General features: G+C 46.4%; 3 protein-coding genes, 2 long non-coding RNA genes, 3 other non-coding genes and 1 pseudogene across 11 annotated transcripts; 5 read left to right on the top strand and 4 right to left on the bottom strand.

The window, feature by feature from the left end:
• Positions 1-1,889: 1,889 nt before the first annotated feature.
• LOC135912392 (thiopurine S-methyltransferase-like) lies at positions 1,890-40,200 on the bottom strand. The gene is made up of 9 exons (XM_065444836.1): positions 39,986-40,200; positions 39,681-39,779; positions 36,406-36,498; positions 34,941-35,070; positions 25,065-25,117; positions 21,961-22,035; positions 18,705-18,790; positions 14,043-14,087; positions 1,890-9,588 (listed from the first exon to the last, which is right to left on the bottom strand). Exons 1-9 carry the CDS (start codon positions 40,006-40,008, stop codon positions 9,488-9,490), a joined length of 705 nt encoding a protein of 234 aa, XP_065300908.1. The 5' UTR covers positions 40,009-40,200; the 3' UTR covers positions 1,890-9,487.
• Positions 40,201-45,161: 4,961 nt separating this feature from the next.
• LOC135912420 (U2 spliceosomal RNA) lies at positions 45,162-45,344 on the top strand. The gene has a single exon (XR_010567660.1). It is a non-coding gene; the product is annotated as a U2 spliceosomal RNA (small nuclear RNA).
• A 1,048-nt stretch (positions 45,345-46,392) lies between these two features.
• Positions 46,393-65,500, bottom strand: LOC135912391 (zinc finger protein 501-like). 4 transcript variants are annotated; one of them, XM_065444831.1, is made up of 3 exons: positions 65,346-65,500; positions 59,056-60,214; positions 46,393-47,522 (listed from the first exon to the last, which is right to left on the bottom strand). In XM_065444831.1, exons 2-3 carry the CDS (start codon positions 60,022-60,024, stop codon positions 47,055-47,057), a joined length of 1,437 nt encoding a protein of 478 aa, XP_065300903.1. In that variant the 5' UTR covers positions 60,025-60,214; positions 65,346-65,500; the 3' UTR covers positions 46,393-47,054. The 4 variants fall into 4 exon arrangements, with proteins under 4 accessions (XP_065300903.1, XP_065300906.1, XP_065300904.1 ...); XM_065444834.1 differs by lacking the exon at positions 65,346-65,500 and adding an exon at positions 65,150-65,268; XM_065444832.1 differs by lacking the exon at positions 65,346-65,500 and adding an exon at positions 64,870-65,104.
• A 13,435-nt stretch (positions 65,501-78,935) lies between these two features.
• On the top strand, positions 78,936-99,314 carry LOC135912373 (uncharacterized). The gene is made up of 4 exons (XR_010567636.1): positions 78,936-79,058; positions 89,077-89,273; positions 92,142-92,215; positions 98,572-99,314. It is a non-coding gene; the product is annotated as an uncharacterized lncRNA (long non-coding RNA).
• An 8,715-nt stretch (positions 99,315-108,029) lies between these two features.
• LOC135912372 (uncharacterized) lies at positions 108,030-113,512 on the top strand. The gene is made up of 2 exons (XR_010567635.1): positions 108,030-108,321; positions 113,083-113,512. It is a non-coding gene; the product is annotated as an uncharacterized lncRNA (long non-coding RNA).
• Positions 111,693-111,834, bottom strand: LOC135912422 (U4 spliceosomal RNA). The gene has a single exon (XR_010567662.1). It is a non-coding gene; the product is annotated as a U4 spliceosomal RNA (small nuclear RNA).
• A 4,868-nt stretch (positions 113,513-118,380) lies between the features above and the next one.
• On the bottom strand, positions 118,381-118,522 carry LOC135912421 (U4 spliceosomal RNA). The gene has a single exon (XR_010567661.1). It is a non-coding gene; the product is annotated as a U4 spliceosomal RNA (small nuclear RNA).
• A 298-nt stretch (positions 118,523-118,820) lies between these two features.
• LOC135912415 (WASH complex subunit 5-like) lies at positions 118,821-124,211 on the top strand (annotated as a pseudogene).
• A 24,574-nt stretch (positions 124,212-148,785) lies between these two features.
• LOC135912390 (uncharacterized) lies at positions 148,786-176,269 on the top strand. The gene is made up of 3 exons (XM_065444830.1): positions 148,786-149,004; positions 164,909-166,189; positions 173,294-176,269. The coding sequence occupies exons 2-3, from the start codon at positions 164,961-164,963 to the stop codon at positions 175,341-175,343; spliced, it is 3,279 nt and encodes a 1,092-aa protein (XP_065300902.1). The 5' UTR covers positions 148,786-149,004; positions 164,909-164,960; the 3' UTR covers positions 175,344-176,269.
• Positions 176,270-218,988: the final 42,719 nt, after the last annotated feature.

Genomic DNA, 218,988 nt, shown 5'->3' with positions numbered 1-218,988 from the left:
AGCGAACGCCACTACGCGCGGTCACCGCGATGGAGTCGCCCGAACCGGCTTCTTGCGTGAAAGGTCGGCAATCGCTGAGCGCAAACTATGTGAAATATGTTCTTATAGTGGGTGGTCTGTATAACCAAATGGCGCATAGCAGAACGAAGCCTCAATGCGTGCAGCCATTGCACGTGTTCACGGCGACCGACTGCGCATCTGCATGCATGCCCACGCACAATGTTTTGCTTTCGCTGTGAGCGCATTTTCGCACCGTGCCGTGAGCTTTAGGCCGCAGCATATGAGCATTTCCAGTACACTAGCAACCATTGTTGCGTGGGCGCTATCAGAACTGTTCAAAAATAATTTCGTTACAGAGACTTCGACGCCTACGGCGACTTTGATGTGCCGTAGCGACGATTCAATCTTTTTTTGTCTTCTAAATTGTTGGACCCCATTTCAACATTATTTCTCAAGGTGCGTCGCACTGTATGTTTATCGGTCTTCTCAGCGTGCGATTTCCCTCTGCTTCTTTTTTGTAATCCAGTGCATTAATTCATAACACAAACATGACAATATGCCATGCCTTTCTTTAATATGCGTCTTACCACTCCCTTTCCGTTCCAGATAACTTGCCAGTATCTAGCATCAACAAGTTCATAGACCAAACCGTCCTAACATTAGCCGGGCAGCGGGCGCGGGCGAGCGTGTCAGTGCGCGTTTTCTGCTACTCACCGAATATCGCGCAGTCCCGGCGCCGTAGCAGAAATCTTCCTCGCGTGTGTGCTTGCTGCATACGCGAGCTGTAGCCGATGGCTGTCTGCCGGTTCTAAATTTCGCCAGCCAAGCTCCACGCAGCTCCTTGCCCTGCGGCTACGTGTGAATAAGGCTGACACGGGGCTCTGTTGCGTACGTCCGGCACTGCGGCACCAAGCAGTAGCCTACCATGCTGCACGCCTCCAAAGGCAGCCACTACCTATTATAGTAGTTTCAGATGTTGTCAAGCAGACAGCCAAGGCGGTAAAGCCGCACCATTTAATCAGAACCGCGGCGCAGGTGCCACTTTAAACTTTCGTTTTCAGCTCCCTTCGGTGCTTCCGAAGCAGCCGACGCAGCCGCGGTGTCCACGTGATCCCTCATGCCACGTCAAGCCGACGGTGGCGCCAGCTTTTCCACTGGTGGAGCTCGAGGCCAATAGAAAATATTAACTTTTAACAGCTTACACCGCATCATGGCTGATGCTGGCTAGCCAAGCCTGTGTAATGTACCAGGTGAGCTAAGCCGCAAACATGAGTGAAAATAAAAAAAAAATATTCACAGTTAATGTTGGTCTACTTTCTTACCTTTGGAACACTTTCAAACAAATAAAAGTTGCATCAACCCCTCGAGAAAGTCTTTGGCGTTAGCATCATGCACTTACTTTTTGTGTTTAGCAATGCCAAATTACCAAAGAGCCTGGTAAGAAGTACCTATTAGACTTTCTGAACCAGAGTAGCTATCGAAAAACTAATGATAGATTTGAAATTAGCATGAAAAACTAATCACAACTGTAAAGTTTAGCTCAGACTGAACCAAAAATAAAACATTTTACAACTCACAGCCCCCCTCCCTTAATTAGGAATGCGAAAAATACCCACAAACATATTTTTTTGTAAACTTTTTTTAAATGCCATCTTCAAATGCAATAAAATGATCCTAGAACCTGAAAACATGGCGTCAACACTGCATTTAAGCTTTCGGGAAACTTGGAGAAACTATAAGATAATCATTACAGTTCCTTTTCAAAGGCCAAACTTCACTCAGTTTCTTTCAATACGAAACACACATTCAATGAAGTCAATGCATGTAGTCTAGACGTGCAGTCTCTTTGCCGAGGTCAGTACCTTCTGTGAAGAAAAAGCATACAGAAATCATCGTGCAAACTTCCTCTGTTTATTGGATTTAAGTAACTTATTCACTTATTTACAAAAAAAACAGTGCCTATCTTCAAGAAGACAGCCAAGGCAGTAAACAATGAGGCTACTACAATATACAACTACAAATCAAGGGGCACTGAAACACTTTTTTGGACATGGTATCAAGACGATACTTATATGTGGACAATGCTCCTGTGAACATGCAAGTTAAATACTATTCTGCTGCATGCAACGAAGAACCTACGATCTCACACATAATGGATCACTTGCTCTCACCTGCAAATTTCAAGGCTCACACTCCTTTTTCGCCTTGTCCAATGTTAGTGACTGCAGTACTGCAGACGTTACGACCCAGAGACGCCAGCAGTTGGGCAGTCGTTTAGGACCATATATACAAACCCTCCAAGAACTTGGAAACAACAAAGCAAGCAGTTAGCATGTCTTGGCTACCTTTGCTACTTCTGGAAACCCTTCTTGGACAGAAACCTTGACATATTACTATTAGTGTACCACATAAAAAAAAAGAAAGGAAATAGCTATAGGGAGCACATAGGCTCTCAATGGTGCCCCAGCTGAAAAGAATGTATTGGCTGAGAGAATGGGGAAAGTAAACACTTCACATGTTATATCACCTACTGCGGCACCTCCTTCTGAATATGCACCTCTTGTAATTCTTACCTCATTACTGACAGGAGTAAACTGATTCTGACTCTCAATGTAAAGTCTGTGTCAAGAATTTCTACGAGAACACATTCCCTGAAAGACATCACGTTCATTACAGGGTGTTAATCAGGTTCTAACATAGCATGTTCCAGGGCCCCTTAAACTAAGCTGTCGCTTCCCCAAACTGCATGAAGCAGCTTCCATACTGCAAAAATGGCACTGGCAAAAGCATCACATTTTCCGTATCGCCTTGTAGCACACCTAGCATTTGGTCTCAGTATGAGCAACTTGCGCAAGTTTTCCTGAAAGTATGACACACCATATTACCAGTGCTAAATGGACGGGACAAAGAATGTAAAGTACACCACAGGGCAGGTGCTAAACATCAACTTGTTATGAAAGGATTATGGGCTCATCAAGCATAAATTTGTGGCAAAGTGGCACAAAAAAAAAGAACTAAAACAAAATGTCACTCAGCGTTGTCATTGCCCAGTCCCAGTGTGCGCAAACACAGCTACATGTAGCTATGTAGCTTGGTGGCTGGAGAACCAATCACACGCCATGGCGGGGGAAAGCTCTCTACCATGCAAGCTGAGATGGAGCGGGCTAGACGACTCGTTATTTGGGATTAAATAAACCGGCTGGTCAGTTAAATCTTTATGTCTTGTTCGTCACCCAACTGTGACGTGGAGGTAGCGGTAGGGAGCGCATCATGCAAGCAGAAGGCAGCAAATGCAGGCATTGCAGTGGCTCCATGAGCGCAAGCAGTAACCAGTATGAAACTTTGCTATGCCAAGATGGCTTTGCCTATGATGTCCGCAATTCAGGACGCAGCCCCACTCTGTTCCATATATGTAGCCAATTGGTGGCACCCCGTAGTGTGAGCTGTGTTCTATGCAATAAAGAGAAGTGCAGGGCTTATGGGCTAGCACGTCAGGAACAAGCCACTAACGAGCATGGTCACACGCCTCCTTGTTGTCTCCCCATCACTTCACATTATTTAATAATTGCTCAACCCATTCATCATCAAGCTGCTGGAAGAAGCTTGATTTCAGTCATCTAAGCACAGCACCAGAGCAATGGCGGTCGTCACCACCATCGATAAACTGGTCACAGATGCGTCGATACGGACTACGAATACAGCCGAAGCAGAAGTGGCCGTGGCCCTCGCACTCGCACAACCAGGAGTAAGGACCACGGTCACAGATTCCAAGACCGCCTACGCAAGCTACTGCAAGGGGAACATCTCTCCCACGGCCCTAGTGATCCTCGCCAAACGCAAATCATTGGGACGAGCCGTTGAGCTTGTGTGGGCCCCGGCTCACTTGCAAGTGGAAGGCAACACACTCGCCGACCACTATGCCCAAGAACTGTCAATCTGGACCGAGGACGAGCCAGAGCTTCCGCACCCCGTGACAAATTACGAAGACATCACCCAAATGTACAGAAGTGGCCGATGTAGGCTTCCCCGTCCACATCCGCAACTCAGCCGAAGGCAGCAAACGATCATGCAATGCATGCAAGCGGGGTCACCTAGCGCATCCTGTGTTCTTGCACAAGATGTTCCCAACAGAGCATGACACTTCATGCCCGTTTTGCAGATGATCAGAAGGCACTCTAGCACACATCCTTGCAGAGTGCACTAAGCTCAAGAACCCCCTACCCTCCCCAGCCCCAACCCCCCCCCAAGCAATGGGATATCTTGTTGTCCAGCCCCAACCTAACTACCCAGCTCACGCTGGTGGCTAGGGACCAGGAACTGCAGGACGCATATGGGACCTGAGAAGAAGGTTCCACCCAGTCTGGTGCCAGCACGCATTAACCTTTACTAAGGGCTCAATAAAAGTTGAGTCTCTCTTAGTCATCCAAGGCATAGAAACAGTGGTTTACAAGATGGGAGTGCTACATAGAGTCATCTCCAGACAAAAGAAGCAAGATAGCATGATGCAAGTAAACACAGTCATCTATACTATGTGTCGTGAAACCCAGACGTTATAGCCTTACTGAAACTATCCAACACCAAGAAACTCAACAACAATGCAGCGATGCAACTGCTTTAGCGAAACATTGGTGCCATGGACAAAAGTTATCTACAAGCATGCGAAGCTCAACACCTGCAAGCAAGAAGCACACAAGACAGTCTACGCATTCGTCACCTATTTTCATAGTCTAGCCAATACCTATGAGTACAAGCTAAAACAAAAATTGACCTGCGCCAGGCTCATTGTTGGTCTCGCAGACATGCAGTTAAGCGAAAAGCTACAACTTAAGGCTGAGCTTACTCTGGAATCTGCCATCACCACTGCTTGTAACAGGGAAACAACTAAACAGCAACAAAAGACGCTACGGCTTCAGCTACTGCCACCTGCAGCTGCAGACACCAAGCGAGGCTTCTTAAAGAGCAAAGGGAAGCCGAAGCAGTATTCTCGAAAGGACACGCCTGACCAGACACAGCCTTTGGACAAACAGTGTACCTCAGCTACGCACACACCATCATATGCTACGCGTCCAGCCAATGGCAAAACATGCGGCGCATGTAGCAAAAAAAGGACACTTTACTACCATATGCTTATCTGTGCAAAAGAAAAGCAAGGCAAGGACACACACCAAGCTGCATTAGAAGAGGTCTATTTGGTAGGACTAGCAGACTGGCAAGACCCCAGGCCGTGCAAAATTGGTGCGGCCATCAATGGCTTACCCACGAAGTTCAAGATAAATAACAGTGCAGACATGACAGCTATACCAACAAGATTCTAGATGAACAAGTTATGGGCAACCTGATCCAGTGTAAATAAATAGTTGCTTGGATCAGGCCGAACCAGCATAGCAACGGCTGGACTGTTTAATACGGCCTTGCAGGCATGCCAAGATTAAGTTTAAGTGATCAATGAGCTGTGCAATGCACTTTTGGTTGTCCTGTTATCAGTAATCAAGTCCCTCGATATCTACAGGTCACCGAGTCAACGGGTAAGGTAAGTGACCAAACCGCCATCCTGAGTCACCACCGCAATCTAACAACAGGCTTGGGCCTCCTCATGAGAGAATACATTACTGCTCTCCGATGCCAGCCTGTGTGCAATTACGCCCCCAAGGAGAGTACCTCTACTCATGCTGCTTCGTGTCAAATGAGAGCTAGGAAAAAATGGAGAGCCTGGGCATTACCGGAAAGGTTGAAGAGGTCACAGAATGGTGTGCACCTGTGGTAGGCGCAAAAAAGCAAGGAAGCAAGCAGTCAATTTGTATTAACTTCAGAGGCTCGAACATGAACATTCTGTGGGAACTGGTTGTAATGCCCACCATTGAAGAATGCCTGGCAAAACTTGCTGGAGCTACACAGTTTAGCAAGCTCTATGCAAAGGCCAGCTATTCGGCAAGCTCCAGAAGTACACCACCTGTACACCACCTTCCTGACACCATTTGGCTAATTTCAGTTTTTCCAATTGCTTTTTGGAATTTTCACAGCGCCTGAACTTCTCCAAAGTTTTCGAAGGGAAATGCAGAGAGTGCTAGAAGGGCTTAAGGGCCAAGCTTGTCTGAAAGATGACATGGTCGTGTTTGGGTGCACAATGGATGAACATGACACACGAGTGGACCAAGTACTTCAACACTTGCAAGAAGCTGTAGTCACCTTAAATGCAGGTGAAGTGCACACAACGCAAGCAATCAGTGAAATCCCTCTGGCCCATTGTATCAACGAATTGTAATGTAGGATGATGTGACAGCAGCCCAAGGACTGTGCCGCCATTCCTACATTTATTTCGGCAGAAGGGCTAAGCCGACGAGCGGAGCCACAGCTGCGGCGACCAACGTGGCAGGCTTCTAAAACAACACTGCACGTGCCAAGCTTGCACTTCGAGCATGCGCCAGCCAACTTAATTTTTCTCTGCTTTTACAGCTGGCCCCAAGGGGCCGGCTGTGAGCGTCTCTGGCCATAGCGTCCCTGCATTGCCGCGTCGGTGGGCGCTGCGGTATCAGTGCTGACCCCAAGAAGGACAAAGCGGTGTGTCGGCTAGCAGAGCCCACAGAAGTAACGCCAGTTAAACTTCTTCCTGGGCTCTCACAGCTCACAAAACCATTATGTGGCTTGCTTCACAGTAACGGCGAACAGTGCTGGGACAAGCCACAGCGAGCTTCGATGCCATCAAGAAGGCATTGACGCTGACACCCATGTCCAGTGCTGCAACCCTCGCAGCCATCTCAGTGTGTCCACAGATCCATCATTGTATCGTTTTGAGGTAGCCCTCCTTCAAGAGGCAGCAGGACATCGGCTCCCAGTTGCCTGTGCCTCTCTGACTCAGAGACGCAATACACACAAATAGAGGAAGAACCACTGGCGTGGGACTATGAGAATTTTCGCTCCCATCTGCTAGGATTGCACTTCCATACAATAAAGACACTTTTTCCGAGTCTTTATTTACAGTACGAGCAACATGTATTCAGTACTCATGTGTTTTTTCAAACTTATTCTTTGATTTATACTACACCAAGTATGTAACTGTTAATTCTTTTTGTATAGTCGATTCTAGATAAACGGAACTGCTTCTTAAATGGAACACCATCCTTGTGGTTAGCTTGTTTTGTATTCATGGAACTGTATTCAGCTTTGGCTCTCAGTAAATGGAACTCCTGACAAAAGCAACCAATTTCCCTGGTCCCTTGAGGTTCCGTTTAAAGCGAGTCCACTATATTTCTTTTTCTTAATTTTTCTTAGCGGTGAATATTTTTGGAATGCCCATTGGTTGTCCCAGGAAAGATGCTGTTTGCTACACATGCTTTTGACCGTAAAAGGAGGCAGGACCTTTCCGAAGGTGTTTCAGCTTTTTGTCCAGTCTCCTCTTTTAACATTGAAAAGGGAACAAACATGACTGACTGAATGATGTAGAAGGTGACCACAAGCCACTAGTGCTACTACTGCCATCTAGCCACCAAGCATCAATTAGCCAATAAGCATCAATTACGGGGGTGCGCAGGGGCTGCTCTCACTCTCCTGAACTTGGCTACGATGGGGCAAAGCCCCACTCCCGCTTCGTATTGCAAACCATAGGCAGCACCAATTACCAATGCATTTTGTTCTGGAGATGTAGTACAGTAGAACCTCATTGATATGATGCCTTTTCGTATGATTTCCCGGCAACAACGTTTGTGACTGAGAACGCAGAAAATGACCCAATACAGTTATACTCCTTTTTTACAGGTTAATACGGTCCCGGAAAACACTATCTTTCAGCAGCAACGTTTGGTATATTGGTAGACTGCAATCGTATGATACGTTTTCCGGCCGCTAGATTCCACAAAAACAATAAAAGGAGCGAGGGCACACGTGCAATCGACAGCAGTAGAGGCCTGCAACGGCAGCTTTCCTGCAGTAGTTGCCCAGCTATGTCGCACGGAAATGCCACCACGCACTCAGTTTTCTATTCTGGCACCAGGAAACCTCCTCAAGGGTCATTGCACTTTGCCAATAACAGCTATCGCCGCCAACCCATTGCATTGATAAGCATTGCATGCTTATCGCAGACATCCCGGCATTACTGCAAGGAGAGCAGGCAGGATCAGCTGCTACATAGCCTTTTTCAGAGGCGAGTTGTGCAACAATTAAAGGCCAACTGCAACGAAATCTGAGACAGTATGAAATACCTCCTTTCATATAGTGTAGACACCAAGCAGTCTTCATGTGAAGTTTACATTTGAAATGCAAGTGGATGCCTTATGAAAAGCTTGCCAAAAATAGATGTTTCTGACACCAAACTGCGGGAAATTTCACTGCTACCACTTACCGGAAGTAATATGTTACTGAGGTTGTGTGGCTCCTCGGCATGACATCCGAGATTAGGCCGTGCTTGCAGCTCTTAGCGGCGCACTAAAACATCTCAGAAGTGGGGTGCTGGCACTTAGGTCACATCCACTAACGACCAAGCGCACAAAACGTCTTACAGGCTGCTAATATTAAACTATGCAATTTGTGGCCCTGAATCTTTGTCAAGACTGATTCAATAGTATAGATTACTGATCTGTAACAATCTACCAAAGTGAAAGTTCGTTGCAGTTGGCCTTTAACAATAGCCTTCTATTGCTCGGACAATATGTAAACGCGCAATTTAGTAATTTTTGAGCGACTTCATTACTATTACTTTTCTCACTGAGAAAGGCGCTTCGAGCTTAAAAAAAAATATCCCAAATTAGCTTTCACTAAACACGGCAGATATGTTTCTGTCATGTTTTTTTCTTTGCTTTCTTTGCCGCTTTTTTGCCACCACTCAGAACCCTGCTACACCTAAAATTCCTGTTCAGTAAAAATTAGTTTGGCTACAATGCCCACCATGTGTACCCTACATTTTATGCCATGTACTTTTAACACTGTTAATATAATCTACCGCTAAAGTAACCAACTTTTCCCTGTTTCACACAATAACTACACTATTGCCTGACTGATTTTTCCATTGAAACACTAAGGAGAATCACTACATGAGTCTTTCAAAACACTAATCTGGTTAATTTCACAGTAAGAAGTTCATTATCAGAAGAGGAAATGACGGCCAAACTTCCTTCTTCTTTTTAAATTTCGCGCCCGAGTTTCAGCACCAGAACATCAGTGTGACATCACATGTTCTCAAAACTTCCCAATATAAGTCTTCGGTTCCATTAGAATACAATGTAGTCCATCTGTACCTAGAAAAAACTAGGACTTTGTCAATATCCACGACATCACGGCAACGCCACTCATCTTTCGTTCTTGCCTCCTATCTGGCTTGTCAATCTTCATCCCATGGCGAGAGTGGCTTCTTTGGTATCGTAGAAGTGTAGTTCACAACACAGCTGTAGTTATTTTCGTCTTTAGGGTCCCCTTAACAAGTTGCAGCAATGAATGTAGTTGCTGCTTTACACTTTGGCACTCCAGTAAGAGGAATTATAATGGCACACAACATCGCTCAACCTGTCCCATGCCAAAGGGTCTCGACGATGCTGGAAGAGATGTGAAAACGCTTCTCCTCCTCTGACTGCATCACCTTTGTCAGCGTCATAAAGTCACCTGCAAACATGAAATATGCGGGAATGTTTTGGTGCCATAGCCTGATTAAACGAACAAGTAAGCTCATGAATGAGATAGGTTACAGTTTGCCCGGGTTACCATGAGCAATTCGACAAATTTCATATTCGCCGTTTTGTACCCTGCAAAAGAGGCAGTTTGGAGCAGGCATCGAAAGCACGTGTTCTTCCCCAGGCACACGCAGCATAGGATTGCAGGTACAGAATTACAGTTCCTAGTGATTGCATCTATACTGCGTTAAGAGGAAGCTTTACCCTGGGTGCTCTTATCTAAATACATTTAAAAGGAGAAATAGTTTTTCTCGCCATCCAGGGCACCAAATTTGATGAGGTTTGGTGTATTTAAGAGAACAACTTAAAATACATTGACTGCTGATTTTGAATTTTCGATTGAGATTGTCAGTTTTTATTAAAAATTGGCAAAAACCGAAAATTTTCAGAAAACGAAATTATCAAGTTCACAACTCTCTAACTCAGCAAGGAAGAACAATATCACAATTCTGTGCATTGCATCTGATAGTACCTTTAAAGCGGACAAAATTGACATGTTACACACGAATCTAAAAAAATTCAGCAATATGAAAATACAACTTTTTCAGAGCCCTTGCACACAATCTAACAAATTCATGTAAGATATAAATTGACATAGCGAATTTGTCCGCTTTGAATGATCTAATGGATGCCATTTACAGAACCATGATACCTGTTCTTGATGCCGAGCTATTAATTTATAAACTTTGTGCGTCTATTTTTTTCTAACTTCCGAATTTTCGAAAATTATTTTCAGAAAATTGAGGCCCTAAATCGAAATTCTGCTTACTGCAGCCACTAGAATTGAACTTTCTCCCTCAAGTGCAACAAATTTCATTAATATCGGTCCAGGGGTTACCTCAGAAAAACATTTTTGCATTTTACATGTATTTGAATAGGCCACGCGGAGCTGGGCCCAAGCTAAAGCTTCTTCTTAATAACCACAGGTCAGCATACTCACTCATGAGTACATTAACTCATAGCCCTTTTGCGCCTGATTTCGCAGGTGTGAGATAAAAATGTTAGCAAGCAACAGAGGTTATGAATAGACGTGAGTATGAACAGGAGTTAGTGCCGGTTAACCGTGAGTGCAAATAAAAGTCAGTGATGGTGATTTTAAGTGTATGTGAGCATCAACACGAGTGACTGTCGGCGAATGTGAGTGCTCAAGAGTAGGCATGCGAGTGCGTGCCGGTCAGCGGTGCAGTGGACACGAGTATGTGTGAGTGTTAGTGTGAGCCGGTTAGTGTGAAGGAATACGAGTATGAGTGAGTACAAAGCCTACAAGAACACCGACGCGTCATTATGAGCGAGCGTCCACTCATCCTACCGACTTTGAGTACTAGATCTAGCCCTGGGATTGTTATCCAGTACCACTCAGGGCCATGGCGGGCAGATCTGCCCACCATGACTCGTGCTTTGTCACTCAACGCGGCGCAGTGAGGCATGCACCAAGGTTTGCTGGCGTCATTAGTCGAAGGTAGCTATCTTATTCTACTGCGGTTTTACTTTTTTTGCTGATATCACAGCTGCACACTAAGTAGGGAAGCGTTTGGGTGGCGACCTTTCCCTGGTAGTTTCACAGTCGAGATTTCGGGACGTCCGGAGTGCGGTGCGAAAACTTTTCTTGAAGCTAAGGGGTGAAAAATTAATGGAGTTGACACCAGGATGGGAAACATTTTGGCTTGGGCAACATTTCTAAATATCAGAGTTTGCATTAATGAGGGTTTACTGTATCGTGTTTTTTTATGCTAAGGCTTGGATCTTTAACAAACAGTATAGACACTGTAAATTAATCTGATATAGCCAAACTGTAGCCACGCAGTCATGTTATATTTATGCCATTCAGTCAGTGTCTAGCATAGTATGTCTTTTTGTACTGGCTCATTTGTAGTTTTGCCATCTTTCCCTAGAGTGAACACAGCGCTCTATGTACATCTGGTGATGTGGTGTTCCTGTATTTATTTACTGTCATGCTGATTGTGCACCAGATATGATCACCAGTCAGTTGTTTCTCATTTACAAATTCCTGAGTAGAATAGATGTCCAGATGTGAACAGCATTGCATCTATCGGATGATGCAACTAAGGCTTCTTCTTCATTTTTTTTTTTTACCAAGGAGGCTCCACAGTCTTTATCAATGAGAAAATACTCAGTATTCAATCTGGTGTTGAAACGTCATTATTCTCGGAGATTTGCATTCAATTAGGAATTTTTTCTATCCACCACACACATTTCCTACTGTTGCTAGAAAACCACAAACTACAACACAGAGATGGACAGAAGCCTGCCTTGCTGCATGTACTTTTACATGATGGACAGATCTTGAAGCTTGCACAAGAAAATGTTAATTGCTCATTGTAGTCTTTGTGTCCAAATAAAAATGTTCAGATGTGGGTGAAGCATTGTCCTGTCTGCTTCCTCTGCTCTTTGTTTGCGCGGGTACTGGTGCACTTCAAGATTTGTCTATTATAAACATGAACTAACTAGCCCGACTTGCCATCTTGTCACTGTTATATAGCACATCCATGTCCAATATCTTTACCATGCCACTGCATAAAATGTATCAAATTTGTACTTTTGTACCAACTCGTGTTGCATGTAATATGTCTGTACTTGTGCAACTATCAATTTTCTGGTTTGAAGCAAAGTCGAAGCGAGTAGTAACTAGTGTCGAATAATTTCGAACAGTTCGAATAGTTGTGAAATTCGCACAAAACTTTGAAGTAAGAGCCAGATGTACAAATCTAAGAAAAGTCGGTTTCTTATTTGCAAAAAAAGAAACAGGCTCATTTTTGGAGTCACTTATTTTCAAAGTGCTTTTATTCAAATATTTTAATGCCAAAATGCAAGCTTGACATTTCTTACAACTCTAGTGGCGCACAAAAATTGTTTACAGACTCTTGCTCACTGTTGTGCTTGATTAAAATTGATTAAAAGTTTTGTGGTTTTTGAGGCTGCAGGAACATTTTGCGTTCTATCATGAGTTTTCGTGTTACTGTGAAATGCAACCTTGACTGCAAAAGCTTAACCCATTCCATTCTTCAAGCGCACAGACAAACATGGTAGGCACGTCTACTACTTTTACAGTCCTCAGAACCCACGTGTACTATATGGAGTCCAATCATTGATGAGCAGCAAGCTTCCCACGACAGTTTGCCGACCCCTGCCATACCTGCCTTGAGTGTTAGGCCTAACAAGTGCCAGGATAGGCCTAACCAGTGTTAGGCCTAGCTAGTACGGCCACTACAAATAGTACGTTTTAATAACTGAGCCAGTGCAGAAACCAGCAGGCGACTGCAAACGAATTCATTACTTGCATGTGCCTTGGTTATGAGCAGTTGAATGAGACTTGCTCACCAAAACCAAAGCTGACAATGATACGTTTTAATATTTACCACAATTTTTGCACGCATAACATGCGCCAAAATTTTGTAAACGTTAGCCATAAAATCAGAGCATGGGTTATACGCAAATTTCGACATGCGGTGTGACTTCATGGCAGCACGAACTAAGGCTCAAGGTAGCCTTAGGCTACCTCGAGGTATAGGCTCGAGGTATAGTTTCATGGCAGCATAGACTGTGTTGCTGTAAAACCGCCTTTAGAGCAACGTTTTCTACCATCAGAGTCGCCGACGAGGCGGCAAACAGTACTGCTCACTGAACATACAACGTGGATGATTCATGCATATGCAAATGGAGACTGTTTTACAAATATTTCGGCATTGCATGCAGTTATTGCTGCGGGTTTACGTGCAAACTTTTTTTTTCGTATGTTCTAATCAGGGGTACAGCTTATATGCGAACAAATACGTATATTCGTTTGTTTCGAATGCTCCGTAAACTTCACATACTGAAATTTGAGTGAAAATGAATATCAACTAGCATAATATTCAATCGCAATTTGAAAATGTTGCTCATTCACACAAGCCTAACATGTCTGCTATGTTCGTGCACTTCCTACAATGCATTTTAACCTTTATGTAACAAACGCCGATAAAGCAAATTATCAGATATAATGAAGCAGATCTAAAACATCAGAGAGTAATGATGAAAAGCCTGCAACTAATATCAGATACAATGGCGGTACATATTTTTATGCTGGATGTAACTTCCCTATAATGAGGTTCAACGATAACCCCTATTGAGACTGCCAGTATGCTTGAAATTAATAAAACATACATTAACATATGTAGACTAAGACATGGACTGGCGAAGACCGCTGATTCTCAATATACTGACCATTTGGTGGCTGAATGTTACACAAAATAGGTGAAACATTAATCAGTGTTAGTGAGAAGCAAGAACTCTGGTAGGGAGCTTTTACATGACAAGAGAAAAGATCTCTATTCAAGGTAGTTGTCCTAGCAGTGTCAAATTCTAGGGCAAGTGATAAGATATGCTCACCAAACAGCTTGACCACCTCATCATCTGGTACACTCCGAGGGAAACCTGCAGAACACACGCATTTTTACTTTACACAACAGATAAGTGACCTAGTAACGGCATCCTTACTTATCTGATAATAAGTATGTCATATTTTGTGACAGAAAAGCGAGAAGCTTAAGTTTGATCGAATTACATGATGCATACCTGTACCTTCCTTTCCCATATGACACACTATTTTATGGTTGCAAATGTGAGCAGCTTCTCTAGATTTCATGGTGTTTGATGTAATAGTTATGCGGAAACCCGCAAGGTGGAGAGAAGTGATTAATAAAGGGAACACGAGGCATCAACCCAATCGTAGCAATTGCTACGAAGGAAACCCATACAGATTGCTCAAAAGCCTCGCAGTTGAGAAAAATTCGCCCTAGTCCAGGACTCTGCTAGCCGCCATCTGCTAGCCGCGTGGTTAGCTCAGATGGTAGAGCAGCTGCCCCTGAAAGGCGGTGGTCCCGGGTTCGAGTCCCGGACCAGGACAAATTTTTTCTTCAGCTGAGAGGCTTTTCTCTTGAGGAATACATATGAGCTTCCTTTGTAGCAAATGCTACAATTGGGTGGATGTCTCATTTTCCCATTACTAATTTCAGAGTGTTGCCTACAATGCATGAAACAAAGTATAGAAACTAAAGGCCTCCCTGCAAAGTACAAAGCCCTCTCAGTGGTTTCCTGTTACCACTGTCTTATGGCAGCTAACTCTGTTCTGTGCCTACAGACTTTCTAATATCATCAGTCATTCAAACCTCCACCATCTTCCACTGAATTCTTCTTCCCTTGGCACACATTTTGTAGGCTGAACAGTCCACCAGCCATCTGTCCAATGCATGAGACAACCGGCTAAACAACACTATCCATTTAAAGGAGTTATGTAGCGTCATCATCATCACCATCTATCGTCATCACGTGTCACAACACCGCCACAAATCTTGGTAGCTCAGCCCACGAGTCTCGAGTAAAGTAATTATCTAATGATGTGCCTGAACGCCGCTCTGCTAACTAATTCACCTTCACCTTCATGAATAAATGTTGGAACCACAGCATGCCTCGTTGGCCGTTGTCCTGAAGCAGTACTGACATGGCATTCTCAACTTGTCATTTTTTTTTTATGGTGGTTGGATGTTCAGGCCCTCTAAACCCTTGAGAAAAACTGTCAAATGTCAGAGTGCCATGAATAATTTACTACAATACTCGCTTCTACGAACCGATTTTCATTTAGCACCCAGCAGGTTATGACATCACGTCATGACACAGTGGCACACTTTGTTCCTGCAATCACTACGACTGACACACACATGTGCAGTCAGGAGAAAAGGACATTTCTTTGTTTTTACTGCAATAACAATTGTTCGAACACTCGAGGTGTATTTGCCGTTGGCGTCAGTGCCCTGTGCTGCTGTGGATGATGCATGCGCAGTCCATGCGTGGAGGATTAGAAGGCCTTTAGAGACGCAAAGTGTGTTTGGGTCCAAAGGTGACAAAGTCAAGCGGACACATTGTCACGCTCTGCTCACTCAGCTCTGCCAGGACCAGGGTGTTCTCGCTTCCACTGCTCTTGTGAGCAACGTGCGCATACACATTAACCTTCCTTCCGAGAACCACGGCGTGCATACCACGCATTGTGATGAACGTTCAGCTAAGTTTATGTAATATTTTCTTTGGATGCTGACCAATGCATACGGTTTGCCTTCAGTATAATCTCGCGCACCGTCGAGGGGCAACGCTTGCAACACCTCTGGCTTGCTCATCACACCAGGTTCTACTGTAGATACGGTATGCAGGAATGAATATCAGTGCCTCGATATATGGAAAATTTACGAATAAGCAGCAGAAAACAAAAGAGTTTGTACACATGTACGCAAATTGCAGGCAAAGTTCAAGCAAGACTATCTCCAATGGGAGAAAAAATAAACACAAGTACGAGAACACTGAAAATTAGCATATAAGAATGTACTTGCAAATGCCCATAATGAATGAAGAAATACGTGAGCAAGAATTACAGAAAAGAAACACGGTCTAAACAGATTAAATGGTGCATCACAACTTCTCACCAACTACAGTAAAACCTTGTTAATACATCAAAACCTCGTTAAACCGTACCAGCTTAAACAGTAGTTTCCTTTTTAAGAGTAGTAAAGTCACATCCCCGACTCAGCGGCCATTGAACATAATGTGTTTTGTATTTGCATAAACCGTACCAGCTTATTGCGTACGTATCGGTTAACACATAGTATTTCCCCTTTTCGTCACTCAAACACGGTGGTGCATCATCTCCGTTGGGCGGCCCGGCAGAACAACAAGCCTCAGAGATCAACACAACGGCCTCGAAGTGCCTTGTGCATTTGCACGTGAAGCCACATCAACATCATTTCGGCGCCATGCCAGAGAGCGTTGTGGCGCCATGCAAGCGAGAACTTGCGTCATGCCGAACCTCGGATAAAAAAGAAGATAAGGAAGACACAGGGTGCTTAACATGGAAGAAAAATTAGACATCGTTCAAGCTATTGAACATGACACAAAAAGTTGGCGTTGGCACGTGACATGGGTCTACTGTTTGTTGACTATGGTGTGCGGCATTTGGAATGCTAATAAATTGCTCAGCAGTGCTGCTGCAACCGCGAAGAGATGTCGGCTATGAGGTTTGACTTTTCGCCATCGTTGCCTCTGTTGTTGCCGAAGTGTTGCCTAGCGACAGTGATAAGGACGACACGGAAAGCGACAGCACACGCGATTCAGGCCCGACACAGGCAGAAGCTGCAGGTTACGTCAGCCTCATTAATCTAATTGTCGCGATGAGAACAGCACCCCGCAATGAAAAGGTGCCCCGCGACTCCTGCAAAGCTACCATGCCTGTGCATGGAGGATATGCTATGCCAACGAGGAATCTGCCATGCGAGTGTTTGCAGAGAAGAGAGGGCTGGCTGAAAATCTGGCTCGCAGCTTTAGGAAGTTTGAGGCCGCTGATGTCGCTGCTAGGCCGCCGTGGCATCAAACAAAAATGACACGTTTGTCACGCGAAGTAAATAAATACTGCATGTTTTTTCCCCTTTCATCACACTCTCTCAGAGTTTCGTTTTTGACAGGTAAGTCGGCGATCTCATGCTATTTTGGTTAAGCAGTGCTACTGTTTAGTACGTGCTTTTTCCCGAGCTCCGGCCAACTAGGGTTCAACGAGGTTTCACTATACTTAGCTGGCGAGGAACACGGACAGGTATGCACTAAGCGACATACTAATTACCCGACAATGGCAAATGAGTGGCTATAGACTAACCAGCCAAAAAAGCAGGTTAATTCTCACTCAAACACACATGCAGACAAGATTTATTTGCGAGCAGGAAGCAAAAAATCTGCGATTTTCACTTGCTGCCGTGGCGGCCTGTCAGCGACAACGGCATCCTCAAAAACAGTAAGGCTGCGAGCCAGTTTCTTCAGGTACCACTTCTCTGCAAATGCCCTCATGACGGTGCAACAGTCACGTTGGATACGGAAGGGCCAGCATCCATGGCATCATCAATGACGACGACATGGAAGCGCCAGAAGCTATGGGAGCAGGAAACACATCATGGCTACCATGTTTTGACGTTACTATCGGCAGCGACTGCAGTGCTTGAAAGGCCCGTGTGCTGCAATTTTGCTACCTATGGTCTGTGGGCACATTTCGCCGATTGCATGCTCGTACATACTGAAAAATGAAGTAAATACTATGCACTAATCGTTTGGCATGCGTTAAGCAACTGCGGCTTAAGCAGTCGGCCAATACATTAGGTTCGATGGCAACAGGAGAGGGGATTCATCACGACTGTACTTAAACCAAAATTACTTATTATGCGGGTGTGTATTAACGAGGTTTTACTGTAGTCTGCTTCCAGCCTACACCCATCGTGTTTGTTCAGTGGCAATGGTGTTAGGCTGCTGAGCACGAGATCGCGGGATCAAATCCCGGCCACGGCAGCCGCATTTCGATGGGGGTGAAATGCGAAAACACCCGTGTGCTTAGATTTAGGTGCACGTTAAAGAACCCCAGGGGGTCGAAATTTCTGGCGTCCTCCACTACGGCGTGCCTCATAGTCAGAAAGTGGCTTTGGCACGTAAAACCCCATAATTTAATTTCTTTATTTTTTTTTCCAGCCTACCTCCTTGTCGCTTCTCCTTTCATTGTAAATGAGCTACATATGATCTGTTATTAAAATAGTAGAAGTGAACCTGATACTCAGCTTGTCGCACACAGATGTGTTGCGATGCAACTCGTTCAAGTAAATACAGTCGCCGACTAATTTTTCGGACTCCAAAAATTCGGACATGCTCGATTATTCAGTCTGCTTCGCGGCACCGCAATTCTCCCTATAGACCACAATTTATAACAACTGCCGAAAGTTCGGACACCTTGCCACCTCTCGTCTGATTTTTAGGACACTCCTTGAGCCCGTCCAACAGCAAGTCTTCGGCACCTCAGGTTAGCCCAGCTGCACAAACGCCACACGCTCGCGCACCTTCGTCGTTGCCCCCATAGGACCCCTAGCGCCACCTCGCGGAATGCGCGGTCAACATATGAAGCTCTCCCATGGCGTTACGGAGAAGTTTCACGACCATAAAAGCATTAAGAGACTCTGACAGGACTAAAAAACTGACCTTTGAATGATGGGTCATCATACACGACTGTGCAAAGTCCGTAGGAAAAGCCAGGTGACAGAAGAGACTTGATGACATTTGCATACCTGCAAAAGTCGACAAAAAAATAAGTGCACAGTGCAACCCTTCTTTTTTAAGCTCTGGCTTCATTTTCTAGTACAAACTTCACAGCAAAAACTTTAAAACAAACATGCACACTGCACATGCAAATGTTCTCCATTAACAAACCTCCAACAGGGATGGAATACCTGCGATGCCTGATAATGTCTGGCATCTTGCTACCCTTAGCTTATGTAGAATGAAATAGGATCACTGAAGCACTCGCTGCAGCAAACCAAACCTCAAAATACATAAAGCCAGTGAATAACCTCACAGTGAAACTGAAATTAATTCTTTTTAACTCCGTTTAACTCTACATACACTCCATTTAACTATGCCGCGAAGTAAAACGAAAGCTATGGTGCATGTCAGCCAATCAGAATAGGAAACCAGGAATAACACTCCTCCGCTGTCCCATGTTGACCACCCGTTGCACAATGTCGACTGAATAAAAGCTTCTCTGGGGTATCGATGGTGCAGAATGGACAAGCCAGTTTACCTTCTCTGAAACACACAGTTGGCTCTCACTGCCGATTGGCTGACATGTGCCCTAGCTTCCAGTTAATTGCAGAGTGTAAGTAAGATAGAGTACACTCGACTGGTTCCAAAACTACAGCAGTGATGCATGGCAGCCAAAGCAAGCACGTCAGGCGCACGACCTACTGTCTATAAAACCTGAATTCATTGTCATTGTCCACTCATGATGTACACCTCTTCCTGCAGTCCCTAATTATCCCTGTCTTGTGCCAGCTGACACCATCCTATGCCCTAGAATTGTCTAGTTTTATCAGACCGCCTAGTTGCCTGCCGTCCTCGACTGCGCTTCCCATTCTGTAACTTTAATGCAACACCGGTCATCCGCACCACATACTACAGGGCCCGCATAACTCAATTTATTCCCTTTATGTCAGCTAGAAAACCAGCTAACCGAAGTTTGCTCTCTAAACCATACTGATGCCTTCCTGTCTCTTAACCTTATGCTTATTGTTTTTTGTTCACTGAGTAGTTGCCAAATCCAAATGTTTCTACTTCATACTGCCTTTACACTTTGATTGCCAATGACTGGAATATTGTAATCATACACTCGCACAAATATGGCTAATGGTGCTCAGCAATCTTTGTGCAACTGCATAAATATGGTTTTGACGAGTTCTGTCTGCAAGGTGCTGCACTCGTGCTCCTGATATCCATATCAGGAGCACGAGTGGCCAACAAAACGATTCAGTGATGCACAGATGAGCCAACACTTGGGTAGAGACCGTTGCAATCTAAAGCACGACAATCCACTTGTTGCTTGTGTTCTTGGAATTGCTTAAACCTTACCAGTTTGCTGTAGAAAAAATTATAATTTATCAAGTCCTTTGACAGTACACATACTTTAATCGGGTCAGCTCAAGCTTGTTTGATCACTGCTTGACCTTGTATTAATAACTCCTAAAAAGTTGGCGAGTTTCTTTGTCACACTAATATTTATTTCAACTCACTTGCACCAAAAGGCTCAGAGCAGTGACAACTCCCTGCCTCCATCACTGCCATCTCCAAGTATAATTCAATACAGCCACTAATACCCATACATGTCTTTGTGTTTCTCTGTAAAGCCTTCAGGCAAGTTAAATTATGAAAATAAGCTAATTATTTAATTATTGAGATGGGTCTGCCCTGACCATCGCAAGCCTGGATGACTATCACAACATGCTGCAGATGAAGAATTCTTAGGTCAATGTTTCTACGCACTCCAACTTATAGTAACACCCATAACACCCATTCAATCGAGGGAACTGGTTTTTGTTAGTCACGACCATATGTAGCCAACAAATAATGAAGCTAAGGAAAGCATACGAGAAATTATTTGTTGCTTTTAATTGAACTGTGGAAATTATAAGCTAAAGGCAAACAAAACTGGACAAAAAATTTCACTGATTACGATACTCCCCAACGCAAAATTTGAGTGCTGCTCTATATACGTTTTCATTTCACAATGTACTGGCTGGCACGGACAATCTGTCGCACGTGGCACGTTGCAAACAGAGCGAAGTGTGGCACGACTTCCTCCCTAATCGGGAGATTGCAAGAGGCAGCGCACGGGCACAATTCACAGCAGCCGCCGCAGACAGACCTCCACTCACGCAATGCGTTGCTTCCATATATGGTGTCCGTGGACGCGCTCACTGCATGCCTCATGGACAGCACGATCAGTGAGCAGACGACGGCATGCTACTCTGGCGCCATCTCGTAGCGGCCATCGCCGCAGAGCCGGCCTTGCCCGGGCACTGCACTTTTCTTCTCACGCTTTCGCCATACCCTCCTCCTCCGCTTTCTGCCTCACAGTTCCGCTGCGCCCTCCTCCTCAACTTTCCTCCTCGCTATCACCATCTTTCATCCCTCACCGCATTCCACGTTCACTCCCGTTTTTCGCTGTGCTCGTTCGCTCGGTTACGCCGAGGGACGCCAACGCTCAATGCAGGAACGACCGCCTGAGAGCTGCACCCTAAGAAACAACTTGTCGGTGAGAGCTGTATCCACTACTCCGACTGTCATGTTCCCCATGAGACACTGCTGCTTTTAAAGCTTATGCTTTAATGTTACGGCACGAATGGATGCAGTGTCCATCTTCAGAGACGTTCCCAGTTTTGACACTAGTGACAGTGCTTTCATTCAACTTTTATTTTTTGTTTAATCACAGTCACGAAGGCACAATGATGATCATTTCCCAATGCAGATGAGCCACAGCAGGACAGGTTCGGTGACCCGCATGGCATTAAGAGCTGGTAGCAAATTCATCGCAACAATGACACAGCAATGATTATTTCTTGTTACAGACATATGGTTGAGGCCAGGGAGCCACTGGACAGCTGTCACCTGGCATGACTAGATTTCAGTCACATCAGCGACAACAGCTTTCAACGTCAATTTAAACCTTTCATAGGACACAAGTGCATGACATGATTGTGCAGACACAAAGTGCACGTATTACTCAGAGTATAAGTTCCAAATTATCAGAATGCAATGGTGTGATAATTACGGGAAAACAATGCAGCTATTCTAAACTGCCAAAAAAAGAGGGCAAATACAGTCCAAAAAAAAAAAACAGTCATATTATGAAGTGGAGATTAACTCAATAATTGTGCAAAAGGAATCTCTGTTGCCTCAGACTTACCTCGGACGCTCGTCATCGTTGACAGCTACGAGGGCACCCCTGTCCCAAACAATGTCCATTGTTCCAGCACAGTCCCTGCAGTAAAACACGGTGCACTATTAAGTCCCTAGTATTGCCAGGAACGGGCAGTTGGTATACAGCTTGAACCCTGGCAAAATAACATGAGCACAATTTTTTTAACTCTTCAAATTAGAAACAGGAAGTGTGCACGCACGTCTAATAGTCAGTAACAGCCATGACAGAAGCCAAGTATCCAGGGGACCCTGGAGCATTTCTTCTTTTCAATATGATAGCCTCATCAGCTGATAGACATTGCTCTCTTCAGTATCGGGGCCAGACATGATTCTTCTGCATGCAGCTGAGAGCGCAAAACTTGGCTCACAAGGCCCACTTGCCCCTTCCTTGGACTTCGAGAAATCCCTGCTACCAGTCATGCTTACAGCAATACACTGATAAACACCGCTATTGGCAGGATTTCCTTACATCTCGCAACTAAGCAGTGCCTCCGGCCAGACAAAAAATTAATCAATTCAAGAACTGCCAAGGAGATAGTGATGTCTGATTGCGGGAAACAAAACAACTCCACCAATGTGCTCCAAGGTCAGGCAACATAACAGAATGATCTTACAGGCAATGCCCATAACAAAATAGAATGCAATGATGCACAGTGCATTACAATTATCGCATCGCATAAGTACAGTGGCGCAGGTTCACGGACAGTCAGTAAGGATAAAGAAAAGATGGAGGAGGCCTAAAACCATGCAGAGAGTAGTATTTGACTGATGAGTCCAAAGATATGAGAAGCATTAAAAGTTATTATGGCTATATTGAAAAAGCATTAGTTTTTGTTGTTGTGCACTAATGTGTGGAAACCAGGAGCACACTATAACAAGATAACATCCCAGTTATGCAAAAAAAGCTTTCTGGACACTTAGTTAACAAAGCCTTCTAAGGTTAAAGTAGATGACGAAATGACTAAGAATTCTGTAGTTGTCAACAATCTATATCTCGACCCTCAAAGGCCACAGTACAGAGTTGTGTGTCTTTCTCTTAAGATTATAGAAATATGATGTTGCTCTTACTGCTGCTTTGTTCTTGCTAAAATATGTCAGAGAGTTGTGTGTCTTTCTCTTAAGATCATAGAAATATGACGTTGCTCTTACTGCTGCTTTGTTCTTGCTAAAATATGTCAGAAGGGTCACATTTTTATGTCTTGATCATTCAATGTAACACTTGGCACAATTACTTGCCTGGTTTTAAAGCAAAAAAAATGCAAAGTTGTCTTCATGTACAGGAAAGCCTTAGCTGCTGCCAAGGTAGCACTAGCTCGAATTTCTGTTGCCGCTTGTCAGCAGCAGCGGAGAGTAGCCGAACCGGGAGGGCTGCCACATGTTCCGAAGGAGCGAGCAACAACTAACCGATATTACTAACCAGCAAGCTATTAGAATGCATCATCTACTCACACCTAGTTAACTTTGTGAAAGCCAACTCATTTTTCAGGCCAGGTCGGCATGGCTTGTTTGTTTGTTCTACAATTGATCTCTCCTCTACTTATGACAATGGAGACCTCACTGACTACACGTTTCTCTATTTTCCCAAAGCATTTGACCTTGCTGTTCACCAACTACTTCGTTTAAACTAAGTAAATTAAACATCAACCATTATAGCTGGATTTAAAATTTTCTCGATGAGAGAACAAAATACGTAACCACTAATGACTGAAATTCCTCTCCTTGTTCAGTTCACTTTGGGGCTTTATTCTTGGGCCCCTTCTCTTTCTAATTTGTGTTAACAACTTGCTTAACATTTTTCAGCCACCTATTAGATTATACGATGATAATTTTGTAATTAACCATGTTATGTCCTCTGACTCACAATCTTCTGTACTTCAGTCTGACCTTAACACGGTCACTAACTGGTGCAGTGTTAGGCAATTGTTTTTTAATCCTAAAGAATGTAAATTGATGAGAATATCTTGCAAAGCACTGTCTCCTAGTCTTCCTCTTTATAACACTGGTGGTTCTGAGCTATATGAAGTAACTTGGTATAAATATCTAGGAACACACATAACTTCTAATGTTTCCCGGCAAACTCGCATTAATTACGCGGTCAATAATGCTAACAGAATGTTAAGTTGCTTACATCACAACTTCGCAAGAGCACCATCACCACTAAAGCTAACACTGCATAAAAGATTTGTACGCTCCAAGCCTGAACATGCGCACGTGGTGCGGGATCCAAATGACAAGTATTTTATTATTCTAACTGAATCTGTGCATAACCATATCTAATTACCCAAGGCTTTCAAGTGTGCTGTCCATAGAAAGCATCTTTACACCTTCCTAACCACCTCTTATGCAGGAAAATGTTCTATTTATTGTTATTTTATAAAATCTTTGATAATGAAGGACCGGAACAACTACTTTGAGAGCCATCTAATGTCCTAGTAGGCGCTCTTTCTTTGTAGAACTAGTTTGTCTATTCATTTATCCTGAAGACGGTGACTAATTGGAGCCACTTCCCTACCTCCACCGTCAACGTCATTAACATTTCCGTATTTAAAGCAGTCGTCAATGACTGTTGTATGCTGCAGCTACTTCATCACGTAACAGTGTACTTTTGATCTTTTGTTGCCATTCCCTTCTGTAGTGCCTACAGGCACTGAAAGTATTGGAATAAACATAATAAAACCGTCACTGTTTGTCAGCGCCCAGTGAAAGGAGTACGGTTAGTTTCAGCATGACATGTACTGTCAGTTCCACCCGGACCAGTGCGTGCACGCAGATATTTAGCGGGAAAGCTAGCATGCGTGTGTGTAATGCTCGTGCCAGCAGCGGTAGGCAGAATACTGCCTTGGCTACACTGCCGAGCTGACTGAGGGGAGCGTGAGGGTGCGTCTACTTGGCTTCATGACTTTTCCAACCAGATGCACTGTGCGTCGCTTGCATCTCCGAAAACCTTTTAAACCCCTGCGCATCAGCTGTGCGTGTAACTTCGACACTGTGAAGGCACGACGGCGCCAATGAACCTCGAGTGTCCGTTCAATCTCTATAGCTATAAAATCAGAAAATCTTCACGCCTCAGCTCACGGGGAAAGAACTCACCTGTTGAATTCGAATATGCTGCAGACAAATATCTGCAAACGGTGGTCAAGAGTCTGCAATGATCAGAAAGGGAGACACATAAACTTATTTCGCTGAAAGAGGAAGGTGTAAATGGAAATCATACTGATATCGCTGCTCGAAACTTGCAGTCCCATTTGGCCAGGGTAAAATTCTAAAATTGGCTACTAAAAACCGAGAATAAATGCGATAGCTGCAACAAAAGTTCCCAAGCCAAATTGCTTGTGGCTGGTAAGCACAAAAAGCTGTATGACGGAGTTCCCTTTGCCAGGGTTCACCAATTTTTATAGTGCATGGGCCTTGAGAAGCCTAAGGTCAGTGACTACCAAATAATTGCTATGGCAGGTATGCCACTGTCCAAATCAAAAAGAACTTGTATAAACACACCGGCCAATCAGATTCCCTCATTTCAGTGACGTCGCAGCACAGGCCAACTTTTTTTCAATATCAGCTTCTTTTGAAAATTTTTGCAGAACCCATAGGCACACGTGGAACGTGCAGTGCTGCTTTGTAGGCAGAGCTTATGCTTAATTCCTACGCTGGTACCGAGTATAAATGTTTAGTTACCCTCAGACTAATGTACTTTGCCAAAGACTGCAAAAGTGTGCAACTGACTGAAAACTGTACAACACCCCAATTAGAGTTTACAACATATGTTAGGGCCAATGTGAATTCAAGTACAAGTATCATGCAATGGTGAAACCGGCTACATTTCAAGAAACACGTCACGGAGCATGACGAGTATGACGTCTGGAAATTATGTGTTCCTCTAGCGATTTTGCCAAAGAAGCGGAAACAACAGGCCATGAGACTGGATTAAGTGTACTCACTAAAGACAAGGAACGAACATATTGTCTCCGTCTGGCACCACTATCCACTGAAACCACAAGAAACAAGTTAACCCTTTGAGGGTAGATTTTTTTTTCTTTTTTTGCCACATGCAATCGCCCAGGGTCGATTTATTTATTGCAGATTCCAATTCTTCTGAGGGACCAATTTCGAAAAAAAAATATTTACCGTAATTTTTCTAGGGTGACTGTAAAGTGAGAAAAATATATTTTGCATTGGTATATATGTACTGTTTATTCATGAATGACAACAATAAAAAAAAGGAAATAGACTTATAAGCATTAAAAATTTTATGCACTGTTATACACATAAAGCTTAGAAAATGCGCACACGAGAATATTTCGCAAGTGTCAAATGTTCCTACTCTTACACTAATATTTATGTCCATAACGTAATCGAACTGCGTAGGTGAGCGCATTCAAGAAAACTGTGTGATTGTGTGCCCGTCAAAAAAGCAAAATGTGTGACAAACTTCCGCTAATCTTCATCTTATCACCAACCAGAGGCAATTAGTTCTTGAGAGTCTCCAAAAAAAAAAAAGGAAAGAAGAGGAAACGCATGCACGGCGGCATCCTTCCTATGCGCATCCCTGTGAGCACTAAATCAGCGAGAAACAGGCGGTCGCCTTTTGAGCGATTAGTAAAGTAATAGCCATCAGTTTTGCAAGCACAAGAAGCCAAAACTGCCCGTGGAACAAAACCCAAACTGCCACCTGCCCGTGCGCGCCAATGCACAAGCGGTAGTATATAGACGCGCCAGAGCAAACTAGCTCTAAAACAAACCGTGCAATGAAAACCGAGAAAGGGAGGAGCGAGAAAAAAATTCCCTGTATTCCCACATAATGGCAGCACATGCCAGAAAACAAAAAGTTGGAAAATTGGCACGCGTTTCAAATGTACAGACGGCGCCGTAAATATACGGCATCGACCAGTTTAGACTTGTTCGCGGTGCCATATATTCATGTCACTGACCCTCAAAGGGTTAAACAGAAATGATAGGACGCTTCCTAAAATACATGCACACTGCCTGCTTCATGTAGAGGCATGTTTGAAACTGCTGCACTCTAAGGCAAGATGAGGCAGTACAAAAAAGCTTTTTTTTTAACAATTTGAATAAAATTTGCACAGTGAATGTATTTTCACCAGCTGATCTCAAAAATGTAATAATTTTTTTCTATGATAAATATATTTATGATATCCAAAACAGGATCCCCTTTGTTTAAGGCCTAATTAGTTAACAGCAACTTGTATGGCAATGTACAGCACATGCAATCAATGCTGAATGTTCATAGTGTGTTGTAAGCTGTAAATTAGTGTTTTAGACCATTTTAAAGGGAAGTTATAGGTTGTCAACCTTAGTCGCAACAAATTCCGAACCCGATACTTTCCTGTTAACAAAGTGGGCACTTTTTATGACTAAGTTTGACAACATATAACTTTCCTCAGGAATGGCCTAAAACAACGACTTATAGCTTACGACACACTACAAACAATCAGCATAGATTCAGTGTGCTGTAAGTTACTGTGAAAGTTGCTGTTAATTACCTCATTAGGCCCTAAACAAAGAACATCCATTTTTGGATCTCCTACAAAATATTTTTCATGGGAATAAAATAATTCCATTACTGAAATCAGCTGGTAAAAACGCATTAGCTGTGCAAATTTCATTAAAATTGTTTCAGAAAATAAGAAAGTCATTTAATGTGCCTCGTCCCCCCCCCCCCTTACATAATAGCATTATAGGCAGACTTTACAGACTTCATGTGGCATCCATGCGGTAAAAAAATGGGGCCATTCGCGAAGACAGTACAATCTAACACAGCATATCAAAGCGCTAGCTGTCACAAGGAAAGGATGCGAGAAACTGGCACGGGGTGCACGTGTACGATGTTTCAAAAGGTGACCTTGGCACAAGAGAAGTATGCGTGCATACGTAGTCTAATAGCATTGGGCTGAAGTGCTGGAAGACATGAGATTCGATCCTACGTACCATCGACCACACATTGCTTCATACACTGAAACTTTCTCATAACAAAGCTGAAGGGGAAGCCAAGATTACTCTGTTATGTCCATTATTGCATGTACCGGAATGTGAACCTCTATGTTGATTTCAATGAGAATTTCACTAACTTCGTTATATATATTTTGTTATACTGTTAAACCAAGATTAACGAAGTCTGTAAAATTGGCAATATGCTTCGTTATATTGAAATTCAATATTTTTTGTAAACAAGTGCGGTCGCTAGTGGATACGTCTTAAACGGCAGGGGCTGCAAAATTTTCAGAATTGTTGGGCAATCGAAAAAGCAAAATTGGATGAGAAAAAACAAAGTATTTTGTGAAATCTGACAGTTGGCGACAAAAGACAACAGTTTCATGGCGTATCGGTGACATCTTCAAATCGGTGGCATGAAGGGTAACAGCCCAGCCACGCTTTCGCGTCCACTCCACCCCCGCATCTGATAGTGTCATCCACAGAGGGACAAAGCTATCACGGAAAGCGCGAACAGGGGGGAGCAAATGCTCCGCCTGCCTCTCGCTTCAATGTGTCTCCCAAATTGGAGATTACCAACCTCCAGCACCAAACGCACAGAAAGACAGCGTAGGATGCCACACCATCTCAGCTTACCCAGTCTTCGCATGTGTGGCAGATTACATTTAAAACAGGGCGCGCAGGCTGGCTATGCGCTCAGCCACACTGGCAGCCATGAGCTGCCGTAGCTGTGCTAGGAAAGGAGACATACATCAACCTGCACCCCCCCCCCCCCCCCGCCTCCCTTGTGTGCACTCGATCTCATTACCGCAAGCTCCCACCCCTCCCCCCCTTGCTCACGCAAGAAGACGGCGCTCGTCCAGCCACCATCCTTCTCGGCTCCCCTACAGCACACTTTCACTCGCACCGAAAGCATACAACGTGCGGGCGTGATAGGATATCATCGCACTAGGACTTTGTACAGAACACGGCGCCGCTCTACTTCAGCAGCCGCTCTCAGTAGCGTGGCGCACGATTTGAAAGATGCGCTCACAAGCCGCCGCGTGTAATTCAAAAATTTGACCATCTGCATCCACAGAGGTTTCCATTTATTGTCTCATTATTCCTTCGCGGCAGCACCGAAATTTCATTACATTTAAATTGTGCATAAACACACTTCATTACATACATGGTGTTCTAGAGACAAGAAGTTATAAAAACTTAAATACTTTGTTATATCGTGAATTTCATTATATACAACTTTGCTATACTGATGTTTATCTGTACTCCATTTCATTATAGTAAGGTGTTACTGTAGCATTATACGCACACTTCACCCAGTTAGGAGGTACCTAAAATGAAACTCTAGGTATGTCGAGCGTGTGCAATCATGCTACAGTGTGCACAAGATTGCAAAATTGATAAGAGGTATACAAACGTCGCCTTGATAAATGAAATAATTTTGATAAATCAGGCTTTGTGTTCAATCTGGCAACTTTTGTAACAGATAGTACGGTAAAAGCTTACCACAGAGACTAACACTGCTACGATGGCCTCTTGTAGGAAGCAGCCAGTAGGTTAAATTGTCAGTGAAAGGGAATGGGATTTACACGTAAGCACTGTGTAGCACACCTTCCGAAAGAAAGTGGGAGTAGTATTCTTGTTCATATTAAAACACAAAATCATTTTGCGAGATTGAGTTAGATTAAATTTTGGGTTTTTACATGCCAAAACTACAAATTTCATTATGAGGCATGTCGTAGGGGGGACTCGGGATTAATTTTCCCCACCAGGGGACTTTAACATGCCCCCAATGAAGGGGACACAGATGTTCTTGCATTTCACCCTCATCGAAATACAGCCGCGGCGGCTGGGACTTGATCCCGCGACCTCGTGCTTAGCAGGCCAACACCATAGCTCCTGGCACAGCACCAAGCATGCTGTCTTGGCACAGGGCCCGGAACACTATTGCCCGTAGATGCTGGAACATCCACTATTGGTCACTCGAAATCTCGTAAAAGTGACTGTACACCAAAAATGAACGACTGAGAATATCGCTACTAATACCAGCTTTGCAACTGGTATGATTGAGGAGCTCTTCTGTCAGCCAAACTGAGGTGGACGAAAGAGCTCCTCAATCATACCACTTGTAAAGATCCACATAGGCCACGTTGCAGGATTTAGGCACTGTGATCGACAAAAGCACGGGGAATCAGCCAATTGTTGCATTGTCTACGAACAATGTAACTACAAAATGGCACAAATCTTTGCTGCTGTCCTCCCGTCTCCTAATGCAAGGCCAATAATTTATCTTTTCATCATTCAGTTTGTGAATCATAGCTTCTTGTACTGGGTCCATAGTGTGTTATCACTCGTGCAAATGGTACACACTGCTTTCAATCATTTTCAACTTCACTCAGAAGCAATTACATTACATATTCATCCCGTATATGAAGTCTGACGCACGTTACTGTACGAAATTCATTCAAGCACTTTCTTGCCATCAGATTTTGTGAGAAATGACAGCAATTTTGACTGGACAGTTGTTGCCACAGATGGCATTCTGTGGAACGAATACATAACGACAACCAAAATTTCGAACATCATGCCACATCTCACTCAGACTTAAACCATGGCAACCCCACCTCCTCCACAAAACCAATTCATAAAGTCATACTGAATCTGGCTAGGTTTTTTTCGGACATGATGCGCGCACGATGAACACAGCACTCGGTGTCGTCCAACTCTAGACAACATTGGAGGTGTTGTTGGCAATAAACCATTGCAGCACAGCAGCAGATGCGAAAGCTACTGCAAATATAAATCTTCATCAACATAGCATCAAGTTGTTATTTTGGTAGTCAACTCTCAAATTTAAAGAACATTCTTTTTTTTTATTCAAATTTTTTTTTTAACTGTCTGATTACCTGGAAATTTTATTATGGCCCCTTCCGCATAAGAAAAATTGGCTGGTGACTGTGCTTTCTTTAATACAATGTAGAACTTCATGTAGTAAAATTTCGATAGAACGAAGCACAGTGCCAATTTACTGACTTTGTTATATTGAAGTTTAACTGTCCTCAGGGTAGAAAGGCATGCTCCTCGTGGGGATGCTCGACTCTCTTGTGCCTCCGTATGTTGTTTTCCCCACAGGGCTCTCGCATCTCCTATAATATGCCTTACTTACATAGCCAAGCGCCGCCGCCGGTCGGTATAGTTGCAGAATAGTATGTGAGATAGCATGAGTGTTGCGCTGCTAACACCATATAATGGCGGGGTTACTCAGACACAAACAGGAGGAGCCTCTTCATCTTTGGCTTGGGGTCGACTGTGTGCAGTTGTACCACGCTCGCACCTGCACACTTTGCGGAACCGTAATGAGAAAGGTTTCGGAGCCGGACAGTGGGATGGATGAACACTACGTTTCAAACATGCCACCATTTGCGTGGCTGTACATGTAAACCATTAGGCATTAGGCATCTAGTGCTGGGGCGAACATATTAACTCTCTATATGCTGTCATGGTAAGCCTGACTTCCTCAATTCATCAGCACCCGTGGGCACATTCTATTGTTTGCAATTCGGCTAGCTTACGTTGGTGCATGAAAGGAGCAATAAATGCTCTTGTGATTGTCTACACTACTGCGCTGTCGTTCCTTTGTCACCACAGCACGTTTGAGACTCATCATCTGGCACCCAACATGAGGCTCTTGGTGCACCGAATCACAGTTTTGACAGCTTTGCTCGGTTCAAGATAATCTTTGTTTGAACTGAAGCATACACATAACGTGGATTTTGATCACTAGCATCAGCGTCATGCTTTCTTGTGAGGGATTACTGCTGCGGCATGCTTGAACTTAATGACGAGCTAAGCCTTTTCCGAAGTTCTTGGAAGATATTCGTTTGTATAAAAGCCACATGATCTGCATCCTGAAAGAGCAAGGCCTTGTGCCAGTGGAGCATTGGCATGCCTGAAGGCAGTGAATATGGAAGCCTCATAGGTAGTCTGAGTTTGCTATGTAAATAGCTTCTTCTATCTCTTTGACTCTGGGAGCCATTGCTCTGGAAGCTGGCCAATGGCACATATGGCCAAAGGTTATATGTGTGCACATATAGCCTTTAGGGGCCCTAATGGCCCATTAGGGGTTGTCTGACATTGCTGCTTGGCACTGGGAGCTCCGACACCATCCGGGACAGTGGGCACCGTCCACTCGGATGCCGAATGCACCGAACGGGGTAAAACCATGTCACGGAGCTTCTGTTTCCTTGCGGTTGCCTGCTTTTCACCCACTCTGGGCGTTGTTCTTGGGTGCCGGTTGTTGTCAGAGTAGCGACTCCTTAGGCCTAAGGCTTTTCACAGCTGCCTGTTGTGTAGGCAGGGACACAAACTGGTTAGCCATGGCTTTGAGGTGCCGCAATGTGCTTCCCTCATTCCAGTTAGCTTTGCATGAATTGGAATTACTCATTCAAATCAAGAAAGCAAGCTTGGTTCACATGAATTTAGCATCTGAGTAGCCACACAATATTTTTCTGGCTAAATTAAACATCGTACCCCACACGGGCAATGCGCATGGTAAATTCCTCTCCCTTGCACTATTCTATGTTTGTTGAGTGCGCTGAGTGCATGCAGCATTAGTGGAGTCACCGCTGGTCTGCTGTCACCTACACATTATCTGCACTGCCGCCCAGCACCACAATCAAGCCACCCCAGGCAATGGAGATGCCTGTGGCTGGTTCGGTGCAGTGACATCAGCAGCCAGCTGTGTCCAGCTCGCAAGCCTCGGTGGCTGGTACAAGAGCCGCCAGCAGTCACCAACAGCTAATGCGGCTCTTGCCAGCAGGATGCAATCTGTCTGCAGAGTAGGTGCTGTGACCAACAGACACCAGCAGTGCATCCCAGAGATATATTCGGCGTGCTGGTTATTGACAAAAGTGCGTAGACAGTTCCTCAGCGCAGCCACCACTGCATGTACTATCTCTTGCTTGCAAAAACTCCCATTGATGTTAGACCATGTAGCATGTTTTTGACAGAATATGTAGCGATATAAGGTGGGGAGGATGTGGGGACCCTCGAATCTCATGCAGCCCCGTATGTTTTCCCTGCATGGTTCTCACATCTCCTGTAATCCGGCGTGTCTGCGTAGCTAAGCGCTGTCCCCAGTCAGTGTTGTTGCGGAATAGTATGTGCAATAGTTGAGCTCCTAACACAACTTAACGGTGAGGCTACTTGGACACAAGACGGAGTAGCCTCTTCCTCTTTGGCATGGAGTCAGCTATGTGCGCGGACATTTTAGGAACTCGCTGGCACACTTCGCAGGACCATCCTGACAAAGGCTTTGGAGCGGGACACCGGGGATGGGCGAACATGATCATGCAAACATGCCACCGTTTGCGTGTTTGCTGTACACGAGAAGGGTTAGGCGTTAGTTTCCAGCATGAGAGTGAACACATTTGCTCGATATCCTGTCATGGTGAGTCAGACCTCCTCGATTCATCAGCACCCATCGGCACGTTCTATCGGCAGTAATTCAGCTAGCTGGCATTGATGCATGACGGGTGCAATAAATGCCTTTGTGGTTGTCTGCACTACTGTGTTGTCATTCTTTTGTCCCAAGAGCCCGTATGAGACCCCACATCCTTCACAGGTTCAAAAAAATTTACTGCCAATGACAAATCCTTCCCTTACCAGGCTATGGCATGTTACTTTAGCTTGGAACACTTAAACGCAACATCATATACAAAAAGGCACAGTTGGCTTCCTCTACTTTGCTAGCCCTGCTTTCTCATCCTTCAAGGTGCCAAGTTCTTTCCACAAGTCAAAGGTTACATTTTGGTCAAGCTGACCATTTAGATGAGTTGGTATCGACCTACAATGAATTTCGGCTAGCACGACAGACGTGTACAAACAAACAAGACAGCACAACGCGCGAGAGAGCTTTAGCTGTGAGGGAGCACTTCTGGTGTCTCTTTTCTTCATCCTCATCTGTCATCCTACCATTCATTCACTCAGATCACATCTGGCCTCCTTTTCGAGCTGCCCTTCTCTGAAGCTTCGTAGCAGTACAAGCAAGAAAAGAGAACGACAGGGAGACCTAAAGTGGATCAATGGTCTTTAAACAAGTGGCATCACCGGAGCCACCGTTTTGACAAGTGGACTTGTTTATGTCAAGACTTTGACATAGACAAGTCAAAATCACCAGACTAGTCAGCAGGCAGCTTGCTTAGAAAGTTTAGACTAATTAACATAGAGAACTTGTATAACTATTACCTTTGTAAAGAGTTAAGAGATGAAAAGAAACAAGGCATTAATCTCACAACTAATCTGGCAAACTTGTAAACGAAAACCCGTTATTATACAACTAGACATCCTAGCACTGGGAAGACCATCGTAACCACACTAATTATGGTGAACAAATGTTACGACACACAGTACGAAGTGTATTAAATTATTTTTTTCGCAAAGAAATTGATAAGATGAGCATTTCGAAAACAGAATTCAGTGATTTATTCCTGTAGTTGTTTAGAAATAGCCTTGAGAAACAGTAATTCCTTCTTTTTTCTTTCTCAAATGCTACAAATGTACTACCTATGCACTACCTTTTATGGAAAGTTCTTCTCAGGTTTGATCTGTATGCTCTGTGCACCTGTTAATTCTTCTCTTTGATTTTATAACTGCTGTTCTTTCAAATCTTTGAAGTATTTTCAATCATGCATACTTACACTACGTTTCGTACTTGTATATATTTTATGGAAATTGTCTTTCACCATTTTTTAGTGATGTATAAAATAGTATCCATCAAAATGTGTGTGTGTGTGTGTGTGTGCGTGTATGCTGATCTGCATATGTATATTGTATGAGCTGCTGTTCCCTATGTAAACAAGGGGGGTGGGAGCTTGTCAAGCTGCTGTTCAGCAGCTTTTTTCTTCCATCTCCCCATGTTTCGAACAAACATGAAATAAATCGTATTCGTAAAATGTTCCATGATGCACCTTCCTTGACTACTGTTGATCAGTAGCTAGCAGGACAAGGCTTACTTACACGGAAGACTTTACACTTCAGCACATGGCAGGTTGTTTCCTCGCAGGGAAGGCCATTGTCCGTGAAGAATTCGCTGGCTGACCTCTCTATGTACTCCACGCCGATAACATTGTGAGCACGACCATAGAACCTACAGGAAGAGAGCCACGAGATGGGCGCAACAGTGAATCCGGACTCAATTACCTAAATGGGTATTAAGCTACATGGGGTCACAGGCAGGGCTACCAAGTTAGGCTATATTGTGCCAAGGTGGCCATTTTTCGAGCCTGCTGGCTCAGAATTTTAGCAGTCCTATAATGGTGCACACTGACCACTTAAAAGGTGTTGTGCAGATCAGCCTGACTGTACTTCAGTGCTCGATAAACTCTGACCATTCAGTGTGGTCATATGAGGTGATGCTTGAATTCATTATAGGTAGGCACAATAGTAATGCAGGCACCAGGCACCATTAACCTTTATCTATAAAGGTTCTCTTCCCAGAAATGTTCTTGAGGGGGGGGGGGACATGAAAATAAATGTCGCCAAATTTGAGTCACTCTTTTATTCTCTCTAATTGAATTATTGAGAACAGCCCAATGCGAGTTTAAGAACCTCTCTGTACTCCTAAAAAAACACAGAGAGAACTCCAGTGCTATCAGAATACTCCCAGACAATGTAATGATATTTTGTGCCAAGGTGGCTACTTTTTAAGCTTGCTAGCTGCAAAAATATTGGCCTTTCTAGTGGTTGGCTACTTAGTCATTCCTACTGAAATGATCTTCAGTCATTGCATTAGAGTTAAAAAATTACAGTTTCTGCTGAATCCTTTGAAACTCTCTTGAAGACCCCTGAGGTTCCCTGGAACCGCACTTCAAGGGGGATAATCGTGGATGATATTCACACCAGCACATGCCTTGTTCCCACGCAATGAACCCCTCTTGTCTGCTCTGTTAACCAGCACTACGGTCAACTGCGTAACTAGCAATACAACAACAAATAATAGGTGTAATGTTAAGAGAGAGGAAGGCAGTGGTATGGTTTAGTGAGCAAACGGGGATAGCCAATACTCCAGTTGACATTAAGAAGAAACGGAGCTGGGTAGGCCATGTAATGCACAGGGCAGATAAATGGCGGTAAATTAGTTATAAAATGGGTAGCAAAAGAAGGAAAGTGTGGTCGAGGACGGCAGGAAATTGGGTAGGGTGATGAAATTAGGAAACTTGCAGGTCTAAGATGGGTCAGCTAGCACAAGGCAGAGGTAATTAAAGATCACTTGGATAGGCCTTCGTCGTGCAGTGGACACAACATAGGCTCGTGACGACGACAATGGTCAACCAATCAAGACAATGCAACCATTAAGCAGTGCCACCACTGTGGTGTGAAAAAGAAGGCGGGAAAAAAAAAAATCACACGCTGTGCAAACAGAGCATCCAAGCTATTCATACTTAGGCAGTCAAGGAACAGAGTACACTAAAACGAAGCTCACCATAACAGTTCAGGGGCCTTTCCACACAGTGGAATGAACACGCGGGCATTTTGTTTTCCAGCCAGGACCAGCTCTTGGTGTTGGTCCAGAAGCCTGCAAGCATTGCAGAGTGGTGTGGTCAGAAAAGTGCATCAGCGAACGAGCAAGACTTTACTATGTGGAAAAGGTTCCTGTGCACGACTAAGGGACACTGCAACGTGCTTGATCCTTCCATCACAGTACACGACTCAAGTCACCTTCACCACGGCACACCATTGAACCTCCCTGCAACTCATGCCGCAACGCGCCACAAGAGACATCTACATTTTTCACTCGTCCATGTTGCACTCAGTGTCACATGTTAGCTCATATGAGCGAAAAGGCTCTCCCGCTACAGAGAAGCAAGAAAGCTTTTGGCAAGAGCCTTATACGCATTCCGGAATACCCTGCCCCTTCCGCATGGAGTAGGTACAGCAACATTGAAAAGAAACCTGAATCCCTTGCCGCCAAAACTAAGCATTCCTTCTTTTCATCCACCCTACCCGCTTTGCTACATAATAATGCTAAGAAGCCAACAAACACTAACACCAAGGACAACATAAGAGAAATTACCTGTGTTTAATAAATGAAATAAAGAAACGATAAATTAATGGAAATGAAAGTGGATAAAAAAACAACTTGCCGCAGGTGTGGAACGATCCCACAACCTTGATGTCAGTGTTTGTTGGCTTCTTATGATATGACTAAGAAAAAATAGGTCCCCTCGGTTAACTCCCTTTCTTCCCATTTATTACATAACGAGGGTCTCGAATCCGGCAACATTGCTGCCTTCAGGTAGCATGTGTGGGTTTATTGACTGGTTGCCTTCACCCCAAAAAAGATCACGTTCTCGTGACACCTGCGGCAGAAAGGATGTTCAACATCCGTCGCCAAGGTCTGGGAGTGATGGCGCTGGCAAACACTCCCAGGGTTCTACTAGGATACATAAATACCCAAGAAAGTGGATGGGGAAACAGTGCCACGGTAGCTCAATTGATAGAGCATCGCACGTGATATACGAAGGTTGTAGGATCGTTCCCCACCTGCGGCAAGTTGTTTTTTCATCCACTTTCACTTCCATTAATTTATACTTTCTTTATTTCATTTATTAAGCACAAGTAATTTCGCTTATGCTGTCCTTGGTGTCAGTGTTTGTTGGCTTCTTATGATATGACAAATAAAAAATTGGGCCCTTCGGTTAACTCCCTTTCTTCTCGTTTATAACAATGCTAAACAGTTCTGACAAGTTGTGAACCCTAAATCTTGCCCACCGATATCACTATGTGGTGATCTCAACTTCCCTGTACAGCATGAAGATGGTGCTGAAACTCTAGTTCTGACTTTCTTTTCTGTGTTTACTGATGAGCCGATAGGCAACCTTCTCAATTGTCCCCACTCTGATCACCAAGTGATGCCTGGTAACACATTTGAAGCTAATGCCGATAATAAAAATAATTGAGTGCCTTAAACTAGCATTGTTGGCTAGAATCGACAGCATAAATGCAAAAATACTAAAAAGCCACAAATAAATTTCCACTGTACTTTTATCACACATTTTGCAATACTCCCTCTCAACCACCATTTACCGCCATCATACTCCACGATTCAAAGGTTGGCAAAATCATTCCTGTGCACAAAAATGGCCCGCAGTCATCATGAGAAAACTACTTAAAGAACACGAGTGCTCCTTCAAAACTAATGGAACACATAATCTATTCAAACATAATAAAATAATGAATATCTGTCTATCTGTCTCCCCTCGTCCAACATAGGTTCCTTAAATACCGCTCATGTTCTAACCAACTTAGTCTCATTTGTTAGCAATATAAGATCCAGCCTTGATATCACTGAACTCGTAGATTCACTCTATTTAGGTTTTGAAAAACTTTTGACAAAGTTGCTTAATGACGCCTTCTACTAAAGCTTACACATTTGAACGTTAATTCTTGAGCTAAATTGGGTGCATGACTGCCTTGCTAATTGACAATAGTTTGTGTAGGCTAACAATCGAGCATCCCATAACACACCAGTTGCCTCAGACATAACCAAGTACATGATACTCGGTCGCTTACTTTTCTTAAATTGCATGTAAACAATCTGCCTAATAACATATTCTCTAACATTGGTTTGTTCACCAGAGACTGCGTTATTTAAATACCACAGCATCAATATAACAATCATGACTGTCATAAATTATTAAGTGATCTGCATCACATGGTAAGATGCTGCCCCACGTGGTTGATGGCCCTTAACACAAAGAAAACTGCACTAGTTTTCTTCCACCATTGGCATTTATATGGCTCCCACTTTTCTTCCTTAATATCTCGGCGCCTGCTTATCTCGAAATAAGCATCACATACACTTGCATCACACCCCGTTCTCTGTAAAAATATTTGCCTGCCAAATGCTAGAAGAGTCAAAGCTCGAGTACACCAGCACAATTTGGGACCCCCACCAGATTAACCTTTCAAGCACCATGAGGTTCATTTATTCCGATAACTCTTATCCTACAACCACCACAGCACTAAACGCTCGGGTCAACCTTGATTGTCTTAAATGCCACCACAAGATCTCGAGACTTTCCATTTTCCACAAATTATAACAATCGTCAACTAACCACTCCGTCATACTTTTGCCCACTGACTATCGCTTCGCATAAGTCCGTAAAAAGCCATTCATCCTCCACCTGTCTATACTTGTGAACATCAGGGGATATACTATTCTCGGACGATCACTTTTGACAATTGTGTCGCTTTTGTGTGACTAAGTACACGGTGCATTGTATGATTTCAGCGGTTTCGCTCAGAGAGCCAATCAGCTCATTAAGTGTTGCTCAACCAGCCAATCAGAGCACACTGAAAGTGACTATCCGAGAGTACATCTCATTTTCCCCTTTATCTATTCCTCATGTAAAACCCGAAGAAAGGGGTATCTGAGGTACTTAATTAAATCAGTAAATAAATAATGACTGAGGTGCTTCAGTAAGCTTCACCGCAGTACAGATGCGTGTTGTGGTGAAGCATACTGGCAGTACTTGCCGCATCAATAACAAATAACAGTGGCAGCACGCGAGCGGCCAGCAGCTGTTCACAGTGTTAGAAAAGCAAACAAAAAGCAACCAGCCAGCAAGCAAAAGACACTGAGGGGTATAGAGCGCACAATCTGATCTGAAGCACCGTTTTCTGACAGTCGCACTTGAAGAGGATCCAAATTTGACCAGTCTGTAACACAGCCTCATAGCCTGCTTGCCTACTCACCGATGTATGCCTTGCGTCTGCCACGGAGTGTCTCCGGTTTTCCAACGGATCGACCAGAACTCTTTCTGGTCCCTGGCGTAGATCACAGGTTTCTTGCGACTGAACAAATGATGGTACCGTTTAGTGTAGTGCGATTACAAGCGTGGAAGCTCTTTTGCGTACAGCGCGCTCAACTGCACTTACAGCTAAACACTATTTAAGAACAAGGTAAAGAGTGTCGCGAACAATCGCTGCTTCGCAACTCTCCGCGCAAGCTGTCAGAAGCTCCTTCGTAGCATCGCAATCATGATCGAAATGAAGCTCACCTCGAACTCCAACGGTGGCCCATAGTGCAATCGGGCTCTGAGGGACGACTAGGACAAGTCTTTAAGCGTAAGGAGAACGACCTCGTTTGCCGCTACCTCATGTTATAAAAACCACGCAAAACAAACGTGATAACTGATACTGCAGCCCAACTAGATAACAGGAGGCCGCCATGTCTATTTCTTTTTCTTGGAGATCCTGCAAGCATATGTGCGAGCTTTGATGATGATGATAATGATCAAAAAAATTTCGTTTTCGGACCTGTTGCTACTATATATACGTCAAAATCGCATTGAGATGCCTGCGACTGCACCGATTTTTGACGCCCTATCGCAGCATGTGAAACAGCCTTTAGCAGCCCAAAGTCCGATTAAAGAGCGTGGATGGTTCTACGTTCGCATCTGATTTGTAACTGCGTTTCCTTCCTAATGTATACATGCATTAAACAAGTTATGACAGTTGCTAATCGTACTGGACAAATTCAATAGTCAACAGCCCGTAAACGCAGCTGTTTCTTTACAGTTAACGAAGAAAAATGTCATTATGTTTGACTAATGTAATAGAACGATTTTCTTCAGACTACCTACTTATTTATTTATTTATTTCAAATTACGTACCTTACAGGCCCCGAGGGGAGCATTGAGTAAGGGGGGTGTTTTGGAACAAATATGACAACAGGAAACTGATACATGAGAGCTAAAAATGTTTACAATGACAATGTGCTTGCAAAACAGTGTTACAAATAAAAATGGGAAAGCAATACAAAGAATTCTCAGGAAAGAAATGAAAAGCATAGTTCATGGTAACATAAAAAGGGGTGCATAAGATCCCAGTATTCTTAGAACGGCCCCTGGATCCCAGGGAGTGTTTGATGCAGCTTAAAGGTATCTGCTGAACTCGTGCCTTTGACATTCCTCAACCATCGAAAAGCAAGCTAAATGCCTTCTGAGGCAGTTGCAGCAGCCTACCAGCAAAAGGCTGAATTTTTGTACACCAATTTCTCTCAAATGGCGAAAAAGGACCAATTGTACGTATGGCTTATATTCATGTTTACTATGTCAAGTGCCTTTAACTAAACTTGGTGTTGACGTGCTATTTTCTGGCATTGAACATTGCTTTTTAAAATAAATTAACTTAGACTGCAAATAATAAATACAGCATGAACCACCAAACATTTAGTCATGGCAAATTATGTTTTAGCTGTTATAGTCAAAGCATAGTTTATATTTTAATACACAAGTTTAAATCCACTGAAAAATAACGCACTGAAGTGGGTACGTAAAAAAGAATCCGCCGCCATTCCACCCTGTGAAAGTGGATGTACAGCAAAGCTGTTGCCAACATCAGACAATCACAAGCGACATTAGACAATTACAACCATCCCAACTGACGTTGGGCGACATTAGACAAGCACCACCACAAGCGAAACAAGTCATGCATGCAAGCACGTGTACAGAAATGCAGCCTACGTCCTCATTCTTCTAGGCCTTCCGACAAGTACAAGTGTCTTGTTGAACTAATTGAATTTTTCAAAGTAAGTTGTGTCAGAAAATTCGTAAAGTACGAGTTACACACAAGCTGCAGACGTGGTAGCTTCGAATTGTAATTCGAGTATACGAGAAAACATAATTCCGTCATGTGGAAACTCGAAGACAAAGCCCTTTTGCAGCTGCCATTGGAAGACTGTCTGAGTAGCCGCGGCCACTAGGTGGCGGTACTGTCTTTGGGTGAGCACGAGCCCACGAAACATCCCAACCAACAAGGGGCTAACAGCTTTGCTGTCAAACACGTGAGCGGATGAAAGGTCCTCATGCCCCGCAATGTCAGTGCACGTGCCCTTTGCCATGGCGCCTTTGTTCCAATCTCTGGCCACCAACCACCGACCACAACAACGGGTGACAGGGCCACGCAAAGCTGTTCACTTTAAAAAGAAAAAACGGTGCAGGCGCAGCAGCGTGCCATACCGAGGCTGCACGCAGTGCACGAGCATTGAAGCTGCAGAAGTGCCAGGGCTACCTAGGTGGCCTTCAAAACGTGATGGCAGATCTCAGAGGCCATGCCTGGCTCATACCGCTGGTCTGGGGGCACTCTGTGCCAAACCGCGTCAATGTGTGCACATTTTCTTTCTTCGCCTTCTCACTGCACCAGTGAATAGTACTTCCCTCCTCAGCATTTTTTCCCCCATTATTTATTCTGCTTCATGTGAACATGCAGTGTCTGCGAAAGTTAGTCATCACGTGCTACGCCTTCGGTGTTTGCAAATTTAAGAGTATGCAAACGTCCCAGTTGTGAGCTTTCATTGTTGGATAAGCACAGCTCCTTGGTCTGCACGTGTACAAGTTTCTAAGGTTGTTTCGGTTAGAGTGTGGTACCACCTATAGTGTCGATATTCGTGACTCCATTGACATAACATTATGACTCTAAGCTTACACGATATGCTTATGCATATACATGCATAAGCATATCGTGTAAGATACTGAAGAACTGACAGGTGCATGACCATGGTAGACTAGGCAAACGAAGCTGTGCTTTAAGAAAAGATGCTCAAGGGTTGCCAAATGACCTTAGCTCAGCACAGCATCGCTAATGTATGCTTTGCCAACAGCACACATATTCGACTTTCGTTTATGTACACCACCACCGCCCCAGCGAGCTGCCAGCTTTGAGCGCAAGAGTATAGCTAATCTCCACAACGCATCTACCTTGCACCTATCGTAGGCACCACCAGCATTTTTGCTTACAGCACCCCTTGTGACAGCACAACATGTCGCAGGGCACAATTAGCTTGTTTTTGCCATGGTGTTAATTCTGCAATTGATATACAGTTCTAGGCGACTTTGCGAACATTAGCCAATAAGAAAGTAACAATTGTAAACAAAGCCTCTTGTTGGGGGCAAAATGTCAAGTACTTTGTCCATGTCTGTTCCACTTTTCTTCAAGAAAGCCTTCTGCCAGCATACTGCTCAAGTATTTGAGATCTATACATGTGAACGACATACTGCATGCAATTCCAATGAAAAATTCAGGGCGTTCACACACGTTACTCCCCAGGCCGTTAAGGGTACTTGTTGAGCAAGACATTTGTTTCTCATTCCTTTTGTGTTCATTTTTGTGGTAGTGATCTCTCATCATAGCAACGTATCATAGCACATCTGCAATGACCAGTTATAATAATAGAAGTGATGATGATGATTACATAGGGGATTTTAGGCACAAGGGCCAATGATGGCCAGAGAACAATAGAAGTAAAGTACTCGCATTTACCACGGAAAACAAAAGGTGTAGTGAAATCAGAAGTCTATCTCCATTGTTATTGGCTTTGCATTTTCCCTGCAGAAGCTCAGTGCAGTGAGAAACTGGTGATGTGCAAGCTCAGAAACACTACCATATAGGAAAAGTAATGTGCCACCGTGGCACAACGTGCCAGTCACACCTTGCACACTGTACTTACCCAGTGCACTGTCTGTTCCGCATGCCCTGAATGAATTCCCCGTTTCATGGCACTGTTCACTGCGACATCCTAAAGTTCCTCGCCATTCTAGAGTTCCTGCATATGCCTCCGTCGCCTGTAGCAGGCAACATAAGCAACAACTCTGTGCTGTCCGCTGTTGAGCCAAGGCGCTAATCACAAAAATCTACTAGCAACCGTACTACAACCATCAATACAGGCAACATATTGATGCAGTTCTGGCACTAACTTGTGCTGTAATAATAACCTACTGTGTATGTTGTCTGGTGCTTACGCAGCATTATCTTGGGATCCCCGTTGTCGTTGGAAGAAGTCTAGAGAGACAAGGAAATTGTTTTGCTTTCATCCAGACAAAGGTTGTAGCGAGAAAAAATTTGTTCCCCTTATGTCCAATCAAGATGCTGGTTTCACCTCTTGTTGGCCCTGCAGACTCGTCCAAAAAGAATCAGCAATTCCTATGGGTCTCAACTTTTCTGTGAAAGCAGCGGGCTCTCACAGCCAGACGCAGCCGTTTCACAATATTTAACTAAATCAATCATTTTTCTTGGCAATGCTCATGCCATCATCCTCTGCACTGCCTGTTGTGACCACCAAAATACGTGAAACGCCACCGCTCTCAGAGCCTGCGTGACGCAAGGGAAACCCTGCACAAATTAATATAGCCAAGGCTGTGCAGTAATGCAGTGGTTAGCAAGCCCAGAACTTTCATGCACATTGTCCCAGGAACGAGTTTGAATGCCAGTGAGGTCAATTGGCTAAGCTCCATTTTCATGAGACAAAAAAAAGGAAAAACTGAAAGCTTTGCAGATTAAGAACAGTCTCTGGACTAGCGCAAATTTTCCAACTGCAATGGTTTCTGAGGGAACTGTAAGAGTTTCCTTGTAGTAAAATGCTGGTCGCTTTGAGATTATAGCTAGTTTTCACATTCCAGAAAAATAAAGTAGCCATTACATTGAAATGTTTGTGAAATAAAGACTGGCAGTCACCCGTACAATCAATAGCACACTTACTGAATGCTCTCGGCCTCCTGGCGATTGATCGAATAATTATTGCTTGTTGAAAATTGAAAATTGTCACGCTGACACTCGTCCGTTACAATGTTTGTGTTGACACCAACTTTGAGGAAGTCGAAACAAAGTCACTTTATTTACTCACAATGACGTTAGGTTCTGCTAGGGTGTGCAAATAAATGGTTTTTACAGCTCCTGCATGCGTATACATACCGTGTTTCCCAGCTAACGTTAGCCAAGCTATGCAATGAAAAAACATTTTAAAAAAATCGTGAGCCATTCCACACTGTGAAGGCGCATGACCAGCGAAGCTGGGTAGCACACTACACCGAGTTTTCTTTATATACACATTATCATGGACAACAGGACCGCTGCCCCGAGGAGCCAGAGGAAAGCACAAACATGCGACATTTCAATGGGACCACCACCACGGGAGGGCGGAAGGAAAGTAGATATGCAAGCACTTGGAACACCGAAAAAGAGAAGGCAGTGCGAACGTAGACATGGCTGACGTGGGTTGCGCAGCAGCAAATATTTGAGAAACCTTTATTGGTATCTACCTGACCAAAAGACCGCCACCTCAAGGAGCCGGAGGAAACTAGACACGCACAACACTCTGACGGGACTGCCACTACGGGGAGCGGAAGGAGACACAAGCACTTGGGACGCCGACAATAAGAGGGCGCTGCGAACGTAGACATGGCCAACGGGGGTCAAAGTGTACCATCTGTTCTTATCAGCTTGATATCTGATATGGGTTCTATTTGTATCGAAGATATCAAACTTATTTTTGCAAGTTGGCGGAGTGCTTGAAGCCTGCTTCACCTTTGGAGCAGGTCCGCCCACAGTCCTTGCACACAGAGTATATATAACCTACGCATTACGAGAGGGATGACCCATTGCATTTTTTGCTTGCTTAACGCGGTACGAGCCAGTGCTGATGATGATAGCTTTTGCTTGCCCACATGAAAATTTCATGGAACCCTAGCCATAATTAGCTTCTCTGTAAAAATGCAGTGTGGGATACAATTATAAAACCTGCAGTGTTCAGTTGTTAGAGACCCGATGACCGAACCAGGTAGGTCTTAATATCGCATCGTGCACCGCGTTTCTTAAACATTATTTTTCATTGAACAGCTTGGCTAACGATAGCTGGGACACGCGGTACAGAGCCTGCACTCTTATACAAAGGTAGCTCTGCTGTTTGGCAGTATATTTTGTTAGAGGTTACAGTGGCAGGCATGAGAACCCCCGATTTATAGCTACATTTTTCATTTTTATATTTAACACCTCTAATGTTCTATCAAAATTTTCCCCACCTATGATGCTCTGGTCTCTGGTGAATACTTTTAGAATGCTCTTAAACAACCTGCACACTCCGTCAGCGCGAGGTGCAATGCAAGTGCTGGATGCTCTCAATTCAGTACTTGCAACTCTTGGGTAAGCATCATGGCTCATCCGCATCATTATATTCGAAATGAAGTCAGAACGGCTAGGGTTTAGCTTACAAATATACTCCCACGCGCTACATCATGCTGCTGACGCCCACCGGCTCCTTGGTCTTCACTGGCGACTTCAACGTGCATCACTAGCTATGAAGCACCAAGATTAGCTTCAGACAGCAGAATGACGGCAGCCTAACGTATCAACGGAGCACTTGCTTTGACTTGACTGATTTTCAGGCGCTTTGCTGCATGCACAGAGTGTTTCCTCTATCCCGCTTTCCTCTTTCTGTCCCCCCTTTCCCTTCCCCCAGTGTAGGGTAGCAAACCGGATGCTCGTCTGGTTGACTTCCCTGCGTTTCCTCTCTTTGCTGTCTCTCTCCCTCTCTTCCCCACATGGTTATCCATTCCCCCCACTCAATTTTGCATCAGCTTTCCACGAAAAGAAGTGCGAGCATTATGTCCATAAATACAGTACTCAACAGAACTTGGATTTCTTAGTTGCATAAAATAGGCATTTCTTTATTTACATGTCAGTATACATTACCACATGCACGATTCCAGCATACGTAGACAGTTCCAAGGTTCACGTTTTCCCCTCAGCAGGGTGTTCAGCTCGGACATGTGCGTTGAGAGAACCACTGTGCTTGTATTTCCTGGGACACAGCTTGCACGGGTACGCCGGCTTTGATGAGTGCGTGCAATTGACATGCTCCGCGAGTCTTGAGGCAGTCACAAAGGACTTTTCACACTGCTCGCAGTGGTGCGAGCGATCGCCTATGTGATTTTTCACGTGAACAACAAGCGACGAGTGCCTAGTAAACCGTGCAGGGCACAAGTGGCACAGGTGGGGCGTGTCGCCGGCGTGCGTGATCACGTGGCGCATGAGCTGCTCCGGCAGGGCATAGGACTTGCTGCAGTGCTCGCAAGTGTGGGGCCTCGCGGTGCTATGAGTCACAAGAAGGTGTTTCCGCTTGGCGCTGCAGTCTCTGAAGGTGGCTGGGCACAGTGGGCAAGCATAGGGTTTCTCGCCTGTGTGGATGCGTCTGTGGACCTGCATTGGGGACAAAAGAATTTTTTGCACCTTCATCAGCTATTTTATGTTCACTACAGGACGACTGCCTCTCCTAGACGTAGACAGTTCCAAGGTTCACGTCTTCCCCTCGGCAGGGTGTTCAGCTCGGACATGTGCGTTGAGAGAACCACTGTGCTTGTATTTCCTGGGACACAGCTTGCACGGGTACGCCGGCTTTGATGAGTGCGTGCAATTGACATGCTCCGCGAGTCTCGAGGCAGTCACAAAGGACTTTTCACACTGCTCGCAGTGGTGCGAGCGATCGCCTATGTGATTTTTCACGTGAACAACAAGCGACGAGTGCCTAGTAAACCGTGCAGGGCACAAGTGGCACAGGTGGGGCGTGTCGCCGGTGTGCGTGATCACGTGGCGCTTGAGCTGCTCCGGCAGGGCATAGGACTTGCTGCAGTGCTCGCAAGTGTGGGGCCTCGCGGTGCTATGAGTCACAAGAAGGTGTTTCCGCTTGGCGCTGCAGTCTCTGAAGGTGGCTGGGCACAGTGGGCAAGCATAGGGTTTCTCGCCTGTGTGGATGCGTCTGTGGACCTGCATTGGGGACAAAAGAATTTTTTGCACCTTCATCAGCTATTTTACGTTCACTACAGGACGACAGCCTCTCCTAGACGTCTAACGACCCCTGCATCCTTGCATCAACTGGCTCTGTTGCTCCAGTTGGGAAAACTCAATTTCACCAAACTGCCTACCTTTTCTACCGCCCTAGCCAGCATTTGTCTCCCCTTGGCACCAATTGCACTTCAAAAGGGTGATGACAACAAATTTTCAAACCTGAATCACGCATTGCATGTTAATCCATACACGCCACAGGAAGCTGTGTGGAGCAAGCTAGCGAAATTTGAGTGTATTTGGTGCAGCACGTAATTAAGATTTGAATGTTCTTTACGTCACACTTGAATTGTACAGCAGTTTGTCAATCCTAATGTGTGACTTTAAGAGTTGCATTGCGTATGGTCGTAGCGTGATTTTGTTCTTGCACATGCACTTAGCCTATCAGCAAAGAGCCTTAGCACAGTGATGGATGCGCACCCTCTTGGCATCGCATGCATTCGGCAGGATTTGCTTGCTCCCATAGCGTCTATGCAACCTAAGAATTTCTGGTTGTGAACTTCTGCGGCCATGTCAGCCTCAATGTAGCTTCCTATTCCCGAACATCTAAACTGTACGCTATGTATGACGGATGTATGTATGACTCTTTTGTGCTGTACAATTGTGCAGGTGTGGTGTGAGGGTCATCCAAGTCAAATGTTGCCTGACCAATTGTGCTTGAATTGAAGGGAATTTCATGCCATCAAATAATGCATGTATGGCTAGCCGGGGCCAGAGCGTAAACATGAATGATTTGATTTCCGAAATTAAGGAGCAACAAGTTAACAATATTTCACTGTATCAGTGAGCTAGCTATGTTGTGCGCGTGAAAGGAGCACGTTTTCGTGGTTCCTTGAGCTGTTGTAGTGATTTGCCGACTCTCTCATGGCACACCTCTCCTCCACCCTCCAAGATAGTTCACCACATCCACTTAACCAAAAGCAAGTTTCTCACTTTTGGAGAAGCCACAGGCAGGAATAACACAGGAACGCCAGATTCCAGTAACTTCATTCCCTTAACTGAAATTTTACTGCGCACAACTGTTAACCACCTCTATAAGGTCATACAATTGGCAACGTGCACTTCTACAGTTATTTCACTATTGCGTGAGACTTCCCCAACTGATCCCAATTCAGCAACAGCTAATATCATTTTGCATGCCCAGTTCACAAATCGTGTAGAGATGATATTTTAAGGCGAACTCAACGTACGCTCACGGACTGCCAACAAGACCTCACAGAAACTGCTGGTTAGACAGTCCAACTAGGCTAAACATTCCCAAATGTTCATTAGATAACTCACTCAAGCAATGATTGTAACTTCTTCACCAATCATTGCTACCATGTTTCTGGCATCTCAAAAGTGTGGTCGCAGAAGGATAAAATATTAGGTGCTTTGGGAGCCCAGGAAATATTGCCCAGCAGATAAAAAAGTGGTACTCATTACAGCTATTCTTACAGCAGGTTATGCATGTCCACAAAGTCACCTATTGCAAACAATGGTTCTAGATCAAAATGCTGTCACGTTGTTGAGGCAAGCACTGGAGGAAACAGTAGTACAGCAACAAGTTTGGCAAGCACTTGATAAAGGCAAAATTATGGACCAACAGTGCATTAAGGAGGCTGTGAAGGCTGGAGCTCTGGCCCTGAACCCCCCTCCCCTCCCCCACCTCTCGCCCCCCAAGAGTAGTGCCATGGGGTCCATTTATCAAGACACCAGAAGAAAGCGCTCCCATGGCCACCATTAGCCTAGGGCAACTCCTCCTTTCTTAAAAGAGTACAGCTGACAAAAGTTTTGTTGTTTTTATTTCTTTATTGGATAGCTTAGACCTTTAATTCCATGAGAGAGCAACTAATAATTAATTACATTACTTATTAATGAAGACAACCCAAACTGCATGCCTACTGCACACTTCTGCGGCGAAAAAGAGACTATTCAGATCACCAAAACCTGATGTGGCAATGTCCTAGTACCAAACGCCACCAGTGCATACACACACAGTACAACCATGCTGCCAGAAGCAGAGTTCATTCAGCACTAGATGGGACAAGAGAGAACAGGTTTCCCCTGCATTTCCAAGAGAAGTGCACAATTGGACGGGTCAACTTGACAGTTTTCAGTGACGTGGTCATTGTATGGTCTTCAACTACAGCACCAGGATGACTGCCACGCGTGCGTAGGTTGTTTGTGATGCAGAATGACTACCACCTCTGCTTTCGGTGATATGGATAGTTTAGTTTTCCATATCCGAAGCTCCACTGCACTTGGTGCGTGCTATGACCAGGTCACAGAAAAAGTGCTGGAATTATCTGTGGAATCCTGAATCGAGTCTTCGTAGTTATAATTACAAAGTCAACAGCTACAAAAGAAAAATTATCATCAGTTCAGGACTGACAAAGTGTTCTCTCAGAACTCTAGCAGCTGAGCATGCCCAAACTGCAGCAGCAAACAAGTCAGTGCACGGCGTGCCAGAATCCATAGTCCTTACAACTTCGTAAACCAGTCATAAAGCATTTAGAGCAGACGAAAATGCATCTTAAGATTTTGTTCACTGTACTTAGAACTCTGTTACATAAATTTCAGAAGTGTTAGGCAGGGTTCATAATTGTATTGCACTTAGTGTTACACTGACGAACATAAGGAACAAGACACAGACGTATGCGGCCGTATGTTGACGCGGACGTGTGTGGCAGAACATACGTCCGCGTCAACGTACAATGGCATACGTCTGACTTGTTCCTTACGTTCGTCAGTGTAACACTAAGCGCAATACAATCATGAAAGTCCATCAACTAGCCCCGTTCGTTGCTTTGCTAGGTAGGGCAATCTACAGTCACCATAGGTTAGTGAGGTCTAGGCTCGCTCCAAATTCCCCGAGTGCCTTTGCAAAATTCCCTGAGTGACGCAGAACTATGTTTTATGTCAAGATGGGCTGAAACAATACCACCCAATGCTGTCGCTCTTTAGTAAGCATATGACATTTTTTTTTTAAATACGACTTAATCCAATTTGAATACTAAGGAGTAGTGCTTATGTTATTCAAAAAGAGAATAGAAGGGAGGGGTTAGTAAAATGCACAGCAAATAAAATGTATTCGAAGAAAATTGCAAATCGAGTCGGACATTCTCAAATACAAATAAAAAGGAGATGCATACAGAAGAAATATTTTCGAATATGAGCTATTTCTATCAACTGACAGCAAGCTCAGTGGTATGAGGCCCGAACTTTGTCCCAATTGAGATTCTCTCTCAACAGCTTGTATGTCAACTGTGCTGACATACTCTCAGCTTGTGCACAAAGCCTCAGTGCAGTGCTCCACTGCTTTAAAGAGCTTATTTTGGTTTCGATGAGGGACACCTGCATCTCGGCATCAGCCAACACTTTTTGAGCTCAAGCTCCTTCAAAACGGCGGCAGCATGCTTTCTTTCCATTTCATTCCTCAATGCATAGGTTCTTTCTGTTCTTGTCCTTCTTCCGCCACTCGTTCGCTCCATGGACCATTTGAAGCAGCTTCTTGGTCAGTCGCACAGTCCAGGTCTCATTTTTCGAACTACCTAGGGGTCTCAAGAACGTCCAAAAAATCGGCCAGTTGGAAAAAATTAATGTATGTCATTTATTGCTCTTAAGGGCTCAAACCGCTACATGCACATTCGAAAACGCTCTGAAGGCCTGTTGGTACATGTATTAGGCATATCGGTGCTCGTACTGTGGCAGGAAATACCAGGTGCTTGCGTTTATAATTAAGGACGACAGTGTGTCCCGTGTCATAGCCCCTTCCCACGCTTATGCTTCACTGCAGTACTTTTGCATATGCTTCACAAGTAACATTTCTGTACAGAGGCGAAGCTGACTGTCGGGAACCGGCATTATGCAACGCACACATTTTCCTTTCCAAGCTTCTAAGCCAATTGCAAAGACCACAAAGGCAAAGTTGGTGCCATTGCTGACAGCAGCAAATTCAGCAACGAACGGCAAGAAGCTTAATAGTGAACATCGAAGCAACTAGGTCTAGCGTTGTCGCAGTGGTGGCTACGGCTGCCAACGGATCCACATGCGAGAGCACCGGTTCGAGGCGGCGAGGTAATCAGAATGGCAGCGGTGGTAGCTTTGATTATTGCTGTTTCAGACCTACGGTCACGGCAAAAAGTCCGGAAAATCGGATGGCAAAGGGTTCTTGCGTCCGAAATTTCAGACGGTCTGATACATTGACTCTATGGGGCACGAGGTGGTGCCACGAAGCCATCCAAATTACTGGGCATCCGGAAAGTCGGTCGTTAACTGTACACTGGCAACTCCTCCAGCTGACGATAGGATGTCAAAAACGATTCATTAAATTCCAGTCTGTTACTCGAGCCAGCATTACGATCACTTTCATCTCTTTCAATAAAATTGCAGCTAATTTTCCCTGACAGAGGCACAAATTCCCTAAGTTTTCTCTGAGTTTTTCCAGACTACTCAAAATCCCTGAGAATTCCCAGTTTCCCGGTTGGTAGACACCCTGAGGAGGGAGAGAGAACAAAATTTGTCAAAACACCCGGGGGTGAATTGCAGCAAATGACTGAGGTCCTTGACTGGGAAAGTGTAAGAGTAGTATTGAAGGTTAATATGCAGAAGGCAAAGATAATGTTCAATAACCTGGAAAGGGGGCAAGAATTCATGACTGCCAGTCTGCCTCTAGAGTCTGTGCAGGAGTATGCTTATCTAGGTCGATTATACTCATGGGGGTCCCTGACCATGAGAAGGAAATTTAAAGAATAAAAATGGGTTGGAGTGCATAAGCATACATTACCGAACCCTGACTGGAAGCTTACCACTGTCGTTGAAAAATGTGTACAATGATTGCATTCTACCAGTGATAACATACAGAGCAGAAACTTGGAGGTTAACAAAAAAGCTCGAGCACAATTTAAAGGGACACCCAAGGTTACTATGAAGTCAAGTTAAAGTGATAAAGCAATGCTCTAGAACGTCTAAGGCGTCAAATACCGTATTTACTCGATTAAGCACCCCAGCTGTCACGATCGCGATGCCCAAAGTGAGGGGAGGTGCTTAGATTAGAAAAATCTACAATGACTCCCCCTCCCTCTTTTCACTGCGACATCACGACGATACAGGTGCGAGAAATAACATGTTATTTTGCAAACATTCAAAAGAAAAATCGATGCAGACAGTGAACCCACCGATTGTATTGGATGCTCAGTTGCTATCACTGCCCCTCGAGTTCGTCGCACTGCTTGAACCGCCGCACTCGGTATCCCACAGCAGGTCGTCTTCCGTTCCGTCGAAGTGGTTTGGGATCGAGCACTTCTTCAGGTTTTACCACAACGTCCACTTGGACCCGCTTCCACGCGTCCAAAATTCACTTTGCCATGGTTGATGGAGACGCTTTCTGCAGCTTTCACCGTACAGCCGTACAGTCCGGCTGTACGGCGCACTCGAGCCGCGGACGCCGTGCCACCTCGGGAGGCCGACGGCTCTGGCTCGATGGCAGAGGGAGCAAGCGCGTTTGGCGGTCTTGGCTACACGCTCTTCCTAACAAATAGGGGGGGTGCTTAGATTCGCATGCTAACTTTTTTCCCAGTTTTCTCTCGAAAGTAGAGGGGGGTGCTTAGAATTCGGGGGTGCTTGGAATCGCGAAAATACGGTAATCACGAACAGACCTTTAGTAACCGGGAAATTGAGGTAAATGCATGACACGATTTGAGACTCCCCAGCGACATTCCGGCACTAGCTCGATGACGAAGACACTCCTCATCATAATTTACATCACTATTACTCAACTACTCATATTAAAAATATAATTTCATTAGATTATAAGACAGAAGAAAATGCTACTTGTCTACACCTGTTCGATTCAAAGAAAAAATTACATTTTGACGTTACCCTTGAGTAGTGTGGGTGATCGAAAGGTTTCGTTTTCACTCAACTCTGCGCGCTCGACTTTGCGCCACGCGCGCTTTGGAGTTTCAGTTGTTTTGCTATCGCGTCGTGCTGAGGTGGTCCTGCTGGCTCGTGAAACTTGCATTTGGAACAAGCAGCGAGAATGCCACGTCCATGTGATGTCGTGGGATGCGCGAATGGTCCGCGGAACTTGGTCAAGGGCAGTTGCAGCGGCGAATCCAACGTTACTTATCACTGTGTGCCAATGAGTGAACCTCTCCGTTCGAAGTGGTTAAGTGCTGTACCTCTGCCACAGCACACTGGCAGAGCCGAAAAATCACGTAGTGTGCTCGCTGCACTTTCGTCCAGAGGATTACGAGTTCAATGCCGACTTACTGAAGTCGTGTGGAGTACCTTTCAAAGCAGGCCGTCGTCGTAGTAATACGCAACGTGAGCTTTCAGCAGCAGGTCACGTTCACCAGTGCTTAAATATCTGAAGTCGAGCCCAGCATCGCAAGCCAATGTGTCGTTATCAGGGTCGTCCATTTCAACGAGCATCGAAGTTGCCATCATAAAATAAAGAACCAGCTTATCGTCGCGTGCTTTCCCTTCCGCTAGCCACCATAGTTCTGCTTTCGTGCTGCTGTTGGCTATGTCTTGCCTCTGTTTCTGGCCGCGCGTTTGCATTTCCCGCATAAAAGCCGCAGCGCCGCCTGCGGCCGCTGTTTTGCTCACCGACCGAGCAACGTCACTATGAGACCATGCCACCACCACTCCTCGATCAGAAGGCAGGCGATTTGAATTGCGCTAGAGGTACGCGGATGCTTCAGAGCGCATTTTCTCTTGAAATAAGTCTCTTCTTCGCACAAAACAAGCGTTTCGGGGGATGGTATTTCAACAGTCCACGTTGACTTAATATTAACTTTTAGTGTCCCTTTAAGGACTGCACAAAGAGTGTCGGAACGAAAAAATTTAGGCATAATGTTAAACGAGACAGGAAGAGAGCAGTGTGGATCAGACAGCAAGCAGCGACAGACTGTCTAGTTGACATTAGGAGAGGAAAAAAGGAGCTGGGCAGGCTATGTAATGTGTAGGGCAGAAAACCAGTCAACCATTAGGATTACAGAATGGGTTCCAGAGAAAGCAAGTGCAGTCGAAGATAGCAGAAAACTAAGTTGGGTGATGAAATTAGGAAATATGCAGGCACAAGTTCGAATCAGCTGGCGCAAGACAAGAGGTAATTGGAGATCGCTTGGAGAAGCCTTCATCCTGCAGTGCACATAAAATAGACTGATGATGATGATGACAAATTTTTCAAGAGAGATATTCAATAAGAAAGCTATGTGGTGGAAAACTGCGGAGTAAACAGCTCGTCAGATGCATCTTACAGAACTGTAATATCTGCGTAGTAGTAGTTAAGAGAGATATATATGAAGGTTATATATTTTTCAAGGTCTGATCGGTCACGAAATGAAAACCACAGTGGAAATCTGATGACGCTGTACGTACATGTGTTGTGCAGTGTCTCTAGTATGCCCGTCAATCACGTGAGGTCGCAGTTGTCAATGTGCAGTGAGCATGTAAACATGCCTCAAGCAATAGAGTCTCCTGCTAAGTGTGAAGTACATGCGGTCATTCAATTTCTTCATGCTGAGGGGTGCAATGCAGCCAAAATTCATCAATGCACGAGTTATGTGTATGGTACAACTTTTATGAGTGACAGCAAAGTGAGGAAATGGTGCAGGAACTTTGAAGCAAGATGCACAAGCGTTCATGATGCAGGCATGCAGGGAAGGAAGTGAGTGTTGTACGATGATCTTGTTCAGCCAGTGGATCAGGCAATTTGAGAAAATCATCGGTTCACGATTTCTGTGTTGAGTGATTCGTTTCCTAAAATTTCATGGTCAGTTCTCTATACCATTGTGAGTGTGAGACTCCACTACCGCAAACTCTGTGCAACGTGGATTCACAAGATGTTGACCGACCATCACAAAACACGGTGAATGGGCGCAGCCTTAATGTTTCTTCAACACTACCATGATGAAAGAGAAGGTTTTTTCACTTGTCACAGGGGATGAGACATGGGCCCGTTTCCAAACTGAAGAAACAAAAGAGCAATCCAAACAGTTTTCCTGAAATGATTCCCCAAAAGCAAAGAAGTTCAAGCCAACCTTCTCCAGCAGAAAGTGTATGGCTTCTGCGTTTTGGGACAGCAATGGTGTTCTTTTGGTGTAATTAATGCATTGTGGCACGACCATTGCTTCAGCCTCGTACAACACCACTCTTGAACGTCTATGTAAGGCAATTCAGAACAAGCAAAGAGGAATGTTGTCATTAGGTTCGGTCCTTCTTTATGACAATGTGTGGCCGCATAGTGCAGCTGCAACAAAGAAGCTCCTGCAGCATTTTTGATGGGGGGGCACGCCACCGCATCGCAACTCATCATGCAGATGCCCTTTTTTCATCTGCTGCAGGCAATCTTGATATGGGGTCCCGCCACTTTAGGCTCCAACGCTGAAAGCTCAGGCTTTCTTGGGCCGCACGACATCAACAAGATAGCTTGGCTACCAGCTGACGATGACTACCTCAACAACGACCACATCGACCTGCATCCGCTGCTTCCAGCAGTGGACCAGTCTGTCAACTGGCAACCTGGCACAAGCACGGTAATCCGGCACCTGAGCCATATAAGCCATAGACATCTATGTCCCACTCATGTGCATCCGCGGGGATGCCACAAAGCCATGGTACTCTAACTCACTGTTTAAGCTATCACGAAAAAAGAAGCGTCTCTTACGAAATGCCAAGAACTCCGGATCACCCGTAAAATGGGAAAAATACTTCGGCATCCTTCGCGAATACACTAGATTACTGTGGTCATCCAGAAGAAAATTCTACAGTCACGATTTTCTAGAAATATTGCGTGGTAACCCCAAGAAATTTTGGAATTTGCTAAGGCCTAACAAGAACAGTTCCTATAACAAATCCTTAAAGAGACATGACGGCACAGACATTCCGCTTTAGGAGAGATCAGATGCAATGAATTCCTACTTTACCTCAGTTTTCACCCACGAGCCAGCTGATAAAAGCATTACTTTACCGATGGATGGATGGATGAAAAACTTTATTATGGATGAAAAACTTTATTACTTTACCGAGCCTAAATTTTATTCCAATGCCACCCGTAACCATCACATCTGAGGGAATTTCAAAGCTCATCGATAACCTCAAGCCGTCTACTTCACCCGGACCTGATAACATTCCTGCTAAAATACTTAAAGGCACGAAGCATTTCACAAGCCAATTCCTGCAACTCATCTTCACCCAGTCCCTCAATACCAGTCAAATTCCGGACGAGTGGAAATCAAGCAAGGTTGTGCCAATTTTCAAGAGTGGCGAATTTGCTGACCCCTTTAATTATCGTCCCATTTCATTAACATGCATCTCATGCAAGCTCTTCGAACATATACTCTACTCCCATATTGCAAATCACCTCGATCACAATTCTTTCTTCTTTGCCAAACAGCATGGTTTCAGGGCAGGCTTCTCTTGCGAAACCCAACTTTTTGAATTCACAACCGATCTTCACCTTAATTTAGATTCTTCATTCCAAACAGACGTCATTTACTTGGATTTTTCAGAAGCATTTGACTGCGTTCCTCACCAATGTCTATTGTGTAAATTTGCATGCTTATCACTTGACCCTCTTATCTTATCCTGGATTCGCTGCTTTTTAACTAACCGCTCACAGTTCACTGTCATTGCCACTCATGCGTCCGAAACTACTGAAGTTATCTCTGGAGTTCCCCAGGGTTCTGTTCCTGCGCTGCTTCTGTTCCTAATTTTAATCAACGACCTGCCATCTGAGATTTTGTCATCTGTCCGTCTTTTTGCGGACGATTGTGCCATTTATCGCCGCATTGCCGATAATACCGACCAGGAATCATTACAAGACGACTTAAACAAAATCTAGAAATGATGTTCTGACTGGCTTATGCAGCTTAATATTTCAAAATGTAAATGCATGCACATCTCACGTAAACGTTCCACTACCCTTTTCCCGTACTCGCTGAACTCCACGGCACTATCAGTAACAAACTCATACAGGTACCTGGGAGTCGAAATAACTAACAAGTTAACTTGGGTGACTATATCATGAAATTTTGTGCTAACACTTGGTTTCATCCGAAGATCGCTGGCTATGTCCCCTCCATCCATCAGGCAACTAGCATACGAAACATACGTCCACTCTAAAATGGAGTACACCTCAGCCATATGGAACCCTAACCAGGTTTACTTGATTCAGTCGCTCGAAGCCATTCAGAACCGGGCAGCCCGCTTCATAACTTCCCAGTACTCGCCTTGGCATAGTGTTACTGACATGAAATTGTCTCTCAGACTCGAACTCCTAGCACTCTGCCGGAAACTTGCAATGCTCTGTCTTTTTCATAAATTATACTTTAACTTTCCTGCACTACGCGAGAACTTATTACATGCTCCGTTACGCTCATCTCGCCGTTTCTTTAACTCCCTTAGTATACAGCGTTTGCATACAGCATTTGCATGGTTCTTCCAGCGTCTTCAACAAATCCTTGCTCCCCATTGCCATAGAAGAATGGAACAGTCTTCCCAAAGCCGTGGTTTCAGAGTCAAATCCCTCCAAATTTAGGCAGTTACTATCAGACCATTTGAACCCAAAAAATAGCCACTTTTCCTCACATTTCCTCTCCCAGCAATCCAAGTTGCTTGTGTCATCGCCTATTTTTCCTTCTCTTCTTTTTTGCCACTTCTGTTTAGCATTTTTCACATTTACGTGTACAGTTTTCTTCAAATTTATTGCTACTCAGTTTGAGATATTTTCATTGGTCTGTTTATACCTGATGTTTTCTACACAGTTTATTATTTATTTTTCTGTTACCTCTGTTTTTTTATTTGAGCTGATGTATGGCACTTTCCCATCGCTGTCTCCCCTCCCCCTTATGTAATAATGTCCCTGAAGAGACCCTTAAGGGAATAATAAATGATGATGATGAAGTGTTTGACCACCCACTGTACAGCCCGGACTTGGCTCCCACTGATTACCATCTCTTTGCTCACATGAAATGCTGGCTAGGACGGCCGGAGATTGACTCCGATGACAAGCTGCAGATCAGCATATAGAATTGGCTGGAAGTACAGCTGGCTGCATTCTACAATGAGGGTATCAGAAAGTTGGTAGCACACTACAACAAATGTCTCAGTCGGCATGGCGACGATGTAGAGAAGTAGCTGGAAAGTGAATATAAATGTTCCGAATTAAACAGTTTTGATTTTCACTGTGATTATAATTTTGCAACTTATCGGACCTACAAAATAGCCCTTGTAATTGTGAGCTTGATTGTCATACTTGCATCTATATTTTCCTTGAAACACATTTCAGGGCCTGAATCGAAATTTTGTTCTCATGAGCCTCTACAATTTAACATTCTTAAAATCAACCAAACTTCATTCAAGTTGGTTCAGCAAATACAAAATCACAAATGTTTACTTTTCATGTGTATTAGCACTATGCTCTATGTTCATTATCCATCTTAAGTGATGGAAAGAGGGCACTTGCCATGAAAATGGAATGAGAGGCAAATGCCCTGTCACAGAGGTCACACTTGAATGGTCGCTCGCCACTGTGCCGGTGGCGAATGTGAAGCTCCAGAACGTGCTTCGTGGAACATGCGTAGGAACAGTCACTGCACTTCCACGGTTTGATCCCCCAGTGCTGGCTCAGGTGGTACTTCAGACCATGCTTTTGAGCAAACGTGGCAGGACACAGGTGACAGCAGTGACGCCTGTCACCGGCACCTCCATGGCAGCGCACGTGAATGGCCAGGGAGCTCTCTTCGGGGCACGCAATATTGCAGCGCGGACAGTGGTAGCGCACGTCCGGAGGCTCCTGGGCAGCCACATCATCGCCATCTCTCGAGAAAGGCGATTCTGGAAGATGCTGTGGCACCCTGGCACCCGATGACGTGCCACTGACAGCCCGCCGTGTGCTTCTGCGGCGGCGTCCCAGCTTCGACAGATTCGCAGTGCTTTCGGTGGGCTCGGGGCACCGAGCCTGCAGTGAAACCACGCCGTCGGGAGAACTACAGCGGGCAAGCTTGAACAACTGGCCTTCTACATTGGAGGCTCGCTCTTCGTTGTCCACTCTGCATTTGTCAGAATGCTGCATCCCTTCTTCCAGCTTTACTGTAGATGCTGTAGTGCCAAAGTCTTCTCGAGGTTGCTCAGCTTGATCAGGAATGTCACGGTTCCATTTAGCTTCACTTTTGCATTTCAAGAGTGGCTCTAAGACTTGGACACTATACCCCTCCTGTTGGTGTAAAGGAACATCATTGATGGGCTCTTTCTTCACTTGTACATCCTGTAGCCACTGCGTTTGGATTGGCATGGCCGAGTCGCACTCATTTTTCTGCACAGCAACTGTGTGCTTCTTGTAATCTTTACCGGGGGAGGGCGAACAAGGCATGTCGTCGTCTTTCTTGACCAAGCCCGACTTGTTTTCAATCCATTTTTGACAGTCTCTTGGCATGTTTGTCAACTGGGTCCTTCTTCCTTCTTGGAAAAAATTGGTGTCCTTATCTTCTCTAAGGCCGCTATGAAGGCATGGTCAGTGCTTAAGTGGGTGGGTGAAGGCACGGTAGCTTCCCCAGGCCAGGCTATGCACTTGTGATTCCGTGCCCTTTCATCTGCTTCCTCATAACAGCTCTTTGGGGATGCACCTGCAGTGGCAGACAACCAGAAGCATAAAATGTAAGGATTAGTATCTAACCTTACTGTAAGAGACGAGAAGAAAGGGGGTTAACCGAGGGGCCCGATTTTTATTAGTCATATCATAAGAAGCCAACGAACACTGACACCAAGGACAAAATAGGGGCAATTACTTGTGCTGATTAAATGAAATAAAGAAATGATAAATTTAAAGGAAATTAAAGTGGATGAAAAAACAGCTTACCGCAGGTGGAAGCCGAACCCACAACCTTTGCATTTCGCGTGCGATGCTCTACCAAATGAGCTACCGTGGCGCCGTTTTCCCATCCACTTTGTTGGGTATTTATGTATCCTAGTAGAACCCTGGGAGTGTTAGCCAGCGCCATCACTCCCAGACCTTGGCGACGAATGTAGAACATGCTTTGTGACGCAGGTGTCACGAGAACATGATGTTTTTGGGTGAAGGGCATCTGGTCAATAAACCCACATATGCTACCTGAAGGCATCAATGTTGCCGGATTCGAGACCCTTGTATGTAATAAACGAGAAGAAAAGGGGTTAACCGAGGGGCCCGATTTTTATTAGTCATATCATAAGAAGCCAAGGAACACTGACACCAAGGACAACATAGGGGAAATTACTTGTGCTTAATAAATGAGATAAAGAAACGGTAAATTTAAAGGAAAAAAAAGTGGATGAAAAAACAGCTTGCCGCAGGTGGGAACCGAACCCACACCGGTTCCCACCTGCGGCAAGCTGTTTTTTCATCCACTTTTTTTTCCTTTAAATTTACCGTTTCTTTACCTCATTTATTAAGCACAAGTAATTTCCCCTATGTTGTCCTTGGTGTCAGTGTTCGTTGGCTTCTTATGATATGACTAATAAAAATCGGGCCCCTCGGTTAACCCCCTTTCTTCTCGTTTATTACATACGAGGGTCTTGAATCCGGCAACATTGATGCCTTCAGGTAGCATATGTGGGTTTATTGACCATTTGCCTTCACCCAAAAAGATCATGTACTCATGACGCCTGCGGCAAGAAGGACGTTCCACGTCCGCCGCCAAGGTCAGTGAGTGGTGGCGCTGGCTACATTCCCAGGGTTCTACTAGGACACATAAATACCCAAGAAAGAGGATGGGGAAACGGCGCCGCGGTAGCTCAATTGGTAGAGCATCGCACGCGAAATGTGAAGGTTATGGGTTCGGTTCCCACCTGCGGCAAGCTGTTGTTCCATCCACTTTAATTTCCTTTAAATTTATCATTTCTTTATTTCATTTATTAAGCACAAGTAATTTCCCCTATGTTGTCCTTGGTGTCAGTGTTCGTTGGCATGATCTTACTGTGAGAGGGCATCTGTCACAGACTGTGGTTGTGTCGCGTATAGGGATTGATGACCAACTGAAAAGTGTCACAACATTGTGGAGAACAAAATAATGGAATCCATAATGATAGAAACCAACAGGACGTTAGCCATAGAAAGAGAATTTTTCAGTTGGCACAAAGTTGCGCAAAGCTTCATGCCAAGAGGCACTACAGCAAAACTCTGGCGCCAACACTGGAGCCATCCCTGTAACCAAATTCATGCAGTTAAGTTGGCTGTCATTAGGTGCCCAATGCTTTTTGTTTAAAAAGAGCTTCCTATATATTTTATATCCCTTTGTGCACTTTTTAATGTGTCCTACAATTTAAAGAAGGTTCAAGTTTACAAGAGGCAGTGCCTTTGTGGCAACAAGTAGAACAGCGGCACCTAGTGGCATTCCTCATTCTGCGACGTCCTGCATAAGGGCTTTTGTTTACGTGCGAGTTTGCAAGTCTTCCAGCACTCTCTGTGGTATTCAGTGTTCTGTGTGGTGTTCACAAGCAATGTCCAAGCACAGTGCTGCTCAGTAGGGTCATGCTGGATAAGCTTGCTTTCTTCAAATTGAGACTATGCAGAGTTGACAAGCAGCACACTTGTAAGTGGATTTTATCTCATTTGCACATCACCCAGTTAACACACTGAGGGGGAAAGATATTTTTTCTAAGACTCTTTTAGCGAATATGAATGTGACAGACATAATATAGTTTCGTCGAATTCCACTGGGTTCTCTTCCAGCAATAAATAGTGACCTCCTGAGCTGCATTAATAAAAGTATGTGCAATTCCCTGAACAACAGTAAGACACAGCATTTCATGGTGATCTCAGTCGTAGTAACAGAGCCAGCAGGACTCCTACTGAGCGAGTGAAATAACCCTTGCAGTGACGATCAAGTGACCTCAGGAACATGTATGGCTATCAGAGCAGCCGGATGACCCTTACTGACAGAGTTCATTGAACTTGGCGTGCACAGAAGACTACTGTTGATATAACTGCGGATATCTCATTGAGGGTGTAGAGATAAGCACTTAAGCAAAGCGCAGTGGCCTGCAAGGTAAAGCTCATGTACCCATTGTGCAACTGCTTGCTTACTCTGCTTTGATATGAGTGCGGAGAAGGGATACTGATTCAATTATGTGAGCACTTACTGCAATATACAGTAAAAGCTCGTTAATTCGAACCGCAAGGGGAAGCCGCTTCAGTTCGAATTAACGAAAGTTCGAACTAACGAAAGTGAAGGAGGGCAACAGTACACTGTGATTTCGAAGCAGTAGGGCATGTCAGAAATTTGGCGTGTGCCGCGGGCACACGCCATCTTCAAGTCGAAGCTCTGGGTCCGACTGTGCCACACCACCGATGCCCGCCGAAACGAACGCTAGCCGAGGCTTAACACCATCACAATGAATCGCGACGGCCGATACCTCCTAAGCTGAAAACACAAGTGCACAACCGATGAAGACTGCCGAGACAAAGACGCTGAACATGTGGAGGTGGCGAAGGCCCTGATTCGTTGGTTCTTGATTGCAAGCGCAGCTGCGACGTACTTGATTCGCTGTGTTTTGGAGCTTGCCGTGCCATCTCCACACATTAGCAGCTGTACAAGATTTGCAAAGCCTCCGAGATTCGCAACGGGCAAGAAGTCTCGGAGGTTACGTAGAACGGAGAGGCGGCAGCCTCCGCTGCCTTCTGGCTGACCCCGCGTCGGTTAGATTTTTGTCCGATTTTGCCTTCTCTCGCCGTTCTCTCCGTTTCGGAGGCAATACAGCCTTGTGTGTAAGCAGTAGGCGCGTTTCTCTGGCCGTGTGCCAGGCGAGCGTAGTTTGAATTATGCGTGAGGGTACCTTCTCGCGTTCGAATTAACGGACTTTTTAATACATAGACTTCTATGGAGCTTGGCCGGACCAAATCCTACAGTTCGAATTATCCATAAATTCGAATTATTGAAGTTCGAATTAACGAGCTTTCACTGTACTAGCAGTATGGAGAAAATGATGCGCATAGCACCTGAGGTCACCTGCAACCCCACTATGTGTGATGTTATCATGATCAATTCAGTATGAACACAATGTTAGAAAGTGACCTATGCTGCACATTGCAAAAATGGCAGTATTCATTGGCACACTAGAATTTGATGCCAAAACAGCATAATCTCGTTTTGCAACACAATCATTTTCATTGATGATGCAGCTGGCTTTTTGTACTAGGACCCCAGCTACATTTATGTTATCCAGTGACCAGCCTAACAGTAGAAGCTTAGCAAGCGTTGCTGCAATGGACACAAGAGCACAGAGAAACATATTAAACATGCACCCAATGAGCAACAACACAGGTTCAAGAGATATTGGGCAATGAACCCAACTCCAGCTGACTTATGGCCAAAATATGAATAAATTACTAGTGAAGACAAAGGTGCAAAGAAGGATGGTAGTCATGTAAACAACCGAGCACAAAAATATTGTATTTCAAGAATGGTGAATAATGAACCGTGCCCATTATATGCATATAATACAGTGCTCAGGAGGTGTGAAGACCTGACACACCATTTCCACCTTCTCACAAACGAGCAAAAATGCTTCAATGCACATTTATTTTGCAAGACTAAAGACAAAATTGTAAATTTTATAAAGTGGCAAGAAAGAAAGCAGCTCCAACACAAGATCAATGCACAGTGTGGTCCATGAAAATTCACTTCATCGCATATTTAAGACTACATAAGCTGTTTCAGCGATGGCCATTTTCCTGTATATTTTACTTTACTTGACCATGCGGCTTTCCATCAAAACCTCAACTAAATCAGACATAATAGAGAATTTTAGGTTAGGGGACGCAAGCCACTTGCGCCCCCCCAACCTAAAATTCTCTATTAAAGGTAACAATTACCAAAGGTGCATCAAAACTGGCTTTTGTGTATACTGCACGAACTTTCCACTCATGTTCCCTTGAACAGTGGACCAAACTGTATGCAGAAGTTTGAATGAATGAGAACATTTCCATTGAGCAAAAGAAAAGATTGTTCTGATAAAATTATTGCAGTAGGGCAATGTGTGCGTTGCTTTCTTAAAGCAAACGCAACTTGTATGATAAAGAGAATGTCAGGACAGGTGAACTACCAATGCATTTTTTCGACAAGATGCAATGCAACTGTAGCATGGAAAGAACTCAGCAAGAAGACCGTAATATTGTTCACTTTTTTACTGCGAATACTTTGAGGCAAATACACCGAAAAAAAAAATCAACTGCCAGCATGGTTGTTCAGTGTGCCACAGCAGCAAGTACTTGATCGCAGAAACCAACGGGATACTGTTATACCTCATGTCACGGTTCTCTTGCAGGTCAGATAAAGTTGAGAGACTTCAAATGGCATCGGCACATGGAGAGCAACGAAACAAACCGCAATGTTTTGTGACGTCTAGCAAGTCTCCGTGCTGCTGACAGCCGATTGAGTAGGCATACATTTATGCACATGCCTGCAGCAACAGTCCCCGCACGGCGGCTGAATAATAATAATAAAAATATCCAGCGGCCGTGGTTCCTGCTGCACGAACACCACCACTACAAAAACCTTAACCCTTGCTTGTTAATTTGCCACCTTTCCGGGCATTCACTTGACATGGCCCCCTGGCAGAATGCAAGTCGCAGTGACACCCGACATCGATAAAGCCGTCCCAGTGGTTGTTGTGTTCTCAACACAGTTCTATCGTTCTATGACACGCTATCTTACGACCGTATAGTCGCGCAGCAGGGCAATGCGCGGGCTTGTGGGGAAAGAAAAATGCGGTAATTACCTGGACTGCGCGATCCATGCAAGCTTTTCACCATACCGTACCATAGAATGACCGTACGACATAAACAAACAAAATGCAGCGCGGTTGCCTTACCAAACCGCAACTACAGTGTGCTAGATGTGCGCTAGAATAGGGGTAGTGGGCTCAGATGACGGCTCCGCATGAGGCCCTTGATGTCGCCTCCGAGAGGTGGCGCTACAAACATTTTCACCTAAAACGTTTTGCAGTCCTGCGCCTACGCTATGCGAGTTCTGCGGGTTATTTCACCGCATAGCGTAAGTTGTTGCTATCTGTATTACCGGAAAGGCGTCAATTCGCATTTTGTGCTATATATTAAAAAAAAAAAACTTTACCATTGTGACTGCGACGGCTTGGGAGGCGTTATCGATGACCTCGCGAGTACATAAATTTGGGTGCTGGTTCGCCACCAAAGTGGGCAGCTTGCAGTAGTTTGTAGCAGTTACTGTGACGATAATGTTTGCGCGATGATTCGTTTTATCTACATCTAGTACCACTGATCACTGTGTAATCGTCCACTGCGGTCCGCTAAGGCTAGCGTCGAGCGTGCGCCGCTCTCTTGCCCAAGCTGACCGCGCACTTGTTCAAGTTGCGGACAGTTTTTTTGCGCCATCTTATCGCCGGAAGGAAATATACGGCACATATATTTATGAAAAATTATTTTCTGTAAAATATCAAAGAAGCGTATTGCACACAATAATTCCAGCAATGATTTTAATGAGCAGGCGACATTAATTGTTCTCTGAGCGCATAAAATTGCTTTTATTTTCGAATGCACTTTCAATTTCGTACATTTTATGAAGAACAGCATTGAAACAAAAACGGTGTACAATATTGTTGCAGCAGTGAAAAATAAGCAAAATCAGCCCCACGATGAATACTTAAAGAACGGCACAGATACCAAAAATATAACAAATCTCACTGTTAGTGCATGCAGGAAATATTTCTTTTCACAACAATAACGATGTTTACAAAATAAAACAAACCATTTTTTTGTAAGAGCATGCCTAAGAATATGGAGTAAGGTGAAATGAAAAAAATCTATATACAAGAGAGAGAGAAGGGAAGACGGAAAGGCAGGGAGGTTAACCAGACTGAGTCCAGTTTGCTACCCTACACGTGGGGAGGGGAATGGGGAGGGAAAGAGGGAGATAGAGAACTTAGGTGTAGGATGTCTATAGTCGGGCACTCAAGTCTGTTGCCCTCAGGTAGCAAAAAAGCGCTCGAACTGCTTTCTGGGCCAGTGAACTGTGAGGCCAGGCTCCCAAGATCTTCGCTTCTGTAAATGGCCTGTCATCCAGTCTATTTAAGGCACACTGGAGAGTCTCACGTTAATTATCGAAGCGAGAGCAGTGGCACAGAAGGTGACTGATGGTCTCTTCACACATGCACTTAGCGCACATTGGTGAATCCGCCATTCCAATACGATAGCTGTAGGAGTTGGTGAATGCTACTCCTACCCACAGCCGACACAGCAGTGTTGTGTCACGTCGTGGAAGGTTCGCTGGTAATGTAAGTTTCAGTGATGGGTCGAGGCTGTGTAAACGACACTTAGAGTTCTGTGGTATATGCCAGCAACCTAACGTGATTGTACGAGCGAGTCTGCGGAGCTCTCTTGCAGCGTCGACTCTGGATAAAGGTATAAGGAGTGTCGGTGAGCCATCCTGGGCACGTCGGGCAGCGTCATCGGCGAGGTGATTACCAACGATACCACAATGTCCCGGCAGCCACTGAAATATGATATCATGTCCTCTTTCAGATGCGCACTGGCAGGTTTCGTTGATTTGTGACACCAGCTGTTCATAATTGCCACGTCGTAAACTTCGCAAGCTCTGGAGGGCTGCTTTCGAGTCACAAAATATTGCCCATTTGTTGGGCGGTTCTTTTTCAATGTATTCGACAGCAGCGCGAAGAGCGGCCAGTTCAGAACCTAGATGTCGTTACGTGTGAATCTTAAACTTGATGACGACCGATTGAGATGGTAGAACAACGGCACCCGTAGAATTTTCCGAGACGGAACCATCCGTGTAAACATGAACTCGGTTAGCGTATGAACAATGCAGATGTTCCAATGTGATCTGCTTGAGAGGCGCGGTGGTCAGGCTAGCTTTCTTCACTATTCCTGGAACAGCAAGGTACACAGGAGACTTCTTCAAGCACCACATAGGGGATGGCGTTCTTGTTGCGGGTGAGTACCTCAAAGACAAAGGGTGCCGGTTAGCTGCAATTGATCTGGAGAACGCTGCCTTGGGTCTTTTCTCAGGCAAGCGAGCAAGATGGTGGTGTAGGGACTCTGGATATATGGCGAACGATATCTATATAGGTCCTTATTGGGTGGTCTCTCGCGGTGGCAATTTTTGCCACGGTTGAAGCATTTCGAGGTAGCCCCAGACATGTTCGAAGGGCTTGGCCTCGAATGCTCTGTAGGACATGGATGTTAGTTTTGTTAGCATTGGACAGCACTGGTGTGCTGTATCGCAAGTATCCTAGGAAGAGCGTCCTGTATAGTTGAAGCATAGATGCCACGGATGTGCCCCACGTTTTACCGGCAAGAAACCTTAGTACATAAGAGATAGAATTAAGCCTCTTCTTCAAGTATGTGATGTGGGGGCTCTATGAAGGGTCTCTGTCTATAATAACGCCTAGGAATCGCTGAGTTTTTGCGTAGGAAATTGGTTGGTGGTCAATAGAAATGGGGTACCAGGTCATGGGCTTGTGGGTAAAGGCAACTAAGGCGCACTTCTCGGTCGAAATGCTGAGGCCTTGCGCACGCAGGTACGATATGATGTTAGGGTCACTGCTTTTTGGAGCCGTGCACGCACCTGGAGACGTGTAACTGCCGAGGGCCCATATGCATATGTCGTCAGCATATATGGAAAGGCTTACTGTATGTGGTAGAACGTCGGCAAGGCCAAGGATTGCAAGGTTGAACAAAGTGGGGCTAAGAACCCCACCCCGAGGGACGCCACGGTAAGTGTAATGGTCAGCAGTTCGGCCATCTGCACTGTGCACAAAGAAAGATCTTTTGAATGGATAGCTCCGAATCCACCGAAACATGCGTCCACCAATTCCGTTATTTTCTAGGGCATCAAGGATGGCTTCATGCGTTACATTATCATAGGCACTTTTTTTTTCACGTCGCGGAATAGTGCAACCGATATACGCTAGTGGTGTTTTTCTTGTTGTACAGACGTGACTAAATCGATGACGTTGTCAATTAAGGTCATGGTAAACCAGACTCCTCAACAGTTCAAGTACGGTGTTGGTTCGATCTTTCATGCCCTTTTTCATATGGTGCACCACCGCGACATATGGGCTTCATTCACGTTGACATATAATTTGTTTTTCTTTTATTTAGACCTGCCTGCCCCCTCTTCATTCAAAACAAACATAACATTAATACAATTTTTTAAATGGAACAAATGTTTTAAACATGTACTACACAGCTTTCTCATACAGGTTTACTTATTTTTCGATGCTTAGCTGCTTCCCTTCTGCTTCGTTGCTCCGAGTTGATGCCTTTCCCGAAAAAAATGGAGCCGTGTAGTTAAATAGAAGCTGATAACTTTTCTTGTAACTTCAGCTGCGTGCTCATTTGCAAGCAATGTTGCTCATGCACCTTGCCCTCACGGGGGTGTGTATATCCATAATACTGTAGGCATGCACTTCTCGCTTCTTGTCTTCACGGTGTAAGTTTCTTTCCCACTGATGGCTCCTTTCTTCGTCTTGCGGGACGCTGAAAAGAGACGCCTTCGGCGAGTCTTTCACTCGACTATAGACCGTTTTTTCGTAGGCGCCGCCATATTGTGAGCGCAGTGGCGCCGCCTATGAGCAGCGCCATACTGGCTTGGGTGAAAGCGGTCTTTTGCATGGCAGGTATACGCTCGGCGGCAAGTTCTGGCGTTTGTTTTCGCCATCGTGCGGCCTGTTTAGTAGGACGTGCGTCTTCTACATGGTAAACCGTTCTGTGAGACGTGCTGAAGTGGGTTAAGGCGTCATGGCCGGAATTCCTGCCGGCGTTGAGGTGGACGGAACACGCAGTGCGATGTGCGCGCGCATATTCGAGTCTACAATCAGCCTCGGAGATGAATTGTGTATTTCTGAATGTTCCAGTCACTAAGGTGACCTTATTGCAGTATTACCCTCTATTTCTAAGCTGCGGTTTAGGAGCCACGAAACATACGCGACGATCGTAACAGCGTGAGCGTCGGTACCTTTCTGCTACGATAGGAGCTATGATGTTATACTTTGACGAGCGTTCAAACTGTTCGCTGCAGGTTACATCGCGTGACTACTTGGTTCGATGGATGAGGTTTCCGCCCCTGAATAAAATAGTTTTGGCAAGTGATAGCAGCATACCTCACAGTCTGAATTACGCTTGTCCAGCAAAGGGACTGTTTACGAACTGCGCGATGTAGGGGTTGAGGGACGGACTCCGGGATGAAAAACCCCAACTTGGGAGGGATTTATTCTACATTATTTACAAGAGGTGAGCGTCAAGTACCAGTCGTACAGACATTACGGGCCGGCAGCAACTCGGACGCTGCGGCCCGCGGCAAGAAGTTCGAGAGAGGTGAATCAGGGAATCAGGGCATGTCCCAGAATGCTCAGGTCTCTCTGGAAGGCTTCTTATAAACCCTTCGAGCACTGCAAGTCACGTCATGTTTGACCAATGGGAGAGTCCGCTCCGATGACGCCACTTTCTGCCAATGGTAGGCGCCCGTGTCGCGGTGTGACACCTGGCGGCTCTCTGCGGTCTTGCCTCGCAGTGGTGCAACCCACTTCTTCTAAGATGGAGAAGGAGGGGGGCGCTCATGCTCCATTGTACAAGGGCCCACCTGCTTCCCGTGACTCGGCTCCGCAGCGGTGGCAAATGCCTTCTTCAAAGGCGAAGGGGGACGATTGAGCTCCATTGTCCCAGGGCCCCTTCTAATCCCGGCGGCACACGACCTGGGGGCCGCAAACTTGTTTGCACGTGTCGCCTCTGGAATGCGCTTTCTTGCTTCTGCATTCCTCAATTAGCTGTGCTGCAATCCGATGTGGTCTGGGGAACTCGAAGTAATTGCAGGAAACAGCTCCATATCTAACAGCTCGTCCTCGCCCCGGTTGTTCTGAATGGCCGGTGAACTCAATTCGCTGGCCATGAGGAACGCTGAAAGAAGCTGCAGGGTACTGGGGTCGAGCCTCGTTTGACAACCCTCGGGATCCTGGGCCCTGGAGAACAGACGTCAAACAAACAAAACAACACAGCGCTGCCCCACGTGTAAGCGCAGGCTCTTCACCCCTGACTCGCCAGGCTATTACTGAGTCAAAATCAACCCTGATCTTTTAGTTCCCCAATTTTGACAAAGCAGTTCCAACCACCCTTCCAAACAGCTATCCATTTCTCCTCGATTGCCGACAAGACCAGAGTACTATTGTTGTTGCAAAACAAAAGGGTCGTTGACGATGCAAACAACAAATGAAAACAGCCGAACATAACTTAAGTGGCCTAACTACACGAACAGCATGTTTCCAATCTATCGCAGTGGCGTACTTTTCGCACGTATTGGTGCCACTGAACAATCTGGTCAACCTCACAAGTACGTAATCACAAGCGCACTAGCCTTGTGGTCACTAAACAAAACGCGTACTTGCGTTGTAGGCAAACTTTTCATTCACGCTTACTCACGTTTCTTCCCTGAAAGTCCTACAGGACACGTGACGTAAACGAACAATTAAACTCGCGGGACTTACACACTCCGCAGAACCCTTAAACTAATGCGTCTTTTAATAACTCGTTCCGCACGTACTTATCAGAGAAGTCAGAATACGGCTGCCCTCAACACACACTAGCAACCCAGTCATAAATCTGCTTCCTTCCGTCCACACAGGACACGCGCTAATGGAACTAAGAACGCCTCTCAGTGCAACTCATGCATTCACTGAAAATCTACGCGCTTAACCTTAGAAAATTCAAAACACTTAAAAAGAAAGAAGGTTAAATAACACACGCGCTTTACCATAGGCCTTTCGACGATAACCTTGACCTTCAGGTTACTCACACCTACACACACAAAAAAAAGCCTATCTACTTATTACAGAGCATCTCGCGAGACTACACGTTTACTTAAAACGCATCTTTCAAATCTCGGAGCTTTCTCAAACGAAAACACAAAGCTCAAACCTTACACATTGAAAGAAATCCAAGTCTCAATTCGCGAAAACTTTCTGATGCTCAAAAATAAAACAAAATAACATTTCACTTCTACGGAAGCTCTCTTGGCTTCCCGTTCCCGATTGCTTACGACTGACTCATACTTTGAGTCGAACCCGTGGTGGGCGTGGTCTGAAAGCTACTCTGGCTGCCGAGAGACAACAAAAGGGCTGATTCACTATCAGCTCCCCCAAGACGTTACGGTCTCCTGCCAATTTGCGTCCCCGCGCCCCGCTTTCAACACGAACTCGATTGACCGCGTCGCTACTCCCCACCTGGTCTCGTCCTGCCACCTTGCGTTTCTTCGAACTGCACGCTGAGCTATAAAAAGAACTACGGAACGACGAGGAGCTTAACTGCCCCGTGCCCTTTGTCCGCGTCCGCGCAGAACATTCTTCGCGGTCCCCCTTTGACCGGTGGCTCGACCATTTTGGATGCGTCAACATCGTCCTAGACGACCGCACCTTCTTCCTCGCGCCCTGCCCTTTTGGGTTTCTCGCCATCTTTGGCGGCGCTACATTAATTACCGACTTTCGGTCTCTACCGCGCTTCTTTTTACGGCGCTTTCTCTTTGCACTCGCCTTCATGTCGCCTTCTCGTGCCTCGTGCTGGCCGGTACACATTTCGTCGGCCCGGATCGGTCTCTTACCCGCACAGTCTGAGTGATTTACATTTAAATCTACTCTCTCTCTGCCTCGACTGGCGGACAGCTCAACCGACTCTGGCACAATGCAGCAGGCTTTACTCGAGTAAGACAACTCGCACTCTTGCGAACTGCCCTCTACTACATTGCCCAGCTCACGCTGTGAATCGGCACACAGCCCGTCGGTATCGATCGCTGTCTCACGCGCACAGTCCGAATGATTAACTGAATCATCCCTATCTAGGCTATCTAGACTGGCGGAGAGCCGCACCGATCCCTGAACAATGCAGTTGTATTCTCTTGAGCTACGCAGCTCGCAATCCTGAGAATTACCCTCAACTGCACCGCTCAGCTCACACTTCACTCCTGCACGCAGATCTGGCTCTACATGGGTGCTCGCTTCTGTCGGGTCAGCAGTACCCTTTTCTTCTCTAGCAACTTCGCTAACATTACCAGCGACGCACACACGCGGTAACTGTGCCAATTTGTTCGCAGCTGGCCTAGCTGTCTCTACAGTCATCTGTTGGCACAGCACCTCGTCGCTCTCCTTGCGGCCTTTAACGGCCTCTGTTGCCACTAAGGCATCGTTAGCAGCTAGCCCTTTCCCTTCACTTATGACTCTGCAGCTAATCTCACAGGCACTACTCCTTTCGTCGGCTTCTGGCGAAAATCCGCTAGACACTTGCTCATTCTTTCGCTCTGCACTTCCTACAGAATTCTCAGACAGCCGTTGTCTCTGTGCCAATAACTGATCACAATGCTGTATCTCTTTGATCAGTGCTGCCTTCTCTCTCTCAAACTTTTCCTCTCGCTCACGTTCGCGTTCATTCTCACGTCCGTGACGCTCACACCTAAGAGTAAGTTCTTGAAGCTCATGCTTCCGTTCATTCTCGCGTTCTTCACGCTGACGCTCACTCCTAAGTTCACGACGCTGTCGCAAACGTACACGACGCTCTCGCTCCCGTGGCTCCTGTACCACCTCCCAAGCAAGCTCAATGCTTTTCTCATCATTGCCACTATCTTCAATTGCCTTTATGATAGCTGGCGTTTTCATCCGTTCGTCCACCTCAACTCCCAAATCGTCGCACACCAACAACAAGTCTAACCTCGTCAACCTTCTAAGATCCATGGCAGCTGCCCCGACAGGTGGTTAAAACTGTTTTCCTTAATTAATTTGTGCAAACACACAATGCAACAAACCCCCGATTCCCAGAACTATCAAAATTGAACACACAACCTTTGAGTCTGGCGAATCATAAGGAAAAAAACCACGCGCTCACTTACGGTTGCAGCACCCTGCCATCTGGTTCATTCGTCCGCTGTCCCCGGTTCCTCCGGACTCCCTGGGTCGAAGGCTCGCTCCTTCTTCGCTACTCCCAGTTTCTTCGGACCTCTTTCGACGAAGGCTCTCTCTTCTTCGCTCTTCCCGGTTCCTTAGGATCTCTCTCGACGAAGGTTTATCCGTAGCGCTGCCACCAGCTGATGCGTTCGGAGGCGATCCCACCGCTGCCACCAGATGTAGGGGTTGAGGGACGGACTCCGGGATGAAAAACCCCAACTTGGGAGGGATTTATTCTACATTATTTACAAGAGGTGAGCGTCAAGTACCAGTCGTACAGACATTACGGGCCGGCAGCAACTCGGACGCTGCGGCCCGCGGCAAGAAGTTCGAGAGAGGTGAATCAGGGAATCAGGGCATGTCCCAGAATGCTCAGGTCTCTCTGGAAGGCTTCTTATAAACCCTTCGAGCACTGCAAGTCACGTCATGTTTGACCAATGGGAGAATCCGCTCCGATGACGCCACTTTCTGCCAATGGTAGGCGCCCGTGTCGCGGTGTGACACCTGGCGGCTCTCTGCGGTCTTGCCTCGCAGTGGTGCAACCCACTTCTTCTAAGATGGAGAAGGAGGGGGGCGCTCATGCTCCATTGTACAAGGGCCCACCTGCTTCCCGTGACTCGGCTCCGCAGCGGTGGCAAATGCCTTCTTCAAAGGCGAAGGGGGACGATTGAGCTCCATTGTCCCAGGGCCCCTTCTAATCCCGGCGGCACACGACCTGGGGGCCGCAAACTTGTTTGCACGTGTCGCCTCTGGAATGCGCTTTCCTGCTTCTGCATTCCTCAATTAGCTGTGCTGCAATCCGATGTGGTCTGGGGAACTCGAAGTAATTGCAGGAAACAGCTCCATATCTAACAGCGAGCGTCCTAAGCAGTGGTAGGTGCTGGATTACATATATCTTTGTTCTATATACCGCATGGACCAAGCATACCGCATCAGCGGTTATATATTTATAAACGTTGTGCGGCGTGACTATGCGAGGCCCTGTTGCGGCGTTAGCCCGTTTTCTCTAGCTTTTTCTAGAAAGAGGATGATAACCGAATTTTTTTATCGGTTGCGTTCGTTCCGTTCTCTACGACGCACTCACACGCATTACGGAAATTTTGTCCTCAAAAATAAGAATCGCATTCTTTTTATGCGATCCCTCATATATTATGGCTGTATGCAGGCCAAAAAGGCAATGCCGAAGCGCACAGCTTACCTATGTACCATGCTGGATCACCAACCGCAGTGATCGCTGTGTTGAGCAGCGCCATCGGCCTCATGCAGGAAGGCTAGCGTAGACATATGGTAATTTCAAGCCTACTAGACTTGAAATGCGCGAGAACGATGCCGGTGCATCACAAATATTTGATTGCACCTGCCGCTTAGATGTTTCGTGGTTGCCTTAGGTTGACCGTGCACGAGCATGCGCTCTTATGCTTTATGTTTTACTCCCCACGCCAAGCGATCAGATATTGAGCAGATTTACTATTTGATGCTGCTAATACAGAGACACGGGTTTTCTTTGTTGAATTAAGCAAAATAGTTCACAACACATACACACACCGCGACTGATAATGTGCGTACACCGCGGCTGATAAAACGCGTCACATTTTTGCGCCCCCAAGAGATATTTCCGCCTACCGTAGTTACCGATGCCCCGAAAGGCTTCCCTGGCGATCTTATATGAACGGACACGGCGTAAATTTCACAGAGTATGATCTAAAACACCAAGAAATCGTTCCGCAGCACGCGACAGCAATACTTTCAAGCAGCGCCGCGCCGGATCGCCCAAGCCAGAGAGGAGGAAAGGCTCTCCGCGCGCCCTATCCTCCTCGCCCGATGAAACGGTCTATAGCATGTCCGGCACCCTGGTGCAAAACAGTAATTGCGCTGGCGACTAGGCATAGTTTCTTAGCGCACCGCAGAACGAGCACAAAGGATGTCCGAGGATGTTGCAGAGACAAGGCTACGAACGTTGCACTTCACAAAAACAATCAAAATTAAGTCGATTCGCATCCTCGGGTGCAGGCTGCAGCAAGCGAATGCAGTGACGAGCGCACGCGCTGGCACGGGTCTTCAGGTGAAACTAGCTTCAGCGCCCCTAGCGGCATCCGGCTCCGGCGACATGCGCGGCTTCAGCCGGAAGCGTGTGCCGCTACCCAACATTCTAGTACACTGTACTACAACTATGGTGGCTAGAAGCATCGCTACTAGATAACATTGGGCTAGAAGGGGGCCACCATAACTACTACCCTAACTAGCCACCATAACTACAACCACTGAACATCCAAACAACGCCGATGGCCATGGTCCTGACGAAATGGTGTGAACATGAGGTTTCGGTTTCGAAACCATGGTTTCCCGCGTTTCTTTTTTTTGTGGGAGATATTAAAGGGCCCCTGAAACGGTTCGGACAAATTTTGTAGGCGCGTAGGGTATAGCTTAAGTAGAACATTCGCACCACAATTTAAGTGAAGCGTTACGTATTAAAGGGCCCCTGAAACGGTTCGGACAAATTTTGTAGTCGCGTAGGGTACAGCTTAAGTAGAACATTCGCACCACAATATAAGTGAAGCGTTACGTATTAATGGAGCTACAAGCGATTAAAAGTTACCCTCCTCCCCAGCCATGCTTTTCCTCCTCAACTCGTTCGCCGAGCGAGCGGGGCTAATTAAGCTCCGCCTTTACTGCTCCTGCGTCACAATGTGACGTCACATCGTCCACTTCCGGTTGTTTGGAGCCCGCCCACGCCCGCGCGAAACCTCTCCGCTATAGCTGCTTGGCCGTCGACCCCAAGCGAGAGCTATCGAAGCAGCGTGCGTTGAGAGCATTCTGCCATAGCTCCGAACGTGTCTGGTATTCCGGTAACCACAGGCAAGCTGGTCATTTCGGCGAATGACTGGAGGCATAAACTGAAGCTGATGAAGGAACTTTGGCGTAGACGTACGTGAGCGGCCGGATCGGTCTGCACGGTCCAGACACTTGTTGGCGCAGCGCTTAACCGGCCAAACAAAGCGCTAATATTGCTCTAACCAAGTGTTAAACATTTTAAACATTGATAAAAACAACGTGTTGATGATTACACTCCTGCGAGAAATACGCACCAGCCGCAAATAATACGCTTCGTTGCTGCTACTGCGTATGGTTGAGCTCCATGCCACCAGGTGGCTGCACCGTGCAGGAATTCACATTTTCCCTTCTGCTCATCTCATGGCTCATTACGGCACAGTCAAGCGGCCAGACCCTGTCCCCTTGCGCTTGCGTTTGCCCTCATACCGGACTCGCGAAACGCCATTGCGTTAGTAATCTTCCGGTGTAAAGTGACGGCCACAAACGCGGGAGTCCTGGCGCCGATCGGATAGCGGCAGCCCGATGCGCAGCAGCCAGTTCGCTCGTACGCTGCCTTGCAGAGGGACACGATGTCGCAGCTTGACATATTGCCAGTCGCTACGTTTGCAGTCCACAAGGCAACAAAGTCGAATCATAGTGCTCGCGAAAAGACTGAGACCGACTCTGACCGCAGAGCTCTTGTCAAAATGTAGTACGTTTTAACACAAGCAGACGACACTTGCTCTGTGCCGGAAGTGCTCAAGTGTACTGAAAAATTGTTCTTGTGCATTCGCTTTATGTTACTTTCTTTTCATAAAAACAAATTAACTAACATGCCAACTATTACGAAGATCATTTGTTTACCATAAGGTTGGAAAAATTATCGATCACGCGCCCTGATCAGCCAATCAGATAGCTCGCCCCACTGACGTAATATGGGTGATTTCGGTCATATGGGTAGGGGCGGCTTAAAATTCCGCCGAGCAGTGCGCTGCGATCGGCAGCGATGTGCATTTTTAAAGCCTTATAATAAATTACACGCTTTACGCAGAGCACTTAGATGTGTCAATTAATGATCAGAAGGACCTACTCTAACGACTCAGTACGTTTGTAGAAAATCGTCAAAAGCGTTTCAGGGTCCCTTTAATGGAGCTGCAAGCGATTAGAAGTTACCCTCCTCCCTAGCTATGCTTTTCCTCCTCAACTCGCTCGCCGAGCGAGCGGCGCTAAGCTCCGCCTTCACTGGTTCAGCGTCACGATGCGACCTCACATCGCTCGCTTCCGGTTGTTTAGGAGCACGCCCCCTCCCGCGCGAGACCTCTCCGCTAGCCGCTTGGCCGTCGACCGAGAGCTATCGAAGCAGCGTGCGTTGCGAGCATTCTGTCGTAGCGCCGAACGTGTCCGGTACTCCGCTAAAAACAGGCAAGCTGGTCATTTCGGCAAATGACTGGAGGCATAAACTCAAGCTGATGAAGGAACTTTAGCGTAGACGTATGTGAGCAGCCTGATCGGTCTGCACGGTCCAGACACTTGCTGGCGCAGCGCTTAACCAGTCAAACGAAGCGCTAATATTGCTCTAACCAAGTGTAAAGCATTTTAAACATTTATAAATCAACGTGTTGATGATTACACTCCTGCGAAAAATACACACCAGCAGCAAAGAATACACTTCGTTGCTGCTACTGTGTATGGTTGAGCTCTGTGCCACCAGGTGGCTGCACCGTGCAGACCGTTCACATTTGCCCTTCTGCTCATCTCGTGGCTCATCCCGGCACAGTCAAGCGGCCAGACCCTGTCCCATTGCGCTTGCGTTTGCCCTAATACTGGACTCGCGGTTTGCAGGTCGCTAGGTTTGCAGTCCACAAGGCAACAAAGTCGAATCATAGTGCTCGCGAAAAGACTGAGACCTACTCTGACCGCGGAGCTCTCGTCAAAATGGAGTACGTTGTAACACAAGCAGACGACACTTGCTGTGTGCCGGAAGTGCTGAAGTGTACTAAAAAACTATTCTTGTGTATTCTCTTTAGGTTATTTTCTTTTTGCAAAAACAAAGTAACTAACATTCCAACTATTACGAGCATCATTTGTTCACCATTAAGTTGGAAAAATTATCGACCACGCGCCCTTGTCAGCCAATCAGATAGCTCGCCCATGTGACGTAATATGGGTTATTTGCATCATATGGGTAGGGGCGGCTTAAAATTCCGCCGAGCAGTGCGCTGCGATCGGCAGCGATGGGTATTTTTAAAACCTTATAATAAATTACACGCTTTACGCAGAGCACTTAGATGCATCAATTAATGATCAGAAGAACCTACTCTAACGACTCAGTACGTTTGTAGAAAATCGCCAAAATCGTTTCAGGGTCCCTTTAAGCGACGCCCTGGAATATAAGAACTGCACAAAGGAATAATGTCGCACAAAATCAGCCACGAGCCTCGTTGCTGTTGACCCGAGCTGAAATGTTCACGAATCTAAAAAGAGCGGACATTCACAGAAAGCGGGTGAAACACCACCCAAGCGCTTTGAAGCCCCCCAGCAGGCACAGCATGCAAGAGTGAGCGATTGCAGCACCGCCACTCCTTTCGCGACCAGCGGCGTCAGGTGCCCCTTCTAGTTCGCTGTAGTCGGGGGGCTCAGGAGCCAGCCAACGACGTCTGCCTGAGGAGCGTCCCGGAGGGTGCCGTTCCCGCAATCTGCATAAAGGTGACGTCGACTGTATGTTTTACCACGACCGCTGGATGAAAAAAAAAGAAAGGTGCGGCTCGCCACGTCAGGTGGGCTGCAATGGGAGCGAATGTCTCAGCCGTAGTTGCATTGTCTGCTATTCGGCTGGGCCAAAAGGCGCTAGCTCTCGGGGACGGGGCGCGTTGGTTTCCACGGGCGACGGGATTCGAAGCATGTCCCTCCAGAATTTTTCTACGCTGATTCCAAACAACAGTCCCTGACTGGTGGCGCCACAGCAGGAATCCTAATCCGGAAATATTTTGTTATGCATGTAACTAATACTTCGAGCAGGTCAGCTAGCTATCGCTAGGAATCTCCTCGAAGAAAATGCACGAGGTAAGGAGGGTTTTCCAACTTGACAGCTGAATTACGAGGGGCCACCACGGTGCCTGCTACGGCAAAAATGTACCTAAAACAGGCTTTTTTAGACATTACCAGAGCATATGACTACGTGAACCACAACATTCTGTGGGATATTCTGGAAGGAGAAGGCTTGGGCAATGATTGCATATACCTTCTGGGAGAGATTTACCATGAAATTACCATTTGCATTGACTGGAAAATGATGAGGACCGAGGAGAAAGTTGACATCACCAAGGAAATAAGGCAGGGGTGCCCTTTTATCCACGCTTTTATTTATGATATACATGGTAAGGATGGAAAAGGTGCAGAATGAATCAATATTGGGTTTAATCTCTCACATAAACAGGCGGGCCCAATAATAGAACAGCAGCTTCCAGGTTTGTTTTAGGTGGACGACATTTGTAGCTGGCTTACACAAAAAGTGATATGCAACGTCTGGCCATCTGTGGACAGGAACGTGAGAATTTAGGATTGAAATTTAGCATTAGGAAATCAGGTCTTATGCTATTTAAAGGAAACAGAGAAAAAGAAATAGAAATATAGGAAAAAACAATAATAGCAACACGGAAGATAAATGTGGCCATAATGAAATACAGGGTGATATGAGTATACAATAGGTACAAGGCGATTCAGGGCATGTGGGAAGGCGTAATGATTCCAGGACTTACATTTAGGAATGCGGTTGTTTGCTTGAAGACAAGCGTACAATCAGGCCTTGATGGCAGCCAAAGGTCAGCGGGGCGCCTTGCATTGGGCACTCACAGGAAGACTAGAAATGAAGCTGTAAAGGGTGGTACTGGTACGACATGTTCTAAAGTGAGGGAAGCTCAAAGCAAGATTGATTTCGAAAAACGACTGAGGAATATGAAAGAAAGTAAATGAGTTGCAAGAGTGTTCATGTATTTGTACAGGAAAAATATTGACTCACAGTGGCGGAAAAGAACTAGGAAGCATACCAGCAACTCTGCAACCAGCAACTTGGCAACAAAGAATTTAAACGGAGAGTCAGTGGGACGGAGACAATTTCCAGGGTGGCAGCAATGGTAAAGGAACCTGCTATTGGCCTCGAGCTCCACCACTGGAAAAGCCGGCGCCACCGTCGGCGTGACGTGCTAGGAGGGATCACGTGGACATAGCAGCCGCGTCGGCTGCTTCGGGCGCGCCGTAGCAAGCTGGAAACGAGTTTAAATTCCCTCGTACGCTGCGGTCCTCATTTAGAGGCGAAATTTTCCCGCTTCGAGTGCCTCCTTTACAACGCTTGAAAGCACTACAATAGGTAGTGGCTGCCTTTGAAGGCGCGCAACATGGTAGGCTACTGCTCGGTGCCGCAGGGCCGGACGCACGTAACGGAGGCCAGTGTCAGCCTTATTCACACGTAGCCGCAGGACAAGAAGCTGCGTGAAGCTTGGCTCGCGAAACATAAAACCGGCAAACAGTCATCGGCTACAACTCGGGTATGCAGCAAGCACAGACATAAGGAAGATTTCTGCTACGGCGCCCGGTCTGCGATGTTCTGAAAACGCGCACTGAGACGCTCGCCCGAGTCCGCTGCCCGACTAATGTCGTGACGGTTTGGTCTATGAACTTGTCGATGCTATAGATACTGGTAAGTTCAGTGGAGTGGAAAGGCAGCGGTAAGAAGCACATTTAAAAAAAGCATGGCATATGGTCATGTTTGTGTTATGAATTAATGCACTGGATTACAAAAAAGGAGCGGCGGGAAATTGCACGCTGAGAACACCGATAAACATACAGTGCGACGCAACAGGAGAAATAGTATTGAAAAGTCAAAGAATTTAGAAGAAAAAAAAAGATTGAATCATCGCGACGGCACATCACAGTCTCCGTAGGCGCCGAAGTCTCTACAATGAAATTATTTTTGAACAGCTGTGATAGCGCCCACGCAACAATGGTTGCTTGTATGCTGTCAAATGCTCATATTCTGCGGCCTAATGCTCATGGCACGGTGCGAAAACGCGCGCGCGGAGAAAGCGAAACTGTGCGCGGACAAGCATGCAGACGCGCAGTCGGTCGCTGCGAATCTGTGCGATCGCTGCATTGAGGCTTCGTTCTATTACACTCCATTTAGTTATACAAACACTATAAGAACATATTTCACATAGTTTGCTCTCAGCGTTTAGCTACCTTTCTTTAGACTCCATCGCAGCGACCGAGTGCAGTGGAGTTCACCGTACGTATTCGGTAGAGATATAGCGTCTGTAAACGCTTGTGTGCTTTCAGTTTGCCCAAGATTATTATTTAGACAATAAGAAACTTCTCTCGTTTCGAAAGTACTTACAGAAATGTACGGGAGAGCTCGCGCGTGGTGTTTTCAGTGAGCGCTGACAGCAAAACCAATGAGGAGCGCGCCACGTGATCCCTCATACTACGCCAGCGAGGCGCTTCCGATAGATGGCGACTCCGTAACTCCTCGCCGCCAATAAGTAACTACCTAAGAGGTAAAAGTGAAATCAGGAAAGAAACAATTTATGATAACTCAAAGGGAAGCTCTTTACTTTTAGAAGCGAGATCAAGGATGATATTTTGTAGCGATGCCTTCTGCCTTATTCTATGCTATTTTTATCATCCACCACAGACGTCCGCCTGATCGCGTTGATAATGTGGGCCGACCGTCGCTCTGACCAGTGGCCAAGCGCGAAAAGCCTGAAAAAGCATAGAATCGGAAAAGGCATCGCTACAAAATACCGGTCCAAGATGCCTTAGACCGCGTAGTTATGAAGCGAGGTGCACCAAGGAAGAAGAAGCATGTGCTTGCTGTGGTAAAGCAAAGGAAATGATGGAACATGTTTTATTAGAATGTGCAGATACAGTAAAAGCTCGTTAATTCGAACTTCAATAATTCGAATTTATGCATAATTCGAACTGTACGATTTGGTCCGGCCAAGCTCCACAGAAGTCTGTGTATAAAGAAGTCCGTTAATTCGAACACGAGAAGGTTCCCTCACGGATAATTCGAACAACGCTCGCCTGGCACACGGCCAGGGAAACGAGCCTACTGCCTACACACAAGGCTGTATTGCCTCCGAAACGGAGAGAACGGCGAGAGAAGGCAAAATCGGAAAAAAATCTAACCGACGCGGGGTCAGCCAGAAGGCAGCGGCGGCTGCCGCCTCTCCGTTCTACGTAACCTCCGAGACTTCTTGCTTAGAACTGAGGTGAAACAGCGCGAAAAAGACGAGGACACAAGGAAACAAATACCACAGACAAGCGCTGACTGCCAACTGGAAGTTTATTTGAAAATCACCGGACATTTATAGCTTTCATCAGCATAGGCATGCGCACATCATTCACAAAAACATCTGCAAATCATCATTTTAATCTTTCTTCCAAAAATGTTATTTCTTTTCCCGACAAGGCAAGAGAGGAGTGCTCACACATTTATCGCCTTCCTTTCTTATATGAAAGGCCTCTATTATCTCCCTTTCCTTCTTGCTCTTTCCTTTCCCTATGAATTTAGTCTTTTCAAATAAGGGGGTGCATTGACACTTGTTACAGTGTCCAGCTAAATGACTCCCATAGCCATTCTTTAGGTTAGTGCTGTGTTGACAAGCTCTTTCATTGAAGCACTGTCCCGTTTGACCTATATAAGATTTCCCACAGCTTAGCGGTATTTGATAGATGACATTGCTCCTGCACTCAGTGAAACGTGTTTTATGATTAGTGGTGCACAAGTGCCTTTCGCGCTTGTTCATGCGATTGCATATCGAGGACAACTTGCACGGGGCACTGAAAACCAAATTAATATTATGTCTATTAGAAACTTTCTTCAGATTGTGAGACAGCTTGTGTAGGTATGGAACCACTTGCACTAGTCTTTTGTCTTTGTTTTTTTCTTGGGAAGCATCGGAACTTCTTTTCTCTTTCTGCAAAATGCCTTCGCATACTGAAGTGATCACAGAACTGGGAAAGCCTGCGTTCTGTAGTCGCGATATCGGATTTAAAAAACTATGATCGCACTCATGCTCACATGACTTACTAAGTGCTGCCTTAATGCACGTTGTCGCTAAGCCTCTCTTAATCAATTTAGAGTGTGCGCTGTCGTAACGCAACAAAGTTTTCTTAGATCTGGGATGATATCGCCAGCATACGTGCTCGTCCAAAGAAAAACAGAGGTTAATATCTAGAAACTGAATACGGTTGATAATTGGCAATTCATACGTGAACTTAAGTCCTCCCGATGAGTTGATGAACAGGTTCAAAATTTCTTCGACCGCGTCATGAAAATGCATACAGGAATCTTTCTTCATAACAATTAAGTAGTCGTCAACGTATCTAAACACTCGCGTTACAGGCATGTCAAACAACTTAGCAGAAATTACATTGTCAACCGAAGATAAAAAAATCTCACATAAAATGGGGGCGATGGCTGATCCTATACAGATGCCAGTACGTTGGATGTAAAATTGGCCATCATAATTAACAGCAGTCGAATGAAGATAAAAGTCTAAAAGCGCTAAAAAATTGTCGCTGTTGACACATACAGAATTCTGAAAATTAACTTCCCCGAAATCTTCTATCCTATCGCGCACAGCGCACATCAAACCATCTCGCGGCACAGAATAATACAAGTCCTCTACATCTACTGAAAATGCGGTTAGTGCGGTTCCCTGGTCTTCATTTATGGCCGAGATAACTTCTTCCGAGCTTCTTACCAGGACAGGGTCATTTATCTGCAACATGTTGAGATGGCCTTGCAGAACTTTTCCTACATGACATTGCCATGACGTCTTCTCGGACACAAACACCCTGAAAGGGTATTCAGGCTTGTGTGTCTTGCAAGTGAAGAAAACATCAAGGAACTCCGTCTCCGCTTTGTTCACAAGCTGCCGTAGCGAGTCTAGGTGCAAGTCGTTGAGTAACTTCAGGGCGGCCTTCTTTTGCTTTTTCGGGTCGAAGGGAACAGCTTTGAAATTCTTAATAATAGCTTGCATGGATTTCTGGTTCATAAGGTTTTTAGGCAGAACAACAAAACCGCCTTCTTTACCTGCCTGTAGTATTTCAAGCTCATCATTCTTTAGCTTCTTTACAATTTTCTCTATGGGAGGCGTACCTGATTTTCCACACGGTGCGTGTTTTAGGACGCAGTCCACGGCTTCACCGACAACTCGTTCACGGTCTTGATCCTCAACCCGGTCTCGTATGCTTCTACCCATGGCTAGGAGCTGTGGAGCAATAAGTTTTGGCTCAAAACTATATTTCGGGCCTTTTTCCAGGGTCCTCCTAACTTGCTCTGGAATTGTAGCCTCCCCAAGCGTGGTGACTACGTTGGCATTGGTGATCCTGGTGCACGGCTTCGGTAAATAGATCCTGGTGCGTTGCCACAGGAATTCTGTGGATTGCCCGGCAAGTCTCTTGTAGTCGCGCAGCGTTCGGTCCTTTTTGCAGGGGTCTTTTCTTTCTTCAACGACTACTTTCAGCCAATCATTGTATAAACGTATTTGGCGCCATTTTTCAAATCATCAAATACCGCTAAGCTGTGGGAAATCTTATACAGGTCAAACGGGACAGTGCTTCAATGAAAGAGCTCGTCAACACAGCACTAACCTAAAGAATGGCTATGGGAGTCATTTAGCTGGACACTGTAACAAGTGTCAATGCACCCCCTTATTTGAAAAGACTAAATTCATAGGGAAAGGAAAGAGCAAGAAGGAAAGGGAGATAATAGAGGCCTTTCATATAAGAAAGGAAGGCGATAAATGTGTGAGCACTCCCTCTCTTGCCTTGTCGGGAAAAGAAATAACATTTTTGGAAGAAAGATTAAAATGATGATTTGCAGATGTTTTTGTGAATGATATGTGCGCATGCCTATGCTGATGAAAGCTATAAATGTCCTGTGATTTTCAAATAAACTTCCAGTTAGCAGTCAGCGCTTGTCTGTGGTATTTGTTTCCTTCTGTCCTCGTCTTTTTCGCGCTGTTTCACCTCAGTTCTAAGTATGAACCAACTAGCCCTCATCAAGATCTTACTAATGCAGACTTCTTGCCCGCTGCGAATCTCGGAGGCTTTGCAAATCTTGTACAGCTGCTAATGCTGTGCGAAGATGGCACGGCAAGCGCCAAAACATATCGAATCATGTACGTCGCAGCTGCGCTTGCAATCAAGAACCAACGAATCAGGGCCTTCGCCACCTTCACATGTTCAGCGTCTTTGTCTCGGCAGTCTTCATCGGTTGTGCACCTCTGTTTTCAGCTTAGGAGGCATCGGCCGTCGCGATTCATTGTGATGGTGTTAAGCCTCGGCTAACGCTCGTTTCATTGGACATCGGTGGTGTGGCACAGTCGGACCCAGAGCTTCGACTCGAAGATGGCGTGTGCCCGCGGCACACGCCATCACTTTTTGACTCGCCAAATTTCTGACATGCCCCACTGCTTCCAAATCGCAGTGTACTGTTGCTCTCCTTCACTTTCGTTAGTTCGAACTTTCGTTAATTCGAACTGAAGCGGCTTCCCCTTGCGGTTCGAATTAACGAGCTTTTACTGTATATACCCAGATGTCTGCTTAGGCTCCACTGTTCTTGAAACCCTTGGCATTCAGTGATAGCAGGAGGACAGTAAATATGTGCGTAGTAGAGATTAGTAAAATGCAATTGGGAGGTATGGTGGCAGAAAATTAGTGAGACCACGAACAATGGAGACATAAAGAAAGAAAGTTCCCAATAGTGATTGAGAAAGTCTGATGCTGATAATTTCTTGTTGGTTAAAAAACGAAAACGATAGGTAGGACATTAGGCAAACTAAGACAAAAGAGCTTGGTGGAGTCACCCACCCTCCCATTTCTAAGGGGTGCTCATAACATCGATCCATCCAGACCCTCAGACGATGTCGGGATGTATACTCTCTTCCAGTAGTTCCATGCAGCAGAGCCAAGGCTACGCGACCCGCAAGCACAGATTCTTGTGCAGCGTGATGTAGTGCCACAGTTAAGATCCCGATGGACGACTAAGTGGCTTCGACAAGTGGTCTTGCCGGCAGGTGTTTACTTGGAAGCTTCTCTGCAGGTCGGAACTGTTTATTGCACGATTTTGCGTAGTTCTTAAATGAAATATTTATTGAGGTTATATGATACGGAAACAGAGTTCTCCATTTGTGTGAATGAAAACGTGCAAAGAAAAAAAATGAAATGCTGCTGTACAGGTCATTATTTGCGTTTAAAAAGTACAGACGTATAATGGCTTTTACAGTGGATAAATTCATACGAGTAGTTGGCACAGCCTCAACATCACAGAGGACTCCCTCCTGGGCAGTGCTTCGTCCTTTGCAAAAATGGTATCCGCAGACTTGGTTGTGTGGCATTGTTCTAATATTACAAGCTGCTCTTTTAAGCAAAAGGAACAAGTAAGTTGGCATTGAACATGCCTCGAATAGTGCGGAAGGGGTGCGGTCAAGTGCATGAATTATAATTAAGAAAAAAGCTGCACTTACGAATGTCAGAGCGTGCACCATGTACAAGTGGATGTCACAAGAGGGATCAAGAGATGGTGCCACCACCCTGTACTACGTGCTGGCGGAGCACTTCCTGCGAACCCTCTGCTTCTGCCGTCTCTGCATCCTTCCTTTTTCTCTGTACGTCGACATATTTGGAAGAGGCATGCCTTTTTGGTGTCAGTAAATACGGAAATAATTTTGTACCACTGCTATCACTACAGCTGATCTTGCTGCGCAGTTGGAGTCTTTGTAGAGGCTGCGACTGCCTATGCTGCAGTGCTCGCCACTAACAGATGACAGTGTGCGGAAGGACACATTTAAAATGTGCTCATCCCCCTGATTGGTTTGAAGAAGCCTGTAGCTTCCGCAGTGCCGCACGGAACTATAGGTATGTCTGTGGGAACACACATGACTTGCCCGCTGTAACGCCCGGTAGCGCTGATAGCACCATGGAGCAGCGGGCAAGGAGGACATCGAGGCACCGCAAGAAGTCTCCCCCTCTCCCAAATATTCTGGCGCGCATCCATCCGCGCGGGCGACTGCCTTGTGAAACACGGGTTTCTGAATCCTTTTTTCCTGTTCGTTACGGCAGCAATCGTGGAAGGGACGTCACCGGCGAAGTGTCCGAGGAAATGCAATGACCTACTCCTCCAGCAGGAAGTTGCGGAATACACGTTGATAAGTAGCAAGGTCCATATGTGGCTAATGTGAAGACACAGAAGCTGTATGTCACAGCAGTTGACGATGACCAGGAATCCACTATTTGCAAAAACGTTGCCGCACATGTGTGGGACCATTGCTTAACCCTACACAAGCCTCTACTCTTCCAGCAGGTGTAGGTTGTGGAGTAACTATGAGGACATGGAAATATCGCAGTAATTTTTGGAAAGCCTTCCTGCTCGCACTTCCTCACTGAAAGGCGACGGGGGTGCACTTAAAGGAAGAAGTGCAGTCTGTGGATGAGAGTCTAGCCACTATTCTAGCCACCGTATACCTTGGCTACTGCGTGTGGGGAAACGATGGCATAAGCCGACAGGATGTGCATTGTCTGCATAGCTTGCGTAGACTGTTTCGCAATTCTTTCCGGCAAAAAAAATTGTCTTGAGGTCGTAGAATACGGCTGCTGCTGTGCGCCAGTCTGTGCGACTGTAACACGAACGCGCCTAGATTTTTCGCCGCCTGTCGTTCAAATTCGGATGCAAAGCAAAATCGCGCTGGTAATGGGAGCAACGTTCTTGAGGAAACATATATAAAACTAAGGAATTAAGGATTATTGGGCGCGATTATTGATTACGGCGAAATACAGCATGGAGCGCTCATGAAACGCGCCAAGCGTTTCAACGCGCTGGCTTTCACGCGGTCAGTGCCTCGCGGTAGGTCACCAGGCATGCACCCGTGACCTAACGGTTAAGTGGTTGAGCTGTTGTGCTTATAGGTGTCCTCTTTTGGAATCCTGCCGCGGACAACTTCCATTATGTTTATTTAGTGAAAGCAAAATATCTGATCGACTTACGCCTATTTTCCTTATCGGGCATGTTTCAAACCCCTTCCGTGGGCCGATTCCGGAGATCGTGTGGCTTAAAAGAGACGTGCCATTATAGTTAGACCACTTTCAGCTTTGAGTTTCAGCTTTCAGTATGACTACGTAACTCGCACATGCACCACATAAATCTAAATATACTTGCTGACACGCTTTCTCTATAGTTTTCTTTCTCTGTTTATTGTTTGTTTACAATGTCAAAGCCGGCAATAAAGAAAAAAATCTGCGGAGCCTCACGGTAACGCCGACAGCGTCCATGTAATTGTGATTCCAACAAAGCGTAGTTGGATGTGTTACATTGCTGACATCAAAGAATGTTTCCTTCATCGATGAAGGAAAAAAGTGAGCTAAATTGATCAATTTAGCTCACTTTTTTTCCAAACCCAAAATATTTTCACTTTCAAAATAGGTAGTCTAATAAGGCTGCGAAATTTGCAGGCATGTATTGGGATCAGATAGCTCAAGACAGTTGTTAATATGGTCGGCGTGCCGTAACGTGGTCGGCAGAAAAGGATAGTCAGCGACACAACATGTATCTCGAAGGTCATGCCACGGAGTAATGTTTTCTAGCTCATGCATCAATTCCAGCGAGTGGTAAAGGAAGCGTTCTTTCTTTTCTTTAATATGAAGCATTCTTTGCGAATTTCAGGCATTTGGAATGCATCTATCAAGCCTCCTACGTTGGCGCGGCTGGCGGTGCCTCTTGGTCTGCTGGGTATAAGCTCATGTTACCGTCACCGGTGTGGTTGTGGCATCAGCATTATTCAAGCTCCTTCATCCGACTCTCACCTCCGATTCTTGCATACTGCTTGCACCGAGCCAGCTGGCGCGCATATGCCGCATATGGTATGTCGGCTCTGAAATACCGGACGGCGGTTTTCTCTGCATGAATAGCGATTCAAGAGCAAGCTTCCCACCCCGTGCATACCGGACTGCTCCAGACACTCACAAAGAAGCTCTTGGGAGACCGCAGCTTCATCAAGAAATGCATCAACCCAGGCACTGCATTTTTTAGATGTTTACTTGAGCAGCTTGAGGATGGTGTACTAATGGGGTACTATTTGGCCCACTGGAAGGGGAATGTGTTTACGATGATTGAGCAGCTAGGCAAAACCTCGTTCTTTCTGACCCTCAGCATGTCTGAGCTCCACAATGAGTGCCTGCTTGAAGCTGTCGAGAAAGTCAAAGAGCTGGTCGAGCCATGCCAATGCAGGGTCTATGCCGTAGCCAGCTGCCTGCGAGATGCTTTGCATATCTTTGACCGCCACAGTAAGTGGGATCTGCATAATTTTTTTAAGTCTGGGCATCAGAAACAGCTATTTATTCTAGTTTTTCATGATGCCTCCACTCAGTCTTCAAGTGTCAAATTTTGCATGCAGGCTGTACGAAATTTCATTGCAGATGATCTTTAATCCCAATTCCATATAATGGCAAGAACGATCTGCTTAATGAAAACCAACTATATTTGAACATTTTCTTTTGCAGAAGACTATTCTATAACAGTTAATACACGTAGCCTGACATTTATACGTTAGAATGGGTACCTGAGCAGCAGGGTTGAAAATCTTGTTGCGCCCCCGGGCCCAAAATCTCTGTTGGCGTTTGTTCATCTGTTGGCAATAATCTGTTGGGAAATTAATAGGTGGCGTCCCAATAAAGTGCCCAGAGACTGCTTCTTCAGAGCAACAGAAACGTATCTCAATGTCGTTGCTCTTGCAGGCTGTTTACACGGGCAGCATTTGCACAGCTGAGGACATGCTAGCTGAGTACTGCCATGCTTTCGACACCACCTGTGGTCAAGTGCTGCACTTCTGGAAATCTGCTGAAGTTCGGCATTCACTCACCATATGTTGCTTGCCATCATAATTGACAACCACCGATTCTAAAGACTGCTGAATGTAGATGCCTTCGTCCAAGTCTTTGCGAAACCGGGAAATTGTAACACAAATTTAATACTAGTGACTGCAACAAGCAAATCTTGTTGTATACAGCGTGGAACACTGTTTATAACAAGACCACAAATGCACCATCTCTGGGTCCATAATGAACAACAATATAACCACTAAAGCAGGGAAGTCCTAATCTTCTGAAAAATGAACTATGACATGTTCGAAGCACATTCTACCTTGCACTAGCACATTCAATATAATAGCTAAGATATTTCGCTTGCATACTAGCCTCAAGTAGCTCACTGGTGCTTCGAGATAAACCTGTACGCAACGATTGCAAAATTGTGCCAGCACTGGTGCCTTTTAGTGCTAACAAAGCTTGTATAGCGACCGAACTGCTTCTCATGCATGAGGGTTCCCAGTAATGTTGACGTGCTTTGAAAAGCACAAGTGCCCGTTTGTGCTAGTCATTCACACCTTATATAATGAGTTAGCTATTTAAGATAAACACTGTTTATAAGTAGTTTATACATGCCTCAGTTTAAACCTGTGTGGTTTGCTGGGACCAGCGTACATGCACCAATTGTGCAGATAACAATGTAACCAATTGTGCAACGCGTTGCACACATTGGGGAGATTTAGTGTCTTTTCCACACTAATAAGGTCCTGCCCAGATGAAGGGGCAAAATGGGATCCACCTTGACATGTGGCGACCTAAAGTGCCACTGTACAGAAAGTCAACCACCGAGATTTCAAGTTAAATATCTAGTGGGACTAGGCAATGGTGTCGCTCTTAATGTCTATAGGCAAGCGCAGAATGCCACCAGAATCAAACCAAATCTTGAGTAGGCACTGCGATATGCACAGGTACTACATTCCATGCCACAACTTCCAAATGACCAGTATCAGAAGCCGCAATAGACAAATTGCAGGTGATCATTAGTGGCAAAACGGACAATTCCCTAGACTGGAGCCAATGTTTCGACATGGGGACTTGCCTTCATCAAGGCCTGTACAAGACACATAAATTTTGCCTTGACGAAAACAAATCTCCCTGTCAAAGCAGTGGATCCAGCCAGAGACATCCCTCGTTCGATCACTATTGAAAATCTCAGGTCACCGTCTACCTAGGAATCTCTGCCTTGCTCAAATAGCATATATTTTCTTCATATTGTTACGCGAACGCGGGATTAACTGGAGCCTATTTAAAAAGTATATTTACAAAGGATAACGCAGCGCTCGCCAGTTCAGCTGGCAGCTAGAGAGCCAGGGAGCGTTCGTCGTTCGTTGTCGTCGAACAATATGCTTGCCATGGCAAGCATCTTGTTCACTTCATCTTGAATAACCTTGCGCTCTGAAGCAGAAACTCGATATGGCCGGTTATGAATAGGACTGGCATCCCCAGTATTTATGTGATGCTTAACAATTTAAGTCTGGCCCTATTGGCAATTTTTTAGGTTGAAGATGTCGTGGTAGGAAACCAAAAGGCGACAAAGTTTCTGCTTGTTCAGGCAAGAGGTCCGCAGCAATCATGGGAAGAAATGTTGCGTCTGGGCAAATAGCATCCTGTGGACATGGTGAAGAATCTGAGCAGACGTCTACTAAAAATGTCGTGACGTGGTCATCTTTTATAGAACGCAGCATTGCAACCGATATGCCTTGTGGTAGAACTTCCTTTGTAATAACTTCCTGTAACTTCCTTTGTAATTTGGAATAAATTCTCAGATATACACTTTTCTTGATGAAGACAAGTAATTGAAATTGTACATATACATTCGGCAAACCCACCACAAAATCAATATATACACAGGTATCCTTTCTGCAGGACGGGGAGATTCAAGACTTCAGCGAGAAATTATGTAAGCGGCACACATGCGCAGATTTGGCCCTGACAAGTGTGTAAGTGACCTTTCTGTGTCTCTCTTAGATAAAAAAAAATCCTGTTTTTGATTAACCAGTGATGGTTGTTTCTTGCCTCTTGACACTTTCCATAGTCATCTAGGGTGTTTCCGCAACGCGTGTTTCGTCTTGTTCTTCTACATGTCAAGGCACGGTGCGCGAAGAAGCGAGCTTTTGCTGCCATGTGTTTCATGGTAATAAACCTCAGTTGCTAGTTACCGCTCGTCCTGTTCACTTCATCGTCTTACGTCCCGTCTGAAGTTGCGGTTATTTTCCTCTTTAAACGTGTCAGACCAAGTGGCCCGAGTTCTTCCCTGTTCAACACAACTATACCTTTTACTACATACAAACGACAATAAATTTGTCCTAAAGTTTTATCATAGGGTGTGTATCTGAGAAGTTGTAGTTGACCTCCCAACAAACCCTGCACTTAATTTTTCGTTGTATACCGCATGGGCATTCCAATCGACGTCGTAATAGAACGACGTGCAGCACGAAGAGCAAGAACTGAGAGAGACGACACACGCCCGCGCTGACTTCCAACATTATTGTGTTGTCGAGAGCGGAACATCGGAAAATGAAAAGCGGACAAGACGGGTGCTCTTGCAGCAAGTCCTTTGTGCTTTGTACATGGGTCGCGAACCATTGGCCACTGCGAGGCACTGGCGATGTCCGCGTTTTGAGGCACTGAAAAGATGCCGGAAATTTGTATATATTGTCACGAGGTAGTGACGTATAAAGAGCACAGTAGAGATACCGTGAAAAACGCAACTAACATTTATTGGGCGAACCTGTGCCCACAAAAACAGGCTACACTTAAAGAACGGCGACAACGGCGAACACAGTAGGCGATTGTCAAAATCCGATCAGCGGGCCAAGGGCGTCGGCTTTTATACATCAGTCATCGAATACTGGTGTTAACAGCGCAAAGTGTAGACGACAGACGAGACGAGAAGACGACACCACAAGCGCTGACTTTCAACAACGTTTATTTTGAAGGAAACATGGCTTCTTGTACCATTGCTCATACGTGTCGCAGTCACGTGATCGCACATCATGTGAAACCTGCACTTTTTCTTTTTTTTGCCCTTAAGATAGTGATTGTACGTGCAAAAGCTCAAGTTCTTTTTTTTTGTCAGTAACAAGGACGGCGTGCTAATGCATTGATCATGAATTTAGAATGTCGGGCTCTCTTAGGTGGTCGCAAATACAACGCCTTTGTGGTCCATGTAGCTGCGGTCACACAATATTAAAGTGTGATGGACAACTCCCATGGTGCATTTTACTGCTTCTTTAAATGTTTCTTTACACCTCCCCAGCGGGGAGGTGTAATCTGAAGGGTTGTTAAACGACTTAGCAATTCTTTTTGGCGATGCGACACCTAGCGTACATTGCGTAACGCAGAAATCTTCGCCTTGCGTTCTTCCTAAAGGTTCCTTGACTTGTACATCTTTCTCACTTCCTAAAATCGCCAAGAAATGATTTCACAATGCCTGAGATCAAGTATAGTTAAACAAATTGCAGAATTCAGTCGTTGCATTGATGCGATGGTAATTTGGAGTGATGGCTAGACTTTGAAAGCGATGACTTCATGCAAGTTTTTGCTATCGTCCTCTTAACAAGCTTTGAATCTGCAAAACTTAAAGGTAGCAGAACTTTTCCTGAACGATATAAACATGTTTCCAGCAAGCATGTTTCCACATGAACAAAAGTTGTAAATCTAAAAACCTCAGCTTGTTATTCAAGTAAAATTTTGTGATCAATTGCAGATTATTCATCAAAAAAGAAATGTTGAAAATATTTCCTACGTCTTGCCTGGTGTCACACTGCTCTGCAGAAAATATAAATATAAAAACAATCAACATACCGGTATCGCTTAACAGTATTTGTCTCCCGAAGGTCAGCATTCGGGCACCTGTCATAATCAGCTAATGACATATCACTAAGGACTGGGGCAAAACATTAACCGAGGCACGCACCCAGATTTTAATGAACCACATGTCCTTCCTCAAGATGAACGTCGACTGTGATGCACTGTTTCAAGTTTGTAAGATAAAATGCATTATCGTGGTGCCATAGTTTAAAGTGAAATCTGTTTCTGCGTTCAGTTTCTAGAAGACAGTTTAGCGGGTCATTATGTGTAGTTAAAGCACGTTCGAAGAAATTAACGTGGCTACACCATATTTATAAACATGTCACGACCTGTTCAAGAAAACTGCGTTGGGTAAAACGGCTTTCCTTCAATCGTAATTGAGACCACTGGTTCATGACGCTTTTCAGTATATTTCATTTTTTCTGAATATCAGATGTCCTTGTACACTTATTTCAGCGGGAAAGAGCAAAATTATAATGAGGAGCACACTCCATCCTCAAACATTACAGTTCTACATGAGAGTCACGTGCTTACCTCAGTGCTCTGATCGAGTAGGCCTTCTCTTGTTCAATTTACAGAAATATAGATACAAAGGCAGGCACATTTCACCTGGAATTTCTTACGTTTCGTAGTCTTCCTGATCGTACAACGTGAACATACTTCTGTTCATGTATTTCTTTTCATTGCGACATGCTTTATGAATAAACAGATATAAGAAGGCTTGCTGAATGACTTCATTCTTAACCAAGACAAGCTTTCTTCACGCAGTGAGGCTGCGAGAAAGTTGAGTTAACTTTTCATATCAGGCTATTAGGCAGTTAGGTTCATGGGCTAACGACAGAAGGAAATCTTGGAAATACAACGCCATAATATAGGCTGTGATTGATAACAACGAAAGGCAACCAGTCAAAATATGGCCTCGGCTCACGGAAAATATAGCTGCGCAAAAAAAAGAAAGAATGCTTTGTCTGCATTTTGCATACCTATCTATAAACCCAAAGGTTTAAAGAACATGTTCTTTCTCACTTGTTACTTCAAAGAAAATTACCAGAAATGTAGATGGGGCTATGGGTTTCCTAGAAGTGTATATACTCTGGAAGAGATCTGTGGGCTGCTCTAGCAGCTGAGTAGTGTGCAGGATGCGTTAGGTCAAAAAATAAGTGGCAGTTCACTGAAAATTCGCCCAGCTTTCTATTCACAGGCATAACAATGGTACTGTCATCCCAGGGAAGGTTTCCATGATGTGGTCGCCCGGATATGATCACGAGGTGTAAGCAGCATATCTTCGAATAAGCCGAAACACTCAAGGTCACCTCACATTCCAGAAAACCTGACCTGGATATCCCCGAGATCAACAATGGGTCAAAGAAATGCCTAGTTCAACTCCAGGTGCATTCTATTTTCCGAGAATGTTTAGGCACCTGTGAGCGCTGGTAGTCGTCGGTGACCCTTAGTTCGTGAGACACAAAAGGCCCTTCCATTAGTCCACGGCGAAAATTTAACCGTGACCGTGGTTTTGACACCTGTGAAAATTCATAACGCCCTTCTGCAGTCGTTGCCATTATTGTTATTGTCACCACGTGCTTTGTTCGTTAGCCAAGCAACGAAAACAGGCCCGGAGGTTTTTACTATTCAGCCATAATATATTTTGGGAATTACCTGAGAGATCTTATTTATGCTTCAGGAAAAAATATTAAAAAAATTTAATTCTGCATCTTTACGTGCCAAAACAACAATCTTACTATGAGGCATGCCGCAGTGGGGGACTTCGAATATTTTGTACATCTGTGGTTCTTTAACGTGCAAATAAACCTAAGTACACGGCTGTTTTCGCATTTCGCCCCATCGAAATGCGTCCGCCGCGGCCAAGATTCGATGCCGCGACCTCTTGCTTAGCAGCCCAACACCATAGGCACAAAACAACCACGGCAGGTGGCGGGTCGACGGGAACGCTATCGCGTTCCACTCTTGAAGGCGAAGCTTAAGCGTCCTCCAATTTTTTTGATTATGCGCATTATAAAAAAATTCAGTACACTTGCGCGAAATAGGTCCTTTGCATTAACTTACGAATGTAAACAACCCAGAGAGTAATTGAGGATCTTTAAGATGGCCTTATAATTCACCGGACTGTACTGGAGACGTTTATAGCAACACTTTAATCAAATTCATTGCTACATATTAAATTTATTTGTCGAGTTATCAAAAGAAATGTAGCATTACAACATTTTGAAACGCATGGTTTATTTACACTTCAATTCTCGATGCAACTGGTCAAAAGAAGCAGGTTCACTGGAAATGTGGCTATGATTCTGAGCAAAGCCACGCAATGCCAATCTCTTTTTTTGAAATTCGAAATTAAAAGAAATTAGGAATAAAATCTAAAATTAAAGTTTTTTAATCTTGGTAAAGACGAATAGTTCATAGTGTACATAAAGATCTCATAAACAAACATGAAAGTACAGATAAACAAAAGTATAGCCCTTGCGGCATAAAAAGCACAATAAATTTGCCCTAATGCGTTATCATAGGAGGTGTGTTTTTGAGGAGTTGTTGTCGACCTCCCTACTTTTGCTATACTTGCGTTTTCATTGATATACCACATGGTAATCCCAATCAATTTAATAGTAGAAAAAGACGTGCAGCGCGAAGGACAAAGACAGAGAGACGACAGGCGTTGCGCTGACTTCCAACACTATTTGGTTACTGTTGCCAAGTTATGTGTATCATAAACATGAGGGTGTATGTGGAGAAAATGGAAAGCGGACAAAATGTGTTTTTAATAGCCAGTAATCTGTGCTGAGTACATAGTCCTCTCTGAATGTCATTTGCCCTTTGAAAGGGTCACACCTAATTTTGGACCCTTTATCAAGAGTCACTTTTTCTCAGTGCGACATGTGGACGCGAACATGCCTCGACGGCATTGTTTTCTTCATAATGAGAGTGAGAAAATATATTTTTATTTGTTTAATGTATAGCAAGAGAACAAACTTTTCTTGTCAAAATCTGCGTATTAGAAATTCTGGCACCAATAAAGAAAATAGTGTTTCTTAAAAAAATGAATGCGTTTGGGAGGAGTGGGAGTGGTCAAGGAAATTGGGCGGCTGAAATTGATTCGACAACACTAATGGCCGGATTGCAGGACCGGCGTGTATGTGTCACTTTCAATTGTAAGAGGCATGGTTCTCTGAGAACGCGAACTATTCTACTATACAGTTTCTATGAATACATAGTGTTTTGATATTTTATTGGGTTCTGAAAAACTTCCGGTTTGCAAAACACGTAAAATGCAATATGACCTACACCAAACGTTCCCATTTTATTCCAGAGAATTGTTAAATATCATCTGGGACATAAGGCCGAAGTCTCGTTATTAGGCACGATAACTCAGATACGTGAAGAATACTTTCATGAAAATTCAGCAAACAGAATTAAAAACAATACTTCCTTAATCAACTCTTTAAATAATTAGGGTAGGGCACACTTTTCTATATAATAGTTCAGTGCGGTGAGCACTTTTCACCCGAGCTCCTTGGATGTACAATAGAACAAATGGGAAGAGGAAGAAAAGACTGATATAGATATCAAAAGATATGACACTCCACAAAGCACACAGGTGTTTTGTATTCCACTACTCTCTCCGTGTGTTTTCTTTTGCTAGAGGCAACCATGCACTATGCAGTGATGTAATGTTTATTTTAATAACAAAATTACTTTTTACACACAGATTCAAAAAAAGTAAAAATGGAACGGCGTCGCTTTATCGCTTTTTTGTCATGTCGCCAAACTGGTGTCTATCTCAGCATTCGCTCCAAGGTGACATGCCGTGAATGTCACCGGCTGCTATTGGTCAACTTCGGTATGTGCCGCAAAAAGTTTCTATATAAGTTTGTAAGCCAGCTTGCGGCAATGTCTCACACACGCTGTGCCATGCCCAGCTGAGAGGAATGTCACATACAACAACTACTGAGAACCGCAAAAGGAGATGACCACGTGCTTTCTTGCACCTTTGAGTTTGCCTGAAGTAGAGAGAGGGTTACAAGAACGTCTAGATGTAAAAAAAATGAAATAGAGGAAGGGAGAGGATAGTGCTTCCTTTTACTTGCCCTCTACAAAAACTCTCCGCTTTTTCACACCTTATTTTCATTCTCCTCCGCCACTTTCGCTGGTCGCACAGTTAGCCACAGCACCCTCCCGCCACGTGACCATTTCGAAGCTCCTCCCCCACGACGACATAGCCAATGGGGTCGTGAGGCTTATAGCGCGTTAAAAATACAAGGACGAAAGTGAGACATGACACATACAGGCGCTGTATATAGAACCTGTAGCGCCTGTATGTGTCACGTCTCACTCTCGTCCTTGTCTTTTTAACGCGCTATAAGCCTCACGATGTCTTACCACCAAGCCCAAATCACTGCTTTATAGCCAATGGGCACGACGTGTCGAGGACCCACCTCAATTTTCCTCCTCACATCGCCGCTTGCAGAGAGTCCTACCAGGCTTTAAAAGCCACCGCAACCTTCTCCGAAGCCAGACACGCTCCAGTCGTATGGACGATCAGTACTCCTTAAGACGTCGCGGGCATCCTCAGCCCACCTGCTTTAACAGATCGCGGTTACAATCATCGACTTCCTGACCGAAGCTGTTACCGACGTCCATCAGAGGGACACTGCCACTCGTGATTCGACATCATCATGGCACAACCACAGTTCAGGTGCACCACTGCCAACAGCTACAACAATCTCGTACGGGGGCCTCCCCGGTCCTTGGAGCAGCGCCATCTGGTCCACGGTAACCGCGGCTCGTCTACCTACGTCCTCCGCGGGTATGGCTGCTATTTCGTGGAACCCACGTTCGTGGAACCCCTACCAAGCGTGCGCGTTTGCGCCGGCTGCTCGGTGGTTCCTGCCAGGGCCGTGCACCTTCCCTGCGGCCACACTTTGAGCGAGATATGCGAGTACGACACCTTCATCCGTCCGACAGCACAGCTGCACCGAGACGCCAGTGCCGTAGCCAGGCACCACGGAGGCCTGTGTCCCATGGATGGGACCTGCTTTGCCGAATCCGTGATGAATGCCCCCACCTTCCCCCTGGCACAGCTTGACCGACTGCTCGATCCGACGTAAGATCTGCCGCAATTGTGGACGGGACAACATCCTGGCGTGTGACACTCGGCAGCATTGGAGCCGCTGCTCGCCATTGTAAAGGCGAATGTCAAAGACGAATGGACGTTACCCCACCACAAATGCACAGCCTCAGCTTCCACGAACAACACTTGTAGTTCTACAATCGCAATATGTGAATAAATAATGATGTTATTTTATTTCACGCAGCCTTTGGGTCATGATTGCACGTGCGCTGTGGTCGGCCTTATGCGGCGTGAACACGAGCGTGACGTGAGTTTGCTGTAGTATAGAACCCGAAAAAGTTTAATGTAGCTGCTTTCTGCTCAAATTTTAATGCTGATCGAACTGTTCAGTTAACCTGTGTCGGGAGAGCACAACTTCAAGAACAACCATTTTTGAGCAATTCTGCAGAAAGTCAAGGCTGGTGGGCTTAGCAATATTTATGCAGATCGGTATAACAGGCGCCTTATGAAAGTTGCCGTAGTGTCGATTCCTTCCCGTTTGTAGCAGTCATATAACAGGCGCATGATTTACCAGGCTGACGGCGCTTCTGAAAGAATGATAATTATTTCACCTCTAGTAGAAATGGTTCTTTTGTTACTGTTTTAATAACATCAGGTGCGCGGATTCGAAGAAAAAAATAAATTTACGCTAATAAAGGTTCTTACGGAAGAATTGTTCTGTCAAGAGTAGCGGCCAGATCTGCACTTTCCATATATCGGCGAAATGTGTCGAGAAAATTGGGAGGGCTATTAACCGTTGCAGTCGAGCAACATAATTCCTACGGCGCCAATACTAAAGTACACAACCAAGTACAAATTTTCTGAGAAGGCCCGAAACTGTAATGAAGTGGTTGCAATTCCCAAAAGACATAACGAAGGATGCCCCGTGACCCTATTATTGTTCATGCTTTAGGTTACGGGCACAGAAAGGCAACCGGAAAACAGTGAATCAGGGTTTGATTGAGCCGTAATGCATGGCGAGGACGTAGTGCTACTAGTGGATTTTGCAAGAGATTTACAGACCTTTGCGAATATATGCGGTCTAATGCTGCGACAGACATCGATCTAGGCCTTAAGTTAGGTCAGATACATCGGTAATTAGGAGCTTTATTGAAGATACTAGTAGGTACGGGGTGTCAATTAAACAGCAAATCATGTCCTTAGTCAAGTGACATTACAGCGGTGTATACATAAACAAAGGATTACCTTGGTCAAGGAAACACAAGAACTATATGAATATGAAGAAGGTTCGGAGTCATCATCATCATTTATTAAGACTTAAGGACCCTTAACAGGGCATTATACATAAAGGGGAAGGGAGAACAGTATTGAAATGACATATAATGGAGCGAATGCTATTACACAATGAACCAACTACGTTACATACTTTATACGTGCATACTTTATAACCTTATAATACTAATTATACTAAATTGCTATGTAACACATATACGCACATACTTTATAATCTGTGAGAAGGTTGAGCATATTCAGTGCTTGGAAACTCAGCGAATTTGGTAACCTCGGATTCCTGAAGTTGCAAGGCATCGTTCGACACCAGCCACGACGCAGTGAGTGGACCTTTACTCGAATTATCGAGCCCTGAACATTGTGTGACCGTGAGCTCCAGTATAACCCTAACGCCGGGGCACCCGTGGCACGAGCGGGAGAGCAGCGGCTCGCGCCTGCATGCCCGCGGTGCACGCGCACGGCGCTCTCGCAGTAGGAGTGAATCGCGCAGAACCAGCATCTGGGGCGAAGCGCGCCCGCTTTTCTGGAAACAGAGATGGCGAACGCTTTACAAGAGCCGACAACGGCGCGAATGGAGGTGACCGGGGCTAACAACGATACCATACCACAGTGGACATACGACACGAACAGCGGCAAAACGACGGGTAAAGCCCACATCGAGTGGCTACAAGTTGGTCGTAAAGACAGATCATCAAAAGAAGACAATAAATCCACCGAGGAAAGAGCCATGGAAGTCCTGAAACCAGACCCCAAACCTCAAGCACAACCACTGCCGCAGCGTCAACGCATTCCGAAGATGCGCCCCTTCCCTACTGACGACTTTAAGATCGTCTTCCGCCCTCAAGCAGGTCTTGACCTCTCGAAGCACACACTCATCGCAGTGACACATGCCATCGGAAGATCCAGTGGTTTGGTCCAGCAAGACTTTCACGATAATGTCCGAGTACAAGTGCAGAAACTAGAGAATGTGATCATCGCGAGCACGGCAAGTACGGAACGAGCTTCCAAACTGCAGCATATCAACACCATACAACTCGGCGGAACCGTCTATCAAGTAAATCCCCACATCCGGCACCCAGACGATGTGTGCCGCGGAGTGATATACGGCCTCGAACCGGGTACAAGTCCTGCGGAGATTGTTGCCGGCCTTCGAGTGGACTCAAGATACACGGTTCTCGGTGCGCGCATGCTAGGATCTTCAACAGCCGCGGTTATCACCTTCGACGGACAGCACGTCCCTTATTACGTAACGTACCAGAGCGGTGACTACAGATGCAAGCCCTACCGAAAATCCGTCCAGTACTGCAGAACCTGCGGCGCCATCGGACACAGACAGGATATATGTCCTCAGCCGAGAGCCAACTTCTGCTACACATGCGGGCGCGATGGGATCACGGAAGAACACGATTGTCATCCGAAGTGCAAAATTTGCGGTGGAGACCACGAAACGGCAGGCAAGGAATGTAAGAAGAAACTTCGTAACAACCCGCCTCCCTACCAAGTAAGAAGACAGCAACTTGACAACGCTCGCGCCCGAGAAAATCACTGGAGCTCGAGCACCGAAGACTTCCCCGCGCTGGTTGTCACATCAAATAGCTCACGGGGGCCCTCGCCTCGACAAAGACCTGGCCGGAGTCGCTCTCGCTCCATCCTAAGATCACGCTCTACATCCCGCTCTCGGTCACGGTCTCGCTCCGTTAGGCGAATCACTTACGTCGCCGCGGCGAACGGAAGCAGCGCCTCGAATTCCTCACGCAACCCGAGCAGTTCGGGTGAGACAGCGACGATACGGACTCTCGAACATAAAGTACAGGATCTAGAGAGGACGATACAACAACAACCGGTAGCCGAGTGCAACATGTCAGAACTCGAGCAAAGAGTGGCGAAGAGAGTAGAAGAAAGCATACTAAAACATGTAGAAACCAGATTAATGAAGCGGGTAGACGAACGGCTGCAAGCACATGAAGCGAAGATTCTTGACCTTGTGGAACGACGCCTTCAAGTCTTCGAGGAAACCCTCACTACAAAACTTCTCGCATCAGTAGACAGGACCATACAGACAGTGATAACTAAAATCATGGAAAAGGTAGAGCCACTAACCCGTACGGTCACCACACTCGACACCAAACTGGATGGCTTCATGGCACAACAGCACAACTTCATGACCTATGCTTACAAGAATTTCGTTACTCATGAACATCTGGCGGAGCAGTTAGGAACCAAACGAAAAGGACGAAGGACAGTACGAGGGGAATCCGCGGAGGATTCTAGCTCGACAACGCCAAACCACCTACTCCAGGTGGAGGATAACCACCAACATGGCGGCTCCCAAACGTAGACATACCGAGCCGCTTCCCACCCTCCGCATTTGGCACTGGAATTGTATATCCTATAGACCCCGCTCGGCCAACCTGCAAGAATATCTCAAAGCAAACAATCCTGACATAATCGCGCTACAGGAAACCAACACCATGAAAGTGAAGCTCCCCGGCTACAACACTATGGCACAGACTGCCCGCACCGCAATTCTTGTCAAGAAGACACTAACCGCACAGCCTCACGAAATTGAAGACACTGAAATCGAACACACCATAGTGGAGGTGTTGCCGACTCGCAAGAATCAACAGAGCCTATACCTGGCCAATCTCTACAGCCCGCCGCGGGAGCAGCTACTCCACTACGACCACTTCGTCCGGGACCTTCGCAAGAACGTAAACGGCAACCGGCTTGTTGTAGTAGGGGACTTTAACGCCCCACACGCGGCCTGGGGCTACCCCAATACCACCAAGAAAGGGGCACGGGTTCACGATGCCGCACAGCAGCACGGTCTTACGTTATGGAATGACTTGCTCCAACCCACCCGAGTGGGCAACAGCGTGTCCCGTGACACCAATCCTGATCTCACGTTCACTCGAGACGTGCGAAAGGCCACGTGGACCCGACTCCCGGACACGCTAGGGAGCGATCACCACATAATTCAAATCGAGGTTGAACAATCTCACCGCGCGCACAAGACAGGAAAGGCGCGACTCACTGACTGGAATGCGTATAGGAATGAGCTTGACAACGATTCGGACATCGAAGACGTTGAATCTTGGCTAAACGGTATCGTAGGTGCGGCTGACGGCCACACCAGGACGATTCAACTAGACGAGGACAACCCGGCGGTCGATAACCACCTACTGCACTTATGGGAGGCTCGGCGATCGCTCCTCAAACGATGGCGACGCCAAAAGCTCAACCGCAAGCTCCAGCGCCGAATTGCCCTATTAAGCATGCAGGCACAGGAGTACGCTGAACAGCTAGCGAGTCAGAACTGGCGATCCTTCTGCGACCAACTTCAAGGAACCCTCAGCACAAAGAAGACTTGGCATATACTCCGATCCCTGGTCGACGACACCCACACCAAAACCCAACAAAGACATACAATTCACCGACTCATCCACAACTATGGCGGCACAGAGGATCAGCTACTCCAAGAACTTCAGACGAAGCTACACGGCTCAGCTAACCCGCAAACCACTGCCACCAACCTTTCCACCCCCAGGGACTACCAAGGAGTGCCGAACGAAGAGCTAGATCGGCCTTTCACACAGGCAGAGTTGCAGGCGGCCCTCTCTAGGATAACACGCAATACGAGCCCGGGCAAAGACAGAGTAACCAACAAGCACCTTCGACAGCTACCCCCTCGGGCGTTGACGGCTCTCCTTCGGTATTATAACGACTGCTGGATTAAGGGTGAGCTACCAACAGCCTGGAAACACTCGGAGGTAACCATGGTACCCAAGCCAAACAAACCCATCTCCATCGCGAACCTCCGCCCCATCTCCCTTACGTCCTGCGCCGGGAAACTGTTTGAACACATGGTCAACGAGCGGCTCACCACACATCTCGAGGGAAACGATCGCTATCCGCACACCATGTTCGGCTTCCGCCAGATGCTCTCCACGCAGGACGTCCTCTTCCAGCTAAAGGAAGATATTCTTGACCATTTGAGCAAACACAGCAAGTCTTCCATTCTAGCGCTAGACGTAAAGGGCGCCTTTGATAACGTGAGCCATGAAGCTATTCTCCGCAATCTAGAAGATATCGGCTGCGGTGCCAAAACATACGCCTACATGCGCGCTTTCCTCACCAACCGTACGGCCACGGTGGGGATTGCCAACCTCCGAAGCAAGTCATTTCACCTACCTAACAGGGGTACGCCACAAGGTTCGGTAATCTCGCCACTCCTCTTCAACGTGGCCCTCCTCAACCTCCCCCGCCTCCTAGACACCGTCCCAGGGATATCCCATGCTCTATATCCAGATGATATCACACTGTGGACGAGAGGTGCGAGCACGGGCGAACAGGAGACCCGTCTTCAAGAGGCGGTCAACATCATCGAACGGTACCTCAACACCTGCGGCCTCCACTGTGCCCCAGATAAATCCGAGCTGTTAGTACTCGGGGCACGCACCCGGGGCCGGCCTCCAAGCCACGACGCTCCGGACCCGCAAGTCCTTCTTCAGGGAGTCCCGATACCGAAGGTCGACTCACTTCGAGTCCTCGGAGTCCATATACACAAGGACGGGTCCGGCTCCGCCACCCTTTCCAGGCTACACAACACCGTGGCACAGCTTACTCATCTGATACGACGGGTGGCCAATCGCCGCAATGGACTCAAAGAGCACGAAACTTTGCAAATGGTACAAGCCCTTCTTTACAGCCGCATTACATACGGAACTCCTTACCTCAACCTGAAGACAGCCGAGAAACAAAAGCTAAACCTTCTAATACGAAAGGCCACGAAGCTCGCCCTAGGACTACCGACAACCGCCTCCACTGACCGATTGCTTCGCATGGGAGTTCACAACTCCTGGGAAGAACTCGCGGAAGCGCACCTCATCAACCAGATCGAGAGACTCAAGCTCACAACCACAGGCCGAGCAGTCCTCCGACGCACAGGATACGTAACCAACATAGAACACGATGGCGAACGTAAGGAAAAGATCACATCGAAGCTGCGAGAATGTTTACAAGTTCTTCAGATTCCTCGGAACATGCATCCAGAACACCATCGGGGCAGACGGCTCGCCAGGGTAAACGCCATCAGACACAAGCACCGTAACGACCCGCAGGCTCGCTACGTGGACGCAGCCAAGTATCCGGGCCGAAACGCCTTCGCCATCAGCGTCACAGACTACAGGGGGACGACACTGGCGTTGGCGACAATTCTCGCCAAACGCGCGGACACAGCTGAGGAGGCCGCTATAGCACTCGCCACCCATACAAGCGAGGATGCCATAGTGGTCTTCACCGACTCTCAAACAGCGGCACGCAACTACATGAAAGGCAGGGTCTCCACCAAAGCGATCAACTTACTGAAACGTGGCGATACTCCTCCCCCCTACACCTGCATCATGTGGGTTCCGGGACACGAGGGACTCGAGGGGAATGAAGCGGCACACACCGCGGCCCGCGCAAGCGTCAACCGGGCTTCCCCGCACGGTATTCTAGAAAGGTCCCACCCACACAAATCAGCGGAGGAAACGGAAACAATACCGTTAACGTACCAAGCACTACTACAACACTATCGGCTTGGACGCAGGGTGTACCCTCCACCACATCCCCAACTAACAAGAAACGAAGGCACCGACTACAGGCGACTCCAGAGCAATACCTTTACCCACGGAATCTTGCTGCATCATTTCCACCCGACGCTACACAGCTACACCTGTCCACACTGCAACGTGCCTGACACCTTGGCGCACCTACTCCTGCAATGCAAGAACACCCGGGCAAGCATCACAGCGACACAACTAATAGCAGCAGACGCAGATCCAAACCTCCTCGCTGAAACGTGGGAGGCTGCGATCTCCAAGTCGGACCTGGTCGACCAGCGCGAACTAGTCGCCCGGGGCCCGGAGGGCGATCCAAGCCAGAGGGTTCCTGGAATAAGGGACCCTCCCACGTACCTCGACTGACAAGTCACGACTTCAAATAAAAGTTTCATTCTCTCTCTCTCTCTCTGAACTATGAGGCTGTACGTGCCAAACCACAATCGAATTATGAGGCATGCATGCCGAAGTGGCGAACTCCGCATTAGTTTTGGCACCTCGGTGTATTAATTTGTCCTTTACGTGTCCGTGTTAATGTGTTAACGTGTGCTCTTAACGTGTCCTTAAATGTAAGCGCGTGAGCGTTTTTTATTTCGCGCCCCGTCGAGATGTAGCTGCCACGGTCGGAATCACATCCGCGACCACGAATAACGGCATAGTCGCAAAAAAACCACGGGAATACAGAGGTGGTGATTTGACCTGCAACCGCTTCCGTAGTGTCGCTTATAGACCCTGCGGTGCGCTTTAATTACTATACGGCACTGCTTCTACACGCCATGGATAGATTGTGCACTTGACATATGTTTTTGTCTGGTCGTGGTAGCAATCACTGGTAACACGCTTTCGTGATTGCAAATGAAACAAAAACTATTGCAAGGCCGTATTTCTCGTTATTTCTGTCAAGACTACGGGAATCGCAATGGTTTACAGTACCGGTTGAAAACATACTCAATGGTTCAAGTAACCAATTCTTTTTTTGTGTGCGGTGTCTCTTGCTTTCTGCTTAACTATTCCCGCATGCAAAAATCTTTACATCACACGCACTGTGAGAATTTATGTAAGCGAAGCTTCCTGGGCTGTTTGGTTTGATTGACGATCATTAGCGGTGATAACCTCTGAGAGAATTTTGCATTGTCGATGCCTCACATGGCACATAGCGTCCTTGCAGAAGTATTAAAATTTAATTGAATTAAAAACCTCGATCGGGTTACGAGGCGCGCCGTAATATCGGATTCCGGATTAATTTTGACACCATGGTATTCTTTGAACCCGTCCCCATATTTAACTACAGAGCGTCTTTTTTTTATTTATCCCACGTTCAAATATTGATGTCGTGGTCGGTATCACGTCCTCGGCCTCCAGCAATGACATCGCCAGGAAGCTAGTGTCGATTTGACGTGCTACCGCTTCCGTACACACACACACACACAAACACACACACACACACACACACACACACACACACACACACACACACACACACACACACACAAACACACACACACACACACACACGCACACGCACACACACACGCACACACACGCACAAACACACATACACAAGCGCACAGACACACACACACACACGCACACACACACACGCACACACACACACACACACACAGACACACGCGCACACACACACAGACACACACATGCGCGCACACACACACACAGTGTCGCCTAAACCCTGCGCGGCGCTTCATTAATTGCGGCACTGCTTGTGCACACCCTGCATAGGTTGTCCACTTGACATATTTGCAGGGCTTATTTTTTCTTTCAGAAAAAGAAGTAACGTACGTTACTGTACTTTCAATCTAAATTTATCCCGTTTGCTCTTAACCACACACACATGCGCACACATACACACACAGTGTCGCCTAGACCCTGCGCGGCGCTTCATTAATTGCGGCACTGCTTGTGCACACCCTGCATAGGTTGTCCACTTGACATATTTGCAGGGCTTATTTTTTCTTTCAGAAAAAGAAGTAACGTACGTTACTGTACTTTCAATCTAAATTTATCCCGTTTGCTCTTAACCGCTGTCCTGTCTAGTAGCAGCGTTTCCTTGCCTTCTCACGTCACATCTTCTTTATCTCCCCCCCTCCCTCCTTTTGTGTGGGAACTGCGAGCGAAGAGTGGCAAGGATGTTATTCCCTGGTTTCGCGACTGCGTCGGTGATACCCATTCTCTGCTTCTACTCCGCCCACCGCCTAACCATCCTTGCTTTCCTTTGTACCTGCACGCTGGCAGAAAGGTAAGGGCTGCAATTTTCGCATTGCTTTTAAGGTGGTCACAGATGATTGCAGCTGTCAGGAGGCTAACCGAGCGATGCCAAGTGAGCTCCAGAGGGTATTGTGCCCATTTGATACGCTGCAAAGTTCAAACGAGCTTCATTGTAAGGTTTGTCACAGGGCAAGACAAGACGGGGACAAATAGAAGGTGGAGAACGAAGACTTGGCCCTTTTCACCTTTTGCCCCTTTCTTGTGTTGCACTGTTGCACGCAGAAATAGAAAAATTTACACTGAGAAGCTCCCCCCATCCATACGCCCCCAAACACAGCTCTGCAAAAAAAAATATTTTATATCAGACAACGTGGTCCCTTCAGCGCTCTTCTCGGTAATGCCTTCATTGGTTCGATTTATAAAAATGTAGATGTCAATTTGATCCATTTGTCCTGGCAGTTAATATTTCCTAGTCTCCTTGATCTTACCCCGTGCACGTACTTACATTCACGTATTTTTTATATACCTACACTCTTTACAGGCGAGTAAATATAAAAAGGCTTGCTGAAAGATGTCTTCATCAGAAAAACTTTGCTTTACGCAGTTAGGCTAAGAGAAAGTTGAGATAACATTTGGTATTTGGCTGTCACGCGCTGAAAGCTCAAGGGCTAATGCCAACAGAAGTTGTTGGAAATACAATGCGGCTATAAACGCTACACTTGTAAAATGCCTGTCTGTGAGGACGTTTTCAAGAGGAAGCTGAATCCAGGAAGGCCTAAGGAAGAGCTATAGTTTTATGCGATATGCTCTCTAAAAATGCCTTAAAAGACTATGTAAGCAGATAAATAAACATTTCGAGGTTGAGCATTCGGAACAGAAAAACTTGAATCCCTATACGAACTCACTTGGCATGGTTTTCGAAAACTGTTAATGCAATCGAAAGTGTCTAAAGAAACGCGTCGATCAGAGCACTTAGCCAGCCGGAGAGAACGCGCGAGTTTACAGCGTGTGGCGAGGGAACAAATAACGTCCAGAGGGCCTGATGCAGCACGATATTGTGAAGACAGACTTTCTGGTTTGCTTCAGTGTGCTAACCTTTTTCCCGCCAAATTGCGTCACATCGCGGTTTTCGCGCCAAACTGCGGTCTAAAGGGTAGGGTAGGTGGGATAGGGTAGGGTAGGGTAGGTGTTGCTGTGCTGAGGGAGCCGCGTTCGAAACCAACCATCGGATCAATTTGGGTCAGTGAGTACATGACACTCTTCAATGAAACCCATGGTGGTTCACAGTATCGAACAACCAAATAAAATAAAATGTGCTGCTCTTCAATGTATCTTTTTGACGGTAACTTCGGTCACTGCGGCCTGCAGGTATGTGCCACTTTTCAAAGAAAAAAAGTCCGAAAGCTCATCTTGCGCTGGGTGGAATGGAAACCGCGTTATAATATATAAGGGGGACCATGTTTTTAAAAAGACACACATTTCTTTTATTGAAAAATTTAGAGCGCAGCGTTTTTGCAGATTAGTTCTTGGGTGAGACGGGCATATTTTGCAGCAACGTGAGTAGCAGCGGAATCAATTAACTTTTTTATTTGAACCAAGGGGGCAGTTGCTTAAATGGCAAATCTGGAGGCAGTCACATTTCAACGCAACCCCAAATCATGAAATCTTCAAAATCGCGTCTCGACCGTTTGGTTGCACCAAAATTGATGGTATGCGCAATCTGCGACAAAATTTGCAAGCTCGTGCCATGATATATAGGAACGCGGCCAATAAAAATTTAACCCGCTTATTCTCTTTATTTTTCCTTTTTTGTGCGTCATGCGTCGTTCGTAGTTGGTTTCTTCAAAGTGTGCAGACAAATTAAGACATTTCTAGTAAAATGTGCGTGCAAGCGATCCAGAGCTTTAAATGTCATTTTATGAACAACGCGGTAATTATGCCGCTTCCCGGAACAACCAAGGTAAATATACCTGGTAGCGAAGCTTCCATAGGAACCCATACGTTCAAAACATGGCGGTCCATCACCGGTTCATAGTGTTCCTGTATATGCGGGAGCATATACAGGAACACTACCGGTTCATGGGGCTTAGCGCCATCTGTATGTGGTGGGAACACTTCCGGCGGGAGAAAAAATAACGTGACGCCATGTCCGTTAAAAGCAGAAGTGACGTCATTTTGTTTTCGAAGGCGCGAAATTTGTTTTGTTGCTCTTCCTTTGGACTTATATATTCAAATGCCCCGCCATTCGACTTGATGGGCGTTTCGAGCTTTCAGCGTGGAAAGCGATGCAGGAAAAGGCCAGCCATACGGTTGTCGAAATCGCATCCCTGCACAGAACATACTTTCTTTGGAGGCCGACGAAAGCTTCAGGTGTAGAGTGCCGATCCTATCGTCGGACGCCAAGCTCGTTGGCCGGCGCAGTCGCACGAAAACAACTACACAATTATCTGGCGGTCGTAACTCACTACTTTTGACTGAACAGATTAAGAAGCGATCAAGCTACTCGCGTCACCAAATTCAGACAAACCTCGACAAGCAAGAAAGCACAAATTGTGTGGGGGGGCGTATTTCAACATGTGATACGAGCGCTCCTTTCTGCCCATTTCAAGACGTGCATTGCACTGCGAGTGATAGTGGCGTCAACGTCCCCTGTAGCGATGGGCGCTGAAACGCAATGCATTTATTAATAATAATAAAATGAAACGTATTTTCTTAACTCATCACGAATATATAAAATTGACTAGGAATTTTGTTTTCGTTGAATGAATCTAACTGTGTCTCGTTTGAATTAAAAAACGCGTTTTTCTTTCCCAGTGTTTGTTCCTTCCAAACATAGTCGCGCTTCAATCGCTGCTCCCATAACCCCCCATGCTGATGTCGGTGACAATCTGTACTGAACCGCTTTTCGCCCGAAGCTTCGCGACCTATTTGAATTGACCTTGGAACAACTGTGAACGCAACTGAGGTCGAATATAAAACTGGCGGAGGGTGCTGTATGGCCAATTTTCTGGTCAACAAGTGCTATATGCGGGCAAGGTTTCAAACGGAAGTGATGCGCGGTCCGTGTTTTTCTGGTATGTGATTTAAGGACAGACAACTATGATCGATGTTATGCGCTGCAGCATGCCTACCAAGTTAACGAAACGACCATGAGCCCCAGGGCGTAGGCGGCTGTTTCACGACCTATCCTTTATTTCGTCATACACTCTTGTTCCAACATATGCCACATACGACCATGAAAGCTCACAGACGTAGGATACTAGCGTTTGTAGAAGTGGTGAACGTTTACGACGGAATGCTTCGCACGTAGATCGGACACTAACCAATTTTACAACGACCGTAAAATTCATGGCACTGGGCTTATTGTTCCATACGCACACTGATTTTTGGTTTCAAAACGAAGCCCCGTAGGGCCTGTCAAAAATTGCCATGGCCGACGGTATTTCACGTCGTCCCGGCGGGGTATTGGGAAAAGTTTTCAACTAGCAATAGTCGCCCCTCAGTTAAGACTTCATTGGGTACAACACCGCCTCTGCGCAAAGCTGACAGGTCCAATGTTTCGATATGACCCTATTGCCTGAGGCCCCATTACGTTTGCCAGTTTTGCGCATATAAACATTGGGTTTTCCTCAATACCTGCTGAGACATTTGAAGAAATTTTAGGTTTTTTTATAAGGCTGATGCATTAAACCATTCCTTTATTTGATTTAAACGATTGCTTTTACATATTAGTCGAAACTTGTTATAGTGTTTACATGAAAGCAATTTGCAGTTTTCTAGAAAACTATTTTCAACATGTCTTCATAGGTGGCGCCAGGTGGCTCTTAACGCCGCCGGTTGCTGCTAACAGGTGGATAAGTCAGCGTGTGGTAATGTTCGACCATTACAGTAAATTTAGTTGAGTATTTAAGAAATGCCCTGGTTCCCTTCCATGTTGAATCATCATTAGCTCCTGTTTAGCCGCATTTGCCGGCCAAGAACGCGGAGGATGTTGACTGTCTCGGACCAGTGAACGAGGGGCAAGTTTTCGTTTGCATGTGCGTGCTTGCGATGTTGTGCAAACACATAAATTAGTGCACGAATCATCCAAATAGTCCGAAAGGGCCTCATCAATGCCGTCCGTAATGGTGTGTTGTGAGTTCGCTGTGGCTTTGCCGTTTGCAGTCGATTACCTTTCGAAATCACATGCGCCTGAGTTCAAGGGGTGGAGTGTTTGGGTCGGTCGTCGTCTTTAAATAACCAGCCTTCTCTGCTCGATTTCACAATAAGACGCCGTAGTCCTGTCATGAACGAAGCCGCAAATTTTCATCAGTTATGTTCAGTACGATAGCATATCAGTGGTACGCTCACTCGGTGCGGCACAATGTTTCATGCCTGTGAAAAGACGCCCGGATACGACAAGTACTACGTTTGATACGAAGTAAAGGTTGCAGTGCGCCTTGTATAGGCATTTGGCGGGCCCTATTGCAACTTCAGGCAAATGTGACATGAAAATTGGGAATCATCGCACCAAGACAAAGGGCAACTGTAGCTCCAAAGCTAATCATTGCTTCGCTTCACGCGTAGAATATCACGCAGCATATCCGCCCAGTCGAGCCTTGGGTTTAGACGTAGGAAAGAATTTTGAAAAGTTTCTTGGCGCAGATACTGCTGCCACACAGTTCGTGATTTGTTTGGAGACATTTGCCGAGGGGACCTCGCAGCTAGCAATTATCGCTTGAAGAAACCCGTCTCTATGACACGTCGTGTGAACTGCTGTGTTCATTCAAACGCCATTTTTGAAACGGTGCAGTTGACTTGGCCCCATGGACGTCCTAGCCGAGAACAACACCTGCGGCCAAACGCTCCTGCACCTCGTCTCCAGGGGCAACGCCATCGTGGCCGCGCTGCTGCGGCTCTCGGACGAACTCATACAGTTTGAAGCTTGACAACCGCAAAGACATGGTGGAGTACGGTGACATCCTCCTCGACTACAGCTACTTCAAGGTCATCGACCACTTCGACAAGATAGAAGCAAATGATGTAAAGATATGGCGCTTTACTGCCGTGATGCAACTGCCCTTATGGTGTGATTTTTGTCATCCAGAAGCAGAAAGTTTGGGTATAGGCACGGTCCAGAGACTTGGAAGTGGCTTGCTTTCGAGTGGCGTGCAGTTTGCAGAGGCGGCATGCGTACGACAACCTCACTTTGTTTTGCTTCTTTAATAAACAGTTCTTTATGATTGAAGCACTATAACGAATCAAACGAAACATTACAAATATGGAATGTGGCATCCCATACATTTTGCACCAGGAAAAGTGGCAGGTATAGACCATGCCTCCCAGCTTACCTGAATTTACTTTTCTTTAAGTTTACAAATTTGGGCTCATCCACCGTTTTGCTGTTATATCAGATTTTGTGAAAAATAAGATGTTGAAAGATGAAGTGGGTCGAAATCGAATGATGTTCTGGCGCTACCTGTGCCATCGTCATTGTGGCAGCACAAGAAACCACATGTCAGAGATTTACTTGCTACAAACAAGTCTATTGTGACAAATTCTTCAAGCAGGCCAAATCGGCAACATCAAAGTTGCCAAAGAAGTCACGATAGCCTAAAAAAATGTTTATTGTCAGACTGTGCTGTTTAAATTTCCAAGTTTTCTGCTGTATGTGTGCTGCGTCTAAAGGTAAATAATCTTGAATATTATCCAAATGTATTCCTCACAGAAATGCGCTTCAGGCAAACTTGCAAGGAAATGAATGTTGTGTTGCCTTTTACAAAAAATTTATTCTGTTCACAAAAAAGTACATTGCATGTCAGTCCCCAAACCTCCCATTAGAATTCTTCAGATGGTGAAAGGATGCAAAGGGAGCATCTTCTTCGAGCGTATATGTACAGACAACTTCCTGAAACAGGTGAAATTGGAAACACCAGTGTAGGGGCTGAAAAGGTCAATGTGAACTAAAAACGATGTGTTGCTTTTCGGTATTTTCAGTTTATTCCAGGTTGTGTTCGACGTCTATTAATATATAATGCTAATGAACTGCGTATATATATATATATATATATATATATATATATATATATATATATATATATATATATATATATATATATATATATATATATATATATGAACAGGCATGCGATGTGAGCAAACTTCTAAAGAAATGGTGTGTTGTACGCCCCCTGCCCCGTCTCTCTGTACTATGTCCGACTTTAGACATTTCAATGTTCGCAGGTTGGCAGGTATACTCTCATCAAACTGGACGTGGCCAGCTAAACCTTTCTAATTTTATTCTTCTAAAACATGGCTGGTTGTGTTGTTTTTGAGAGGTGTTTATTCAAGTGTGGCGCCAAGGACAGGGTACTGGCGCACTGGCTTAGCGGCTGTGGTGTTTTGCTACTAACCACGAGGTCGTGGAATCAAAACCTGGCCACCGCCGCCGTATTTCTATGAGGGCAAAATGCAAAGAAACTCATTCCTCATGCAGTGGGAGCACGTTAAATAACCCCTGGTGGTTATTTAACGTGCCCTGGTGGTAACCCCTAGACTGTCCTGTCTAGTAGCAGCGTTTCCTTGCCTTATCTCACCCCCCCCCTGCCCCCCTTTTGTGTGGGAACTGCGAGCAAAGAGTGGCAAGGATGTTATTCCCTGGTTTCGCGACTGCGTCGGTGATACCCATTCTCTGGTACTACTCCACCTACCTCCTAAGCATCCTTGCTTCCCTTTGTACCTGCACGCTGGTAGAAAGGTAAGGGCTGTAATTTTTGCATTGCTTTTAAGGTGGGCACAGATGATTGCAGCTGTCAGGAGGCTAAGCGGGCGATGCCAAGTGAGCTCCAGAGGGTATTGTGCCCATTTGATACGCTGCAAAGGTCAAACGAGCTTCATTGTAAGGTTTGTCACAGAGGAAGACAAGACGGAGACGGTGGAGAACGACGACTTGGCCCTTTTCACCTTTTGCCCCTTTCTTGTGTTGCACTGTTGCACGCAGAAATAGAAAAATTTACACTGAGAAGCTCCCCCCATGCATACGCCCCCAAACACAGCTCTGCAAAAAAAAAAAAAAATATATCAGACAATGTGGTCCCTTCAGCGCTCTTCTCGGAATGCCTTCATTGGTTCGATTTATAAAAATATAGATGTCAATTTGATCCATTTGTCCTGGCAGTTAATATTTCCTAGTCTCCTTGATCTTACCACGTGCACGTACTTACATTCACGTATGTTTTATATACCTACATCTTTACAGGCGTGTAAATATAAAAAGCCTTGCTGAAAGATGTCTTCATCAGATAAACTTTGCTTTACGCAGTTGGGCTAAGAGAAAGTTGAGATAACATTTGGTATTTGGCTGTCACGCGCTGAAAGCTCAAGGGCCAACGCCAGCAGAAGTTGTTGGAAACACAATGCGGCTATAAACGCTACACTTGTAAAATGCCTGTCTGTGAGGACGTTTTCAAGAGGAAGCTGAATTCAGGAAGGCCTAAGGAAGAGCTATAGTTTTGTGCGATATGCTCTCTAAAAATGCCTTAAAAGACTATGTAAGCAGATAAATAAACATGTCGAGGTTGATCATTCGGAACAGAAAAACTTAAATCCCTATACGAACTCATTTGGCATGGTTTTCAAAAACTGTTAATGCAATCGAAAGCGCCTAAAAAAACGCGTCGATCAGAGCACTTAGCCAGCCGGAGAGATCGCGGGGGTTAACAGCGTGTGGCGAGGGAACAAACAATGTCCAGAGGGCCTGATGCAGCACAATATTGTGAAGACAGACTTTCTGGTTTGCTTCAGTGTTCTAACCTTTTCCTGCCAAATTGCGTCACATCGTGGTTTTCGCGCCAAACTGCGGTCTAATGGGTAGGGCATCGGTGTTGCTGTGCTGAGGGAGCCGCCTTCGAAACCAACCATCGGACCGATTTGTGTCAGTGAGTACATGACACTCTTCAATGAAACCCATGGTGGTTCGCAGTATCGAACAAATAAATAAAATAAAATGTGCTACTCTTCACTGTATTTTTTTGACGGCAACTTCGGTCACGGTGGCCTGCAGGTATGTGCCACGTCTAAAAGAAAAAAAAGTCTGTAAACTCATCTTGCTGGGCGGAATGGAACGCGCGTTATAATATTTAAGGGGGACCGTGTTTTTAAAAAGTCATAAATTTTTTTTATTGAAAAATTTTGAGCGTGGCGTTTTTGCAGATTAGTTTTTGGGTGAGACAGGCCTATTTTGCAGCATAACGTGAGTAGCAGCAGAATCCTCAACAAAATATCATCAATTAACTTTTTTTATTTGAACCAAGGGGGCAGTTGTTTAACTGGCAAATCTGGAGGCAGTCACATTTCAACGCAACCCCAAATCATGAAATCTTCAAAATCGCGTCTCGATCATTTGGTTGCACGAAAATTGAAGGTATGCGCAATCTGCGACAAAATTTGCACGCTCGTGCCATGATGTATAGGAACGGGGCCAATAAAAATTTAACCCGCTTCTCTTTATTTCTCCTTTTTTATGCGTCATGCGTCGTTCGTAGTTGGTTTCTTCAAAGTGTGCAGACAAATTAAGACATTTCTAGTAAAATGTGCGTGCAAGCGATCCAGAGCTTTAAATGTCATTTTATGAACAACGCGGTAATTATGCCGCTTCCCGGAACAACCAAGGTAAATATACCTGGTAGCGAAGCTTCCATAGGAACCCATACGTTCAAAACATGGCGGTCCATCACCGGTTCATAGTGTTCCTGTATATGCGGGAGCATATACAGGAACACTACCGGTTCATGGGGCTTAGCGCCATCTGTATGTGGTGGGAACACTTCCGGCGGGAGAAAAAATAACGTGACGCCATGTCCGTTAAAAGCAGAAGTGACGTCATTTTGTTTTCGAAGGCGCGAAATTTGTTTTGTTGCTCTTCCTTTGGAGTTATATATTCAAATGCCCCGCCATTCGACTTGATGGGCGTTTCGAGCTTTCAGCGTGGAAAGCGATGCAGGAAAAGGCCAGCCATACGGTTGTCGAAATCGCATCCCTGCACAGAACATACTTTCTTTGGAGGCCGACGAAAGCTTCAGGTGTAGAGTGCCGATCCTATCGTCGGACGCCAAGCTCGTTGGCCGGCGCAGTCGCACGAAAACAACTACACAATTATCTGGCGGTCGTAACTCACTACTTTTGACTGAACAGATTAAGAAGCGATCAAGCTACTCGCGTCACCAAATTCAGACAAACCTCGACAAGCAAGAAAGCACAAATTGTGAGGGGGGCGTATTTCAACATGTGATACGAGCGCTCCTTTCTGCCCATTTCAAGACGTGCATTGCACTGCGAGTGATAGTGGCGTCAACGCCCCCTGTAGCGATGGGCGCTGAAACGCAATGCATTTATTAATAATAATAAAATGAAACGTATTTTCTTAACTCATCACGAATATATAAAATTGACTAGGAATTTTGTTTTCGTTGAGTGAATCTAACTGTGTCTCGTTTGAATTAAAAAACGCGTTTTTCTTTCCCAGTGTTTGTTCCTTCCAAACATAGTCGCGCTTCAATCGCTGCTCCCATAACCCCCCATGCTGATGTCGGTGACAATCTGTACTGAACCGCTTTTCGCCCGAAGCTTCGCGACCTATTTGAATTGACCTTGGAACAACTGTGAACGAAACTGAGGTCGAATATAAAACTGGCGGAGGGTGCTGTATGGCCAATTTTCTGGTCAACAAGTGCTATATGCGGGCAAGGTTTCAAACGGAAGTGATGCGCGGTCCGTGTTTTTCTGGTATGTGATTTAAGGACAGACAACTATGATCGATGTTATGCGCTGCAGCATGCCTACCAAGTTAACGAAACGACCATGAGCCCCAGGGCGTAGGCGGCTGTTTCACGACCTATCCTTTATTTCGTCATACACTCTTGTGCCAACATATGCCACATACGACCATGAAAGCTCACAGACGTAGGATACTAGCGTTTGTAGAAGTGGTGAACGTTTACGACGGAATGCTTCGCACGTAGATCGGACACTAACCAATTTTACAACGACCGTAAAATTTATGGCACTGGGCTTATTGTTCCATACGCACACTGATTTTTGGTTTCAAAACGAAGCCCCGTAGGGCCTGTCAAAAATTGCCATGGCCGACGGTATTTCACGTCGTCCCGGCGGGGTATTGGGAAAAGTTTTCAACTAGCAATAGTCGCCCCTCAGTTAAGACTTCATTGGGTACAACACCGCCTCTGCGCAAAGCTGACAGGTCCAATGTTTCGATATGACCCTATTGCCTGAGGCCCCATTACGTTTGCAAGTTTTGCGCATGTAAACATTGGGTTTTCCTCAATATCTGCTCAGACAATTCAAGAAATTTTAGGTTTTTTTAATAAGGCTGATGCATTAAACCATTCCTTTATTTGATTTAAACGATTGCTTTTACATATTAGTCGAAACTTGTTATAGTGCTTACGTGAAAGCAATTTGCAGTTTTGTAGAAAACTATTTTCAACATGTCTTCATAGGTGGCGCCAGGTGGCTCTTAACGCCGCCGGTTGCTGCTTACTGGTGGATAAGTCGGCGTGTGGTAATGTTCGACCACTACAGCAAATTTAGTTGAGTATTTAGGAAATGCCCTGGTTCCCTTCCATGTTGAATCATCATTAGCTCCTGTTTAGCCACATTTGCCGGCCAAGAACCCGGAGGTTGTTGACTGTCTCGGACCAGATGAACGAGAGGCAAGTTTTCATTCTCATGTGCATGCTTGCGATGTTGTGCAAACACATAAATTGGTGCATGAATCGTCCAAATAGTCCGAAAGGGCCTCATCAATGCCGTCCGTAATTGTGTGTTGTGAGTTCGCTGTGGCTCTGCCGTTTGCAGTCGATTACCTTTCGAAACCACATGCGCCTGAGTTCAAGGGGTGGAGTGTTTCGGTCGGTCGTCGTCTTTAAATAACCTGCCTTCTCTGCTCGATTTACACAATAAAACGCCGTAGTCCTGTCATGAACGAAGCCGCAAATTTTCATCAGTTATGTTCAGTACGATAACGTGTCAGTGGTACGCTCACTCGCTGCGGCACGATGTTTCGTGTCTGTGAAAAGACGCCCGGATACAACACGTACTACGTTTGATACGAGGTAAAGGCTGCAGTGCGCCTTGTATAGGCATTTGGCGGGCCCTATTGGAACTTCAGGCAAATGTGACATGAAAATTGGGAATCGTCGCACCAAGACAAAAGTCAAATGTAGCTCCAAAGCTAATCATTGCTTCGCTTCACGCGTAGAATATCGCGCAGCATATCCGCCCAGTCGAGCCTTGGGTTTAGACGTAGGAAGGAATTTTGAAAAGTTTCTTGGCGCAGATAGCGCTGCCACACAGTTTGTGATTTGTTCGGAGACATTTGCCGAGCGGACCTTACAGCTAGCAATTATCGCTTGAAGAAATCCGTTTCTATGACACGTCGTGTGAACTGCTGTGTTCATTCAAACGCCGTCTTTGCAACGGTGCAGTAGACTTGGCCCCGTGAACGTCCTAGCCGAGAACAACGCCTGCGGCCAGACGCTCCTGCACCTCGTCTCCGGGGGCAACGCCATCATGGCCGAGCTGCTGCGGCTCTCGGACGAAGTCTCATCCGTTTTGAAGCTTGACAACCGCAAAGACATGGCCGAGTACGGCGAAATGCTCCTCGACTACAGCTACTTCAAGGTCGTCGACCACTTCGAGAACAAGATAGAAGCAAATGATGTATGGCTACGGCGTTTTACTGCCGTGATGCAACTGCCCTTGTGTGATTTTTGTCATCCAGAAGCAGAAAGTTTGGGTATAGGCACGGTCCAGAGACTTGGAAGTGGCTTGCCTTCGAGTGGCGTGCAGTTTGCAGGGGCTGCATGCGTACGCCAACCTCACTTTGCTTTGCTTTTATAATGGACAGTCCTTTATGATTGAAGCACATTAACGAATAAAATGAATCATTACAAATATAGAATGTGGCATCCCATACATGTTGCACCAGGAAAAGTGGCAGGTATAAACCATACCTCCCAGCTTACCTGAATTTACTTTTCTTTAAGTTTACAAATTTGGGCTCATCTACCGTTTTGCTGTTATATCAGGTTTTGTGAAAAATAAGGTGTTGAAAGAGGCGGTGGGGCGAAATCGAATGATGTTCTGGTGCTACCTGTGCCATCGTCATAGTGGCAACACAAGAAACCACATGTCAGAGATTTACTTGCTACAAACAAGTCTATTGTGACAAATTCTTCAAGCAGGCCAAATCGGCAACATCAAAGTTGCTAAAGAAGTCACGATAGTCTAAAAACAATGTTTATTGTCAAACTGTGCTGTTTAAATTTCTAAGTTTTCTGCTGTATGTGTGCTGCGTCTAAAGGTAAATAATCTTGAATATTATCCATATCTATTCCTCACAGAAATGCGCTTCAGGCAAAGTTGCAAGGAAATGAATGTTGTGTTGCCTTTTACAAAATAATTCTGTTCACAAAAAAAGGAACATTGCATGTCAGTCTCCAAACCTCCCATTAGAATTCTTCAGATGGTGAAAGGATGCAAAGGGAGTATCTTCTTCGAGCGTATGTGTACAGACAACTTCCTGAAACAGATGAAATTGGGAACATCAGTGTAGGGGCTGAAAAGGTCACTGTGAACTAAAAACAATGTGTTGCTTTTCGGTATTTTCAGTTTATTGCTGGTTGTGTTCGACGTCTATTAATATATAATGCTAACGAACTGCGTTTTATATATATATATATATATATATATATATATATATATATATATATATATATATATATATATATATATATATATATATATATATATATATATATATATATATATATATATATATATATGGACAGGCATGCACTGCGAGCAAACTTCTAAAGAAATGGTGTGTTGTACGCCCCCTTCCCCGTCTCTCTGTACTATGTCCGACTTTAGAGATTACAATGTTCGCAGGTTGGCAGGTACAGTTCCATCAAACTGGACGTGATCAGCTAAACCTTTCTAATTTTATTCTTCTAAAGCATGGCTGGTTGTGTTGTTTTTGAGAGGTGTTTATTCAGGTGTTGCGCCAAGGACAGGGTACTTGGCGCTCTGGCTTAGCGGCTGTGGTGTTTTGCTGCTAACCACGAGGTCGTGGAATCAAAACCTGGCCACCGCCGCCGTATTTCTATGAGGGCAAAATGCAAAGAAACTCATGCCTCATGCAATGGGAGCACGTTAAATAACCCCTGGTGGTCAAAATGAATCCAGAGCCCCCCACTATGACGTGCCTCATAATCAAATGATGGTTTTGACACTTAAAACCCCAGAACTCATTCACCAATAACAGGAATCTTTTATGTTCACCACATCTGGAGGACCGGGATGAAGAGTTGCTGGAGAACTTCATCGACATCCTCACAAGTTTCTACTTGGCATTTGAAGGTATCCACAAGTAGACCATTGACCTAGACCGGTGAGCTTTCATGTGTCATTGTCAAGCATACAGCAACATTCTGTGCCACCTTTTCAACAACATAGCACTGTAACAATAGCCCATAAATCACCGTGAGCTCAAAGGAAAGCTTCCGTCTTGCCTTTGCTATCCTCGCCATGTGCAGTCTCTTCTCTGCTACTCGCAGACAGTACTTCTGCCACACGCACAGGTTGACCTATGCAGCGCTAAACATTAGACGTGTGAAATCATTTGACTTGCGCACAAAGGCAAGTGAGACAAGGAAAAGCAGGGGTGTGCCTATCCATGGCAAAGGCATTCTGACGACTGATCAGAACGGATGTCTCTCGTAAATGGACTACTTAACTGACAGCTTTTACCCAGGTAATGTCATGTGCATGACCCTGTTGTCACCCCGACATGTCAAGAAGGGAACGAAAAGTGCTAGAGAGGAACATGCAAATGTGTTCTTTTTTATTACAAAAGGTGTTTTAGGGGCCCTTGAATATAAAACTTTGTTTTGATTCTGATATCCACTGGCCTGGTCTTACAGTAGTCAGAAAAATGAGCAGTTTGATTTTCCTCTAGTTCTGCTGTAGTGAAACAGTAACATGAACATTATGAAGAAAGTCTGTGACATTCGAACAAGACAGAGGTTCATAAGTAGACGGTGACCAAAGATTTTCAATAGTGATCGAACAAGGGACCAATGCTTTGAGAGGGAGATTTGTTTTTATCAAGGCAAAAACGATTTGTCTTGTGCAGGCCTTGATGAAGGCAAGTCCCTATGTCGAAACATTGGCTCTAGTCTGGGGCATTCTCTGTTTTGCCACTAATAATCATCTGCAATTTGTCTATTGCTACTCCTGATACTGGTCATGTGGAAGTTTCGGCATGGAGTGTACTGCATGTACATATCGCAGTGCCTACTCAAGATTAGGTTTGATTCTTGTAGCAGTCTGCGTGTTTCCATAGACATTAACACTGACACCCTTGCCTAGTCGCACTAGATATTTATCTTGAAATCTCGGTGGGCGTCTTTCTGAATAGTCGCACTTTAGGTCACCGCATGTCAGGGTGGATCTCATTTTGGCCCTTCATCTGACAGGACCTTGTTAGTGTTGAAACTAGCCTAAATGTAACCAATGCGTTCAATGCATTGCACAATTGTAGCGCAGGTACGCTGGTACCAGCAAACCACACAGGTTTAAATTGAGGCATCTAGAAACTACTTATAAAACCGTTTATCTTAAATAGCTGACTAATTATATAAAGTGTGAAGTACTAGAAAATAATGGCACTGGTGCTTTTCAAAGCACCTCACTCTTATTGGGGACCGGCATGCATAAGAATCAGCTCGGTCATTATACAAGCTTTGCAAGCTATAAAAGGCACTGTTGCTGGCACTATTGTGCAATTTCTGAACACAGGTTTATCTCGAAGCACCAGTGAGCTACTTGACGCTAGTATGCAAGTGAAATATCTTAGCTATTATATAAACTGTGCTAGTGCAAGATAGAATGTGTTTCAAATCAGGAATAATTCATTTTTCAGAAGCTTAGAACTTCCCTGCTTTAGTGGTCAAATTGTAGTTCAATATGGAAGCAGTGTTCCACGCTGTATACTAGAAGATTTACATGTTGCAATCACTAGGTATAAATTTGTATGCCAATTTCCAGGTTTCTAGAAGACTTGGACGAAGGCATCTGCATCCAGCAGTCTTTAGAATCAGTGCTTGTCAATGATGATGGCAAGAAACTTATGGTGAGTGAGTGCCGAACTTCAGCAGATTTCCGGAATTGCAGCGCTTGATCATAGGTGGCGTCGAACGCATGGCAGTCTTAAGCTGGCGTGTCTTAAGCTGTGCAATTGCTAGCTGTGTAAACAGCCTGCAAGAGCACCGACTTTGAGATCTGTTTCTGTTGCTCTGAAGAGGCAGTCTCTGGGCGTTTCATTGGGACACCACCTATTATTATGCCAACAAATAAAGAAAAGCCAACAGAGATATTGTCCCCAGGGGCGCAAAACGATTTTCAAACCTGCTGCTCAAGCACCCATTGCGACGTATAAATGTCAGGCTGCATGTATTAACTGTTATAGAATAGTCTTCTGCACAACAATATGTTGAAATATAGTTGGTTTTGATCTAGTAGATGGCTCTTTCCATCATTTGGAATTGGGGTTAAACACCATCTGCAATGAAATTTCATACAGCCTGCATGCAAAATTTGACATTTGAAATATGAATGTGAGCATCATTAAAAACTAGCATAAATAGCTGTTTCTTATACCCAATCTTTAAAAAAATTATGGAAAACTCACTTACCAGGGCAGTTAAAGTTATGCAAAGCATCTCGGAGGCACCTGGCTTTGGCATATACCCTGCATTGGCATGGCTCGACCAGCTCTTTGACTTTCTGGACGGCTTCAAGCAGGCGCTCATTGTGGAGCTCAGACATGCTGGGGGTCATAAAGAACGGGGTCCTGCCTAGCTGCTCAATCATTGCAAACACATTCCCTTTCCTCTGCGCCGAGTATTACCGGAGTAGTACGCCTTCCTCAGCTGCTCAAGCTAACTCCACAGGAATGCAGTGCCCTAGTTGATGCATTTCTTGAAGAAACTGCGGTCTTCCAAGAGCTTCTTTGTAAATTTCTGGAGCAAGACGGCATGCACGGGGTGGAAAGTTTGCTCTTGAATCGCTGTTCATGCAGAGAAAAGCACCGTCCTGTATTTCACAGCCGACATACCCACATCTTCCCATGCGCGCCAGCTGGCTCGGTGCAGGTAGTATGCAAGAATCGGAGGGGAGAGTCGGATGACGGAGCTGGAATCACGATGATGCCACAACCACGCCGATGACGGTAACATGACCTTATATCCCGGAGCTCAAGTTGGTAGGCACTGCCAGCGACGCCAACGTAGGAGGCTAGACAGATAGATAGACGCACTCAAAATGCCTGAGACTCGCAAACAATGCTTCATAATAAAGAAAAGAAAGAACGCTGCCTTTACCACTCGCAGGAGCTGATGCATGACCTAAACACACGACTGCTCGGCATGACCTTGGAGATGCATGTTGTGTCGCGGACTATCCTTTTTTGACGACCACGTTACGGAACGCCGACCATAATAACCCATTTTTGCGCTAGCTGATTCCAAGACATGCCTGCAAATTACGCAGCCTTATTACACTGCCTATTTTGAAAGAGGATGACATTTTGGGATTGTAAAAAAAAATTTGCTAAGTTGATGAAGAAAACATTCCTTGATGCCAGCAATGTAACACATCCAACTACGCTTTGTTGCCATCGTAATTACGCGGACGCTGTCGGTGTTACCTTGTGGCTCCACATATTCTTTTTCTTTATGGCCGGCTTTGACATAATACACGAACAATACACAAGAAAAGAAAACCATAGAGAAAGCGTGTAAGCAAGAATATTTAGATTTATATGCTGTATGTGCGAGTTACGTAGCCATACTGTTAATGTCACTAAAGTTGCTCATATCAAGTCTTACATTCTTCATTAAATTGTTCCTCAGAATTTCGAGAATGGCAGCGCAAGAACAACTGTACGAAACATAACACTGACAGCGAATTGATTTTATCTTAAATGTTCTGAAACATTTAAATTATAAAAGTGTAAAAGAGCATGAGAACTCAAAGTTGAAAGTGGTATAATTATAGTGGCACGGCTCTTCCGCACGATCTCCGGGATCGGCCCACGGAAGGGGTTTGAAACATACCCGATAAGGAAAATAGGCGTAAGTAGATCAGACATTTTGCCTTCACTAAATAAACATAATGGAAGTTGTCCACGGAAGGATTCCAACAGAGGACACCTATAAGCACAGCAGCTCAACCACTTAGCAGTTAGGTCGCGGGTGCATGCCTGGTGGCCTACCGCGAGGCTTTGACCGCGTGCAAGCCAGCGCGTTGAAACGCCTGGTGCGTTTCATGAACACTCCATGCAGTATTTCGCCCTAATAGATAATTGCAGCCAATAATCCTTAATTCCTTAGTTTTATATAAGTTTCCTCAAGAACATTGCTCCCAATAACTGCGCGATTTTCCTTTGCATCCGAATTTGAACGACAGGCGGCGAAAGATGTCTAGGCGCGTTCGTGTTACTATCGCACAGACTGGCACACAGCAGCAGCCGTATTGTGAGACCTCAAGTAAGACAATTTTTTTTGCCGGAAATAATTGCGAAACAGTCTACGCAAGCTATGCAGACAATGCATATCCTGTCTGCTCATGCCATCGTTTCCCCACACGCAGTAGCCAAGGTATACGGCGGCTGGAATACAGTCAAACCTCGATATAACGAACACGCATATAACGAATTATTGAATATATCGAACTCTTCCGAAATATTTTTGTCAAACACATGTATTTTTAACTTCCTATAGCGAACGCGGTTTGGCATAAAATGGATATAACAAACTTCGCGACGCCAAGCCCTACCTCACTTTAATAGCAGGCGGCAGGCTTCGTTGCACTACAAGGTTGTTGTGCGGCGCAGCAAACGTTCAGGACTACCTCGCAGGCGCTGACAGCGCCACAGATGCCACGTCGTCATCGAGAGCTGTAGCCTTTAGATCAAGGCGTCATCAGGGCCTTCAAGGCAGTTTATAAGAGGAGAGTGATTGGCACTCTTCTCGAGAAGCTTCGTATGAAGCAAGACTTGAAGATCGACCTGCTGGGAGCAATCCAGATGCTTAAAGCGGCATGGGACAGTGTGAAAGGTGAAACGATTGCCAACTGCTTTCGGCACGCAGGTTTTGTTCCTCCAGAGGCCCATGCATCAAGTGACGATGGTGACGATCCCGACGAAGCAGAAGGAGAGCTCCGCGAGCTCAATGAGGCCTGGAACAATTTTTCGCATTTTGTTGGTGACATGCCCGCAACAATGACTGTAGAAGACTTCGTAGGTGGGGACGATATCTCAGCGACCACGGCTGTACTGAACAGGGCGTGATACGGAATGCGATCAACACCAAAAAGCAGGCCGCGATAACGCAGTTCTTTGTGCGTAAATAAATGAACGTGACCCAACTAAGCATCGTTCGAGTTGCTGTGCCTTCTGTGATTGAATTTTGCTCCTCTTGCATGTATTTTTCACGAAATTTTATATTACGAATTATGGATATAGCGAACTAATTTCCAACTTTTTAACTGTTCGTTATAACGAGGTTTCACTGTAGTACCCTGCAGTTGCGTGGTTTCCGCAGCAAAGTACTGCGCCCCTCAAATTGCACAAATATGCTCCCGCGCGTTGTCAGAAGGCCGGCCTAGAAACTCCGGCAGAAACGTTAATCTCAACGAAGCAAGGCGGGCGTGCATACGGGAAAATACCACTCCGTTAGTTCAGATCCTTTCTTAGATCGTGGCCCAGTTGCAGAAGCAACGTACTCCTGCGTGCGTGGAACACGCTGCAGCTCGACGACGGAAGCGCCTGTAGGAGGTTCCATAGGCAACAGGAGGCCGAGGCTAAGTGAGAACGGCGACAAAGCCCGACTGTTCGAAAGCGCAAAGCGAACGCACATATTGTGTACGCCGTAGGCGTGTCGCACTACGCGAACGTGACGTCAACGCAAGGTGACAACGCCTACAAGATCTCGCAGTTATAACCGATGCTTCTCGCGGTCATCGAGTCCTTTCTGTCATTGTTTCTACACGCGCCACACCACGCGCGTTTACTTAGTAAGCTTACCTTTACTGTCTTTCATACTGCCATTACAACTACGAGCCTTTCCACTTCGTGTGATATTCGAATATGTTGCTATGGCAGTCATTGTTGCTTAGCCGTTATGTCGAAACTGAGATGCTTTTTATACACGCAGGCACACTGGTGAACTCCGGAATACGAGTCAGTTATGAGAGCCTTCACTGACTAGCCGGGAGTGACGTAACACAGATCTACACATCCAACGCATGACGACATTTAGGATTTGGAAGGCGGGATCAATGACTACTACGCTAATGGCTTTAAAATTTTCTCGTAGAAAAGATATTCTGAATCACGCACATTTCATCGTGATAGCACTTATACAGACGTTAGGCGCATGCGCAGCTCGAGCGCGGAGGGTTACAGGGTCTCCAGGGAGGCGGAGTGCAATTTCGATGCTAAAACGACGAACCAAGGTGGATGCACCGTCAACGCTATGCTCAGTCGCGTCGCCTAAAAGCCTTCTGCCTTCTGCCTTCCGTTGCCGACGTGAACGTTGCCCGTGAGAGAAAGTAAGACTTTATTTAGCGTCGAAAAATGTGTCACCTTCTGGGTATTTTGTAAATGCAACTGCGGATCGCCACCTTGTCAGCACCCACTACAATGCTGGCCCCTTTGCTGAGGACTGCCACCTGTCTGCTTATGAGTTTGGTCGAGTTTGTCACCTATCATCCTCTATTTTCTCCTGTCCACTTTCACTTCCCAACTGCCCATCATCTAATCACGCGGCTCCGTGCTTCCTTAAGGGTTAGGAGAAGGGATTAAGGAGTATTAATTAGATACTGGAGAGTTTTAGTATATCGTGAAGGCGGCAAACCAAATAATTTTGTGTTAGCATTGCGTGATCCAGCCTGCGCATTCGCAGTACGCTACCGACACTGCTGCTGCTGTTTACAGTGTCCAGAAGAGTATTATTCTACGGCACATGTTTCTCATGGAAGTGGAGACAGCATCGCATACATGAAAATGTACGCGATGCTTAGGCGCACGTCGAAGAGAAGCCGCTGCTGACACAAGAACTACAAAAATAAATTTTCTTGTTCAAATATCAATGGCTTTCTTTAATTTCTCATATGTGTAACAGACATGTGAAGCTATCTGCTCATGTATCACATATACCTTTGGGCAGGGCACCAAAGCTACTCTTTCTTTAGCTTGAACACGTAGCGCTCGCAAGGAATTTAGAAATTCAGAGCTTTTCTTCCATGTCATCGGCTAAACCTTTGAAGCTTCAAATATTTATTGGGCCATGCTATGTAAACCGAGCGGCCATTATGTCTAATTTGTGTGCTCCGAATTTTCTTGCGTTCTGAAAAAAATTGAAACTCTACATTTTTAGTCGCTGTTACCCGTGCTAAAAGCACCCGAAGTATTCAACTATTTGATAAATTGGCTATTTTGGCCATCACAGCACTTCACTGTCTCATCAAGGACATTACTTGAACAGCTGGATTATAAAATGTGCCTTTGAAAAGAAATGTTTACTGTTGTCTTCTAGCTCAGCTGGGCAAAAAGGAAAACTGTGGGTAAAATGATAGAAAATCTCATGGAAGAAAAATAACCATGTAGAATGAGTCTCTAACTTCAGCAAACATGTCGGATTTATTTTAGCTATTTCTGTAATGTTCGAAAACGCGCTGGTAGATTTGGCGTGGAATGACCCAATAAACAACAAAAATGCCACGGTGTACGGAATGGTCCTAAATGTTGACGTGATCCTGTTAGTGCTACTGGATGCGCTTGACTAAGCTGTATGTGTATGTGTATGTGTGTGTGTGCTTTTAATGAATCGGTAGCCGCCGCACCGGTCTAGCTCAACGTCCCTGACTTTTTGACGGTTATAGTATTTCGCGATAGTTGTGCTTCCTCTGCACGCGAGCCGATGGTATGCAGCTCTCGCCGATAAACTCCACTGTCAGCCGCGTATTCGAATACTGACTGGTATGACGTCAGATTTCAATATCTATAAAAAATTAATTATCCGGATCTTGAACTATGCGTGGCGGGGTCAACAACACAGGTCTGCGGATTCTAGCCCACTGGGGCCCATAATCTCCGCCGCGTGTATTTGACTGCGCCCGAAGCCAACGCTCATTAAGACGATCACACAGAGACCGACAGCGAAGCTCGAAGAAAGCACCAAGCACAATGAAAGCGTTTTATTGTCGAAGACGTCGGTGCGATCGAACTTTTATAACCCATCCACATGATGCGCGTGAGCCGAAGCTCCAGCGAGCCAAAGAGAGGTACTTATTATGATAGAAAAGCTGAGAGGTCGGCCCTAATCAACGTTCTGACCCGCAACTTGGCGTTGGGGAAAGGGTGTAGGCAGATAGAATAGAGAAGATTTTGATTATGGGGATGAAGATTGTGGGGAAAATATTGCACGCTCCAAGACTCTTCAGAGTTCCTTGTCCAGTCCCCTGTCATACAAAAAATTGTTGAGAGCCTTCAGATTATCAGGCTGATGACGAGGACCCAGCGAGCCAAGAGTGCACAACATGGAAATGCCGCCGCTATATAACTGGACGACTCCTAGCGGCAGTGATACCATGGCTAGATTTAGCTCGATAGCCATCCGGGAGGTACGCGGCGCAGTGTACGATCACACGCACGAGTTCAGCCGCGCGTTGTAGTGTAGCCTGCCAAACAGGTACAACTAAATGTTGCACGTATCCAGCAGAAATCTAGCACATTGGTTAAGGCCAGTAAGAGAAAGGGGAAAGCAAGAGCCAGAGGTCCCTACGCAATGTTTCGTTAACTGTCCGACAGTTTAAACCCGAGCCCAGCTTCCCGCTAATGGCTCGAGCGGCAAGCTGGGAGGAGGCGCGAACCGCCAGCCAGACATATAGATGGAGTGAGCCCCTTGGTCAACTCGGCGGTGCACGACATTTCGTGTTTTGCGACCCCGCTGCTAACCCGCGGCTCTCGGACGTCAGATAAATGAAAGGCGTCGAGTCCGCACGAGCGAAGTGGGCACCGGTGAAGCCGTGTTCCAGACAGCATTGCCTCGGTCGAACTCTGTTTTGTCCAAATGAATTCTTTCCATTTCCCGAAACTATTCCGTACCGTACACCTGTTCAAGACGCGTTACCAACAAGCCCACATTGCAACCTTTGCTTACGGCGGCTTTGCCTCAGCATGGGTATACCTACGGTGGTGCATCCTTTACAGGAGTGTAGTGCATTGGTAACATTGTTGATAAATTACGCCCGTACCGTTGATTTAACCTACTCTGCTACTAGTTCACTCTCTTCGCTTTGTTGAGCCCTACAATTCATTACCATTATCTACTCGCTACAGTGCTCTTGGGGCGCAAAGAAAGCCTTTCTTCTCTTCTTTTTTTTGGTAGTGAATACACGAAACCCACGTACACCAAACGCTAAGTAGTCAGCTAAGAATATTTTCCCCATATTCTCAAGCAGTCCTCGACCCGAAGCTCTTCCTCCACTCTACTGAACTGAGTACAGAGCCACACCTTGACTGAAGAAGACGCCGCGCTTCTCAAGAATTGTGTCAACGCAGCGCAGTGACCACTTCGGTCGGCTGGCGGCGCTGCCATCAACTTTGTTGATACGAGGTGGAGCGTTGAGTGGAATGACGTTCTAGAACAACGGGCGCTTGTTTTCAAACAACCACCAGTGAGACGCCGAGAAATTAGGTAAGTGCGGAGGAGCAATTAACAGTCTGAAGCGGATGTGCTGGAGGTGATACAGGGCATTTACGCTGTCGGGTCAAGACACACATGCAACGCGCATTGGGTGGCCATTCTGTAAAGGCCAGACCAGAAGAAACGGTTCTTGATAAATTTATACGTCTCGTCGAGAACAAATACAATAGAAATTGCTTCGTCATGAAAGGCAGCTATAACGCAGACAAGGGCAGAAACGAGATGCGACAGGAACTCACTCGCAGTCGGTTTTGTGATAAACGCAACAGTAGACCTATCCTCGTAAAACCGGCAGTAGTTCAATGACCATCACAACCTATTTTCGTGTGAGCAGTGTAGAACTACTCATGCGGCGAATGAATTAACGGTGGTATGTGTCGGCTTATTTTCACGATCTCGCGCCAGACGCCAGGTCTGCAGATCTGGCGCCCGGCCGGTTGAAATGCATTCTGGCACGACAGGTAGGCTGCCCGCTGCTGCCGCCGCCTTTCTAACACCAAGCGTGGTGGTCGGTGTCTGTGGTGAAGTAGCAGCCATAAAAGCTTGGTGTAAATTTCTGCGTGGTGTGTACATTACAGGACGCTCATGCTGTCTTAGAAGATATATTTTATTTGTTTATTAGTATACGTGAAGGAAAGTAGGTAAACGTTACATAATTGAGCCGAATGCAGGCTCCAGCGAGTGGGCTTTAAAGAAGTAATTCGATATCGCCTTCATAGTGCAGTAGAGAAAAACAGGATGATGATGATGATGATGATGATGATAGCTTGTGAATGATGTCGTGCAGGACTATAAAAATTGCATAACATGAAAATTGTGAACTCTGCAGATGGTAAACAAACATTCCACGATGGTAAATGTTGCGTAGGACTAAAATAAACATGGTTGTAGGCATCGCTATTGCCTAGCTTCTAATTACGCCCTTCACGCCACATACAATGATATATTCGCGTTTGATCTGTATATTATTTATGCACAACAAAATCCTTTAGAGGAAGTTTTTTTTTCGTACAGGGCATGTCTAAGAAAGCTCCAAAAGTTGTCGTTAGTTACGTGGCAGGAAAGCTACTGGGCTACCACCTAGCTCTTTCATTTTCAAGGTATTAACTCATAATATGTTCGCACATTTTCAGAAGTCTTGATATGCAAGGGTTCTTGAATTCCGTTATGCCTGGAATAAATTCAATGGCGTTTGGATTAACTTGAGTGGTGCTTGGATTAAATTGAGTGGCGCTCGGATTAAAATCACTGGCACTTGAATTAAATTGACTGGCGCTCAGTCTACATTGACTGGCGCTTGGATTGAATTGAGCGGGAAAACCTGTAGTTGCAATGTGGATATATTAGGTAGTTGAAGGTGGACGGGGTAAATACAGTGAGTCCGGTAGAGGGTGGCACTTCCTAAGATGTGCAATGTGTGCTGTTATCGCCTGGCTGTGTGCGGCATGTGACGTCACGACAGATAGGTGGGCGGCAACTGCGAGCGCCAAGCTACTTGTAACAAGTGACCCCCCGGATGTATATTATCGGCCAGCAGAATAAACAAGGGTATTTTTCCTTTCGTCACCTGGAGCGCGGCTCGTCGACTGTTCCTTCCAACACGCATACGCGTCGAGCTCGTATGCCATGTCACCACCGTTATACCGTTATTCAATGGTAGTAGAGAGGAATGCCGAAACCGATGAAAGCGGGTCATATGCACAACGAGGTTGGTCCATGGTGCTATGCCAACGTCATTCAGTTCTTGCAAAGTGAGCATTGTCGTTGCGGGCAATTGGCTCGTCAGCACTTCGGAGCTACTGGGCAGGTATTGGAGAAAACACGGGAGGATCTCACTCGTAAGATTTCCTGTAGGCAGCTCACTCCTGCAATTCTTCCTGGATCCTGCTGCGCCCGTGCCTGACGTCACCAGGATTGTTTTTACATAACATGAACTCGGTTTTTTTTATCATGCAATACCCTTTACGTGACACTACGCTGGGATTCCTAAAAGGTTATGAATGAGAACAATGACGATGTTGGACTCATCACCGGTTTGTGCTTCATTCGCTATCGCAAATAAGTTGCATTTTTTGGTCGGGAAAGGGGCGCGAAGGTCATACTTAGCAATACAGATAGGAAAAGGAATGAAAACCTTGGTTGACGACATCACGACAAGAAAGTCCCCTTAAGAGACACCAAAGAGAAACTACGGGTGAGTTATATTATTTCAAAGCCTTGTTTCGATACCTTCTTTTGGTTCTGCTTTTTCGAGAAAAGGACAATTATGAATAAAAGGAAATTCCATACCATATGTTCTTGAAATTCTAGTTGAAATCTGAGCGACTATACGTTATCGTGACCTCACAAATGCGAAAGTTTTCTTTCTTTCCCTTGGGGTCGTGTTCACTTAATAAAGTATCTCTAAACATATCGAATTAGTATTGTGCTCCTTCGAAATGCGCTGTACCATGTTTCTTTTTTTTATATATGCCAAAGTATCAGATGGCCCATTGAGCGAAAAAGCCGGCGACTGTAGTAGAAGAGAAATGGCACCTAACGTCCCACTGGCTGCGACGCCGTGCTCTGAGCACACCTCGACAGATTCCCATTGGTTGTGATCCCTTGTCACGTATGCGACTCGACGGAGCAGATTGGACGAAAGGGAACACCTTCTGCCGCCATAGCGCGCCAGGTGTTGCGACAGGAGAGTGGGGATCGCTGCGACGCCACGTCACCCTCGCGCTCCCTCTCTCTCGGCAACCGGCGTGCTGTCCGTATATCTCTCTCGCTCACTCCACTAGGCTTAGCTGATGCACGCGTCTGCCGGCCTTAGCGGCCGGTATTGCTTCCCCGCTCTCTGTATGCGTGGGACGTTGGTGGCATGTGGCATTGGCACCGCAGGCTGCTGCTGCTACTTGCGGACTCGGATAGCACATACCGCTATGATACATTACACGCGGTGCAAAACTCGAAGGACTGCTCAGCCGCGTTCAAATTAACACCATCGCTCTTGCATTCACAACTCATAAGAGGTGCTCAAGCTCGCTTAGATTTTTTTCTGAATTACTTGTGCGAAAATTACGAATGCGTTTCAATTGCTTTTCAACACAAAGTTTATTGAAGACAACAAAGTGTCAAAAGAACGATAACATAACTAGTTAAGGGTAACTTTTGTAAGGATAGGCTATACGCACTTGTGAAATACTGTGAAAATTAATTTGTTTTGGAAGTGCTGGCTAAGGTCGCCACTCACTTCTTTTTAGCGTCTTCCCTGCCTTGCAAAGTTTTCTGTCAGGATAAGGTGGGGGCTATTTTGCTGTTGCGGTATAGCGTAACCTGATTGCAGGCATTCCTGTTATTGCTGCTTTGTATCCCCTTAAGAACTCACATTCAGAAATATTTGCAAACGAAATACGCATACAGAAACACGGAGACCGCGAATTGGTTCTTAAGGACGCCTTTACTAGCCGACTATATCAATTTTCCTGCTTTTTTTGCCCTTCGTCATTGGTTCGGACATGACTCGCTCGCCGCTGCGCTGCCGCTATTTCTGCTATCTGCCCCACGGCGCGTCGCGTGATCGAAGCAATGGAACTTGAAATCGAACATTACGATATACGGGCCTTGCATTGCTTGCGCGAAGTAAAATCCAAGAGTGTGGTGCTGACGCTGCGCGCTGTGCCGTGAAGTTGAGGAACAAAGTGTGGAACTCCCGGGGTGGGGGGGGGGGGGGGACTAGAAAAAGAAGGGCAGTCACATAAGAAATCTCCACAATATATTCCCATCATGACAGTATAGTTTTATCAGCCGAACGAACGAAGCGCTGAACCAGCCCAGATGGAACCCTTCTGATTTCTGAACGGCCTTCTGCGAGCTACTCTCGCTGGCGATAGCACTGGGAATTCGATCTCACCGTGCAAATATCTCATTTGCGTTGGCTTTGAAGCGGAGGTCACGGGAAAGCTGACCCAGCCCTTCTACCGACCAACACAGTAATTGTGAGAGCAACTTTCTGGACAGTGTCGGCAGCAGACATCTAGGCCATTCCGATGTATGCTTCGCTTCCGACCAACCTCTGGGACCTGCAGGCCGGTGGCGATGAACCGCAGTGCGAAATTGCTTCCTCTGCGTAAAGTGATTACTGGTACGCTTGCCCCCGAGTCCCCTCCACTTGATAGCGTAGCCTGCAAAAGGTCTACATAGGAAGACGGCAAGGGCAGTGCAACTCATTATCCGTCACTTCTTCGAACGCGTATCGCATTTCCAGCTGTGGTCGACACCGAAAGAGCAACGCCAAGCAGACGACGAAGGCAAGCAATAGCCTCCGAAGCAACCAACGCACGCGCGCGCGACGCTCGCGTGTCTCCGGGTTCGCAAGCCAGGGTCGCAAGCCAACAGCCAAGCCACAGCAACGGAACTCAAAGCAGTCCATCCCGATCACCGGTTCCTACGACTGGTGCACTTTGAAGATGATTGACAGATGCGTGACGTATTCATGAATTGTGATACCGCCCCGCTGCTTCTGACGACCTGTGGCATAACCAATATTTTGGCCAATCAGGTGAGGCCAAACGAACGGTTCCCCAACCGAACCCTTATAAGATTCGGCCCCAGGTTGTGCTCGGAAATGCGAGCGCAAGCACGTAGCGAGCCGCACCAATCCAACTCAGAACAGATGACCAGGGGTAGCGCGGCGCCACCAATTTGTGGCACTAAGCTCAGTGTTACCAAGTTCTCTATGAGAAGCTAAACTCCCTTACGATGGTAGCTGCGCAACAGGGCAATGCGCGGGCTGGTGTTAAAAGTAAAATGCAGTATTTACCTGTTTGAATGCTACACAAGAGGTGCATGACTGTGCGCTTCTTGTCACCATGCTGTACGATATCTGAGTGACAGAAATTGGCGCCCAACAAAACCAGGAAATCTAGCCAGCAAACTGACGGCTCGCAATATGTCGCATTTGCACACGAGAGAGATCCATCTGTGATAACACAAGAATGAAGTGCGGTTAGTTTACCCAAGCACAGTGAACAGCCTGCCACACAAGCAGATATATATAACCGCAGTTCACTGGGTTAACCACGGTTAAAGGGTTCGCATGTAACGCATAACGGCACTTCTGAAGTCTCGAAGGTGAGAGGCCGACGCAAATGAGGACTCTTATTCTGAAGGACTGTGCTGCTGGAGAGGCATGGCTGTTGCGCAGAGGCGAGCTAGTTGCTGAGAGAACCATGGGTGCTAATCGGTTCTGCTGAACAAGTTGCTATAGATGTCATTAAATATAAACGGCCCGTTTTGGGCAGTGTATAAATATGTTAACTTGATTCAAGCAAGGAAAACGTTTTTTTTACAGTCTCACCATGTCTGCAACGCAATAAAACTGGGTGCCCAATGTGGTACCATACTTATCTTCAACAAACACAGCAGATCTACAAAGATCTCTACGTCTGTGTGAGACATACCGTTCCTTTATTTGCTTCCTTATTGTCCTTATGACAGTGCACCGGATAACAGAATTAAAGCAGCTGCATTTAATACAGAAGCTGCTTAGTTTCGCGGACGTACAGTTTGGAACGGCACAACATTTAGGTATGAAAGATGAGCGTAACATGTTCTTCTCGGAAATCTGACTCGAGAATAATTTCTTTCGTTTACACCCCAAGAAAAAAGCCGATAAACGCGGCTGTCTTATTTTTTTTTAATTAAACAACATTCTCGCATTTTACGTCTCGCGGTATGATTATGAGGCACCCTGTACACTTCTCACTCCCTGGGGTGAGAAGTGTACAGGGTGCCTGAACAGAAGTGCACGAGTGTTTTTCGATTTAGTTCGCATCGAATTTGGCTGGCCTTATAAAGCATGTTTATTTTAATAAAAGCCGCTAAAAGCTGCCAATTCGACCTCACGGCCCAATTTGCGAAGTTCATTATGAACGTCTTTCAACACAACTTCGGCATTCGTAATGCAACGAGACATCGCGATTACGTCCTGTTGTTTAGTTTTGCTGCGGAGCGCACGCGTCCGAGCAGCCCGTTTGCGCGCAGTGCGGCGTGGTTCCCCTAGAAATGTAAACGAGAGATGAGAACCGGCCCGACGTGATGGCGGAGCAACGCCAACTTCCGGCTTCACCTAGCTTCGCAAAGAGTGACATCAGTTCGATTCGCCTGCACCACTGTGAACTAGTTCACGGCAGTTCACGAGAAGTTCATAAATTGTGCAGCCAGATTTCTGATGTACGGGCCCAGCGAGACACTCGAAACGAATGCAAAGGTGCGGACGCGGTGCCGGCGGTATGTTATGTCAGACCAATGTGCACGGAGTGCGTAAGTTTGAGAGCTCCCTGAACTGCAGGTACCATCGGCTTCTGGGGCGTAAATGCACACCACCACCCCCACACCACCACACCCACTTGCGTATACTCATCAGACGTGCGTAAGCGGGGTTTTAACGGCGCTCGCGCCCATGTAGTACATCGTCTGCTGCGCTGCTGCTTCGAACCTGTACGCCTGCGCCCAGTAGGCACAAGCTGTGGAGTGGGTGTATCAAAATCATGGAACAGCCCTGCACTTTTCCTGTGCCTTTTGAAACGAACGGCGTGGTTCAGCGGGCGCCATTGCTACACCGCTGAAACGAATGGCATGGTGCAGCACCTCGTGAACTGGTTCAGGTGGTGCAGGCGAATCGAACGTACTCTAGGGCAGTTTCCTTCCCTCCATCGGCTCGAGTGTCCACTCTCGTCATTTATTATGTTCTATATCTAACTATGGCCCCCATAAAATTGGCTAGTCTGCCATCCGCCGACGGGAGCGAGGACCATTTTGGAATGACGGTGGCGCTTAACTTTTCCTGCGCCGCTCGCACCGCTTTTCGCCGAGCGCTATCACGTGGTGCGAAATGACGTCAATGTTCAACTGCACCGCTGCGAAGCCAACTTTACGGGCCGGCGATGAGTGGTTTTCATCAGTGCCATCGAAATTGCAAACAGCGGACCGTCGGGTGTGCGTTGCACGAATCGGCTCCGTGTTGCAGGTACCGTATTAGACGATATTAAGTTAATGACTTTCGTGAAGACAATGAGCAAAACGAGAACAAGGCGAGAGCGAGAGTCAATGGTTCGACAAGTGGACTTGCCGGTTTTTTTAAAAGGACAAGCTCACTTGTCGAAACTACAACGTTTACAACTCCGTATCTCAGCAATGAAAAAATGATATAACAGCTCTGCGAATTGCATCTCATAGGACAGCTAAAGCGGACAAAATTAATATGTTACACATTTATTACACCAAGGGCAAGGCAGCTGGGCTTGCACATAGATGAATAATCCGCTTGTTATCTTCGGGCAGTTCATCGCCAGCCTGCTGGTGATACCGGTGGTAAACCAGCAACCGTGTCAGCACTTCCGAGCCACCCATGTGCTACGGCTCCAGAATGACAGTTCTTCGGTGCCTCTGATACTGCAATCTTCCGATGGGTTCTGTGACGTACCATCGTCAACTCCTAGCGGCAGCAACAGTGCACTGTTCCAGTCATGCGTAGCGGCGCTGCGGGCGTCCTGAGTTATTAAAGCTCTCGCCGAGATATCACAACCCATAGGGCATGGCAGCTGGGCTTGCGCACAGATGGATAATCCGCTAGCCTTCCTCGCGCAGGTAAGAAAGCATTTTGGAAAGTGCTTTCGTTCTAGCGAGCGTTGTCTTGTCATGCTGCCGTGTGCTGCGGTATTTCTCGATGCAGTGTCTGACGTAGTGTACATAACAAAGTTGCTATTGCATGCCGGCGATGTTGAAACTAACCCCGGACCCGATATGGCGGAACTTTCACGACAGCTAAAACAGATTGCAGAGGACATAGAAGCAATAAAAGAAGGTTAACATCAATCGGCAACAAATTAGAGCGCTTAACCTTCCTTGCAGACAAGCTTTCCTCGTGTACGGAACAGGTCACTAATGTACAGCAGGTGGTGCCATCCTTGCAACTCAGGCTAGATAACCTCGAGAATCGCTCAAGAAGGTCGAATCTCATAGTCTACGGTATATCAGAAGATGATGAAAATGACGAGTCGCTGGAGCGCTCTGTGAATAAAAAGGTTGTCAAAGGTTCCTTGAAATTGGGCGAGTCACGATCGAACGCATCTACAGATTAGGTAGACCGGAAGAAAACAAGACAAGGCCAATAATACTAAAGCTTCTAGATTTCAGGGACAATGCGAAAATTTTGCGAAATTGCCACGAACTAAAGGGGACTGCTTTACCATCAGTGAAGATTTTTCACCCCGCGTTCGCGACATCAGAAAAAAAGACTTATGGAAATACGGCAAACCAAAAAAAGATTCCCGCGATAAAGTGTATCTGTTTTACGACAAACTAAACAAACACGGGAAGCTATATTTTATCATTTGGGACGATGTAAAAAAAAAAAAGACGTGTGACCTGTTACACGTGTTCCAAACTAAACAAAGAACCTGGACACAGAAGCACGAATGCTGCGCCCTCGCCGCCCGCAACGTCCCAGTTAACTTTCATGAACATTGATGCGCGTAGCATTGTCAACAAGCTCGGTCAACTTGAGTCATTACTAGTGGGTTTCGAGCCGGACTTTCTAGTCATTACGGAAACTTTGCTAACAAAAGGCGTTAACAATTTTGAAATAATTCACCCGAACTACGCTATAGTTCGTAATGACCGGCCGCCATGTGGTGGATGCGTGGCTTGTTAATGAAAGATGAAGTCCCTTTCGTTACACTGCCTGAAGTTGAGGGGGCGGAAGCGATTTTTTTTTGCAAACTCTGTTTTTCTAGTAGCGTTATCATTTTTGGATGCGTTTATCTCAGTCCTTGTTCTGATTCAGACATATTTCAGCCATTGCGTACTTACATGCAACGTCATATTAAGGGCGCCAGACTAATACTGCTAGGGGATTTCAATCTTCCAAACATCGACTGGAGCACACTGCAACGTCATTCACCTTGCGCGGAAGTTGTTTTCGATATAATGCTTTCTTTCAACCTGACGCAGATCGTAACAGAACCTACCCGCGTAAAGGAACTAGCTCTAACATTTTAGATTTAGGGTTCCTGAGCAATCATTTCCCTTATTATGACGCGAACGTAGAAATACTAGAAGGCCTGTCTGATCACCAACTAATAATGTGCTCTGTCCCGTTTCATTGCACTACACCCTCTTCCCTATCAACAATAACATGTCCTGACTACAGCCGAGCTGATGACGCTAGTATACTTGACACATTATATGAAGAGCTATCATTGTTTCGTCAACCGTCAGATGACACTAATACCGATATGGAAACCCTATGGCGTAGGTTTAAAAATATTCTATCGTATTGCATTACTAATTTCGTTCCTACCAAGACTAAAATAGCCCGAAAAATAATCCATGGACTACTCGGACTGTAATTCATACCAAGCGGAAAGTCCAATGATTAAAAAAAAATGAATACACAACGACGCCACCGATCAAAAAGGAACAGCCGAAAAATCAAAATTAACCATTAACGGTTTAAAATCTAACATAAAAATAGCTAAAACGTACTATTTTTCAAATACACTAACAAATTTCCTAATAGATCCTCCCTAAAAGTTCTGGCGTTACTTAAACCCTAAAGTACATAATGAAGGTCATCCGTCCTGGGAAGGAAAACCGAAATACTGCAATCACACTGAATAACTACTTTTGTTCCATTTTTACTAAATACCATGGAAATGCACCTCGCAATAGCATCTGCGCCGGCAAGCAACTAGGGCCCCTTACTGTGACCAAAGCTGGAGTTTTAAACCTTCTACTAAATTTAGACACTAAAAACGGACCGGGCCTAATAACATTTCTAACACATTTCTGCGCAGATATGCCGAGTGGATTGCGAAGTTTTAGTATTACTAAAAAAAGTATTACTACTAAAAAGTATTAAATACTTTCTAACAAATCCCTGTCATCCTTCCTAAAGAATAGAAAACAGCTACAATAACACCAATACATAAATCAGGCAGCAAATCAGATCCCTCAAACTTCAGACCAATCTCACTAACGAGCACAATATGCACGCTACTTGAGCACATCATCTTAAAGCACAAAACCTATCTAGATGATCACCAAATTCTAACACCTTTCCGGCTTGGCTTTCGTAAGTGACTTTCTAGCGTTACTCAACTAATCGAACTCGTGCATGACGTAACCACCTCTACTGATCACCAGAAACAAGTTAACCTCATTTTCTTAGACTTCTTGAAAATCTTCGACCGTGTGTCACACCCAAAGCTTATTAGGAAGCTTGAAATAACTTAATGGCCTGGCCCAATTTTAGAGTGGATTATTGATTACCTCACTAACCGTACTCAGTTTGTCGAAATTAACAACGAAAATTCCATAACACTGATGCCACATCAGGAAGAACCAAAAAGAACTTGAAATGATACTTGAAACACACTTGAAGCCCCCTGAGGTTACACGCATTCGCAGCTGTGAGTTGCGACGAGGTTTCAAGGAAAATACAAGTCTTCGGAAAAATACACGACGAACGTACTTCACAACACAAGTATAACAAAAAAGGTGCGAAGTTGTACAGTTTTACGTCATTTCACGTATTACAAAGCTGAACACATCTAAAAACTACGTATTAGCAGAGAGACGATAACAATTGTTTCGAGAAAGCAAAAAAAATTTTGTTGAATTTACAGAAAGTAGTAATGCAAAGTTATTTGTACTGATTCATTCCAACTTCTAAAGTAACTAGGCATGACAGTAATCCGTAATTTTGTGTAATCAGCTCATGTTTTGCCGGTTCCACATTCTTGGTCATCTAGGAGTTTGTACCGCTGCGGTGACTGTGATCAGCAGCTCAGTCTGACTCAGGCGTCATATTACGAATCAGGCACCTAGGATTATGAATCGACCCTAAAAAAATGCAGTAAATAGGATCCTAGTGCTTAGGTAAGGTATGAGAGCTCGCTTATGCAGCTTCGCTGTCTCTGATGTCCTGGTTGGTCATTTTGCATTGCATTTACGATGGGTATGTTGAAGCACACACGTCGTCCGCCGTGCGCACGTAATGCTCGGGCTGCCCACGTCGTGCAAGCGAATGTACGGAAATTTGTGCTTACAGCCGTGCCTTCTTGACGGGACCCTCACCAGGTCTGGCCATAATGATCTGACAAGCGCAGAGCATATGTTGCGCGATAACAATCGTGTCCGCAAACTATTAAATCGCTACGCGCAACGCAAAAATCTGAAATTTCTATCTGAACGCCGTTTTTCTATTTACTCGCGGCCGCCGCGCTCAAAGCCGGGTGGTGACATAATCGTGCCCCTGCGCCTACGTAATCGCGTCCACAGTGTCCCATCGCTCATGGTGACACGCGGCTTCGATAATTATTCTAGACAACATCGGCTATCTGTGTGATCTGCCGCTTGAATTGACGAATTGAATTTTTTTTAAATTAGAAAGCATGCCCTTAGGCATAATAAAAAAGGATCTTAAAAATACGCGAACACATTCGACTCGTGCAAAAAATATAGGAGTGAACGGTGATGTCGTCCATGAATGCAACGTTCAAGGTCGGGTGGGCGGTCAGGCCGAAGGCCTGTTGCCCGGAGGTGGCGGAGACAGCTTAGATTAAGTCCTAGGCACGTCCATAATAGGTGTGTCACTGTCACATTTTGGATTTCTGTGTTGAAAAATGGGCACGATGAGCCGTAAGGACCATGGTACTGTTGTGACCAGAGAGCGGTCACAGACAGGGTGAGCGCGACCCCGACACGCAGCCTCCTTAGCGTAACCTCCTCTCGGCGGGTTAACCCGCCAGGGAGGTCTCACCCACACGGAGGTATGAGAGCTCGTGTGGTACGTCGGAGGTTTTCCATTTCCCGGATCAGTCGTCCACAGGCGTCTTCAGGAATATGTGGAAGAGGGTATGTTTTATTCTGTGGGTGGGCTGCCATATCTGCTTCAAGGAGACCCGGCAGGTCTGCTCGAGGCATCCACTGGACGCGTATGAGGATATTCGTAGTGGCAGCAAGACAGTGAATATTATCTGAGAATAGAGTGGACCGAGATACCCTACGTATGTCGTGGATGGCTTGAGTATAGTCTGTGCGAATGATGAGTTGAGAGTATCGAGCAGCTTGAACAGTAGGTAGCAACGCGGCCAAGCCGTCTCGTATGGCAGCAAGCTCGGCAAGGTAGGCCGGTGGTGCAGGATCGGCAACATACGAGCACGTCTGGCCTGCCTCTGGCATCAATGGACACACGAGAGCAGTGTGAACCATGGTGCCATTAACACTGGCATCAGTACATGCTACAAGAGTCGCATCGTCTTGATTATCATCGGCGCGACGAAGGCGGGAAACTTGGGCATTCGCCTGACGAGGAACCGGGCTATACAGACGAGCAAGAGACTTATTGTCACCTAATTGTACCCTTTTCCATGGAGCTACATCGGGTCTCGTATATGCTGGATTGTCTACATCGTGTCCCATGTACCCGGCCAGTGAAGCAGCCGAGGAGAAATATGATGGCTTCAGGGCGCACACGCATCGGCGTTGGTGTACGAGTTCGTCGATAGTGTTGAGCTGGGACTCGGCCTGTAAGATTGGCAACGGAGTGAGACGTGGTAGTCCCGTTATGGCCCGCATGGCTCCATTATTAATGGCCTCAAGGCGAGCCCATTGTGCCTTCGTGAGGTGATGAAACTGGGCTCTGTAGACGAGTCGTGGTTGCAATGCAGAACGGACAAGAAGACGAGCCATGTTGGTGCTCGTTCCGCCAAATTTCTTCGCAATCCGACGTATCAACTGTATCGTTTCTGCGGTCTGTTGCTTTGCATTCTCGACCCAAGGTCTCGCAGATCAGGAGGAATCCATTTCACGGCCGAGTACACGGAGAGCCTCGTGTAATGGTTGCTGATCCAGAGTTAACTGAATAGGCCGGAGTGCCAGTAGACGGCGCCCATACTTGTTCGCGACTGACATGTACGTCGTCTTGTCCTTCGAACTGTCAAGGCCTATCTGAGCACACCAGTTGTGCGTCACGTTTAGGGCCTCTTGGAGCGCTTGTTCTTGGTGGCAGATTTCAGGATCAACTGACCAGACAGTGATGTCATCTGCGTAGTTTATGTGCTGTGCGTTATGTATCGTGGCTAGCCTTCAAGCTAGTGGAAGGAGAGCAATACTGAAGAGGACTGGTGCGAGCACAGATCCTTGTGGGACACCCCGATGTGCGAAGAACTGACCTGCTGCTTAGCCAGTCAGGCGAATGGAGAAGGTGCGAGCGAACAGGAAGGTTTCAACGAATGTGCAGACACGGCTTGGGAACAGAAGCCAATGGGGAATTCCGACAATTGCTTCGTGACTCACATGGTCGTACGCTTTACGAATATCCATTGCCAGAATCGTGCGAATTCTTCGGGAGCGGCCTCCGATGAAAACCATAGAAGATAGGTACGCAAGGCCATCCTCTGCGCCTAGATGATTACGGAACCCGATTTGGCCAGGATGATACCGTGAGTACCGCTCGAGCCACCATGTAATACGTGTCGCGATTATACGCTCCATCAGCTTGCCTAACGTTGAGGTTAGTGCTATTGGGCGCATATGAGCGATATTATCTTGGGTTTTTTTCGGATTTGGGAATAGGGACCATTTCTGCATGCCGCCAAGAATCGGGAATGACTCCTGTAGCCCAAGCTTCGTTTGTGGCCCCCAACAGCATTTCGAGAACCTTGCCTTTCGTGTTTTTACAAAGTTCATACGGTATGCCATCCGGTCCTGGTGCCTTGCATGACTTCGACAGGTCTATTGCCGCTAAAAATTCCGCGATAGTGAAGACAGCTTGTATACCCTCGATGTCGGAGAGCGTAGGCGGCGTGCCTGCGTCCACGGGAAGGCAGTTTTGAACAACGAAGGGAGGCGGTACTGTGTCCAAAGCCGGAAAAAAGGTGTTTAACACCAGCCGTTTCTGCGAATACTGCTGGTGTCTGGCCCGATGCTAACAGGACACAGGCTGCGGGTTCTGGAGGGCGCCGACCACGTTGCATTACTCGGAAGGTGCGCCAAATGGAGGCATTGGACGACGAAGGTCCGAGCGAAGAGCACCAGTCCATCCAGCAGCCACGTTCTAAGCGGTGTTCATGGCACCGAGCTACTGCAGTAAGGCGTTTAGCCTCTAACCAAAGGGTATTTGATGCAGGGTCACGTTCTGATGCAAGTTCTGCTTGGCGGCGGGATGCCCAGAAACGCATAAATTGCAAATAAAGAGCGGTTCGCGATTCATCAGCCCACGACGTACGTTTCGCCTCAACTAATTCCGCCTTAATACAATGGGATGGGCCCAGCATGGAGTTGGATACATTGCTTTCTGATACCGCACTGTACCGATCCCAGTCCACCACTGGACACAGTCGGCGGAGGTGGCCTGTTCCGCCCGAAGATAAGCCAAGGTGAATCGGATGATGGTCGCTACCCCAGCAGTCGGGCTCACATTACCACGAGATGGTCGTCCTTCCTAGCCACCAAGATAAGTCCGGTGAGTGTGGCGGCGCGCGAGGGCGGTCACTCCGACGAGTAGGCACTGACACATTATTAAGCAGAGTGAATTGGGCGTCCATAAATGTGTCCAGCATACACGTACCACGCGCACTGGGAATAGCGTATCCCCCTGAGATGTGGGGCACGTTAAAATCTTCTGCTACCATAATGGGGCAATCAGGATGTTTCTGTCGTAGGTTCGCCAACCAGCCGAGACACAACCGAGCCGCACGACCGCTGTAGGGGCGGACATAGTATGAAATGATTATAACGTCCGTGCGTTGGAGATGAACCAATACGGCCACGACTTCTTGCCTTAAAGTATACCACCGTGAAAGATCAACGCGGGTCTGATGAAGAGTGCATCTTACATACGCTGCAGCCTTTCCTGGAGGGACATCGGGCGTAGCACTCCTACGATCCAACATTGAAAGCGATGAGTATGCCACAAATCCTGAAATGGGTGGCAGGCCGTTGGATTCTTGAAACAGTAGAGCCCAAACACGCAGCATCCCATATCTAAGACGCTGACGCAGCTCTCCGACCTACCCCGCGATGCGCGACAGTTCCACTGTAAGATGCCTTCTGGCACACTTGAAGACGTAGCAGCCATCATAGGTTAAGATTGGCCAGTAGAACCGAGGTGAGATGCTGGAGCTGTTGCGCAACGAAGCGCAAGAGTTCTTGGGGTGAAAGAGGTTTTGACACAGATGTCGGGTTAGCCATATGAACAGGACTAGACGTCGACGACGAATGCGACGGCCGCGCTCCATCATGACGACACCGGAGCACTGTACGGCGTTCCTTGAGACGTTGGATTTCGTTTTCAAGGGTGGCCAGGAGAGCGTCGATCTCGAACTCTTCGTCTGCCAAAGGAAGCGGCGTGTCTTCTATCGATTGTGATGCCTGTTGCGGTCGTGAAGTGGACGACCTAACACCTGCGCTATATGTAGGAGTGGCAGCATCACTTGTCGCTGTACTTGCTATTGTCACCTGGCTAGCATCCTCTTCCAGTGCGGCCAGAACGGCGTAACGGTCGTACACAGGGACTTGTTTCATTGATGGATCTCTAGGGGTCCTTGCTGGCTGTCGAGAAATGCATTGTCGAGCCTTCTTAGTGGCTTTCAACTTCGTAGGACACTTCGTGGAAATGATGTCATGATCATTTGTTTGGCATAGGCCGCATCTAAACGATGCTGACGGTTCAGGCTCCATGGTGTCGTCCTTGGGTGGGTAGGGGCAGGATGATTTCATGTGTCCCTTTCTAAAGCAAGAGTAGCAGCACACAACGGAAGGCTTGAACGGACGCGGGCGCAGTACGCAGCCGTAATACAGGATACGTTCAGGTGGGGAATTAGGATCTTGAAGCGTGATTAGGCACGTACGACCACTGCCTCGAGAGCGAGCAGCCACGACCTTGTGTGTGGGACACGATAGTTTCTGCAGGAGCCTCTCGGGTTCTTCGTCAAGGTCAACGCCATTAACCCCGTAGCGTCTTAAATTGGTACCACTGGCGAGGTACGCCTGGACTGGAAGGACACATTCTTCCGAGACTTGTATTTGTTGCAGTTCTTCGAGTTTATAAACTAGTGCCATAGCAGACACCCACACTAAGACCGTATTAGTGGGTTTGTGTAGAGGAAAACTTTGAAATCGGGAAGTCTCGAGGCAGGCGTCCAGGGTCGCTTGAATGATACGGTTATGCAGAGTGGACATGTCATATCTAGCACGAGGCTTGATAACCACTTCGTACCATGATGTCATTGGCGACTGCGGAGACGTGCGTGTTGGTCGTGCGGGCAGGCCTTGGGATGAGCGAGGTCTTTTCGGGGCTGCTGGAGCTACATTTGTATCCGATGGAAGGCCAGTAGCTTCCTTCGTTCTCTTGGCCGAGGTGTGCGCCACGACAGCAGGGCTGTTCTGCTCCATGTTGGAAGTATCGATACTCAGGGTACCACCTTCGCATGTTGCACTTGTCCCCACGAAGGAGACGCTCCTGACTTGGATGGCAGTTGCATCGGTAATGTTCCGCTCTTTCGACGCAGCGGACAACAGCTTGGATGCTCCGTGTCGACGCGGTGAGTGCCGCGGGGGCACTCGCACTGGCGAAGCCGCGCAAGAACTCGAGTTGGACGACGCAGCAGGAGGTTGTAGATGACGACGGACCTTGTAGATAGGCGCTAGTAGTAATTACGAACCGCCCAAGTGGTCCATAAACAACAGAGCTTTAGTAGCGGGGAAAAACCAGCAAATGGGGCGAAAATCCGGAGCTACGGAAAAACACCGAATTAAAGTTTAGAAAAATAATAATACACACAAACGGAATGTCTGCGTGTTTTTTGTTTTACTTCGCACCGAAGCAAGAGAGCTTGTTCGCACGGTCGTGCGGTCACGTGCGCACATACCGAAACTACGTCATTCTACCGTGTTGCAGCGCGTCATCATGCTCTGCGATACGCTTGTTCTGCCTCACTATTCGTGTAGCACTGAATTATACCGCTAGTCATGTTTCCTTGTGCCCCGCGCGAACGAGACAACAGCTCACCCGCGACGCCGTCCGCGGAAGTGCGTAGCGCTGAAAAAGCGAGGAGCAAAAAAAAAAAATGCAGACGGGGCATGTGACGTATGCGTCACGCGATCCTCGAGATCCCGTATGGGAGAATGCAAGGAAAGCATTTCGCTTGCGCAGGCTAGACGGGGCGAGTGGAGAGCGTATTATTTGGCAGTGGCGCCTACCTGATGAAATCAAGGGTTCGCGGCACTGAAATTCTTCTATATCGGCTATTGATGAGCCGATTTGAAAAATTTTTTAGGCAGAATGCTATCTCGAGGACACATAACAACTTCCAGCGTATAACAAAAATTTGATATGGGGCCTGGTGAGGGGCCCTTTGAGGCACGTGTCTGGCGGCTCGCACCAACGTTGGCACAGGGCCTAACAGCGGCCTATCTCATAGGCCATACTCCTATTAAGGTTGTTTCCACGTTTTTGTTCGCATCTCTTCCGTGTAAATCTCTAAGGTAATGTCGCTGCCAGTGGCTGTTTTCGCTTGCGTCCGCGAGGTGGCGCCACAATAGACGTAACTGTGAACCCTGACGTCATGGTCACCCACGCGCCCTCTGTCGGGTATGGATTATTTCTGCATATTTTCGCACTCGCTAGTTCATGCCTTACCAGGTCTTCGTGTTTGGTGGTGTTGCGCGACTAATGCTGCACCAGAGTGAAAACGATGTGAACCGTGAATGACGCCATGCAGCTTGCCCTCGCCGGTCCTGGACGTTTTCGACGTGTGATTGTGCTGTTCCCGAGGCGACAATTTGAGAGATTTTTCGTCCATTACGAGCTCCCGTTTTCACAGGGTCTGGTAAGTGTCTTCTTACTTTGTGGTCGCCTGCTGTGCAGTACACCCATGATTATTTTGTTTTTTTTATACGCTGCATGCACAATGAATGCACTTCTGCGATACATCCGCGAGATGGCGGCATTATCGCCAGGGAAACGAAGCCATATGTTCTATTCTCGACAGGCATGGCGGCTGCACGGCCGCCCCTATCCGCCATGTTGACTCTCTGATTGGCTGTCGAGAGCACGCGTGGCTAGAAATTTGTGCCGGGAAACGGAATTTTCGCAAAATTCAATTTTGCGTTTTCATCAAGATGACGAAACGTGACGAGGCCGGGGCTGCAAATTTTATCGACTAATGATGATGATGAAAAACTTTATTTATCCCTCTTTAAAGGGAAGGGGGCAATGGAATAGAGGGTGGGGGAGGAACTATTTGAAGTAGGCCTCCTTTATCCTCTCAGCCCACTCCAGGATGGCCTCCTGAAGATCGGGCCTGGAGCTAATAGATTTTTTGTTGTTGTTGGCAGCTATATTGCGACGTTAGCGCTTCAAAAAGAAACTGAGCGGTAGCGTACAGAAGCCATCGCAGTGCATCTGCGATTTCGCGAATATGTGGTGGCGATCCAAAATATGCGCCATGTCAGCTTGCTGATTGGCTAAAGGAATATTGTGGGGAGCATCACCGGAAGGGCCTTTTCGTAAATGTCAGTTTGACGCTGCGTGACGTTGCGCTGGGCCGCCATTGCAGAGATTTTCCACCATAATTTGTGGTGCGACGAGCTGCGCAAATTATGCTAATGAGCAGCCATATCCAACGGTGGCCAAGAGGAATGCGTATCGCAACATTTTCCCAGTTGTTTGGCGCCATGAAAATATTTTGTTCATAACGCGTGCTCATAGTATTTGCATCGCTCTCGGGTGGTGTTGGCATTTGTGTTTCGGGCCACCATTTTTTAAAAAGAACGCGTTTATGTGAAATATTGGTTGAACATAACAAATTTTCGGCAGCGTTGTCCACTTTTCACTACTGCGTTTGTATTTTAATCAAGATTAATGCCTTTTAGCAAAATCACAAATTTTGACAACGGCGCCTTTTTCATTTATGAAAAGGAATGTACTATCAGCGTCAAATGAAAGTTGAACAGCGGAACGCGTGGCCCAAGCATAAGTGAAGATATAGTGCGCGCCGTCCAGTTATCACCATTGACAGGCGCGCACATCCGTTTTGGCCGCACTGCGCGATCCCCCTCTAGTGTGATTGTTTCGCGTCTGTTCTGGTTCTTACGTTTGAAAGGGAGAAAATGAAAATGAAGATAGAATGTTGCAGTTTACGGCGAGTCTTGTCGCACAGATCGCCGAAGCCACAAGTGCTGTCGGCGCGAACAGCGGTGCGCGTGGTGCAGTTTGCACTGTCATCGCCCGCGCCGCGCGGGCGAATCTACCTTGCGATGACGGTGCAAACTGCACCACGAGCGCCGCTGTTCGCGCCGACAGCACTTCTGGTTTCGGCGATCCGTGCGACAAGACTCACCGTAAACTGCAACATTCTAGCTTCATTTTCATTTTCTCCCTTTCAAAGGTAAGAACCAAAACAGAAGCGAAATTATCTCCCTAGAGGGGAATCGCGCAGTGCGGCCAAACCGGATGTGCGCGCCTGTCAATGGTGATGACTGGATGGCGTGCACTATATCTTCACTTATGCTTGGGCCACGCGCACCGCTGTTCAACTTTCATTTGACGCTGATAGTACGTCAGCCGGCGCGCGCCTTGAAGTTTCTTCATGCGATACGAGTAACCAGCGAACTTAACAGGTGATGGCAGCGCCGGCGCTTGCGTCGCGCAAGCGGATACCTCTGCCGCGCGCGCAACGCTATATTCGGCCGTTTCTCAGCCGGCCGAGTCGGGCTGAGTCACTTGCGTTTCGCGAGATAGCGATAACGTGGCCTAGAACGTGCACTCATTACCCTTGTTAGGTCGCATACGTTGGCTCAAGGTAGAAAACAAGCGCGTTTGCGCCAACGTACGATGACTCATTCCATTTCCTGGGTACACGCATCCTAGCTCATGAAGCACACGACGGAAGCGAGAAGCGTTTTCGACGGAGAAATCATAGGCTTTGAGCTAGCTGTTTTATTTTTCACTCAGGAGGAAAACTGTTTTGCTTTATGAAGAACGTTAGGTTCGATGCCTTCATTTCAGTTTCTTAGGCAGAACGTCAGGGTCTCGTCACGTTACGGAAGTAAGGGTGCTATTCTCGACACGCATGGCGGCTGCACGGCTGCCATTATTCGCCATATTGACTCCCTGATTGGTTGTGGAGAGCTCACGTGCCTTGAAATTTGTGGAGGGAAACGGAAGTTTTGCGAAATGTCATTTTGCGCTTTCATCAAGATGACGAAACGTGACGTGGAGCTGCAAATGTTATGGACTAATACATTTATTTAGTCCTTGGCAGATATATTGTGATGTTAGCGCTTCAAAAAGAATGTGAGCGGTAGCGTGCAGAAGTCAGTGCAATGCATCTGCAATTGCGCGAATATGTGGTGGCGATCGAAGATATGAGCCATGCCAGCTTGCTGATTGGCTGAAGGAATATCTCGTGAGGAGCATCACAGGAAGGGCTGTTTCGTAAACGTCATTTTGACGATGCGTGACGTTGCGCTGGGCCGCCATTGCTGAGATTTTCCGCCATAATTTTTGCTGCGACGAGTGGCGCGAATTATGCTAATGAGCATCCATATGCAATGGCTGCCGAGAGGAATGCGTATCGCCACATTTCCCCCTTCGTTTGGCACCACGAAAATCTTTTGCTCATAACGCGTGCTCATAGTATTTGCATCGCTCTCGGGTGGTGTTGCCATTTGTGTTTGGGGCCATCATTTTTTAAGAGAACGCGTTTATACGAAATAATATTGGTTGAACATAGCAAACTTTCGGCATTGTTGTCCACTTTTCACTGCTGCATTTGTATTGTAATCAAGATTAATGCCTTTTCGCACAATCAAAAGTTATGACAACGGCCTCTTTCTAATTTATAAAAAGAAATGTACGCAAGGCGGCGCCTTGAAGTTTCCTCCCTCGGTGCGAGTAACCAGCGAAATGAACAAGAGATGGCAGCGCCGGCGCTTGCGTCGCTCTAGTGGATATCTCTGGTGCGCGCAACGCTATCGGTGATATTCGGCCGTTTCTCAGCCAGCCGAGTCGGACTGAGTCACTTGCGTTTCACGAGATAGCGATAACGTGGCCTAGAACGTGCGCGCATCACCACTGGTAGGTCGCGTATGTTGTCTGAAGCAAGAAAACAAGCGCGTTGGCGCCAACATGTGATGGCTCATTCCATTTTCCGGGGACACGCATCCTAGCTATTGAAGCAGACGATGGCTTGTACGCAGCAGACGACGGAAGCGAGAAGCGTTTTTGACGGAATAATCATACGCTTTGAGATAGCTGCTTTATTTTTACTGCGGAGGAAAACTGCTTTGCTTTACCGATAACGCTATATTCAGTGCCTTCATTTCAATTTCTTAGGCGAAACGTCAAGTTGGCGTCACGTTACGTAAGCAAAACGGGGCCACCAGCGCCATTTTGTTCGCGTCGCGCCTACGTAACGCATCCAAGAAAATGGCGGAATGTCCAGAATATCGCCCTAGGGCCGAATCTTATAACGGTTCGGTTGGGGAACCGTTCCTTTGGCCTCACCTGATCGGCCAAAATTTTGATTACGCCACAGGTCATCAGAGGCAGCGGGGCGGTATCGCAATTTTCGAATACGTCACGCATCTGTCAATCATCTTCAAAGTGAACCGGTCGTAGGAACCGGCGAAGCGGTAGTCCGCTTTGGGTTCCGTTGCTGTGGCTGGGCTGTTGGCTTGTGACCCTGGCCGCGCGCGCCGGTCGCTCGTGCCCGGAGACACGCGGGCGTCGCGCGCGCGTGCGTTGGTTGCTTCGGAGGCTATTACTTGCCTTCCTCGTCTGCTTGGCGTTGCTCTTTCGGTGTCGACCACGGCTGGAAATGCGATACGCTTTCGAAGAAGTGACGGATAATGAGTTGCACCGCCCTTGCTGGCTTTCTAAGTAGACCTTTTGCAGGCTACGCTATCAAATGGAGGAGACTCGGGTGCAAGCGTACGAGTGGCCATTCCACGCAGAGGAAGGAATATTGCGCGCTGGGGTTCATTGCCACCGGCCTGCAGCTCCCAGAGCTCAGTCCGACGCGAAGCATTCGTCGGAATTGCCTAGATCTCTGCTGCCGACATTGTCCACAAAGTTGCTCTCGCAATTACTGTGTTGGCCCATTGAAGGGCTGGGTCAGCTTTCCCGTGACCTCAGCTTCAAAGTCAATGCCAAGGAGATATTTGCACGATGAGATCGAATTCCCAGTGCTATCGCCAGTGTGAATAGCGAGCAGATCGCCGTTCAGCAGTCAGAAGGGTTCAACCTAGGCTGGTTCAGCGCTTCCTTCGTTCGGCTGATAAAACTATACAGTCAGGACGGGAAGGTATTGTAGAGCTCTCTTACTTGGCTGCCCTTTTTTCTCTATTTCGGGAGTGCCATACTTTGTTTCTCATATTCATGGCACAGCGCGCACCGTCAGCACCACACTCTTAGATTAGACTTCGCGCAGGAAACGCAGGGCCCGTATACAGTAATGTTCGATTTAAGTTCCATTGCTTCTATCACGTGACGCGGCGTGGGGCAGATCGCAGGGATAGCGGCAGCGCGGCGGCGAGCGAGTCATGTCCGAGCCGATGACGAAGGGCGAAAAAAGAAGGAAAATTGATATAGTCGGCTAGTAAAGGTGTCCCTAAGAACCAGTTCACGGTTTTGTCGCGCTATCTATTTGAGAAGTGCTGGTAGTGCGTTCCTGTTGCATGCATCGTGCGAGCTCCTGGTAGCAGACGACATAGCGCTGCGCTCTGCCCACTCCATGGCCAACTCATTTACGCTTACGATACCGCCTGGGGGCTGAGAATGAAAAAGAATGACATGAATAAATTACTTCTGCATTGCGTAAACGCCCGGCACCACAAGTTTATACGTCAAAACTTGGCGTATAATATTTAATTTATATTTTACATTTGTTTAGCAAGCAGAAACATTCTGGAATTCCTCGATTAGCTCGTCATATAGTGACGTACACTTCAGAGGTGGCATCCTCTCATCTATTGGTCACGTCCTCCCCTTCTTGCACCGCCGGCTTGGGAGCGTCACATCAATTGACGTAAGTGGCGAAGCGAACGGTTCGTATTCCGAACCGTTATAAGATTCGGTCCCTAAATGGGGCCGTCAGCGCCATTTTGTATGCGTCACATCTACGTCATGCCTCGAAGAAAATGGCGGAATGTCCAGAATAGAACCCCATATTGCTGGCCATGTCATTTCCTCAGCGACGGAGACATACACTCTAAGAAAAGTTTACACCCTTTGGAGTGTATATTTGCCACACAACAATAATCGTCATCTGCCTTGCCCGCATGTCCTTTCTTGAAAACGCTGCGCTCGTTACTTTCCTGTCGGGAATGCTGTGTCATGCTGATAACGCGCATGCCGTTCGTTACTGGAAAGTATCGGGCTCGCCGCGTTAAATGTATTGCCTTTCTTTAACACTCTAAAAAAAGTTGCACCCATTGGGGTGTATATTTGCCACATAATGATAATCGTCATCTGTCTTGTCCAAATTTCCTTTCTTTAACACGGCGAGCCCGGTACTTGAAAGTCACGAACGGCATACGCGTTATCAGCACGACAGAGCATTCTCTACAGGAAAGTAACCAGCGCTGCCTTTTCAAGAAAGCAAATGCGGAAAATACAGATGACGATTATCGTTGTGTGGCAAATCTACCGCAAAGTGTGTAAACTTTTTTTACACTCTTAAAACGGTTGCACCCTTTGGGCTGTATATTTGTCCCACAACAATAATCGTCATCTGCCTAGCTTGCGTTTCCTTTCTTGAAAACTCGGCGCTCGCTACTTTCCTGTCGAGAATGCTGCGTCACACTGATAACGCGCGTGCCGTTCGTGACGGGAAGTACCGGGCTCGCAGCGTTAAAGAAAGGAAACGCGGGCAAGACAGATGACGATTATCGTTGTGGGACAAGATAAGCCCCAAAGGGTGTAAATTTTTCTAAGAGTGTAGAGTGTATACTGTAAAACAATATTACACCCCTTGGGTTTTATCTTGCCACACAACACTCTAAAAACAGTTTGCACCCTTTGGGGTGTATATTTGTCCCACAACGATAATCGTCATCTGCCTTGCTTGCGTTTCCTTTCTTGAAAACACGGCGCTCGCTACTTTCTTGTCGAGAATGCTGCGTCACACTGATAACGCGCATGCCGGTCGTGACTGGGAAGTGCCGGGCTAGCAGCGTTAAAGAAAGGAAACGTGGGCAAGACAGATGACGGTTATAGTTGTGGGACAAATATACACCCCAAAGGGTGCAACTGTTTTTAGAGTGAACAATAAACGTCGTCTCCCTTGTCCACACTTCCTTTCTTTGTGCTGTGAGCCCGGTGCTTCCCAGCAACGAACGACAAGCGCGTTATCAGTGTGACATAGCATTCGAGACAGGAAAGTATAGCGGGCGCGGCGTCTTCATGAAAGGAAACGCAAGCAAGGCAGATGACGATTATCATTGTGTGGCAGATTACGGAGTGTGCAATAGAAGTCGGTGGTAACTTCGTTAGACAGGATACCAATAAGCTATCGCAGGAGACAAAAAATCTGGTTAAGAAACTACAATGAAAGCCTGTAACCCTACAGCTAGAATAGAACTGGCAGAAGTTGCCAAGTTAATCAACAGGCGTAAGGTAGCTGACATAAGGAAGTATAATATGGGTAGAATTAAACATGCTCTCAGGAAGGGAGGAAGCCTAAAAGCAGTGAAGAAGAAACTAGGAATATGCAACAATCAGATGTATGCGTTAAGAGACGAAGCCAGCAATATCATTACTAATATGGATGAGATAGTTCAAGGGGCTGAGGCGTTCTATAAAGATTCATACAGTACCAGTGACACCCACGTCGATAAGGGAAGAGTGAATAGCCTAGAGGAATTTGACATCCCACAAGTAACGCCGGAAGAAGTAAAGAAAGCCTTGGGAGCTATGCAAAGGGGGAAGGCAGCTGGGGAGGATCAGGTAACAGCAGATTTCTTGAAGGATGGTGGGTAGATTGTTCTAGAAAAACTGGCCACCCTGTATACGCAATGCCTCATGACGTCGAGTATACCGGAATCTTGGAAGAACGCCAACATAATCCTAAACCATAAGAAAAGGGACGCCAAAGACTTGAAAAAACATAGACCGATCAGCTTACTGTTCGTTGCCGACAAAGTATTTACTAAAGTAATCGAAAATAGAATCGAGAACACTTTAGACTTCTGTCAACCAAAAGACTTGGCAGAATTTCGTAAAGGCTACTCAACAATAGACCATATTCACACTATCAATCAGGTGATAGAGAAATGTGCGGAATATCACCAATCCTCATATATAGCTTTCATTGATTACGAGAAAGCGTTCGATTCAGTCGTAACCTCAGCAGTCATGAAGGCATTGCGGAATCAGGACATAGACGAGCCGTATGTGAAAATACTGAAAGATATCAGTAGCGGCTCCACAGCCACCGTAGCCCTCCATAAAGTACGCAACAAAATCCCAATAAAGAAAGGCGTCAGGCAAGGAGATACGATCTCTCCGATGCTATTCACAGCGTGTTTACGGGAGGCATTCAGAGACCTGGATTGGGAAGAGTTTGGGATAAGAGTTAATGGAGAATACCTTAGTAACTTGCGATTCGCTGATGATATTGCCTTGCTTAGTAACTCAAGGGACCAATTGCAATACATGCTCACTGACCTGGAGAGGCAAAGCAGAAGGGTAGGTCTAAAAATTAATCTACAGAAAACTAAAGTAATGTTTAACAGTCTCAGAAAAGCAGTTTACGATAGGTAGTGAGGCACTGGAAGTGGTAAGGGAATACATCTACTTAGGGCAGGTGGTGACCGCGGATGCGGATCATGAGACTGAAATAATCAGAAGAATAAGAATGGGCCGGGGTGCGTTTGGCAGGAATTCTCAGATCATGAACAGGCGGTTACCATTATCCATCAAGAGAAAAGTGTACAACAGCTGTGTCTTACCAGCACTCACGTATGGGCAGAAACATGGAGGCTTACGAAAAGGGTTCTACTTAAATTCAGGACGACGCAATGATCTATGGAAAGACAAATGATGGGTGTTACGTTAGGGGATAAGAAAAGAGAAGACTGAGTGAGGGAACAAATGCGAGGTAATCACATCTTAGTTGAAATCAAGAAAAAGAAATCGGCATGGGCAGGACCTGTAATGAGGAGGGAAGATAACCGATGGTCATGAGGGGTTACGGACTGGATTCCAAGGGAAGGGAAGCGTAGCAGGGGGCGACGGACAGTTTGGTGGGCGGATGAGATCAAGAGGTTTGCAGGGACAACATGGCCACAATTAGCACATGGCAGGGGTAGTTGGAGAATTATGGGAGAGGCCTTTGTCCTGCAGTGGGCGTAACCAGGCTGATGATGATGATGATGACAGCGAATATTTTAGGTCAATATACAGCCACTTGATTTCCACCATATTGAACTATTCTCATTGCCATTCATCACCAAGTGCCATGGCGCTCTTGGGCCATTTGTGGCCCTTGCGCCAAAAAACAACCTCCATCAATCGATCATTTGGACGGCTTACTGGTTGGCTTGCGCCGCTATTTCATGCACCTACAAAGAGCGGACCGGATAAGAGAAATTCGTCGCACCTTGCATGCAGGCTGCTCTTCAGGAGGCCTTCCCATGGCACTGTCGCAACACAAATCAGTTGTTAGGTGGCTTCTTCTTTTACGTACGAGAGTGTGGCTACGTCACTCATTCCTTCGTATGCTACAGTCAAGGTACCGTTTCCACGACAGCTTGCGCAGCAGCAATCTTTACCGGGAAATGTATGCTGGGAGCGCTCTGTGTTTCGCTTTGGATGTAGTCGCAGGAGAGCCTTGTCATTAATGATGTTGTGGCAAACTTTTCTTCTGGCGCGTCGCTGGTTTTAGACGTACAGGAGCGAGTAGGGGGTGTGGCTTAAGAGATGAGGAAGAGGAGTTAGAAGCGATTGAGTAGATCAAGTGAAGCGATGTACAAATAAAACCCTCTGCTCTTCACTGTGCTTGGTGGTTCCCCAACGTGGTTCACATGCTTGTTTTGAGCCTGTTTTTTATCGAAACGTATGCTGTTCTTCATGTTGTATGCGCGATTACAAAGAATGTATGCCGTGTTCGCTTCACTTTGCCCAGTGTCCTTGACTTACGGGGGTATGGGCCATTGCATGTGGCGATATGAACGATAGATGATAGTTTTCTGTCGGCGTTACACCACGTAAAATTCCCGGGATCCTAGCCATAAGCAGCTTCGCCGTAAAAAACTGGCACCTTTGGGGACGTGTGTTGTCCCATAATGATAATCGTCATCTGCCTTGTGCACATTTCGTTTCTTTAAAGCTGCGCGGCCACTACTGTCAGGTCAGGAACGGCATGCACCATATCAGCGTGACACGGCATTCTCAATAGTAAAGTACCAAGCTCGGAATTTTCGAGAAAGTAAAGGCATGCAAGGCAGATTATGACTATTGTTGTGGTACAAGATAAGCCCCAAAGGGGGGAAACCAAAGGGGAGAAAGGGGGGAAACCAGCGTGCAGACGGATCGCTGACGGCCTTGTCGGCCGGACGTCGGCCGGACTGGACTCTTCGGCAAAGTCGGGCAATTTTTTTTTTCGCACTGCAATGGCACCGCCACACACGACTGAAAATGGCAGCGCCTACGAGGCGAAACCCGGCAGTAAACGTTCATCCGAGGAATCGCCAGCCGTATGTGGCGCAGGCGCGAGTAAGAGCTGACGTGAGAGAGAAAATCTGTGGGCTTTTGCTCCTTGAATATATGACCCTGCTTGGCGCTACGGATGACGTTTCTCGTGTTGTATGCGTTTGTCCCCTAGACATGCCGGCATTGCTGAGTGCGGTCGAGTTCGTTTACGCTCTGCCGCTGGCTGCCCGCGCGGTGAGGCAGTGGGCACGGACGCGCCATTTGGTGATCGCTCTGTCTGAAGGGTCAAGGTTCTGACTGGTGTTGTATAAGTCGCGGGTCGCTTTTTTTCGTCGCGACAATAGATTGCCTTCTTTACAAGCACTGATCCAGGAGGGCACATGTAACCGACAAACGGAGGCCTCAGGAGAGTACCTAGCTGAGGTTATAATAAAGCAGGCGGCGCAGGATCACCAGGGCACCCAAGAGGTAGCGGGGGATCAAAGCTGAAGCTGGGTGGCCCGTGTGTTGGGGCGTCGGCGAGCCCTAACCCTCGGACCAGTCCGGGTTCTAGCTTTCGTGTTTCCGTTGCCGCTGTGGTATCGTGAAGGGGCCGCCAATAATGAGAAATAATGACACGTTGTTAAAATTAGTAAAAAAAAACACGATTGAATAAATATAATTAAATCCAGCCGCCAACTTGTGACGTTAAGTTCAGCACTACCGCGCCCCGCGACATTTTACAATATATGCGGCCCGGGCTACTACGGTACGTCGCTACTAGTTGCTCCCACAGGAACATCTGTGATGTTATTTACAAGGTATATATACGTCGCCGTAAAGGGAGATAAAGCTATGATTCGCCATGACTGACTTATCACGAGCGCCGCGCAGGTACCACACAGTCTGTCCGGCACAGCGGTCGCCAAATCGGCCGTCATGTGCCCGATGCTTCACCTATTTTAGCGCGTCGGAAGCCAGCGTCCGAGCGTAAAGAAGCTCGACCCCCATGGACTCCGCAATACCGGCATGCCTAGGGACAAACGCCTACAACACGCACTAAGAAACCTCCTCCGTAGTGCATAGGCAGATTTTCTCACTCGCGCCTGCGCACAAACGGCTGGCGATCCCTCATATGAACGTGTCGTAAAGGCGGGCGCTTGGGATCTATGGAATCGTCATCCTGCACTTCACAGTATTGCTCCAAACAGTTACCTGTGTTTTCTTTCGATTTGAGCAATGAAGCTTCGCCAGCAAAGTCTTGCACCTTGACGCTGTTTCCGATATTCAGACTCGGTTTCTTGGTCAGTTAGGTTTAAAAAAGGCAGCCATATAAACTGGACAATAGCCTCTCAGATGATACGCGTTGTCAGATCTCGGAGATCACGCATTATGAATGCTTGCTCGTTTTTGCTCGATAGGGCCCGCTGCTACACCTATTTTACCGCGTCGGCGGCCAGCGTCCGAGCGTAAAGAAACTCGGGAGTTTCTCGATCACCTTCTCGCATTTGGTGTCGCCCTTGCTCTTCGTAGGTGCGCTGCGCCTCGAGAGTGCGCACTGTATGGCCCCGAGACCGAACTAGAGGGGCGCTGCGAACGCTGCTGGCGTGACGTCAAGGCACGGACTCGCGCCTGTGGTCTACTGCAGTTCTGGCGGTGTCCGGGCACTTTTTGCAGTGCTTTCGTTTGTTCGCCCTCGTTCCCTCTGCTTGTGTACTTATGGCGGTCGTCTCAAATATATTTTTACGACGTCTTCGTTCGCGAAATGTTATTCAACGAGCTTATTTCATCGACAATACAGTTCTCAGAGGCAACGCTACAGCGCCAGCCGAAGGAGCGCAGACCAGCTCATTGCGGGTTTTTCTTGACCGGATTGACAAGCGCAAAAGCATAGCATATAATCCAGTTATACCATACCAGCCATGGGGCGACAAGTATGTCACCAACGCTGGCTGTATATGACTTCTACAAAAGTTACCTTGATTTTAATCCGCCAAAAACAGGTTTGCTGTCGACGATTAGTTCACATGATATCGAATTATTGCATTTCTTCAAAGAAACGCTCGGTAGTAACATGATCACTTAACACTGCTGTTTAGGTTCTACCAGCACCACTTGCTTCTTTAACTGCTTCTCAAAATTAGGCGGTTCTTAACGTGTTTATTTTAAGTGGCGGTAATTCGAAGTAAAGCTAATTGAGCCTTACAGCTGTTTGCAGAATACGAAAGGAGCTTTAACAATATATATTCCCTTTTCCATGCTACACGTTCAACTCGCTTGAGCAATTTACTGGTGCTTGTTGCTTGAGGAATATAAATGACGAATCTGTTTGGTAAACTAACACAGGATGCTTGGCCCAAATGTTTTAGTGAAATATGCCTAATGCGCCGTATGGCCGCAGCCAGAAAGAAGCCGAAGCGTCATACATTAGTAGTATGGGACATATTGAAGATATAATTCGTTGCTATAGGGTCAAAAATCAAGTGAAATATGTAAAGCTTAATTGTGCTGTCTTCCTAATGATGGTTCGCGAGGTTTTTTTATGTACTGACGAAGCGAATAGTTGTGCGTTTATCATTAACGCTCTATCTAGACATGGTGAGAAAAAAGGTGCTTCAATTTTACTTTTCTAGGCACCCTATAACCTGCGCTGTAGCACGTCGAGTATACCTTAGACGCTGCAATTGGCGCTGTAAAAGAAAAGAAAAACTGCTTCATGGTTTCAATTCGTAATTGTAGTGAGCTGATTGGTTTCGCGAACAATGCGTGCCTCGCCATAGCGACAGTCGGTTGCTACCGTGCGTGTAGGGTGCGCCATATTTTCAAGCCTACTGAGGGCCACCACGAAACATTTCATCGCTTGCAATCGAGTGGCTCTCAATCTCAACCACGGAACGTTTCTTCCAAGTGATTGCTATTATGATATTTGTGAATTAACCATATGTGTAAATGCTCTATATATGACGCGCCGTCGTGTTTGCAGCTTTGAGCAATTATGGGGGCCTGTTTCAGAAAGCGGTTAAAGTAGCAGCTAACTTTATCATAGGAAATGTGTGCCTAACCATATTTTTTACGCATCAATAAAGTGACCATATTTGACTAGAACAACGCACCAGAGTAATAGGAATCGTGATGACAGCTTCGCTGGGCAGTGTCTTTTTAACATGGCTAACATGACACCAAATACTAAAAATTATCTTCGTCGTAAAATGCGATGCCTCTGATAGTTAAGTACTAAGGTAATGTTGACTGTTTAGCGAAACATCATACACAACTCCTTGTGTTGAATTTGTACACATTGCTTTTCTGCACAATTCTTCAACAGACACGGCGCATATATGCATTGCAAAACCATGGACCCCTTCAACGCTCATAGCTTGCGCTATCCAAGCCGCAAATTTTCTCGACTCACGCGGTTTTGAAGAAGGAACTATGGTTCACGGATGGTAGCATAAAGAAACCGACATATCCTTCAACGAGTGCGTATCGAGCCACCTATACGCCAAGCATACACGAAGCGGAGAGAGCGGCGTCCTGGCGTGACGTCACTCGCGAGAGGGCGCCACTCCAAATTCTCGCCGCTAATACGCGACCTCGTCATCACGACGAGAGAAGAAAAGCGAAGGTCACGATGGAGAAACGACAGCTTGTTCTCGTGGCTTTATTTATTGAGCCTTTGCAGTTTGTTCTAGGGATACGAGATGGTGCTTTCGGCGGTGCGCCGCGAAGTCAGAGAGGCTGAAATCTCGCAGGTGGCAGCAGTGGAAAAGAAACCTGCCGTGAGGAACTAGTTAAGAGGAAAAAAAAGCGAAATCAGGAAAAAAACAATTGATGATAACTCAGAAGGAAGATCATTACTTTTCGAAGCGAGATCGGGATGCCTGAGAACACGCAACTATAAAGCGAGGTTTAAGAAGGAAGAAGAAGCATGTGTTTGTTGCGGTAAAGCTAGGGAAACGATGGAGCATGTTTTAATCGAATATGAACATATCTGCGCAGTGGTCAATTTAAGCACCTGTGGCCTCCTTGAGGCGCTTGCGTTCAGCGAGAGCAGGGGGCAAGTAAACATGTCCGCAATACAGATTGGTGAGAGGCGACTGGAGGTTTGGTGGCAGAAAAGTCGAGATACCATGAACAACGGGGGCGTATAAAAACTACGTTGCCACTACTGATTGAGAAAGTTTGATGGCGGAAATCCTTTGTTTGTGTGTTTTCTTTTAAAAAGGCAGATATGACATTAGACAAAATAAGAACAAGAGCTTGGTGGCGCAACCAACCCCTCTGTTTGTAAGGGGACGCCCACAGCATCCTTCCATTGATCCCCTTTAATGTGCCGTCGTTCGTACTTTGCTTGAAATACACCAGAAATCCATTCTTGTGGAAACCATGCATGGCGAGCCCGAAATACTGATTAAGTGCCGCAAAACATGCTGATCTGAGCTTGCAATCAGCGTCGTGTCACACAGATACGAGCTGATATGAGTGGCCGGGTTTAGAAAACGGCTCTCAGTGCTAATTATTGTATGAGGTTCTCTTCGCTTGCCGTGCTGTGTCCCCTCCCTGTCTACGGATTGTACGAAGTCAAGAGTGGTCCTTTTCAAGTCGCTATGGACAGAAATGAACTACACTGAACTCGAGAAACCAAGATCAACGTCGCATCGCCCCAGCGTGACAGGGCCGTTAGTCGAGGCGCGTCGGTATGGGCATACGTGCACGAACCTGCCGGCTGCAGGTTGGTTCTGCGCTGAACAGAATCGGCACCGCGTCTAGCTCGACACAGACTGCTGACAAGGTCTGACGTTCTTGCATTTAAGCTTCTGAAGTATATTTTGAGCCCGGTTAAGTATATATAAACGAGCAGTTGCTGCAGCAATCTCGTTGGCGCTGCGATATTCTTGCTCTGCGGCCAACTTCACGAAGACTGGCTCAACGACAGTCTGGCAACTGGTTTTGTCGGTGTCGGCGTCACGAGATGCTAGCACACTGCGACGACTTGCCGTCGTCGCTCGCATCGGCGGTGCTGTCGGCCTAATGTGACAGAATTCCTCTCAGTGACACAGTCTCCCGACTATAGTCGGCCGTTCACCGGCATCGCTGTCTTGTCGTTCTCTTGTCGGTGTCAAGTCTGCCCAGTGTGAATGATCGAGCCTTTAGATTTGCAGAATTGGTGCGAAAAGAAGTGAAGGGAAGCGAGGCGAAGTAGAGGATGGCAGACGCTTAGGTGAGGTGATACGGATACGAAGAAGTTTAATTAAAGGGTCCTGCGAAGCGCCGCCCCATAGGGCGTACCGGAGGCCGCTCCCACGTGGGGAAAGTTAGGCCTGTACTAACCACCTGATCGCAGGCTCTCTGGAAAGCCCAAAGCTGGCGATCCTGATGAAATTAGGAAAATTGCAGCCGAAGCTGAATCATTTAATCCTGCAGTGGACATAAAATTAGACTGATGGTGATGGAGAGTCCCAGGCACTCAAACTTCTAAAACGACTCCTGCACTGCCATATGCCTCATCGTCAGGTTGGGGGCTTTCCATCTAAAGCCACATATATTAAATAAAGATTTAGAATTCGGCAACGATGAGTCGCGCCATGTATGATAAGTACAGTGGTAACCTCTTTGCTGGCTGAGAACAATAGTGTACGACGCTTCAAGCAAACACGTATTTCTCCGTTAAATGTATGTTGTAGAAAACACAACTGGTGTACGTAGGTAACGTTCAACATAACCTCACCCCTCTTCTATTCCTCTAAACGCTGATGAACCTAAAAAGACACCATAAACATCACCAGCAATTATCTTCATTGAACTCAAACAGTACAGAAAGCTTCGGCTGCATTGTTTCCCAGAGTGCGGGGGATCCGCATGATTTCTTTTGTTCCTCCCCCTATACAAGCTTTCGCTTCCGTACTAAATTGAGGGTATGTGTACAGTTTAGAAATGTCATTGGCTCTGCAGGTTCCTTTCTTAACAATCTGCTTACTTTGGCTGTAAAATAAGTAGAAATAAACGCCGGTTTGCGTGCTCCTTTTTTTCTGCATCTGTTGTTCTACACAACCACACGTTCTCACTGGGGGAGCCCCTGTTTTTTTTTTGACGCGCAGACGACTCCTTGAAGCCAGCGGCAGCAGCGGCATCAAACCGGCGTCTTTCGGCATGTTCCCGCGCTTTCCGAGCTCAGGCTTGCTACAGGCCATGCCGGGACCTGCTCCTTGGACGAACCAGTACAATCCCCCGTTCCAGCAGCCCGCGCTCTTGATGGTCGCCGTCAATGACCGAAACAACTCGGGAACTGCCCCTTCGTCGATAACAGGGTTACCTCCCTGGCATCCGCACCCGCAGTACGTGTCCATGCCTGCCGCCGACCCGCATCGGTCGCTCAATGCCGCGAGCTACGACTTGGACTCTGCCTCAACGAACGTGACCGCGTGGGGGTTTTCACACAGTGCCTCGGCTGCGCAAAGTGGGCTCCACTTGCCGCAGTATTTCCAGCAGCCTGCGACGAGCAGCCACCATATGACGAGCACTTGGCACGCGTCGGCAGCGACCGCGTCGAACACTCCGAGCTATCGCCAGACCGAGCTGCCAACCCATCAACCACTCACGATATCGATCGCCGTTCAACTCCAGCACGTTCATCAGCCATTGATCCAGCAGTCGCACATGTACCATCCCTCACTGGCCACGTTGTTTCATCGCGAGTACATACCCCTTCTCACTACCACAACCGCACAGCCCCTTCCATCGAGTCATCAACAACCTGTCAATATTTCCAGCCAGCATCAGCGATCGCGGACACCGATGATAGCCCAGCAGCAGGATGGAATGGGTGTCCGGACCAGTCAATCCTTTCAGCAGCATCAGCAACAGAACCAGGCTCAAAGGACGAGGGTTGCGAGAGTGCAGCAGGTGCAGCAGGTGCAGCAGGTGCAGCAGGTGCAGCAGGTGCAGCAGATGCAGGAGGGCTCTTACCGCAGTATGGCACAGCAGCCCATGCAGTCCACCCAGGGGCAGTGCATGAACAACCAGAATAGGATGCCCTCGATGTATTCAAGCTACCAGATGGTGTCACAGTTGCACCTGCGGAGCAGCACAGATCCCGGCGGACACGACGCCCAAATCCCGCCCATCGTTGAGCGTTACGGCCACGAGGTGCTAGCTGTGGTGCCGAACTCGCAGCTCCACCATCAGCAGCCGAGATGCGACATGCCCACTAACTTTGTGAACCAGCAAAACCTTGTGCAGCTGCAGCATCAGATGGCGCGGACACGTCTCGAGGGGAGCACGGCTTTGTCCAATGCCCAGTCAGCCATGCACGAGGCCGGTACCGGGGCAGGAGCCGAGATCGCAAACGCAGAGAACGCGTTCCAGCGGAACAACGCTCGGTGAGTCAGACATTCACCCACACTTGGGTGAGAGTAAAGACTTCTGACTAGTTCGGCAGGTTTGATTCTCGGCCGTCTGGAACGACGCCGACTTAAAAGGTGATTGCATACTAGTAGAACGTCAGGATGTATTGACTTTCATCCCGGTCGTCTCCTATGATCGTTGTGTGAGGCCCAGTGTAGCAGTATAGCAGACGGCCACGCGAGCCGGCGTCAGTGTCAAAACGTCGCATTACCCTGGTTCCACGTGATCACATTCTCTGTCATGAAATCACGACACCGCAACCTCCTGCAAACGAGGCCGAAATTGAATGTATAACAGGTCATCATCATTATCAGCCTGGATACGCCCACTGCAGGGCAAAGGCCTCTTCCATGCTTCTCCAACAACCCCGGTCATGTACTTATTGTGACCATGTCGCCCCTGCAAACTTCTTAATCTCTTCCGCCCACCTAACTTTCTGCCACCCCTGCTACGCTTCCCTACCCTTGGAATCCAGTCCGTAACCCTTAATGACCATCGGTTATCTTCCCTCCTCATTACATGTCGTGCACATTTCTTTTTCTTGATTTCAACTAAGATGTCATTAACTCGCGTTTGTTCCCTCACCCAATCTGCTCTTTTCTTATCCCTTAACGTTGCACCCATCATTCTTCTTTCCATGGCTCGTTGATTTCTGCCGCGTAGGTGAGTACTGGTAAGACAACTATTATACACTTTTTTCTTGAGGGATAATGGCAACCTGCTGTTCATGATCTGAAAATGCCTGCCAAACGCACCCCAGCCCATTCTTATTCTTCTGATTATTTCCGTCTCATGATCTGGATCCGCCGTCACTACCTGCCCTAAGTAGATGTATTCCCTTACCACTTCCAGTGCCTCGCTACCTTATTGTAAATTGCTGTTCGCTTCCGACACTGTTAAACATTGTTAGTTTTCTGCAGATTAATTTTTAGACCCACTCTTCTGCTTTGCCTCTGCAGGTCAGTGAGCATGCATTGCAATTGGTCACCTGAGTTACTAAGCAAGGCAATATCATCAGCGAATCGCAAGTTAGTAAGGTATTCTTCATTAACTTTTATCTCCAATTCTTCCCAATCCAGGTCTCTGAATACTTCCTGTGAACACGCTGTCAATAGCCTTGGAGACATCGTATCTCCCTGCCTGACGCCTTTCTTTATTGGTATTTTGTTCCTTTCTTTATGGAGGACTACGGTGGCTTTGGAGCCGCTATATATATCTTTCAGTATATTTACATACGGCTCGTCTACACCCTGATTCCGTAAGGCCTCCATGACTGCTGAGGTTTCGACAGAATCAAAGTTTTCTCGTAATCAATGAAAGCTATATATAAGAGTTCGTTATATTTCGCACATTTCTCTATCAGCTGATTGATAGTGTGAATATGGTCTATTGTTGAGTAGCCTTTACGGAATCCGGCCTGGTCCTTTGCTTGACAGAAGTCTAAGGTGTTCCTGATTCTATTTGCGATTACCTTAGTAAATAGTTTGTTGGCATCTGACAGTAAGCTGATCGGTCTATAATTTTTCAAGTCTTTGATGTCCCCTTTCTTATGAATTAGGATTATGTTAGCGTTTTTCCAAGATTCTGGTACGCTCAAGGTCATGAGGCATTGCGTATACAGGGTGGCCAGTTTCTCTAGAACTATCTGCCCACCATCCTTCAACAAATCTGCTGTTACCTGGTCCTCCCCAGCTGCCTTCCCCCTTTGCATAGCTCCCAAGGCTTTGTTTACTTCTTCCGGTGTTACCTGTGGGATTTCGAATTCCTCTAGACTATTCTCTCTTCCGTTATCGTTGCAGGTGCCACTGGTACTGTATAAATCTCTATAGAACTCAGTCACTTGAACTATCTCATCCATATTAGGGATGATATTGCCGGCTTTGTCTCATAACGCACACATCTGATTCTTGCCAATTCCTAGTTTCTTCTTCACTGCTTTTAGGCTTCCTCCGTTCCTGAGAGCATGTTCAATTCTATCCATATTATACTTCCTTATGTCAGCTGTCTTATGCTTGTTTATTAACTTGGAAAGTTCTGCCAGTTACATTCTAGCTGTATGGTTAGAGGTTTTCATACATTGGCGTTTCTTGATCAGATCTTCTGTCTCCTGTGATAGCTTACTGGTATCCAGTCTAACAGAGTTACACCGACTTCTATTGCACACTCCTTAATGATGCACACAAGATTGTCGTTCATTTCTTCAACACTAAAGTCCTCTTCCTGAGTTAAAACCGTATACCTGTTCTGTAGCTTGATCCGGAATTCCTCTATTTTCCCTCTTACCGCTAACTCATTGATCGGCTTCTTATGTACCAGTTTCTGCCGTTCCCTCGTCAGGTCTAGGCTAATTCGAGTTCTTACCATCCTATCGTCACTGCAGCGCGCCTTGCCGAGCACGTCCACAACTTTTATGATGCCAGGGTTAGCACAGAGTATGAAGTCTATTTCATTTCTAGTCTCGCCGTTCTGGCTCCTCCACGTCCACTTTCGGCTGTCCCGCTTGCGAAAGATGGTATTCATTATCCCCATATTATTATGTTCCTCAAACTCTACTAATAACTCTCCCCTGCTATTCCTAGTGCCTATGCCATATTTCCCCACTGCCTTGCCTCCAGCCTGCTTCTTGCCTACCTTGGCATTGAAGTCGTCCATCAGTATAGTGTATTGTGTTTTCATTCTACCCATCGCCGATTCCATGTCTTCATAGAAGCTTTCGACTTCCTGGTCATCATGACTGGATGTAGGCGCGTAGACCTGTACAACCTTAATTTTGTACCTCTTATTTAGTTTCACAAGAAGACCTGCCACACTCTCGTTAATGCTATAGAATTCCTATATGTTACCAGCTATATTCTTATTAATAAGAAATCCGACTCCTAATTCTCTTCTCTCCGCTAAGCCCCGGTAGCACAGGACGTGCCGGCTTTTTAGCACTGTATATGCTTCTTTTGGCCTGCTAACTTCACCGAGCCCTATTATATCCCATTTACTGCCCTCTAATTCCTCCAATAGCACTGCGAGACTCGCCTCACTAGATAACGTTCTAGCGTTAAACGTGGCCAGGTTCATATTCCAATGGCGGCCTGTCCGGATAGCAGGTGTAGCAGGTATAGCAGGTATAACAGGTAATATTTACTAAATTATTCTGGGCCCTCTGTCGTCTGCCGCTACTTCTTTAACTGTTTCGAGGTCTAGGACGTTCACTTAACGTAAAATGGAAATTTAATTATGGAAAATATATCGGTACACTATTAGCACTAGTGCAAGACTTGTGCGACTAGATTGTATGAGATTGTTCAGAAGTCCTATATTATGATATGGATGTTGCGCGCCTCAAGACAACGAAACACGTGGGTCTTGCGAGTGCCGGGCTGCTATTGTCGCACTGATATGGCTGCCCACCTTTGTGACAGCCATATAGACGAGCATAATTGACGAAACAGCGCGTTGCATGGCTTTCGTTTTCTTTCTTTACTGAATTAGAAGTTCGAAAACAAGTTAAAAACCGCGCAACGAGCGACGGAACTGAAATTGCTAGGCGTAAAGTCAAGAGAAAAAAATCAAGAGAAAAAATTCGCGTTTTGCCGGAAAGGCCAAGCATCGATATCGATATCAAATTAGTGGAGAGCTATACCAAGTAAGGATAGTACAGTAAAAGCTCGTTAATTCGAACCGCAAGGGGAAGCCGCTTCAGTTCGAATTAACGAAAGTTCGAACTAACGAAAGTGAAGGAGGGCAACAGTACACTGCGATTTGGAAGCAGTAAGGCATGTCAGAAATTTGGCGTGTCAGAAAGTGATGGCATGTGCCGCGGGCACACGCCATCTTCAAGTCGAAGCTCTGGGTCCGACTGTGCCACGCCACCGATGTCCACCGAAACGAACGTTAGCCGAGGCTTAACACCATCACAATGAATCGCGACGACCGATACTTCCTAAGCTGAAAACAGAGGTGCACAACCAATGAAGACTGCCGAGACAAAGACGCTTAACCTGTGAAGGTGGCGAAGGCCCTGATTCGTTGGTTCTTTATTGCAAGCGCAGCTGCGACGTACTTGATTCGCTGTGTTTTGGAGCTTGCCATGCCATCTCCGCACAACATTAGCAGCTGTACAAGATTTGCAAAGCCTCCGACATTCGCAATGGGCAAGAAGTCTCGGAGGTTACGTAGAACGGAGAGGCGGCAGCCGCCGCTGCCTTCTGGCTGACCCCGCGTCGGTTACATTTTTTTTCCGATTTTGCCTTCTCTCGCCGTTCTCTCCGTTTTGGAGGCAATACAGCCTTGTGTGTAGGCAGTAGGCGCGTTTCTCTGGCCGTGTGCCAGGCGAGCGTAGTTCGAATTATCCGTGAAGGAACCTTCTCGCTTTCGAATTAACGGACTTTTTAATACATAGACTTCTGTGGAGCTTGGCCGGACCAGATCGTACAGTTCGAATTATCCATAAATTCGAATTATTGAAGTTCGAATTAACGAGCTTTCACTGTATCTCTATCGGCCGTATGAGGTTGTAAACATTCGCTTACTAACAAAATTAACCAGCTTGTTATCACGCGTGCGCAAGGATACGTGAACACATCTCCCTAGGTGACCGCGCACGCTCGCTGTCAAATAACTGGAGTGAGGACGCGCGGCAGCAGCAGTGAGCGAATTAACCTTTGTGCTGCCTCTCGCTTCAGCGCAAACGAAGCGGCGAAAACACAGCGCACATGAAGCTATCACCACTCGGCACACTCTGTCCCCAGCGCAGTTCGCTTTCAAGATAGGGCCCGCACGGCCTCCCAATACACAGCCGCCGCCGAAGTTGAACGGATCCCCTCTTCCCTCCCACCGAAACGCTACTGAAGGTGGCGCGCTTCCTCGTCGCTTTCCGCTTTTGGGGGATTGAGCCACTATCGTCATCACACCCTCGAAGGTTTTGACACGTGCATAGGTCATACGGCGTACGGCGACGATGCTGTTGCCCCTGGGACATTATACAGAATGTTGCAGTGACGGCGACGGCAGAAATGCGCAATTTGCAGATACAGTTTGGAATCAGCTTGCGCTAGAGAGTGGTGATAGGAGATCGCAAGGGGAGACCTTCGTACTGCAGTGGATATAAAGATAGGCTGATGATGATTATGATGACGACGATGATGATGGTATTAGCACCGGTAGCGTGCCGTGATTGTACAAGTATCGTTTCAACGACAATGCTAAGCTTCCAGTCAGGATTCTGTAATGCCTGCCCTACTCACTCCAGCCCCTTTTTAATGTTCTGTAAATTTTCTTATGATCAGTGTACCCTGTGAATAATTGTTCTAGATATATGTGCTTTGGTACAGAGTATAATTTCTCACATAACGAATTTATTGAAATGCACGAAATATACAGAGAAGCAGGACGGGAACGCAATTGCTGCTGACCGCACAGAGCCTTGCCCTGTGGCGGTCCACCTCAGTGTGCCGACACCTGAACTGCGATAAGCATTGGGCAATTGGATTAGATAAAACAAAGGACGGAGAGAGAAGTGATAGCCGAGAAGACAGACAAAACGGAAATTACCTTGTATACAATGAAAAAACTTGGTAAATATTTATACATATTTGGTTTCTAAGAGACTTCATCGCGACGCTTGCCCAACCCAGCATAACTGCTGATGATCGTGAGCTTACGTAGCGTGTAATCGTCTTAAGTAAATAGTATATTTTTAGTCTAATCTATAAATAACCCTCCTGCACTAAGAAAAAAGGCATTTTTATTGCAAACAGAGGGTTGCTAAGTCAAAGAAGAGGCAACCGCGTAAGGCACTCGGCGACGCCACCATAAATTTCTCACACAAGCTCTACAGGAAGTCATAGATTTTGAAGAAATTTGCTCAAGCCTTATTCTGAAAGCACCGAACACGGAACCTGTCAAGTTTCAATAGACTTCACTAAATGCACCGACCCGAACGTCAGAAAAAATAGAGAAGAAAGTTTGAAATCTGTGAAGTAAAAGTTTCGCTCTGACATACCGATGTAAAGGTTTGTGTGGTTAACCTCAATTTTCTCGGTTGAAAAATGCATTATAGCGCCTAATTACCTGAAATAGTGTTTTAAAACATAATGTTGCGAAGAGAAACGAATTTCGTGCTTCTTTTTGTCTCGTGAAAGGTGGCATAATATTTTCGATTTCGTATTGCGACAACTACTATGTGAACATTCTATGCGAATTTCCTCCGTCCGTGTCGCCATGATATTCCATATGAAGTCGATGTACGATGACATCGTGGCCACGCGCCGTGTGGTGTAGACCTGAATGAAAGCTTGCCAGAGAGAGCCGACACAGATGCTGGCTTGATGCAGCGCGCTTTTCTCGCACTCGCAACGGAGGAAGGCGAGAGCGGTGCGTGCCGTCTCACGCGCGATAGGAGGGAGGGAGGGGAACGGGCAGGCTAGTGCGCATCTCCTCTCCGAAGGCTAGCCGATCAAAGATAGCTGTTGGCTTCGTGTGCGTTGTGTTCTCGCGCGTCCAGCTCATGTTTAAGCATAGAGTCAGCACGATGAGGAATTGGCTCACCGCTGCTGTCTCCTTTGTGACTCGAGCATTTGTGTACGAGTGTTCGCGGTAGTCGAGTGAGATGCATTCGTGTTTGTCTGTGCGCGAGTGAAAACGTGCTGATTAATTCAGATAGTAAGCGAATATTAACAGGAGTCTATGCAACTGATAAAATGACTAACTTTGCTTCGTATAGCTGTTTAATAATTTGCTGTCGCAATCAATGCTTCGCCTTTCAGGCAAACTGTCACGCAAGTACGATAACACATGCACAATGTGCGCTATCAATCGTCCAAGCGATAAGCCAACGTTAACGGTGAGGACATCACGAAACGAGTAGGTGCGAACGATATTAAGGTGCATGCCGTGATCACCCTCGAAAAGTGCCCTCTATGCCCTTTCTGACCACTATTCTTCAATCTGCCCGGCTCACTCGCTGTGCCGTAATTGTCGCATTCCAACTTCGACGAATGGCGATAATTTCCCGCCTTATTTAAAAGGTCGCACCTAGACAATGGAGCAAGTTTCACTGCATAAATCTACGACTGTTTGTATTTCAGACCGGCTGACGAGACGGAGTCTCCGTCCAGTGACCTCCGCGACTTAGAACGCGCAATCCCGTTCTTGGATTCCGCCCGGCTTTTGACAAGGTTCCAGGAGCTGCTCAACAAGCTTAAGGCCAGAGGCACGGACCTGCACAAACCCTGCGGCAACATCGTCGGCACCACGAAATGTTGGATGACGGAGCAACTGCCCGCTCTAAACGAAGTACTCTGGACTGTTTATGTGCAGGTCATCGAACACGCTCCCAGCGTGTTCACGTTGAAATGCGTAGAAGACGTCGGCAAGACATTAACTGTGTCCTCAATTGTGGAGCCTTACTGCTTGGTGTACTGGCTTCTCAGGTATCACGTCTGCATCGAGCGACTGGTCCTAGACTGCAAGGCTGCCATCTTGCGCTACTTCCCTGCTACGCTGAGTGAAGCGCTGGCAGCCAACAAGGGTCTCGTCACAATTCAAGCTCTTTCAGACAGAAGATATTCGTACGAAACGAATGGCGGTGCAGCTTTGGCCCGTGTCATCTGCGAGATGTCTCCTCGACTAGAGTGCTTGAATGTTACGCCCTTGGTACTCGACGGCGCCGCAGTCGAGAGCCTCGTTCAAGGAATGAGAGGCCCTAGCAACCTGCGCCACCTCGTCCTCGGCAACATGTCGGAGAGGTTGGCGGGAAAAGTACTTGGCGCTCTGAGTGCCGCTTCAAGCTTAAGCTCGCTGGAAGTGTGGGACGCCATGTTCTTGACGCAGGCAGACTCCGCTCTTCTCGCCAGTGCGTTGAGGGTCAATACAACCTTGCGGGACTTAGCCGTGAGACACCTGGCCAAGGACACTGCCGGTATCATACTGCAATCCTTGGATAGCAACCGTACGTTAAAGGAATTGTCGCTTGAAGACTGGCGCGACTGCTCGCAAGTCAGTCTTGCGGACGGCATACGGGCGCTTCGCGCTAACGAGTCTCTCAGGTGTCTCAAGCTTACCAATGTCGGCTTTACCAACGAATGTGCGCTCGCTCTCGCCGACGTTCTTCGAGGGAACGACGCCCTTCAGGATATCTCTCTTCGCCACAACTCGATAAGAGACGGCGGAGCTGTAGCTCTAGCTAAGGTCCTGGAGCATAACATTTCTGTAAAGCATCTTGACCTGACGGAGGGCAAATTCGCCGGTAACGCGGTGTCTCAGTTTGTGCATTTCCTTTCTCGAAATAGTACAGTGGAGTGTGTGCGTCTCGGCAACGTTGCCATCAAAAAATGGTGGAAACCTTCGTTACCCCTCACTGCAGACCTGTTCGCTCGATTGCAAGTGACATGGAGCATCCCCGTACTCAAGGAATGGACGTCGTGTCTCCAACAGAATTACCAGTACGTGCCTTCCGCTTGCGTTCGCTGGTGCAGTGAAGACCACACCCAACCCATCAGGAAATGGCTCTCCGCGGTAGATATGTGCAGTTCATCGCTCAGTGAACTTGTCGTCTACTTTTCTTTCAGGTTGTGCTACTCTCGGGCTGTCAAAGTATTCACGTCCTTCCTACAAGACACAAACTCTCTGAAGAAGCTTATCGTACGTCCGCTTGCTTATGATTTTGGCGGCATTCCGAGCGAAATCATTGCCAGTATTGCCCACAACAGAAGCCTTCGCGAAGCTGAGTTCGACGTGGCAATCGGCCAATACCGAGTGGTGAAGGCTGTTGAAGCCGTGCTGCAAGCCAACCGCACCTTGCACCGACTTAAGTTCCGTGTTAACGAGCTGCCACAGGAAGCTCTGTGCATGCTGGCGCGCTCTTTGGAAGAAAACTTTGTGTTTCTGACACTCGAGTTCGACGAGCGCTATACCCAGGCCGATATGTACCCACTTCTGAGTGCCCTGAGCAGGAATCGGACCCTCCTTAACAGCGCCGTGCGGCGCGTGTTGGATAGTGATGTAGACGACTGCTCAAAACAGGCCCTTCAGCTTCTATCGACCTGTGACACGCTTCTAGACGCAGTGGTTAGCGCTACGGGCAAAACTCGCGACCAGTGCAAATACCTCATACTTCAGGCAATTAACCACGCTTAGTGTTGTCTAACACTAATGTGACGTCATGGATCCTTTAGCGAGTTGGAGACGACATTTCTTGACTAGCTTGTCAAATTCGAACTTTGTCCCGGCAGTGGGAACGAGAAGTTTCTCGTGGACTCCGAGAAAGGGAGCGTGTAAGAGGTCTGCTCAACTTTTGTCTACTGTGTACCACGTGATGGCGAGCGCTGCACATTTTACCGGACAGCTGCGGCAGGCAACGGGAAGTCACGCACGATGCGGCGCACATGGCCTCCTGGAGCGCCGCCTCCGCCCCCGCGCAACGCATGCGCTTGGGAGAAATCGTGAAACCTGGACGCCGGCCGTGTAGTTCACTTCGGTGCGTTTTCCGTCCACTTCACTTCCTGGCGTTTGCCCACACATTCTCCCCTCCTTCTTTGCCCGGACAACTACTCTTCTTACGTAGCGCCATCTGCTGATATGCGTGAAAGCTATTCCACACGTTGCTTCCATATGCGCATGCGTGTAGTACCGGAGAATGGTGGCAGCGCAGCAACTGGCGGAGCAACGGGCGTCGAGCTTGTCGTCTGTTGTCCTCGGTTGTCCTCGGTTGTCCCGATTCGACAACGATCAAAGAGGTAATGTTACGTGCACAAAAAATAAAGAACGCCCCTGTTCTTCTCAGTACGTATGCAAAGCATTTGTGCATATCCCTAGAGAAACTAGACGGAAAACAAAGTTGTGGAAATAGGCAGAGCAGAAGTACTGATTTTAAATGCCTAAGGATTCCCATGCTTGCCCAACCAGGAAGCCTGTTCTTCGGTTGTGTAAAACGATCGCTTTGAAGACAGAGCCCGCAGCAGCGAACGAATTGACCTTCGTGCTGCCTCTCGCCTCAACCCAAACTAAGTGGTGAGAACACAGCGCACACGAAGCCACCAGCTCTCGATGCACTGATGCCTAGATTGGAGCTCGTTTTCAATGTAGCTATGGTGTTGCGCTGCCGAGCATGAGGTCGCGGGATTGGATCACGGCCGTGGCGACCACATTTCGATGGGGTCGAAATGCAAAAACGCCCGTGTCCCGGGCATTGGGGGCACGTGTGAGATCCCCTGGTGGTCAAAATTAATCCCCAATGCGTCTCCCCTACTACGGTGGGCTTCATAATCAAATCGTGGTTTTGGCGTCTAAAACAGCAGAATCCAATTCAATTCAACGCTTTGAAGATAGGACGCGCAGCAACGAGGGAATTGACCTTCGTGCTCCCTCTCGCCTGAACGCGAACGAAGTGGCGAGAATACAACGCACACGAAGCTATCAGCCATCGACGCACTCTGGTCCCATCGCAGATTGCTTACAATATAGGGCCCCTGTGGCCGCTCTGTACGCAGCCACCGCCGGAGTACGGTTGATACTGATTCTCATCGCGAGGACGCAGCGTCATCCACTACGCGTACATACGACGTCTGCCAAATGGGACTACTCAATTATGTCACGTACTACAGCACAGATAGGCCAGTGTTCATTTTTCACGAAGCAGCGTCTTCATCCAAAGGCACCATCACCCAATTTAAAGATAGAGAAGTGGAACAAACAGAATCAAGCAGGAAACAGTGTACATAATAAATGTCTATGCTGCATTTACCAGATCTATGGTGTCATGTCATACCGCGTCCACATCCTCGCGGGACAACGCATTCCGGAGAAGACCACCATTTGGATCCTGGGGATGTGGCTTCAGTCCAATCAACGGTGCAATCATACTCTGACACTGCTGAAGACTGCCACCATGCAGGTAGCCCGTATGATCAACAGAGTATCTAGCAAGAGACACGGTATGAAGGAGAGCGACACACTTAGGCTAGTCACGAGCCTCGTGGTTAGCAGAGTGGTGTATAGCCTTCCCTACCACAAATGCATCAAGCAAGAAGAACAAGCGGACGCCATACTGCGAAAGGCGTACAGAACTGCGCTTCACCTGCCGCAGCGCACATCGACCGAGAAGCTGCTGGCCCTGGGACTGCACAATGCCTTCAGTGAACTAAGAGAAGCACTACTATGCTCTCAGGCACGTAGGTTGATGCAGACCCCCACGGGAAGGGTGCTCCTGCGAAGATATTGCGGCGGCAACATGATCCAAGAGATCGAGCGTACCGAGGCCATTCCGGACAAGTATCGCAGTACATTGCGAGTCGCACCGATACCCAAGAAAATGGACCGGAACCTGCACAAGGCGCGTAAGAAGGAAGAGCGGAGTACGTGCAGAGAACCTTGGCGAACAAGGACAACACAAGGTATACGGAAGTGGCAACGTTCGTCAAAGACGGAAGACACAACAGCAGAGCAGTGGCGTTGGTGGTTAATTCGGACCTCAAGGAGATCACCAGCGCATCACTACAGGACTGCACGGTAGTCGAGGCCGAAGAGGCAGCTGTGGCTCTGGCAGCACTGGAGGGCTATCGATCTGGCAGGTCCCTAACAATAATAACAGACTCTCAAGCAGCATGCTGTAATTATACAAACGGCAGAATTGGGCGCAGAGCACGCCACATACTCTGCTCATGCGACCCGGGAAACAAAGTTCAGCATACCATAATCTGGGTACCAGGGCACACTGGCATAACAGGGAACCAAGAGGCGGATAGGATAGCTCGAGGGCATACCAACCGGGCGTCCGACACATCCAGCCTTGAGGAACCCGAGTCAGTACCCATGGGCTACTCAGATATCCTAAATTATTATAAAGGCGTCAGATTGAAGTACCCACCCCCGGATAAGGATCAAAGCAGAGAGGATGCTGTTGCATGGCGACAACTGCAGACGGGTACTTTCCCGAATCTAAACGTTCTGAATAAAATTTTCCCGACACAATATGAGGCTAAGTGCCCATGGTACGGAGAGAAACCAGATCTGTACCACATATCATGGGCCGGTCAAAATATTTAGTCCCCAACTATCTATAAAATTAAAAACCCGAGTGCGGAACAGTGGGAGAGTATGCTTTCCAGCGTAAGCTTGAACCGCCAAAAGCGCCTTGTAGAGCGAGCTCGCGGGTTGGCCATACTCAGTGGAGCCTTGGACTAGGGCACCAACCCTGTGATTGCAGACTGAAGAATCCATCAGAAGATGGAAGAGGCCGTCTGAAGCCGCGAAGATCTCTTTTCTAGAGCCCAATAAATGTTTTCCGACCGATCTATGCTTGCTTGCTTGCTACTCAATTGTGGCGCTTACCCACTACGGGGAATGCAGATGCCCCTGTGGCTAAAGCCCAAAGAAGAAGCCCCCAAGGTGAGGATATATTCTGTAGTTACCGAACTACCTTATTTTCGGAATGAAAATTATAATTTCTTGCTCTGATTTCTAAATCCACGGCATGCACTTAGAAAGTGATCCATATTTTCTGGTTCCTGGCGGGTTGTACACAGACAGGACGGTAATAGGTAAAAATTCAGTGCTGGGACGCGGCATCATAATTTCGTTATGGAGATTTCTAATATATGGGTGGGACACCATTTATTGTACCATGAAAAGGTCAAATGGCTAAATTCTGAGATTTGGATTTTCAATATTGTAGAATCTTAAACCTTTCTAAACCTTTCTGCGGCAAGGTTTAGAATTTTCTAAACCTTGCCGCAGTGACAGAAGACGAAATAGGCATGATGGGCACAGCTAGTCCATCGATAGACATCCGTGTTTGCATTTCAATTATGAATGTAGCACGATGGCCTGGAATCCATACCAACCGCACCAAGCTTGTGTTTTAGGGGATTATTGATAAATATGCATTGGCTGCTGTAGTGTCTACAGATGAAGTGAATGATGTGCATGCTGACAGTGTATCAGTCACTATAACCGCTGTTGAATGATTTGAAATAAGTTTTCGAAGAGCTAAGATCGCGGGTGATAGTACAGCCATAAATGTGGCTTTGAAATCCGGAAAGCCTAATGCATATGACCAAGATAGTATCTCGGACAAAATACCCACATCCGCTTTCGCCTCACTCATTTAGGCAAGAGTCGTGATCACATGATATTGTCACAAAAAGACAATTGACTGTTCACCTGGCGTCTGCGAGACAGACAGTTACACCAGATCGCGTACAAAAGACTCTAGGCGGCGTCCTCAGCCTTTACTGCTTCAGCGCACGCTTCTTGCCGAGCGCGCGTTCCCGTCATTTCTTTCTCAGTGCTGGTTTGACACCTAGCGGCATTATTCCCCAGCCAAAAGAAAAGCATCGACCCAATGCTTACTAAACTAGAACGAGGAATTGTGGAAGTCGTATGAGATCGGGTTGGCGCCGGCTTAACACGCGAAATACGGTTTGAGGCGAATAACATGATCTCTGAGTGATGCTGTCGACGCCGAGGCGAGGCGGCACCATCGGGAATGACCTCATAGTTCACTTCAATAATGGCCAGAATACATGGAGCGAACTTTCACGACGAAGTTTGGGCGGCAGAAAATCTGCCGCGGCGCGACGCCGTATCTTCGTCCTTCAAAGACGGCGATTTCGTACATTAACACTCACAGCAGCTTTGCACGTAAAGCTTCACCGTGGTAGAAAGTCTGGGCCAGTAGTACGTCTGGGGTACTCTTGTAAGAGTACGTGAAAATCCCAAGTGTCCAGAATTGGGCTCATCATGGCAAGCAAGTAGAATGTCATCACGGAGGGTGGCAGGTACGACCAACAGACACTCTGTGTCGCTGGCACTCGAGTTTTTCTTGTAGAGGACACCCTTTCGCAGGCAGAAGGTCGAGAGACAGCGAGAAATGAGTCGTGGGATTGTAATATTCTTGCCTTCTAGGTGATCGATGAGAGGGCGTATTTCGGTGTCCTCGCGCTGCCGTATGATCAGGTCAGATGTGGTGAGGGCCCCAAGGAACGCGCCGTCTTCGTCCATGTCCTTATCACAAGTTGTGACGGGAGCACGTGACAACGTGTCTTCATCTTCGTGTTTGCGGCCCGATTTGTAGACGATGGTAACATCGAACTCCTGCAGACATAGACTCCATCGAGCAAATCCCCAGACGGGTCTCGTAAGCTGGCTAACGAACACAAGGAGTGGTGGTCTTTCAGCACCTTGTAAGGGCGACCGTACACTGTAAACAAAAGTTAGCCGACATTGGGGTTTTTGCGGCTCATGAGCTTTGAAGACTACCTTGCACCAGAAAATTACTCTGGCATGAGGCAGTAAAATGCGTTACATTACATCGTTTTACTACCATCTCTGAGAAACGTAGTAAAAGGATGTCATGAGCCGGCTTTACGACGTACAGAGTTTTAGATCACGTGACCAAAAACCATCTATTGAGAGTTTAAAACCACGTGATCTGGAACCAACCTGAAGATCACGTGATTAAATACTACCACTTTACTCCCCAAGGTTGCAAGCTCCGCCCAATCCAGTTAAGCCTACGCTCGGCGACAGGCACGGCCGCGGCAGGAATGGCAAAGATCGATGCCGTGGCGGTGCATCCACCAGCGGAACGGCAGAACGTTGGAAACTTGGAACGTATGTACTACATACGTCGCGTAAGATGTGTCTCAAGTGGACGCGGCTTCCTGCCGGCGCGCCGCCCGTTGCACGACCGACGAGCCGATCGACTGCATTGCGTCAGTGCGAACTCATCGAAAAATAATGTTCCGATTCCGCTCTGCACGGCGAACCGGCGTGGCCATGCTCGCATTCAGCGACAAAAATCGCCTCAAGAATCGTTCCTGGACCGATCATCTCTACGGCAGGTAAATATCTTGCCGTTCGCGAGGGATATCGCCATCAGCCGGCAGCCTACAAACGGCGAGTTGTCGCGTCTGCTGCTCCGGCCGGAAGCAAGCGTGTCGGTCAAAGTTCATTGCCAAGCACAAGCCCACTTTTTCATGCTTCTACGAGCGTGAAAACGACTGTCTCTTGTCCACTTTGAAGCTGTGAACGGAATCGTCACGACCCACTGTAGCACAAAATAAACAAAACGTTGGTTAGTTGTAGTGACAGTCAATGGAAAGCCTCACGCACTAGAAATAGATGCGATCATGTCGAGCGGGCTCACCAATTCAAGGTGAGGGCACATAATCTCGTAAACACGACAGCTAGCGCTGTAGGAAGCGTGTATACGAGCGGTGATCATGAATTTGTGCCCAGTAGGCGTCAAAGAAGCCCGTAGGCCATCCACCATTGCAAGCAGACGGTGCTGCACGGATGGCGCGCTGATGGGCTCGTGTTCGCCAACTAAAGCGGGAGACACACGGTCCGATTCGGTGTCCGATCCGGCATCCGACGCGCCTGAACGGCAGCCGGAATCGAGGTGTTTTGCCGTGCCGAAGCGCCGGATCGGACGTCCGGAGTGCGACAAACCGGGCAAATTTACCGGGCAAATTTTCATCGTCCGATGTGTCCGACAACCGCACACTCCGCACCGTCGTTTGGCCGCAGCTGATGTGACGTTCTCTGACGTTCCCTCCACGGAGGCGGCGCTGGCAGGCCGGTTTCTCGCCGTCTTTTTTTTTTTCCCTTGCCTGCTGCAGTTTGTTGCCGACACGAAATAGTTACCAGTTCAATAAAGTTACCTCGAACATGTGCTTATGATGCAAAACAGCGCCTACTACACTAGCACTAAGCTACCGTCGAAATGGGAGCCGCGACGCGAGGGCCTTTCCGCGGACAAACAGCACACACCGATCTCTATGCACCGACCGTCCGAGCGAGGCTGCTCGCTTCGCTTGCACGTTTGCCCTTCGCAACGACTGCGTCGAGTAAACCAATTGTATTTGATTACGGGCTACCTAAGTGCACAGCGTTAATTGTTTTGGCAAAAATAAGCCCTCTTCATCGAGCTCGGGCTGAATCAAGTGCCGCCGGCCGCAGCGTCCGCCTAGCTATGCCTGCCGGCCGTATCGCTGGCTGTTACCGGAGCCGTCAGTGGACAACGCGCCGTCGTTAAGTGTTCTGTCACTTGCAGGGGCATAATGTTATTGACAGTGTTCACGTAAAGCGAAGCAGTGTTGTGCAGAGTTTTTATATTGCGTTTCTCGACGTGAATCTAAACTCAAGCTGGGGAGCGGGGAGGGGGGCTGGATCTGGGCGGAGCTTACGCGCCTCTCGACCGTTCGGATACACGCACGTTGGATCGGACGCCGAATCGTACCGTGTGTCCCCTGCTTAAAGCTCGCTCATGGTTCGGCGTTAGTCGCTGTATATTCTTTATAAATAAGGAAGCCTACCTAGGCACTGTAAACCCAACAATTGGGGCCTAAATGCCTGCCCTCCTCCCAGCTACAGTTTCGTTTGAGCGACAAAGTCTGATTTCGAAGGCCGTGCTTTTGCAAACTGCACGCGACTGAAGCGGTTGCGAATCTTGAAGGCGACATCCGCTTCGTTTTTTTTAATACATATACACTACATTTTCTTAAACTTCGTATAAAAAAGTGCATATTTATAGAAAGTTAACACTTGTGGACTCAAGAAATTTGTTAAAGTGTCCCTACCGATTGTTGTTAGGAAAAACACGTAATTTTCTTTTTTACGACACATTTTTCTAAAAACCGCAGAGTGGCGCCACTGCAGTATTTGTTTGGTCGACATACCACGTTGGTTGTCGTAAATGCACATTACAGTAAGGCGGTATTTGAGATATTTTAGAAGTGCCTAGACAAAATGTGCTCCTTGTCATGTGCAGTAACCATCGCAAACCCTCCGGACTCGTGTAACGCCGTTAGTTCGCCGTGTGTTTCGTGCGATCTATCAGTGTCGGCAGTGAGTGTCTTACTACAGCGCCCGTCCGAGCTGCCTTTGTTCTGCCGAGCTGCCTGCTCGCGCTCTCGTGAAAAGTCTGGTACTGGAGCTTCGAATCGTAGTGTATGGAAGGCTGTTGAAGGTTGTGCTTTTGTGGAGCTGGAGTTCATCGGAAGTTCTACAGTGCTTGCGCCAGAAAGACGTCGGTGCCTCGGTACCTTAGAGACGAAGGAGCGTTCGCCAAGTCTTTTTGAAAGGTAAGCAAGTTTGGCCCTTGCGCGCATTCTTGAACTTATGATTTACGTAATGAACGTTGTGTATCTAGCTAGACCAAAGCGCTTTCTGATCGTAGGTTGGCCGTCTTGCTGTGCACATTTAGCAAGCAATTTCACGAAGGCTTCCTCTGATGTTACAGCGTACTTGCATTCTGCTGTAAAATATATGCTACCCGCCTTGATGGCTATGCCTGAATGGGCACACAATTATGAAAACACTGAAAGTTGCTGTTCGTTCGGTAGTTTTCTGGCAAGAAGGTATTCGTTATATATGCATTCCCGCAAGTACAGTACATGTGTAATGTATCCGTCGATGTATCATGGGCTTCGCGCGTTGGCACACGATTCCTATGTTTGACGCTTAAGCGGATAGAAGCTTGTATGAAGATTTTTGTATGTATACAGTTTGGTTTGGAGGACCACGTCGCGAGAACCTGTGTATTGTTTATGTTCTTGAGTGTCTTCGCGTATTTGTCTTCTATGTTGCAAACCCGACATAGGCCGATATTACAGTAACGAAGTTTATTTTTAATCCAGACATTTCAGACACCGGCCTTTAAGAAAGACATAGACCAACCAATTCTTACGAACGGGATGCCAGCTCTTGCAATCGTAGGTTATACGGTAGTGCGTAATAAAGTAAGGACTGCGATTTTGTAGCGATACTTACCCCTCGATTCTATACCACTCTTGTCGCCGACCGCAAACGGCCGGCTGTTCCAGTACGTAGCACGGGCCGGGGCGGCGGTCAGACCACTAACGAATAACGAAAAGGAATAGCATCGCTACAAGATCGCGATCTAGCTTTCAGAATGCTTTTCATGTGCTCAATATTTTTGTTTAATCCAATGCGCCACGTTTTACTGCATATATGAGTTTTGTTTTTGATTGTCCTGGTAGCCTGTTGTTGCTGCTTTCGTTCCTTCCTGAAACTTCACTCGTTACAAAATATCAGTGTAACTTCCTTAGATATAACAAAGAGACATTTGTGCAACCAGGCGCAAATTCATGCAGCTGGCTGTGTGAGGCTCTCTTTGCAATTCCACATGACACTGGTAAATCACAAATTCCCAGGTTCGCAGCACAATAAATTAAACATTTCTTACTTTTGAAGGCTATGCGGATTCTGGAGGCATCCCTGCATCGAGCAGGAACCTGCTGCACTGCTGGAGGCTGGACAGCACGAGAATAAAGCACGTGATCTGTGCGCTTTCTCAAAGGTGCGTACAAAACTGGTGCTGCCTTTCGAGTTGTAGGATACATTTGTGTTATATGCAATCATTTTACTGTATTGCCATTTTCAGGATTTCTAGTGGCTGATCACGAATTTTATGTTTTGGTGGAGTGCCCTCAGTTTAATGAATTTACCTAAAGTAGCCTCCTCTGAGTTAAATATAATTGGGTGCTTGAGTAATTATGCCTTATATACTCCATATAGACTATATTAATCTAGCCAAAATGCCTTTTTAAGAACCATGAATTGAGGTTTCGTGCCTTGAATAATGTGCTCTAGAGTGTCTAGAAAAATGCGTTGTACCACCTAAAGACATGGTTTACGGAAAAGTGCCTTAAGCAATGCTTTCGCACAAAAGTTGTATCATCAAGAGTTTCAGAGAAGCCTGTGTGGTCGGTATGAAACATGACAAAGACAGACATAGACCAACCAAATACAACATTAAAAGCAATACATTTTGGCTTCCATATGGAAGCCTTGTTCACAATAAGGCTAAAAAAATGTGGAAGTGCATATTTAATTAAGTAAGTTTTAGCATTAGATGGGCGTGGGCTCCTTGGTTTCAGATAAACGTGTGTCCTGTTGATTGCATCTCCAGGGAATCCGGGTACAGGCATGGCTTCCAATTTCTTTCCTGGCCGATTATGCTAGACACTATCCAGTCACTATTGTGTTTAGTCATTGCTGCATGCTCTGCCAAAGCATTTGATACCACTCTTTTCTCATCCACATCGTTCTGATGTTGGCGTAGCCATTGCTTAAAGTTGCCCATTGCTCTAATGTAGATAGTATTCATATACACATGTTATGTTTCAAAGGTCAGAATTCATGTCAATAAAATTTTTGATACGGTTTGTTACTGAGATGGCTACCTCGCTGGTTTAACATGGCTTGTCACTGGGATTGCTCTCTTGTTTGTTTAGCTTCTTGTCGGGTTCTTATGGATTTGATTTTGTGCACAATGAGATGTTACACACACACCTTGCATATACATGAAAAAAAGGTTTACAACAGAGATAACATATATGCATGGGCATATATATGTGTCAATAAAATACTCGAGCCTCATTTCTGCCTACAGAAAAAGAAGTTATTTCTCCTCGAGGGCATGACTGCTTGCAATAATGAACCTCAAAGAAAAGGTTTTCTCTAATCCGTATTTTTGATATCTAAATGCTTATGTGGCATGTACAAACTGCTCGCATCAATTTCTCATTGGGATGAGTGGTCTAAATTTTAAATTTGAGTAATAATTGCAATAAATAACTCATTTCACCTGTCTTCTAATGACTCTAAAATTCTATGCTTTAACCTTGCCAAACCTTTTATGAAATTAGTTTGATGAGGCCCAATATACAGGGCTTTCTAAATTGAAGGTATCAGTACCTATTAAAGACTGTGCTAACTAAGAAAATGCTGCTTGTGTATGTGGTTTATTCATTTCTCAGACAGAAGCTTTACACCCAAGTGCAGTCAGTAAATCGAAAACAATTGCGTCTTGTTCAATAGTTCTCGAGCACTTGTGCGTCACTATAGTCGGATACAAATTTAGAAAAAAGGGGAGGCCCCGCCCAGATGAATGAAGCGCGACGTCCGATTGCCTCCACGACTAAAATAATCCCGCTCAAAAAATCGTGCTTAGGAAACGCGCAATTCTCAGTATAAATAAAGACTTTGATGACTGGTTTAGTAGAGCTCTCATGTGCTACAGCACATGCCAGATCGCAACAGAAAAATAACCCCGTGCCTTCCACAACGCTGCCCGTCGTCTGCTCTTTAGCTTCATTGCAAGTGGCAAAAGTAGAAAGAGCAACTCTGCATGGCATTTGTGCTTGTTTACATGTACACGGCACATTTACTACTCCTGTTCCGAGCTTCAAATGAATCAGTTGCTACTGAACAAGTACTTATATAAAACAATGTATTTATCGCAACCATTACAAACCCAAGATGCTCAGTGTCAGCGAAAGCACCGTGTTAAAGCTGAGGAGGGAGGTCAAAGCTTCGCATATTTTGGGTGGCAAACTATCGACGCCCTCACGAAAACGCCCACAAAATGTGGAGAAAAGAAGAAGCAGCACGAAGTAGGACACGTGTGCGCTGAGGTCGTGTGCACGATTTCTTTCACCACAACGAGATACCGACGATCGAGAAGATCACTAACGAGTTCTCGAAGCGTATATTGTGTTATGTTTGTGCCCTGGGATTTGCCTGACGAAAGGCCAGTGCTATGGTTTGTCGACCGTCGAGGCAGCATTCATCCCCGCATGGTGCCTGCCTGCTTCGGACACGACTACGTGCACGGCTCCAGTTTCCTCGCGGCTGCACGATGTCCACGATGGAAGCAGCCACCGGATCACGGACTGCTATTCGGCCCCTCCCTGTCCCGGCAGCAATGCACCCCCCCCCCTCCTTTCTCCGGCGGCGCCCACACCACAAACGACTCCCGCTGTGTTTGGGACAGTTTCCAAAGGAGGGCTGTGTTTCGACCCGGTGCCTTGCAGTTGGTTCCCTTTGTCCTATGCGGGCCACAAAACTTGCCCGGCGCACCATTCTCACCAACTGCCAAATCGTCCTGACGCCGCAGCGCGGTTCAAGGAAGCGCCGGCCACCAAGAGGGGCGTTAGGACCCCGGAGGCTGCCCAGACCCTCTCACGACCTTGTTTCGTCCTTGGGGACTGTCTGGGGGATCTTTGGACTGAGGGGTGTTATTTAAGCAGCTTGCTGCTGCTCTGTTGTCTCTGTCCTGATAACGACGACAACATGTAAACATTGTATAAAGAATTATTCGCAGAGAAAGCTCTCCTCGTCTCTGACTCTGCGTGAAGCGAGGTCCAGACCTCCTGCCAGCCACACATACCTCGGCAAACGCAACAATAGATCTCCCATCACTGAAGCGGTGTACTGTGTGTCAAGCACAGCAGCCAAGCATTCTCCCGTGACCTATCAAATAAATAAGCGGTTCATTTGATGACATATTCCTTCTAATGGAAGCCCAATTCTGAAAAAGCAACGACCTGCACAGATCATGCTCAATATAAGTGTTGGCATGGAAACGTGCTGAAATACCGAAAAATCTGAATGCAAATGTAGTTATTAACTCTGAATAACTATGTGGGGCCCGAAATGCTCATTCGGGCAGCCACTGTCCAGCTTCACACGAAAAAGCAGTAGTCAACCTGAATGAAATTGACAGCCACTCTTAGCAGCCTGCACGCCAAAGCACATTGTGCTTTGCGTGCAGTTGTGCTGCCCCTACTGTTTTTTCCAGCCCGTTGAGATGAATAATGCCAATGTCAGAAGGCCCAAAATACTCTAGTGGGCAGCCACCTATGAGCATGACGGGCCCTGTGATGAAATAACAGTCATCAGGGTATGCTTCAAAGGCACCTTTAGCAGTCTGCACGTCAAAGCCCAGTCAAGCCGTCACCACTGTTGTTGAAACGGCAGCAACCAATGCGACAGTGACAGCCACTGTTGGCAGCTTGCATGCAAACACGCATTCATGTGGTGGCATTGTTTATTTTGGTTACCTGGCCTAGGCAAGTAATGCGAATAAGAGAACAATTATCAAACATCATTAGCTTAGTTATGCCCAATATACTCAGTCAGGTAGCTATTAATAGCAGTAGTCGAGGGCACGCTTGAAAGGCACCATTAGCAGTCTGCACGTCAAATCACAGTCATACCGCAGCCATTGTTGTATTTATTTATCTGATCGGGCAAGTAACACCAATGTAAGCACAATTATTCACCCTGAATAACTCTGCTAGCATTGTGCTAAAAAATGCTGAGTGAAGTTGAATTTGTTTTATTGAGGCAATTATTTAATTTACAAGCCATCGGCATGTCGATCAACGGCCAGGTTCAGACAATGTCATTTGTGAAGTAATAAATGGTGAAAGTTGCAAAAGCTCTCAGTGCACTGCTTTGCTGGGCTCCATTCACTGAAGAATGTCTTTGCAACGGCGAAAGCGTCAGACAGAAATCACACCCCGCTGCACATTGTTATTCGTGCTGAAAATTTTCGCCATCATATGTGATAGGCAGCGAAACCGTTTGTTTACTAAGGCTGAACGCATGAAAAATGCAACAGCATAGCAAGGTGTTTCACAATATGCAGCCTTTCATGTGCACTTCTGGCTAGCTGCCACATGCACTGACGCATAAACGTGAGCAGAGGTAAGAGGCAAAGTTGCTGTGCAACCCACATGACGCTTTTAAGCAAATGTATCTCTAAACCTTTCTGTTTTGATAGGCGATCAAAATATGTTTTGAGCAAGTTGGTTAATCACATTGCAGCAACAATACAAGAAACAAGGACAGAAAATGCAGCGAGTAGGCAGATTGAGAAGACGAGGTAGACCAGTGAGAAAGGTCTTAATGAGATGGAAGAGGCCAGTCCTGCAGTGTACAGGAGTTAGCGCTTTGAATGAGATTGGCTAATGAAAATGTGTAAGGACTTTACTGAACGAAAACTATCAAAAACAAATGCTAATATAAAATAAAAGGACAAATATGAGTAAGTGCAAACACGCATGGAAGCAGGAACGCTGGCAACACAACTTATGCGTGACTGTGCCACAGCACGCATTCTACAGCTTGCGTGCGCGGTGAGCACTGGTGGAAAGAAATCAATCGACGGTGCTATACACAACGCTCGAACACCGCCATTAGACGCTCGGCTATCTCACTGTTGACAACGATCACTCACGCTAAGTTGACGGCGACAAATCTTTGCATTGGAGGCTTCTTTGTCAAATATTTTCTGTTGAGACGCTCGTAGGTTTGTTTCACGCGCGCACACTTTTCTAATTTCTCCTCAGAATGGTTTTGCGCCATCACTTTACCCCGTCCGACGAAAAATGCAGCGACACGGTACACGAACTCACCCGCCGCTGACAGCAGGCACCAGACTTTGGCAAACTTTTCATGTCTTAACTTCACTCAGGAGCGAAATAAAAAAGACATGAAACAAACAGGCAGGATGTGTGTTTGCAGCAATCACCGAGGCATCCTATTTTCAGGCAAAGCGTAGCGCAGCGTCAGCGATGCTCGCTGCAATGTTTCTTCGCCGGATCACGGCTTAGAATAAACGCACGCGGCACAGATGCCGCATTGTAAGCTCGCAGTAATATTTCCGGCATGATAGACAATGACAAACAGATTGGGAATTCACTGTGACGAGGCATTGACACGCACAGCTGACGCGACTTGGCCCAGTTCGAAGCCTGGGCGGCCATCTTCGACGGCGGGCCACCGGCCGTCCGGCGCATGACGTCAGTCCAGAGTGCGCACCCATTAGTGTATGCTCGTGTGCATCCGCATCGGAGGAGTAAAGGCCCCTGTTTTCTAAAGTTGTATCCGACTATAATCGAGCACAGCTTGACCCTTGGCCTAATACTAAATCAGGCTTGAAGCTTTCAATGTGTGCTAACCGCTAGAACAGCGCCAGATTTCATTCTGTGCCAAGGGGTGGAACGCATTTGCTTAGAGCTAGGCAGATGAATGTCTTTCTTTTGCATTGAAGTTCCCAATACTTTCTAGTCTTAGGTGAAGGTACACAGCTCAGCACAACGCATGTATGGTATACGTAAGGGTACATTGTTCTTTAAACCGTATCAACAAGAAGCAGCTACTTCCATTTTTGCAAACCTTACCTTATTTCCTAACCTTTCCTTGATCAAAAGTGTAGAAAATTAATCTGTGCTTGTTCTGTTGTTTCACAGGTAGACATCGGCGACGGTGTATATGTTGAAAAGGGCCTGCTGAAGAGGCTGCGCCTGGATGCTAACAACTCGGGCTTTCAGTTTGCGGGGGGCCTCCTTAAGGCTCCTTTTACAAAAGAAGAGGTTGAAGGGAGGTGCTACACATGGATGCGCAGCGATTGTTTGTGACAGCGTCACTGCTGGCAGGCCTGGCCTGCCTTTTCGCTTTGTTCTGGGTCTTCCACGTTATCTACTCGAAAAAGGCCCACAGGATTTTGACATTTATTGAGCACTGCTTTCTGGATTTTCGCTACACAAAGCCGCAGGTGAAAGCATTGGATTTAGTCAATTTTTACAAGAACTATTGCTAGGCAAAAAAATTTTCAGATGCATATCCTCAAGAAAGTTTCTGTCAAAATTATTTTGCCTAACAAAAGCACTCATGGGTTCTGTGGCTGACAGGTTGCCCAAGCCATGTAGCACAGTGCTTGCTTTAAAGGGACACGAAAAAGAAAATTTATTTGAGCTTTATTAAATCATTCTTCTACAACACCGAAAAAACGACTCCCACCATGAGAATTGGCTTGATAAGCCGGATAACTTGCAAAAAGAAAAACTGGTGTCGCCACCACCACCTTATAGTTCCTGCACCAGCTCGCTGTGATATGGAATTTGACGGTGTCTGTTCGGGTCTAGCTAATGTTCTACTGGCCAATATTGATGAATTCTGTTGTAAAGGTGTCAAAGAATATACTTAGTTGAAGTATGACTCCACACTGATGTGCGGGCACTGCATAAAACTTGAAAAATGAAAGTTAAATCTTCATTTTCTCATCTAATAATCCGCTTATTGCCACAATGTTCATGAATACAGTTCTGAAAGATTGTTTTATCAGTCTAAAATGATTTACTGTTTCACTTTAGTATTTCTGTAATGGACCTTCAGCAACAAAATGTGTGTTAGTATTCCACAGGTATTCTCAGCGGGGGCAAAAGCACCAGCAGCATGCTCAATGATTCTGTACCAACTGATAACTTGAAGGATATCCTGTGCCACTAGGGTTAGGCCAACGTGGCTCTATGTTAATCACCACAAGTATATTATGCAAAACTTAATGGCCCAGAAATTGGTAATTCAGGAGGGAGTTGAATTAGCTATTTTTTTTTCTTTATCATGGACTTCTCACATTACACTTTGTCACAATGCATTCACTTTAAAGTAACTGTGGAGAATAAGGTGGTTTGGTATTCAGACATGCCTTCTGTGTGTAAACAGTGTTAGATGAGCAATACAAAGATACACCATAGATGCTGACTGGCAACATAAAGGGGTTTGAGGGCAGCTACAAATATACATCCTTGTAGTCGTACCTATAGCACCATGTTCAATTTGTCACACAAGCATATGGCATCCATCACAACTGCATGCCTAGAAACGGACAAGGGCAACACACTCAATTCCCTTTTAGTCTATCTAAGAAGCACTACAATTTTTAGGCAACGAAATTGAAATCTGGCTTATACCCATAAGTACTGCAATACAGTTGTGCAACATGTCCCTCTTGTGTGGAAAAAGGGCTGCATATGTTTTCTTTGAGCACAAGGGGAAGTGGTATCAGTTAGAGCCCCTCCATCCACGTGCCACTGCCGCTTTCTTAAGTAGCGACAACCTTTGTTTTGCGCCGCCTTTTTCCCTCACACCAAATCCGGTCCCAGCATTTCCAGTTTAAAAGTTTCCGGTTCCGGCGTTACCGCTTCCTGAAGTTGTGCTGCGGGAATTTCCGCTTTGACTGCCGATGGTGATACGCCCACGCGTGCTTAGCAGAGCTGTGGGAGTCACCATGAGAAGAATGCAAAGGCGACAAGCTGTTGTATTCCGCTGAAGTAGTAATTCGTGGTCGCTGTTTTCTAAATGCACGAAAAACGGCAGTGGTCTCCAAGCGCCCAGGCACTACATTCCACTGTACGTTGTCTCTCGTGGCACAACCCGTCGCAGGTTGACGCGAAACAGCGAACACAATCAGATCGCTGATTGCAATAGGCGGTGGTACTTGGATGGAATCGCATTCACAGTTTAAACCGCAGCTGGTGCAATTAAAGCCTCTCCATCGACGCGAAAGTAAACAACGTTAAGAAAAACATAGCGTTACTTCCACTCGGAACAGGAAGCTGCAGCTACGGAAATTCCGCTTGACACCGGAAGCTAAGGGGGTGAGTGGTAGAGGAGCGTGGAGGAAGAGGGTAGGTTGGCGGTACTTAACCTGGTCGGCGGAAACGTGTATGGAGGGGCTTTAGTATCAGTTAATGGCTGTTTTCACATATATGTTTTGTCGTGTGTATTAGCAATCACCATTTTCCTTATCTGAGTGAGGTCATTTTTTAGAAAGTTTGAAAGTTTATAGAACATGTTGCTCATCGTTGTTGCAGTTTTCTTCCTAACTATCCATTCATTGCACTGTGCACCCATGTCTTGGGCAACTAGCTGTTTGAAGGTCAGTATGCTATCGATGGGTCTAATGGTAATCTCTAGTGCCCTCTCATTTGCTTGTTGCAATACTGAAGAGTTTTGTATATTGTGTCACTTGTTTATTTTCACTGTGCTTTAGTTTCACTACATCTTGAATGTGTTGTGATAGTTTTTCTTTTGCAATGAAAGATATGGTGGACAGTTGCCAACACTAATGTGATAGTATGAATGCTTGCTGTATTTATCACGATTGTTTCATTTCGCTGGGGCACTAATGGTCATTAGCAGCAGATGCTAGCTGCCCTTAAGTGCAATGTTTTTATGTTGCATAGTATTGTTCATGAGCCATTGAATGCACTGCACGCGCATGTACAATGAACAATGAACAATGAATGTTTATTTTGACAGAATGTTGTGGACAACTGCCTGTTTGAAGAAATTGTCTGCATATTCAGTGGGTCTAATGTGAACATCTCTACTACTGACTTAGCTTCACTACATCTTGAATGTGTTGTGATAGTTTTTATTTTGCTGTGACAGATGTGGTGGGCAGTTGCCAGCACTAATGTGATAGTACGAATGCTTGCTGTATTTACCACATGGTTGTTTCATTTCGTCTGAGGCACTAGTGGCCGTTAGCAGCAGATGTCATTTGGCCTTATGTGCAATATTTTTATGTTGCATAGTTTTGTCCATAATCATCCATCGAATGCACTGCAGACCCATGTTCTGGACAACTGCCTCTTTGAAGGAATGATCTGCATATTCAGTGTGTCTTATGTGAACATCTCTAGTACTGCCTCTGTATTTGTGAGTTAGATTTTGTATTGTGTGTCATTTTGTTTTCACTGTGCTTTAGTTTCACTACATCGTGAATGCCTTGATGGTTTTCCTTTTGCAGTGAGAGATATGGTGGGCAGTGGCCGGCACTAATATGATAGTACGAATGCTTGCTGTATTTACCACATGGTTGTTTCATTTTGTCTAACGCAGTAATGGCTATTAGCAGCAGATGCCATTTGGCCTTAAGTGCAATATTTTTATGTTGCATAGTTATGTTCATACTAATCCATTGAATGCACTGCACACCCATGTTCTGGACAACTGCCTGTTTGAAGGAATGACCTGCATATTCAGTGGGTTTTATGTGAACGTCTCTAGTACTGACTGTATATTTATCAGTTAGATTTTATATTGTGTGTTGCTTGTTTTTACTGTACTTTAGTGGGATTGCACATTGAATGTGTTGTGATGTATTTTATTTTGCTATGAGAGATCTAATGGGCAGTTACCAGCCCCCAGTCTGTGTGTTAGTACAAATATTTATTATGCTTATCACAGCATTTTATAAGGCTATAGTTTTGTGATGATTAACTCATGCCTGACTTTTTTATGAGAAACATGTCAGAACTAATAAACAATCCCTCATGCTTGGGATCCATGAAATCATCTTTGTAATCTTTCAATTGTCTTCGAAATATTTCCACATCAGGCCCAAGAAACTCCAGAACGGGCTTGAAAAATTACTCTCGGAAAGAACCGAGAAAACCTGAAGAACGAGATAAAAAAATATTCCGAGATCAGCTCCAACAAACCACAGAATGGGCTTGAAAAATTACTCTCAGGTAGAGCTACGAAACCTTGATAACGAGGTAAGAAAATACCCCGACATCAGTACCAACAAACTCGAGAATAGGCCTAAAAATAACTCCCAGGAATAGCCTAGAAAACTGGATGAATGAGGTAAAAAAATACTCCCACATCAGACCCAAGAAACTCGCGAATGGGCTTGAACAATAACTCTCAGGAATAGCCGCTAGAACTTCGTTATGGCAGTAAAAATATAGTCCCACTATCGTCCCTAAAAACCTTCCCCCAGATTAAAAAATTACTCTCGTTTCTACATACAAAAACCTTGGTCAGCATGGTAGTAAATTTTTACCTCGACTGGTACGTAGTAAAAGAAACCCAGAAACGGGAATGCGATACAGGACGAGCGGTTTACTCCCGTTTCGCGTTATTTTTGTTTAGTGTGTAGAGATAAGGCCGAAATTTGCTGATGGCCCACACCATCGCTAGACACTCTGTCTCGGAGGTGGAGTAGTTGATTTCCGCGCGTGAAAGGGTGCGACTGGCGTAAGCGATCACTCACTCAACGCCTTCCTAGTTTCGAAGGAGTAAAGCGCCAAGATCGGGTGTTGCTTGCGCCGGTATGCACCTCGGTGTCAGCGTCCTTGTCAATGTGAGCAAGGACAGGCGATTTCTGCAGGCGCTGCTTTAACTCGGTGAAAGCTGCGGCCCGCTGATCCGTCCAAATGAAGGGTGTGTCTTCTCGCGTGAGGCGTATGAGTGGTTCGGCGATCCGGGAGAAATTAACGATGAAGCGACCATAATACGCACACAGACCGAGAAAGCGGCGTACTGCTTTCTTGTCACGAGGAGTCGGAAAAGCAGCGACAGCAGATGTTTTGTCTGGGTCCGGCTGGACGCCGTCGGCGTTCACGACATGCCCGAAAAACCAGCTACTCTTAACCGAAGTGACACTTTTCTGGCTTTAGTGTGAGATTAGCGGAGTAGAACGCCTCCAGTACCGCCTCTAAACGCTTCAGATGTTCTTCGAAGGTCACAGCAAACACGACGACAACGTCTAAGTATACTAAACAACTGTGCCACTTCAGACCCGTCAGAACAGTGTCTGTCTTTCTCTGGAATGTGGCCGGTGCAGAACACAGGCCGAATGAAAGTACTTTAAATTCGTACAGTCCATCCGGGGTAACAAAGACAGTTTTTTTCGCGATCACGTTCGTCAACTTCGATTTGCCAATATCCACTCTTCAGATCTATGGATGAAAAATACCTCGTTCGCTGCAGTAGCTCTAACGAATCATCGATCCGCGGAAGCGGATAAACGTCTTTTTTTTTGTGACGCTGTTCAACTCTCTATAGTCAATGCAGAAACGAAGCGTTCCGTCTTTCTTTTTGACGAGAACCAGGGGCGACGAGCAAAGACTTTCGGGTGGTTGTATGGCTTCATCGTCAAGCATTTCTTTCACTTGTGCATTAATCATGCTGCGCGCTTTCGCCGATACGCGATAAGGCAGTTGTCGTATGGGACGAGAATCGTCATACGTGATTATTCGGTGTCTCGTGATGGGCGCCTGGCGTACCTTAAAAGAAGATGCGAAGCACTCCTTGAACCGAAGCAGCAACTCGCGCAGCGCTTTCTGTTTTTCCTCCGAAAGGTCTGAATTGATGTCGATATTGCGGAGTGTCTCAGCTGGGTTGTCCTTTGTCATAGACGCAAAGCATTCAGCAACGTCTGCTATGGGCGCAGCAAAAGCGATAGTAGTACGACGAAACTGGTGCCGATGTTCCTGGCTGAAATTCGTCACGAGGAGCGCAGAACGTCCGCCTCAAAGCATAATGAGACTGCGGGCTGCACATACACCATGAGCCAGCATAAGAGAGGAATTGCCCTCTGCAATAGTTTCGGCGTCACGCAGATCGCCGCATACGACCGCTACCAGGACACTTGCGCGTGGTGGTAAAGTTACACTGTCGGCGTAAACCCGAAGCGCGTTACGTCGACAATTGTCGCGGCTGTTCGCTGCTCTCTCTGTTGAAAAAGTCACTGTACGCTCTCGGAGGTCTATAATGACACCATACTCTCGCAGAAAATCGACTCCCAAGATGAAGTCCCGAGAACAATCGCGAAGTATAAGGCAGCTGGCTGGGAGCGTAGACCCACGAATTTGCACTCTGACCATGCGCATGCACAGCGGTGTTACGATATGCCCGCCAGTAGTACGAATTTGCCTGCCAGACCAAGGCGTGATAGCTTTTCTAAGTTCCGTCGCTAGTTTTCCGCACAATATTGAGTAGTCGGCACCCGTGTCCAATAACGCACTAACGTGGCGGCCGTCGAGCGTAACAGGTATGTCTAGCGAGAGTCTTCAAGAGTCGTTTTCTAGGTTTTGCGATTGGTGTAACACTTGACAAATGAACATTAATGTCAATAAAGCCGTTCTGATGTCTTTCTGCAACAAATCTTCCCCCTCCCTTTTCAGTTACTCGTTCAATGGCTGTGCTGTAGACAAGGTTTCTGAGTATATACCTAAGTATCTTGGTGTCATTTTTACGCATAACATGTCATGGTCCAAACACATTGATTACATATGCTGTAAAGCACTAAAAAATTGAGGTTACTTGAGGCGAACGCTAACCCAATCTCCTAAACGCAAAAGTTGCTCATGTATAAATCTCTAATCCGCCCTTTCCTTGATTATGCATCTGTAGTGTGGAGCCCGCATAAACAGAGATTAATAAACTAGAAAGAATACAGAAAAAAGCTGTGCGATTTATATGTCATCGTTACGATCGCGACTTTTCGCCCTCTTCAACACTTCCTTCCTTGAACCTAAACACGCTCTCTTCTTGTCGCCATGTCGAATCATTAAAATTCTTGCATTGCATTGTCAATTCTTCGGTTAGGCTCTCAAATCATAATTACATTAACTTCGTGCCGGGATCATCAATTAGAAGACATCATGACCTAAACTTGATCCTACTACGCACGCACTGACATGTTCAAATTCAGCTTTCTTCCCCGCTCAATTGAAGACTGGAATTCATTACCTGGGTCCATTCGCTCATGCTCAACCCAAATGTTTGCAACCGCCATCCTAAATGCATAATCGGGCTCACCCATGCCCGGCAGCATTTGTATAACTTCTTGTGTATTTTCCTTTCATTATTACTTTTTTGTAAAAGTGTTCACTTGTGTTTATCTGTGTAATTTCCTTTCATCAGTGCTCTTTTGCAAAAGTGTTCACTTGTGTTTACCACTGTATATTACACTGTATTTTCTGTACCTTTTCTGAACCCACTCCTGCTATAGCGCAAATTGTGCTGCAGTATGTATAAATAAAAAATAAATAAAGTCTGTCGCTGAGTTTTGCTGCTGTCGTCGTTGAATTGGGCTGAATAGACTGTGCTAGCGTCGATGGGAGGTCTTCGGAAGGGCGATTATCAGAGACTTCGCCGCCGAAGGTCGCAGTTCTTAGTTTTACCGGCGAAGACTTGGCGATCGTCCCTGCGCTGCCATTGGAGGGCTTCTAGGAGCTGGGGAAGATCGCCTGGGGGACGGCGAGCGCGACTGCCGCCGCGGGAACAGTGGCATACTCCGCTGGTTCAGGTATTCTTCAATCGCCCTAGGCCTTTCGCCATATCTGGGCCTCGGTGAATCCGCGGCAAAACCTTGCAGTCCGAGGTGGTGCTATGGGCCCTCACGGTACACGTGACCAGCTTCTCCACAGTGATAACAGAGAGGCATTCTGTCCGGGGTAAGCCAGGCGTCGGATTTCCTTGAATCGGTTGCACTGATGGGAGCGGCGGGACGTATGACGCGGCGTAAGACGTGGCGGGAACAAAATGGGTAGGAGCGGGGACAGGGACTCGCCCCAAAACTTCCGCATACGACGGCCGCTGCAACTGTGCTGTCCCAGGTGGCGTATTGCTGCTTGGAACGGGATCTTGGATCGCTTACTGCACTTCATTTCTCACTAGGGCAGAAGTGGAACCCAGCGTGGGCTGAGGCGGGCAGCTGAGCCGTTGAAGCTCGTCCCGCACCACAGAGCGAATAAGGTCTCGGATAACGTCCACGTTTCCAAAGGCAATCGCGTCCGTCAGTGAAGCAGCGTTCGCGCGCCTGTCATACGGAGCTCAGCGCTGGTCCGAAGGTGAAGTAAGGTTCAATTGCCTTTCATAGAAAGCTGAGCGCTGGTGCAACATTTTTTACATCGTGGTGGCTTCGGTGAAGAATTCAGCCATGGTCTTCGGCGGGCTTCGAACAAGGCCCGAAAATAGCTGTTTTACTCCCCGCATTAGATGGCGCAGCTTCTTTTTCTCTGACATGGTTGGGTCCACCCGACGGAAGAGGCGCCTCATATCCTCGACGTTCGTCGTCACGCTCTCATTCGGCAGATGAATGCGGGATTGGAGCGCCCGTTCAGCTCGTTCGCGGCGATTCACGGCGGGACTCGAGCCACGATTTGATGAGCCCTTCTCGGTTCTCGTACCAAGCGCGAGCACTGTCCTCCAAGCTGAAGTAGACGTTTTTCAACTTCGCCGCGTCGCTCCGTTCGTTTATCAGCAAAAAAGAATTGAAACACCTGTAGCGCTCACAAAAAAATCTAGAATAGCTAAAATTTATGTAATTCGTAGCTTGTCTCCCCCAGATTCTTGATTCTGTCAAATCTAGCCCATGGATCACCTCTATTATTCTAGGTTGTTTTGATGCATCAACACCGCATCCGGAGGGCTTAACATTGAGTGTATTGCTACAAAACATTTTCACAGTGTATGGGCCATGTTCTATTGTAACTGGTTCGCACATGTCAAGTGTGTCTTTCTTTACATTAATGAAATGACATACCATCAAATAATACAAGCTTGAGAGTTGGAGAATTTTAATAGGGGTCTTCCATTGCCCTTTGCCAAGTCGTACTATTGAAGCGCTCATTCGAATGTATGGGAGCAGCTCATTTGCATAGTACACGAAATATATAAACAGGTTATCTTCACAATTTGTACACTTCGTCACCACAAAAGGAAAAATATTGTAGTTTTGTGTTTTCAGCCAATTATGATGTTTTCACTGACAAAGATATACTTAATTTGTTCTGTGAGGTACGCAATAATTGCTGTGGCATATTATTTTAAAGCACAACTCTGGATACAGTAACCAGCCATTATTAAAACTTAGAAGAAATTAATAGCACAATGCATATGATGAGGCACATAGCATATTATTATTGCACTTTCTTTATTCATGCCCTTTTCAATGGCACAAAAGCTATTGCACTAAAGTATTGCACTAGAGCTATTGCACTAGAACATACTTAAAAAGCCCGATTTTATACTACGATAATAAAAATCATTCAAATATTTATTGTAGTACCTAGGAACAGCTAGAGAGCCTTTGTACTGGTGCACTTAATGAGCACTATGTGAGACAAAATGTACAGAAAACATCAATGTGGTAGACAAAAATGCGATACTGAAACAAATAGGGAAAGAACGAAATGAGGAAAAGTAAAAAGGAGTTTATCCCACTTGATGAATACAGATACACAAAACACAGGACATGAACTCTGAAGTATGTTTTTGAGTCGAGTCTTATATAGCACAATCTTGCAACAAGGCCAGGCAACGAATTTGGAATGCTACCTGGTATACTGTTGCGGCACGAGCAAATGCATATGATCAAGAAGATTTAGAAAATGTATCATGTCATGGACAACCTTATACAAGAAAAAAAGGTGCGATTAATTAGGTCTTGAATCTAGAGGGGCGAGTTGAAGTATATTTGAGAAGTCTCAGCTGTGGTCACTAGAATGGCAAAAGTAGTGCTTTAATATAGATATCAATTTATTCTGGATGCGTTCAATGAGGTCAGAATTAAATTTGTTTGCTGCACCCCCTGCTACAGAGGCATGCTCTAATAGTGGGAGACACACAGCAGAATTTCAGAAACACAATAGGCGAGCGAAAATCATGCAATATACGGCATGCAATTCCGAGAGCGTGAAGGGCATGTTGTGCATTTATCTATGTGAAGAGAAGCTTAGCACTTTGTCGAAGTACACACCAAGATCTTTCATTTCATCGACCCTAAGGAGTGGAGCATCACGTAAGGTATATCAAAATTTCACATGATGCGCTTTTTGCATACAACCCAATGCCATAGTATTAGAAGCATTTAAGAGTGCTTATTGCTTCTACATCAGTTTTAGAGTGAAAAAATGTCTTTTTGGAAGTCGATGCAATGGTGAACACTCTTGGCAGTCTCAAATAGTTTTAGGTTGTCGGTACTCAAAGTCATGCTGTTCATTTAATAAAATGCTCTTACCACTAACAGAAAGCAAGGAATCCAATATCGATTCAAACATTTTTGACGCACTGTAGAGGATAGTTATAGGTCGGCAGTTAGTAACTGCACATCCAGAACCTTATATGTGCATGGGAGCGTCCATGCTACCTTCCGAGTGCTAGAAAAGGTATAGACTTTGGGGAACTACTCAAGATGCTTGTAAGAACAGAGAACAAGTATGCTTCCATACTTCTTAACCCTTTCAGACGCCACTTCATACCATTGATTGAAAAGTTGCTTTTACCACATCTCTTGCATCTTCAGAATCTTAGAAAGTGTACAGCTGCAGAAAATATTAAGAATTTTCAATTGTTTAGCTAGTTTTGTCAAGTTTACAAAATATCTACTCCATGCGAAAGCTCGCTACAGGAACACCAAATATGAGAACATGTACTATTTCGTGTTTTGAAAAGCTTGAAAAGCACTTATCCAGCCACTTGAAAATTGTGCCTAGTGCGTAAAATTGTAAAAAACAATGAAAGAAGTGAACCCGCTACATACAACATACTGACGCAGAGTAAAAACACACAGCTTTCTACCTTCCCACTCATTTTGCTAAAACATTCTGCACGTTATTCAAAATTGCAGCACAGTTTCGATAAATGTTTCAAGATGTATGAAATACATTTTAAATATCATTACTTTCATCGGTGCTTCTGCTATTGATGTACGCTCCTGCTGTGCACAATTGTGTGGACAGCGTCTCAAAGGGTTAAGCTCTGCGGAAGAAATACTATCAACACCGCAAGAAAGGGAAAGTTTAAGGCAGTTCATACACTTGAAAACAAGGTTTTCCTTGACTGATAGCGTACACACTGTGCCAGACTGAGAAAGAAGGTTACTTGAAGCATACTTCACACCATATAGCAAACAGAAATGTTCTACAAAAGCATCAGCAGTGTTCGAGGCAACACCACTATTTTCATGAAGAAGACGTACATCTTTGGCACTCTTTTTAGAAGAGTGAGAGGGCACGAAGCTCCAGAAATATATTGAATTATGTGTCACGCTGGCTTCAACACAATCAGTCTTGTCGTAGTGATGATTCTAATAATAATAATAGTAATAGTAAGAATAACAATAATAATCTTAGTGGGAACTTAACCCTCTTGACTAAAAAAATGCTGATGCCTGTATGTTAGAGCGTCTGATAACCAGCCATCTAGAGCAGGAATTCGTAGAATGCAGAATACACCTCCGTCCCCTACACACGCACGCACACACGCACGCACACACATACACTTGCTCAATAACACAGCATGGCACAAACGCACAGGAGTGCCAATTCAGTCTGGTTCCAAGGAAGCAGAATCCAAATGGCCATTGGGGGGCGGGGGTGGAGAGAAAGCTCTGTACGCCAGATATAATCATGGAGTTGTGGTGTCGGGCCATAGAGGCGCAATGAGGACTCAGGCTGTGCTGACCACTGACCAGACGAACTGAAGAAAGATTAGTGCTGTTCAAAGAGCCGTCAAGCACCCTGCAGTATAGACTAGTGCAATGTTGTGCTGGTATTGCAGGGTGTGCTACTTGAGGGGTTTGAGGCAATCCTCGTAGGCTGGCACGAGCTTGCGACAACGGAAAAGACCGGAGTAGAGGGTGCGTGTTGTCCGGCGTTGAACAAGCTTAAGTTTGTTAGCGTCGGGAGTTTGTTATGGGAACTATACTGATAAGCAGTACTCAAGTCGTAACAGAATGATATAAGCGTAGAGGGCTCGGAAAACCTTACGTCATCAGAGAAGGGAGACACAAGACACAAACCCAAGAATGGGCCGATGCTTAAATGCAGTGCTGGTGACATATGCGGAAAAGTTATGATAAGAGCTAAATGTTACACCCAAAATGGGAAGGGCCTGAACCGTCTTTATTGAGGTGCCTCCAAGGAAGTAGTTTGGACGTGCAGCAGTTTTGTTGTGGCTGGTACGCATGGCAGCACTTCTTTCAGTGCTACTACAAAGTTTGTTATTGCAGGCCCAGTCGTTCACCTTTACGGAACGTATTTATTGCAAGCACATATGCTGTGCATCGGCATATTGTTGTTGTGGAAGTGTTAACCTGTTAAACGGATTCTGCGCAGATGCATTACTAATTTGGTTTTGGGTAGATCTTTGTCCTGACCACAATTTATGGTATCGCAGCAAGGAACATTTTAGTAGAAGCTGAAGGGATTCCAGCAGTTTAAGCATACCGATTGCACAAAACACTGATGACACCTTTCACCTTCCCCACAATGCACTGACACCATCTACACTTTCCATAAACAAAAAAGTGAGATAAAAAATTAATTGCAGTTTCATTGACTCATGCTTGCTGCTTTTGAAGCAGGCGTCGAAGCAATTATGGTATGCGCTGCTACATGCATAGGTCTTGCCTGATGCAGGTCCTGCTATGCACTGCACATGGGGCACACGTTGCAAACAGATAATTTCTTTTTGCAGTGCTCAAGTATAAGGACGCACTGCCTCAAACATGACTGCGTTGTCACGTATGCTTCAGAGCGCCAGTGTACTTGATTGCTACACGAGTGATTTATCCCCAACTAGCCCAAAAGACGGATGCACTTGAAAGAAGTGAGTGAAGGAGTACAGTGAACTTGTACTGAACTTGATTCACATGCCGAATGAAAGAGCGCAGTGTCAGCTGAAACGGGTGGCATGACTGATTATGTAAGTACTTCTCATAGTTCGGCAACCAGTGTCTTTGGCTGTTGGAAGTAATCTTTGCCACTGGAAACAGCGCAGAGCTTGCCCGTTAAACTTGAGTAACCCAACACCACACGAAACACGCCGCGGTTGACCACCCCAAGTTACGCACGGTTCATTCACCACATCACTCATCACACGAAGCCAGGAGTGCCATATTTTAAATCACTGCAGCACCAAACGGACCTGAAAATTCATTTCCTTCGACAGAGTTTCTCAGCTGGGTTCGTTCACTCACCAGTTACGAACTCGATGGACGTGCTAGGCCTACGCATAGCATAATCAACATCGGTGATAGGCAAGTGCTAATTATCCAGACTTCGGAGCTCGTAAACATGTTTCCATTCGTTTGGAGCACAACAAAATACACATACAAAAAGCACAGACATTGCGGCAATCGTGATTCGGTTGGCTGTTTTAGCAGACAATCGCACTGAGCCCGGCGGAACCGAGTGGGCAGGTTGGATTAGTCGGCGTCGTTCGAAGTTCGGATCCACGTCGCACTGCCACAACCCACGGTCGTCGGTCGGTCGGTCGTGTCATTGTCGACCTACTATTGCAACACTGTCTTTCAGGAACACTGTCGCGCGTGTCGTGCGTCCAAAGAAGTCGGACGATCGTTGGTGCCGGCGCCTTCGCATGGGCGGCCATTATAGGCATAGCAGCCGGAGGCTTCGCAGCCTCCGATTGGTTGACGCCTGAGATGCGTAGCAGCCTCTAATTGGTGCACGCAGGCGCAGCTTCGCCTCCCGTCGGCAAACTTCTAGCATCGGCAGTAGACATAATCGCTGCGCGTCGTTACACTTCGCCGTGTTCCCGACCGACGCTTTTGACACTTCGGCGCGTGCCGAAGCTTTCCGACGCATGCCAGTGGTTGGGGCATTATCGGTCGCGTTGGCTGCCTGGCGTCGGCGCGCCTGGCTGCGCAGCTACGGCGCGGTGCACTCGACTCAGTGAAGCATACTTATATCATACAAGAGTGTGCTTAATATTTCCTTTTTGTGGAGCTCTAACAGCTCTGAAAATATAACCATTGCGTTTATAGATATCGAATCTTTTTTAACACTGTCAATAACAAAGTACGAAGTGGCGTCTTCCAAGGAGTGAGGCGCGTGTTTGTACAACCAACACACAAGCGACGCAAGCGCAATCATATAAGCAGCGTTGAACAATGCGCGGTGCGGGCGGACCAGAGAACGATCACGCCGAGGACGAACATGCCACGGCGTCGCTCGGCGTCACCATTGCGCCTTCTAATAAGGAATCCCTAAACGATCCTGTCCCTAGGCACCTGAGAACAGGTTACGTGAGGGATTTTCGTAGGATATTTAGACGCATGCTTGGTTTAGTTGCAGGATGTTTGAGAGGTGTAAACGTGAATAGCGGGCATGGTGGTGCCCCCTCGGGGCGACCACCTCAATCAGACAAGCACAGAGAACATAGCAGTAATCAGATGTATTCTGTCTGCTGCTGGTGTAAATTTGCGGCAGCCACGTAATCCGCAACATTTGGTCTCTTCAAAGGTTTAAAAAGTTTTGCATTTGTTTAGAGCAACAGCAGCTCTTTGTTTGGCTGGTTGAATTCCTACTGAGAAAGGCATTCACGATGGCGATTTTGCTGATCCAGCAGAACGTCCAGCTCACTTGAATTCACGCGTATATACCGGAGGGGCTAAACCTCTATGTTGTCAGAAAAGGTTCTCCGTGAGAGTACATGTCGCGAATAACGGCGGGAATTCGAATAGAATTATGGGCGATAAAAACTGTGCAGATCCCACGCAATCTGGGAATCGATGTAAGCGAAGCTTTCTGTACTGGACGCCTTGATTGACGATAATCAGTGGTGATGCTGATGGCTAAAGCTTAATTTCTTCAACGCTTAGGCTAACACGAGATTGGTGAGTTGATGTTAGACATTACCTTGCGTGCAGGACTGTTGTTTGTCTGCGTAGTACACAGAACACACAGGGAGAGGTGCTTGCTTGAGGCGTTGTTGTGCGCCATATTTAATGACCTCTGAGAGGGTTGAGCTTTGTCATTGCCTCACAAGGCAGATAGCACTATGGCAGAAGTATTAAACTTGATTTTGATTATGGGGCTGTACGTGCCAAAACCACACTCGGATTAAGAAGCACTTCATAGCGGTGAACTCCGGATTAATTTTGACACCCTGGTGTTCTTTAACGTGTCCTTAAAGGCCCAACCACACGCGGTTAATCGTGCGCGCCTGGCAACGCGTCACGCGTCTGCGAGGCCGTGCGCGCCCGTCCTACGCGTCTAAAGAGGGGAGACGCGCAGGAATTGCGCGCGTCAATGAGGTCTTGATCTTGGGAGTCATTTTGAGCGTACGCGACGGAAGTGGCAGCTTGTGCACCGACGTCACGTGGGCCGCATGTACACTGTACACTTCCGGCGGTTCGGAAAGGTTGTTGAAGTCGTTGAAGTTTCAGAATCGTACGGAGTCGTCGGGGGTTGCTGGTTGTTCTGTGTCGCTAGAGCACAGAGGCTATGGAGGCGATCAAAAACAACGCGCTGGTCGCCCGTGTTGAGGCTCGACCTGCGCTTTGAAGGCAGGCGAAACACAAGCGCCACAAGAACAAGCACATGATGAGGGGCTCGTGGATCGCCATGCCCAACGCTGCCTAACAGGCGAGTGCTCGAAATTTTATACGGGCGTCATACCGGAGCAGTTCCAATCGCGATCGAGCCCAATCGGGATTGGATTTTGTGATTACGATTGCCTGTACTGCGCAATCTGCGTAGAACCGATCGTGATCGAGAAATTTGTCGATAGCCTGTGTGGAACCGGTATAAGCTACCTCTCATCAGTCGACTCGCAGATGTCGGAAACGTGTTTCGTATGTGCAGGTGACGTTATCACAGCGCTACAGAAGTGATGGAAGTCCTTGGGGAATAAATTTCGGTGCCTTGGAAGACGCTTCAGAAAGAAAAGAGCAGCGCCGTGCCACACGACGTTAAGGACGACGTCAACTGGCTGTTTTTCGGCCAGATGATGTTCCTGCGCTACACAATAGAGCGTAGCGCATAAATGATTTTGAAGTTTCCATCTTAGCCACCGTGTTAAAAACGAAACAGCGGATCCTAGAGCTTTCCCTTTACCACGTCGACCGGCGATGCAGTACGTTTCTATTATAGCTGGTAATGCGCCGCATTTATGGGGGTCGACTGAAAATTGTGCTTACACAAGCAAATCGACGCGCAGTATGAGTTATATTCACCTTTGTCTAAGAGGCGATAAAATATATGGGCGGCATCGCTGCTCCGATTATCGCATATTTCGTTAAATATGATCCGGTAAGAGGACACATAAGCATTACAAGTACAGCTTTGTATATTTATTTATTTTGGTACCCACAAAGCCAATTTGGCTTTGCAGTGGGGAGCAGAGAAATCAGAAATACAGGTACAAAATAACAAATGAAATAGCACATAAAAACCCTAACATAATAAAGCATAAGACAGAAGTACAGATAATATCACTTCCAAACTATCAGGATGAATGAAAAGAAAAGGACTTGCATAATGCACATACAAAAACAAAGCACGAAAGATGCAAGTAGTTTCCTTTGATTATGCGCACTGATCCTAGAAGGCAGCATGGAAGTCAATGGGCAGTATTTAGCCGGGTATTGAATGTTGCTATATTCGCGTGTGTCTTGGACGCTGCTATGAACAGCTTTAGTTTTGCATTTTGTTCCTTGCCAGCAATGTGGAAATCTCTGCTACATCACAGACCCTAAAATTTTACCTAGCTTGTTCAACGATTCATTGAGTGCCCTCATGCTGTAGGAATAAATGCACCATAAAACCAACGACATTTTCAGCTGTGTTATTGATAATGCTTGTTTTTGTGTCTGCTCAGCAGTGTCCTTACCCAATTATCTGCTTGCGGTTATTCTGCAGATACCAAGCGGTGTGGTTACTGGTTTAAGCGAAGCTTTCACGATGTTTGTGGAGAACTCTCTCCCTGCTTAGCAAAATTTCCAAGGAAATACTAGACGATACAGTTAGTCGCATTTTCACTGTGCATAATATGATTACTGGAATTTGACATGCTAAAACCACGATCAAGTTACGTTATTATGTCCGGTATTTGCACTATGTCTGGTGCTGGTCACTCGTGCAAGCCAGTAGATTGTAGTCAGCTGGGATGACAATGGTTCAACGATTACATTATTACCAGTAAGAGCTATTTGGTAAGACAGCAGCAGCAGCGGTGGGAAACTCCAAAGGAGAGGTAAAGAAAGCTTAGCTTTAGGAAACCTTCTGGAAGGGTTTGCGCTAAAATCAGCTTCACTGGGCCAAAACGCCCTTTACAAGGCAGATGGCAAGATTACAAACATGATTATACGTAACTTCCTAAATACAAAGAGCAAACACATTGACTGCTACGTACACAACTTCACACTGTGTTTAGACACACCTCCAGCTAAGAAAAACTGTTTAGAATGAGACGAAAGGAAAACAAATTAAAAGAAACAAATGAAAGGAAAACAAGGCTACAATCCAAGAACATTTCAAGTACAAAAACTGTAACAGGAAAGAGCCTTATGTTAAAGCAAGGCATAACAATACTACTACTCCATGTTTAGGAAGTACACGTGCAGGTCTATCAACATAAAATTTATTAAGTGGTTGTACTTGTTAAATGTAGTGGAATGCTTGCTGCTAATTATTTCGAAACTGAAACATTCCTGATATCATGCACTGTTTCAAGTACAAGGTATCACTAGGCTTTAGGCATGGAGATATAATAAGAAGTGCTTAAATGCATCAGAAGCATAAAAAGAAAAAGAATACAAAAGCTACACTTCAGCGCATTCAGAAAAATGTTCATTCTGGTTGTGTATGCAAGCCACTTTTGTTCCTACAAAAGTGGCTCAAAGCTTGGGCGTTGTTCTCTAATAATATGACACCTCAAAAGAATGTGAACGGACCTGATCCATTACATTTTATTTTTTCAGTCAGACTGGCGCATTATTTGCACATTGACGATATGTGCAAACCTTATTACGCTCACATGTAGGACGTCCGCCAACCTTCCACCAGTGCCCCCATTGTGTGAGGATGGAAGCACTGCGGACATCTTAACGGAGATGTGCCAGTTTTCTGATCTGGCAACGATTGAAGTGTCATCACTGTCAGGTGAAGATTCACAAGCGCCAGCATCGACTTTTTTCTTCGGCGTCGCACGATTCTGTGGGGTGTCGGGACATTTCGGGATCTCTTGAATCACCGGTGCTTGAAGAAGTGCTGGTTCCTTAGGCTTCTGAGGCACACCACAGCAGGCTGCAGTCATAAGCATCGCTGGCTTGAGCAGGCAGTCACAAGCTGGACACGTGGGAAGCATTGATTCTGAAGCGACAACGTCAAGAGGGACGAAAAGGAAAAAGAAAGATGAGGGTCAATTAATAATGGAGGAATTAGGCAATGTTTTAAGCGCAATAAAAAAAAGCAAACCACAGGACGACCTCGAACTTTTGCTGTCTCTGTGCTCAAACGCGAGGGAGATCAGTGAGGACAAGCATCTTGGTATGAAAATTAAATTGATGCAAGTAGTAAAGTAATTCACAGAATGTTTTAATGTATACCTTTTGTATAAAAAGCCGGGATAATGAAATAAAGGAAATCATTGAGGAATTTAATTACTTTATATTGAAATGGAGAAATAAGCAGAACAAATGAAATTTGATGAAAAGATAACTTTCCATTGATGGGAGACAAACCCGCAACCTTTGAATTATGCTTGCATTGCTTTACCGATAGAGCTGCAGCAATGGCTAGCCCTCTGCAAACTTTCTTGAGCATATGCGTGCATGTACTAGATCTCGTTCTGGTAGTGTTAGCCAGTGCTACTTGTGCAACAACACTGCCAGAGACGTAAACATTCTAGGAAATTGATGGTGGGATGGCCTCCACTGTAGGTCAATTTGTTTTGGGTTTAGCTCCCACCATGAGCAATTTATATTTTGTACACTTTCATTTCCCTTCTCCTTGTGAGCTCAACATCGGAAATAAAACTAGTTATTTTCTTCTATGCTTCACTACGTTTCCTTGTCTGTTGGTGTCATATCAAAGCCCCTCAGTTCTTCTTTTTTGTTCATTTTACATTTTGATGTATTTGTATTTTTGTGCGTAATTATTTGGGAATTTCATAAAATTTATATCTGCTGGCCTGGTTGGTTGGCCATTGCTGCTGTAGAGATGTGTGAACATGTTTTAGCAAGACACTTATGAGAGAGAACCAAGCACGAACTTGAAACTAAAGGTTTGTTGTTACAAGTCAGGTGTTCATCACTTTCATCTGTCCTTACTCATTGAACCTGCCTTGCCGCAGTGAACCTTTTTGACCTGTTGTGTGAGGTGTGAACCTTTTAACCACCTGTGCATGTAGAGTTTGTGCATGCATCTACGGGTGTCTGTACATGCATGCAAAGAAAAAGAAATGTAATGGACCTTGAACCAATCCCCATCACAAATTTCGGTTATATGCTGCAAGTTGTAAAGCATTGTCTCAAGGCGTTCTAGCACCGCAAGCATTTTTTTCAAATTGTTGTATTATTAAAAGAAATAGTAGAAAGTGAAAGGTCTTACCACCACCTAGCCAGGAGGTGAGGTTCACTGCCAACATAGACAACCACAAGCCACATTTCTTGTTCTTTCTTTTGCTGTTGCATGGCTCACTTCCCGAGTTGGTTTAGCATGTTCTGCATTGGATATTTGGCTAAGTCTTTATACGTAATCAGTGACATTGAAGGCAATGCGTAAATTAGGATTTGTACATATGACATTTCTTCTCTTGCAGGAAGCAGGGCTACCTAACAGGAGCCGTGAAGAGCATGTGAGCTTTAAAAAAATTCTGAAGTATAAAAAAATTTAAGAAATTTCTGCTGCTGTCATGCCGTGCAGCAGTTTAATACTTTGCAGACACGATCGTCACATTACGACTTACACACCACTGCAGAGTGTAGCCATCTCAATCCCCACGCGGTAAGCAAAGGCAACGTCTTTTATGCCTTGCGTGGATGCCAAGTAGCTGGAATGCAAGTTGGAAAAATTTAGTACAGATGTCTCAGTTGTTGTTTGCACAATAATCATGATGACATCACTTTTCTAGACAATGATTTCCATGGCTGTGGCGGCACTTCTTGGGTGACACGATAAAAATTGTTTTGTGTAGGTTAGCTACCCCGTTTATTTAATGCTACATGTGCAAGGGGGGGGGGGAGGCATTCCTGGTTGAATATTTTACAAGTTGCGCAAGGTCAAAAGAGCTGAGGTAGCTTTTGTGCGATGCCAATCGATGGAAAAACATTTCGGTTAATTTAGCCAGAGCAGCTACAATGGTGATGCACCAAGTGCAAACTTTCAGCCTCTGTGATAATGTGATAATTTTTTTCATGTATCTTTTCTCACGCGCATTGTCAGTAGCTTCATTACTCTTTCTCCTGGTTTGTATCACTGTTTCTTGTCCCATCATTTATGTTTTTATGGGTTAATAAATATTTAGTTGTGCATAATGAACTAGATTATATAGTAGTATTTTTTATGCATGCTCATTGTCAGTTGTTTCGTTCTTTCTTTTGTTTGGTTCAATGTTTTTTTGTGACCCCTCCCTGCTTTGGCTGCCAAAAGGTGGCGGGCAGTATTATGTCAACAAATAAAATAAAGTAAATGATGCAATAAATGACAAAGAAACGGCGTTCTTTTGTATTCCTCCAATCGCACATTATTAGTGTAGGGCTACTGTCCTTTACAAACCTCAATGCTATAGCAAGTCGGCTCCTAGGCTCCAGGGGTTTCTCGAACGTGGTGTGGCCATGTGAGGTCCTCTGCGACATAGCTCAATAGCTTGTCAAGGAGCTGCGGCGTGATGCGAAGGAACTTGTAGAAAAATCCGTGGTCATCCTGACGCATCTGTTGCATCTGTAAAAAAATTGTGCAGTATTACTTGACAGAAGGCCCATGCCCTACCCACAAACACGCGCAGGTATCAGGAGCTGTACACGTTTCACTGACACACACGCATGGCCACTAGCCAAGATTAACTTTACGTCCTGCTTTGTTTATATGTTTTAATACAAACACTGTGTCGGCAAAACAGGAGAGCCAGTCAACGTTATAATAAACAAAAATCATGCGCCCACTGCCCAGATACTTCCGAAAGCCGTCGCAGAGCATTTTCACCTGCCAGGGCATAATTTAATTAGATTACACTTGATATTGTACAGTCACACTTCCGAGAGACAGAAAATACGGGAGCTCGTATCTCGTCCATAAGCTTCATATATGACAAGGAAAACGTATAAAAAAGTGCTCTTGAATCCATGTGTTATACTAATGGCACAAACATAACTAGCTGTCCTTGACGTTCTTTTAGGGGTGTGCTAATACCTAACAGTAGATTTAAAATCGAATATTGAATCAGGTGAAGAAATAATAAGCTGGATGTCGAATAAAATATCGAATATAGCAGAAACATCATTACAAAACATAATTCTTACGAATTTTGTGCAAGAGGGTGCTACACGAGCTCTGTATAAACAGTATGGTCTGCTGTTAATAATGAAGGGAGCTCCAAATTAGCATTCCAGCAGTGGTTACACATCTGTTCTAGTATATGAAGGTCTGGAAAACACTTCTTTTATATACACATTGTCTGTTGAATAGAATGAAGTGTTTCTTCCCCTCTGAAACTGAAGAATTTCTGACGGTGTGCTGTACTGTATACATGGGTTAGACAGACGGCTGTTGAAACGGCGTGAAGTATCGTCACCGCGTATCCGATACACGATATGTGTGCCTCCGGCGGCTAATCAGCCGGATCTTTGCCTACGCTTTCGCGCTTTCCGAAGTACACCCTGCTTTCGTCGTTCCTTCTGCTGGCGTGGGTCACGTTATCATTTCGATCGGTGCTGTTAACGTGGACGGACCTTGTACCCGCGACGCGGGGCCGTTGGTGCCGTTCTGCGAATTGTGGCGTTCGCGCGCTGCGAGTACAAGCCTCGCATTACTATTTTAACCCTTTGACTCATGTCTCGTATATGTGCGCACTTAAAGACGCTAATAAGTAATTGCTGTCCCGACGAAGATAAATCCCCATGTCCAAACACTGGCTCCTAGTTCTACCACTGTAGATCATCGAAAAGGAAAGAAGTTACTCAAAGCCGTAAAGTCCTTCTTTACGCCGTTGAAAGACGGGCCGGACACACCAACGTCGTTGCAGATGCTTTCGGCGCTCCCGCCGCCTTTGCAAGAGCAACAGCAGCAAAAGCTTCTTTTATGCGAAGCATATTACGAGAGCTCAACCCAGCTCCTCAGGCGCGGCGGTGTCGCCTTGAATACCACGTGACACCGTGACGTCATGACAGAGGAGAAGTGGCTTTGGCTCAACTCTTGCAAGATGGGCTGGGTGGGAATCGAACCAGGGTCTCCGGAGTGGGAGACGGAGACGCTACCACTGAGCCACTAGTACGATGCTTCAAAGCGGTACAAAAGCGCCTCTAGTGAATGCGGTGTTGCCTTAGAAACGAGCTGTTTCTAAGGCTCAGGCGTGCGTCGCTTGCTCAGGCGCACATTTCGTTGCCGCGCCGAACGCTGCGTTGCTCGACGCTCACCGCGTACAATGCCGGGCGTCCAAGGCGAAGCAGAGTAACGCATGAGTTGTTTCTTCGTCTAGCCGAACCAAATATAGCCAAGCAACAGCAGTTCACCAAGCTAAACAGTGGTTCAAGAACTAAAATAAAGGCTAGTATGCTTCGCATCCTGGGCTTAACCTTACCTAAGCCACAGCCATTTTTTTCATGTGGTACATTGCGGGCAGAGAAGGCTGAAGCTCGACCGCAGTGTCGTGCGAGGTCGCGCGCAGTTGTCAACTGCAGTCGTGGGCAAGCAGACGCTATCGCGCATGATGCTGATCACTGGTGTAGCTTTGCTTGCCATAAGGATGTGTAGATACAAACGGCGCGGAATTCTCAACTTAAAAACATTATACTAGCTCCAACACTGATAATTTAAATAGAAAAGGCTAGCCATAATGAAATTAAGGGTACACTTTTCTCAAAGCCAAAGACTAACGTTTCCGCCATCGCTGGGCCTCTGGTCTGTCAGCCCTGTGCTACGCGCAGCGAAGCGCGCACGCGTGCGCGTATCGTGTGGCTGACCGCCCTTCCCTTCATCACCCACGTTCGCGCTCGCAGACGCGTACGCTTACGTGTACGCGTAGCGAAACGCGTATCCCGTGCTGCCGGTGGTTGAGCCCTAAATCTAAACGTAGGAGCGTTTCTTTATTCCGGCCCCATCGAAATGCGGCTGCCGCGGTCGGGATCGAAGCCGCGATCTCTAGCAATGCCATAGCCGCAAAGCTAAGGCGGCGGGCACAGCAGTGTTAATTTGACGGTCGACTGCTCCCGTAGTGTCTCCAGGACCCTGCGGTGAGCTTTAGTTAATACGGCTCCGCTTCTGTGGGCCCTGCGCAAGTTGTCCGTTTGGCATATTTGCGCGGCGTTTATTCTTCAGAAATAGCAGTGACGTACTGTACTGTACCTTGAACTTAAGCTTATCCTGTGTCCCGCAAGCACTGATGTATAGACCTTTTCATCGGGCCAGGACGATGAAGCACGCGGCGAGCCTTTCCTCCTCTCTGCCTTGGGCGATCCGGTGCGGCGCTGCTTGAAAGTATTGCTGTCGCGTGCTGCGGAACGATTTCGGAATGTTTTAGTTTGCGAAATTTACGCCATGTCCGTTCATATAAGGTCGTCAGGGAAGCCTTTCGTTGCATCGGTAACTACGTTAGGCAAAACCATGTCTTGGGGGCGCTAACATGCGAAGCGCATTATCAGCCGCGGTGTATGCGTTGTGAACTATTTTGAGTACATGGGTTTTAATTCAACTAAGAGAACCGGCGCCTCTGTATCACCCGCATGAAATTGTAAATTTGGTCACTATCTGACCGCTTGGCGTAAGTACTAAAGCATAAGAGTGGGCCCGGCGGCAACGCGTGGGCTATGTGATCAGAGAGAGAGAGAGAAACGTTTATTAGACGAAACAGTGTCCCGAGCGAGGCCGGGTATCACCCTAAGGTGGGAGGGCTCCTTAGTCCAGGAACCCTCTGGCTTCGACTGCCCTCTTAGCCCTGGCGACGAGTTGTCGTTGGTCTTCCAGGTCCCCGAGGGTTAGCTGTGATCAAACAGTTTTTTTTTCAACAGGCGCTTCACATCTGTGCTTCCTTCCATGGGAGTGCATGGAGCACGCGCCTGACCGATCCGGCTGCTGTTAATGGTTTTGCCGAATCGGAACCTCGCCCGTTGTCACGACCCACCCGGGCTCGTGAACAAGGGAGGGTCGAGGCACCCTCCGATAGACGGACGCTCCGCAGCGTGGTGGTGCTGAACGATGACTGACCGGCGAGCAGCCGTGCTGCCGTGCTCGCCGGTGTTTATTGTGGTGCGGTGACCAATGTTGCCTGCCGAGCTTTAGCAGGCCACCGAGCTTGGCGGGTGAACCAAGATTATGCCCGAGGGGGCGTCACATACTTGCTACACCCCCTTACCCCCAGTTTGCTTGTTAAATGAAAAACAAACGTCCATGTTCACAATATGAGGCTCTGCCTCCATCCTAGCTGGGTCGACGCTACCTGCTATCCAGGCGAGTAACGGTCCTGTGGCCTCCGCCGTCGAGTACTCCGCCTGGGCACCGGTGTTGATGGGTCGGGTGTGGCAACGCCGGATGCTGCCTGGGCCAGCCTCGCTCCATCCAGAGGGTCCGAAGTGGTCGCCCTCGTGTGTGGTGCCGAGCCCGACACCGGTCCAACGGGTGCCGCACCACTGGCTACGGTTGCCGCCTTCGAGGTAGGTGGTGCTCTGCTGGGAGCGACTGGTGCTGCCGCTAGTCCTCCTGCGGGCTGGAACTCAGAAGTGGCAGTCGGGGGTGCTGGCCAGGTGCCGGAGTGAGGCCTGACATGGTCGGCGTGTCTGTGTCACATGGCCCTGTCTGGCATGCGCACGAGCAGCGATGAGGCGCTGGCAGGAGACACCACCTGTCCCGCAGACCAGGGTGGGCCAGAACGGAAGTTCCTGGCGAAAACTGGAGCTCCCGACTCTGGCAAAGGCCCGGGACGGCATCCTTGGTCAGCAGCCAGCTTCTGATTCAGCTGCTTCAAAAGCACTGTGGATCGGAGGTCCGTATGCAAGACGTCCAAGGGTGTCTTGACCATCCGACCCAGCAGGAGCTCACAGGGGGCACGGCCAGTGACATCGTGAGGTGTGGTCCGGTACTGGAATAGTATCCGGGCAATCTGCGTCCGGAAATCCCCAGTCTGGCTCTTCTTGAGCTTGTCTTTAATGGTTTGCACTACCCGCTCGGCTGCACCATTTGAAGCAGGGTGGTACGGTGGAACCATCATCCGGCGGATTCCGTTTTTCGTCAGCCAGGCCAGGTACTCTGCGCTGGCGAAAGCAGGACCAGTGTCGGACACGATGACATTCGGCAACCCCTGGGCGGCGAAGACCTGTCGGAGCGCTGCAATGGTCGCGCCTGCTGATGGAGTGGTGACAGGTATAACCTCCACCCACATTGAAAAGGCGTCCACCACTTGTCCGAGGGTCTCTCCTTCCCGGCGGCTCCGGTTGTTGAAGCGGAAACGCTCCATTAGTGTGGACAGTGCTGGATTAAAATGCGAGCGCAGTACGGCAAGCAACTCACCCAGCGTCTTAACGTGCGGCGTGGCTGGCTTGAGAAGGTCGAGCAAGAGGCTGAACACGCGGGTCCCGCAGCTGGCCAGGAAAATGTCCCGCTGTTTGGTCTTGGGTGTGTCATTTGCCCAGAAGAACACGCGCACTTGTTCCTCGTAAATTTGCTAGGTGGACCCATCTCCCTCAACGGCTCGAGCCTTCCGCACAGCGGCATGGTGGCAGCAACGGCGGGCGGTGTTTCGCCGCTCGCGGCGGCGTGGGACGCTCCGTAGGTACTCGTCACCTGTGTCACGATCCACCCGGGCTCGTGAACAAGGGAGGGCTCGAGGCACCCTCCGATAGACGGACGCTCCGCAGCGTGGTGATGCTGAAGAGTGACTGACCGGCGAGGAGCCGTGCTCGTCGGTGTTTATTGTGGTGCGGTGACCAATGTTGCCTGCCGAGCTTTAGCAGGCCACCGAGCTTGGCGGGCGAACCAAGATTATGCCCAAGGGGGCATCACATATTTGCTACACCCGTGGATAGTCCACAACCTCGACACCAGGAACCATGGGTCTACAACGCCGTGGGAAGACCGTATAAAGCAAGGACCCTTGCCGGCAGCATCCAATGGGCACGGCGGCAACGCGTGGGCTATGTGTTCAAACAGGTTTCTGCTTTTTCAACAGGTTAGTTCATACTCGTGCTATAGGAGCGACAATCGCTTTCTCGTAGTGCTGCCGTGCCCACGGTTGTTGCTTTCTGCTTTTGCATCACTGTGTCTGCTGTGGCCAGGGGACGTTGAGACGAATCCACGACCCGAATTAAAAATACTTGTACAAGAGTTGTGCGAAGGCCAAAATGCCATTCAGGCCAACCTAAGCGACTTAAGCGAGAGACTTAAGGCCCTGGAAGAGATTGTACAGCTTTTCAGGGACCAAGCGGCAAGTCTTGCTGAGCTAAAAGAGAAAACAAGAGGCTGAATTTGGCTTTGATAAAACATCAAGAAAAACGTGCTGGCTTAGAAGATAGAATGCGGCGAACAATCTAATGGTGTTTGGGATATCGGAGAATGGCAATCTTCAGAAGAACTTGAAAAAAATGGAGTTGTCGAAGTATTCAAGAAAAAGCTCGATCTTAACTTGAAAACAATAGAGCGGATGCAGAGAATCGGAAAGCCTCATAAGAACAGATCCGCAGAAGAAGCGTCGAAGCCTCGTCCAATAATACTGAAGTTTTATGATTATAGAGAAAAAGAAAAGGTTTTTCAAACCTGCGCAAAACTGACAGGAAGTGGTACCTATGTTGACGACGACTATTAAAAAGAAACACTGAATAAGCGCAGGCTACTCTGGAAGTCTGCGTTGCAAGAAAAAGAAGAAGGCTCGCGCGTGCGCCTGAACCTCGACAGGCTTACTATAGATAACAATGTCTACGTATGGGATTATTCCAAGGATGGCCGTGTCAGGATACGGAAATTCTGGCAGTCCGATGGAGCATCGAACACAGCTATGACCATTTTTCCTTGCCTCTAGGCCCATTCGTACGTCTTCGCCCCTGCCATCGACTTGGTGCCTGAGGCGTGCGATCCGGTGGATTTCTGTTATCAACGTGGAAGTACCTTGAGGGCAGACAGCATTCTGCGCACCTTTTCGGCTCAGATAAGTATAGCTGTTGGAGATGACGCCTGGAAACTGCGAGTGGCGTGACATCACGGACTGGGCCCCTTCAAGCCTACAAAAAGACACGGTAAAGGATCCCACCCTGCAGTCCGGTGGAGCACCGCACACAGCTCTGACCATTTTTTGTCGTCTCTAGATAAGAGAAATTTAGGAAATAAGCGAGGTTATTTCTATGCTCCACTGGACTGCACATTTGGCGGCTATTTTGTGGTTAGTGTGTGTTAAAGATGTGGAGGAAACAGTGCAAGTCATGCACCAAACTGCTTGAAAAGAATGCCCAATGCATTTTATATAAGCAATGTAAAAGCTGGTATCATGCCGGGAAATGCTCGGGAATTGCTAAGAAAACATCAAGACTATGACAGAAACGGAAATCACTAGCTGGGAGTGTAAAAGTTGTGTGGCATTGAAACAAGATAACGGGTCTTTGAAATCTGAAAGCAGTGATGAAGATGGGCGTATGCTTAAGTTGAAAAGACTCAGATGGGTCAAAGTTGTTAAGCGAGCAAACTGCCGCCATGAACCAAATGCTTGCCACAGTTTTAGGACGCCTCGAAGGTATTGAAAAGAAAGTAGATCGCCAACGTGCAACCGAGGCAATAGAAAAGTCAATGGCAATGCTGGCTTCAAAATATGATGAACTTGTGGATAAGACGCAAAATAAGGAAATGACAATAGAAAAGTTGAAAGAAACATCAAAAGAGCTAGTAAAAGAAACTGTCTTTTAAGGACGCTGAAAATTGTATTGCTAAAGGAAAGACAAGATAGTGTTGAACGGTATTCGAGACGAAAGAACATTGAAATGCATGGAATACCAGAAAGATCTGAACAAGATTTGCACCAAGTACTTACGGACTTGAGTAGAAGGCTCGCAATACAGGCACCAGCAAAACAATCAATCGAAGCAATCCACAGATACAAAGCTGGAAAAGATAAAATTCTGCCAATCATTGTCAGGTTCACTGACCAAGCCACTCGAGACCTTTGGCTATCCAAGAGAACTGCCCTCCGGGGTGATAAAATTTTCATAAATGAAAACTTATTTTGGCAATGTTATTTTGCCAAACTAATTTGGCAATTTCATAAATGAAAAACGTTATTTTGGCAATGTCGAAGCCTTGCAAACCTGAAGAACTACAAGTCTGTCTGGACGCGGATCGGTAAAATATTTGCTAGAAAGGTGGAAGGTGCTTCGGTGATTAAAGTTGATACAGAAAATGATTTGGAAAAGACAGTTTAATGGTTGCTTTTGAGTCATTTGCTG

Source organism: Dermacentor albipictus, chromosome 6 (genome assembly GCF_038994185.2).
Source record: "Dermacentor albipictus isolate Rhodes 1998 colony chromosome 6, USDA_Dalb.pri_finalv2, whole genome shotgun sequence".
Lineage (NCBI taxonomy): Eukaryota > Metazoa > Arthropoda > Arachnida > Ixodida > Ixodidae > Dermacentor > Dermacentor albipictus.
This window is presented reverse-complemented; position numbering and strand designations above follow the sequence as displayed.

Excerpts from the sequence above, each read along its gene's own strand:
- LOC135912390 (XM_065444830.1), top strand. The coding sequence starts at position 164,961 with ATGTTCCCGCGCTTTCCGAGCTCAGGCTTGCTACAGGCCATGCCGGGA. Across the intron at positions 166,190-173,293 it reads TTCCAGCGGAACAACGCTCG|ACCGGCTGACGAGACGGAGT; the intron begins GTGAGTCAGACA and ends TTTGTATTTCAG.
- LOC135912391 (XM_065444831.1), bottom strand. The coding sequence starts at position 60,024 with ATGCCAAGAGACTGTCAAAAATGGATTGAAAACAAGTCGGGCTTGGTC. Across the intron at positions 47,523-59,055 it reads CCTCTCATTCCATTTTCATG|GTCCACAGACGCATCCACAC; the intron begins GCAAGTGCCCTC and ends TCCCCAATGCAG.
- LOC135912392 (XM_065444836.1), bottom strand. The coding sequence starts at position 40,008 with ATGGGCCACCGTTGGAGTTCGAG. Across the intron at positions 39,780-39,985 it reads GGCCACCGTTGGAGTTCGAG|TCGCAAGAAACCTGTGATCT; the intron begins GTGAGCTTCATT and ends TCATTTGTTCAG. Across the intron at positions 14,088-18,704 it reads TGATGACCCATCATTCAAAG|GTTTCCCTCGGAGTGTACCA; the intron begins GTCAGTTTTTTA and ends TGTGTTCTGCAG.